This window comes from Carcharodon carcharias, chromosome 33 (genome assembly GCF_017639515.1).
Source record: "Carcharodon carcharias isolate sCarCar2 chromosome 33, sCarCar2.pri, whole genome shotgun sequence".
Taxonomy (NCBI): Eukaryota; Metazoa; Chordata; class Chondrichthyes; order Lamniformes; family Lamnidae; genus Carcharodon; species Carcharodon carcharias.
In genome coordinates, this window is record NC_054499.1 from 2,247 (window position 1) to 290,604 (window position 288,358).

The window sequence follows — 288,358 nt, forward strand, 5'->3', positions numbered from 1 at the left end:
GAATGCCTCTGTGTGGGTCAAACACAGTTAATGTTCCAGGTAGGTGAAGTCATTTGACATTGATTTAAAATAACTCCCTTGTATTTGTATGCTATGTTTTTATTTATCAAGCCAAGGACCAAATATGACTTGTTAACAGTTTTTTCAACTTCCAGAGCGGCTGAACATTTCCAGAATATTCAGTTTTTAATCATTGAATAAAACACCAGTTAGGCTGCAGCAAGAGTACTGTATGCCATTGTGGTCACTGTATTCCAGGAAGGCTGTGATCGCACCAGAGAGGGTACAGGGGAAATTTACGAGGATGTTTCCGGGAATGGGGGAGCTTTAGTAATGAGGAAAGATCACAAAACCACAGAATCGTTACAGTGCAGAAGGAGGCCTTTCAGCCCATCACGTCTGCGCCGGCTCTCCGAATGAGTAGTTCATTTATTACCATTCTCCTGCCTTCTCCCCATAACCCTGCACATTCTTTGGAAGATCGGATAGTCTGGGTTAGAGAAGAGTTGAAGAGGATTTTTTTTCACCTAGAGGGTTTTGGGAATCTGGAACTCACTGACTGAAAGGCTAGTAAAGACAGAAGCTCTTATTGCATTTATAAAAATACATGGATAGGCAATTAAACTGCTATAACCTACAGGGCTGTGCACCAATTGAGAGAAGATGGGATTAAACCAGACAACTCTTTTTTCTCATGGCACAAACACAATAGGTTAAATGACTGCCTTCTGTGCAGTCACAGAATGGTTACAGTACAGGAGGCCATTCAGCCCATCATGTCTACACCAGCTATCTGAAGGAGCAATTCACCTAGTTCCATTCCCCCGCCTTTTCCCTGTAGCCCTGCACATTCTTTCTTTTCAGATAATGATCCAATTCTCTCTCGAAAGCCTTGATTGAATCTGCCTCCCACACACTCAGGCAGCACTTTCCAGATCCTAACCACTCGCTACGTGAAAAAGCTTTTCCACATATCGCCATTTGCCAATTGCTTTAAACCTGTTCCCTCTGGTTCTTGATCCTCCCATCAATTGGAACAGGTTCTCCCTATGTACTCTGTCCAGAACCCTCATTATTTTGAACACTTCTGTCAAATCTCCTTTCAACCATCTCTGCTCCAAGGAAAACAGTTCCAACTTCTCTAATCTGTCCACGTAACTGAAGCACCTTGTCACTGGAACTATTCTTGAAAATCTTTTCTGAACCCTCTCTAATGTCTTCACATCCTTCCTAATGTGTGCTGCCCAGAAGTGGATGCAATACTCCAGGGCAGATTCAATTTTTTGTTTTATATAAGTTTAACTTAGCTTCCTTCCTTTTGTACTCTATGCCCCTATTAAAAAAGCCCAGGATATTGAATGCTTTTATTGACTGTGCTCTCAACCTGTCCTGCTACCTTCAATGCCTGACAGTCCCTCTGCTTCTGCACCCTCTTTGGAACTGGACCCTTTAATTTATATTGTCTCTCCAGGTTCTTTCCACCAAAATACATCACTTTGTGCTTCTCTATATCAGTCTTCATCTGCCCCATTCTACCAGCTCTCTATGCCCTTTTGAAGTTATATGCCTCACAGTTCACAATACTTCCAAATGTTGTTGTTTAAGTTTCTAAAGCCCCCAAACTTCCATCCTGCAAAACCCAAATTTGTGTCCCAGTCACCTCAGCTGACCTCGGTCCACCGTTCTGGGAGCATATCCTGACCTCCAACTACTGCTTCCTGCATCTTCCCAGCTCCCTCTGAATCAGCGTGAACAGCCACACCAGTCACTCATCTCTGCTCTCTGTGCACCACCTCTGAAAAATCCTCACTATGGTTTCAGCTTCACTTCCTTACACACTTGTTGCCTGGGATGAAACATTTAAGTTATGAAGAGAGGTTGGAGAGACTTGGGTTATTTTTGTTGGAGCAGAGAAGACTGAGGGGTGACCTGATCGAGGTGTACAAGATTATGAGGGGCATGGACAGGGTGGATAGGGAGCAGCTGTTCCCCTTAGTTGAAGGGTCAGTCACGAGGGGACATAAGTTCAAGGTGAGGGGCAGGAGGTTTAGGGGGATGTGAGGAAAACCTTTTTTACCCAGAGGGTGGTGACGGTCTGAAATGCGCTGCCTGGGAGGGTGCTGGAGGCGGGTTGCCTCACATCCTTTAAAAAGTAGCTGGATGAGCATTTGGCACCTCATAACATTCAAGGCTATGGGCCAAGTGCTGGTAAATGGGGTTAGGGAGGTAGGTCAGGTGTTTCTCATGTGTCGGTGCAGACTCGATGGGCCGAAGGGCCTCTTCTGCGCTGTGTGATTCTCAGCAGGGCCTCTGAGGAAGTGCTTTCCCCTTCCTGTGTAATCCCAGCATCGTTTTCCCTGTCCTACTCATGGCCCTGGTTTCGTGCCTTCCCCTGGATTGCGCCTGAGTCATTCTCGTTTTACGTGCAACATGTTCGGGAATTGGGGCATTGCCTGTTGGGTCAGGGCCCAGCCAATCAGCCAACTTCAGACAGAAAGTCCTGGCAGGAAGTAAAAGTGAAACACAGCCTGTTTACCAGAGAGAGAGAGAGAGAGAGAGAGATCACAATCATAATCACAGTCACAGTCATCCTCCTTGATTTCGTCTCCAACTTGGGGAGGCTGCGACTCGGGCGATGAACACCCCAGTGGTCTGTCAGCTTGCAGGTAAAACCGGTATTGGGGGGGGGGGGGGGGGGTGGGGGGGGTGGTCAGGGACTGAATGGAGACTCGCTGCCCCCCTCTCTCTCACTCTGTCTCTGTCTGCTTCATTTTCTAAACAGGCGATGCGTGGCTGCTTCTGATCAAACTTCTCAATTTAATTAAGGAAAGAAAACGATGTAAACAAGCAACAAATCCGTCAAGGCCTGAAAGAGAGACAAACAAATTGATGTCTGGGGACAAAACTTGATAATGTTTGCGGAAAGGATAAGATGAATGTTAGAGGGTAACGCAGGTTAACGTTTGGGTGAAGATCCTTTATCAGGATTTACTTTCTATTTAAAACCCTCCTGTTTGTTTCGCTGAAATTTTGGGTTAACCTTTCTGCCTGTATCCACCATTCATTTTAAGGGTGTTTATATTTACCATATGATATTAAAATTAGAGGGGCGGCCGCGGTGTAGTGGTACTGTCACTGGATTGGCATTCCTGAGACTTTTGCAATCCAACCCCACCATGGTAACGATGAAATTTCAATTAAGTAAAAAATCTGGAATTAAAAGTCTCCATTGCCGATTGTGGTGAAAACCCATCTGGTTCAGGGCGTACCTAATCTGGCCTACAGCAATGACTGAACTCTGAATAGGGGCAATTAGGGATGGGCAATAAATGCTGTCCGAGATGTATCCACCCTGATCCTGTTCTCTCCCTTCCTTCACCCGTCTGTCTAACCAGTGGTTAAATACTTTGCTTCATGGGCTGAATGGCCTTCTCCTGTTCAAATCTTCAATCATCAGTATCAGTTTCACAGCCTCTGAAGCCGCTGTGTAAACTATTATTCCTGCTCTCTGTCCCAAATCTTTCTTTTAATCTTACCTATGTGTTCCCTTATTGTACAACACGAACTAACTGGACACTTTCTAGCTGCTCTGTCCAATCCTTCATCGTTCCGAATCCCATCCTGATCTCTTTTACACTGAAAACACTTAGTTTCCCAAGTCTTGCTCTTAAAATCAGGATTCCAGGAGCTTCTTCGATTTGAGCAGCTGCTTTTAATCTGAACCTGAACCAGCTAAACATCTCAGCTCCGTCCCCAGCATTCAACCTTCCACCATTCCAGATGTAATCATTGTTTTTTAATATTTTTCCAAAACTGTGCCACCTCCCACTTACTGCGATTGAATTCCATCTGCTACATTTTTGTCATTCCAGCATCTTGGAATCAGCTGTGGCTCAGTGAATAGGCACTGGATCAGGATAGTCACTGGGTCAGGATAGTCACTGGGTCAGGATAGTCACTGGGTCAGGATAGTCACTGGATCAGGATAGTCACTGGATCAGGATCAGGATAGTCACTGGATCAGGATAGTCACTGGATCAGGATAGGCACTGGGTCAGGATAGGCACTGGGTCAGGATAGGCACTGGGTCAGGATAGTCACTGGGCCAGGATAGTCACTGGATCAGGATAGTCACTGGGTCAGGATAGTCACTGGGTCAGGATAGTCACTGGGTCAGGCTCAGTGGATAGGCACTGGGTCAGGATAGTCACTGGGTCAGGCTCAGTGGATGGTCACTGGGTCAGGATAGTCACTGGGTCAGGCTCAGTGGATAGTCACTGGGTCAGGATAGGCACTGGGTCAGGATAGGCACTGGGTCAGGATAGGCACTGGGTCAGGATAGGCTCAGTGGATAGTCACTGGGTCAGGATAGTCACTGGGTCAGGCTCAGTGGATGGTCACTGGGTCAGGATAGTCACTGGGTCAGGCTCAGTGGATAGTCACTGGGTCAGGCTCAGTGGATAGTCACTGGGTCAGGATAGTCACTGGGTCAGAATAGGCACTAGGTCAGGCTCAGTGGAAAGTCACTGGGTCAGGATAGTCACTGGGTCAGGATAGTCACTGGGTCAGGCTCAGTGGAAAGTCACTGGGTCAGGATAGTCACTGGATCAGGATAGTCACTGGGTCAGGATAGTCACTGGGTCAGGATAGTCACTGGGTCAGGCTCAGTGGAAAGTCACTGGGTCAGGATAGGCACTGGGTCAGGATTGTCACTGGATCAGGCTCAGTGGATAGGCACTGGGTCAGGATAGGCACTGGGTCAGGATAGTCACTGGATCAGGATAGTCACTGGGTCAGGATAGTCACTGGATCAGGATAGTCACTGGATCAGGATAGGCACTGGGTCAGGATAGGCACTGGATCAGGATAGGCACTGGATCAGGATAGGCACTGGATCAGGATAGGCACTGGATCAGGATAGTCACTGGGTCAGGCTCAGTGGATAGTCACTGGGTCAGGATAGTCACTGGGTCAGGATAGTCACTGGATCAGGATAGTCACTGGATCAGGATAGTCACTGGGTCAGGCTCAGTGGATAGTCACTGGGTCAGGCTCAGTGGATGGTCACTGGGTCAGGATAGGCACTGGATCAGGATAGGCACTGGATCAGGATAGGACTGGGTCAGGCTCAGTGGATAGTCACTGGGTCAGGATAGTCACTGGGTCAGGATAGTCACTGGGTCAGGATAGTCACTGGATCAGGATAGTCACTGGATCAGGATAGTCACTGGGTCAGGATAGTCACTGGGTCAGGATAGTCACTGGGTCAGGATAGGCACTGGGTCAGGCTCAGTGGATGGTCACTGGGTCAGGATAGTCACTGGGTCAGGATAGTCACTGGGTCAGGATAGTCACTGGGTCAGGATAGGCACTGGGTCAGGCTCAGTGGATAGGCACTGGGTCAGGATAGGCACTGGGTCAGGATAGGCACTGGGTCAGGATAGGCACTGGGTCAGGCTCAGTGGATAGTCACTGGGTCAGGACAGGCACTGGGTCAGGATAGGCACTGGGTCAGGCTCAGTGGATAGTCACTGGGTCAGGATAGGCACTGGGTCAGGATAGGCACTGGGTCAGGCTCAGTGGTTAGTCACTGGGTCAGGAGGCTCTGGGTTCAGCACTACAAAACATTCAAGCAGAAAGCCCAGGCTGACATGCCAGAGCAGGGCAGAGGGAGCGCCGCACGGTCGGGGCGGGGGTAGCGCCGCACTGTCGGGGCAGGGGGAGCGCCGCACCGTCGGGGGGTCCGGGCAGAGGGAGCGCCGCACTGTCGGGGGGTCTGGGCAGAGGGAGAGCCGCACTGTCGGGGCAGAGGGAGAGCCGCACTGTCGGGGCAGAGGGAGAGCCGCACTGTCGGGGCAGAGGGAGAGCCGCACTGTCGGGGCAGAGGGAGAGCCGCACTGTCGGGGCAGAGGGAGAGCCGCACTGTCGGGGCAGAGGGAGAGCCGCACTGTCGGGGCAGAGGGAGAGCCGCACTGTCGGGGCAGAGGGAGAGCCGCACTGTCGGGGCAGAGGGAGAGCCGCACTGTCGGGGCAGAGGGAGAGCCGCACTGTCGGGGCAGAGGGAGAGCCGCACTGTCGGGGCAGAGGGAGAGCCGCACTGTCGGGGCAGAGGGAGAGCCGCACTGTCGGGGCAGAGGGAGAGCCGCACTGTCGGGGCAGAGGGAGAGCCGCACTGTCGGGGCAGAGGGAGAGCCGCACTGTCGGGGCAGAGGGAGAGCCGCACTGTCGGGGCAGAGGGAGAGCCGCACTGTCGGGGCAGAGGGAGAGCCGCACTGTCGGGGCAGAGGGAGAGCCGCACTGTCGGGGCAGAGGGAGAGCCGCACTGTCGGGGCAGAGGGAGAGCCGCACTGTCGGGGCAGAGGGAGAGCCGCACTGTCGGGGCAGAGGGAGAGCCGCACTGTCGGGGCAGAGGGAGAGCCGCACTGTCGGGGCAGAGGGAGAGCCGCACTGTCGGGGCAGAGGGAGAGCCGCACTGTCGGGGCAGAGGGAGAGCCGCACTGTCGGGGCAGAGGGAGAGCCGCACTGTCGGGGCAGAGGGAGAGCCGCACTGTCGGGGCAGAGGGAGAGCCGCACTGTCGGGGCAGAGGGAGAGCCGCACTGTCGGGGCAGAGGGAGAGCCGCACTGTCGGGGCAGAGGGAGAGCCGCACTGTCGGGGCAGAGGGAGAGCCGCACTGTCGGGGCAGAGGGAGAGCCGCACTGTCGGGGCAGAGGGAGAGCCGCACTGTCGGGGCAGAGGGAGAGCCGCACTGTCGGGGCAGAGGGAGCGTCGCACTGTCGGGGCAGAGGGAGCGTCGCACTGTCGGGGCAGAGGGAGCGTCGCACTGTCGGGGCAGAGGGAGCGTCGCACTGTCGGGGGACTGGGCAGAGGGAGAGCCGCACTGTCGCGGAGTCTGGGCAGAGGGAGCACCGCACTGTCGGGGGGCCTGACAGAGGGAACGTCGCACTGTCGGGGGGTCTGGGCAGAGGGAGCGCCGCACTGTCGGGGCAGAGGGAGCGCCGCACTGTCGGGGCAGAGGGAGCGCCGCACTGTCGGGGCAGAGGGAGCGCCGCACTGTCGGGGCAGAGGGAGCGCCGCACTGTCGGGGCAGAGGGAGCGCCGCACTGTCGGGGCAGAGGGAGCGCCGCACTGTCGGGGCAGAGGGAGCGCCGCACTGTCGGGGCAGAGGGAGCGCCGCACTGTCGGGGCAGAGGGAGCGCCGCACTGTCGGGGGGGTCTGGGCAGAGGGAGAGCCGCACTGTCGGGGCAGAGGGAGAACCGCACTGTCGGGGGGGTCTGGGCAGAGGGAGAGCCGCACTGTCGGGGCAGAGGGAGAGCCGCACTGTCGGGGGGTCTGGGCAGAGGGATTGCCACACTGTAGGGGGGTCTGGGCAGAGGGAGAGCCGCACTGTCGGGGAGTCGGGGCAGAGGGATTGCCACACTCTCAGGGGGGTCTGGGCAGAGGGAGCGCCGCACTGTCAGGGGGGTCTGGGCAGAGGGAGCGCCGCACTGTCAGGGGGGTCTGGGCAGAGGGAGCGCCGCACTGTCAGGGGGGTCTGTGCAGAGGGAGCGCCGCACTGTCAGGGGGGTCTGGGCAGAGGGAGCGCCGCACTGTCAGGGGGGTCTGGGCAGAGGGAGCGCCGCACTGTCAGGGGGGTCTGGGCAGAGGGAGCACCACACTGTCAGGGGGGTCTGGGCAGAGGGTGCGCCGCACTGTTGGGGGGGTCCCATTTTTCGAATGCTAAATTTAACTGAGGCCTTGTCTGCCCTCTCGAATGGCTGTAAAAGATCCCATTACCTTATTTCAAAGTTGTGCAGATGTTTCTCCACAATGTCCTGGCCAATATTAATCCTTTAACCAACATTTCTTAAATACCAATGCTCTGGTCCTTAACACCTTGTTATTTGTGGGAGTTTGTTCTGTGTAACTTGGCTGCTGCGTTTCCCATTGTAACATTGACTGCATTTCAGAAGCACTTCATTAGCTGTAAAGAGCTTTGAGCGGTCCTGAGGTTCTGAATACTAAAGAAATAAAAGTATTTTTCTGATCAGTGTCCCCTTGCAAGTTCCATTGGCCCTTTTGAATTGTTTTCTATTCATCTGAAGATTTGGACACCTCACCCAAATCATCGATGTCGATGGTGACTAGTAAAGGTCCTAGAACAGAACCACTGAGATATCACTCCCCACTCTCACCCACTGAGATATCACTCCCCACTCTCACCCACTGAGATATCACTCCCCACTCTCACCCACTGAGATATCACTCCCCACTCTCACCCACTGAGATATCACTCCCCACTCTCACCCACTGAGATATCACTCCCCACTCTCACCCACTGAGATATCACTCCCCACTCTCACCCACTGAGATATCACTCCCCACTCTCACCCACTGAGATATCACTCCCCACTCTCACCCACTGAGATATCACTCCCCACTCTCACCCACTGAGATATCACTCCCCACTCTCACCCACTGAGATATCACTCCCCACTCTCACCCACTGAGATATCACTCCCCACTCTCACCCACTGAGATATCACTCCCCACTCTCACCCACTGAGATATCACTCCCCACTCTCACCCACTGAGATATCACTCCCCACTCTCACCCACTGAGATATCACTCCCCACTCTCACCCACTGAGATATCACTCCCCACTCTCACCCACTGAGATATCACTCCCCACTCTCACCCACTGAGATATCACTCCCCACTCTCACCCACTGAGATATCACTCCCCACTCTCACCCACTGAAGATATCACTCCCCACTCTCACCCACTGAAGATATCACACCCCACTCTCATCCACTGAGCTATCACTCCCCACTCTCATCCACTGAGCTATCACTCCCCACTCTCATCCACTAAGATATCACTCCCCACTCTCACCCACTGAAGTTATCACTCCCCACTCTCACCCACTGAAGATATCACTCCCCACTCTCACCCACTGAAGATATCACTCCCCACTCTCACCCACTGAAGATATCACTCCCCACTCTCACCCACTGAAGAACTGTTTCCTCTTTAATCCAACCTGCTTTCCCCATACTCCATATGCTTGTCTCTTCTCCAATTTTCTCTGTACAGCATCCCCACCCCTTCCATGCATGCTGCTTGCAATACCCGATTTTATTTTTCATCTATTCTTTCATGGCATCTGGGCATCACTGGCAGGGCCAGCATTTGTTGCCCATCCCTAATTGCCCTTGAACTGAGTGGCTCGCCACACTATTTCAGAGGGCAGTTAAGAGTCCTGTGCACTTTGCTGTGGATCTGGAGTCACATGTAGGGCCAGACCGGTAAGGACAGCAGATTTCCTTCCCTAAAGGACATTAATGAACCACATGAGTTTTTGCAACAATCGACAATGGTTTCATGGTCACCAATATTGAGACTAGCTTTTCAATTCCTGATTACTAATTGAATTTTAATTCCACCAGCTGGGGAACCCTTGTCCCCCAGAACATAAGCCTGGGCCTCTGGATTAATTGTCCAATGCCATTACCATTACGCCACAGCCTGTCCCTGAGGAGGCTGCACGTGTCCCGGTCCATTTCATACTCTGAACCCATACCTCTAGAGACAGTGTGTGAATATAGTCAGGGTTCTATTCAGTTACTTGGGGAAAGCGCTTACTTTAGTTTAGACAATAAGGAGCCCACATCCCACAGTGTGGGCCCAGGTCCCTAGTCACTGCCCAGGGACACAGACTGGCAGAGCCTGCTATGTAAATGTTCAGTGATAACAGGCATGGGACCAGCTGTGGTGCCCATTCTTTGTAGAATCACACAGCAGCCAAAGTGACATTCTAGCTGAGAGTGCAGAATTAAAAGGTGAATACAGACCACAGGTATTGAGGGAACAAAAGAAAGGGAAGGACGGGAGAAGATGACTTTATAACTGAGGTGGTGCTCTGGGGCTATGGCACAAACAGCTCCATTCAGTGGCAGCAGCAGAATTCACGTGGGAAATTTGTAACTTTGCTTAGGTTGGTAACCACTGTCATCCCTTTTCTGTAGCTCCCAGCAGCTGCTTGGCACTGGGGTAGACATGGAAAGGGTGCAACTGGGAGGTGGAGAACTTAAAAGAAAGAAAGAATGAATAAACAATGAATTTCCCTAATCTGTCTTCAGACACCAGCCGCTCCAGTAGCCTCCGAGCCAAGGCTTCATGTGGACACATCACAGAGCCCCTGAGCCTAAAAGCCTGGGCCAAGGCTCGAATAGACACAGTGAGTTTCTTCACTCATTATCTCCTCAATGTGGCGTTTACACATACCTGATTTCCCACCATCTCTCTTCACGGTGTTGACTTGTGCTAACTGAATTTCTCCCTGAGCACCTGCTGTTGCCTCAACTCAATGACCAAAGGTCAGGCTGAGTTTGGGTCTTGTTGCTCCTTGTTTGGGTGTGAACAGGATATGAGATTGCAATCATTGTGCGCTACTCCACTCCCACATCACCTCCCTCCACCCCACCGCAATGTCTGCCCCACTGTGAATTGGCAACAATTATCCAACAGGTTACCACCTGACAGTTCAAATTGTCCCTCCCGCGCCCCTCTTCTCCCATCTCTCTCTTTTCAACCCTCTCTGTATTCTTCATCGTAATCTTCATCTTGGTAGTCACACAGATTCTGTCTCCTCAGGGAATCTGGTCTTTTCCATGTCAGAGCTGCAAGAAGGAGTTGGTCTGGCAGGAGGTGTGTAAACTGGGACTCTTCACTGGAGAGGAGAAGGAATGTTACGAGAAAAAACTGGTGGAACTAACCAAAGATGACACTGCATCGTTCAAAAAGGTAATGGGCAAAATATTGAGAGAGATGGGAAGAAAGACAGAGGCATTGGACAGTGTAATCAGCTAAAACACTGATGGACAAATATAAACTTTCCTCAGTGCTAACTGTAGTGGTTCTTTGTGAAATTTCAACCCATTGTTAACCCAGTTCCAACTAGACGGAGTCCCACAATACCAACCTGTGCCAATACTGCAGAATACCGGTAATCATGCACATGAGTTTACCAGTCTCAGTCAGGCTATGGTTTTTCCACAAGGCTTCCATGTGATTTTACACATTTGGGGATATCGGTGCAGTTTGTGGAAACACCATTAGGGTGTTTGATGGGGACAGTGTGGAGGGAGCTTTACTCTGTATCTAACCCCGTGCTGTACCTCTCCTGGGAGTGTTTGATGGAGACAGTGTAGAGGGAGATTTACTCTGTATCTAACCCCGTGCTGTACCTCTCCTGGGAGTGTTTGATGGGGACAGTGTAGAGGGAGCTTTACTCTGTATCTAACACCGTGCTGTACCTGTCCTGGGGGGGATTGATGGGGACAGTGTAGATGGAGCTGTACTCTGTACCTAACACCGTGCTGTACCTGTCCTGGGAGTGTTTGATGGGGACGGTGTAGAGGGAGCTTTACTCTGTATCTAACACCGTGCTGTACCTGTCCTGGGAGTGTTTGATTGGGACAGTGTAGAGGGAGCTTTACTCTGTATCTAACCCCGTGCTGTACCTGTCCTGGGAGTGTTTGATGGGGACAGTGTAGAGGGAGCTTTACTCTGTATCAAACCCCGTCCTGTACATGTCCTGGGAGTGTTTGAGGGGGACGGTGTAGAGGGAGCTTTACTCTGTATCAAACCCCGTCCTGTACATGTCCTGGGAGTGTTTGATGGGGACAGTGTAGAGGGAGCTTTACTCTGTATCTAACCCCGTGCTGTTCCTGTCCTGTGAGTGCTTGATGGGAACAGCGTAGCGAGAGCTTTACTCTGTATCTAACCCTGTGCTGTAACTCTCATGGGATTGTTTGATGGGCAGAGTGTAGAGGGAGCTGTTCTCTGTATCTAACCCCGTGCTGTACCTGTCCTGGGATTTTTTGATGGGGACAGTGTAGAGGGACCTTTACTCTGTATCTAAAAATGTGCTGTATCTGTCTTGGGAGTGTTTGATGGGGACAGTGCACATGCAGCTTTACTCTGTATCTAACACCGAGCTGTACCTGACCTGGGAGTGTTTGATGTCAGTGTAGAGGGAATATTCCTCTGTATCTAACACCATGCTGTACCTGTCCGGGGAGTGTTTGATGGAGACAGTGTAGAGGGAGCTTTACTCTGTATCAAATCCCGGGCTGTACCTGTCCTGGGAGTCTTTGATGGGGACAGTATCGAGAGAGCCTTACGCTATATCTAACCCCGTGCTGTACCTGTCCTGGGAGTGTTTGATGGGGACAGTATCGAGAGAGCCTTAGGCTATATCTAACCCCGTGCTGTACCTGTCCTGGGAGTGTTTGATGGGAACAGTGTAGAGGGAACTATACTTTGTATCTAACCTCATGCTGTACCTGTCCTGCGAGTGTTTGATGGGGACAGTGTAGAGGGAGCTTTACTCTCTATCTAAACCCGTGCTGTACTTGTCCTGGGAGTGTTTGATGGGGACAGTGTAGAGGGAGCTTTACTCTGTATCTAACCCCGTGCTGTACCTGTCCTGGGAGTGTTTGATGGGAACCGTTTAGAGGGAGCTTTATCTGTATCTAACCCCATGCTGTACCTGTCCTGGGAGTGTTTGATGGGGGCAGAGTAGAGAGAGCTTTACTCTGTATCTAACACTGTGCTGTACCTGTCCTGGGAGTGTTTGATGGGGACACTGTAGAGGGAGCTGTACTCTGTATCTAACACTTTGCTGTACCTGTCCTGAGAGTGTTTGATGAGGACACTGTAGAGGGAGCTGTACTCTGTATCTAACCTTGTGCTGTACCTGTCCTGGGAGTGTTTGATGGGGACAGTGTAGAGGGAGCTTTAATCTGTACCTCACCCCATGCTGTACCTGTCCTGTGAGTGCTTGATGGGAACAGTGTAGCGAGAGCTTTACTCTGTATCTAACCCCGTGCTGTAACTCTCATGGGATTGTTTGATGGGGACAGAGTAGAGGGAGCTGTTCTCTGTATCTAACCCCGTGCTGTACCTGTCCTGGGATTTTTTGATGGGGACAGTGTAGAGGGACCTTTACTCTGTATCTAAAACTGTGCTGTATCTGTCTTGGGAGTGTTTGATGGGGACAGTGCACACGCAGCTTTACTCTGTATCTAACACCGAGCTGTACCTGACATGGGAGTGTTTGATGTCAGTGTAGAGGGAATATTCCTCTGTATCTAACCCCATGCTGTACCTGTCCGGGGAGTGTTTGATGGGGACAGTGTAGAGGGAGCTTTACTCTGTATCTAACCTCATGCTGTACCTGTCCTGCGAGTGTTTGATAGGAACAGTTTAGAGGGAGCTTTACTCTGTTTCCAAACCCATGCTGTACCTGTCCAGGGTGTGTTTGATGGGGACAGTGTAGAGGGAGCTTTACTCTCTATCTAACCCCGTGCTGTACCTGTCCTGGGAGTGTTTGATGGGGACATGGTAGTGGGAGCTGTACTCTGTATCTAACCGCGTGCTGTACCTGTCCTGGGAGTGTTTGATGGGGGCAGTGTAGAGAGAGCTTTACTCTGTATCCATCACCGTGCTGTACCTGTCCTGGGAGTATTTGCTGGGAACAGTGTAGAGGGAGCTTTACTCTGTATCTAACCCCGTGCTGTACCTGTCCTGGGTGTGTTTGATGGGGACATTGTAGAAAGAGCTTTACTCTGTATCTAATCCCGGGCTGTACCTGTCCTGGGAGTGTTTGATGGGGACAGTGTAGAGGGAGCTGTACTCTGTATCTAACACTTTGCTGTCCCTGTCCTGGGAGTGTTTGATGAGGACAGTGTAGAGGGAGCTTTACTCTGTATCTAACCCCGTGCTGTACCTGTCCTGGGATTGTTTGATGGCGACAGTGTAGAGGGAGCTTTACTCTGTATCTAACCCCGTGCTGTTCCTGTCCTGTGAGTGCTTGATGGGAACAGTGTAGCGAGAGCTTTACTCTGTATCTAACCCCGTGCTGTAACTCTCATGGGATTGTTTGATGGGGACAGAGTAGAGGGAGCTTTACTCTGTATCTAACCCTGTGCTGTACCTGTCCTTGGATTTTTTGATGGGGACAGTGTAGAGGGACCTTTACTCTGTATCTAAAACTGTGCTGTATCTGTCTTGGGAGTGTTTGATGGGGACAGTGCACACGCAGCTTTACTCTGTATCTAACACCGAGCTGTACCTGACCTGGGAGTGTTTGATGTCAGTGTAGAGGGAATATTCCTCTGTATCTAACACCATGCTGTACCTGTCCGGGGAGTGTTTGATGGAGACAGTGTAGAGGGAGCTTTACTCCGTATCAAATCCCGGGCTGTACCTGTCCTGGGAGTCTTTGATGGGGACAGTATCGAGAGAGCCTTACGCTATATCTAACCTCATGCTGTACCTGTCCTGCGAGTGTTTGATAGGAACAGTTTAGAGGGAGCTTTACTCTGTGTCCAAACCCATGCTGTACTTGTCCTGGGAGTGTTTGATGGGGGCAGTGTAGAGAGAGCTTTACTCTGTATCCATCACCGTGCTGTACCTGTCCTGGGAGTATTTGCTGGGAACAGTGTAGAGAGAGCTTTACTCTGTATCCATCACCGTGCTGTACCTGTCCTGGGAGTATTTGCTGGGAACAGTGTAGAGGGAGCTTTAATCTGTATCTAATCCCGGGCTGTACCTGTCCTGGGAGTGTTTGATGGGGACATTGTAGAAAGAGCTTTACTCTCTAACTAACACCATGCTGTACCTGTCCTGGGAGTGTTTGATGGGGACACTGTAGAGGGAGCTGTACTCTGTATCTAACACTTTGCTGTACCTGTCCTGGGAGTGTTTGATGACGACAGTGTAGAGGGAGCTTTACTCTGTATCTAACCCCGTGCTGTTCCTGTCCTGTGAGTGCTTGATGGGAACAGTGTAGCGAGAGCTTTACTCTGTATCTAACCCCGTGCTGTAACTCTCATGGGATTGTTTGATGGGCAGAGTGTAGAGGGAGCTGTTCTCTGTATCTAACCCCGTGCTGTACCTGTCCTGGGAGTGTTTGATGCGGACAGTGTAGAGGGAGCTGTTCTCTGTATCTAACCCCGTGCTGTACCTGTCCTGCGAGTGTTTGATTGGAACAGTTTAGAGGGAGCTTTACTCTGTGTCCAAACCCATGCTGTACCTGTCCAGGGTGTGTTTGATGGGGACAATGTAGAGGGAGCTTTACTCTCTATCTAACCCCGTGCTGTACCTGTCCTGGGAGTGTTTGATGGGAACCGTTTTGAGGGAGCTTTATCTGCATCTAACCCCGTGCTGTACCTGTCCTGGGAGTGTTTGATGGGAACAGTGTAGAGAGAGCTTTACTCAGTATTCATCACCGTGCTGTACCTATCCTGGGAGTATTTGCTGGGAACAGTGTAAAGGGACCTTTTCTCTATCTAACCCTGTGCTGTAACTCTCATGGGATTGTTTGATGGGCAGAGTGTAGAGGGAGCTGTTCTCTGTATCTAATCCCGTGCTGTACCTGTCCTGGGAGTGTTTGATGGGGACAGTGTAGAAAGAGCTTTACTCTCTAACTAACACCATGCTGTACCTGTCCTGGGAGTGTTTGATGGGGACAGTGTAGAGGGAGATTTACTCTGTATCTAACCCCGTGCTGTATCTGTCCTGGGAGTGTTTGATGGGGACAGTGTAGAGGGAGATTTACTCTGTATCTAACCCCGTGCTGTACCTGTCCTGGGAGTGTTTGATGGGGACAGTGTAGAAGGAGCTTTAATCTGTACCTCACCCCATGCTGTACCTGTCCTGGGAGTGTTTGATGGCGACAGTGTAGAGGGAGCTTTACTCTTTATCTAACCCCGTGCTGTTCCTGTCCTGTGAGTGCTTGATGGGAACAGTGTAGCGAGAGCTTTACTCTATATCTAACCCCGTGCTGTAACTCTCATGGGATTGTTTGATGGGGACAGAGTAGAGGGAGCTGTTCTCTGTATCTAACCCCGTGCTGTACCTGTCCTGGGATTTTTTGATGGGGACAGTGTAGAGGGACCTTTACTCTGTATCTAAAACTGTGCTGTATCTGTCTTGGGAGTGTTTGATGGGGACAGTGCACATGCAGCTTTACTCTGTATCTAACACCGAGCTGTACCTGACCTGGGAGTGTTTGATGTCAGTGTAGAGGGAATATTCCTCTGTATCTAACCCCGTGCTGTAACTGTCCTGGGAGTGTTTGATGGGGACAGTGTAGAGGGAGCTTTACTCTGTATCTAACCCTGTGCTGTACCTGTCCTGGGAGTGTTTGATGGGGACAGTGTAGAGGGAACTTTACTCTGTATCTAACCTCATGCTGTACCTGTCCTGCGAGTGTTTGATAGGAACAGTTTAGAGGGAGCTTTACTCTGTTTCCAAACCCATGCTGTACCTGTCCAGGGTGTGTTTGATGGGGACAGTGTAGAGGGAGCTTTACTCTGTATCTAACACCGTGTTGTACCTGTCCGGGGAGTGTTTGATGGGGACAGTGTAGAGGGAGCTTTACTCTCTATCTAACCCCGTGCTGTACCTGTCCTGGGAGTGTTTGATGGGGACATGGTAGTGGGAGCTGTACTCTGTATCTAACCCTGTGCTGTACCTGTCCTGGGAGTGTTTGATGGGAACCGTTTAGAGGGAGCTTTACTCTGTATCTAACCCCGTGCTGTACTTGTCCTGGGAGTATTTGCTGGGAACAGTGTAGAGGTAGCTTTACTCTGTATCTAACCCCGTGCTGTACCTGTCCTGGGAGTGTTTGATGGGGGCAGTGTAGAGAGAGCTTTACTCTGTATCCATCACCGTGCTGTACCTGTCCTGGGAGTATTTGCTGGGAACAGTGTAGAGGGAGCTTTACTCTGTATCTAACCCCGTGCTGTACCTGTCCTGGGTGTGTTTGATGGGGACATTGTAGAAAGAGCTTTACTCTGTATCTAATCCCGGGCTGTACCTGTCCTGGGAGTGTTTGATGGGGACAGTGTAGAGGGAGCTGTACTCTGTATCTAACACTTTGCTGTCCCTGTCCTGGGAGTGTTTGATGAGGACAGTGTAGAGGGAGCTTTACTCTGTATCTAACCCCGTGCTGTACCTGTCCTGGGAATGTTTGATGGCGACAGTGTAGAGGGAGCTTTACTCTGTATCTAACCCCGTGCTGTTCCTGTCCTGTGAGTGCTTGATGGGAACAGTGTAGCGAGAGCTTTACTCTGTATCTAACCCCGTGCTGTAACTCTCATGGGATTGTTTGATGGGGACAGAGTAGAGGGAGCTTTACTCTGTATCTAACCCTGTGCTGTACCTGTCCTTGGATTTTTTGATGGGGACAGTGTAGAGGGACCTTTACTCTGTATCTAAAACTGTGCTGTATCTGTCTTGGGAGTGTTTGATGGGGACAGTGCACACGCAGCTTTACTCTGTATCTAACACCGAGCTGTACCTGACCTGGGAGTGTTTGATGTCAGTGTAGAGGGAATATTCCTCTGTATCTAACACCATGCTGTACCTGTCCGGGGAGTGTTTGATGGAGACAGTGTAGAGGGAGCTTTACTCCGTATCAAATCCCGGGCTGTACCTGTCCTGGGAGTCTTTGATGGGGACAGTATCGAGAGAGCCTTACGCTATATCTAACCTCATGCTGTACCTGTCCTGCGAGTGTTTGATAGGAACAGTTTAGAGGGAGCTTTACTCTGTGTCCAAACCCATGCTGTACTTGTCCTGGGAGTGTTTGATGGGGGCGGTGTAGAGAGAGCTTTACTCTGTATCCATCACCGTGCTGTACCTGTCCTGGGAGTATTTGCTGGGAACAGTGTAGAGAGAGCTTTACTCTGTATCCATCACCGTGCTGTACCTGTCCTGGGAGTATTTGCTGGGAACAGTGTAGAGGGAGCTTTAATCTGTATCTAATCCCGGGCTGTACCTGTCCTGGGAGTGTTTGATGGGGACATTGTAGAAAGAGCTTTACTCTCTAACTAACACCATGCTGTACCTGTCCTGGGAGTGTTTGATGGGGACACTGTAGAGGGAGCTGTACTCTGTATCTAACACTTTGCTGTACCTGTCCTGGGAGTGTTTGATGACGACAGTGTAGAGGGAGCTTTACTCTGTATCTAACCCCGTGCTGTTCCTGTCCTGTGAGTGCTTGATGGGAACAGTGTAGCGAGAGCTTTACTCTGTATCTAACCCCGTGCTGTAACTCTCATGGGATTGTTTGATGGGCAGAGTGTAGAGGGAGCTGTTCTCTGTATCTAACCCCGTGCTGTACCTGTCCTGGGAGTGTTTGATGCGGACAGTGTAGAGGGAGCTGTTCTCTGTATCTAACCCCGTGCTGTACCAGTCCTGGGAGTGTTTGATGGAGACAGTGTAGAGGGAGCTTTAATCCGTATCAAATCCCGGGCTGTACCTGTCCTGGGAGTCTTTGATGGGGACAGTATCGAGAGAGCCTTACGCTATATCTAACCTCATGCTGTACCTGTCCTGCGAGTGTTTGATAGGAACAGTTTAGAGGGAGCTTTACTCTGTGTCCAAACCCATGCTGTACTTGTCCTGGGAGTGTTTGATGGGGGCAGTGTAGAGAGAGCTTTACTCTGTATCCATCACCGTGCTGTACCTGTCCTGGGAGTATTTGCTGGGAACAGTGTAGAGAGAGCTTTACTCTGTATCCATCACCGTGCTGTACCTGTCCTGGGAGTATTTGCTGGGAACAGTGTAGAGGGAGCTTTAATCTGTATCTAATCCCGGGCTGTACCTGTCCTGGGAGTGTTTGATGGGGACATTGTAGAAAGAGCTTTACTCTCTAACTAACACCATGCTGTACCTGTCCTGGGAGTGTTTGATGGGGACACTGTAGAGGGAGCTGTACTCTGTATCTAACACTTTGCTGTACCTGTCCTGGGAGTGTTTGATGACGACAGTGTAGAGGGAGCTTTACTCTGTATCTAACCCCGTGCTGTTCCTGTCCTGTGAGTGCTTGATGGGAACAGTGTAGCGAGAGCTTTACTCTGTATCTAACCCCGTGCTGTAACTCTCATGGGATTGTTTGATGGGCAGAGTGTAGAGGGAGCTGTTCTCTGTATCTAACCCCGTGCTGTACCTGTCCTGGGAGTGTTTGATGCGGACAGTGTAGAGGGAGCTGTTCTCTGTATCTAACCCCGTGCTGTACCTGTCCTGCGAGTGTTTGATTGGAACAGTTTAGAGGGAGCTTTACTCTGTGTCCAAACCCATGCTGTACCTGTCCAGGGTGTGTTTGATGGGGACAATGTAGAGGGAGCTTTACTCTCTATCTAACCCCGTGCTGTACCTGTCCTGGGAGTGTTTGATGGGAACCGTTTTGAGGGAGCTTTATCTGCATCTAACCCCGTGCTGTACCTGTCCTGGGAGTGTTTGATGGGGGCAGTGTAGAGAGAGCTTTACTCAGTATTCATCACCGTGCTGTACCTATCCTGGGAGTATTTGCTGGGAACAGTGTAAAGGGACCTTTTCTCTATCTAACCCTGTGCTGTAACTCTCATGGGATTGTTTGATGGGCAGAGTGTAGAGGGAGCTGTTCTCTGTATCTAATCCCGTGCTGTACCTGTCCTGGGAGTGTTTGATGGGGACAGTGTAGAAAGAGCTTTACTCTCTAACTAACACCATGCTGTACCTGTCCTGGGAGTGTTTGATGGGGACAGTGTAGAGGGAGATTTACTCTGTATCTAACCCCGTGCTGTATCTGTCCTGGGAGTGTTTGATGGGGACAGTGTAGAGGGAGATTTACTCTGTATCTAACCCCGTGCTGTACCTGTCCTGGGAGTGTTTGATGGGGACAGTGTAGAAGGAGCTTTAATCTGTACCTCACCCCATGCTGTACCTGTCCTGGGAGTGTTTGATGGCGACAGTGTAGAGGGAGCTTTACTCTTTATCTAACCCCGTGCTGTTCCTGTCCTGTGAGTGCTTGATGGGAACAGTGTAGCGAGAGCTTTACTCTATATCTAACCCCGTGCTGTAACTCTCATGGGATTGTTTGATGGGGACAGAGTAGAGGGAGCTGTTCTCTGTATCTAACCCCGTGCTGTACCTGTCCTGGGATTTTTTGATGGGGACAGTGTAGAGGGACCTTTACTCTGTATCTAAAACTGTGCTGTATCTGTCTTGGGAGTGTTTGATGGGGACAGTGCACATGCAGCTTTACTCTGTATCTAACACCGAGCTGTACCTGACCTGGGAGTGTTTGATGTCAGTGTAGAGGGAATATTCCTCTGTATCTAACCCCATGCTGTACATGTCCGGGGAGTGTTTGATGGGGACAGTGTAGAGGGAGCTTTACTCTGTATCTAACCCTGTGCTGTACCTGTCCTGGGAGTGTTTGATGGGGACAGTGTAGAGGGAGCTTTACTCTGTATCTAACCCCGTGCTGTACCTGTCCTGGGAGTGTTTGATGGGAACAGTGTAGAGGGAACTTTACTCTGTATCTAACCTCATGCTGTACCTGTCCTGCGAGTGTTTGATAGGAACAGTTTAGAGGGAGCTTTACTCTGTTTCCAAACCCATGCTGTACCTGTCCAGGGTGTGTTTGATGGGGACAGTGTAGAGGGAGCTTTACTCTCTATCTAACCCCGTGCTGTACCTGTCCTGGGAGTGTTTGATGGGGACATGGTAGTGGGAGCTGTACTCTGTATCTAACCCTGTGCTGTACCTGTCCTGGGAGTGTTTGATGGGAACCGTTTAGAGGGAGCTTTACTCTGTATCTAACCCCGTGCTGTACTTGTCCTGGGAGTATTTGCTGGGAACAGTGTAGAGGTAGCTTTACTCTGTATCTAACCCCGTGCTGTACCTGTCCTGGGAGTGTTTGATGGGGGCAGTGTAGAGAGAGCTTTACTCTGTATCCATCACCGTGCTGTACCTGTCCTGGGAGTATTTGCTGGGAACAGTGTAGAGGGAGCTTTACTCTGTATCTAACCCCGTGCTGTACCTGTCCTGGGTGTGTTTGATGGGGACATTGTAGAAAGAGCTTTACTCTGTATCTAATCCCGGGCTGTACCTGTCCTGTGAGTGCTTGATGGGAACAGTGTAGCGAGAGCTTTACTCTATATCTAACCCCGTGCTGTAACTCTCATGGGATTGTTTGATGGGGACAGAGTAGAGGGAGCTGTTCTCTGTATCTAACCCCGTGCTGTACCTGTCCTGGGATTTTTTGATGGGGACAGTGTAGAGGGACCTTTACTCTGTATCTAAAACTGTGCTGTATCTGTCTTGGGAGTGTTTGATGGGGACAGTGCACATGCAGCTTTACTCTGTATCTAACACCGAGCTGTACCTGACCTGGGAGTGTTTGATGTCAGTGTAGAGGGAATATTCCTCTGTATCTAACCCCATGCTGTACCTGTCCGGGGAGTGTTTGATGGGGACAGTGTAGAGGGAGCTTTACTCTGTATCTAACCCTGTGCTGTACCTGTACTGGGAGTGTTTGATGGGGACAGTGTAGAGGGAGCTTTACTCTGTATCTAACCCCGTGCTGTACCTGTCCTGGGAGTGTTTGATGGGAACAGTGTAGAGGGAACTTTACTCTGTATCTAACCTCATGCTGTACCTGTCCTGCGAGTGTTTGATAGGAACAGTTTAGAGGGAGCTTTACTCTGTTTCCAAACCCATGCTGTACCTGTCCAGGGTGTGTTTGATGGGGACAGTGTAGAGGGAGCTTTACTCTCTATCTAACCCCGTGCTGTACCTGTCCTGGGAGTGTTTGATGGGGACATGGTAGTGGGAGCTGTACTCTGTATCTAACCCTGTGCTGTACCTGTCCTGGGAGTGTTTGATGGGAACCGTTTAGAGGGAGCTTTACTCTGTATCTAACCCCGTGCTGTACTTGTCCTGGGAGTATTTGCTGGGAACAGTGTAGAGGTAGCTTTACTCTGTATCTAACCCCGTGCTGTACCTGTCCTGGGAGTGTTTGATGGGGGCTGTGTAGAGAGAGCTTTACTCTGTATCCATCACCGTGCTGTACCTGTCCTGGGAGTATTTGCTGGGAACAGTGTAGAGGGAGCTTTACTCTGTATCTAACCCCGTGCTGTACCTGTCCTGGGTGTGTTTGATGGGGACATTGTAGAAAGAGCTTTACTCTGTATCTAATCCCGGGCTGTACCTGTCCTGGGAGTGTTTGAAGGGGACAGTGTAGAGGGAGCTTTACTCTGTATCTAACCCCGTGCTGTACCTGTCCTGGGACTGTTTGATGAGGACAGTGTAGAGGGAGCTTTACTCTGTATCTAACCCCGTGCTGTACCTGTCCTGGGAATGTTTGATGGCGACAGTGTAGAGGGAGCTTTACTCTGTATCTAACCCCGTGCTGTTCCTGTCCTGTGAGTGCTTGATGGGAACAGTGTAGCGAGAGCTTTACTCTGTATCTAACCCCGTGCTGTAACTCTCATGGGATTGTTTGATGGGGACAGAGTAGAGGGAGCTTTACTCTGTATCTAACCCTGTGCTGTACCTGTCCTTGGATTTTTTGATGGGGACAGTGTAGAGGGACCTTTACTCTGTATCTAAAACTGTGCTGTATCTGTCTTGGGAGTGTTTGATGGGGACAGTGCACACGCAGCTTTACTCTGTATCTAACACCGAGCTGTACCTGACCTGGGAGTGTTTGATGTCAGTGTAGAGGGAATATTCCTCTGTATCTAACACCATGCTGTACCTGCCCGGGGAGTGTTTGATGGAGACAGTGTAGAGGGAGCTTTACTCCGTATCAAATCCCGGGCTGTACCTGTCCTGGGAGTCTTTGATGGGGACAGTATCGAGAGAGCCTTACGCTATATCTAACCTCATGCTGTACCTGTCCTGCGAGTGTTTGATAGGAACAGTTTAGAGGGAGCTTTACTCTGTGTCCAAACCCATGCTGTACTTGTCCTGGGAGTGTTTGATGGGGGCAGTGTAGAGAGAGCTTTACTCTGTATCCATCACCGTGCTGTACCTGTCCTGGGAGTATTTGCTGGGAACAGTGTAGAGAGAGCTTTACTCTGTATCCATCACCGTGCTGTACCTGTCCTGGGAGTATTTGCTGGGAACAGTGTAGAGGGAGCTTTAATCTGTATCTAATCCCGGGCTGTACCTGTCCTGGGAGTGTTTGATGGGGACATTGTAGAAAGAGCTTTACTCTCTAACTAACACCATGCTGTACCTGTCCTGGGAGTGTTTGATGGGGACACTGTAGAGGGAGCTGTACTCTGTATCTAACACTTTGCTGTACCTGTCCTGGGAGTGTTTGATGACGACAGTGTAGAGGGAGCTTTACTCTGTATCTAACCCCGTGCTGTTCCTGTCCTGTGAGTGCTTGATGGGAACAGTGTAGCGAGAGCTTTACTCTGTATCTAACCCCGTGCTGTAACTCTCATGGGATTGTTTGATGGGCAGAGTGTAGAGGGAGCTGTTCTCTGTATCTAACCCCGTGCTGTACCTGTCCTGGGAGTGTTTGATGCGGACAGTGTAGAGGGAGCTGTTCTCTGTATCTAACCCCGTGCTGTACCAGTCCTGGGAGTGTTTGATGGAGACAGTGTAGAGGGAGCTTTAATCCGTATCAAATCCCGGGCTGTACCTGTCCTGGGAGTCTTTGATGGGGACAGTATCGAGAGAGCCTTACGCTATATCTAACCTCATGCTGTACCTGTCCTGCGAGTGTTTGATAGGAACAGTTTAGAGGGAGCTTTACTCTGTGTCCAAACCCATGCTGTACTTGTCCTGGGAGTGTTTGATGGGGGCAGTGTAGAGAGAGCTTTACTCTGTATCCATCACCGTGCTGTACCTGTCCTGGGAGTATTTGCTGGGAACAGTGTAGAGAGAGCTTTACTCTGTATCCATCACCGTGCTGTACCTGTCCTGGGAGTATTTGCTGGGAACAGTGTAGAGGGAGCTTTAATCTGTATCTAATCCCGGGCTGTACCTGTCCTGGGAGTGTTTGATGGGGACATTGTAGAAAGAGCTTTACTCTCTAACTAACACCATGCTGTACCTGTCCTGGGAGTGTTTGATGGGGACACTGTAGAGGGAGCTGTACTCTGTATCTAACACTTTGCTGTACCTGTCCTGGGAGTGTTTGATGACGACAGTGTAGAGGGAGCTTTACTCTGTATCTAACCCCGTGCTGTTCCTGTCCTGTGAGTGCTTGATGGGAACAGTGTAGCGAGAGCTTTACTCTGTATCTAACCCCGTGCTGTAACTCTCATGGGATTGTTTGATGGGCAGAGTGTAGAGGGAGCTGTTCTCTGTATCTAACCACGTGCTGTACCTGTCCTGGGAGTGTTTGATGCGGACAGTGTAGAGGGAGCTGTTCTCTGTATCTAACCCCGTGCTGTACCTGTCCTGCGAGTGTTTGATTGGAACAGTTTAGAGGGAGCTTTACTCTGTGTCCAAACCCATGCTGTACCTGTCCAGGGTGTGTTTGATGGGGACAATGTAGAGGGAGCTTTACTCTCTATCTAACCCCGTGCTGTACCTGTCCTGGGAGTGTTTGATGGGAACCGTTTTGAGGGAGCTTTATCTGCATCTAACCCCGTGCTGTACCTGTCCTGGGAGTGTTTGATGGGGGCAGTGTAGAGAGAGCTTTACTCAGTATTCATCACCGTGCTGTACCTATCCTGGGAGTATTTGCTGGGAACAGTGTAAAGGGACCTTTTCTCTATCTAACCCTGTGCTGTAACTCTCATGGGATTGTTTGATGGGCAGAGTGTAGAGGGAGCTGTTCTCTGTATCTAATCCCGTGCTGTACCTGTCCTGGGAGTGTTTGATGGGGACAGTGTAGAAAGAGCTTTACTCTCTAACTAACACCATGCTGTACCTGTCCTGGGAGTGTTTGATGGGGACAGTGTAGAGGGAGATTTACTCTGTATCTAACCCCGTGCTGTATCTGTCCTGGGAGTGTTTGATGGGGACAGTGTAGAGGGAGATTTACTCTGTATCTAACCCCGTGCTGTACCTGTCCTGGGAGTGTTTGATGGGGACAGTGTAGAAGGAGCTTTAATCTGTACCTCACCCCATGCTGTACCTGTCCTGGGAGTGTTTGATGGCGACAGTGTAGAGGGAGCTTTACTCTTTATCTAACCCCGTGCTGTTCCTGTCCTGTGAGTGCTTGATGGGAACAGTGTAGCGAGAGCTTTACTCTATATCTAACCCCGTGCTGTAACTCTCATGGGATTGTTTGATGGGGACAGAGTAGAGGGAGCTGTTCTCTGTATCTAACCCCGTGCTGTACCTGTCCTGGGATTTTTTGATGGGGACAGTGTAGAGGGACCTTTACTCTGTATCTAAAACTGTGCTGTATCTGTCTTGGGAGTGTTTGATGGGGACAGTGCACATGCAGCTTTACTCTGTATCTAACACCGAGCTGTACCTGACCTGGGAGTGTTTGATGTCAGTGTAGAGGGAATATTCCTCTGTATCTAACCCCATGCTGTACCTGTCCGGGGAGTGTTTGATGGGGACAGTGTAGAGGGAGCTTTACTCTGTATCTAACCCTGTGCTGTACCTGTCCTGGGAGTGTTTGATGGGGACAGTGTAGAGGGAGCTTTACTCTGTATCTAACCCCGTGCTGTACCTGTCCTGGGAGTGTTTGATGGGAACAGTGTAGAGGGAACTTTACTCTGTATCTAACCTCATGCTGTACCTGTCCTGCGAGTGTTTGATAGGAACAGTTTAGAGGGAGCTTTACTCTGTTTCCAAACCCATGCTGTACCTGTCCAGGGTGTGTTTGATGGGGACAGTGTAGAGGGAGCTTTACTCTCTATCTAACCCCGTGCTGTACCTGTCCTGGGAGTGTTTGATGGGGACATGGTAGTGGGAGCTGTACTCTGTATCTAACCCTGTGCTGTACCTGTCCTGGGAGTGTTTGATGGGAACCGTTTAGAGGGAGATTTAATCTGTATCTAACACCGTGCTGTACTTGTCCTGGGAGTATTTGCTGGGAACAGTGTAGAGGTAGCTTTACTCTGTATCTAACCCCGTGCTGTACCTGTCCTGGGAGTGTTTGATGGGGACAGTGTAGAGGGAGCTTTACTCTGTATCTAACCCCGTGCTGTACCTGTCCGGGGAGTGTTTGATGGGGACAGTGTAGAGGGAGCTTTACTCTCTATCTAACCCCGTGCTGTACCTGTCCTGGGAGTGTTTGATGGGGACATGGTAGTGGGAGCTGTACTCTGTATCTAACCCTGTGCTGTACCTGTCCTGGGAGTGTTTGATGGGAACCGTTTAGAGGGAGCTTTACTCTGTATCTAACCCCGTGCTGTACCTGTCCTGGGTGTGTTTGATGGGGACATTGTAGAAAGAGCTTTACTCTGTATCTAATCCCGGGCTGTACCTGTCCTGGGAGTGTTTGATGGGGACAGTGTAGAGGGAGCTGTACTCTGTATCTAACCCTGTGCTGTACCTGTCCTGGGAATGTTTGATGGCGACAGTGTAGAGGGAGCTTTACTCTGTATCTAACCCTGTGCTGTAACTCTCATGGGATTGTTTGATGGGGACAGAGTAGAGGGAGCTTTACTCTGTATCTAACCCTGTGCTGTACCTGTCCTTGGATTTTTTGATGGGGACAGTGTAGAGGGACCTTTACTCTGTATCTAACCCTGTGCTGTACCTGTCCTTGGATTTTTTGATGGGGACAGTGTAGAGGGACCTTTACTCTGTATCTAAAACTGTGCTGTATCTGTCTTGGGAGTGTTTGATGGGGACAGTGCACACGCAGCTTTACTCTGTATCTAACACCGAGCTGTACCTGACCTGGGAGTGTTTGATGTCAGTGTAGAGGGAATATTCCTCTGTATCTAACACCATGCTGTACCTGTCCGGGGAGTGTTTGATGGAGACAGTGTAGAGGGAGCTTTACTCCGTATCAAATCCCGGGCTGTACCTGTCCTGGGAGTCTTTGATGGGGACAGTATCGAGAGAGCCTTACGCTATATCTAACCCCGTGCTGTACCTGTCCTGGGAGTGTTTGATGGGAACAGTATAGAGGGAACTTTACTCTGTATCTAACCTCATGCTGTACCTGTCCTGCGAGTGTTTGATAGGAACAGTTTAGAGGGAGCTTTACTCTGTGTCCAAACCCATGCTGTACTTGTCCTGGCAGTGTTTGATGGGGGCAGTGTAGAGAGAGCTTTACTCTGTATCCATCACCGTGCTGTACCTGTCCTGGGAGTATTTGCTGGGAACAGTGTAGAGAGAGCTTTACTCTGTATCCATCACCGTGCTGTACCTGTCCTGGGAGTATTTGCTGGGAACAGTGTAGAGGGAGCTTTAATCTGTATCTAATCCCGGGCTGTACCTGTCCTGGGAGTGTTTGATGGGGACATTGTAGAAAGAGCTTTACTCTCTAACTAACACCATGCTGTACCTGTCCTGGGAGTGTTTGATGGGGACACTGTAGAGGGAGCTGTACTCTGTATCTAACACTTTGCTGTACCTGTCCTGGGAGTGTTTGATGACGACAGTGTAGAGGGAGCTTTACTCTGTATCTAACCCCGTGCTGTTCCTGTCCTGTGAGTGCTTGATGGGAACAGTGTAGTGAGAGCTTTACTCTGTATCTAACCCCGTGCTGTAACTCTCATGGGATTGTTTGATGGGCAGAGTGTAGAGGGAGCTGTTCTCTGTATCTAACCCCATGCTGTACCTGTCCTGGGAGTGTTTGATGCGGACAGTGTAGAGGGAGCTGTTCTCTGTATCTAACCCCGTGCTGTACCTGTCCTGCGAGTGTTTGATTGGAACAGTTTAGAGGGAGCTTTACTCTGTGTCCAAACCCATGCTGTACCTGTCCAGGGTGTGTTTGATGGGGACAATGTAGAGGGAGCTTTACTCTCTATCTAACCCCGTGCTGTACCTGTCCTGGGAGTGTTTGATGGGAACCGTTTTGAGGGAGCTTTATCTGCATCTAACCCCGTGCTGTACTTGTCCTGGGAGTGTTTGATGGGGACAGTGTAGAGAGAGCTTTACTCAGTATTCATCACCGTGCTGTACCTATCCTGGGAGTATTTGCTGGGAACAGTGTAAAGGGACCTTTTCTCTATCTAACCCTGTGCTGTAACTCTCATGGGATTGTTTGATGGGCAGAGTGTAGAGGGAGCTGTTCTCTGTATCTAATCCCGTGCTGTACCTGTCCTGGGAGTGTTTGATGGGGACAGTGTAGAAAGAGCTTTACTCTCTAACTAACACCATGCTGTACCTGTCCTGGGTGTGTTTGATGGGGACAGTGTAGAGGGAGCTTTACTCTGTATCTAACCCCATGCTGTACCTGTCCTGGGAGTGTTTGATGGGGACAGTGTAGAAAGAGCTTTACTCTCTAACTAACACCATGCTGTACCTGTCCTGGGAGTGTTTGATGGGGACACTGTAGAGGGAGCTTTACTCTGTATCTAACCCCATGCTGTACCTGTCCTGGGAGTGTTTGATGGTGACAGTGTAGAGGGAGCTTTACTCTGTATCTAACCCTGTGCTGTACCTGTCCTGGGAGTGTTTGACGGGGACCGTGTAGAGGGATCTTTACTCTGTATCTTATCCCCGGCTGTACCTGTCCTGGGAATGTTTGATGGGGACACTGTAGAGAGAGCTTTACTCTCTATCTAACCCCATGCTGTACCTGTCCTTGGAGTGTTTGATGGGGACAGTGTTGAGGGAGCTGTTCTCTGTATCTAACCCCGTGCTGTACCTGTCCTGGGAATATTTGATGGGGACAGTGTAGAGGGACCTTTACTCTGTATCTAAAAATGTGCTGTATCTGTCTTGGGAGTGTTTGATGGGGACAGTGCACATGCAGCTTTACTCTGTATCTAACACCGAGCTGTACCTGACCTGGGAGTGTTTGATGTCAGTGTAGAGGGAATATTCCTCTGTATCTAACACCATGCTGTACCTGTCCGGGGAGTGTTTGATGGAGACAGTGTAGAGGGAGCTTTACTCTGTATCAAATCCCGGGCTGTACCTGTCCTGGGAGTCTTTGATGGGGACAGTATCGAGAGAGCCTTACGCTATATCTAACCCCGTGCTGTACCTGTCCTGGGAGTGTTTGATGGGAACAGTGTAGAGGGAACTTTACTCTCTATCTAACCCCGTGCTGTACCTGTCCTGGGAGTGTTTGATGGGAACCGTTTAGAGGGAGCTTTATCTGTATCTAACCCCGTGCTGTACTTGTCCTGGGAGTGTTTGATGGGGGCAGTGTAGAGAGAGCTTTACTCTGTATCCATCACCGTGCTGTACCTGTCCTGGGAGTATTTGCTGGGAACAGTGTAGAGGGAGCTTTACTCTGTATCTAACCCCGTGCTGTACCTGTCCTGGGGGTGTTTGATGGGGACACTGTAGAGGGAGCTGTACTCTGTATCTAACACTTTGCTGTACTGGTCCTGGGAATGTTTGATGGGGACAGTGTAGAAGGAGCTTTACTCTGTACCTCACCCCATGCTGTACCTGTCCTGGGAGTGTTTGATGGCGACAGTGTAGAGAGAGCTTTACTCTGTATCTAACCCCGTGCTGTACCTGTCCTGGGTGTGTTTGATGGGGACAGTGTAGAGGGAGCTTTATTCTGTATCTAACCCCGTGCTGTACCTGTCCTGGGAGTGTTTGATGGGGACAGTGTAGAGGGAGTTTACTCTGTATCTAACCCCATTCTGTACCTGTCCTGGGAGTGTTTGATGGGAACAGTGTAGAGGGAGCTTTACTCTATATCTAACCCCGTGCTGTACCTGTACTGGGAGTGTTTGATGGGGACAGAGTTGAGGGAGCTTTACTTTGTATGTAATCCCGTGCTGTACGTGTCCTGGGAGTATTTTTTGGGGACAGTGTAGCGAGATCTTTACTCTTATCTAATCTCGGGCTATACATGTCCTGGGAGTTTTTGATGGGGACAGTGTAGAGAGAGCTTTACTCTGTATCTAACTCCATTCTGTACCTGTCCTGTGAGTGTTTGATGGGGACAGTGTAGAGAGAGCTTTACTCTGTATCTAACCCCGTGCTGTAACTGTCCTGGGAGTGTTTGATGGGAACAGTGTAGAGGGAGCTTTACTCTATATCTAACCCTGTGCTGTACCTGTCCTGGGAGTGTTTGATGGGGATAGTGTAATGGTAGTTTTCAGTACACTGACAGCAGATTTCCATTTTCAATCATTATTGAATGACCCTTCTGGACAGTGCTTGAATTTAAATGGTAATTGAAGATAGGATCAGGTTTTGCATTGATGGCCTCTGCAGTTGAAACGCTTGCTAACAGTCATGATTCACAATGGGCATCTGGGAAATGTAGCCGATGATGATGATGACGTGTGGCATGAATGAATGTCCCAGGAAGTTAGTCAACATCAGCAGTGGAGGAATGAGACGGAATGGAAGAATTTGTCTAAGAAAGCACCACGTGGTCCATTGTAGTTATACCAGCTTCTAGCGAAGCACTTTCGTGTGTCTCTGCTCCTGCCTTTTCTTCACATCCTTTAAAATGATCCAATATTGGTTCACTTAACTATTTCCAGTGGAACAGTCCATGTCCTGAGGTGAAAAGTCTTGGGATTAACCCCGGACATAGGTTGCCACAGCTCCTCCTTTATTGAAACTGTGGCTGATAGGGCAGGAGCAAGAATAGGTGAAAGTATGACATGTCTGAATAAGAGCCAAGAGAAGTCTTGGATCTAGACCTCAGCCTGGAGCAGATTAAACCTCCCCCCTCCATCTGTGAGCAAATTTCCAATTCCCCCCTTTACACATTCTGCCTTGGTCACTTCCCACTTACCCACACCACTTACAACCTGAGATACCACTTGTTCACGTGCTCCTCCACTCAAATAAGCATTGTCACTAGATTGGGAAGGTGAATGAAAGAACAAATTTGCATTAATACACCTATCACATCTCAACACATGTCACATCACATTGAACAAAGGGGTTTTGAATTGTAGTCGCAGCTTTTATTACATTAACAAATACACCAGTCAAATCCCTAAAACAGGAAATGAGACAATTGGCCACAGTAAATGTTCTTGGTTGAGAGAGGATTGTTGTCTAGCACAGATTATTCAGTCAAATCCTCGAATGGCACTGCAAATCACAACTTCCTGATTATACATTGACAGTCCTGCCAAGGAAATGAGAGCAACACACGGTGCAGCCATAGGAGACAGTTGTGACTACACCGACTGTCCCTCAAACTGCAACCGACTGTCCCTCAAACTGCAACCGACTGTCCCTCAAACTGCAACCGACTGTCCCTCTCACTGCAACCGACTGTCCCTCTCACTGCAACCGACTGTCCCTCTCACTGCAACCGACTGTCCCTCTCACTGCAACCGACTGTCCCTCTCACTGCAACCGACTGTCCCTCTCACTGCAACCGACTGTCCCTCTCACTGCAACCGACTGTCCCTCTCACTGCAACCGACTGTCCCTCAAACTGCAACCGACTGTCCCTCAAACTGCAACCGACTGTCCCTCAAACTGCAACCGACTGTCCCTCAAACTGCAACCGACTGTCCCTCAAACTGCAACCGACTGTCCCTCAAACTGCAACCGACTGTCCCTCAAACTGCAACCGACTGTCCCTCAAACTGCAACCGACTGTCCCTCTCACTGCAACCGACTGTCCCTCTCACTGCAACCGACTGTCCCTCTCACTGCAACCGACTGTCCCTCTCACTGCAACCGACTGTCCCTCTCACTGCAACCGACTGTCCCTCAAACTGCAACCGACTGTCCCTCAAACTGCAACCGACTGTCCCTCAAACTGCAACCGACTGTCCCTCAAACTGCAACCGACTGTCCCTCAAACTGCAACCGACTGTCCCTCTCACTGCAACCGACTGTCCCTCTCACTGCAACCGACTGTCCCTCTCACTGCAACCGACTGTCCCTCTCACTGCAACCGACTGTCCCTCAAACTGCAACCGACTGTCCCTCAAACTACAACCGACTGTCCCTCAAACTACAACCGACTGTCCCTCAAACTACAACCGACTGTCCCTCTCACTGCAACCGACTGTCCCTCAAACTGCAACCGACTGTCCCTCAAACTGCAACCGACTGTCCCTCAAACTGCAACCGACTGTCCCTCTCACTGCAACCGACTGTCCCTCTCACTGCAACCGACTGTCCCTCTCACTGCAACCGACTGTCCCTCTCACTGCAACCGACTGTCCCTCAAACTGCAACCGACTGTCCCTCTCACTACAACCGACTGTCCCTCTCACTACAACCGACTGTCCCTCTCACTGCAACCGACTGTCCCTCTCACTACAACCGACTGTCCCTCAAACTGCAACCGACTGTCCCTCTCACTACAACCGACTGTCCCTCTCACTACAACCGACTGTCCCTCACACTACAACCGACTGTCCCTCACACTACAACCGACTGTCCCTCAAACTGCAACCGACTGTCCCTCAAACTGCAACCGACTGTCCCTCAAACTGCAACCGACTGTCCCTCAAACTGCAACCGACTGTCCCTCTCACTACAACCGACTGTCCCTCTCACTACAACCGACTGTCCCTCACACTACAACCGACTGTCCCTCAAACTGCAACCGACTGTCCCTCAAACTGCAACCGACTGTCCCTCAAACTACAACCGACTGTCCCTCAAACTACAACCGACTGTCCCTCTCACTGCAACCGACTGTCCCTCTCACTGCAACCGACTGTCCCTCAAACTGCAACCGACTGTCCCTCAAACTGCAACCGACTGTCCCTCAAACTGCAACCGACTGTCCCTCAAACTGCAACCGACTGTCCCTCAAACTGCAACCGACTGTCCCTCAAACTGCAACCGACTGTCCCTCAAACTGCAACCGACTGTCCCTCAAACTGCAACCGACTGTCCCTCAAACTGCAACCGACTGTCCCTCAAACTGCAACCGACTGTCCCTCAAACTACAACCGACTGTCCCTCTCACTGCAACCGACTGTCCCTCAAACTGCAACCGACTGTCCCTCAAACTGCAACCGACTGTCCCTCAAACTGCAACCGACTGTCCCTCAAACTGCAACCGACTGTCCCTCAAACTGCAACCGACTGTCCCTCAAACTGCAACCGACTGTCCCTCTCACTACAACCGACTGTCCCTCTCACTACAACCGACTGTCCCTCTCACTACAACCGACTGTCCCTCTCACTGCAACCGACTGTCCCTCTCACTACAACCGACTGTCCCTCAAACTGCAACCGACTGTCCCTCTCACTACAACCGACTGTCCCTCTCACTACAACCGACTGTCCCTCACACTACAACCGACTGTCCCTCACACTACAACCGACTGTCCCTCACACTACAACCGACTGTCCCTCAAACTGCAACAGACTGTCCCTCAAACTGCAACCGACTGTCCCTCAAACTGCAACCGACTGTCCCTCACACTACAACCGACTGTCCTTCAAACTACAACCGACTGTCCCTCAAACTACAACCGACTGTCCCTCAAACTACAACCGACTGTCCCTCACACTACAACCGACTGTCCCTCACACTACAACCGACTGTCCCTCACACTGCAACCGACTGTCCCTCACACTGCAACCGACTGTCCCTCACACTGCAACCGACTGTCCCTCACACTGCAACCGACTGTCCCTCAAACTGCAACCGACTGTCCCTCACACTGCAACCGACTGTCCCTCAAACTGCAACCGACTGTCCCTCACACTGCAACCGACTGTCCCTCACACTGCAACCGACTGTCCCTCACACTGCAACCGACTGTCCCTCACACTGCAACCGACTGTCCCTCACACTGCAACCGACTGTCCCTCACACTGCAACCGACTGTCCCTCACACTGCAACCGACTGTCCCTCACACTGCAACCCACTGTCCCTCACACTGCAACCCACTGTCCCTCACACTACAACCCACTGTCCCTCACACTACAACCCACTGTCCCTCACACTACAACCCACTGTCCCTCACACTACAACCCACTGTCCCTCACACTACAACCCACTGTCCCTCAAGCTCCATTGACTGATCCTCTAACTATACAGCACATGCACTTTGACCTATATTCCACCTGCACTGACTTGGCCTCTAACTTCACCAATGAAGCTCTGGCATATGCTCAGACTATAGAACAAATCAGAATGTTTAAAGATGAAAATAAATTCTGTGAATAACAGCAGGTGATCTCAGCATCTAAAGGATAAATGTCAAATGAATGTTTCACTTGGGATCTTTTGTCACAACTTGACCAGTCTTTCCTGTTTTGGATTCTGATGGACCTGTTGTGTATTTTTTGCATCTTATGGCCTGGGGTCCTATGACGGAGTATGGCACTCTATGGGTGGTGAGGGTTGGACTGGAGAAGAGGACAAGAGCTATTAAAATGTGGGTATGGAGGAGAATTTCAGGACCAGCTGGATAAACAAAGAGGCAGATGAGCGGGTTAGATCAAGAGCCAAAGTTCAGGAATGGAAAGGTTTGCTGAGTATCGTTAGAGAGAGAAAGGTGGTCAAGTACAGACATTGGAAATGAAAACCCGACAGTCCTGTCCTGGCAACAAATGGAGGAGACATTGAGGGTAAAGAAAAATCAGAAGGGTGGATAATATCGATCTGTGGACTGAGGTAGGATTGGCAAAAGACAGAGAAGAAGCAAGCGGTTGTGAATGCTTCCTTAAATATGGTGAAAATGAATGAATGATGAAGGTTGGATTTCCTTTTATACAGCTCTGAAACGTAGCAGGTGATCACATCACCTACACGGCACTCTGCGAATCTCTGCTTCAGATAGCAGTCCCTCCCCTGTCTACACCATGAAGGGGTTGACTCCTTTTGGTGTATAATTCCAAGGGTTTCAAACTTCCCTCTCATACCACATCCAAGTGGCCTTGCTTCATGTTACAAGGAATATTAGCCAACTTTTCAACCAAGAGGCATCACAACTGAACCAACTTGAGCTGTCTTCAACCTGACTCTGGACAAGTTGAGTAAAGGGTGAGGGATCGGGGACACGGGCAGTGAAAATAAATAAATGATTATTACGTATGTTAATTATCTCTCTTCTCTCTTTCTCTCTCTCTCATGTGTTAAGTGTCCTGACTGCAATTTCCTTGTGCAGCGTTTGGATCTGGAGCGTCTGTGTGTGGAGTGTCTGTTCTGTTCCAATGCAAGAGGGAAGCTCTACCAGTTCTGCTGGGATTGTATGAGAGAGTGGAAAAACCCAGACCCTCTCAGCCCTGACTGCGGTAACAAATCCTGCAACATCACAGCAACACTGCTCTCCTGCCCGCTCATTGATGCCCCCCATATTGAGGTACACCAGTGCCCTGTAGTTCGGGCATGTCCCAACTGTGAGACCCTGGTCTCTCACTGTCAAGAGGGCTGTCCACAAGTCGTGTGTCCCAACTGTTTTAATGAATTCTGTTATCGCTGTCTTGGTATTGAAGAATGTAACCATGCAGAATTTGTGGAACTGAGTGATGACGATGACACCACTTACAAGGATCTTGATGATTTCTCTCTATGTATTAGAGCTGGAAGACAGAAAATTACTGGCAGAAAGAACTATAAAATTCATCCAACCTACCAACTGGACGACTAGGTGACAGATAATGATGTAGGAGGCAACAATGACCAGCATTTCATCTAACCTTGCTGGCACAGCAGCCTTCATATAAGGAGTGAGACACTCCATCTCCCAGTGATGGTCAAGGCACAAAGGAAGCTATGGTCAATACAGCTTTAACATGAACTCAATCCCCTTCACAAACATCAGCAACCTGATCCTAAAGAACAAGTGATGGAAATGACAAAAAAAAATCATTTATTTATCAGGGCTCTCAAATTTAACATGCATAGAAATGATATTTGAAGTGCAACTTTTGTTATGAGATAGTCTGATAATCTATTTCTCTGCATCCTACTTATAGGTGTCCTACTTAATCTATATCAGAATCTCTTACACTTTCAACAGCTTTACAATGTCCTGTGGTCTCTGTGCTCTTGTGAAATACCAGTGGGATGAGATGAGGAGAAATTTCTTCACTCAAAGGGTTGTGAATCTTTGGAATTCTCTATGTCAGGAGGTTCTGGATGCGCCATTGTTGAATACATTTAAGACTGGGATAGACAGATTTTTGGGGTCTCGGGGAATTCAGGGATATGAGAGCAGGTGGGAAAGTGAGGTTGTTCTGAATGGTGGAGTTGGCTTGACAGGCTACTCCTGGTCCTATTCCTTGTGTTCCTGTATTCTTAAGTAGTACAATAAAGTCAACATATAAATACAAAGTCTTGAGCAGTGTTATTCTGCCTTGCGATTTCAATACACTGAAGCAAACTTTCAACCAGGACGAATGTACCTTTTTGGCAATTCCCGCTGGAAATAATTTAAATGTGCTTTTTTAAAAAAAAACTCTCCTCCCCTGCCAAAGGTGCAGATCCTTGATGAGATACAGTTCTACAGAAGCCCGGTGTCATCTTGGCCAAGTTATCACACTTTATGTATGAGCAGCCAATTTGACTGCAGGAGCAACACATCTTAATCGTCTCCTGAAACAAAAACAGAAAATGCTGGAAAAACTCAGCAAGTCTAACAGCATCTGTGGAGAAAAAAAAGAGTTAACATTTTGAGTCCTTATGACTTTTCTTCAGAGCTAAAGAGAAGTAAAAATGTAATGACATGTATACTGTTTAATGGGATTGGGGGATGGGGGGTGGTGGAGCTGGATAGAAGGCCAATAATAGGTGGAGGCAGAGGAGAGATTGCAAAAGATGTCATTAACAAAAGGACAAAGGGGTGTTAATGACAGTGATACTGGCTAAAGGAGGTGCTGATGGTGGCATTAAGGGCAGAAAGCAGAATGTGATAATAGCAGGACAAGGGTAAGCACTCTGGAAAGAGCAACATGAACAAGTAACAGATGGCCCGAGTGGGGGGAGAGGATGGTGGTGGGATAAAAGATTGAACGTAGGGTAAAAGGTGGGGGTAAAAAATTAATAAAAATAAAAATAAATTTTAAAAAATGGATAAAAATGATAAAAAAATTAAGAAATGAGAATGAATATTGAAAAAAGGGGATAAAAGGAGGGTGGGGATGTTAGAGATAGTTCATGGTTTGAAGCTGTTGGAACTCAATATTCAGTCCGGAACGCTGTAAAGTGCCTAGTTGGAAGATGAGGTGCTGTTCCTCCAGTTTGCGTTGAGCTTCACTGGAACATTGCAGCAGGCCAAGGACAGACATGTGGGCATGAGAGCAGGGTGGAGTGTTGAAATGGCAAGCATCAGGGAGGTCTGGGTAATGCTTGCGGACAGACCGAAGGTGTTCCGCAAAGCGATCACCCAGTCTGGATTTGGTCTCTCCAATGTAGAGGAAACGGCATTGGGAGCAACGAATGCAGTAGACTAAATTGAAGGAGGCACAAGTGAAATGCTGCTTCACTTGAAAGGAGTGTTTGGGCCCTTGGACGGTGAGGAGAGGGGAAGTGAAGGGGCAGGTGTTGCACCTTCTGTGATTGCATGGGAAGGTGCCGTGGGAGGGAGATGAGGTGTTGGGGTGATGGAGTGGACCAGAATGTCCCGGAGGGAACGGTCACTATGGAATGCCAATCGGGGAGAGGGGGGTGGGTTGGTGAAGGGAAGATGTGTTTGGTGGTGGCATCATGCTGGAGTTGGCGGAAATGGTGGAGGATGATCCTTTGAAAGCGGAGGCTGGTGGGGTGATAAATGAGGACGAGGGGGACCCAATCATGGTTCTGAGGGAGAGGAAGGTGTGAGGGCAGAGGCGCAGGAGATGGGTCAGACACGGTTGAGGGCCCTGTCAACCACCGTGGGTGGAAAACCTTGGCTAAGGAAGAAGGAAGACACTCAGAAGTGCTGTTTTGGAAAGTGGCATCATCGGAACAGATGCGACAGGCAAAGGAACTGCGTGAATGGGATGGAGTCCTTACAGGAAGCGGGGTGTGAGGAGCTGTAGTCGAGGTAGCTGTGGGAGTCGATAGGCTTGTAATGGATATTGCTGGACAGTCTATCACCAGAGATTGAGACAGAGAGGTCAAGGAAGGGAAGGGAAGTGTCAGAGATGGACCATGTAAAAGTGATGGAGGTGTGGAAATTGGAAGCAAAATTGATAAACTTTTCCAGGTCCAGACGAGAGCATGAAGTAGCACCGAAACAGTCGTCAATGTACCAAAAAATGAATTGTGGGAGGGGGCCTGAGTAGGCCTGGAACAAGGAATGTTCCACATACCCCATAAAGAGACAGGCATAGCTGGGGCCCATGCATGTACTCATAGCCACACCTATATATTTGGAGGAAGTGAGACAAGTTAAAGGAGAAATTGTTCAGTGAGAGAACAAGTTCAGCCAGACGGAGGAGAGTCGTGGTGGATGGGGATTGTTTGGGCCTCTGTTCGAGGAAGAAGCGGAGAGCCCTAGGAGCATCCTGCTTTGGATGGAGATGTAGAGGGATTGGACATCCATGCTGAAGAGGAGGTAGTTAGGGCCAGGCAACTGGAAATTGTTTATATTATGTAGGGCATCAGAAGAATTGCGGATGTAGGTGGGAAGAGACTGGACAAGGAGAGAGGGAGAACAGAGCCAAGATAGGGAGAAATGAGTTCCGTGGGGCAGGAACAGGCTGACACGATCGGTCTGCTGGGACAGTCCTGTTTGTGGATTTTGGGTAGGAGGTAGAAGCGGGCCGTCCGAGGTTGGGAGATTATGAGGTTGGAAGCTGTGGACGGAAGATCTCCAGAGGACATGAGGTCAGTGACAGTCCTGGAAACAATGGCTTGATGTTCAGTGGTGGGGTCACGGTGCAGGGAGAGGTAGGAGGAAGTGTCTGCGAGTTGACGCTCAGCCTCTGGGTGGTAGAGGTCAGTGCGCCAGACAACAACAGCACCACCCTTGTCAGCAGGTTTGATGAAAATGTCAGGGTTGGACCTGAGAGAACGGAGTGCAGCAAGTTCAGAAGGAGACAGGTTGGAGTAGGTGAGAGGAGCAGAGAAATTGAGACGGCTGATGTCACGCCGACAGTTCTCAATGAAAAGATCAAGAACGGGTAAGAGGCCAGAGGGAGGGGGTCCCAGTGGAGGGAGGGAGAACATTGGAGGTGGGTGAGAGGATCCGTAGAACTGGGGGGGGGGAGCGGAGGGGGGAGGACTCCTGCCCTGTCCTCTCTCACAGTCCAGATAAGACAGACTTGCGTTTATATCAAAAACAGAATTACCTGGAAAAACTCAGCCGGTCTGGCAGCATCGGCGGAGAAGAAAAGAGTTGACGTTTCGAGTCCTCATGACCCTTCCACAGAACTAAGTAAATCCCAGGAAGGGGTGAAATATAAGCTGGTTTAAGGTGGTGGTGGGGTTGGGGGGTGGGGGGGGGTTTGGATGGGGGGAGAGAAGTGGAGGGGGGTGGTGTGGTTGTAGGCAAAAGCAGTGATAGAAGCAGATCATCAAAAGATGTCACAGACGGCAGAACAAAAGAACACATAGGTGTCGAAGTTGGTGATATTATCTAAACGAATGTGCTAATTAAGAATGGATGGCAGGGCACTCAAGGTATGGCTCTAGTGGGGGTGGGGGGAGCATAAAAGATTTAAAAATATTTAAAAATAATGGAAATAGGTGGGAAAAAGAAAAATCTATATAATTTATTGGAAAAAGTAAAGCAACATTTCACTTGCATTTCCCCCAACTTCGTCTACTGCATTCGTTGCTCCCAATGCGGTCTCCTCTACATTGGAGAGACCAAACGTAAACTGGGTGACCGCTTTGCAGAACACCTTCAGTCTGTCCGCAAGAAAGACCCAAACCTCCTTGTCGCTTGCCATTTTAACACTCCACCCTGCTCTCTTGTCCACATGTCTGTCCTTGGCTTGCTGCATTGTTCCAGTGAAGCCCAACGCAAACTGGAGGAACAGCACCTCATCTTCCGACTAGGCACTTTACAGCCTTCCGGACTGAATATTGAATTCAACAACTTTAGGTCTTGACCGCCCTCCTCCATCCCCACCCCCTTTCTGTTTCTTCCCCCTTCCTTTTGTTTTTTTTCCAATAAATTATATAGATTTTTTTTTCCCACCTATTTCCATTATTTTTAAATATTTTTAAATCTTTTATGCTCCCCCCACTCCCACTAGAGCCATACCTTGAGTGCCCTACCATCCATTCTTAATTAGCACATTCGTTTAGATATATATCACCAACTCCCGACACCTATGTGTTCTTTTGTTCTGCCGTCTGTGACATCTTTTGATGATCTGCTTCTATCACTGCTTGTTTGTCCCTACAACCACAACCCCCCCTTCCACTTCTCTCACCTCACCCCACCCCACCCAACCCACCCCCCCCCCCCCCCCCCCCCACCACCGCCTTAAACCAGCTTATATTTCACCCCTTCCGGGGATTCGCCTAGTTCTGTGGAAGGGTCACGAGGACTCTAAACGTCAACTCTTTTCTTCTCCGCCGATGCTGCCAGACCTGCTGAGTTTTCCCAGGGGGTAATTCTGTTTTTGTTTTGGATTTCCAGCATGCGCAGTTTTTTTTTTTGTTTTTATCTCTGAGTTTAATTGACTGTCACTGCTCTTCAAGAAATGCCTACCTCCTTGTGTTGATATAGCTGCTTTCACAATCACTGGGTGTCTCAGAGCACTTTGTAGCCAGTGAACAACCGTCACTGTTATAACGTGGGGAAGCAGAGCAGCAGTCACGTGGTGAACAGCAAGATCCCACACACAGTCATACAGTAGAAAGCAGTTAATCCGTTGCTGAACTGTTGATTGAGGAATAAATATTGACCAGGACATGGAAGATAACTTCCCAGATGATCTTTGAAATAGTTGGTTTAGCATCTTATAACCCCCAGCTGAGAGACCCCCAGAGACTGCAGATCCAAACATGGCGGCGGGGCCAGGGGCGGGGCTTAGAGCCGGGGGCGGGGCCTGGAGCCGGGGGCGGGGTCTAGAGGCGCGGACAACACTCCCCGACCCTCGGCTTCGGGCCGCAACCCTGGATAAAGCCCCGCCCCCTTTTCCCCACGCCTACCGTCAAACTTTTACGTCGCTTCCGGGTCGGGTGGGAGGGGGGGGGGGGGGGGGTGTGTGTCTGGATTTTGGGGCGGCCCCCTGGGGGGCGTGGCCTAACCCCCGCGTGGGTTGGGGGAGGGGGCGGGGAGGCGGAGGCGGAGGCGGGGCCAGGGCCGCGCCGCCATTTTGATGCAGCGATGGGAATGAAGGTGAGCGGAGCCTGCGGGAAACAACAAAGACGCTGAGGTGAGTGATCGTTAATCTGGGCCTGACACTGGGCCCCGGGCTCAGAGCCCGCGGATCCGCCGCTCCGGGGTCTGTCTCCCTCGCAGCCCTCCCCCCCCCGCCCCCCGCCCTGAATCACTTGATGCAAAGTAGAAACCCGGGGGCGGGGGCGGGGATAAATAGTAAACAACCTGGGGGGGGTGGGGGGGGAGATAGGCTGACACTGTCCCCTGGGGGGGGGAGATGGGCTGACACTGTCCCCTGGGGGGGGAGATGGGCTGACACTGTCCCCTGGGGGGGGGGAGATGGGCTGACACTGTCCCCTGGGGGGGGAGATGGGCTGACACTGTCCCCTGGGGGGGGGGGATGGGCTGACACTGTCCCCTGGGGGGGGAGATGGGCTGACACTGTCCCCTGGGGGGGGGGGAGGGGCTGACACTGTCCCCTGGGGGGGGGGGGAGGGGGGAGATGGGCTGACACTGTCCCCTGGGGGGGGGGGAGGGGGGAGATGGGCTGACACTGTCCCCTGGGGGGGGGGGGGAGGGGGGAGATGGGCTGACACTGTCCCCTGGGGGGGGAGATGGGCTGACACTGTCCCCTGGGGGGGGAGATGGGCTGACACTGTCCCCTGGGGGGGGGGGGGGGTGGGGGGAGATGGGCTGACACTGTCCCCTGGGGGGGGGGAGATGGGCTGACACTGTCCCCTGGGGGGGGAGATGGGCTGACACTGTCCCCTGGGGGGGGAGATGGGCTGACACTGTCCCCTGGGGGGGGGGGGGGGGTGGGGGGAGATGGGCTGACACTGTCCCCTGGGGGGGGGGGAGATGGGCTGACACTGTCCCCTGGGGGGGGGAGATGGGCTGACACTGTCCCCTGGGGGGGGGAGATGGGCTGACACTGTCCCCTGGGGGGGGGAGATGGGCTGACACTGTCCCCTGGGGGGGGGGGGGAGGGGGGAGATGGGCTGACACTGTCCCCTGGGGGGGGGGGAGGGGGGAGATGGGCTGACACTGTCCCCTGGGGGGGGAGATGGGCTGACACTGTCCCCTGGGGGGGGGGGAGGGGGGGAGATGGGCTGACACTGTCCCCTGGGGGGGGGGAGGGGGGAGATGGGCTGACACTGTCCCCTGGGGGGGGGAGATGGGCTGACACTGTCCCCTGGGGGGGGGAGATGGGCTGACACTGTCCCCTGGGGGGGGGAGATGGGCTGACACTGTCCCCTGGGGGGGGGAGATGGGCTGACACTGTCCCCTGGGGGGGGGGGAGATGGGCTGACACTATCCCCTGGGGGGGGGGGGGAGATGGGCTGACACTGCCCCCTGGGGGGGGGAGATGGGCTGACACTGTCCCCTGGGTGGGGGGGGGAGATGGGCTGACACTGTCCCCTGGGGGGGGGAGATGGGCTGACACTGTCCCCTGGGTGGGGGGGGAGATGGGCTGACACTGTCCCCTGGGTGGGGGGGGAGATGGGCTGACACTGTCCCCTGGGTGGGGGGGGAGATGGGCTGACACTGTCCCCTGGGTGGGGGGGGAGATGGGCTGACACTGTCCCCTGGGGGGGGGAGATGGGCTGACACTGTCCCCTGGGTGGGGGGGGAGATGGGCTGACACTGTCCCCTGGGGGGGGGGAGATGGGCTGACACTGTCCCCTGGGGGGGGGAGATGGGCTGACACTGTCCCCTGGGGCGGGGGGATGGGCTGACACTGTCCCCTGGGTGGGGGGGGAGATGGGCTGACACTGTCCCCTGGGGGGGGGGAGATGGGCTGACACTGTCCCCTGGGTGGGGGGGGAGATGGGCTGACACTGTCCCCTGGGGGGGGGGAGATGGGCTGACACTGTCCCCTGGGGGGGGGAGATGGGCTGACACTGTCCCCTGGGGGGGGGAGATGGGCTGACACTGTCCCCTGGGGCGGGGGGATGGGCTGACACTGTCCCCTGGGGGGGGAGATGGGCTGACACTGTCCCCTGGGGGGGGGGAGATGGGCTGACACTGTCCCCTGGGTGGGGGGGGAGATGGGCTGACACTGTCCCCTGGGGGGGGGAGATGGGCTGACACTGTCCCCTGGGCGGGGGGGGGAGGGGGGAGATGGGCTGACACTGTCCCCTGGGGGGGGAGATGGGCTGACACTGTCCCCTGGAGGGGGGAGATGGGCTGACACTGTCCCCTGGGGGGGGGGAGGGGGGAGATGGGCTGACACTGTCCCCTGGGGGGGGGGAGATGGGCTGACACTGTCCCCTGGGGGGGGGAGATGGGCTGACACTGTCCCCTGGGGGGGGGAGATGGGCTGACACTGTCCCCCGGGGGGGGGGAGATGGGCTGACACTGTCCCCCGGGGGGGGGGGGAGATGGGCTGACACTATCCCCTGGGTGGGGGGGGAGATGGGCTGACACTGTCCCCTGGGGGGGGGGAGATGGGCTGACACTGTCCCCTGGGGGGGGGAGATGGGCTGACACTGTCCCCCGGGGGGGGGGGAGATGGGCTGACACTGTCCCCTGGGGGGGGGGGAGATGGCTGACACTGTCCCCTGGGGGGGGGGATGGGCTGACACTGTCCCCTGGAGGGGGGAGATGGGCTGACACTGTCCCCTGGGGGGGGAGATGGGCTGACACTGTCCCCTGGGGGGGGGGGATGGGCTGACACTGTCCCCTGGGGGGGGGAGATGGGCTGACACTGTCCCCTGGGGGGGGGGAGATGGGGAGATGGGCTGACACTGTCCCCTGGGGGGGGGGAGATGGGCTGACACTGTCCCCTGGGGGGTGGAGATGGGCTGACACTGTCCCCTGGGGGGGGGGGAGATGGGCTGACACTGTCCCCTGGGGGGGGGGGAGATGGGCTGACACTGTCCCCTGGGGGGGGGGGGAGATGGGCTGACACTGTCCCCTGGGGGGGAGAGATGGGCTGACACTGTCCCCTGGAGGGGGGGAGATGGGCTGACACTGTCCCCTGGAGGGGGGGAGATGGGCTGACACTGTCCCCTGGGGGGGGGGGAGATGGGCTGACACCGTCCCCTGACGGGGGTGGGGAGAGAGAGATGGGCTGACACTGTCCCCTGGGGTGGGGGAGATGGGCTGACACTCTCCCCTGGGGGGGACGGGGGACGGGGAGATGGTCTGACACTGTCCCCTGGGGGGGTGGGGGCGATGGGCTGACACTATCCCCTGGGGGGGTGGGGGAGATGGTCCTGACACTGTCCCCTGGGTGGGAGGGGAGATGGGCTGACACTGTCCCCTGGGGGTGGGGAGGGGAGCGATGGGCTGACAATGTCCCCTGGCGTTGGGGGGTGGGAGATGGGCTGACACTGTCCTGGGCGGGGGGGAGATGGGCTGACACTATTCCCTGGGTGGGGGAGATGGGCTGACACTGTCCCCTGGGGGGGTGGGGGAGATGGTCCTGACACTGTCCCCTGGGTGGGGGGGGAGATGGGCTGACACTATCCCCTGGGTGGGGTAGATGGGCTGACACTATCCCCTTGGGGTGGGGGGTGGGGAGATGGGCTGACACTGTCCCCTGGGGGTGGGGAGGGGAGCGATGGGCTGACAATGTCCCCTGGCGTTGGGGGGTGGGAGATGGGCTGACACTGTCCTGGAGGGGGGGGGAGATGGGCTGACACTGTCCCTTTGGATGGGGTGTAGGAGATGGGCTGACGCTATCCCCTGGGAGGGGGGAGATGGACTGCCACTATCCCCTGGGGGTGGAAGAGATGGGCTGACACTGTCCCCTGGGGGTAGGGAAATTGGCTGACACTATCCCCTTGGGTGTGGGGGAGATGGGCTGACGCTATCCCCTGGTGGGGGGGGAGATGGACTGACACTATGCCCTGGGGGTGGAAGAGATGGGCTGACACTATCCCCTTGGGGGGTGGGGGTGGGGTGTGGTAGGAGATGGGCTGACGCTATCCCCTGGGAGGGGGGAGATGGACTGCCACTATCCCCTGGGGGTGGAAGAGATGGGCTGACACTATCCCCTGGGGGGGCGATGGGCTGACACTGTCCCCTGGGGGGAGGGAAATTGGCTGACACTATCCCCTTGGGTGTGGGGGAGATGGGCTGACGCTATCCCCTGTTGGGGGGAGAGAGATGGGCTGACACTATCCCCTTGGCGGGGGTGGGGGGGAGATGGGCTGACGCTATCCCCTGGGGTGGGGGGAGATGGCCTGACACTATCCCCTGGACGGGGTGGGGTGTTGGTGAGATGGGCTGACACTATCCCCTGGGGGGTGGTGGGGGAGATGGGCTGACACTATCACCTGGGGGTGGTGGGTGAGATGGGCTGACACTATCCCCTTCGGCTGTGGGGATGGGCTGACACTATCCCCTGGTTGATGACCCATCACCATTCCCCTGGGGGTGTTGGGAGTCCTGACAGGAGCTAACCCTTTTTAAGGGGTGGGGAACAGGACCTGCTCCCTGTCCACTGCGGGGAGGGGAGAAATGTGTTTATCTACACAAAGAAATATTGGCAGTGACTCTATAGAGCAGGTCCACATCTCCACAGTGATACATATGTGGGATGTTTATATAAGCGAGTGAATAGACTGTGTCTGTGTATTTGTAGATACAGGCACTCTTAACACCCTTTACACTCACTGTGTAAACATAATGAACCTCAGAAGCAAAGCTACAGATGTCATCTCTTGACCACGGTCATTGTCCTCCCCTCTTCTTTCTTGGCCTATCTGTCAATTTTGTCAAAGTGGATCATCACACCATCCTCCTCCCAGTATCTCTCTTCTAATTCAACTATTCTGGCTATGTGTACCTATCCAGTCGTAGGCGGAATGTCTCTGGCAATGGTTCCACTTCCTGTCTCCACCTCTGGAATTCCCCCAAGGACCTGTTACAAATGGCAGGCAGTTCAGTTTGAATGAGATGGGATCGATGGACCATTGTTATAGTTCCGTGCAGTGTTGGATGTGCCGTTTCAATGTACAGTCAGGCCAAGAAACTCTTTATGGCAGAAAATGGGCTTTTCTCCCTCAAAATCAATTCTCCCCAATTATGATCCTTTCTGTGATTTGCCTTTGAGTCCACAGGAGGCCTCATCAATAACTAGAGCCAGTGGCTCTGGAGATTTGAGTTTCCTCCTTTTGCACTTGTCTGGGTAGCTCGAGCAGAATTTGGAGACGGAGCTGAGACAGGCAGGGTGAGGAGTACCTAAATCTGAAGATTTTCAGGTGATTTCTGCATCTGCAAGCCATTTTTTGTTTGCATCATTTTTTATCATTTCTCCCATTGCCTACATCCTCTTGGACTTCTGATAGTCTTGAGATGAAGGGAAAATAGTCCCCTTCCAGCATTACCCACAGTGAGACCTCCCTAGGAGAAGGTATTCCTAACAATATGAGGGCCTTAGTGAGGAGATATGTATAAGGGACAATGAACAAGCCTGCCATTTACTGTTTCAGGACCTGCAAACACCATCATCAGCTTTCACTGGACTCCCTCTGGCTATGAAGTTACTACTCTTGTTCACTTCTGATTGCTCTGGCTCATTTCAGACAGTCGTGTGGAAGATCCAGAATTTAAGCAATTAGTTAATGGCCCTAATAAGATTGGTCAAACAACAGGGCAACACTACATTGATACATTCTTGGCAACTTCCTGTCTGGACACCTTGCAATTTGTCACTTTTCATTGAGAAGCAACTTCTGCCATGTTCTTCTCTGCCAGCATGCCATAGTATTTTGTTTGGCTGTGTGCTATCTGTCCTGTGTTATACTTTCTTGTAAAACTGCACAAACCCATGAGAGTGTAGTCAGTCAACATGGCTGACAGTCAAGTGAATGAGGCCAGCATTGTACCTCACAAACCTGATACAATCTTCAACCAGAACGGACTTTTTAAAGGGTGCACCTTGATTTTGATGAACCCCAGCAGATTACACTTGCTTCATATCAATCACTACATGGTTGTGTATAACTGGCTTTTTTGGATAAGTGACTCTCTGAAAATCCTCCTCCAGGAGTTATGGTATACCGTTTATGTACAGGGAATTTCTGCAGTCGATGCCCAACTTGTAATTCTGAACAATGAACCCTGCCAATCTGGTTCTTAAAGCCCAAACAACCCAATTACATAACAATCACAAGATGTAAACTTGGCTGTTTGACCCAGACACTCTGGTGTATGTCATTTAGCTGAACAGTGGCCCAAATCCTGTACACTTGCTCTTTTCCCATTACCCTTTATACCACCTATTTAACCCAATACTTGTCAACGTAGTCTCTGCTCCAGTCACTAGTTCTGCTGCTTTCCCAATCCCTGCCTTCCATCTCTATAATCCTTGCCCACTAGATCCCTCAGAAACTTTAAACATCTGGCCTCCAGGATATCACAGAATCACACAGCGCAGAAGAGGCCCTTTGGCCCATCAAGTCTGCACCGACACATGAGAAACACCTGACCTACCTACTTAATCCCATTTACCAGCACTTGGCCCATAACCTTGAATGATATCATGGGCCAAATGCTCTTCTAAGTACGTTTTAAAGGATATAGGCAACCCGCCTCCACCACCCTCCCAGGCAGCGCATTCAGACCGTCACCACCCTCTGGGTAAAAAAGTTTTTCCGCACATCCCCCCAAACCTCCTGCTCCTCACCTTGAACTTGTGTCCCCTTGTGACTGACCCTTCAACTAAGGGGAACACCCTGCCTATGCCCCTCATGATCTTGTACATCTCATTTCTGTATAATTGGCAAACACAGCTTTAGGTGTATTTATGTGCAGAATGCTCTGTAGTTTTCATCCAAGGCTGCCTTGGGGACAGAAAAAATACGAATGTTCAGGTGCTCATTCACACAGCGCTTACCATTGTGCTAATGCTTGCTTCCCTGTCCATAGTTATATTACTGACTGGGACTTAATTGCAGCCATCCAGCTATTCTATTATTTAAAATGTTTCTCTGATTTTGTGTGAGAACATTATTGTGGGAAGAAGGTAAATCTATCACTGCCTGTTTGTTTCTCTGAAAACTGTTTCTATTGTACCATCTGATTTGAGTGTACAATTGACCTTTGCAAAATGTACTCAAGTTTGTGCTTTTGCAGCTATTCTGAGACTGGACAGTGCCTGTAGGCTGGGGATGGGAGAAATTAGCTAACAAATACCTTGGTTTAAAAGTGAGCTCTGCTATTCCAGCAAGCAGCTCATGATTTTGCTGATGATGTATTGTGTAGTAATCAGACTGTCAACATCTGGAGAAATTTAGTGTTATTTTCGATCGGCAAGAGGAATGAATTTCAGACCTGTTTAAACATTGGCCCTTGAATTTTCTCCGTATTTGGGTGCAGAGACGCAGGTAACCAGGGCACTAATTAATTACATAGCCTAAAAAAAAAATCACAATGTTGGGTGTGAGTGAGTAGCAAGTTTAAGCAAAATATCTTCAAATCCTCTCAATCTTACTTGCAGCCGTCTATCAGTCCCTGGATCTGATCACACCACCTCTGCTCGTATAACTGTCCCCTCTACAAGTTACAGAATCTTGGGTATGCATTTCCTACAAAAACATTTTCTCTGAGGCTCGCTTAAAGTTACCAGATTTTCAAATCTAACGGGAAACAGTGATTTTACTGGTGTTTTATTCTGATTCTTGGAGTTTTTAAAAACATTAACCCTCACTGACCACTGTTTTCGGTTTTAATCGAACAACTTTCCCTGGTTGCTGGTTTTAAATGTGCACGGACGTTGGTTGAATGAGCTAAAAGTTTAATGTTCATACTTACATGGTGCAAGTTGGTACTTTCCTTGGGCCACAATTGTTAAAATACAGTGGAAGGTAAAATCAACAGAAATGAGATTCACAGGAAATTTAAACAGAGTTTGATAGTGACAGAATGGGGGGAGAATTGAAGAGCATTTTTTGGGTCTAACCACTGAGGAAATTCCTGGCTTTGTTCTTTTTTGTTGGCCAGCCCTAATTGCCATTGAACTGAGTCTTTTGCTAGGCCATTTCAGATAGCAGTTAAAAGTTAATCACATTGCTGTCGGCCTGGAGTCACATGTAGGCCAGACTGGAAATGGTAAAATGCTGCCTTGATGTCAAGGGCAGTCACTCCCACCTCATTTCCTGAGTTCAGCTCTTTTGTCCATGTTTGACTAAGGCTGTAAAGAGATTAGGAGTTGAGTGGCCCTGGCGGAACCCAAATTGAGCATCAATGAGCAGATTATTGCTCGGTAAATGCTGCTTGTTAGCACTGTCGACACCCCCTTCCATCACTTTGCTAACGATTGAGAGTAGACGGATGGGGTGTTAATTGACCGAGTTGGATTTGTCCTGCTTTTTGTTGATGAGACATACCTGGGCAATTTTCCACATTGCCGGGTAGATGTCAGTGTTGTAGCTGTACTGGAACAGCTTGACTAAGGGTGCAGCCAGTTCTGGAGCACAAGTCTTCAGCATTATTGCCAGAATGTTGCCAGGGCTCATAGCCTTTGCAGTATCCAGTGCCTTCAGCTGTTTCTTGATATCATGTGGAGTGAATCGAATTGGCTGAAGACTGGTTTCATGCTTTTATTAACTGAGTTTAAATTCCACCGGCTGTGCTAGGATTTGAACCCGTGTCCGCAGACTGTTAGCCCGGGCCTCCGAATTGCTAGTCCAGTGACAGTACCAGCACAATCTCCTCCTATTGTTAGGCTGTTGGTCTCAGAGTGCCATATTGAAAAAAGGAGCTCAAATTGGGACAGAGATAAGAGTTAAAAACAAAAAAACTGCGGATGCTGGAAATCCAAAACAAAAACAGAATTACCTGGAAAAACTCAGCAGGTCTGGCAGCATCGGCGGAGAAGAAAAGAGTTGACGTTTCGAGTCCTCATGACCCCATTGGCTATTGTATCATAGTAGTCTGGACCCCAGAAATGTTAACCCTGCAATCATGTGACTGGAATTACCTGTCCAGGACTGCATTATAATACACCCTGAAGCAAATCCGGGTGTGTGAGAGAAACACCTGAAACAGCTGAACTATCATAGCTGAAAGTCTTGTTCCAGCGTTCAAGTCTATCTGAGAACCAACCTCCTGGCTATTTGTCTACAGGAGACTTCGCAGCTTCATGAGAATCCTTTGTTTCTAAAGAACCTTCACTCCAACTAAAGCAAGAATTCAACCAAGTTGACATCAGGCCTGCATCGATATAAAGACTGAATTATAAATTCAGTTTTCATAATTATGGCTTTAGCTTCATCTGTATCTAATTTTTGCATGTGTGATAGTGTGAGTAAGACAAGTGATTGAGACAAAAACAAAATGCTGGAGAGAGAAACAGAGTTAATGTTTCGAGCCTGTATGACTCTTTTTCAGAGCGAGTGATTCGAACATCCGGAGCGAGTGTATTATAATAAATAACTTCCTTTAATTTTAAAAATCACCTGAAAGCCTGCGGCTGGAATTTATTTTTAATTAAGAAAACTCACTCTGAGGGTAAGGAAGTATATACATCTTACATACAAACATCCTGATTACGGACTGGGAGGGTCAACACAAATCCTGCCCATAACAATTATAAAGAATGAAGTTAAAAGGTATGTAAATGAAGAGGAGAATGGGATACAATTAAGATGCACAGACAATGGCCAATGATTGTTTTTATGCTATAATGTTTTCTGGTTTTGTGAATTTCTTCTGCTGCTGCTTTGACTTGTGGAACAATTTTCTTTCTGGCAGAATCTAAGTAGTACACTGGCAGTTCAGCTGCAAACTCTGAATTGGAATCCATTCAGAAGTGACGGACTGAATGTATTCTCTCTGATTGTAAAGACCTTTGTAAATGTGCTTGACAGTCTGAACTTAGTTCTTAGTTGACATGGGACAGGACAAAGCTGTCAATAATTAGAACTCATTGGCAAACTCACTTTTAGAGGCCATAGATTGGCTGCACTGTAATTAAAAACCTTTTCTAAGTTGGAGGATGGCATACATTGTTGATAGGTGTGTGAAGACTAAATGATAAAATTACAAAATTATATAACAAGGTTGAAGAAGACTGTTTTGATGGACTGTGTGGTGTAACAAGTTTTGAGGGAAAAGTCTTCCAGGGCTAATCCAAGAAGTATTGATCAGAACAAGACCATTCATTAAGGTTGTAAAGAAATTAGCAGTTCATATTTCTTTCTTTTACAACTGGTTAAAGACAATTTGTTCAATAAACAGTTATTTACTTATTAAGTTTACAAACCTGGTGCTCCTATTCTGTTACCTAAATTAAGCAATTAGGTGGGTTGATCAAACTTTTCACATTTGTCATGGCTCAGGGAGCAGTGGGGTTTGATATTACAGCGCACTATCCCCAGTGGGGTTTGATATTACAGCGCACTATCCCCAGTGAGGCTGATATTACAGCGCACTATCCCCAGTGGGGTTTGATATTACAGCGCACTATCCCCAGTGGGGTTTGATATTACAGCGCACTATCCCCAGTGGGGCTGATATTACAGCGCACTATCCCCAGTGAGGCTGATATTACAGCGCACTATCCCCAGTGGGGTTTGATATTACAGCGCACTATCCCCAGTGGGGCTGATATTACAGTGCACTATCCCCAGTGAGGCTGATATTACAGCGCACTATCCCCAGTGGGGTTTGATATTACAGCGCACTATCCCCAGTGGGGCTGATATTACAGCGCACTATCCCCAGTGAGGCTGATATTACAGCGCACTGTCCCCAGTGAGGCTGATATTACAGCGCACTATCCCCAGTGAGGCTGATATTACAGCGCACTGTCCCCAGTGAGGCTGATATTACAGCGCACTGTCCCCAGTGAGGCTGATATTACAGCGCACTGTCCCCAGTGAGGCTGATATTACAGCGCACTATCCCCAGTGAGGCTGATATTACAGCGCACTATCCCCAGTGAGGCTGATATTACAGCGCACTGTCCCCAGTGAGGCTGATATTACAGCGCACTGTCCCCAGTGAGGCTGATATTACAGCGCACTATCCCCAGTGGGGTTTGATATTGCAGCGCACTATCCCCAGTGAGGCTGATATTACAGCGCACTATCCCCAGTGAGGCTGATATTACAGCGCACTATCCCCAGTGAGGCTGATATTACAGCGCACTATCCCCAGTGAGGCTGATATTACAGCGCACTATCCCCAGTGAGGCTGATATTACAGCGCACTATCCCCAGTGAGGCTGATATTACAGCGCACTGTCCCCAGTGAGGCTGATATTACAGCGCACTATCCCCAGTGAGGCTGATATTACAGCGCACTATCCCCAGTGAGGCTGATATTACAGCGCACTATCCCCAGTGAGGCTGATATTACAGCGCACTATCCCCAGTGAGGCTGATATTACAGCGCACTATCCCCAGTGAGGCTGATATTACAGCGCACTATCCCCAGTGAGGCTGATATTACAGCGCACTATCCCCAGTGAGGCTGATATTACAGCGCACTATCCCCAGTGAGGCTGATATTACAGCGCACTATCCCCAGTGGGGTTTGATATTACAGCGCACTATCCCCAGTGGGGTTTGATATTACAGCGCACTATCCCCAGTGAGGCTGATATTACAGCGCACTATCCCCAGTGAGGCTGATATTACAGCGCACTATCCCCAGTGAGGCTGATATTACAGCGCACTATCCCCAGTGAGGCTGATATTACAGCGCACTATCCCCAGTGAGGCTGATATTACAGCTCACTGTCCCCAGTGAGGCTGATATTACAGCGCACTATCCCCAGTGAGGCTGATATTACAGCGCACTATCCCCAGTGAGGCTGATATTACAGCGCACTATCCCCAGTGAGGCTGATATTACAGCGCACTGTCCCCAGTGAGGCTGATATTACAGCGCACTATCCCCAGTGAGGCTGATATTACAGCGCACTATCCCCAGTGAGGCTGATATTACAGCGCACTATCCCCAGTGAGGCTGATATTACAGCGCACTATCCCCAGTGAGGCTGATATTACAGCGCACTATCCTCAGTGGGGTTTGATATTACAGCGCACTATCCCCAGTGGGGTTTGATATTACAGCGCACTATCCCCAGTGAGGCTGATATTACAGCGCACTATCCCCAGTGGGGTTTGATATTGCAGCGCACTATCCCCAGTGAGGCTGATATTACAGCGCACTCTCCCCAGTGAGGCTGATATTACAGCGCACTATCCCCAGTGAGGCTGATATTACAGCGCACTGTCCCCAGTGAGGCTGATATTACAGCGCACTGTCCCCAGTGAGGCTGATATTACAGTGCACTATCCCCAGTGAGGCTGATATTACAGCGCACTATCCCCAGTGTGGCTGATATTACAGCGCACTATCCCCAGTGAGGCTGATATTACAGCGCACTATCCCCAGTGAGGCTGATATTACAGCGCACTATCCCCAGTGAGGCTGATATTACAGCGCACTATCCCCAGTGAGGCTGATATTACAGCGCACTATCCCCAGTGAGGCTGATATTACAGCGCACTATCCCCAGTGGGGTTTGATATTACAGCGCACTATCCCCAGTGAGGCTGATATTACAGCGCACTATCCCCAGTGAGGCTGATATTACAGCGCACTATCCCCAGTGAGGCTGATATTACAGCGCACTATCCCCAGTGAGGCTGATATTACAGCGCACTGTCCCCAGTGAGGCTGATATTACAGCGCACTGTCCCCAGTGAGGCTGATATTACAGCGCACTATCCCCAGTGAGGCTGATATTACAGCGCACTATCCCCAGTGAGGCTGATATTACAGCGCACTATCCCCAGTGAGGCTGATATTACAGCGCACTGTCCCCAGTGAGGCTGATATTACAGCGCACTGTCCCCAGTGAGGCTGATATTACAGCGCACTATCCCCAGTGAGGCTGATATTACAGCGCACTATCCCCAGTGAGGCTGATATTACAGCGCACTATCCCCAGTGAGGCTGATATTACAGCGCACTATCCCCAGTGAGGCTGATATTACAGCGCACTATCCCCAGTGGGGTTTGATATTACAGCGTACTATCCCCAGTGGGGTTTGATATTACCGCGCACTATCCCCAGTGGGGTTTGATATTACAGCGCACTGTCCCCAGTGAGTCGTGACAAGGTGAACCAAATCTTTTCCTTTTTGATCGATTAACTTATTAATTTAGATTAGTCTTATCAGTAAGGGAATCGAGGTTTATGGGGAAAAGGCAGGAAAGTGGAGTTGAGGATTATCAGATTGGCCGTGATCTCATTGACTGGCGGAGCAGACTCAATGGGCCGAATGGCCTACTTCTGCTCCCACGTCTTATGGTTTAACTACACATATCCACCTTATCCTTCAACTATTTTGCTCTCCACGCACACATGTAGTTGACTCACACATTTTTGTCGTCTGCTGTTGCATTTATGATGCACCTTATCACATCTTTCAAAAAATGTTAAAGTAACTCCTGTCCAGTATGGTACAAAGTCCCTGAAAGATTTTTTGAAATCACTGTACGACTGCAGGTAGATAAAAGCCATTTTTTAAATAAAACCAGCAGGATGTTTTGCTTTTTATAAACGCAGAGTATCGAATAGAGGAGGAAAGAATGTAATGATGTATTTGTACAAAATATTGGTTAGGGCATAATTAATTGATACCTCATTAATAAAATGACAAAAGCCAGAAAGAATATACAAAATCTCTTCACCAAGATACAAGAACAGTAAATGCTGGAAACTTTCAGCATTTGTACAGAGAACATAGTCACTTCCAAATCGAGTAAATACCCATTATCCTACACCCTGCCTGCTACCACCAACCAGTCTCCTAACCTGGTCAATCATTTGCCTTCATTTTCATGAGCTTTAATTTTAACTTGTGTTCTATTATGTGGAAGCTTATTGAAGGCCTTCTGGAAGTTCATATAAACTACATCCATTAATGTTCCCTTGTCTGTTACTGTAGTTACTTTCCCCCAGAAATTGGACATGAGCAACCCTTTACAAATCCATATTGGCTTTCTTTAATCAGCTCAAATTGTTATCAGTGTTCAGCTGCACTCTCCTTAATTATCGATTCCAATAACTTCACCACAGATATTAGACTAATAGGCCGATAATTTCCGGGGTTTTTCCTTCCTCTCCTTTCTTAAATAACAGAGTTGCATTTGCAATTTTCCAATCTAAAATGACAATTCCTGAATCAAGAGCACTTTGGAAGCACTTTGGCTAAAGTGTCTCCAATTTCCTTTATGAAACTTTTGGGTAGAAACCATCAAGTTTTGGGTATTTGTCAGTCTTTACTGCCATTTTTCAAAAATACTACTTTTATGTTTGTTAACTTTAGCAAGTTCCATTGCTTGGTTTGTCATTAGTTCAATATAATGTCGGGTTTCCTTTCCTCTTCCTCTACTCCGTAGGCTGAGTTTGTCATTTCCTTATTTTCATTTGCATCTGTTTGTAAACCTTTTCCCTTTTAATATAATTGTAAAGAAAAATTGTATTAAGCTTGTATTTGATTTACTGCTGTATCTGCTGAGGAGTAAACCCCCCACTACCTGTCAGACTACTAATTGTGAAAGCATAAAGCATCTCATTGGGTAAGTATGCTGAAGGACTGACTAGCAAGTTAAGATATTATAGGATATTGCTAGTGTTGTGATCCGGCTACTTTTATGAAAAGTAAAAAATCCTTAGTGAAGTTAGCTTATATGTACCAACAGAGCTGTATTGGCAGACCACCTAAAGTAAAAAGAAGCCTGAGGTACATGTAAGTGTAGGATTTTTATATGGATTGCAGATGTACGCTGAGACAGACGATGATTGCCTCTGAGTGAATGAATCAAATGAGTTTCATTATGTCCTAAACCTTTTCAACGCAAAAATCTGAGAATCCTGGCTAATTGGTCTAGCACCTCATCTTGTCTTAGAAATGACATTGGCAAAGGTGCAAAAAAGGCTCAAGGTTGATATGGTAGGACTCAAGGTTCATATCATAACAAAATGAATGAAATTGAGACAGTTTGTCGCAATGATTCTGATGTAAAGGTAAAGGGCTGACTGAAACATGGCTACATAGAGAAGAGGATTGGCAATAATTTTGCAACATTTAGGAGGGGAGAGGAGTAGCTGCTCTAATTAAATATAATGTAATGGCAGTAGGAAGAAGTATGTAACTAGCAATAAGATAGATACAGAATCTACATGGATTGAGTCCAAGGACAAAAAGGGAGAAGGTTAAAAACCATATTTCAGCTATACAAATGCCTGGTTAACCCACGTCTGGAGTCACTGTGACCAGTTCTGGATACCTTGGGAAGGATATATTGACCTTGAAGGGAGTGTAGTGTAGATTTACCTGAATGTACTTGAAGGCCCAGTGACATTGTGAGGAGTGATTCTACAAAGTAGGGTTGTATTCCCTGGAACATAGAAGGTTAAGGGGCGATTTGATCAACGTTTTCAGAGGAGCAGATAAGGTCATACAAACTGTATCCACTGGTTGGGGGAGTCTAGAACTAGGGGGCATAGTCTAAGAATTAGTGCCAGGCCTTTTAGGCGTGAAGTTAGGGAACTCCTCTACACACAAAGGGTTGTAAAAGTTTGAAGCTTTCTTCCACAAACAGCGATTGGTTCTGGTTCAGTTCAGAATGTTTCACCTGGGATTGATGGATTTCTGTTAACCAAAGAGATTAAAGGAAGTGGGGAAATGGCAGCTTTTTGGAGTTCGAGCCCATTAAATGGCGGGACAAGCTGAAGGGGCTAAATGGCCTATTCTTGTTTTTATGTTCCTAGTGGGATCCATCACCCTAATAAGGGTGTACTATAGAGTGCCGAATAGTGGAAGGGAACTGGAAGAAGTAATGTGTAGACAAATCTATGATTAGCAGGAATGGAACATCATTTACGACAGATTTCAACGACTTCAGGTAACCTGGCAGAAGAATTCACAAAAGAAGAAAAGAAAATGGAGTTTTGACAGCGAATACGGGACTCCTTTGCCATTCAGTGTGTGAGAAGTCCAAGAAGGAAAGCATCATTACAGGATCTTGTAATTGTTATAATAACCAGTACTAATATAGGTAATAATTGTGATCACAGCATAGTGAGGTTTAAGATTAGGGTCAAAGGGTGACATAAAGTAGGACAAAGATCAAGCTAATAGTTTGGAAAAGAGCAAGTTATGAGGAAATAAGGGTGCAACTAAAGTAGGCAAACTGGGGAAAAAACCTTAAAAAGCAAAGAGACAGGAAGACGGTAGGAAATCTTTAAACATAAGCAGTAGGGTTTAAGAGAAATGTATTCCAGTAAATGTGGGAAAATAAGCAAGCTAGTTATAGGGTAAACAGATGGGGGAGAAATGGCTGAATGCTTAGCAAATTGGTTAAATACAGAAAGCAGAGAGCTAGAAGTTAGTTATTCAGATTGGCAAAAGCTAGAAAGTGGTGCTCCACAAGGATCAATGCTGGGACTACTGTCTATAATTTATGTTAATGATTGGACCTAGCCAAAGCAATGGGATTTATTTCTAGAGATAAAGAATCCAAAATTAGTGAAGTTACATTACACTTATGGAGGACCTGGGTCAGGCCACACTTAGTACTGTGCACAGCTCTGCTGGTCTTGATACTAGAAAAAGGCATAGAGAAGCACTGGTGAAAGTGAAACAAAAATTTACGAGGATGATACCAAAACTGAGGGATTTTTATTACTTCATAGGATGCCTCAGTTAGTGGATTCAGTAAATTTTTGGATGGCTCTCCCAAGCCCTGGCCTATAATATGAAATCCTTATTAAACCTGTAATGCTGCCAAAAAGGAGCAGGCTTCAACAGGATTCCTTCCTTGCTTGAGTTCTCCCAGAGCCTGCAGACATTCTGGCTTTGAGAAACCGGGAACTTGGCATCACTTAACCTACTTGACTCGCTTCATCTTCCCTCTTTTTAATCTTGGCAGTGTTCAACACTACTGTCCCATCAAAAATGTCATAGTTGTAAATCCATGTTCTAACAGTTGTGCAGAACTGTGCTCCATACGTTGGAGTGTAATGTGCAGCTCTTCCACAAGCCATAATGTCCTCGAAAAACCGGTGATCAGTGAAAGAGGCGTCTCTGTTCATGGACTGGAGAAACCTAGGAACTACATGGAAAGCATTTATACAGTAATTTTATCCCATTGGTGCTGAATGAGCAGTGCACTTCCTTGGGCTTTATGCATGAATCCTCTTCCTCCTGCAAGGTTGATGTCATTGATTATTCATATAAGAAGTGTTCTGAGTTGTGCCATTCAAGCACAGCCTGTTACATTACTGTGGCAGCAGCTGTCTGTACTGATAGGAACTATTCACCTGAAGCATTCTGACCACAGCTTTCAGTTTGGGTCAGCAGAGGAAGCTTGTAATATTGCTGAAGAAAGAGACAAGCTGTCGAAACTCTTTGTTTTACACTCATCAGGACATATGCCAGAATGCCAAATTTCAAAAGAAACAACAATTTATATTGCAATTTTGCAGTATCCACCCTATTGAACTGTTGAGCATCTCACACTGACTTGCTTTCTTGCTTTCTGGGGCAGGTGCTGTGCAAGATTCGCTGACTCAAGATGCCTGCGGGTGTGTACTATTCAATGCCATATTGTGCCATCTTTGTTTTGCCGATCCTCCTGATGGATGTACCAGCTGTGGAGGGATATGTGTGCGCAGTAAGTCAAGCTTAAAAATTAACATTTTGAAAATAACCTGTTTTCCCTCACTCACTGGCCCACACTTGAAAAGACTGGAGGTTCATTTGTAACGTGCTGCCCTGCTAACCTTGGATTCAGCGAGTGAATGCACTGCTGGTGTAATATTGAATTATACAGCACAGCAAGGTCCCAAACATCTTCAATCACGGGTCTGCACTAACCCAGTTGAATTCACCAAGGAGTGGCAGTAGAGATTGTAGTAATCAATCATGATATCAAATGTGAGGCATTGTAAGTAATTCAGGGAGCCAAAGGAAGCTGCAGGGAAATATTGATAAGATGTAGAACAGGGAATAAAGATGGAATTCATTGCCACTTGATGTGGAATAGTAACTTTTAATTTAAAAAAAAAGCCAAAATAATGATTAAATTTGAATGAAGAAGGCTGGGTGAGATTCAGGTTCAGAAAGTATTAAAAGCCATTCTCAAATGGGAAAGGCCATTAAAAATCAAAAAGAGAAAACTGGGTTTTAATGCAGGATTATTAAAGTCAAGATGTAATGACTTACCTGTACCAGGCGTTAGTTCTCTAACTGTAGTCTTACTATGTGCAGATTTGGGCTCCACACTATCGAGGCAGGAGAGGGGGTTTTTGTCATTTTGGGATGTGAGCAGCAGTTTCTGCCCATTTCTAGTAACCCTGAGAGCATCAAGAATCAACCAGATATTGTGAGACTAGTGTAATCTGGTGTGGACCAGACAGGGTAAGTGTGGAAAGAGCTCCCCTCTTTGGAGCTCATTTGTCACCTGTAGGGTTTTTACAACAGTCTGGTTGCTGTCCATTTCATTTATGTTTTTCTTGTACCCACCAATGACCAGACTTAGTGATTCAGTTCACAGCGTGCCAGAGCTGGATTTGGCTTAACCTCTGTGTTACTTATTGATCCTAACCACTGGACTACCTGTGCAGAGCAGATTTACTCGGACGCTGTCAGCTCTGAATGTACAAGTACAAATAAAGACTTGGGAAATGGGGGCCGTATTCCTGAGATTATCTGGTAATTCGATGCAAGTGTTCAAAATTGTGAAGGGATGGGGTAGGTTAGATAGAAACGGACTGTTTCTAGTGGTTGCAGAGTCTAGAACAAGGAGACGTTTGGATGATTTAAATGTAAGAGATTTGGATCAGAAGCAAGAGATTTATTTTTACATAGTACTTTTCAGAACTTCACAATCCTCAATCAAAATTAGTGATTGAAGGAGCCACCATGTCAGTATTTAGGCACAAGTTTGATAGGTAACTGTAAAAAGGGATATGGGAAGAAAGTGGGTACATGGAGCCAAGGTGGGTGGATGGTGTTAGAATCCAGATCAGTCCTGATTTGTTGAATAGGAGAACACATTCGAGGTACTGAATGGCCTACTCCTGTTCCTATGTGGACCAACCAATGTCCTCTACCAATTCATCATCCCTTCCTTACTTTTGTGTTCTATATTTTCATATATAACTTGGAATCTCAATGGTTTTTGCTGCCTTACTTCATTCTTAACCTTTAAGTTCAGTAGTCAGCACCCCTAACTCTCCCTGTTCTTTGTTTGCTAAATGTCATACCATTTCAGTATACCTCTAATATTTGTTACGTTCTCTGACTAATGCCTTTTAAGGAGATATTTGAATTCCCAGGGTCCCGCTGAAAGGATCACATAACAAGAATACATGCTTTAAGACTTGTACTGTAACTAAAAGCTAGATTGACTAAATAGTATTTAGGAAGCAACTTATACCCTAAATTACAGAAAAGATTCAGCTTTTTAACACAACTGAAAATTTCATGCTGTAATTGTATGTTACGCTCTACCTTTTGCTGAACAAGTATTTTTACAGGAACCAGCCCAACATCGCTCCCAGCTTCCCTCGGGTTTGCCTCTCCCTGTCTTACCGAGATATAACGTTGAGTGACTGTCGAAAGGGGCTTTTCTGAGTTTCCAGAGAAATCCTAAACTGACTTACAGTAATAAACTTATTCTGGCAATTCTTAAGTCATTAGGGTCATTAGTCTGTGGAATTGTCTTCCTCAGAGAGAGGTGGAGGTAGGCCCATTGAACTTATTCAAGGCTGAGTTAGATAGATTTTCGATTGACAAGGGACTCAAGGGTTCTGGAGGGCAGACAGGAAAGTAGAGTTGAGATCACAATCAGCCATGACCTTATCAAATGATGAAGGAGGCTCAAAAAGCCGAATGGCCTGTCCCTGCTGCTAAGCCGTGTTGTGATCCAGCCGCGCCAGGACAAATCTTCCAGATTGCTTAAATGGCCACAGGATGCATCTCTAACCAGAGACCACGTACCCTCCAGCATTCTGCTTGGCAGCCCATAGAACTTCCTCCCTACTGACCATATGCCAACTGCAATCTTTTTCCTCTCTGTCATTTCTGTCCACAACCTGTAGACTAAAATTCTCTCCACAGACAGTACTGCTGCTCTTCACGTTGTTTACAGATGTGTACATTATGCACCTTCCACTCTGTAAGTCAACCTGGGCTGCCTGTGTCTCCATAACAACCACGCCACCCACCCAGACCTGTTGGGCAGAATTTGAAGCAGATGGCATGACCCTCCCCACCCCTCCACCACCACCACCACCACCACCAACCCCCCCAAATTCCTCCTGTTTACTTGGAATTAGAGACAGTCCCAAAACATTGCAATATTATCAACTTTGCATTTGTAACACGTTACCATGTGAATAGATTTTTTAAAATAAAATACTTAACGTTTTTCTATGTTGTAATACATCTGTCCATCCACTCTGCTGGCTGACATGTTCCCTTCTGCCTCCTACAGGAAATTATACTTCCTTGTAAAATCCCTTCCAGTCTGAAACCTGGTGGTAATCCTCAACCATTCTTGTCATGCACCCTTTATGAAATTGGTTGTTGTAGGAAGGGCTTTTGTCTGCTTTGACATAAGATGAATGCTAATATTGCATTGCCTGGCAAGAGCAGAATAAAAAACAAACATGTTAATGGTCAGGAATAATGGGTCTGTTTCTTTACACAGTACACAAACAGTACCCCCAACACCACCATGATCTTTGAAGACCTGCCATCAATGTTTGGCTACCAGCTGCTAAAAGAGGGGCTCCAGGTAGGTTTATTGCTTTCACTAAAGAACGAGAATCAAAGGAAAAACTTGCATTTCTGTAGCATCTTTCACCATCTCAGGATGTCCTCAAAGTGGAAGAAAGGGAGGAGGGAAACAGGGGAGGGGCAGGGCAGCTAGATTTCTCCACTAGCCACAACCTACCTGTTGATTTCAGATCATATAAACTGTTTCATATTACCACATGACACAAAGGGGAGGTATAGTCAGCTGTGACACAGTGGGTTATCCTCATGCCTCTGGGTCAGGAGGTGGTGGATTCAAGTTCATTTCAGAGACTTGCACACAGTTCCAAGTTAACGCCAAGGTCCAGTACTTGGGGAGTGCTGCACGGTCACACGTGTCTTCTTGTAGATGAGACATTAAACCAAAAAACAGATGACCTGGTCATTTCATTGTTGTCTGTAGGATCTTGCTGGGTGCAAATTGGCTGCTGTGCTTTTTTTATTCATTCATGGGATGTGGGCATCGCTGGTTGGGCCAGCATTTATTGCCCATCCCTAGTTGCCCTTGAGAAAGTGGTGGTGAGCTGCCTTCTTGAACCACTGCAGTCCATGTGGTGTAGGTACACCCACAGTGCTGTTAGGGACGGAGTTCCAGGATTTTGACCCAGCGACAGTGAAGGAACGGCGATATATTTCCAAGTCAGGATGGTGAGTGGTTTGGAGTGGAACTTGCAGGTGATGGTGGTCGCTTGTATCTGCTGCCCTTGCCCTTCTAGGTTCTAGCAGTCATGGGTTTGGAAGGTGCTGTCTGAGGAGCCTTGGTGAGTTGCTGCAGAGCTTCTGCTGCTATTCTGTGTCAGTGGTGGAAGAGCGAATGTTTGTGGATGTGGTGCCAATCAAGCAGGCTGCTTTGTCCTGGATGATGCCAAGCTTCTTGAGTGTTGTTGGAGCTCTTATCCAAGTGGAGAGTATTTCTTTGCACTCCTGACCTGTGCTTTGTAGATGATGGACAGGCTTTGGGGAGTCAGGAGGTGAGTTACTCGCTGCAGGATTCCCAGCCTCTGACCTGCTCTTGTAGCCACAGTATTTATATGGCTGGTCCAGTTCAGTTTCTGGTCAATGGTAACCCCCAGGATGTTGATAGTGGGGGATTCAGTGATGGTAATGCCATTGAATGTCTTGGAGTTATGGTTAGATTCTCTTTTGTTGGAGATGGTGATTGCCTGGAACTTGTGTGCACGAATGTTACTTGGCACTTGTCAGCTCAAGCCTGGATATTGTCCAGGACTTCCTGCGTTTGGACATGGATACTTTAGTGTCTGAGAAGTCACGAATGATGCTGAACATTGTGCAATCATCAGCAAATATCCCCACTTCTGCCCTTATAGTGGAAGGAAGGTCATCAGTGAAGCAGCTGAAGGTGGTTGGGCCAAGGACACTACCCTGAGGAACTCTTGCAGTGATGTCCTAGAGCTGAGATGATTGGCCTCCAGCAACCTTGCCTTTACTTGCAGAGGCATAGAATGTAAGAGCAGGGAGGTTATGCTGGAACTGTATAAAACGCTGGTTAGGCCACAGCTAGAGTATTGCGTGCAGTTCTGGAACCCGCATTATAGGAAGGATGTGATTGCACTAGAGAGAGAGCAGAGAAGATTTACCAGGATGTTGTCTGGGCTGGAGAGTTTTAGTTATGAGGAGAGATTGGATAGACTAGGGTTATTTTCCCTGGAGCAGAGGAGACTGAGGGGGACATGATTAAGGTGTATAAAATTATGAGGGACATAGATAGTGTAGACAAGGAGGAACTTTTCCTCTTCGTGGAGGGATCAATAACCAGGGGACATAGATTTAAGATAAGGGGCAGGAAGTTTAGAGGGGATGTGAGGAAGAATTTTTCTACCCAGAGGGTGGTAGGAGTCTGCCTGAAAGGGTGGTAGAGGCAGAAACCCTCATAACATTTAAGTAGTATTTGGATGTGCACTTGCGATGCCATGGCATACAAGGTTATGGGCCTAGTGCTGGAAAATGGGATTAGAATAGTTAGGTACTTGTTTGACCAGCACAGACTTGATGGGCCAAAGGGCCTTTTTCTGTGCTGTAGACCTCTATGACTCGAACCACAGCCATATTCCTTTTGTGCTAGGTATGACTCAAACCAGCAGAGAGATTTCCCTGATTCTCATTGATTCCAGTGTTGCTAGGGCTCCTTGATGCCACACTCAGTCAAATGCTGCCTTGGTGTCAAGTGTAGTCACTCCCACCTCACCTCGGGAGTTCAGCTCTTTTGTCCATGTTTGAACCAAGGCTGTAATGAGGTCAGGAGCTGAGTGGCCCTGGCGAAACCCAAACTGAGTGTCAGTGAGCAGGTTATTGCTAAGCAAGTGCCGCTTGATAGCGCTGTTGATGACCCCTTCCATTACTTTACTGATGATGGAGAGTAGACTGATGGGGCGGTAATTGGCCGGGTTGGATTTGGCCTGCTTGTGTACAAGACGTTTCTGGACAATTTTCCACATTCTGGGTAGATGTCAGTGTTGTAGCTGTACTGGAACAGCTTGGCTAGGGGAATGGCAAGTTCTGGAGCACCAGTCTTCAGTACAATTGGCATAATATTGTCAAGCCCCATAGTCTTTGTCGTCTCCAGTGCTTTCAGCCGTTTCTTGATATTGCATGAAGTAAATCAAATTGGCTGAGGGCATCTCAGCATCTGTGATGCTGAGGAGCTCTGGAGGAGGTCTAAATTGATCAGCTCGGCACTTCTGGCTGAAGATTGTTGCAAATGCATCAGCCTTATCTTTTGCACTAATGTGGAGCCGCCTCCAATGAGTTGTTTAATTGTCCACCATCAGTCACGACTGCAGAACTTAAGAGATCTGAGCTGCTCATTGTGGAATCGCTTAGCTCTGTCTATTACTTGCTGCTGTGCTGTTTAGCATGCAAGTAGTCCTGTGTTGACACCTGCTTTTTAAGTATGCCTGGTGCTGCTCCTTATATTACTGGAATGACTACATTTCAAAAGTGCTTGATTGACAGTGAAGCATACAATTAGGAATGGTGCTGTATAAATCAAAGGGGAAATAAGCACGCTTTGGGAGATTTATTTTATTATTGGACTTCGTTTGATTGTAATATTTTTAACATTGCTGAGTTAAAACACTCTGGCTACTCTAGTGAGGCTAAGTGTACACGTTCGCAGTAATTGTACCACAGGTGTAGTTATGTGACATTGTCAAAGCAAGGTGAGAATGTATAAAGTACTAAGATGCTCATTCTCTCCTATCTTTTTGGTTTCTCCCCTTCAGAGCAGAGATGAACAAGGATAGTTGGACAATCTTTAAATGGATGCACTGCATACTCATGTTGGAGAAGGGCAGGGAAAGGAACTGGAGACTCCTGAGAAGATTAGGAAACATTTAAACTTTCTGTCTTCAAAGTTTGGGAGCTGAGAAAGGGAGGAGTTGTGTGATGGTTTGTACCAAATTAGTGGAAGACTTAGTTCCATGTTTTATTACTCTGCAAATAAATTGGCAGCTTTCTGCCTTTGTCCCTGAGGAGGTACTGGGTGTGAGTTAGGCATTTACCTTGATTTGGGAAGACAAGCCCACATTGACCTCCTTTGTAAGTGCAGATGGTCAGGTCTCAAGAGTGGCTTTTCAAATAGGAAAGAATTAGGTTTCCAATTGAAAGTCAAAAATATTTCTCTTTCAACTTTTGTAGGGTTATCTGGTATTTGCAAAGCCTGATAATGCTTGTGAACCCATCGCACCACCCCCTTCAAACACCACCATCCTTGACTTTATCGTTCTGATTCGCAGATATGGGTGCAATTTCGATGTCAAGGTATGTAGCACATTAAACTCGAGTGATACCACTACCTGGGGAATATTCCATACTGAACAGCTAAATGTCTGGAATACTTGGATTATATTGTCTCTGTATCTTCAAAGCTGAAATGTCACAGTGACGCAGCAGTGAGTTGCACAGGGCCATGATGATTATGATTTGATTTAATTTGTGAACGATGGGAAGAGGAAGGAGCCGGGAAATTTCACATGCTTGTTCACATATTACTGAGATAAGACCCAGTCACAAAGAGGAATCTTCACCACACCCCTGCAGTCATTTTGTTATCATCTTTTTCTAAATTTTGTGATTGAGGTGAAGGATGTTAGTGTTGGGATTGAAATCCTGCAGCAGTCATCTGTTGGCAGTTTGGAGCAGATTTTACTGTGGACACCACATCCACCAGAGTCATTCAGCCCATCGAGTCTGCTGGCTCTTTCGAAGAGCAGTCCAGTAGGTCCCACTTCCCAGATCGTTGCCCATATTCCTTCAATTTTTTTTCTCTTTGTTCCCTTTTGAAAAGCTACTATTGAAACCATTGCCGCCGCCCTATCCAACATTGCATTCCAAATCACCAGCTTATTACACAAAAAAGTTTTTCTGTGTCTTGCCTCTGGTGTTTTTTTTGGGCAATCACCTTATATCTGTGCCCTCTGCTTATCCACCATTTAACCCTTGAAAAGTGTTTTTTCCTGATTTCCTCTAAATGCCCCCATGAGATAACCTGCTGTCATTCTGCACTCCCAAAGGAATAACCCCAGCTTCTCCAACCTATCTATGTAACTGTAACCCTTTATACCTGGAACTATTCTAGTAAGTCTCCTCTACTTCTAAAATTGTTCTCAGCACTGACATTAAACTGACTGGCCTGTAGTTTCTGGGTTTACCCTTCTCCCCATTTGTTGACCAAGGGTGTAATATTCAGTCTTCCAGTTCTTGAAAGATTATGGCTAGTAACTCTGCAATTACCAGCCTTATTTCCTTAAGCAACCTGAGATGTATCCCATCCTGAATGGGTGCCCAGCCTTTGTTGTATCTCTTTATCTACTTTTATTTCAGAAACTGAATTGGACAATCCTTCCAGCAATGTCTCCCCACCCCACCCAACTCCTTGTGTGGCTTCAGTATCACACTTGGTGGTGTGTGAACCTGATGCTGGGGGGAATCCCCATCTCATTTCTGATTTACAATCAAATAAGAAAAACAAATGTTTGCATAGGAAAAAGCTTCAATTTGTCTAACTGCTTAAAGTCCTGCACTAGTGAGAAATGCACTTTTTTTTTGTTGCAGGTACTTCAGGCACAGCAGGCTGGATACAAAGCTGCAATAGTGCACAATGTTGATTCGGACCAACTGCTCAGCATGCGCTCAAGCAATGGTTAGTTCCAACTCCTCAGAATTCCAAAATCAACGTTCACTTGTTAATTTCTGCCGTCCTCCTCAGAGCCCCTCCTTCCACAGCTGCATTCCAAGTGGAGCAGTGGCTTCGGGAGTCTGGTGTCAGGCATAGGAGCCACATGTCCTGCCCAACAAAGCTGGTTTTGAGTGATTAGTGCCTCAGTGCTGGACATGTTGGCTCGGGAGAGGGCATTGCTGTTGGACTGCCTTTCTGGACAGTGGATTTGGAGGATCTTGCGAAAGCACTGCCGTTGGTACTTCTCTAGAGCTCTGAGGTGCCTTCTGTAGGTTGTCTGAGTTCTGAAGCCTATAGGAGCACAGGGAAACACTGCCGCCTGGTGAACCATGACCTTAGTCTCGGGACTTGTTCATTTACAACTTAATTTTATATCAGCGCAGCAAAGTAAATAAAGAGGAGTTGGTCTAGAAGAAAACCCTATACCATTTCAATCTCTAGTCTGTGTTCCATTAGTTGATCTCAGCCTAGTTAACAATTACATTAAACCAGCGAAGACATGTTAACTGGTGTTCTGGGGGTAAATTACAGAAAAGTGAAGTGTGATCAAATCATTTCTGATTTAAAGGTGCCAGTGAGAATAAGTTCCTTCAAAAGTTTTTCGCTTGAAACTATAGCTCAGTTGTCCTGATCCTATGAATGGCTGACTCTTCTCTAATATGCGAGTCATTACAAGGGAATGGAATATCTTGCATTTTGTTTTCCTGTTTTCACGCCAGATGCTCCCAAGGCACATGCAGCACGGGTCAGAAACAGGCCAGATTTCTACGGGGCAGCAGTGTTCCTCTGCTCAGACCAGAAAGTCGGGGATGACCCTGTCACAGCCGGATCTGGGAACACTGATGGGATTTTACATTCAGGCAATTAACTGCCCACTGCTGGGTCAAAGGACGGGGTCTCAGTTCCAAGAGCTGCTGGCCAGTCAGAGGGCAGCCAGCTCAGCTGTCCCAGAGGTGGTGGCCACTGCTAGGACTGTGACCACACAGCTCCAGCTACCTTGGAGGAGGCACCAGGTCCAGAGAGGTGGGATGGTGCTTGCTGGGGCCACTCAGCGGTAGGTTGGGGGCAGGAGGGGGAGGTGTTGCTGGTTTTGGGGCACTAGGATAGTTGTTTTCAAGAAGGCAATGCTGCCATGGTGGGGTGGGGTGGGGGTAGGAGGGGCGGCATCCATGGGTTGCAGGGTGCCCAGTCAGAGACCCCCACCCAAACTCACCATGCCCCCCCACTGCCCCCACTCCCACTCACAAGAGCTTGCAAGGAGGCCCCCAGGCTACACCAGGCAGTCTCCACACTTGACATGGGGCCCACCCTCAGCTGATAAAATACAATTGGCCTGAAGAGACCCTTAAGTTGTTCTTAGCTATTTAAGAGTTCCAATTCATGTCAGACAAGGACAGCTGAGCCACCTACCCTGCCACTGGTAAAATGGCAAAGTAAAGCTCCCTTTACACTATCCCCATCAAACACTCCCAGGACAGGTACAGCACGGGGTTAGATACAGATTAAAGCTCCCTCTACACTGTCCCCATCAAACACTCCCAGGACAGGTACAGCACGAGGTTAGATACAGAGTAAATCTCCCTCTACACTGTCCCCATCAAACACTCCCAGGACAGGTACAGCATGAGGTTAGATACAGAGTAAATCTCCCTCTACACTGTCCCCATCAAACACTCCCAGGACAGGTACAACACGGGTTTAGATACAGATTAAATCTCAGTCTACACTGTCCCCATCAAATTCACCCTGAACAGTTACAGCAAATGGTTAGATACAGTGTGAATCTCCCTCTACACTGTCCCCATCAAACACTCCCTGGACAGGTACAGCACGGGGTTAGATACAGAGTAAAGCTCCCTCTACACTGTCCCCATCAAACACTCCCAGGACAGGTACAGCACGGGGTTAGATACAGAGTAAAGCTCCGTCTATACTGTCCCCATCGAACACTCCCAGGACAGGTACAGCACGGGGTTAGATACAGAGTAAAGCTCCCTCTACACTGTCCCCATCAAACACTCCCAGGACAGGTACAGCACGGGGTTAGATACAGAGTAAATCTCCCTCTACACTGTCCCCATCAAACTCACCCAAGACAGGTACAGCACGGGGTTAGATACAGAGTAAAGCTCCCTCTACACTGTCCCCATCAAACACTCCCAGGGCAGGTACAGCACGGGGTTAGATACAGAATAAAGCTCCCTCTACACTGTCCCCATCAAACACTCCCAGGACAGGTACAGTACGGTGTTAGATACAGAATAAAGCTCCCTCTACACTGTCCCCATCAAACACTCCCAGGGCAGGTACAGCACGGGGTTAGATACAGAGTAAAGCTCCCTCTACACTGTTCCCATCAAACACTCCCAGGGCAGGTACAGCACGGGGTTAGATACAGAGTAAAGCTCCCTCTACACTGTCCCCATCAAACTCACCCAGGACAGGTGCAGCACAGGGTTAGATACAGAGTAAAGCTCTCTCTACACTGTCCCCATCAAACACTCCCAGGACAGGTACAGCACGGGGTTAGATACAGAGTAAAGCTCCCTCTACACTGTCCCCATCAAACACTCCCAGGACAGGTACAGCACGGGGTTAGATACAGAGTAAAGCTCCCTCTACATGAACATACGAATTCGGAGCAGGAGGTGACCATTCAGCCCCTCAAGCCAGCTGCTCCATTCAGTAAGATCATGGCTGATCTGACTGTGGCTTCAACTCCACATTCCATTTACCCTGATAACCTTGTTAGTCAACAATCTATCTGCCACTGCCTTAAAGATATTCATTGACCCTGCCTCTGGGGAAGAGAATTCAAAGACTCAGGACCTTTTGAGAGAAAAATATTTCTACCTATCTCCATCTTAAATGGGAGGCCCCATATTTTTAAACTCTGTCCCCTAGTTCTAGTTTTTCCCACAAGGGGAATCATCCTTTTAGCATCCAAAAACAAAAAATAAAAAACTGCGGATGCTGGAAATACAAAACAAAAACAGAATTACCTGGAAAAACTCAGCAGGTCTGGCAGCATCGGCGGAGAAGAAAAGAGTTGACGTTTCGAGTCCTCATGACCCTTCGACAGAACACCATGAGGACTCGAAACGTCAACTCTTTTCTTCTCCGCCGATGCTGCCAGACTTATTGAGTTTTTCCTTTTAGCATCCAGTCTGTCAAGCCTCCTGAGGATCTTTCAGTGTTTCAATAAGATCACCTGTGTCTTCTGGACTGCAGTATATACAGGCCCAGCCTGTCCAACCCTTCCTCATAAGGTAATTGCCCCCCATCCCAGGTATCAGTCGAGTGAACCTCCTCTGAACTGTTTCTGATCCTTTCTTAAATAGAGAAACCAAAACGATGCACACTACTCCAGATGTGATCCCACCCCTGTATAACTATAGCAAAACATCCCTACTTTTATATTCCTTTCCCTTTGCAATAGACCACAACAAAAAGCACTAAATAATTTAATTCTATCATCAGATTAGCCTTGTTTGTCACTTCTCACGGTGTTATTCACCATGAATAATTACCATGAACAGACCTAGTAGAACATCATGCCAGAATTACAACTGTCTCCCACATTCTTCTGCATCCTTATTGAATGTTGTATAGGCAGCTTCCCTCCTCTCCAGTCTTCAGTGATGTTCCCACTGAGCTCACTGCTCAAGGCCAATGGCCTAAGTATCTCTGAGGTTACTCCAATTCTCATTGGAAGTTACTTTGGATTTGGTAGCCCCTTGACCCCTCCTCATTTTCAGACAACTGGAATTGTTGAGATAGGCAGGAAATGGCTGGCTTTCTCTTTTTAAAGTTGTTCAGCAATTGGTGTTTTGTACAAAATGTGGTCAGAGTTTTAAATAGTTACTTAAACCTATTTTCATATGTCTGCGATTGGGTCGCTTCCTGCCTGAACTTTGCCTTTGGCGGGAGGAGTTGAATGCAGATTAGATTCCTAATGAGGAGCATGTGGAAGCTGAACTCCTGCTAGAAGTGGTTTGGATTGGTATTGGCAGTGGCCTGTGAGAGCAGGTCAGCCAAACACGCTGTAGAAATCTTGGCATGGGGCAGGGGAGGCAACTATTTCAAACTTGGTTGTTGACTGGCATTTTATTTAATTCTGCAGAGGAGATCAGACACCAGATAACAATCCCGTCTGTGTTTATTGGGGTCCATGCTTCCCAGTTCCTGAAGTCTCTGTTCACTTATGATAAAGGGTAGGTGATAAACACTGCAGGTTAGTTGTATTATATCATGGTCATTGTAAGCATCTATAAGTATGCTGTAAATGTCATATTTTAGGGCATGGTCACCATTTCATGTTATCCTTTGGAACTCCCAAATACATTTTCAAACTCTGAGTCAGCATTAATCTCTGATTCAATATCCTGCTTCCTGTAAGCCAGTATGTACCCTTAGCAACATCAGTCTGTCTCTTAATTCTAATTTCCCCTGTGACCCAGCCCCCACCCTCCAAAGATAAGTACACTTATAATTTTGAGAGCTGTAGATGCTCTGGGGAGACCCACGTGCTGCTGCTATCTTCCCCACACTCTCCTCAGTCTCAGTGGGTCATCTGACACATGAATTTGTACTGGCACAGAGGGTCACAGCTCTGACTGACCCTTGGTCTGTGATCAGCTGAGCTCAAAGTCCCACATCATTCACCACAAACCTTTGTGTACGGAGGGGTTATTTTCAACATTATTTACTTCCTTCTGCATCCCCCCCTCCTCCACAGAAGCTCAGTGTTTGTAAACCAGCATTTAAATTCTCCTGTGCTGACATTTACACGAGCAAATCAGTCAAATAGAAGTTATTGCAGCAAAAGAAGCAGACCAAGATGAAAGTTCTTATTACACAGCAAGTTGTAATGATCTGGAACTTTCTGCCATAAAAAGGCAGTGGAAGCAGATTCAGTGGTTGCTTTCTAAAGAGAATTGGATAAATAAATACCTGCAGGGGGATCGTTTTTCAGGGCTAAGGGGAAAAGGCAGGGAGTGAAACTTTAATTTGTTCACTGAGATTGTGGCTGGGCCAGAATTTATTGCCTGTCCCCCGATAGGGGCTTGTGAAGGTGGTGGTGAGCTGCAGCCTTGAAATGCTGCACTCCACATGGTGTTGATTCACCCACAATACTGTTAGGGAGGGTGTTCCATGATCTTAACCCAGCAGCAACGAAGGAATGGGGATTCTCTTTCCAAGTCAGAATGATGTGTGACCTAAAGGCAAACTTGAAGGTGGTGATCTTCCCATATGCCTGCTGCCTATGTCCTTCTAGGTGGTGGAAGTCATGGGTTTGGAATGTTGATAGTTGCTGCAGTGCGTTTTGTCAATGATACACTCTGCTGCCACTATGTGCTGGTGGTGGAGGTTGTAAGTGTTCAAGGTGGTGGATGTGATGCCTATCAAACAGACTGATTTGTCCTGGATGGTGTTGAGCTTCTTGAGTGTTGTGGGAGCTGCACTCATCCAGGCAAATGGAGAGTACTCCACCACACTCCTGCCTTGTGCCTTGTAGATGGTGGACTAGCTTTGGGGAGTCGGGAGATAAGTTAATCTCCACAGAATTCACAGCCTCTGACCAGTTCTTGTAGCCACTGTCTTTATGAATGGTCCAGTTCAGTTTCTGGTCAATGGTAAGCCCCAGAATGTTGCTCGTGGGGGATTCAGTAATGGTAATGTCATGAAGTGGTGGATAGATTTGCTCTCGTTGGTGATGTTCATTGCCAACAAATATTATTAATCGGATAGCTCACCAATGCATAATTGGCTTGAGTGCTGCCCTCCTGCACTATGATAACTCTGACTCTGTCCACTTTGCCGTAATCATGCAGCCCCTCCCCCACCTAGGCAACTGCTTTAAGAGCAGCAGTGTTGCAGATGGAGGGGATGGAAGCAAGCAACTTGGGTAGGAATGGGTTGTGAATCTGGAGCAGAGGAGAATATAAATCTTCCCTCAGCGAACAAAAATTTGAAAAATGGACAAGCTTTTGTTCAGCCTTTGGAGGTGATAGTGGTCAGTCTAAGGGAAACACACTGGATTTACTAGCCTTTGTGTAGAAGCTGCTGAGAGATTCTCTTGTGAAAACTGCACCATGTTTAATGTTCATCTTGAAGCTCATGACATCACAATCACCTACAGCTCCTTTGACATCATGAGGGAGTTGGGGGGAGGGGGTGTGGCTTCGCTTCTGTCTCTCTCCCATCTGTAGTATTGTGCAGTGGGTCTAATTGCACTGCAGTGGTCATTTCCATGAGGAAAAAGGTGCTGAACTGTGATGTTTGTTTGCATATTAGTTCTGTTTGTTTCAGTTGTAGGGGAAGTGTTTTTCCCAGAATATCAGAACTGCCTGTATCAGTCACCACTCCAAACATTCCTCGTTGTTCTGTCTATTCACAGTGCATACATTGTACTGATGCCAGACTTCAACTTCCCGCTGGGATATTACCTCATTCCGTTCACTGGCGTTGTTGGAATTGTGATTGTCGTAATGATTACTGTCATGGTAAGTGCACAGTGTGAAATACATCTGTGTTGTGCTACTGCTCAGCTGGAAAAAGGCAAGAGGATGCTGAATTTAGTCAACAATTTGGTGTAGAATCTATTTTAAAAGCTGTTTCAAATTTGCCACTAATTGACAGCCTGACAGACTGGCGAACATGGTGGTGACAGTGGCTGATGTGAGATGTGGAGAAATGTTGCACTGCTCCACTGGGAAGTTTTCCACTAAGTTTGGAACTGGGTCACTTGGGAAATGCATAAAGAGAACTTCACTCTCTATCTAACCCCGTGCTGTACCTGTCCTGGGAGTGTTTGATGGGGACAGTGTAGAGGGAGTTTACTCTGTATCTAACCCCATGCTGTACCTGTCCTGGGAGTGTTTGATGGGGACAGTGTAGAGGAAGCTTTACTCTGTATCTAACCCCGTGCTGTATCTGTCCTGGGAGTGTTTGATGGGGACAGTGTAAAGGGAGCTTTACTCTGTATCTAACCCCCGTGCTGTACCTATCCTGGGAGTGTTTGATGGGGCCAGTGTAGAGGAAGCTTACTCTGTATCTAACCCCGAGCTGTATCTGTTTTGGGACTGTTTGATGGGGCCAGTGTAGAGGGAGCTTTACTCTGTATCTAACCCCGTGCTGTACCTGTCCTGGGAGTGTTTGATGGGGACAGTGTAGAGGGAGCTTTACTCTGTATCTAACCCCGTGCTGTACCTGTCCTGTGAGTGTTTGATGGGGACAGTGTAGAGGGAGCTTTACTCTGTATCTAACCCCGTGCTGTACCTGTCCTGGGTGTGTTTGATGGGGACAGTGCAGAAGGAGCATTACTGTATCAAACCTTTGCTGTTCTGTGTTGGGAGTGCAGTGTAGTGCTCCTTTCACATTCTGTACACTATCTTACTCCTTTCTGTACAGCAAGATTCAGATTTCTTTCACCTGTTTCAAAAGCAATTTTCACTTGGACCTAAGGATAACCACACAGAAGGAAAACTAATCTGACTTTCTAATCAGATTGAGAACCATTGATTTGACCAGAAATAATAACCATCTCCATTCCTCACATTATTTGTTTGAAAACCGACATTCAAGTCAACTCCCTATCATTCCAGCATTTAAAGAATACATAGGAAGTGAACTCTTTTCAAAAACGTTGTTACTCAAAATATAATCGGCTACCCGAGCTCTGAGACAGCAGCTGGGGGTGGGGACTGGGGTAGGCGACAAGGGGAGCAAGGGTCCTTGGGACCGTGCAGTGTGTGCTCCTCCCTAAGCATGGTGTGGGATCTGGCAGTTGCAGCATATAATATCAAAAGAGGCCTTGAAATTCAAAACAGCAAAGCAACATGCAGTGAGAATGTTTGACCTGTGTCGCCTTGTTTGCTGTGCAACCATCAGTGGGAATAATTTTTCACCATGCATGGCCTCTAGGTCTCTCGTACACATTTAAGGGGCTGAGGAACTCCTCTGCTTGCTGTCATTGACCCACTGGCTGTTCCAGTTGCTGGCATTGACCTGTTGGCTGTACATTTGATAACTGTAATGTATTTCCAAGGTAGATTGCTACCTGAAAATGCTCTTCTGTGTTGTTTTTTTGTCTCTCCTCCTCTGAAGATGATGGCTTTCACTGTGGTACAATTCAATAGGCATTAGTTCCCCTCCCACCCCACACTACCTCTGATATCTCACTCTTTTTGTGTGAGGGTCTGTACACTGAGGCATTGGGCGCTGTGTGATGGAGCCACATTAGATCTTGATGCCTTGCTCGGACATCCTTGCATATTTCCCAGCAAGAGCTATTGGATCAGTACTCGCACCTCACACCTTGGCTGATTTTTCCTCATTGTGGATCATCCTAGTGCTGCTGAGGGTGTTGTAGCAAACTGATTACAACTGAGATTAGCTAAAGCTTTGCACAGGAGAGAGAACCTGAGCTGAGCTGTTTGCTTCAAATCTGTCTTGCCATCTTGGGTGGTGCAGATATATTTGCTGGTGTTTATAGTAAGATAAATACAGAAGTGTTTTGTTTTATTATATCATAACTGAATTGACCAGGTTCCCAGAAACGCTGCTGAATCATAGAATCACACAGTGCAGAAGAAGCCCTTTAGCCCCTCGAGTCTGCACCAACATATTAAAAACACCTGACCTACCTCCCTAATCTAATTTACCAACACTTGGCTCATAGCTTTGAATGTTATGATGTGCCAAGTGCTCATCCAGGTACTTTTTAAAGGATGTGAGGCAACCCGCCTCCACCACCCTCCCAGGCAACACATTTCAGACCGTCACCACCCTCTGGGTAAAAAAGTTTTTCCTCACATCCCCCTTAAACCTCCTGCCCCTCACCTTGAACTTATGCCCCCTTGTGACTGACCCTTCAACTAAGGGGAACAGCTGCTCTCTATCCATCCTGTCCATGCCCCTCATAATCGTGTACACCTCGATCAGGTCGCCCCTCAGTCTTCTCTGCTCCAACAAAAACAACCCAAGTCTATCCAACCTCTCTTCATAACTTAAATGTTTCATCCCAGTCAACATCCTGGTGAATCTCCTCTGCACCCCCTCCAGTGCAATCACATCCTTCCTATAATGTGGTGACCAGAACTGCACACAGTACTCCAGCTGTGGCCTCACCAAGGTTCTATACAACTCCAACATCACCTCCCTACTTTTGTAATCTATGCCTCGATTGATAAAGGCAAGTGTCCCATGTGCCTTTTTCACCACCCCACTAACATGCCCTTCCACCTTCAGAGATCTATGGACACACACACGCCAAGGTCCATTTGTTCCTCCGAACTTCCTAGTGTCATGCCATTCATTGAATACTTCCTTGTCAAATTACACCTTCCAAAGTGTATCACCTCACACTTTTTAAGGCTAACTTTCATCTGCCACTTATCTGCCCATTTGATCATCTCGTCTATATCTTCCTGTAGCCCAAGACACTCAACCTCACTGTTAACCACCCGGCCAATGTTTGGGTCATCCACAAACTTACTAATTCTACCCCCCACATAGTCATCTATGTGAGTTATATAAGTGATGAATAATAGGGAACCTAGCACAGATCCCTGTGATACGCCACTGGACACTGACTTCCAGTCGCTAAAACATCCTTCTGTCATCACCCTCTGTCTCCTACAACTAAGCTAATTTTGAATCCACCTTATCAAATTACCCTGTATCCCATGTGCACTTGCCTTCTTTATAAGTCTCCCATGTGGGACCTTGTGAAAGGCTTTGCTGAAATCCATATAAACTACATCAACTGCACTACCCTCATCTACACACCTGGTCACGTCCTCAAAACATTCAATCAAATTTGTTAGGCATGACCTCCCTCTGACAAAGCCATGCTGACTATCCCTCATCAAACCTTGCCTCTCCAAGTGGAGATAGATTCTCTCCTTCAGAATTTTCTCCAATAGTTTCCCTACCACTGACGTGAGACTCACTGGCCTGTAGTTCCCTGGCTTATCTCTACAACCCTTCTTAAATAGCGGAACCACATTAGCTGTTCTCCAGTCCTCTGGCACCTCCCCCGTGGCCAGAGAGGGGTTAAAAATTTGGGTCAGAGCCCCTGCGATCTCCTCCCTTGCCTCCATCAGCAGTCTGGGACACAAATCACCTGGACCTGGAGATTTGTCCACTTTTACTTTGTCTACTTCACCATCACCTCTCCCTCCACCCTTCTGCTGTCTCTGAATTTTCAGACTGCTTGAGTGGCATCCAATACTGGATGAGCAGTAATTTTCTGCAGTGAAATATTGGCAACACCAAAGACGTTGACCTAGGTTTCTGGAATAAACTGCATTCCTGAGCCATCAATTCCATCCCTCTCTGTGGAAACTGTCCAAGGCTGGACCAGACAGTGCATGACCTTGGTGTCACTTGAGATGAGCCTCTGATCACATGTTAGTGACATCAGTAAGACCACCTCATTTCACCTTCATAACATCGCATGACTCTGCCTCTGCCCCAGCTTGAGAGTCATCCGTGTCTTTATTACATTGAACTGGACTATTCCAATGTCCCTGGCTGTGACCCGTGTTCTACCTTTCATTAACTTGAGGCCTGTGTCCTGACTTGCACCAAGTCTCACTCACCTTATCACCCTTTTAGGTAACACCTTGATTTTAGAATTTTATCATTGTTTTTAATAGCCTCGTCCCTCCTTTATCTCTGGGAGCTCCTTCAGCCCCACAACCTCTGAGATATCCACATTTCTCCACTTCTGGCCTCTTAAGCATCTCCAATTTTAATCACTTCACCTTTGGAGACTGTGTGCTCAGCTGCTTGGACCCAAAGCCCTAGTATTCCTTCCCTCAACCTCTCTGCCTTTCTATCTCCCTTTCCTTCCCTAAGACACTCCTTAAAACTTGCTTACCTCTTGTCCAAGCACTTGGTCACCTGTCATAATATTTCCTTATGTGGCTTAGTGTCCAACTTTGCTTCTTCACGCTTCTGTCAAGCGCTTTGGGATAGTTCAGTAAGTATGAGTTGTTACAGGGGCAGGGTCGCAAACTGTGAGAAGAACATTGAGTGATTTTGTGCAGCCACCACAGCTTAATAACATGAGGTGATTGTCTACGTCTCCTCTGGCCTGAGTTCTCACTTTATTTTGTGTCTTGTAGATAGTGAGATGTGTGCAGTATCAGCGCAGAATCCGGACAAGCCGACTGTCAAAGGAGCAACTTAAGAAAATTCCAGTGCATAAATTCAACAAAGGTAGGGACACTGCAACTATTGCCAACTGACTCAAAGGTAGCAAAGGATGGTTCTGTGAGAAGAGAAAGGTTCACATTGGCATCTAGAGGGCAATTTTTTTTTAAAATGGGGAACACAGGGAGCTGGAATCAAATTAAGAACCTTGTCTGAAGCCTCCTGGAGTGAGAAGCCAATTGAATAACTGTGCAGTATTGATATGTATTGCTGTGTGACTGCATGCCCACCAGGGGGTGCTTTGGTACTACCTGCACCTTTCTGTTAGAACATGTCACAGACCCATGTGCTATGCAATGTTGGAATGTTTCACCAACATGGTGTCGCACACTCCCAACAGTGTTTTTCCACCACTTCTCTGATCGGCTCAAAGTGGAGTTGGGGTGCAGTTCCATAGATGATTGCTTTCTATTATTATGTTCATGTGGAAATACGTTGTTTCAGTGGCCTACGCAGCTGTGGGGCAGCACTGTAGATGGTACAGTTGACCACAGAAGACCACAGATCCTACTCTACCAACATGTCAGGGAACACCAGTCCAGGCCGATATTTTTCAACCTTCCCACTCTTGAAAGTTTATTTTTTGAAAAATATAATTTGTTCATGAAATTTATAAAAGTGCATTTCATAACAGCTCAAAGTTGACTTTATTTAAAATGCAAAACAGAGCAGCTTCTTCCAATACAGAACGAGACTCTCCGAGATGCCTCACTGCACTTACAATGACAGCTTATATTTCCAATATTTCATGGCAAACGCAGCTCGAGGAGTTTCACATGATTACCAACCACTTGATGTACTACAGCAGAAGGGCTTTATAGATTGACCTTTCTCCATCTGCAGCAGCTGCCCCAAGCTTTTGTGCATGCAGCACGAGGACTGGGTCTTGGAATATGTAGCCTGCAGCAGAGATCAACTCTCTGCCCGTCTGCAGCAGAGATCATCAACTGTCTGCCAGTCTGCAGCAGCGATCGTCAACTCTCTGCCAGTCTGCAGCAGCGATCGTCAACTCTCTGCCAGTCTGCAGCAGTTATAGTCAACTCTCTGCCCGTCTGCAGCAGTTATAGTCAACTCTCTGCCAGTCTGCAGCAGCGATCGTCAACTCTCTGCCCGTCTGCAGCAGCGATCATCAACTCTCTGCCAGTCTGCAGCAGCGATCATCAACTCTCTGCCAGTCTGCAGCAGCGATCATCAACTCTCTGCCAGTCTGCAGCAGCGATCGTCAACTCTCTGCCAGTCTGCAGCAGCGATCATCAACTCTCTGCCCGTCTGCAGCAGCGATCGTCAACTCTCTGCCAGTCTGCAGCAGCGATCGTCAACTCTCTGCCAGTCTGCAGCAGCGATCGTCAACTCTCTGCCAGTCTGCAGCAGTTATAGTCAACTCTCTGCCAGTCTGCAGCAGCGATCGTCAACACTGCCAGTCTGCAGCAGCGATCGTCAACTCTCTGCCCGTCTGCAGCATCGATCATCAACTCTCTGCCAGTCTGCAGCAGTTATAGTCAACTCTCTGCCAGTCTGCAGCAGTGACCGTCAACTCTCTGCCAGTCTGCAGCAGTTATAGTCAACTCTCTGCCCGTCTGCTGCAGTTATAGTCAACTCTCTGCCAGCCTACAGCTGTTATAGTTAACTCTCTGCCAGTCTGCAGCAGCGATCATCAACTCTCTGCCCGTCTGCAGCAGTTATAGTCAGCTCTCTGCCAGCCTACAGCAGTTATAGTCAACTCTCTGCCAGCCTACAGCAGTTATAGTCAACTCTCTGCCAGTCTGCAGCAGCGATCGTCAACTCTCTGCCAATCTGCAGCAGTTATAGTCAACTCTCTGCCCGTCTGCAGCAGTTATAGTCAACTCTCTGCCAGCCTACAGCAGTTATAGTCAACTCTCTGCCAGTCTGCAGCAGCGATCATCATCTCTCTGCCCGTCTGCAGCAGTTATAGTCAACTCTCTGCCAGTCTGCAGCAGCGATCGTCAACACTCTGCCAGACTGCACCAGCGATCGTCAACTCTCTGCCAGTCTGCAGCAGTTATAGTCAACTCTCTGCCAGTTTGCAGCAGCGATCGTCAACTCTCTGCCAGTCTGCAGCAGTTATAGTCAACTCTCTGCCAGTCTGCAGCAGTTATAGTCAACTCTCTGCCCGTCTGCAGCAGTTATAGTCAACTCTCTGCCAGTCTGCAGCAGCGATCGTCAACTCTCTGCCAGTCTGCAGCAGCGATCGTCAACTCTCTGCCAGTCTGCAGCAGCGATCGTCAACTCTCTGCCAGTCTGCAACAGTTATAGTCAACTCTCTGCCAGACTGCAGCAGCGATCGTCAACACTCTGCCAGTCTGCAGCAGCGATCGTCAACTCTCTGCCAGTCTGCAGCATCGATCATCAACTCCCTGCCCGTCTGCAGCAGTTATAGTCAACTCTCTGCCCGTCTGCTGCAGTTATAGTCAACTCTCTGCCAGCCTACAGCTGTTATAGTCAACTCTCTGCCAGTCTGCAGCAGCGATCATCAACTCTCTGCCCGTCTGCAGCAGTTATAGTCAACTCTCTGCCAGCCTACAGCAGTTATAGTCAACTCTCTGCCAGCCTACAGCAGTTATAGTCAACTTTCTGCCAGTCTGCAGCAGCGATCGTCAACTCTCTGCCCGTCTGCAGCAGTTATAGTCAACTCTCTGCCCGTCTGCAGCAGTTATAGTCAACTCTCTGCCAGCCTACAGCTGTTATAGTCAACTCTCTGCCAGTCTGCAGCAGCGATCATCAACTCTCTGCCCGTCTGCAGCAGTTATAGTTAACTCTCTGCCAGTCTGCAGCAGCGATCGTCAACACTCTGCCAGACTGCAGCAGCGATCGTCAACTCTCTGCCAGTCTGCAGCAGTTATAGTCAACTTTCTGCCAGTTTGCAGCAGCGATCGTCAACTCTCTGCCAGTCTGCAGCAGTTATAGTCAACTCTCTGCCAGTCTGCAGCAGTTATAGTCAACTCTCTGCCAGAATGCAGCAGTTATAGTCAACTCTCTGCCAGTCTGCAGCAGTTATAGTCAACTCTCTGCCCGTCTGCAGCAGTTATAGTCAACTCTCTGCCAGTCTGCCGCAGCGATCGTCAACTCTCTGCCAGTCTGCAGCAGCGATTATCAACTCTCTGCCAGTCTGCAGCAGTTATAGTCAACTCTCTGCCAGCCTACAGCAGTTATAGTCAACTCTCTGCCAGTCTGCAGCAGCGATCGTCAACTCTCTGCCAGCCTACAGCAGTTATAGTCAACTCTCTGCCAGTCTGCAGCAGTTATAGTCAACTCTCTGCCAGTCTGCAGCAGTTATAGTCAACTCTCTGCCAGAATGCAGCAGTTATAGTCAACTCTCTGCCAGTCTGCAGCAGTTATAGTCAACTCTCTGCCCGTCTGCAGCAGTTATAGTCAACTCTCTGCCAGCCTACAGCAGTTATAGTCAACTCTCTGCCAGCCTACAGCAGTTATAGTCAACTCTCTGCCAGTCTGCAGCAGCGATCGTCAACTCTCTGCCAGTCTGCAGCAGTTATAGTCAACTCTCTGTCAGTCTGCAGCAGTTATAGTCAACTCTCTGCCAGTCTGCAGCAGCGATCGTCAACTCTCTGCCAGTCTGCAGCAGCGATCGTCAACTCTCTGCCAGTCTGCAGCAGTTATAGTCAACTCTCTGCCAGTCTGCAGCATCGATCGTCAACTCTCTGCCAATCTGCAGCAGCGATCGTCAACTCTCTGCCCAGTCTGCAGTAGTTATAGTCAACTCTCTGCCAGTCTGCAGCAGCGATCGTCAACTCTCTGCCAGTCTGCAGCAGCGATCGTCAACTCTCTGCCAGTCTGCAGCAGCGATCGTCAACTATCTGCACTGGAAGACCAGCAACTTTCATGCCGACCAAAGAGAGTCTTTCACCGAGTTGATAATCCTCCAACTACAGTTGAAGTTATCTCGGTGTGTCCCCCTGGTAACAGCCCAAAGAGCACAGAGTCCTTAATCACGAGGCTGCTTGGGATGAACCTGGACAAAAACTACTACATCTCTTTCTGGGCCTGCTTTGCGAAGGCACAGTGGAGAAGGATGTGGCAGCGGTTTCCTGAACTGTGCAGACCAATTTTGGGGTTTTCACTGATGGCCCAAGCGAGAACAGTTAATTCAGCCCAGGCTGATGATGGGGCCTAGGATCCTCATGATCCTTCTGACTCAGCACCATGCTGGGAAGTGTATTTACTTGTGCCATCAGGGGAGTCCATTAGTGTTTTCTAAAGTGAAATCAGGACTGTTAGCAGCTTCAGCTTTTATGCTTTATTAAATATAGTTGCAAGTAATTTGGAATGATGTGGAGGAGTTGCAAGCTCACTGTTCACATGGGACTTGGGTATGATTGTTTTTCCATATGGAGAAGAGGAATTTGGTAAAAGGGATTCATGCATCTTGACACCATCTCATTTAATTTTGTGTTAAGCAGGGATTACATTAACCCCATTGTTGGCCCTGTTCTCCCAGTTTGGTTAGAACATGTGGAAAGCTGACTGCAGGTGGAGCTCATGTACTATCTGGTTCCTCCATCACCACCTCCAAAACTGACAACGCTGCGTTTGGCCTCAATAAAAATGGAGTGAGTGACCAGCTGTGAAAGGGAAGTGAGTGAATGATCAGCTGTGACTCAGTGAGAAAGACACTGACCCCTCTCTCTCTGTAGTTTCTTCCTCAGCCTGAATATGCTGACTCTTAATGGATTTGGTTCAATGTGTTTTGGCAACTTTCTGATTCCTTACCCTAATTGAGTTTTATTTAGGTTTGAGACTGAGCAGCAGAGTATCAGTCAGCGCTCTGTTCAGCTCTGCAGGCATTGTAGTTAATCCCAAGCTTGAGGTGGTTTCTCTTCCTTAGGGCAGAGGTCCTGATGTTTAATGCCTTTTAAAACTTGTTAATTCAGCATAGACCAAGGAATGGAACGTGTGTGGTTTTGCAGCCACTGTGCAAACTTGCTGAGCAACTGGAGAAGAAGAAACACTCTAATCATTAAATGTTTAATATCTCTTAGCTGTCTAAACTGCCTGCAGAATGTGATGATAGTTTTAAAGATTATTGATGGTTTACCAAATATTGGTTAGGTTGTAGGTGATGGTGTTTTTGTAGAGCCTGACACTCTTACAGCAAACACTAGGGGTGTATTCATCATTCTTTTCCAAACCAGAAAGCTTCTGAAAATCATTTATGCATGATATAAAACTTAACTGAAGATTGTCCGATCTATTCAGCTCCAACTATGTGACTCTCCTCCCACAGGGGTCTCAGGTGAATTCTCGGCTTCAACCAATCATCACACTCTCATAGTTTTTTGCTAGTGGGAGGGTAAGACTGCAATTATAGCTAGGAAGAGAAATAAGACTGTAACACTTCAACAGTGTTATTGTTGAGGTGGGTTTAGCCTGAGCTAAATGCTGAGCTGCATGTGGCCTGTAATACTCAGCCTGTCCATAACTGAGAGAGGAAAAGTAATGGAAAAGGGATGTACAGAAGTGGTAACTTTCATTTTAGCACTGAATTCTTAACTAGCTGTAAGTTTAAATTTAGATCACTTGCTGTCAGGACTTTCACTGGTTCCTCAGTGGAGCAGGGAAGCAAAGATCTAGGGTTAAGACATGATATGTAATGTGGGAGGTGGAGGGTACAGTGGTGCATAGGAATTGGCTGACCTGTACCTTAATTCCATCTGCACACCTTTGTTACATATCCTTTCATCCCTGTTGCCTAACAAAAGATCTGTCTCTCTCTCTCTCTGGAAAGCTGCAGTTGCTGCATAATATCCACAGCCTTTTGATGGAGTTAATTCCAGATTTTCACTACCCTTGTCTGAAAGAGTGATTCCTGAATTCATTCCAGAATGGCTAATTTCTAATTGTAAGATTATACCCTCATTTTTTGGATTCTCCCCACCAGAGTTTCTCCGTATCTACCATTGCCAATCCATTTTAACATTTTAAATACCTCAGGTCACTCCTCAGTCTTCTATGGTTGAGGAAATGCAGCCTACTCTACGCAACCTGTCCTCATAATTTAGCCCAGGGATAATTCTAATGAATCTTTGCTGCATCCCCTCCAAGGCCAGTATATCCTTTCTGAGGTGCAGTTGCTCCAGATGGGGTCTGACCAGTACAATTGAAATGAATTTTCTCCCCTTGAGACAGCATTCCAATAGTCATCTTGACGGCTTTTCAGTGCTACAGCTGACCTGTGAGGTTTCAATACATCGTTCCATACAAAGCAGACAAATGGTGCAATCTTCAGGACCAAGTTTCATGTCTGGTCTGAGTTTCCTGATCTGTGCTAAAATAGCGGCTTGTACATGTATCATTGGCTGTGTGACCTGGGCTAGCGAGGGAGGATTGCAGGACTGGCGTATGAGGAGAGATCGGTTCGGCTGGGCCTGTATTCACTAGAATTTAGAAGAATGAGAAGGGATTCGATTGAAACGTATAAAACTCTAACAGGGCTAGACAGGCTAGATGCAGGGAGGATGTTTCCCCTGGTTAGGGAGTCTAGAACCAGGGGCCACAGTCTCGGGATAAGGGGCAGGCCATTTAGGACTGAGATGAGGAAAGATTTCTTCACTCAGAGGGTGGTCAACCTGTGGAATTCTCTATCACAGAAGCTGTGGAGGCCGGGTCACTGAGTATATTCAAGAAAGAAATTGATAGTTTTTTGAATGTTAGGGGCATCCAGGGGTATGGAGAGAAAGAATGGCTTGAGGTAGAGGATCAGCCATGATCATATTAAATGGCGGAGCAGGCTTGAAGGACCGAGTGGCCTACTCCTGCTCCTATTTTCAATGTTTCTATGGTGAGTCAAAGATCCCACTCCTATCCTTCTGGAAAAGTGCGTGTACTAGCGTTGAATGAGGCGGGTTCCCTCACATCCTTTAAGAAGTATCTGGATGAGCACTTGGCACGTCATAACATTCAAGGCTTTGGGCCAAGTGCTGATAAATAGATTAGGGAGGTAGGTCAGCTGTTTCTCACATGTCGGTGCAGACTCGATGGGCTAAAGGGCCTCTTCTGCACTGTGATTCTGTGAATGACATAAGGATTGGGCTCAGCTGCGATGCCCCATGTTTAAATAGCCTGGCAGCACTCATTATCTTCTGGGAGAGAGGTGGACCTGTGGGAGATGCACAGAAAGAAATCCATGAGTGCTCCAAGTTTGAAAAAAGGGAAGTGACATCAGAGGAATGTCATAAGGTGATTGGCTGATGAGTAACTGCTGTTAGGAAATTAGAAAAATGTGATTCTAAACCTTAGAATTGATTTAGAGATTTTAGCAGAAGGGAAGTAAGAAACTAGTGATTATGTCTTTTAATCTTAACTGATAGTGTTTATTGGATTACTGAGATTTAAATTAATACAGTAAGAGGTGGTGAGAAGAGGCATTAATTTAATTTAGAAAGAACCAAGACAATGATTAGTTAATTAAGCTACAATAAGGATGGCAGGGCAGCTGATGTGGGAGCTCCTGGATGCCAGTGTGATCCAATAAAAATCTAGAATTACAAGTCTAATGATTGTCATTAAAACCCATCTGGTTCACTAATGCCCTTTAGGGGATGAAATCTGCCATCCCTAACTGGCCTACATGTGACTCCAGATCCACAGCAAATGTGGTTGACTCTTGTATGCCTCTGAATTGGCCGAGCGAGCTGATCAGTTGTATCAAACTGTGAGAAAGTCAATGATAACTGAAACCAGACGGGTCACCCAGCATCAACCTAGGCACTGGAAACAACAACGGCAGATTAGCCTCATTGACCCTGCAACGTCCTCCTTACTAACTTCTGGGGTCTTGTGCCAAAATTGGGAGAGCTGTCTCACAGACTGGTCAAGCCACAGCCTGACATAGTCATCCTCACGGAATCATACCTTACAGATCCCCCAGACACCACCATCACTATCCCTATCCCCCTGGCAGGGCAGACCCAACAAAGGTGGCAGCACAGTCAGCAGGGAGTTGCACTGAGAGTCCTCAACATCGACTCCAAACCCCATGAAGTCTCATGGCATCAGGTCAAACATGGACAAGGAAACCTCCTGCTGATCACCACATACTGCCCCTGCTTAGCTGATGAATCCGTACTCCTCCATGTTGAACAACATTTGAAGGAAGCACAGCGGGTGGCAAGGGTGGGCTACTTGAATATCCATCACCAAGAGTGGCTTGGTAGCACCAGTACAGACATAGCTGGTCGAGTCCCAAAGGACAGAGCTGCTGGACTGGGTTTGCAGCCTGAAATGAGGGAACCAAAAAGAGGGAACAACATTCTCATCCTCACCAACCTACCTGCCACAGATGCATCTCTGCACGACAGTATCGGTAGGAGTGACCTCCGCACAGTTCTTGTCAAGACAAAGTCCCGTCTTCACATTGAGGATACCCACCATGATGTTGTGTGTATCACTACCACTGGGTAAATGGGATAGATTTTAAACAGATCTAGCAACTCAACACTGGGCTACTATGAGGTGCTGTGGGTCATCAGCAGCAGCAGAATTATACCCAACCACAGTCTGTAACCTCATGGGCTGGTATATCCCCGCTCTCTACCATTACCACCAAGCCAGGGTCAACCCTGGTTCAATGAAGAGTGCAGGAGGGCATGCCAAGAGCAGCACCAGGCAGACCTAAAAATGAGGTGTCCACCTGGTGAAACTATAACACAGGACCACTTGCGTGCCTAACAGCAAGTGATAGAACTAAGTGACTGCACAACCAATCAGGTCTAAGCTCTGTAGTCCTGCCATATCCAGTCATGAATAATGCTGGATGATTAAACAACTCACTGGGGGAGGAGGCTCCAAAATTGATGGGGGAGCCCAGCCCAGCCCAGCCCAGCAATGCAAAAGGTAAGGCTGAAGCATTTGTGACAATCGTCAGCCAGAAGTGCTGAGTGGATGATCCATCTCGGCCTCTTTCAAAGGCCCCCAGCATCACAGATGCCAGTCTTCAGCCAATTCGATTCACTCCACATGATATTAAGAAATGGCTGAAGGCACTGGATATTGCAAAGGCTATGGAACTTGACAATATTCTGGCAATAGTACCGAAGGCTTGTGCTCCAGAACTTGCCATGCCCCTAGCCAAGCTGTTCCAGTACCACTACAACATTGGCATCTACCCGGCAATGTGGAAAATTGCCCAGGTATGTCCTGTACACAAAAAGCAGGACAAATCCACCTTGGCAATTACCATCCCATCTATCTACTTTCGACCATCAGTAAAGTAATGGAAGGGGTCATCAACAGTGCTATCAAGCAGCACTTACTTGGCAATACAATGCTCACTGATGCCCAGTTTGGGTTCCGCCAGGGCCACTCAGCTCCTGACCTCGTTACAGCCTTGGGTCAAACATGGACAAAAGAGCTGAATTCCCAAGGTGAGGTGAGAGTGACTGCCCTTGACACCAAGGCAGCATTTGACCGAGTGTTGCATCAAGGAACCTTAGCAAAACTGGAGCCAATGGGAATCAGGGAGAAAACTCTCTGCTGGTTGGCATTACACCTAGCACAAAGGAAGATGGTTGTGCTTGTTAGAGGTCCATCATCTCAGTTCCAGGACATCATTGCAGGAGTTCCTCAGGGTAGTGTCCTCGGCCCAACTATCTTCAGTTGCTTTATCAAATACCTGCCTTCCATCGTAAGGTCAGGAGTGGGGATGTTCACTGATGATTGTACAATGTTCAACACCATTCGCAACTCCTCAGATACTGAAGCAGTCTATATCCAGATGCAGCAAGATGTGGACAATATCCAGGTTTGGGCTGACAAGTGGCAAATAGCATTCATGCCACACAAGTGTCAGACAGTGACTATCTCCAACCAGGGAGAATCTAACCATTGCCACTTGACATTCAATGGCATTACCATTACTGAATTCCCCACTATCAACATCTTTTGGGTTGCCATTGACCAGAAACTGAACTGGATTAGCCATATAAATATTGTGGCTACAAGAGCAGGTCAGAGGCTGGGAATCCTGCAGAGATTAACTCACCCCCTGACTCCCCAAAGCCCGTTCACAAGGCACAAGTCAAGAGGATGCTGGAATCCTCTCCACTTGCCTGGATAAGTGCAGCACCAACAGCACTTAAGCTCGATACCATCCAGGCTGTCTGCTTGATTGGCACCCCATCCACAAGCATTCACCCTATCCACCACTGATCCTCAGTGGCAGCAGTGTGTATCATCTACAAGATGCACTGCAAGAACTCACCAAGGCTTCTTAGACAGCACTCCTAACCCACGACCGCTACCATTGAGAAGGACAAGGACAGCAGAGACATGGGAACACCACCATCTGGAAATTCCTCTCCAAGCCATTCACCATCCTGACTTGGAAATACATCGCTGTACCTTCACTGTCGTTGGGTCAGAATCTTGGAACTCCCTCCGTAACCATACTGTAGGTGTATCTACACCACATGGACTGCAGCAGTTCAAGAAGATAGCTCACCACTATGTTCTCAAGGGGCAGTTAGGGATGGGCAATAAGTGTGGCCTAGCCAGTTAATCCCACATCCCCTAAATGAATAAAAAAAGTCATTGGGGACTTCAATCTGTCTACCAACTGGATAACCCTAATGAGCAGTAATGCTGAGGAGGACAAATTCCTGGAATGTATACTCAGTGGTTTTCTAGAACAGTATATTGAGCAACCAACCAGGGAATGGATTATTTTAGCTCTAGTATTGTGCAATGAGAAAGGGCTAACTAATAATCTTCTTGTAAAGGAGCCTTTAGGGAAGAGTGACCATAATATGATAGAATTTCACATGAAGCTTGAAAGTGATGGAGTTCAATCCAAAAGTTGGGTCTTTAATCTAAACAAAAGAAACTACAAAGGTATGAGGGGCAAGTTGGCTGAGCTAGATTGGGGATCTACATTTAAAGATATAACAGTGGACAGGCAGTGGCTAGCAATTAAAGAATTAATACATGGTTTGCAACATATTTCCATTCCTTTAAGGTACAAAAAACCCAGCAGGAAAATTGATCCAACTATGGCTAACAAGAGAAGTTAAGGACTCTGTCAGATCAAAGGAAAGAGGTATATAAAATAGCCAAACAAAGTAATGAGCCTGGGCACTGGGAGCAATTTAAAATCAGCAAAGGACAACCAAGAAACTGGGAAAGAAAGAGAAGATAGAATATGAAATTAAACTAACAAGGAACATAAAACAGCCTGTAAAAGCTTCTATAGGTATGTTAAAAGGAAAAGGTTAGTAAAGACAAATGGGGGCCCATTACAGAGAATGTACAGTTTATAATGGGTAATAAGGAAACAATATTGTGTGCCTGCCCTCATGGAGGAAGACAGGAAAAAACCTCCCTGAAATATTGGGGAGCCAAGAGACTAGAGAGATTGAGGATCGGAAAGAAATTAGTATTAGTAAGTAGTAGTGCTGGAGAAATGAATGGGACTGAAATTTGATAAATCCTCTGGACCTGGTGATCCAGGTCCCAGTGTTGAAAGAAGTGGCTGTAGAGATAGTGGATGCATCGGTGATCATCTTTCAAAATTCTGGAATGAAGCCTGCAGATTGGAAGGTGGCAAATGTCACTCTGTTATTTCAGAAAGGAGGGAAAACAGGGAACTCCAGACCTGTTAACCTGACACCAGCAGTAGGGAAAATGCTAGAATATATTATAATTGATGTGATAACTGTGCACTTAGAAAATAATGGTGAGATTGGGCAGAGTCAACATGGATTTATGAAAAGGAAATCAAAGCTGATGGAGATTTTTTGAGGATGTTACTAGCGCAATGGATAAGGCAGAACCAGTGGATGTGGTGCATTTGGATTTTCAGGAGGCTTTCAATAAGGTCCTGTTCAGTAAGTAAGCAAAATTAGAGCTCATGAGATTGGGGAAAATATACTGGTTGGATTGAGGATTGATTAATGGCCAGAAAACAGAGAGTAGGGACAAAGGGATCATTCTAGGGCTTGCAGACTGTGACTAGTGACTAGTGGGGTACAGCAAGGATCAGTGCTTGGTCCTAGCTATTCACAGTCTATATCAGTGATTTGGATGTGTGAACCAAATGCTGGTGGGAATATGGAGTTATGATGAGGATACAAATTGGCTTCAAGGAGATTTAGACTAAGTGAGCGGCCAAGAGCATGGCAAATTGAATATAATGGGGAAACATAGCAGCATAGGAAGTAGGAGCCAGAGTAGGTCATTCTGCCCTTTGTGCCTGCTCCACCATTCAATATGATCTTGGCTGATCCCCTATCCCAACCCCATAGTCTCGCTCTCTCCCCATACCCCTAGATGCCTTTACAGCCCAGAAATCTATTTCCTCCTTAAATATGTTCAGTGACTCCACTGCCTTCTGTAGTAGAGAATTCCATAGGTTTACCATCCTCTGAGTGAAGAAATTCCTCCTCATCTCAGTCCTAAATGGTCTACCCTGTATCCTGAGAGTGTGACCCCTTGTTCTAGACTCCCCCAACCAGGGGAAACTAAAAACCCCTGCATCCAGCCTATCCATCCCTATCAGAAGTTTACACGTTTCAATGAGATCCCCTCTCTTTCTACTAAACTCCAGTGAATACAGGCCTGGTCGGCCCAGCCTCTCCTCATGTGACAATCCTGCCTTCCCAGGAATCAGTCTGGTGAACTCTTGCTGCACTCCCTCTATGGCGAATATATCCTTTTGTAGGTAAGGAGACCAAAACTACACACACTACTCCAGATAAAAACAAAATACTGCAGATGATGAAATTCTGAAACAAGAACATAAAATGCTGGAAAAACTCAGCAGGTCTGAGAGCATCTGTGGAGAAAGAAACAGAGTTGACGTTTTGAGTCTAGGACCTTTCTTCAGAGTTACAGGGAAATAGAAATGTGATAACATTTATACTGTTTAAGGGGGGGTGCGGGGGTTGGAGTAGGTGAAGCTGGATAGTTGGCCAGCGATATTTGGAGGCAAAGGAGAGATTGACAAAGATGTCATGAACAAAAGGACAAAGGGAGTGTTAATGGTAGTGGTACTCCAGGTATGGTCTCACCAAGGCCCTGTCCAGCTGCAGTAAGACATCCTTGCTCCTGTACTCAAGTCCTCTCACAATGAAGGCCAACACACCATTTGCCTTCCTAACTGCTTGCTGCACCTGCATGCTTGCTTTCAGTGACTGGTGTACAAGGACACCCAGGTCCCTTTGTACATCTACATTTCCCAATCTATCACCATTTAAATAATACTCTGCCTTTCTGTTGTTCCTTCCAAAGCAGATAACTTCACACTTATCCACGTTATACTGCATCTGCCATGTATTTGCCCACTCACTCAGCCTGTCTAAGTAGCCTTGAAGCCTCTAACACCTTCCCCACTGCTCACACTCCCACCAAGTTTCCTGTCATCAGCAAACTTGGAAATCTGACATTTGGTTCCCTCACCCAAATCATTGATATGTATTGTGAGTAGCTGGGCCCCAAGCACTGAGCCCTGAGGTGCCCCACTAGTCACTGCCTGCTGCTACAAAAAAGACCCATTTATTCCTCTACTCTTTCTCCTGTCTGCTAACCAATTCTCAATCCACTGTTATCAACTTTGGTAGGAAAAACAGAAATGCAGAACATTTCTTAAATGGGGAGAGATTGGGAAGGGTTGATGTCCAAAGAGACCTGAAAGCTAACATGCAGGTGCAGTGAGCAATAAGGAGAGCAAATGGTATGTTAGCCTTTATTGCAAGAGGATTTGAATGCAGGGCTGAGGAAGTCCTGCTGCAGTTGTATAGAACCTCGCTGAGACCACACCTAGAGTATTGGTCTCCTTACCTGAGAAAGGATATACTGTCTGTAGAGGGAGTGCAACGAAGGTTCACCAGATTAATTTTTTTTTAAATCCATTCACGGGATGTGGGCTTCACTGGCTGGGCCCAGCATTTATTGCCCACCCCTAATTGCCCCTTGAGAAGGTGGTGGTGAGCTGCCTTCTTGAACCGCTGCAGTCCACATGGTGTAGGTACACCCACAGCGCTGTTAGGAAGGGAGTTCCAGGATTTTGACCCAGCGACAGTGAAGGAACGGCGATATATTTCCAAGTCAGAATGGTGAGTGACTTGGAGGGGAACTTCCAGGTGGTGGTGTTCCCCATGTGTCTGCTGCTCTTGTCTTTCTAGATGGTAGTGGTTGTGGGTTTGGAAGGTTCTGCCTAAGGAGCCTTGGTGAATTCTTGCAGTGCATTTTATAGATGATGCACACTGCTGTGACTGTGTGTCGGTGTTTTGTGGGGGGGGGGCGGTGAATGTTTGTGGATAGGGTGTCAATCTAGCGGGCTGCTTTGTCCTGGATGGTGCCCAGCTTCCTGAGTGTTGTGGGGGCTGCATTCATCCAGGCAATTGGAGAGTATCCCATCACACTCCTGTCTTGTGCCTTGTAGATGGTGGACAAGCTTTGGGGAGTCAGGAGGTGGGTTACTGCCACAGGATTCCCAGCCTCTGACCTGCTCTTGTAGCCACAGTATTTATTTGGCTAAGATAAAAGCAAAAAACTGCTGCTGCTGGAAATCCAAAACAAAAATACAAATACCTGGAAAAACTCAGCAGGTCTGACAACATCTGTGGAGAGGAACACAGTTAACGTTTCGAGTCCGTATGACTCTTCAACAGAATCTCCTCTGGAGATCTTCCTTCCACAGCTTCCAACCTCATAATCTCCCAACCTCGGATGGCCCGCTTCTACCTCCTACCCAAAATCCACAAACAGGACTGTCCTGGAAGACCAATCGTTTCAGCCTGTTCCTGCCCCACGGAACTCATTTCTCGTTATCTTGACTCCATTCTCTCTCCTCTTGTCCAGTCCCTTCCCACTTACATCCGTGATTCCTCTGACACCCGACATCCTATCAACAATTTCCAGTTCCCTGGCCCCAACCACCTCCTCTTCACCATGGACGTCCAATCCCTCTACACCTCCATCCCCCACCAGGATGGTCTGAGGGCTCTCTGCTTCTTCCTCGAACAGAGGCCCGAACAATCCCCATCCACCACGGCTCTTCTCCGTCTGGCTGAACTTGTTCTCTCTCTGAACAATTTCTCCTTAAACTCCTCTCACTTCCTCCAAATACCCGCATGGGCCCCAGTTATGCCTGTCTCTTTATGGGGTATGTAGAACATTCCTTGTTCCAGTCCTACTCCGGCCCCCTCCCACAACTCTTTCTCCGGTACATCGATGATTACTTCGGTGCTGCTTCATGCTCTCGTCTGGACCTGGAAAAATTTATTAATTTTGCTTCCAATTTCCACGCCTCCATCATTTTCACATGGTCCATCTCTGACACTTCCCTTCCCTTCCTTGACCTCTCTGTCTCAATTTCTGGTGATAGATTGTCCACCAATATCCATTACAAGCCTACCGACTCCCACAGCTACCTCAACTACAGCTCCTCACACTCCGCTTCCTGTAAGGACTCCATCCCGTTCTCTCAGTTTCTTCGCCTCCGTCGCATCTGTTCTGATGATGCCATTTTCAAAAACAGTTCCTCTGACATGTCTTCCTCTTCCTTAACTGAGGTTTTCCATCCACGGTAGTTGACAGGGCCCTCAACCGTGTCCGGCCCATCTCCCGCGCATCCGCCCTCACACCTTCCTCTCCCTCCCAGAACGGTGATAGGGTCCCCCTTGTCCTCACTTATCACCCCACCAGCCTCCGCATTCAAAGGATCATCCTCCACCATTTCCGCCAACTCCAGCATGATGCCACCACCAAACACATCTTCCCTTCAAAAACAGAATTACCTGGAAAAACTCAGCAGGTCTGGCAGCATCGGCGGAGAAGAAAAGAGTTGACGTTTCGAGTCCTCATGACCCTTCGACAGAACTGGTTCTGTCGAAGGGTCATGAGGACTCGAAACGTCAACTCTTTTCTTCTCCGCCGATGCTGCCAGACCTGCTGAGTTTTTCCAGGTAATTCTGTTTTTGTTTTGGATTTCCAGCATCCGCAGTTTTTTTGTTTTTATTTTTGTTTTTACATCTTCCCTTCACCCCCCCGGCGGCTTTCCGCGGGGATCGTTCCCTCCGGGACACCCTGGTCCACTCCTCCATCACCCCTTACTCCTCAACCCCCTCCCACGGCACCTTCCCATGCAACCGCAGAAGGTGCAACACCTGCCCCTTTACTTGCCCTCTCCTCACCGTCCAAGGGCTCAAACACTCCTTTCAAGTGAAGCGGCATTTCACTTGCACTTCCCTCAATTTAGTCTACTGCATTCGCTGCTCCCAATGTGGTTTCCTCTACATTGGAGACATCAAACGCAGACTGGGTGACCGCTTTGCAGAACACCTTCGGTCTGTCTGCAAGCATGACCCAGACCTCCCTGTTGCCTGCCATTTCAACGCTCCACCCTGCTCTCATGCCCACATGTCTGTCCTTGGCCTGTTGCATTGTCCCAATGAAGCTCAACGCAAATTGGAGGAACAGCACCTCATCTTCCAACTAGGCACTTTACAGCCTTCCAGACTGAATATTGAGTTCAACAATTTTAGATCATGAACTCTCTCCTCCATCCCCACCCCCTTTCCGATCTCCCCTTTTTTCCAATAACTTATATGGATTTTTCTTTTCCCATCTATTTCCATAATTTTTAAATATATTTCCATCCATTGTTTTATCTCTACCTTTTAGTTATTTCAATCCCTTCCCTTCACCCCACCCACACCCCCACTAGGGCTATCTGTACTTTCCCCCCACCCCACCCCCACTAGGGCTATCTGTACCTTGCTTGTCCTGCTTTCTACCCTTAATTAGCACATTCCTTAGATAATATCACCACCTCTTTGTCCTTTTGCCTATGACATGTTTTGGCTGTCTCCACCTATCACTGGCCCTCTATCCAGCTCTACCTGTCCCACCCCCCCTTAAACCAGCTTATATTTCACCTCTTTTCTATTTTTCCTTAGTTCTGTTGAAGAGTCACACGGACTCGAAACGTTAACTGTGTCCCTCCCCACAGATGCTGCCAGACCTGCTGAGTTTTTCCAGGTATTTTTATTTTTGATTTATATGGCTAATCCAGTTTATTTTCTGGTCAATGGTAACCCCAAAGATGTTGATAATTGGGGATTCAGTGATGGTTGGATTCTCTCTTGGAGATGGTCATTGCCTGACACTTGTGTGGCACGAATGTTCCTTGCCTTTTGTCAGCCCAAGCCTGGATATTGTCCAGGTCTTGCTGCATTTGGACATGGACTGCTTCAGTATCTGAGGAGTCATGAATGGTGCTGAACTTTGTGCAATCATCAGCGAACATCCCCATTTTTGACCTTACGATGGAAGGAAGGTCATTGATGAAGCAGCTGAAAATGGTTGGGCCAAGGACACTACCCTGCAGTGATGTCCTGGAGCTGAGATGACTGACCTCCCACAATCGCAACGATCTTCCTTTGTGCTAGATATGACTCCAACCAGTGGAGAGTTTTCCCCCTGATTCCCATTGACTCCAGTGGTTCTGCTAGGGCTTTCTGATGCCCCACTCAGTCAAATGCTGCCTTGATGTCAAGGGCAGTCTTCTCACCTCACCTCGGGAATTCAGCTCTTTTGTCCATGTTTGAACCAAGGCTGTAATGAGGTAAGGAGCTGAGTGACTCTGGCAGAACCCAAACTGGGCATCAGTGAGCAGGTTATTGCTAAGCAAGTGCTGCTTGATAACACTGTTGATGACCCCTTCCATTACTTTACTGATGACGGAGAGTAGACTGATGGAACGGTAATTGGCCGGGTTGGATTTGTCCTGCTTTTTATGTACAGGGCATACCTGGGCAATTTCCCTCATAGCCGGGTAGATGCCAGTGTTGTAGTGGTACTGGAACAGCTTGGCTGGGGCATGACAATACCTGTGATGATGGGATTGTCTTATGAGGAGAGATTGAGTAAACGGCCAGTATTCTCTAGAATTTACAAGAATGAGAGGTGATCTCATTGAAGTGTACAAAATTCTTAGAGGGCTCGACAGGGTAGTCAACAGGTTCGACAGTTTCAGAATAAGGGGTAGGCCATTTAGGACAGAGATGAGGAAGAATTTCTTCATTCAGAGGGTGGTCAGTCTTTGGAATTTTCTACCCCAGAGGGCTTTGGAGGCTCAGTCACTGAGTACGTTCAAAGCAGGATCGATAGATTTCTAGATACCAATGACATCAAGGGATGCGGGGCTATTTGGGAAGATTGTGTTGAGATGGGAGATCAACCATGATCCAGTTAAATAGTGGAACAGGCTCAAGGGGCTGAGTGGCCTTCTCTTGCTGCTATGTTCCTTTCTCGGATTACACAAGCAGAATGACAACTGAGGTGAAGTACAAGAGAGCAGGATTGTCAATAGAACCAGTATCCCAGAGCTTTTAAGAGAGATGACAAGACAAATTAAAATCTAAAAATAAGCATGAGTTAGAATCTAAATGAATAGAGTTTAAAATATACTGCTGAAAAAATGTTCAGTGTGGTGAAAGTATCTCTTGACTAGCATTATTCAAAATGAGAAGAAAAGGTGCTGAATTTATACTGAGTGGAAACTTTTTTTGGCATGGAAACTTTGGTAGATATTTGACTCACTAATAGACTCAGCTACTAATGTGTAAAGTTTAATTTTGAAACCCTAGTATCAATTGCAAGTGGTTGTGGTGAAGGTAGTTATCAGTTCAGACACTTCCTGTTTGCGTCAGCATCTTGGCTTCCCAGTATTCACATTCTGCAGAGTGAGGTTAATGCTTTTTATCGAGATAGAGAGAGAATGGTGCTCAAATATAGCATAAGGTGATAGATAGCTGAATTGGTTTATTAGGTCAAAGACCCCATCTCCAGTGTAAACCTGTCCCTATTACAGCGTGGAGACATCAGTAGGGTTCCTTGAATTGAGCTTTTTCTCAGAGTATTTTCAATTTTTCATATTAAAACGTCAGTCGTGTCATATTAAAGTGTTAGCTGCAGCTCAGTGGGTAGCATTCTCACTGCTGATTCAGAAGGATTCAAGTCCCACTCCAGAGACTTGAACACAAACTGATGGAGTGCTGCACCATCAGGGGTGCGTCTTTAGGATGAACTGTTAAATTGAGGCTCCATCTTCCCTCTGGCATGGATGTACAAGATCCCACAGTCACTATTTTCAAGAAAGAGCAGGGGAGTTCTTCCCAGCGACCTGGGGCCAATATTTATCTCTTAATCAACATTAATAAACAGATTATCTGTTCATTATTACATGTCTCTTTGTGGGATCCTGCTCTGCACAAATTGGCTGCATTTCTTGCATTATATAATAAGTAGATGGTGGTGTAATGGTATTGTCACTGAACTAGTCTTTCAGAGACCCAGGGCCTAATGCTCTGGGGACCTGGGTTCGAATCCCACCAGAGCAGATGGTGAAATTTGAATCAAAAAAAAATCTGGAATTAAAAGTCTGATGACCACAAAACCATTGCCGATTGTCATAAAAACCCATCTGATTCACTAATGTTCTTTCGGGAAGGAAATCTGCCATCCTTACCTGGTCTGGCCTACATGTGATGCCAGACCCACAGCAATGTGGTTGACTCTTAAATGCCCTCTGAACATGGGCATTTGGGGATGGGCAATAAATGCTGGCTTAGCCAGCAATGAACGAATACAAAAAAAAACTCAGTAGTCCTTCAACAGCATCTTCTGAACCCGTGACCTCTACCACTTAGGACAAGGGCAGCAGACACATGGGGAACACCACCACCTGGAAGCTCCCTCCAAGTCACTCACCATCCTGATTTGGAAATATATCGGCCGTTTCTTCACTGTCACTGGGTCAAAATCCTGGAACTCCCTCCCTAACAGCACTGTAGGTGTACCTACACCACATGGACTGCAGCAGTTCACCACCATCTTCTCAAGGGCAACTAATGCTGGCCTAGCAAGCGACACCCACATTTCCTGCAAGAATGGAAAAAGCTACACTTCAAAAATACTTTATGTAAAATAAAGCGGTTTGGGAAGTTCTGAGCCAGTGAAAAGTGTATAAGTGCAAGTCTTTCTTAACACACTCATATGAAACCTCTTACTAAGCGTATTCAGATGTTTAAAAACTAGTTAATGCTGGATTAAAATGGTTGTGGATGAAATGCAATAAACAGTTGTGCTCAAGAATCCCAATAAGCAGTTTAAGAGCAGGTATAATTGAAAGATTGCAGCTGACCTGCCAATCCGAAACTTGCTTTGACATCCACTGTTATGTGGATATAGTTTAAAGAAAGGTGGAGGTTGTTTGCTGAATTAAGAAACTGCTCTAGGTTGTGGTGAAGCACGGTCCTTCCAACATCTGATAGGATGACTTGTTCTTTTTTCAAATTAGTCTGTCCCCATCACTTCCTTTGGCCTTCCCAGATTAATCAGGAAGATGTCCAAACACCAAATGAGACCTGCTAATTTTGTACACACCTGGGGCCTAACCTTTCTGCTCCAGTATGGGTTAGTGCCACACTAAAGTGGGACATTTTCATCTTGTGCCTTTAGGGAAAGTCAAAATGAAAGACATCGACCATTAGGGTACTGTACAACAGTATACACCATTCCATAATTTAGGCTGCTGTTGGTGGCATAATGCAGGAATATTGGACAGAGTAAAATTCAAGTCACCATGCAGCTGCTTTGATGCTCTGAAATTCTCTATTATAAAGGACACTCCTCATATACTGAAGACAAGTTAAAGGGAGCCATTTTAACACTTAATTTAGACAGGTACCTTTGTTGTTTTTCTCTCTTAACTGACTTAAGAATTTTGCATTTCTACGGTTTGTTTTTGTGGCTGACTCTACAGGAACATTGGACATGTTTCTAAGTGAGAATGAGGGCATTCCACCCTTTGAGCTTGTTCTGTCATTCATTTAGATCATGACTGATCTGAGCACGGAACAGAACCATCTCCAGGGCAAGAGTGGGCTTGTCAACCTATCTATCTCACTCCGTGTAGGATTATTCCATCCTTCTACAACAATGAGTATCTTTCCCATACTCTCGGAACAAAACAAAATTAAGTAATGCTGTTAATATCTTTCTAATCCCCTTCTGATCAGAAATAAGATGCTTCCAGAGCATTATTTTGTTTGAGGTTCCCTTGTTGCAACATGATGGAACTGCTCACTGACCTTTAGTCAGTTGGGATGCAAGGACTGATATTTCAGGAATGTATGATTCTTGTCTCACAATGCCATGCACTTTTGGTGCTTGGCAGCAACCAATTTAATTACCAAATATGAGTTATTCAGTGTAGATTTTTGATGTTCACCCTTCAGACTCATAATTCCCATCAAGCTCTACAGAAAACTCTAACTGTTTAAAAACTCTTCCACCAGGGAGACTGCATCACACAAATGATTTTTTTAATATTCATGGGATGTGGGCTTCACTGGCCAGGCCCAGCATTTATTGCCCATCCCCAGTTGCCCTTGAGAAGGTGATGGTGATCTGCCTTCTTGAAGCGCTGCAGTCCATGTGGTGTTGGTACACCCACAGTGCTGTTAGGGAGGGAGTTCTTATTTGCAAATGTTACTTGCCACTTGTCAGCCCAAGCCTGGATATTGTCCAGGTCTTGCTGCATTTGAACATGAACTGCTTCAGTATCTGAGGAGTCGCGAATGGTGCTGAACATTGTGCAATCATCAGTGAACATCCCCACTTCTGACCTTATGATGGAATGAAGGTCATTGATGAAGCAGCTGAAGGTGGGAGGGCCGAGGACACTACCCTGAGGAACTCCTGCAGTGATGTCCTGGAGGTGAGCCAACTGACCTCCAACAATTACAACCATCTTCCTTTGTACTAGGTATGACACCAAGCAGTGGAGAGATTTCCCCCTGATTCCCATTGACCTCAGTAGTTTTGCTAGGGCTCCTTGGTGCCACACTCAGTCAAGGGCAGTCACTCTCACCTCACCTCGAGAGTTCAGCTCTTTTGTCCATGTTTGAACCAAGCTTGTAATGAGGTCAGGAGCTGAGTGACCCTGGCAGAACCCAAACTGAGCTTCAGTGAGCAGGTTATTGCTAAGCAAGTGCCACTTGATAGCACTGTTGATGACTCCTTCCATTACTTTACTGATGATTGAGAGTTGACTGATGGGACGGTAATTGGCCGGGTTGGATTTGTCCTGCTTTTTGTGTATGGGACATACTTGGGCAATTTTCTACGTAGCCAGGTAGATGTCAGTGTTGTAGCTGTACTGGAACAGCTTGGCTAGGGGCGCAGCAAGTTCTGGAGCACAAGTCTTCAGTACTGTTGTCGGAATATTGTCAGGGCCCATAGCCTTTGCAGTGTCCAGTGCCTTCAGCCATTTCTTGATATCACGTGGAGTGAATTGAAGACTGATGCTGGGGACCTTTGGAAGAGGCTGAGATGGATCATCCACTTGGCACTTATGGCTGAAGATTATTGCAAATGCCTCAGCCTTATCTTTTGCACTGATGTGCTGGGCTTCTCCATCATTGAGGATGGGGATATTTGTGGAGCCTCCTCCTCCAGTGAGTTGTTTAATTGTCCACCACCATTCACAACTGGATGTGGCAGGACTGCAGAGCTTAGATCTGATCCGTTGCTTGTGGGATCACTTGGCTCTGTCTATCACTTGCTGCTTATACTGTTTGGCACGCAAGTAGTCTTGTTTTATTGCAGCATAGCAGAGCTCCACAAATTCAGTTCCTCATAGAGATCAGTGACTAGAAGTTAGTAGAATGTTGATAAAACTTCATTTTATTTTGTTTTTGTGCTGGTATGTCAATAAAATCACACCCTGTCTTAATGGTTTGACAGATATAACCCACTCTGCAACTGGTGCTGTTACCAGCAATAGTGCAGAATTTGATGGTGCTTTTCCCCACCACAGCCTCCATGCCACCTCATTTTTGGGTATACCTGGTGCTGCTCCTGGCATGCCCTCCTGCACTCTTCATTGAACCAGGGTTGATCCCCTGGCTTGATGGTAATGGTAGAGTGGAGGAAATGCCAGGCCATGAGGTTACAGATTGTGTTTGAGTACAATTCTGCTGCTGCTCATGGCCCACAGCACCTCATGGATGCCCAGTTTTGAGTTGCTAGATCTGTTGGAAATCTATCCCATTCAGCATGGTGGTAGTGCCACACAAGATGATGGAAGGTATCCTCAATGTGAATGCAGGATTTTGCCTCCACAAGGACTGTGCAGTGGTCACTCCTACCGATACTGTCATGGAGAAAAGCACCTATGGCAGGCAGATTGGGTGAGGCCGAGGTGAAGTATGTTTTTTCCTGCATCCATGCTGCTGACTGTAACCTGTGGCTGATTAGCTTTTGTTTGTTCCACTCTGCTTCCTCATCAGCTCATGAAGCTTTCCACATTATCTTTTTTAGAGTTTCGGGAATGATGGCTTGCGAATTTAGGGGGAAAAGCACCAAAGGGAGATGAGGGTAATGTGACAGGAGGAAGAGGGAGGGAAAGACTAAAAGTGCAGTCAGAAAGTTAGACTTGTCAGATTTTTCTGAGGAAAGAGACATAGTGAGTCCTGTGGTCACCCATATTGTGGTTGGAAGAGTGATAACAGGTAAAGCTCAGGCAGTAGTGAGAAAGGGTAAGGTAGAGGGTGTGCAGTGGCTTTTGCTGTGACGTTTGGCAAGCGGGAATAATGGAAACGTGTGAGCAGATAAAGCCAGATTGTGGGATTAGTTGGACTTTATGAACAGGGAGAAAGTCGTGTCCTCAATATAATGAAGACAATCTGAATCCGTGACAGGAGATAGCTTTATATGAGCTGCATTAGAAAGTATAGATCATACAAAGCACCCTTCTGTTCATGTGTTAATCGTCCTATGCTAATAAATGCCTGTGTGAGTGTAGGGTTAAGGTGCAATAGCTTGTCCAAATTCACCCCCTGGATGTGTAATTTAAGGGATCTGCTGCAAGCAAGAATTGGCGCTTTCGGGACATTGGGAAGCATTGGGGCAGATTTTTTGAATATGACGAAAGTTGTCTTGTCTGTTATTCAGTTGGGTTTAGGAGTTTTGGTCTCGTCATCAGCTGTTCAGTGAACGTTTCATGCAAAGAAAGCAAAACTTGATATTCGCCAGTTCATGCCCACAGAGCTGTGTTTCAGTAGGAAATTTGTGTGGGACAGTGTGGACTGCTCTGCTTGTGTACAGACTGCAATGTAAAGGATATTGGTCAATTTAAAAAGTCATGACATTAGAGAACGTTCAAACTCATTTATTGATTTTTTTCCCCCCAGTTCCCCAGTAGAATGGTGTTTCAGTAACTTCTCTCTCTTTTTAAATCAGCTTCCCCTCCACTTTTGAAAAACAGGAAGTGTTTACTTCTCCTTCCTGTGTTGCAGCGACTAGTGGAAAGGAAGTGGTTGAGTTGCTTTGCTTCTTGCTTTGCATTTGTGGTATAGCCAGAGCTCTGCAAATTCAGTTCCTCACAGAGATCAGTGACTACAAGTTAAACTAGAATGTTGATAAAACGGTTCATTTTATTTTGTTTTTGTGCTGGTATTGTCAATAAAATCACATTCTGTCTTAATGGTTTGACAGATATAACCCACTCTGCAACTGGTGCTGTTATCAGCTAGCCTCCACCCCACCCTATCACCCTTCCAAACTTCTGCCCTTGTCCCTGCTTGCCAGGAAATGGTTACATTCACTTGACTGCCCTAGGCAGATGAGGGCAATGAGTTTCCACAGGAAATCTGATCATGGCATACAATTTCCAACCTTGCCCTTGCCCAGTGTCTTCATAGCACACTGAAATATGGACAGGGCAAGGTTGGATGTCATTCCCCGGGCCCTCCCTCCCAATACCCTACCAAGTGCAATGAGGCTTATTGTGGCGCCAAACCACTGTCCTGCGTGTGGGTACCTAACTCTGTAATACGAGGGCCTTGTTGCTCTGTGTGAGGAGACCCAACCGTGTACAGATGGACCTTCCTGCTGTGTCCTTTAGGGAAGAAAATCTGCCATATCCTTACTTGGTCTGGCCTACATGTGACTCCAGACCCACAGCAATGTGGTTGGCTCTTAACTGCCCTCTGAAATGGCCTAGCAAACTACTCGTGTACCAAACTGCTGCAGAAAAGTCAAAAATGAATAAACTGGACAGCTACCTAGCCTTAACATAGGCATTGGAAATGACAATGGCACACCCTGCCCAGCTCACCCTGCAAAGTCCTCCCTACTGACATCTGGAGGCTTGAGCCAAAATTGGGAGAGTTATTCCATAGACTAAACAAGAAACAAGCTAACAAAGTCATGCTGACTGAATCATACCTTGCAGCCAGTGTCCCAGAATCCTCCATCACTACTCGTGGGTATGTTCTGTCTTACAATACCAGACGAGATCCCTAATTTTGTTGTGATCCTGGATGAGACCCACAAATTTTGTTAGGGACCAGTGACTCTTGGTTTGTTAAAGAAGACAAAGCTTGTAATCCCAGGTAGTTACTGAGAGAATAAAGCCACATGATTTCACAGTTTTAAGCAGCAAGAAGTTTTATAATACAAAAGTCAGCAAAGCAAGCGGTCAACACAATCTATCCTGTACACTAACATACAGGATTAACATGGGGTAAACATTCATTAACGGGCAAACTGCAGATGAACATACGACAAACTGCATATTAAATAGCAGACACGACCAAAGCAGAACTCTCAAATTCTCTCAGCAGCCCACCCAGATGTCAGGGATCACTGTGAGTCACCAAAATTCTTTGAAAGTCTGTCTTCCTCACGAGGAATTTCAGCTCCTCTCCTTCACGAATTCCCTCAACAGCTGCTCCAACTCAGACTGCCTCAATGATTGCTCGCCTCCCAGTTGTTTAATCTCTTCTCCCGCAACTGTATTCCCAAGGCTGAACCCCAGCATCTAATCACCAACAGGATCTCAGATTTCTAGCAGACAACCATTGCTTACAGGGTTTTCTTTGCCCCAACTGCTAGCTGCACTGAGCTTTCAACTAATCACCCACATGATCACCGAACTCTAGCTGCTCTGAGCATTACACCACTGCTCTGGGTTCTCCCTGAGTCCCAACTCTCAGCAGCAGGGAACTATAACAGCACTTCAGCTCCCTGGACCCAACCTTCATTTTCATCTACTGCCAACTATCTGTCCCTTGAACTGATCTATCCTGTTAATATCTCCCAACAAGGTTCCACCCCCTGTTCTGAGGCAGGGTCAAATGTATCAACCCTTGCTGCATTCTGTACCTTAAATGTTAGAATCTCCAGTCAACCAAGGGTCACTCCTGACAGGTGCAAAATTACTGTGGCTCCAAACCTAAAACACACACAAGAAAAATCCAATAAAATACGGATTTTATCACACCTGTCCCACTGGAAGGAATGACACAGCAGAGGTGGCAGTCGGGAGGAAATTACCCTGGGAGTCCTCACCATTGACTCCAGACCGCATGAAGTATCATGGGCATCAGGTCATATATGGGCTCCTGCTGATTACCGCCCACTGTCCTCCCTGGGCTGATGGAGCAATACTCCTCCGTTTTGAATACTACTTAGAAGAGGTGCTGAGGGTAGCAAGGACACAGAATGCTCTCTGGATGGAGGATTTCAATGACCATCACTAAGAGTGACTTGGTAACACCACTACTGACTGAGCTAGCCATGCGCTGAAGGACATATCTACTAGACTGTGCCTGCAGCAGGTGGTGAGGGAACCAGCATGAGGGTAAAACTAACTTGATCTTGCCCTCATCAATCTATTGTAGATGCATCTGTCCATGCCAGTAATTGTAGGAGTAACCACCGTATCGTCCTTGTGGACAGAAAGTTCCATCTTTACACTGAGGATATCCTCCATCATGGCACTATCATTGTGCTAAATGGGATAGATTCAGAACAGATTGAGCAGCTCAAAACTGAGCATCCCTGAGGCGCTGTTGGCCATCAGCAGCAGCAGAATTGTATTCATCCACAATCTGTAACCTCATGGCATGGTATCTTCCTCACTCTATCATTACCATCAAGCCAGGGGATCAACCCTGGTTCAATAAGGAATGCAGGAGAGCATGCCAGGAGCTCCAGCAGGAATCAGCATGCGATAGACAGAGCAAAGCGATTCCACAACCAGCGGATTAGGCCAAAGCTCTACAGTCCTGCCACATGTGTTCAGGAATGATGGTAGACAATAAAATAACTAACTGAAGGAGGAGGACCCACAAACATCCTCAATTATAGGGGAGTCCAGCAAATCAGTGCAAAAGACAAAGCTGAAGTATATGCAGCTAGTTTTAGCCAGTAATACAGAGTGGGTGATCCATCTTGGCCTCCTCAGATCCCTAATATCACAAATGTCAGTCCTCAATCAATTCGATTCACTCTGATATATCAAAAAATAGCCAAAGGCATTGGACCCAGCAAAGGCTGTGGGCCCTAACAGCATCCCAACTGTAGTACTGAGATTTGTGCTTCAGAACTGGCTGCACTCCTAGCCAAGTTGATCCAGTACAGTTATAACACTGGTATCCACTCAACAAATGTGGCAAGTTGTCCTGTCCATAGAGAGCAGAACAAATCCAATCCGACCAATTACTGCCCCATCAGTCTACTCTCAATTGTCAGCAAAGTGATGAAAGGTCTTGACAGTGCTATCAAGTGGCACTTACACAGCAATGATCTGCTCACCAGTGCTCTGTTTGGATTCCACCAAAGCCTCTAGGCTTCAGGCCACACTTCATTACTCAACCCTGGACAGAGGAGCTGATTTAAGACATGAGAATGACTGCTGTTGACAACGAGGCTGCATCTGACCAACTGCAGCATGAAGGATCCATCGTGAAATTGTAGTCAATGGGGAAAATCTCCGTACATGGTGCAAAGAAAGCTGGTTGTAATTGTTGGAGGTCAGGCATCTCAGCCCCAGGACACTGCTTCAGATGTTCCTCAGGGTAGTGTCCTAGACCCAATCATCTTCAGCTGCTTCATCAAACCTTCCCTCCATAATAAGGTCAGAGGCACTCGCTGATGATTGTACAATGTTCGTTTTGTACCATTCATAATTCCTCAGATACTTAAGCAGTTTGCGCTCTCTTGTAGCAAGACTTTGAACATTATTCAGGCTTAGGCTGATGAGTGACAAGTAGCATTTGTGCTACACAAGTGTCAGACAATGACCATTGCCAACAAAAGAGAATCTGGCCATCCGTCCTTGTCATTCAATTGCATTACCATCGCTGAATTCTCCACCATCAACTTCCTGGAGGTTACCATAGACCTGAAACTGAACTGGACCCCCAGGTGGATAAATACTCTGGCTACAATAACAGGTCAGAGGCTGGGAATTTTGTGGTGAGTAACTCGCCTCCTGACTCCCAAAACCTGTTCACCATCTACAAGGCACAAGTCAAAATTACGATGTTATGTTATCCACTGGCCTGGATGAGTGCAGCTCCAACAACATTCAAGAAGCCCTACAAAGCGATTCACTTGATTGAAACCCCATTCATCACCTTAAACATTCACTCCCTCTATCATCGATGCAGAGTGGCAGCAGGATATACCATCTACAAGGTGCACTTCAGCAACTCACCAAGACAGGATTAATTAATGCTCTCTCAGTAAAGGCATCCCTAGGTAGCAGTGATCATAACATGATTGAATTTTACATTCAGTTTGAGGGAGAGAAGAGTAGGTCTAAGATTAAAGTTTTAAACTTAAATAAGGGCAGTTATGAAGGTATGAAGACAGAGCTGGTTAAAGTAAATTGGAAAATTAGGTTAAGGGATAGGCCAGTAGAGATGCTGTGGCAGACACTTAAGGGGATCTTTCAGAATATTCAGAAAAGATACATTCCAGTGAGAAAGAAAGGCTCTAAGGGAAGAACACACCATCCATGGATAACTAAAAGAAGTTAAAGATTGTATCAAATTGAAAGAAAAAGCACACATTTCTGTTAAGATTAATGGCAAGTCATAAGATTGGACAGATGTTGTGGCACAGCGGCTGGTAAATGAAAGGCTGCTCAAATCCCAGGAACAACTGTTTTGCAATTTGTATTTTGATTTCGAGATGTGTGCCTTGAATTCAGTAGTAATGAGTCTACCGAGACTTTAGAGCTTCTCATAAAACTAAATTAAACATTTATTAATGAAGCACATAGGTCTACAAATTACTACTATGATAACCTCTAGCTCCCAGTTACACTTCCATTAAGGCAACAGTAAAAGCAAAATAGATTTTAACAGACCCAGGCAAAGCACACTCAATACCCTGGACAGGGATATTCACAGTGAATTCTGTTAACTTCGGTTTTGGTAGGCAGCAGCTTGGTGCATAGAGGCTGGAGGCTTTTCACACTTGTTAGATCTTAGAATTCCTTTTTTCCTTACACATAACCTCATCTCCTTTACACATGTTTTAATGTAAATCCCATTGTTTCAATATGCCTTTGGGCTTTACTTTTCTAATAATAAAAATCTTTCATAGGAATTTTATCAGTAAGCTTTGGGAAAAATAAACACACTGGCTTATTTTGGGAAAGTGTAACATTTCGCCCTCTCTGAAATTCACAACTACTCTGCTTTATCGCAAAATGCAAATTTTCCTTTTACACCTCACATTCTAAAACTAGGCTGACTAACAGGAAGCAGAGAGTAGGAATAAATGTGTGATTTTCAGGTTGGCAAGATGTAACGAATGGTGTTCCACAGGGATCAGTGCTGGGACCTCAACTGTTTACAGTTTATATAAATGACCTGGATGAGGGGATGGGATAGTTGCCAAATTTGTTGATGACACAAAGATAGACAGGAAAGTAAGTTGTGAAGAGGACAAAAAGGCTACAAAAAGATTTATAGATTAAGTGAGTGGGCAGTGATGTGGGAAAATGTGAAATTGTCCATTTTGGCAGGAAGAATAAAAGAGAAGCATATTATCTAAATGGTGAGAGATTGCAGAACTCTTGAGATACAGAGGGTGTCTTAGTGCATGCATTGCAAAAAGCTAGTATGCAGGTGTAGCAAGTAATTAGGAAAGTTAATAAAATGTTACCATTTATTGTGAGGGGAATTGAATACGAAAGTAGGGAGGTTATGTTTCAGTTATACAGAGCACTAGTGAGACCACGTCTGGAGTACTGTGTACAGTATTGGTCACCGTTTTTAAGGAAGGATGTAAATGCTTTGGAGCAGTTCAGAGAAGGTTTACCAGACTAATACCTGGAATGGGTGGGTTGTCTTATGAGGAAAGGCTGGACAGGTTAGGCTTGTATCCGCTGGAGTTCAGGAGAGTGAGAGGCGACTTGATTGAAACATATAAGACCCTGAGGCGTCGTGACAGGGTGGATGTGGAGAGGGTGTTTCCTCTTGTGAGTGAATCTAGAACTACAGGCTACTGTTTAAAAATAAGGGATCGCCCATTTAAAACAGAGATGAGGCAAAATTTTTTCTGAGGGTTGAGAGTCTTTGAAACTCTCTTCCTGAAAAGGTGGTGGAAGCAGAGTCTTTGAATATTTTTAAGGCAGAGGTGGATAGATTCTTGGTAAGCAAGGGGGCGATAGGTTATCGGGGGTGGGCGGGATGCAGATTTCAGGTTACTATCAGATCAGCCATGATCTTATTAAATGGCGGAGCATGCTCGAGGGGCCGAATGGCATAGTGCCTACTGCTCCTTGTTCATATGTAGAGGGTAGGCATAAATAGGTCATTTTCAGGATGGCAGAATGTAACAAGTGGAGTTGCCACCAGGGCTTGAATAACTTATGGTCTATATTAATGATTTAGATGAAGAGCCACGTTTTTAGTTGCTAAATTTGCTGATGATACAAAGATAGGTAGGAAAGTAAGTTGAGAGGAGGATATAAGGAGTCTGCAAAGGGATATAGATAGGCTCAGTAATTAGGCCAAAATTTGGCAAATGAAGTATAATGTGGCAAAATGTGAACTTGCCCATTTTGGCAGGGAGAATAGAAAAGCTGCGTATTATTTAACTTAAGAGAGATTGCAGAACTCTTTGGTACAGAGGGATCTATCTGGTACATGAATCACAAAAAGTTATGCAGGTACAGCAAGTGACTAGGAAGGCAATTGGAATGTTGTTTATTGCAAGGCGAATGGAATATAAAAATAAGGATGTTTTGCTGCAGTTGTACAGGGCATTGGTGAGACCACATCTAGAGTATTATGTACAGTTTTAGTCTCCTTATTTAAAAAATGATATAAATCCATTAGAATCAGTTCAGCATAAGACCCTGAGGGGAATTAGCAAAGTAGTTGTTTCCCCTTGTGGACTAGAAGTAGGAGACACAGTTTAAAAATAAGGGGTTTCCCATTTATGAAGAAGATGAGAAATTTGTTCCCTTGAGGGTGGAGAGTCTGTGGAACTCTTCTGCACAGCGTAGAAGAGGCTGGGTCATTGAATATTTTTAAAGCAGAGGTTGATGAGATTCTTGACTAGCAAGGGAGTCAAAGGGCATAGGGGGTAGGCAGGAAAGTGGCATTGAGGCCATAATCAGATCAGCCATGATCTTATGGAATGGCCTGCTCCTAATTTGTGTGCTTGTATGTACATGCGAATGTCCTTAGACAACACCTCCTAAACCTCTTCCACCTAGAAGGACAAGGGTAGCAGACACTTGGGAACAACAACGCCCTCAAGTTCCCCTCCAAGCTATGCACCATCCTGATATGGAATTTTATATTGTCGTTCCTTCACCGTTGCTGGAAATCCTAGAACTCGCTCCTGCACCACGTGAACTGTAGCATTCAGGAAGGCGGTTCACCACCACCTTCCCAAGGGAAATTAGGGATGGACTTTGCCAGTGATGTTTACAGCCCATGAAAGGAAAAAAACCCCTACCCTGTACAGAATGTGAAACTTACTGCTGTGTTTGGTGTCTAACCCTGTATAGACTGGAATCTTCTTGCTCTGTGTGTTTGGCACCTAACCCCATACAGAATGTGGACCTTCCTGCTCTGTATGTGGCACTGCATTACATCATCGATTCATAAACTCCTGTGACAAGACTCCAGTGCTTACCTTAAGTTTAAATCGGTAGTTGGTGGCTGGAGACTCCAGTTCTCAACAGGCCTCGGGGCTTGTGCCCGTGCACCAACCAGGAACTGGCCACATGTATGCAGTTCGAGTTTATTGACGTTCTTCAACCTGGAACTGACCCCGCACAAAAGTCAAGAAAGAGAAAAGTGAAATGGTGCGAAAAGCAGGTCAGGTGACCTGGAACCAGAGCACCATTAGAGAGAAGGTGTCCCAGGGAGGGGGGCAGGGAGAAGGTCCCAAACCAAGAAGCAGGTCCCAGGCAGGGACAAAGACAGGGATTAGAAACACACCCCAGAAGACAGTTCCAGGTAAGGGACAAGGACAGAGGTCAGAAACAGATCCTGTTAAGTGAAGTTGAAAGAAAGGAGCAGAGAAATAGGCTCCGAATTAAAGACAGAGCTGCAGGAAGTAGACTTGAAGCAAAGTGGGTTTGAGAGAAGCCCCAAAGATAAGAGAGGGCAGCCAAAGGTTGGTGACTCTCTGTACTGCAGGCTATAAGGGCAAAGGTACCCTTTTGGAGCAGTGATATTCTGCTTGGCACGGCCAAAGATCTGAAAATGTGTTCAGGACTTGAAGCTTGAATATATTTGGATATCCAGGGAAAGGAATCTCAGAAGGCGAGATTGAAACCCTGCAGGTGGATTCTTGTTGAAGCTGTCCAAGTGGGAGCAACTTTCGGAGAGAAATCCAAGACGAGTTTTTCAAAAGTGGAAATTGGAAACCCTCGTGAGAATGGCAGAGTTTCAGTGAGACTGGCTGGCTCACGGTGTGACAAGCATCTGGGTAGATTGTTGAGAAATCCATAGAATCTGCTTTGGTCATTTGCTGTAATTTACTTTGGCTGGCTAACAGGAGCCTCCTCATCTGCTAAGACAAAGGGCCCACAACCTTCCTTTCAATTATGAATGGTTGAGACATTTAACAATCTTGGGACCCTGACGAGGGATACACGTCCTTGTTAAAGACAGTGTGGAGAGGTGGGACTCGTGACATGGGCCTCTGGCTTGTGGAACCAGTAATATTGCGTTGCTGAACTGCAAAGTCTCAGGCCGCTTTTTTATCATTTGACTAGCAGCCTCACAGAAAAGGAACTCTGGCCCAGATTGAGTACCTGGCCCCATCTACACTGCTTTTGCTGGAAATTCTGTACCATCGCCTATAAGATTGATTTACCTCTGTGTCCCTATCTCATCGTGTGAAGTCAACACCACTGGAAAAAGTGAATTATACAGCATCGGTTTGCAGCCCGCTGACATCTGTCAAAGACTTTCTCATTGGACTTTGATTCTGGACTCTGGAACCCATGTGAAACAATATTTCTTTTCTCTGGTCTCTGCAATGTAAATGTTTCTTTACTCTTCTCTTCACTGTCTGAGTGTGGAGGCAACATTGTGATCCTCTTCCTGCGTTTTGAGTATGTGCAGATAAACTTAACCCTTTGATCCTATCTTGGGGCTATTAATAGAAAATTGGATGGCACCTAAACAGAAGAGTTTGGGAACATGCCACCACTTATAAAGCGGGAAACACCTTTATCAAAGCACCTTTCTTTTTCCGGATGGGTGGTGAGAGGAGAAATTAGTGCTGCTTAAGTTAACCCCCCTCCTGTTCATAACACTTACCTCCACAGTTTCTTAAAAAAAGTATTTAGGATCTATCAAGCCATGTTTCATTCCGGGATCTAACCTTACCAGTATTAACATCAGCTGGGATCATAACACTCCTTTAAGTGTTTTATAGGATGACTGCTCTCCTGCTTCCTCATTTCTGTTCTATTGGTCATAAGTTGCTTTGGGTCATTTATGTTATCAGGTTTCTAAATTTGCCTTTTCATATAGGTTTTAACAATATTGCTTTCACAATTTGTGCAGTTGACCATTTCAATTTTTTCCTGTTGCATTAAGAAAGGAAAGGTGTGCTTCACAGTATTGAAGTCCTTTTTCAGTGGCTGGCTTGGTGGTAAATTGGGTCTCAGCATGATGACCTGCTGTTTGAGAATGGAGAGACTCATTAGATCTAAAGACCATTCCTCTACTTGGTTAAGTACTGACACTCAGCTCACAGCTGTACGGTCACTAGAGGTGTGCTGTAAGGTGACTGCTTTGGTGGGAACATGACGTACCAGCAATATTCAGCACTTGAGAGGCATGGAAATAGTATTCTGTTACTGAAGAGTTATGTCGTCTTGATGGTCAGGTGTCATGAATAATTAGGCATTCTGTTCAGATACTCAAATTCTTGCAATTTTAACTCTTAGGGTCTCTTATTATTTAGGAAGTTACCATTGAGAATTGAAGCTCCTGATCAACCTAAACATACAATGGTTCTTTGGAGATTTCCAGATAAAGTGATACAATAACCTCCATTGTAATAGCAGGAGCAGAGTAGTCAACTTCAAATGCCAGTTTCAATTGCTAGAACTTTACTGAACGATTGTTGGCTACTTGTCTCTAGTTACAACACTTTGCTTAGCAATTAGCTGAGCTGATGTAACTTCCTCTTTATGTCTTAATCACACTGCAAGTAATCAAATTCTCACTACCCTGGCTGACTGGTAGAATGAGATTATACAGCTGAGTTTGTCATGAGCTCCAATGGACAGTCTGTCTTTTTCACCAACACTTCCACATTTTTAAATGTTCTCCAGTGCTGTCTTGCTGATGTTTTGAGGCATACTGCACATCGACAACCAAATGAAACAATTCCCCCTCAAGCATCCTAAATGGGAATCTTAAGTCTTGGTGGGGTGGTAAATAATGAAGAGGATAGCCTTAGATTACAGGAGGATATAGACGGGCTGGTCAGATGGGCTGATCAGTGGCAAATAGAATTTAATCTGGATAAGCGTGAGGTGATGCATTGGGACAGGACAAACAAGGCACGGGAATACACGATGAATGGTAGGACCCTGGGAAGTACCGAGGATCAGAGGGACCTTGGTGTGCATGTCCACCAGTCCCTTAAGGTAGCGGGACAGGTAGATAAGGTCGTTAAGAAAGCACGTGGGATACTTACCTTTATTAGCCGAGGCATAGAATATAAGAGCAGGGAGGTTATGCTGGAACTGGATAAAATGCTGGTTAGGCCACAGCTAGAGTATTGCGTGCAGTTCTGGAATCTGCATTATAGGAAGGATCTGGTTGCACTAGAGAGAGTGCAGTGGAGATTTACCAGGATGTTGCCTGGGCTGGAGAGTTTTAGTTATGAGGAAGATAGGATAGACTGGAGTTATTTTCCCTGGAGCAGAGGAGATTGAGGTGGAACATGATTGAGGTGTATAAAATTATGAGGGGCATAGATAGGGTAGACAGGAAGGAATTTTTCCCCTTGGTGGAGGGATCAATAACCAGGGGGCATAGATTTAAGGTAAGGGGCAGGAGGTTTAGAGGGGATGTGAGGAAGAATGTTTCCACCCAGAGGGTGGTGGGAATCTGGAACTCACTGCCTGAAAGAAACTCCCATAACATTTAAGAAATATTTGGATGTGCACTTGCGATGCCATGGCCTACATATCCCTCCCCATATCCCTTGATTTCCTGAGAGACCAAAAATCTGCCTATTCCAGCCTTAAATGTACTCAACAATGGAGCAGTTGCAACCCTCTGGGGTAGAGAATTCCAAAGATTCACAACCCTTTCAGTGAAATAATTTCTCCTCATCCCAGTCCTAAATGATCATCCCCTTATATTGCGACTGGGCCTCTGTTTTAAACTCCCCCAGCCAGTGGAAACAAATTTTGTGTCTACCCTATCAAGCCCCTTTCAGAATCTTATATTTTTCAGTGAGATTACCTCTCATTCTTCTAGACTCCAGGGAATATAGACCCAATTTACTCAGCCTCTTATCATTGGACAACCCCCTCATCCACTCCAAACATTCTGCTTCTTGGTTTATTTTGTTCCCTGCAATTCTAATGCCCAAGTAGTGCAATTTGCCACTGAACTTACTGTCATGTGCAAATTTGGATATACAGTGCCTTTTTTTATCCAATTCATTAATGCATATATAGTGAAGAGCTAGAAGCCCCAGAGATACCACATGCAATCCCGCCAACCAGAGAACATATCCACCATCTCTACTGTCTGTCATGTGCCTCCCGACCAATTACTGTCCCAAGTCAAAACACTCTCTGATTCTGTGCGCTTTCAGTTTTAATAATCTCTTGTGTCGAACGTTATAGCCTGCCTTTGGAAGTCCGTATGGATACTCCCCTCTCCACCAAGTTAGTGACATACTGATAAAAGAATTCAATTAGATTAGTCAGGCATGACTGACCCTTCACAAATTGCTGCTGACTCTGATCAGTTGGCATGTGCTCAGCCAATGTTAATCTAATAGGTTGGTGATTACTGAAGCAATCGTTCTCCTCTCCCTCCATTTTTAAATCATGGAGCGATAGTTCCAATTTTCCAAATCATGGGCACGATTCCGGAATCTAGAGATCTTATGAAAAATTAAACTTCCTCACCTCCTTTATTTATACCTGGAGCTGGCAGTTTGCATATTTAAATCTAATTTTTTCCAATACTATTTAAGTCCATTAATTTTCTTCCACTGATTTATTTAATACTCCCCATGCTGATGGTATTTTACTCCTTCCACCACTCTGAAGACAGATACAAAGTCTGCATTTAACAAATCTGCAATTGTCTTATTTTCTGTTATAGTTCCTCATGACTCTGTCTTTAATGAGCTCACATTGTCTTTAGCACACTCCTCCTTAATATATTTCAAAAAGCGTTTTTTATATTCCTCTTTTCATGCTTATTACCTTTATTGTATCCTTTTGTTCCAGTGTACCGGGTTTCCATCTTTCACCGCACATGTATAAACCTCGCGTAAGCCTTTTCTTGTAGCTTAATGTTGGCTGAATCTGATAAAAGAGCAAAGGAATTGTGAGGTACGGATACGCAAATCACTGGAAGCAGTGATGCAGGTTAATAATGTCATTAAAGGTGGAAGACCAAGCACTGGGATTCATTGCTAGAGAGGTGGAACTGAAAAGCAGAGAAATTGCATTAAACTTGTTTCAAACCATGGCTAGACCACACTTGTCGTGCTGTGCATGATCTTCATGATATAAAAAGAATACAGAGGCATTGGATGCGGTGCAAAAGATTGACCAGGGTGATGCTGGATGTGAGAGGATAAACTCATCAGGATCGGCTGAATAGATTGGACTTGATTCTCAAAGAATAAAGATTGAGAATGTTGAGAGGTGACCTTATAGAGGTCTTTGAGATAATGTAAGGGTTGATAAGGCAGACATTGAGAAGAGGTTTCCACTTACAGGGGAGACTATAACTAGGAGCCATAAAGACAGTCACTAATAAACCCAATCGGGAATTCAAGAGAAACAGAGAGTGGTGAGAATATGGAATTCTCTATCAGGAGGAGTAGCTGAGGCAAATACAATTGATGCATTTAAAGAGAATTTCATTGGCTGTGGTTGCTTAATAGAGAAGTGAAGCTGTTTGAGGTCAATGATCTCTGGCTCTAGCATTTCCGCCTCTGATTCAGAATTTGAAGGGATTGAGCCCCATTCCAAGGCACTTCTGGTGAGAGGAGTGGGACCACTGGCTCTGAATGAAAGGTTGAAGTCTATCTGACGGGTGTGATTGCCCACCCGGTAGCAAAGGATAGGTAGGGCCTCTAGCCTCACTTGGAGATATGGCATTCCGAAGATAAAGAGTGAGGAAGGCAACGGGAGGCCAACTGAGCTGCTTTTTTTTTCAGTAAGTGGCTATTCAAGAAAAGGAGAGAATTAGGGATGCTTGAGAGAGCAGAATTAAATGGGGATCAGAGAGGCAGTAATGGGAGGGGTCCAAGAATTAAAGCTAGTGGTACCATAGTGGGATAAAGTTGATAAATGTTAGCTGAAGTCAATGTGGAACATTGACAGACTCTTCAAGTTAGGATATAGGTAGGCAACTGAAGTTATCCTTTTGAGTTTGCACCATATCCTTTTTGAGTTTGCACTTCTAATTTCTTTAATTCTTTATGCTTTGTGCATTTGTGTACAGAACTCTTATAATTGTCCTCCACCTGCCCATATATCCTATTGGTTTGTTTCCTATTATGACAATAGAAGGGATGGATTGGTAACATTGGAATTGAATGTGAGAAGAAATTATTGTGCAAAAGGTTGGCATGCAAATGAGACTAGCAGGAATGGGCCTTAACATAGATTGCCATTGGCCAAGTAATAGTGTGGCTGCGCTGTGGTGTTACATATCCTGCTTTTAAAAACTACAGCAACCACATTGTCTATATTATCGTTTGGATGCAGTGAAAAACAATTTGTAAAGGGTGGGGCAGGAGTTAAATATAAGTGACTAAGCACAGTCAGGCTGACCCCCATTATTAAATTCTTCATATATATTATATATATATATATATATATACACACACACACTCGTGTGTGCATTTTGCCCAGATCAAATCCAGTATTTCTTAGTTTTACCCTTATTCCTGCTGGAACATTAACCAGCACTAAGTTTGCAGTTTTGGATGGTTCAGCTGCTAAAGTATAATCATGTACATGGAACCCTGGGTGAAACCTACTTTCAGGGAAACAATGTGTATGAGGGCACTGTCTATACTCATCGCACACAGGGGTGAGGAAGATGGACTTCATGTGAATTGAGATGTATAGAGAACTTTTTTTTTAATTTGGCATCTTTTCTGATTTTTGTCTCTGCCCAGCCCCTGAAAGGTATGAATAGTTTCAGCTAGCTTCGCAGGATATGACATGTTTTAAAGTCTGTACTTGCACTGGCTGTGTGAATTCTTGGTTCTTGTTCCATTTCCTGTGTGCATGGTTTCAAGAGGCAGTGGTTTTTGAAACGAAAAAAAAGCCTTTTTAGGTCATCAGAGGATTGTTGCACAGATCAGATCTTCAGAATATATTCTCATTTACATAGTGGTTTAATATGGCCCAGCATATTGCTAGGCAACTTGTACGTTGTCTGTGTAGATGGTCAGTAACGTGGGAGACTGAAACCTATTTATGAAAAAAAGCATTGCTCAGGATTCACCGTGTTAATGGTTAATGCCTGTAACCCTTTCCTACGCTCTCTCACAAGCATGCTATAAAGCATGAACAAGTATTTCCTTTCCCCCCCCCCTCAACTCCTTAAGGGATTGCTGTTGTTGGGATACCACGGTTCTCAGCCACCCCTCAGTACCCCATCTGAGGGACCATTTGCTGTGTATGAGCTAAGATAGTGAGTGCCAGAAGGTTATTTATTAAGTCTACAATCATGCACACATTTCTGCAAGAATCACTGAATCGCACTGAATTCTTTCTCTTTCCTAGCCCAGGAATATTAGGCCCACGTAGCGCAGTATGGGATATGCTAACTCTAATAAACATGCGCCATCCTGGATTTTTTTCATAACCCAGTAGGCAGTGCAGGGTCATTAGAATGCTCACTGGCTGTACCCACTTCCAAGGCCTGGGTAACACTGGCCCATATTCTGTTATTTGCTCAGTTTGTGACCTCATCAGGTAGCAGCAGTTTAAGGGTAGTGGACATTCGATTTATGCTGCAAAACGTGAGCAATAGATCCACGATCCCCTGGCCGTTAGCAACAGTTTAATTACATGTGCACTACCGAGCATTCATTTTAAGCAGCATTCAATGAAGCTGTCCTTGCGCTCTGCAGATCCAGCAGAGTTGAAGAAATCCAACTGTTTGTGACACCCATCTTGCTAATATGACTACAAACAGGTTTTCTGTCTGAAATTTTAGATTTGGAGCAGGGTGTGCATGGGTGGGTGTCAGAGACCACATTTGGCAAAGCTGTGATATCCACCAGTTAGCTAGCTTGCTGGTGGGATAACCTCAAGGGCAATTCCTTGGTATTTATTGCATTTCATGTTACAGAACATCAGAAGAACGATGGAACAGTCTGTCAGTGCAGGCAGCCGTTAATGGTTTGGTACAGCTCAATTAACCAATTCTTGTGTAATTAGTTTTACAGCTGCACACAGGAAGTTGAGTTATTGTTTGAGATTGTGGGATAGGAGCAGATTCCTGTTTGCAATCTGCATTAAAGGGTTTGTGAAATACCTCATTAGAAAATTAACTGATACATTTCATGTTGTAAACTTGAACTGAAAGTGAAAATCTGGTTTAACAGGGGGTTTGTGTGAGTGTGATCACATAGTCGGCACAAAAATCCAAAGTAACTGCAGATTTAGCATTTGAAGGGGAAGTTCTTGCAGCTCCTGCTCAGTGGTGGATGAATGCATTGCCAGCATTTTTAAGACACTACCATATGACACGGCTTTAGCATTTAATAGGATCATGGCTGATTCTCGACCTCAGCTCCGTTTTCCTTCTCAATCCTCACTATTTGAAGGGAAATAATTTGCGAGGCTACGGGGAAAAGTTGCTCTTGCTGAGAGCCGACACAGATTGACGGTCAAACTACCTCCTCCTGTGATGTAACCATTCTATGATTCCATGATGTATCCCTTGATGTCCTTAGACTCTGCACCCAGGGAAAATAACATTTCAGCATCTACCTGTCTAACCCCCTCAGAGTCGCCTCTCATTCTTCTAAACTGTAGAGAGTATAGGTTCAAAATATGCCACCTCTTATCTGGATAACCCTCTCATCCTAAGAATCAATCTAGTGAATCTTTGCTTTACTATCTCCAAAGTAAGTATATCCTTCCTTAGATAAGGAGACTAGAACAGTTCATAGAACTCTTGTTGTAGTTTCATCAAATGGGTAAAATGACAAAGGATCAACGGAAGGTGATCATAAAGAATTTAATGTGGTACCAAACCAGTTTATACCCCAAAGGAGAAAGAAAGAAAGTTACCCTGGATGACTAAGGTGATTAGCAAAAGAACCAGAGAGAAGATGAGAAATTTTTTTATCACAGGGGTTGTGACCTGGAATTTACTGCGAACGAAAGGGTGAGAGGAGTAGCTTCAACAATAATTTTCAAAATAAAATTGGTTAAATACTTAAAAGGAGAAAACATTTATAGAACTAAGGGAAAGGACAGCTGGATTGGAACTAACTGGGTCAGTATGTCAAAGAGCTGGCAGAGGCACAATGGGCCAAATAGCCTCTTGTGTTGTATTATTTTATGATTCTCTTGCATGGAGCAGCATTTGCAGCATTAACAGACCTCAAAATATCAGTTTAAAGTCATTTCCACCTAGCATTTCTTCTTAGTTTTTAATGTGTATTTAAACAGTAATTTCATCCAGGGAATCAGCTAGCGGCTGTACATGTGAGGGAAAACAGAATGAACATTTTCAAGGATTAACAAGTGGCTTAATCACTCATAGGTTACTGACCATCTCTGCTGCTCACTGTCAGTCTGAGAAACTCTCTTAAACTACCTCCTCTAATGAGCTGCTCACCACTCACACAATAAAACAAGCACAAAAACCCCATAAGTTTTTGAAATGGTTTTGTTAAATCATCAGCCCCTTCACTCCCAAAGATTAACCTGATTTTTGGCACCACTCAAGACACCGGTGGAGAGAGTATCCAAAAATCTATCAATCTTCGTCTTAAATATACTCACTGCCTGAGCATCCACAGCTCTCTGAGATAGAGATTTCCAAAGAACACCAACGACTTCTATTTGTATAATTAAATGTATTAAGCGCTTCACAGGAGCATTATAAAGCAAACTTAGACAGAGACATGTTAGTCGATATTATGGCCAACAGCTTGATCCCTAAAGGAAGGGAGAGGGAGATAGAGAGTCAGAGAGGTTTAGGGAGTGAAACCTAGAGCTTAGGGCCACCAATGATGGAGTGATTAAAATTAGAGATTCTCAAGAGGCCAGAATTAGATGAGTGCAAATATCTTGGCAGGTTGTGGGGCAGGAAGAGAGATTAGAGATAGGGAGGCACAGATTTGAAAACAAGGATGAGAATTTTAAAATCAAGATGTTGTTTGACGAGAAGCCAGTGTAGGTTAGCGTCAAAATCCTGGAACTCCGTCCCTAACAGCACCCACACCACAGGGACTGCAACGGTTCAAAAAGGCAGCTCACCACCACCTTCTCAAGGGCAATTAGGGATGGGCAATAAAAATGTTGACCTAGCCAGTGACGCCCACGCCCCATGAAAGAATTTTAACAAGCTCCAGGGTGATAGGCAGTGTTCTCTGCAACATTCTCCAATTTTTTTTCACTGGGTATGGATAATTTGTTTAAGTGCACAGCCTCTTTGTGCCATAATTCAGAAGAGCTGATTTGTAGGTGGTCTGCATGGGGGCTTTCAGTTTGCTGCACATCCCCCAGTTTAGCCGGAATATTGGTGGGGGTAAGAGTTCTCCTGAAAGCCAGGTGGTGAAGGATAGAATTGCAGCCAATCTTGATAGACTTGTACAAGCATTTATTGACAGAGGGTGGAAATTAGCAGCAGGAATCATGGTGGGCGAGGCACTTAACTTGGCAGGAGGCAAAAAACCTGTTTCCTGATGACAGGATAAACTGTTGGAATTTTGTTCTTCCAACTTTCAAGGTGGGTTTAAGGCAGCTGAGCTTCCTAATGAACAATATCAGGAACCCCATTTGCATGGATTAGCCTGTCATGAATGCTTATTAAAAGGGCACCTCGCTGGAATTATGTTCCCCCTCCAAGTTAAGTTCCCTGCTACTGGGTAATTAGAACATTCAGGTTTATGACTTTATAAAAGGGTGTACACCCTGCAAGCTTCACTTCAGGTTAGCAGATGTTGATTTCACCTTCGTGTTGACTGTTCAGTCTCTTTCATATCGGGTTCCAGTGGTACAGGCTGCACTAAGGCTGAGCACAGGAGGCAGAACCAGTAGGGAAAGGTGGGACGGAGACAGGACATAGGGGTGGCGGGCAGAAGGGCCAGAGGAAAAAGATGAGATGAAGGCAGGACTGCTTGGGGGTGGAACCAGTGGGGAAATGTGGGAGATTTTCCAGGGCATGTTTAAGAGACTGTCCAGGGAATGAAGCCAGACTGTCAGGGACATGTTTAAGGGACTTAGACAGCACCTTCCAAACCCACGACCATTACCACCTGAAAGGACAAGGGCAGCAGACACATGGGAACACCACCACGTGGAAATTCCCCTCCAAGCCACTCACCATCCTGGCTTGGAAATATATCGCCATTGCTTAGAGGAAAGCAAAATACTGTGGATGCTGGAAATCCGAAACAAAAACAGAAAAGGCTGGGAAAACTCAGCATCTGTGGAGAGAGAAACAGAATTGATGTTTCAGATCCATGTAACTCTTCAGAGCTACAGAGGAATAGAAATGTGATGAAATGCATACTGTTTAAGGGGGCTGGAGCAGGTGAAGCTGGATAGAAGGCCAGCAATAGATGGGGCACAGAAGAGATTGACAAAGATGTCATGAACAAAAGGACAAAGGCAGTGATAATGGTAAGCCACAGTCAGCACTATTTTTAGCCCTTACCACTACCATGAACGATAAGGACTCGAAACGTCAACTCTGCTTCTGTCTCCACAGATGCTCTCAGACCCGCTGAGCTTTTCCAGCATTTTCTGTTTTTGTATCGCCATTACCTCACTGTCGCTGGGTCAAAATCCTGGCACTCCCTCCCTAACAGCACTGTGGGTGTACCTACACCACATGGACTTCAGCAGCTCAAGAAGGCAGCTCACCACCACCTCAAGGGGCAATTAGGGATGGGCAATAAATACTGGCCCAGCCAGCATTGCCCACATCCGTAAATGAATTTTTAAAAACTTGCAAGTGATTATATTCAAAAGGTATTTATAAATGTACAGACTATATGCAATGAGTGTATACCTGTGCCACCTGGATGCTTTCAATAGTTCTTATCCTTTCTTTGCCTACCATTACGCCTAGGTGCAGCCCTGATAGCCCCAGCTGGCTGGAGGCAGCCTGCTGACTGCTGTGCCCTGTTGACTGAGATGACTTTGGCGGCTGTCCTCTGGTGGCTCGAGACCTAAAGGACACCGGCCTGCTAAGGATCTCCTGCTCTCCATGGCCTGACCTGCTGGAGGCGATGGGGCAGAGAGGTGCTGGAGCAACAGGGCACCCCAGGGTGCCGGGCTGGTGCTACTTCTCTCTTTGGGTGCCCAGTGGCACCTCCCTGATTCCTTGAGGGAAAGGACACCTGGAGGGAGATTGAGGTGCCCTGTTCCCCTCTCACCTAGCCACTGCTGCATTGTACCCATGGCTAGAGTGATGGTGTGGAGGTCCGAGCACACATCCAGCTGGCCTGGGTCTTTAAGACAGGCCCCACACTTTTCATGGAGACAACCAAGCGCTCGCATGCCGGAACCACGCCAGCAACTAGAACATGGACAGAATTTTCCTGTCTTTGGCCCAGTCTGTGAACAGCCTCTGTAACTCTGCCTTATGTTCCCCTGCCTGTCTCTCATCTCCAACAGATCTCTTAGGGCTGAGTCCAGAGGCTTGACCTCTGATTTGGGTTCAGCAGGGACCTGGCCTCCAGTGGTCCTCCCAGAGTCAGAGACTTTAGCTGTCACTGGCTCTGCTAGTTGTGGACCCGTGTCAGTGATGTGCTCACCAGATTGTGACCCCGAGCCTTCTTTAGAACTAGGATCCACCGAGGTGTGTGTATCTGCACTGGTGGAAGGTGCAGATGAACGCTGTGATGATACGTCCTCTAAGGATACTGAGACTTCCTTCTCAGTGCCCCCTTCAGAATCTCCTCCCCCATTTCTTGTGGAATAGAGAAAAGAGAGAGTTAGTAATGACTAAGCAGACTCATACAGAGACTGGCTGCCTCCTGGGGGAGTGCAATCTCGCCTTCTGCACGTGCAGCCTCCTCCTGAAAGCTGTTGAGTGAACGAATTTCTGCTGTTCCCCCTCTGGACTTGGCCTGCTTGCCCTTGTTATGGGCTATCTTGTCCTGAAGAAAGACAGAAGGATTGATTCTGAGGTCATTGGGTGAAGGAGCAGTTCAGAAACATACATGACTGTTGCCGCAGCTGAGCCTTCCTGAGTAAGTGAGTAAGAAACTGTGTGTCCTGGAACTAGTATGAAATGGAGAGCTTAATGTGGCTGGCACAGATTCTGTGCTGATGTTCCACCTGCCAGTCATGTGTGACATCCCCAGTGCACTCTAACCCTTTGGCTGCATGATGTCAATATGAGAGTGAGTTTGCAGTGAGTAGACGGTTCACTTACCCTGGCGGAGCACAGCAGATCGTTAATCCTTTTCCTGCACTGCAGGCTGCTTCATTTTTTGGGCCCCACAGGCACTAACCACACTGACGACTTCCTCCCAGGCTGCAGTGGTCAGACAGGAGGGCGTTCTGCTCCCATCCCAGAGAAAACAGTAGCTCCCAGCATTCCTGGACAGCCTGGGGGAAAGTCTCCGGGGAGATATCGCTGGACCATGGGGGCTGCAGGTTGCTTTCTTCTCCTGGACATTTTGGTTCACACAGAGTCTGGAGCACCTGGCCTATAGTGAGTGAATGGCTGTCCAGGTGCCCTTTAAATCTGGCACCTGGACTTTCCACCCCAAGAGGTATTGGCGGGGCAATTGGCAACTTCCTGCCTGCCCCTTCAGAAGATTCGCCCTGCTTTGCATGGATGCATAATTAAGGTGGGGTAAACAGCACAATTTGCATGTGTTCAGCTGTTCCACCATCCAGTGGGACTCATTCTGACTTCCTCGCCCACCAGCCGAGCTTATATTTCAGAGCGGAATATTCTGCCCAGGGATACTCATTACAAACACCTCCTAACCTATACTACAGTTTCAGAAAAAACTGGAAAGGCTCAGCAGAAGAGGCAGCATTTGTGGAGAGAGAAACTGAGTTAATATTTCAGATCTGTGAAGTTAACTGTCTGTCTCTTACACAGGTGCTGCCTGATCTGCTGAGTGTTTCCAACATTTTCTGTTTGAATTTTAGATTTTCAGCAGCCACAGTATTTTGCTTTTGAACCACAGTTTTAGTCTGTTCCCATTTATGCCCTTTTTCGAATTTGTACCTATTTATAACTCTTATAGAGTTTTTTTAAAATAATAACTCTTATAGAGTGTACCTATTTATAGTAGCACAAGTGAATCTCTGGTTAATGCCCAGCACCTGCATACAATTCAACACAATTAATATACAATTAACAACTAGACTTGTTGCAACTAAGAGCACAGGCAGCAGAGTTTTGAATGACCTCAAGTTTACAGAGGGTAGAATGTGGGATGCCAGCCAAGAGTGCATTGGAGTAGTCAAGTCTCAAGGTTAAAAAAAAGCATGAATGAAGAGGGTTTCAGCAACAGATGAGCTGAGGCAGTGGTTGGGTCAGGCGCAGGAACATAGGAATAGGAGAAGCCTGCCGAACCTGCTCCGTCATTCAATACGATCATGGCTGATCGAACACTTCAATGCCTTTTACCCACACTACCCCATAACCTTTTACGTTATTGTTAATCAGAAATCTATCAACTGCTACCTTAAACATACTCAATGACTGAGCTTCCACGGTCCTCTGGGGTAGAGAATTCCAAGATTCACAACCCTCTGAGTAAAGAAATTTCTCCTCATCTCAGTTCTAAGTGGCTTCCCCCTTATTTTGAAATTGTGTCCCCTGGTTCTAGACTCCCCAACCAGGGGAAACATCTACCCTGCCTATTCTTTTAAGTATTTTGTAGGTTTCAATGAGATCACCTCTCATTCTTCGAAACTCTAGAGAATACAGGCCCAGTTTCCCCAGTCTCTCTTCAAAAGCCAGTCCGCCATCCCCGGAACATGTCTGGAACCTTCGTTTCAGCCCCTTTATGGCAGTAATATCCTTTCTGAGGTAAGGGGACCAAAACTGCACACAGTACTCCAGGTGCAGTTTAAACAAGCTTCTGTACAATCAAAGCAAAACTTCACCACTCCTGTACTCAAAACCTTTTGCAATACAGGTTAACATTCTATTAGCTTCCGAATTGCTTGCTACATGTTAGCTTTCAGTGACTTATGAACAAGGACATCCAGGTCCCTTTGTACATCTACACTTTCTAATCTCTCACCATTTAGGAAATACTCTGCACATCTGTTCCTTCTACCAGAGTGGATAACCTCTCATTTTTCCACATTATATTCCATCTGCCATGTCCTTCCCCATTCACTAAGTCTGTCCAAATCCTCCTGTAGCTGTTTTACATCTTCTCACAGCACATATTCCTGCACAGCTTTGTATCATCCACAGACTTGGAAATATTACATTGGGTCCCCACATCCAAATCATTGAGATATATTGTGAACAGCAGGGGCCCAAGTACTGACCCACTAGTCACAGTCTGCCAACGCGCAAATGACCCGTTTATTCCTACTCTCTGTTTCCTGCCTGTTAGCCAACCCTTAATCCATGCCAGTATATTGCCTCCTCTCCCATGTACTTTTATTTTGCTAATTAACCTCTGTGAGGGACTTTGTCAAAAGTCTTTTGAAAATCCAAGTGTACTATGTCCATTCTTTATCAATCAAAAAACTCCAAGTTCGTCAAACATGATTCCCCATTTGTAAATCCATGCTGACTATGCCCAATCAGATCATGATAATCCAAGTATCCATTTATCACGTCCTTTATAATAGATTCTAGCATTTTCCCTACTATTGATGTAAGGCTAACAGGCCTGTAGTTCCCTATTTTCTCTCTCCCTTCTTAAATAGTACGGTGACATTTGCTACCTTCCAATCTTCAGGAACCATTCCAGAATCTACAGAGTCATGGAGATGGAAATAGGTAACCTTAGTGATGGCGTAGACTGTGGTTGGAAGCTCATCTCTGGGTCAAGTATGACACCAAAGTTGTGAATAGTCTGGTTCAGGGATGAAGTTTGGAGTGGGGACCAGAGACAATGGCTTCGGTCTTCCCAATATGTAATTGGAGGAAATTATGGCTGATCCAGTACTGGATGTCGGATAAACAATCTGATAATTTAGTAATAATGAAGGAGTGGAAGAGGAACGGTCATGAGCTGGGTGTTGTCAGCGTGCATGTGAAAACTTAACACAGTGCTTTCTAATGATGTTGCCAAGGGAAGCATATAGATAAGTAGGAGCGGGGCCAAGGATAGATTCTTAGGGTACACCAGAGGTAACAATGCAGGAGTGGGCAGAGAAACCGTTATACGTCATAACTCTCACAATGATTCGAAAGATTAGAATGAGACCAGGCAAAATGTGGTCCTACCCAGCTGGACGACAGTGGAGAATAGGAGGATAGTATTGTGACCTTTGTCAGAAGCGGAAGACGGGTCAAGAAAGGTGAGGAGGGATAGTTTACTTTAACAAACCTTGAGGGAAGAAGTTCCACGTGTAATCTTTAGCCAGTTGAACCCTTCGTTAAGGAAAATAACTTCTGAGGAATTAGTTTGAGAAGAGTATATGTTGTTACAATGAGCACAACTAGAACTCCAAAGGTAGGAAGGATCCTGTGCTAAGGTGCCCAGATTGGATGCATGTCTTTGAGCAGGTATGCTCCTGAGAGATGGGAGCAAAGATGGGCTATTCACAGTGCAAAATAGGTTGAAAAAAGTTTGAGATGACCACATTCATGTTTTCAGTATTATAAAGTGAATTTACAACATTGCTAGAGGATAAATCTGTAGTGAAGGGCTAAAATATCATAGCACACAATTTTAAAAATAAGAACATTAAGAAGGGATATAAACTAACTTGCCCTCTAATTTCTTTTTGGAGTGTGTGGGTGATTTGTTTAAGTGCACAACCCCTTTATTTTTTTTTGTGTGGCTGTGCACATGTAATAAGTTAAAGATACCAGCTTTAGCGCACAAACTCCCGGGCTGTGAGGCTGCTCCTCTTAGGAAACACTGATGTCAACTTGAATTTTTTTCTAACATTACAGCAGCGACTACTACACTTCAAAAGTGCTTCACTGACTGTAAAGGACTTTGAGATGTCCTGACTTCGCAAAACAAACAATGGAAATGCAAGTCTTTCTTTGACGAAAATAGAAGAGTTGTAATATAAATTACCAGAACAAAAGATTGCTACTTTTAGAGAGAGAAAGAAGTGAGAGGTATAGGGAGTGGGTTGGAGGTATGTTGGGTCTATTGATTTCTTTCTGTCCCTATGATTGTATCACTTGTTGTCCCGTCACTTATGTAGTCATGTTTTGTTTAAACGCAGGGGATGGATATGAAGTCTGTGCGATTTGTCTGGATGAGTATGAGGAGGGTGACAGACTTCGAGTATTGCCCTGCTCGCATGGTAAGCCAATTCTGTTACTTGTTTAAGTTTACGACACTGCAGGTAACAGAAGCTGTCTCGGTACAAAAGAACAGGCAATGTGGAACTGCACACTAGGAAGCATTGATATTCAACCAGAATGAAACATGTGGGATAACTTGCAAGACGTGAAACCACATTGTGGATCATCTTGTTTTCCAAACAGCCCAGCTTTCAGTCTAAAATCTGTGAAAATGAAAATCATGTTATTTATGTAACGGGCAGCTGTCCCAGTCTTATAAAAATCTACCCCATCAATTCTTCTCAAGAAGAATTTATTGCAACATGGAGATAATTTTAAGACCCAAAATATTAAAGCAATCTCCTCTTATTTTGCCCCCTCTGTCTAAACATGAAAATGTGTTCAATTTGGGAGATTATCCCTATCTCCTGTCTCCTCCACCCCTCTCTCCCCACAATGGGGAATGGGAATGCAGGTGGATGAAATTATTAGGGTAATGAAGAGAAGCTTTGTAAACAAATGCAATGTTTGATGTTGGACTGAGCCAACGAGTGGAAATGTTCCCATTTGCTGATGTCATTTGGGGTAGCAGTTCAAGTGCTAAAGTTAAACCCAGCCTTCCTGGGTAATGAAACAAACAAATGTGTCGGTGTTCCTGCCCCTGATCACCATCCAGTAACTCATGCAGAAAAGTGAATGTGTGGAGAGGTGAGGATAGGGTTGAACTCAGTTATAATGCCCTCCTTGCTTAAATTGCCAGCTAGGGTTAGTTAGGTTCATATAGGAAAATGGCCACAAAGCAAAGTTCCAGATTTCAAACAGCACTGCAACAGAGTGAGGATATTTTGTGTGAGGCACATGGCAGAGCGGGTTTATGACATTAGCAAGGAAGATGTACTGCTTGTGTTTTAGCACCAGTTACTGCACTAAAGTGCTAATGTCCATCTGTCTCAGGGCTACATGTCTTAGCAGAAAGGACCTCTCATCAGGCACTCCCTGCTAAACTGGAGTATTTCTATTTTACTTCCATTCTTCTTTTGATTTTTCTTCTAAATCATAGTAGAAGACTTGACCATGCACATGAAGGAATTGAATTAATTCTTGGTTTCTCCATATACATTACCTCGGTTCTTGGTTTCTCCGTATACATTACCTCAATTCTTGGTTTCTCCGTATACATTACCTCAATTCTTGGTTTCTCCGTATACATTACCTCAATTCTTGGTTTCTCCGTATACGTTACCTCATTTCTTGGTTTCTCCGTATACGTTACCTCAATTCTTGGTTTCTCCGTATACGTTACCTCAATTCTTGGTTTCTCCGTATACATTACCTCAATTCTTGGTTTCTCTGTATACATTACCTCATTTCTTGGTTTCTCTGTATACATTACCTCAATTCTTGGTTTCTCTATATACATTACCTCAATTCTTGGTTTCTCTGTATACATTACCTCAATTCTTGGTTTCTCTGTATACATTACCTCATTTCTTGGTTTCTCTGTATACATTACCTCAATTCTTGGTTTCTCTGTATACATTACCTCAATTCTTGCTTTCTCTATATACATTACCTCAATTCTTGGTTTCTCTGTATACATTACCTCAATTCTTGGTTTCTCTGTATACATTACCTCAATCCAAATTTGAGCCTTGGGAAAAAAAGAAAAAGGCTTTGCATTTCTATAGCACATTTCATGACCTCGGGATGTCGCAGTGTACTTTATAGCCAATGAAATACTCCTGAAGCTTAATTGCTGTTGTAAATTAGCAAGTGTGGCGGCTCCCACAAACAGCAATATGATGATGAACAGCTAATCATTTGGGTGTTGTTGGTTGTGGTATAAAGACTGCTCAGGGCACTTCTGTTCTTCTTTGAATATTGGTCCTTGGAATCCTTTACATCCACCCAAGATGGATGTTGCCTTGGTTTAACATCACATCTGAAAGACAGCACCTCTGTCAGTACTGAGGTGTCAACCTAGGTTTTGTGCTCAAGCCTCGAGTAGGGCATCATCTGATTTGGCCAAGAATGATATCCAGTAAGCCACAGCTAACACATAGACCAGAGAACTTACTGGTTCAATCTATGAGCTCTGTCTTAGAGTTGCCTTAGGAACAGCGATATATTTCCAAGTCAGGATGGTGAGCGGCTTGGAGGAGAACTTCCAGGTGGTGGTGTTCCCATCTGTTTGCTGCCCTTGTCCTTCTAGATGGTACTGGTCATGGGTTTGGAAGGTACTGTGTAAGGAACCTTGGTGAATTGCTGCAGTGCATCTTGTAGATGGTACACACTGCTGCTACTGTGTGTCGGTGGCAAAGGGATTGAATGTTTGTGGGGTGCCAATCAAACGGCTGGACAGTGTTGAGCTTCTTGAGTGTTGTTGGAGCTGCACTCAATCAGGCAAGTGGGGAGTATTCCATCACACTTCTGACTTGTGCCTTGTAGATGGTAGACAGGCTTTGGGGAGTCAGGAGATGAGTCACTTGTCGCACTATTCCTAGCCCCTGACCTGCTCTTTTAGCCACAGTATTTATATGGCTAGTGCAGTTCAGTTTCTGGTCAATGGTAACCCACAGGATGTTGACAGTGGGGGATTCAGTGATGGTAATGCCATTGAACATGAAGGGGCAATGGTTGGATTCTCTGTTGTTGGAGATGGTCATTACCTGACACTTGTGTGTTGCGAATGTTACTTGCCACTTGTCAGCCCAAGCCTGGATATTGTCCAGGTCTTGCTGCATTTGGACATGGACTGGTTCAGTATCTGAGGAGTCGTGAATGGTGCTGAACATTGTGCAGTCATCAGCGAACATCCCCACTTCTGACCTTATGATGGAAGGAAGGTCATTGATGAAGCAGCTGAAGATGGTTGGGCCGAGGACACTACCCTGAGGAACTCCTGCAGTGATGTCCTGGAGCTGAGATGACTGACCTCCAACAACCACAACCATCTTCCTTTGTGCTGGGTATGACTCCAACCAGAGGAGAGTTTTCCCCCTGATTCCCATTGACTCCAGTGTTGCTAGGGCTCCTTGAAGCCACACTCAGTCAAATGCTGCCTTGATGTCAAGGGCAGTCTCTCTCACCTCACCTCGGGAATTCAGCTCTTTTGTCCATGTTTGAACCAAAACTGTAATGAGGTCAGGAGCTGAGTGGCCCTGGCGGAACCCAAACTAGGCGTCAGTGAGCAGGTTATTGCTAAGCAAGTGCCACTTGATAGCACTGTTGATAACCCCTTCCATTACTTTACTGATGATCGAGAGTAGACTGATGGGGCAATTTTTGGCTTGGTTGGATTTCACCTTTTTGTGGACAGGACATACCTGGGCAATTTTCCAAACAGCTGGGTAGATACTAGTGTTGTAGCTGTATTGGAACAGCTTGGCTAGGGACGCAGCAAGTTCTGGAGCACAAGTCTCGAGTAACATTGCCGGAATATTATCAGGGCCCATAGCCTTTGCAGCATCCAGCCGTTTCTTGATATCACGTGAAGTGAATTGAATTGGCTGAAGACTGGCTTCTGTGATGCTGGGGACCTCGGGAGGAGGCCGGGTTGGATTCGAGAGCGTGTGTCCAGACGGCTGTGTTGCCTGTTCAGTTCCAAGGTTAAGAACATCTGCTCTGGGCTGGAGAGGAACTTGTGGTGGGAGGTGGAGGATCCAGTGGTTGTGTTCCATAGATAGGACTAGGAAAGAGGTTCTGTATCAGGAGTACGAACAACTAGGGGCTAAATTAAAAGCAGAACCTTAAGGGTAAACACTGGATTATTACCTGAGCCACAAGCAAATTGGTGTAGGTTGAATAAGATAAGAGAGATGAATGCGTGGCTCATAGATTGGTATGGAAGTAATGGGCTTTGATTCGTGGGACACTGGCATCAGTACTGGAGAAAGTGGGAGCTGTACCGTTGGGACAGTCTACACTTTAATCATACTGGGCCCAGTATTCTGACAAATTATATAACTAGGACAGTAGAGAGAGCTTTAAACTAAATAGTAGGGGGGAAGGATCATATGAGAGATATATATTAAAGGGAAACAACAAACTAGTGGATCTGGGTAGCAGTTTGGGTAAGATGGGACAGAGCATTCAATTGTAAGAGTACATCAGCAGATAAAGACAAAAATGGTTAGAAAAACAACAGTTTAAGGCCCTGTACCTGAATGCACAAAGCATTTATACTAAAAGGGATGAATTGTTCACACAGATAGAGAAGATATGTTTGACCTGATGGGCATTACAGAGACATAGTTGAAAGGTGACCAAGACTGGGACCTGAATGTTTAAAGTTTTTGACGTATCAGAATGAGGGGAAGGTAGGAAAAGGTGGTGGGGTAGCTCTGTAAATTAAGGGTGATATTAACTCAGTACTGAGAGAAGACATTAGCTTGAAAGAACAAAATGTAGAATCAATTTGGGTAGAGATGCGAAATAGTAAAGATAAGAGTCACTTTTGGGAGTTAATTTATAGGTCCCCTAGCAGTAGTTACACAGTAGGGCAGAGCATAGAGGAAGAAATAAATTGGGTGCGTAAGAAAGGTGCAGCGATAATCATGGATAGCTTTAATCTACATATAGATTGGGGAAAATCAGATTGGCAAAGGTAGCCTGGAAAATGAGTTCATAGAGCATATTTGGGACAATTCCTTAGAGCAGTACATTCTAGAGCCAACCAGGAATCAGACTATCCTAGAGCTGGTAATGTGCAGTGAGACAGGATTAATCAATAACCCCATGGTAAAGAAGCTTGTAGTGATGTCTAGGGCAGTCACTCTTGCCTCATTTTGAATTGAGCTCTTTTATCCAAGTTTAGATCAAGGCTGTAATGTGGTCAGGAGCCAAGCACCCCTGGTGGACTCCAAATAGAACACTAGTGAGCAGATTACTGCTGAATAAGTGTTACTTGTTAGCACTGTCATTGACGGCTTCATCAAATTTGTTGATGATCGAGAGTAGATTGATTGGGAGTCATGGGTCAGATTGGATTTCTCCTGCTTTTTGTGGACAGGACATTAACCTGGGAAATTTTCCACATTGTCAGGTAGATGTCAGTGTTATAGCTGCACTGGAACAGCTTGGCTAGTCTTGGAGAATAAGCCTTCAGTACAGCAGTCAGAATGTCATAAGGGCTGATAGCCTTTGCTGTATCCAGTGCTATTTCTTGATATCACGTGGATTGGCTGAAGACTGGCACCTGTGATGCTGGGGACCTCAGGAGGAGGCTGAGATGGATCATCCACTCAGCACTTCTGGCTGAACATGTTTGCAATGGTTCAGCTTGTCTTTTACACCGGAGTGCTGTGGTCCCCATCGCTGAAGGTGGGGATATTTGTGGAGCCTCCTGCAGTTAGTTGCTTAATTGTCCACCACTATTTGTGACTGGATGTGACAGAACTATAGAGCTTAGACCTGGTCTGTTGGTTGTGAGATTGCTTGGCTCTGCATTTTGCATGCTGCTTCCGCTGTTTGGCACTGATATAATCCTGTGTTGTAGCCTCACCAGGTTGACGCTTCATTTTTATTATGCCTGGTGCTGCTGCTGACATGCTCTTTTCTGCTTCTCATTGAAACAGGGTTGACCCCCTAGCTTAATGGTAATGAAGAGATCTGACTGGTCCTGAGGTTACAGATTGTGGTTGAATACAATTCTGCTGCTGCTGATGGCCCACAGCGTCTCATGGATACCCGATTTTGAGATGCTCAATCTGTTCTGAATCTATTCAATTTAGCATGGCAGTAATACCACACATCACATTGCAGGATAACCTCAGTGTGAAGATGGGCCTTTGTCTCTGCAAGGACTGTACAGTGGCCACTCTTACCAGTACTGTCATGGCCAGATGCAGGTGGAACAGATTGGTGAGGGTGAGATCAAGTAGATTGTTTTCCTCTTCTTGATACTCTCACCATCAGTCACAGGCCTAACCTGACAGATATGTCCTTCAGGACTCAGCCAGCTTGGTCAGTAGTTCTGCTACTGAGCCACTCTTGGTGATGAGCAATGAAATCCCCCACTCGGATGCTGCTCCTAAACATGTTCAACATGGAGGAGTACTGATTCATCATCTGAGGGAGGGTGATGGTAATCAGCAGGAGGTTTCCCTGGCCATGTTTGACCTGATACCATGACACTTCATGGGGTCCAGAGTCAAAGTTGAGGATTCCCAGGGCAGCTCGCTCACAACTGTATACCACTGTGCTGCCATCTCTGTTGAGTCTGTCCATTTTGGTGGGGCAGGACATACCAGGGGATGGTGATGGAAGAGTCTGGACCATTGACTGTAAGGTATGATTCAGTGAATATGATTGTCAGGTTGTTGCTTGACTAGTCTGTGGGACAGCTATCTCAACGTTGGCACAAGTCTCCAGATAGTGAGGATGACTTTGTAGGATGGACTGGGCATGGTGTGCATTTGTCATTTCTGGTGCACGGTGATCCTTCCAGTTTTATTCTTTCCCAACTCTTCTGTAGCAGTTTGGCACAACTGAATGGCTTGCCGGGCCATTTCAGAGACTTGCCGGGCCATTTCAGAGACTTGCCGGGGGCCATTTCAGAGACTTGCCGGGGCCATTTCAGAGACTTGCCGGGCCATTTCAGAGACTTGCCGGGCCATTTCAGAGACTTGCCGGGCCATTTCAGAGACTTGCTGGGCCATTTCAGAGACTTGCCGGGCCATTTCAGAGACTTGCCGGGGCCATTTCAGAGACTTGCCGGGCCATTTCAGAGACTTGCCGGGCCATTTCAGAGACTTGCTGGGCCAATTCAGAGACTTGCCGGGCCATTTCAGAGACTTGCTGGGCCATTTCAAGGGGCAGTTAAAAGTCAACCAGATTTCTGTGGGTCTGGAGTCATATGTAGGCCAGAATGGGTATGGACGGCAGATTTCCTTCCTTAAAGAGCATTAGTGAACCAAGTGCTTTTTTTTTTTAACAACAATTAGGTATTTTCATGGTTACCATTACTAATACTAGCTTTTTATTCCAGATTTATTGATTAGTTAAACTTAAATTCAATCAGGACAGCCTGTCTCTCACCATTCTCTGACAATCACCTTGGCCTTTCATATTTGTATATTCTGTGTATCCTGGTTGAATTTTACTTTAAATTAAGAAAATCACGGTGAAGAGCTGAGACCACAAGTGCAGACACTACCAAAGTTAAGCGAAGGGGAGAAGGCAGAGTAAATAGAGACACGGTGATTGGGTGATAATCAAACTTGGATTTAAAATTTTTGGTATATTGTAAGATCCTGAAGAAGGTAAGAATTTTCATGCTGAGGAGGTCCTGGGGATGAAAATCTCCCACAGTGCAATGTGATGAGTTTTGATTTAAGCAAGAGTATGCAGGATGGAATATTGGAATTGAGGAATTGACTTATCGATACTGATTTATAATGGAGGGAGAAAAGAAGAGTTGTATTGCAGACCAGATCTGAGATGAGGTTTAATTTGTATTCTGTGGAACAACCTCCCCAAGTTTGAGAGCAAATTCCAAATTTCGAATAGGCTTTAGCATTATATAAAGTTTTAAAAGCCAGATGCTTTACTTAACTCAAGCCAGCTTCTTGGAGGTGGTTTTAATATGAGGAATGTGTGAAAGTTCTGCATGATATCAGCAAAGATGGTGAGGCGAGGGCTGCCAGTAGATAAAAGATGGAGGATCGAATCCTCAAAAGTAAGAGCTGGGTATTGTTGGCTGGGCTTGTGAGAGATGTAAGGAGACTGTCTTTGAAGAATTTCATAGAATCACAGAAGGATAGAGCAAAGAAAAGGGCTGTATGGTGTGTCATGCCTATGAAAAAGCTATCCATTCAGTCCCACTTCCCTGCCCTTTCCCCAGAGTCCTGCAAATTGTCCCCCTTCAAATATTCATCCAATTTCTTTTTGAAAGATACTATGGAATCTGCTTCCACCGCCCTTTCAGACAGTGCATTCCAGATCAGAACAATTCACTGTTGGGGAAGAAAGAATTCTTCTGACAATTATCCTAAACCTTTGGTTACCATTTCATGATGTTGGACCCCTCTATCAAATCTCCTCTTAACCTTCTCTGCTCTAGGAGAATAACCCTTTTTTTAATTTAAAAAAGCATAACTTTCTTCCAACCTAAAGGAAAGATATTCATTGCCCCTTTGAAGGGTGCGGAGGATACCCAGAAAGCATGATTCTGGCATTATACCGGGTGGGACTGAGGGTGTAAGATCCAAAGGAAGTTAGTAATTGTGGAGTGTAGGCATCAGCAAAAGGTGGATAGAATTGAATACTGATTGGGAAAGGGAGAGAATAAGAATGTCCATCATTTAATGCACTGTGATTTAAGAGAATGCTATGCATTGCACCCTGTTTAAACTGGCTTTTAATTAAAGGCTTAAATCATGCCTCCTCCACTTTAGAGAACAACATTTGTCTGATTCTGAAGCTTTAGAAAGGGTGTAATGTAGGCTACTTCCTGGTATAAAGAAATATAATTACAAAGAAAAGCTTTAAATTGTTTATTTTAGAGCAGTGCAAATTGTAGAATCATTTAATGAAAGTGTTTAAAGTTATGAAAGGGTGAAGCGAGATTGGAGGGAAACTGTTTCCACCAGTTGAGGGGTCATGAATGAAGGGCCAAAGATACAAGATTTAGTGTAACAGAAAGCAGGAGAGGCTACTTCACACAAAGACTTTGGAATTCATTCCAGGGTCAGTGGTTGAAGCAGAAACTATGTCAACATTCAATATTAGATTGGATAGGTGAAGGGAAAGAAATGGGAAGAGGGCAAGTCAATTAGATTCGGATTATTTGTTTGTATGGAGCAGGCTTGTTCAATCCAGGGGCCACAACCTGGCCCCCGGAGGCAGTATTCAAACTACAGGTAAGTTCAATGAAAGATTCAGCAAGGAGTTGCTCCTCCAATCACAGGCCGATTCTCTCCCACGTTTGCTGCTGATAGGCTCAGCAGAAAATTCCGGAGAGAAACAGTCTGTGAGCTGTGGGAAGGTGAGAGGTTTCTCTTTTGCTTCAACAACGTGCACTCTCTCACCACTTGGCCGCGCTCTCTCTCTCCCGTGCAGTCAGCAGCCCCCCCCCCCCCTCCCAAAAGGAGCACAGGGCTTGACAGTGAAACGGGCCAGGGTGCCTGCGAGAAACAGCAGAGCTGCAGCAATGGTGCCCATTCAGACCCCAGCCTGGGGCAGCTGGAGACCTGACAGCACGGAGTGAGAAAGTGTGTTCACTGTGTTCCGAATACCTCTTTGGTAAGACATCCAAACCTGCCGGGCCCAGCTGGGGAGTAAGCGAGTCAGCGTGAGTGAGTCTGGGTGGATGGGTGGGTGAGTGAGTGAGTGAGTGAGTCTGGGTGGGTGGTTGAGTGAGTGAGTCTGGGTGGGTGGGTGAGTGAGTCTGGGTGGGTGAGTGCATCTGGGTGAGTGAATCTGGGTAGGTGGGTGGGTGGGTGAGTGCGTCTGGCTGAGTAAGTGGGTGAGTGAATCTGCTTAGATGGGTGAGCCTGGGTGGGTGGGTGAGTGCGTCTGGGTGAGTAAGTGGGCAAGTGCTAAAACCTTAGACTGGGAGTGTGCAGGGCACAAACACAGACCCTGCCCCCCTTCTCCTCCTTCCCCAAATACCTACCCGCAAAGCAGGCAGGAGAGGAGGATAACCCAGGCTGAAAGGCAATCCGCATCTGACTCCCACTCTCAGATGAATTCTGCCAAAGCCAGTAAGGAGGTGAATGCCACGTCAGTTTTAGTTAAACACTCTATAGCTTGGCCCCAAGTCCCAACCCCTTCCCTGGTGACCAGAACTCGGAGCCATGTCTGCCTCCCTCTAGCTCTGCTCCTTAAATGGAAAGACAGAGAAGGTTTTATTGGTTAACTCTGCTGCTTGACATTTTTAATGTTCGTTTTTGCTAATGACTCTTTTTTAATATATCATCAATTTATTGATTCAACACAGATCTTTTTTTAAATTCATGTTTAATGTTGTACCAAACCTCATCTTGACAAAATTGACTGGTCAGCGCCTTGCGTAAGGAAAACACTGAAAGGTGACCCCCACCCCACTCCAACATGAAATGGATGGAGAGCCCTGGCATAGAGAATATATCCCAACATGGCCTGAAATACCATTTCGGTATTACAACTTCAGTGTATTTTATCTGCACGTTATACTTTTGTACAACATGGGCTTTTATTTATATTTTACCTCATTGCTTTCGCTTTCTGGTTACTTTCATTTTCCCTACTTCCTTCTGAGTTTAAATTAGTTAACAAAGGCGTGAAGTAGAAGCAGAGGTTGCTGAACTAGCCCAACACAAGTTGCATTTGGTTTCTGCATTCTGGGTGCACAATTTTTAGTTTGACTCGGGAGGGTGAGTTCAGCTGCTGTTAAAGATTTGAATACAGTCCAGGTTGACTTGACTTCCCATTGCCTTACAGATGGAGAAGGTCATTAAAGAGAAGCCTGCTAGAAATGTGCAGGAGGTCATGCAGCATCTATGGGGAGAGAAACAGAGTGCCATTTCAGGGCCCTCATGCAGCATCTATGGGGAGAGCAACAGAGTGCCATTTCAGGGTGCTCATGCAGCATCTGTGGGGAGAGAAACATAGTGCCATTTCAGGGAGGTCATGCAGCATCTATAGGGAGAGAAACAGGGTGCCATTTCAGGGAGATCGTACAGCATCTATGGGGAGAGAAACAGAGTGCCATTTCAGGGCCATTATGCAGCATTTATAGGGAGAGAAACAGAGTGCCAATTCAGGGCCATTATGCAGCATCTATAGGGAGAGAAACAGAGTGCCATTTCAGGGCCCACAGGCAGCCTCGAAAGGGAGAGAAACAGAGTGCCATTTCAGGGAGGACATGCAGCATCTATGGGGAGAGAAACAGAGTTCCATTTCAGGGCCCTCATGCACCATCTATAGGGAGAGAAACAGAGTGCCATTTCAGGGCCCTCATGCAGCATCTATGGGGAGAGCAACAGAGTGCCATTTCAGGGTGCTCATGCAGCATCTGTGGGGAGAGAAACATAGTGCCATTTCAGGGAGGTCATGCAGCATCTATAGGGAGAGAAACAGGGTGCCATTTCAGGGAGATCGTACAGCATCTATGGGGAGAGAAACAGAGTGCCATTTCAGGGCCATTATGCAGCATTTATAGGGAGAGAAACAGAGTGCCAATTCAGGGCCATTATGCAGCATCTATAGGGAGAGAAACAGAGTGCCATTTCAGGGCCCACAGGCAGCCTCGAAAGGGAGAGAAACAGAGTGCCATTTCAGGGAGGACATGCAGCATCTATGGGGAGAGAAACAGAGTTCCATTTCAGGGCCCTCATGCACCATCTATAGGGAGAGAAACAGAGTGCCATTTCAGGGACATCATGCAGCATCTAAGAGGAGAGAAACAGAGTGCCATTTCAGGGCCCACAGGCAACCTCGAAAGGAAGAGAAACAGAGTGCCATTTCAGTGAGGTCATCCAGCATCTATGGGGAGAGAACCAGAGTGCCCGTTTAGGGGGATCATGCAGCAACTGTGGGGAGAGAAACAGAGTGCCATTTCAGGGAGATCATGCAGCATCTATGGGGAGAGAAACAGAGTGCCATCTCCGGGTGTTCATGCCACATCTATGGGGAGAGAAACAGAGTGCCATTTCAGGTAAGATATGCAGCATCCATGGGGAGAGAAGGGGAGTGCCATTTCAGGGCCCTCATGCTGACTCTATGGGGAGAGAAACAGAGTGCCATTTCAGGGAGGTCACGCAGCATCTATGAGGAGAGAAGGGGAGTGCCATATCAGGGCCATCATGCTGACTCTATGGGGAGAGAAACTGAGTGCCATTTCAGGGAGTTCATGCAGCATCTATGGGGAGAGAAACAGAGTGCCATTTCAGGGAGGTCACGCAGCATCTATGGGGAGAGAAACAGAGTGCCATTTCAGGGAGGACATGCAGCATCTATAGGGAGAGAAACAGAGTGCCATTTCAGGGCCCACAGGCAGCCTCGAAAGGGAGAGAAACAGAGTGCCATTTCATTGATGTTATGCAGCATCTATGGGCAGAGAAGCAGAGTGCCATTTTAGGGAGGTCGTGCAGCATCTATGGGGAGAGAAACAGAGTGCCATTTCAGGGAGGTCATGCAGCATCTGTAGAAAGAGAAACAGAGTGCCATTTCAGGGAGGTCATGCAGCATCTATAGGGAGAGAAACAGAGTGCCATTTCAGGGCCCTCATGCTGACTCGATGGGGAGAGAAACAGAGTGCCATTTCAGGGAGGACACACAGCAGCTATGGGGAAAGAAACAGAGTGCCATTTCAGGGATGTCATGCAGCATCTATACAGAGAGAAACATTGTGCCATTTCAGGGAGGTCATGCAGCATCTATGGGCAGAGAAGCAGAGTGCCATTTTAGGGAGGTCGTGCAGCATCTATGGGGAGAGAAACATAGTGCCATTTCAGGGAGGACACACAGCAGCTATGGGGAGGGAAACAGAGTGCCATTTCAGGGAGGTCACGCAGCATCTATGGGGAGGGGATCAGAGTGTCATTTCAGGGAGGTCACGCAGCATCTATGGGGAGGGAAACAGAGTGTCATTTCAGGGAGGTCACGCAGCATCTATGGGGAGAGAAACAGTGCCATTTCAGGGAGATCTTGCAGCATCTTTAGGGAGAGAAACAGAGTGCCATTTTAGGGAGGTCATGCAGCAACTATAGGGAGAGAAACAGAGTGCCATTTCAGGGAGGTCACGCAGCATCTATGGGGAGAGAAACAGAGTGCCATTTCATTGATGTTATGCAGCATCTATGGGCAGAGAAGCAGAGTGCCATTTTAGGGAGGTCGTGCAGCATCTATGGGGAGAGAAACAGAGTGCCATTTCAGGGAGGTCATGCAGCATCTGTAGAAAGAGAAACAGAGTGCCATTTCAGGGAGGTCATGCAGCATCTATAGGGAGAGAAACAGAGTGCCATTTCAGGGCCCTCATGCTGACTCGATGGGGAGAGAAACAGAGTGCCATTTCAGGGAGGACACACAGCAGCTATGGGGAAAGAAACAGAGTGCCATTTCAGGGATGTCATGCAGCATCTATACAGAGAGAAACATTGTGCCATTTCAGGGAGGTCATGCAGCATCTATGGGCAGAGAAGCAGAGTGCCATTTTAGGGAGGTCGTGCAGCATCTATGGGGAGAGAAACATAGTGCCATTTCAGGGAGATCGTACAGCATCTATGGGGAGGGAAACAGAGTGCCATTTCAGGGAGGTCACGCAGCATCTATGGGGAGGGAAACAGAGTGTCATTTCAGGGAGGTCACGCAGCATCTATGGGGAGGGAAACAGAGTGTCATTTCAGGGAGGTCACGCAGCATCTATGGGGAGAGAAACAGAGTGCCATTTCAGGGAGATCTTGCAGCATCTTTAGGGAGAGAAACAGAGTGCCATTTTAGGGAGGTCATGCAGCAACTATAGGGAGAGAAACAGAGTGCCATTTCAGGGGCACATGCAGCATCTATGGGGAGAGAAACAGAGTGCCATTTCAGAGAGATCTTGCAGCATCTTTAGGGAGAGAAACAGAGTGCCATTTTAGGGAGGTCATGCAGCATCTATGGGGAGAGAAACAGAGTGTCATTTCAGGGCCCACAGGCAACCTCGAAAGGAAGAGAAACAGAGTGCCATTTCAGTGAGGTCATCCAGCATCTATGGGGAGAGAAACAGAGTGCAATTTCAGGGCCCTCATGCAGCATCTATGGGCAGAGAAGCAGAGTGCCATTTCGGGGAGGTCACGCAGCATCTATGGGGAGAGAAACAGAGTGCCATTTCAGGGAGATCGTACAGCATCTATGGGCAGATAAGTGGAGTGCCATTTCTGGGAGGGCGCGCAGCATCTATAGGGAGAGAAGCAGAGTGCCATTTCAGGGCCCTCATGTTGACTCTATGGGGAGAGAAACAGAGTGCCATTTCAGCGAGGACATGCAATATCTATAGGGAGAGAAACAGAGTGCCATTTCATGGAGGACACACAGCATCTATGGGGAGAGAAACAGAGTGCCATTTCAGGGAGAACATGCAGCAACTGTAGTGAGAGAAACAGAGTGCCATTTCAGTGAGATTGTACAGCATCTATGGGGAGAGAAACAGTGCCATTTCAGGGCGGACATACAGCATCTATGGGGAGAGAAACAGAGTGCCATTTCAGGGCCCACAGGCAGCCTCGAAAGGAAGAGAAACATAGTGCCATTTCAGGGAGGTCATGCAGCATCGATGGGGAGAGAAACAAAGTGCCATTTCATGGAGGTCGTGCAGCATCTATGGGGAGAGAAACATAGTGCCATTTCAGGGAGATTGTACAGCGTCTATGGGCAGAGAAGTGGAGTGCCATTTCAGGGAGATCGTACAGCAACTATAGGGAGAGAAACAGAGTACCATTTCAGGCCCCTCATGCAGCATCTATGTGGAGGGAAACAGAGTGCCAATTCAGGGAGGACACACAGCAACTATGGGGAAAGAAACAGAGTGCCATTTCAGGGAGGACATGCAGCATCTATAGGGAGAGAAACAGAGTGCCATTTCAGGGATTACATGCAGCATCTATAGGGAGAAACAGAGTGCCAATTCAGGAATTACATGCAGCATCTATAGGGAGAGAAACAGAGTGCCATTTCAGAGAGGTCATGCAGAATCTGCGGGAGAGAAACAGAGTGCCATTTCAGGGGGGACATGCAGCATCTATGGGGAGAGAAACAGAGTGCCATTTCAGAGAGGTCATGCAGCATCTATGGGGAGAGAAACAGCGTGCCATTTCAGGGAGGTCATGCAGCATCTATGGGCAGAGAAGCAGAGTGCCATTTTAGGGAGGTTGTGCAGCATCTATGGGGAGAGAAACATAGTGCCATTTCAGGGAGATCGTACAGCATCTATGGGCAGAGAAGTGGAGTGCCATTTCAGGGAGGTCATGCAGCATCTATGGGGAGAGAAACAGAGTGCCATTTCAGGGAGGTCATGTAGCATCTATGGGGAGAGAAACAGAGTGCCATTTCAGGGAGGTCATGTAGCATCTATGGGGAGAGAAACAGAGTGCCATTTCAGGGAGGTCATGTAGCATCTATGGGGAGAGAAACAGAGTGCCATTTTAGGGAGGTCATGCAGCATCTATGGGGAGAGAAACAGAGTGCCATTTCAGGGAGGTCATGCAGCATCTATGGGCAGAGAAGCAGAGTGCCATTTTAGGGAGGTTGTGCAGCATCTATGGGGAGAGAAACATAGTGCCATTTCAGGGAGATCGTACAGCATCTATGGGCAGAGAAGTGGAGTGCCATTTCAGGGAGGTCATGCTGACTCTATGGGGAGAGAAACAGAGTGCCATTTCAGGGCGCACATGCAGCATCTCTCGGGAGAGAAACTGAGTGCCAATTCAGGGAGGTCATGCAGCATCTATGGCGAGAGAAAGAGTGTGCCATTTCAGGGAGGTCATGCAGCATCTATGGGGAGGGAAACAGAGTGCCATTTCAGCAACGACATGCAGCATCTATAGGGAGAGAAACAGAGTGCCATTTCAGGGAGGACACACAGCATCTATGGGGTGAGAAACAGAGTGCCATTTCAGAGAGGTCATGCATCATCTATGGGCAGAGAAGTGGAGTGCCATTTCAGGAGCTCATGCTTCATCTGTAGGGAGAGAAACAGAGTGCCATTTCAGGGAGGACATGCAGCATCTATAGGGAGAGAAACAGTGCCATTTCAGTGAGGACATGCAGCATCTGTGGGGAGAGAAACAGAGTGCCATTTCAGAAAGGTCATGCAGCATCTATGGGCAGATAAGTGGAGTGCCATTTCCGGGAGGGCGCGCAGCATCTATGGGGAGAGAAACAGAGTGCTATTTCCGGGAGGGCGCGCAGCATCTATGGGGAGAGAAACAGAGTGCCATTTCAGGGCCCTCATGCAGCATCGATCGGGAGAGAAACAGAGTGCCATTTCAGGGCCCTCGTGCAGCATCTATGGGGAGAGAGACAGAGAGCCAATTCAGGGAGGACACACAGCATCTATGGAGAGAGAAACAAGAGTGCCATTTCAGGGCCCTCATGCAGCATCTATGGGGAGAGAAACAGAGTGCCATTTCAGGGTGATAATGCAGTGTCTATGAGGAGAGAAACATAGTGCAATTTCAGGGAGGTCATGCAGCATCTATGGGAGAGAAACAGAGTGCCATTTCAGGGTGCACTTGCAGCATCCATGGGGAGAGAAACAGAGTGCCATTTCTGGGACTTCATGCAGCATCTATGGGGAGTGAAACAGAGTGCCATTTCAGGGAGCTCATTCAGTATCTATGGGGAGAGAAACAGAGTGCCATTTCAGGGAGCTCATTCAGTATCTATGGGGAGAGAAACAGAGTGCCATTTCAGGGAGATCAGGCAGTATCTATGGGGAGAGAAACAGTGCCATTTCAGGGAGATTATGCAGCATCTATGGGGAGAGAAACAGAGTGCCATTTTCGGGTAATCTTGCAGCATCTATGGGGAGAGAAACAGAGTACCATTTCAGGGAGGTCATGCAGCATTTATAGAGAGAGAAACAGAGTGCCATTTCAGGGTGATCAGGCAGTATCTATGGGGAGAGAAACAGAGTGCCATTTCAGAGCCCTCATGCAGCATTTATAGAGAGAGAAACAGAGTGCCATTTCAGGGTGATCATGCAGCATCTATAGGGAGAGAAACACATTTCACGGTGGTGAACTTGTGCCATTGTTGGAAATGCACCTGTCAATTGAGCTGTTAAATCGAAGGTATTGTCTTCTCGCTCATGTAGGCTCAAAGCATTTCAAGGCATTATTTGCAGACCAGGGGGTTTTCCAAATGTCTTGGCCACTATTACTTCCTTGGCCAATGCAAGAAAAGAGATTATCTAGTGATTCTTTTTTCTGGGAACATGCTGTGTGAAAAATCATAGGCTAGCACAGACTGGCATAGGTGGACTGGCGCAGGTTAGCACAGGTGTGCTGAAGGGCTGGCACAAGCGGTCTGACTTAGGAAGTCTAGCACAGGCAGTCTGGCACAGGCGGGCTGACACAGGCAGTCTGGCACAGGCGGGCTGACACAGGCAGTCTGGCACAGGCGGGCTGACACAGGCAGTCTGGCACAGGCGGGCTGACACAGGCAGTCTGGCACAGGCGGGCTGGCACAGGCAGTCTGGCACAGGCGGGCTGGCACAGGCAGTCTGACACAGGCAGTCTGGCACAGGCGGGCTGACACAGGAAGTCTGACACAGGCAGTCTGGCACAGGCGGGCTGACACAGGAAGTCTCGCACAAGCAGTCTGACACAGGCAGTCTGGCACAGTATGCCTGGCACAGGCAGTTTGATACAGTCTGACACAGGCGGGCTGGCACAGGAAGTCTGGCACAGGCAGTCTGATACAGTCTGACATAGGCGGGCTGGCACAGGATGCCTGGCACAGGCAGTCTGATACAGTCTGACAAAGGCGGGCTGGCACAGGATGCCTGGCACAGGCAGTCTGATACAGTCTGACATAGGCGGGCTGGCACAGGATGCCTGGCACAGGCTGTCACAAATGGGCCCATGGAATAGACGGACTAATGACAAATTTAATGAAAAATCATGTGAAGTGATATATTTTGGTAGGAAGAATGAGGTACAGGGATATAAAACTATGGGTGCAATTCTAAAGGAGGTGCAGGAGTAGTGGGCCTTTTGGGTACATATGCAAATATCATTGAAGATGTCATGGCAAGCTAGGTAAACGGTTATTAAAGCTTTATAAATAGAGGCATGGTGTACGAAAGCAAGGGAGCCATGGTGAACCTTGGTAAAACATTGTTGGCCTCAGCTGGAGTATTGTGCGCACTTCTGGGCACCACACTTTAGGAAGGATGTGAAGGCATTGGAAAGGACATAGGAAAGATTTACAAGAATGGTTCTGGGATTGAGAGACTTTAGTTGCGTGGATGAATGAAGAAACTGGGACTGTCTTCCTTGGAGAAGAAAAGGTTAAGAGGAGATTTGATCATGGTGCTCAAAATGATGAGGCATCTTGACAGAGCAGATAGGGAAATATTCTTCCCATTGGCAGAAATAACAGAGGTGACGTGAGGAGAAACTTTTTTAAGCAGCGAGTGTTTAGGATCTGGAATGAAGTGCCTGAGAGTGTAGTGAAGGTAGATTCAATCAGGGCTTTCAAAAGGGAATTGGACAATTAACTGAAGAGAAAAAATTGTAGAGCTACAGGGGGAAAGGCAGGGGAGTAGGTCTAATGTGTTTAGCAGAGATATGATGTGTTGAATTGCTTCCTGCACTGTAAACATTCTAAGATTCTATAAATTGGAGCAAGTTTGCCTATATAACAAAAGTCAAATTCTCCAATGTCCTAATAATACACCAGATAAATACAAACTCTTTAGCCTTGGGATTTAGCCTTGTCTTTTTAATTGTGTTCTTTTCTCCCCTCCCCCACCTCCTGAACGCAGCTTACCACTGTAAATGTGTGGACACTTGGCTAACTCAGACCAAAAAAACCTGCCCAGTCTGCAAACAGCGTGTCCTGCGTTCAGTGAGTGATTCCGAGTCAGGATCTGATATGGAAAATCACCCAGAAGATGAGCAACAATCTGAGCGCACACCTCTTCTCCGGGCAGCTCCACTCTCCGCCACACACTCGTTTGGTTCCATGGCTGATTCCCTTGCGCAGCATGGTGAGGAACGCCTGACAGAATCGTGTGAGGATGGTTACAGCAGTGTTCACACCGAGGGGCAGCAAATCCCAGACCACGAGCAGGAGGACCAAAGTGACTCTTCAAACACCACAGGATCTGGGTCTGAGCCCAGTCTCAATCCTGGGACTGTTTTCAATGTGTAATTAGGAATCTTGGGCTTTATACTGATATTATCTGTAAAACTGCAATCATTAATGTGTGACTCAGGCTCAGGCAGAACTTTATTTAGGATTTCTTTGGGTGGAGCGTTTGAATATATATATTTTTGGTGTGAACAGGGGAGGTGCTGCTGTTCATGATCAGCAGCTTTAGGTTTTGATCAGTGCAGCATAGGCTGGTTTTGTAACTTCACTAGGGCAGGTCACTCGGTGCCAACGGAACACAAACATTCTCCACTTTCTGTAACAAATGGACATTCAATGGGGGACAAGGAAAGAAGAGTGGCAGAATGTGGTGAATATCTCACTAAATACGAGGGTGAAGAAGCTTTCCTCTTCCTAGTTCTGTCGGAAGTACATGAATTAAAAAGCACAACTGTCAGGAGCCCTTGCTATTTTCTACTCTAGTACTGTTGCACCATCCTTTCCCTGCAGGCTGCTACCATTAGCTAGCTTTCTCTGTCTCTGTGCCCTCACCAAGATAAAGACCCTGATAGACTGTATGTGCTTCCTAAGTGCGTAGTGAAAGAGCGCCTGCTGCCTGGAACCTGAACTTGGAAACTGCAGTAGGCTGAGTGCTGCTGCTTCTTGGGAGCTCTCCCAGAGTCAGCCTGCACTGAGGTGGAAGTGTGCTGGCCAATCTGTTTGTATAGTTCAGATGCCCCTTTTCATACTGCAATTTTTGTAAGTCTGCTCACCAAAATATTATTTTGTTTGTTACAATTGTGCAGTTAATTGAACAGACAGAAATAAATTGTGATCATGCTGTTAGAGTGGGGAATAGGAACAGACCTAGAAACCAGAGAAATGGTACAGTCCTGATGTTTGAGTAATCCCTAAGGTTCCCAATGTTCTGCTTTATTTAGCTGTTTGTAGCTGTTTCCTGATTTATAAGGAATGTAGCATTTACCAATGATTGCTGTCCAGAAAGGAGGGCCAGCGCTTGCGAGGTCCCAATTGCAGACTGCTTCCTGTTGATCTTTCAACCTGAGTGAGTGTCTCTCACTGACAATAAATGTGTAGAAGTAACTTGGATGACTAGAAAATCTACGATTAGGATTATTCCAGAGACTGGTCCTCTGGCAGAGCGGTGCTGTTGACCCCATTGAGGTTTTATGTTTTAGTGGGGCCCTTGCTTGTATTTTGTGCTGAGGTGAAGGGAAAATTGTGATGGCACAGATCAGACATGTTACTACAAAAAACAGCAATCTGTTCGCATCCTCCCATTGAACATTTACACACCCAGGTCAGTGTGTGTCCTCCCATTGAACATTTACACACCCAGGTCAGTGTGTGTCCTCCCATTGAACATTTACACACCGAGGTCAGTGTGTGTCCTCCCATTGAACATTTACACACCCAGGTCAGTGTGTGTCCTCCCATTGAACATTTACACACCCAGGTCAGTGTGTGTCCTCCCATTGAACATTTACACACCCAGGTCAGTGTGTGTCCTCCCATTGAACATTTACACACCCAGGTCAGTGTGTGTCCTCCCATTGAACATTTACACACCCAGTCTCCCTGTATCACATAACCCTCTGCTCTGTCCCTTGTCGCGCTGTAAGTTTGTTTCTCTCAAGTGCCCATCAAATTTCCTTTGGAAATCATTCCCATGGTCTCCGCTTCCATCACCCATGTAGGCAACAAATTTCAGGCTGTTCCCACTCATTGCATAAAAATGTTCTTTCTCACGCCTCCCCTGTGTATCCCTGCCAAAACTTTAAATCTCCCTAATCCTTGTACATAAACTAATCCCAGTCTCTGTATTCCAATATATATCAAAAAAGTCTTATCCCTGCCTGTATGTATATGTGTGTATCTCTCTGTCTATCTTCCAGTGTGTCAATGGGAAGAGGTCAGTGATACACATATTAAATTCTTGAAATACACATTCCTAATCCACCAACCAATGATGATTTTTGAATGTGTATCTAGTTTGAAAAAAATTGGCACATTTGGGTCTTGGTAACTCAAGTCCCAGCCTGATGCCTACAGAACTGTTTTCTCAGGACTGGCTCTTGCCGATGAATTTTCCATTTTGCATGTGTCAGTAGTACAGATGCTTGATTATTGAATCCACAGTTTACTCAGCACAACTTTATTTCAGCCTTTTACAACCTAGCACCTCACTGAATACTGACAGCCTGGACCCAGGGCAGGCTTGAATTGGGAGTTCAGTACAATCGACCTTGCCCCCAAATGCTGTTTTCGTACATCTATTGCTACTGAGGCTCCTGCAATCCTCCTGTATGATTTTAATGTGCATAAATCAGTTTGGCTTATTGCATCAATGGTGGATTTTTCTGCACTCAACTCTCAATTCATTTAAAAATTTGGTACTAAGATTATTCCGTTGATTTTTTTTTTGTTATTCACTTTGACTGCATAGTAACCGTTGCCATGGACCAGAGACACCAGGTTCCATTCCCAGAGCTTGGCTGCATTTGCTAATCACAAGCATTGTCCTCCACTTATTAAGGGAGATCAGCCAATGTTCCCACCGTCCAGTGATTGGAACGTGCTTGGGTTTGGACTTTGGCTGACAGCCTCCTTGTCAAATTGTCTGTCAGTCCTCAACACTCTAAGCAGCTGGTGTCCCATGGTAAGGAAAACAAATAAACTCCAATGTGTTCTGGTTTTTAAACATTGATTTCTGCTGTCATAGCATGAAGGAAGGTCTTTGAGATGTACCCACTGTTGAAACTGCTTTACCTCCTGTCTAACATCGTTCCTGCTGAGTCACTCCAACAAATTTACATGTATGGTATGAAATATTTTGTGGATAATTTAATGTTTTAATCATGTAATTTTTAACACTTCTTTAACTTAAAATATAATCAAATATGTAAACATTTCCATTAAACACTGGACTAAGTGACTTACTGGCTTTGTTTGTTGCTTTTGGAGTTATTCTTTATATCAAATCAGAGTTAATTCCAGATGGGAATGTATCAGTTTTGGCTTAATGGTATTTCTCTCTCCAATGAATCAGACATTTGTGGGTTCAGGTCCCACTCCACAGGCTAGAGTACATAACTCCCATCCATCTGTAAGATCTGCCTTACCCACCTTCCCCATATCCCTGGCTACTGATCAGCTGACTCCACAAAAGCCACTGATCAAACCTGACTTTGTTAATCTGGTACTGTATTTACCCACTGCCACTAGAAGGTTCCCTTTCATTCTTACTGGCCTCAAAAATTTAATTAGGTAATACAATTTCAGGCAACTGGTGAGAGGTTGGGAAGTGTGGGTATCCACAGGGACCTGGGTGTCCTTGTTCATGAGTCTCTTAAAAACTAGCATGCAGGTGTAGCAAGCAATTAGGAAGGCAAATGGTATAATAGCTCTTATCAGGTGATCTGAGTACAGAAAGATGTCTTGCTGCAGTTATATAGAACTCACCTGAAGTATCATAGTTTTGGTCCCCTTATCTAAGGAAGGATATACTTACACAAAAGGAATGCAACAGAGGTTCGCCAAATTAATCCCTGGGATGGTGGGATTGTCTTATGAGGAGGTTGAGACAACTGGGTCTGTAGTCCCTTGAGTATTGAAGAATGAGGAGTGGCCTCACTGAAACTTAACAGAATTCTTACAGGGCATGTAGATGTTACCCCTGGCTGGTGAGTCTAGAACCAGGACACAGTCTCAGGATAAGGGGTAGGCTATTTAAGAATGCAGTGAGGAATTTCTTCAGAGGGTGGTGAATCTTTGGAATTCTCTACCCCAGAGGGCTTTGGAAGCTCAATCATCGAGCATGTTCAGGGTAAAAAGATAGATTTCTGGAGACTAATGACATCAAGGGATTTGGGGATAATGTAGGAAGGTAACACTGAGGTAGATGATCAGCCATGATCAGTTTGAATGGCAGAGCAGACCCAAAGGGCCAAATGCCCAACTCCTGTTCCTAACTCAAATGCCCAACTGTATTTGCTGATGCCTGTATTCAGCTGGCTTCTTCCAGCCCAAGAAATATGCTGCATTTTTGAAACAGACTCAGAATTGGTGAGGTGACATTGAATAACTTGCACAGAAATAAACCCAATGATGTTTCAATGTCCTGGTCAGAAAAGTTCAAGATTCTGTTCCTGGTCTAGGAACTGTTGGCAAAATTTGACAGCTATACAGCTGCTTCTTCTCAATGAGGGTTCCTAGTCCTAAATGCTGTCTAGTGATCCCTACTACACTGTCTGGGTATGGGCATTTGATAATAAGCTAGTGTTCAGCTATGTTGCCCTGTGCATGAATGTCCTGCTAGCACATCCTGGTGATCCTGACACTATCCCCCATGGAAAGTTCCACATTTCCAATTCATTCTATTTCTCACAACTTGGTGTTTTGATTTTTGTCCTTAATCTTCAATCATTGGTTCAAATTTCGTCATCCTCCAAACGTGACAACTTATTAGGTTACAATAGCATGGCAGAGGTGGTAGCAGAGCACAGGAGAAAATGTGCACAAAATGGAGATGATGGAATTTTCAGTAAAGGGCATAGATTTGGAAATTGAGAACAAGCAAAAGCCCCATTTAACAACACCATTGGACCACAAGGACCCAGATTTCTGGATGTTAAGAGGCCAGCATACATGATGAAGGGGAGCACACTTGGGAAGGACCAAGTACACCAGTGCTAAATATATGATCAAGAGAGGAGAAACCATCGATAAACTTAGTATCTTTGGAACAAGTAGAATTAGGAGAGCAGCGTTATCACAGGCCAGTCTTCAGCCAATATAATTCAGTCCTCAAGAAACACAGGCTTTGTTATAACCAGTATCATCCTATGGGCCCTGCCAACAGCAGAAGCACTGAAGACTTGTGCGCTAGCCACACCCTAGCCAATCTGTTTCACTACAACACTGGCATAACAATGTGGAAAATTGCTATCACATGTCCTCTCCACAAATATTCAGTCTAATAACCGTCCCAGCCTTACTGCTGTTCACGAGCAAACAGCACCTACTCAGCAATAATCTGCTCCCATACCTCAGCTTGGGTTCCGCCAGGGCCATTTAGCTCCCATCCTCATTATAGCTTCGGTGTAAACATAGACAAAAGAGCTGAAATCAAGTGGCGATTTGAGAGTAGACTGCCCTGGACATCAAAGCAGCATCTCAGTGCCATCAAGCAGCCCTAGAAAAACTGAAGTCAGTAGGGTCAGGGTTGGGGTGGAATGCTCTCCACCAGTTGGAATACTTAACAGCAAGGAAGATGGCTGTGGTTGTTGGAAGTCAAATCATCTCAGCCCAAGTATCCAAAGATACTAAGTTTATCGATGCAAGGTACTTGTGAAAGAAAGTGGTTTAAAAAAAGTACTTACTTGTACTGAAGTATAGACTAAGACGGAGCAAGTATTAAAGACAAAACAATTATTGAACCAGTTTTAAGAAGCATGAGATTTTCCAGTAGCATCTAAGGGTTGGATAAACAACTCACCCAGTGATGTCACAGGTTAGTCATTTTTAATGCTGTAAACTAGAAACCAAACTAGGGGAGTGGTGTAAACTAGAAACCAAACTAGGGGAGTGGTGTAAACTAGAAACCAAACTAGGGGAGTGGTGTAAACTAGAAACCAAACTAGGGGAGTGGTGTAAACTAGAAACCAAACTAGGGGAGTGGTGTAAACTAGAAACCAAACTAGGGGAGTGGTGTAAACTAGAAACCAAACTAGGGGAGTGGTGTAAACTAGAAACCAAACTAGGGGAGTGGTGTAAACTAGAAACCAAACTAGGGGAGTGGTGTAAACTAGAAACCAAACTAGGGGAGTGGTGTAAACTAGAAACCAAAGAACACAGAACTGATTATTTTAAAAAAAAACTCATTTTAAAGTAAGAGAAACCAAATGAAATTATATAAAACCTTAAATATGTAAAACAAAGGTGTGGAAGGGCTAAGGGAGCTGAGCTAAGGACTATTATAGTTTGCTGATCTGCAACATGAGCAAGTTGTTGAAGAGAACATCAGCTCAGTTGTTGTGTTGGAGTCCAAGATGCAAACATTGCAAGGCATCAGGGAGGGTGAGAGAGAACTGGACACGGATCCCAGAGGGAATCACATCCTTTAAGTTAGGTAGTAGTTCAAATTTGGTTTGTGGTCAGGGATATATGAGGATGTGACCACAAGCCCGGCATGGAAGGAGAGTGTAGAATCACTGGTGCAAATGAGTAAATGTCTCAGGTCAATGACCCTTCTTGACAGCATCACGTTTACTGCAAATACAACTCAGTTACTGTTAAACCAAAATCAAAGCAATTGTTCAAACTGGGTGCCAAAGATTTATTGACATTATTCAGTTGCACTTTAGATTATTAACTATTAGTTAAACATGAACACTGGATTTAAAAAAGTGAAGACAAGGTGAACTAGATTTTGCATTTTTAATGTTACCATGAATACATCAATAGTACAAAAATGGGTCATTGTAGCAGGGAGTGTGTAAGTATATAATGCAGAATCTTCGATCTCCCTATAGCAATAGTGAGGCAGCAACAATTAGCACATGGCCAAAGAAACATCACAATTAGTAGCCACTGTGCTTCAAGAAATCAATAGTACTTTGTACTTGAGTCATCAAGTTGCCTCCCGTCACAGCCGGTGTTTTGGCCTCCACTAAAATTAGTGCTGAAACAGAAAAAGCACATGGTTAGGATGAACACAAGGATGCTAATCTCACTTTTCATTGGCATGGTATCACAAATCACACACAAACACAAGTCGCATTTCTCAGAGGAATGTGGAAAAATAACCTAGGCTTTAAAATTGTGACCCAATCTCCCAACTCATTCTGCTGCTATAACAATGCAGGGGTGTCAGTCACCAGTGCCAAGCCTCTCCCAACTGGATATGTGGAGCAGAAACACTGACTGGCTTTCCCCTTGCATAAACCCAACAAGGTCAGCTGTGCAGCAGTGCTAAACCATGACTGAAATTAATTAGGATCTTCCACTAAACAACAAAGAGACTTAACTACTTTGAGCCATTATATTCTATAAAAGATGCTCCCCTCTGGCAGAGAGCCAGTGATCAGCAGGACAGTCCCCCACAAATACCCAGCTATAGTGATCAGCAGGACAGTCCCCCACAAATACCCAGCTATAGTGATCAGCAGGACAGTCCCCCACAAATACCCAGCTATAGTGATCAAAGGCAGAAAAGACAAGCTTGGAAAGTGAGGATCATTGTTCTAATCAGATGCATGTGTTCCCACAGGAGTGAGAGAGAAATTAGTTCTCTCTGCTATCCACTGTCCCCTCACCAAAACTGTGGTATCACTGCTCCCCATCACACCCTGAACAGCCTCAAGAGCTTTTGGGAGGGGAGTACGTGTTCCAGATTTTCCACTACACACTGAAGTTGTGTTTCCCAAACAGCCTAAAGTTACATCCCTTTTCTATCTATCCCATCAATTCCTTTACATCTTGAGCATCTCAATTAAATCATCCCTTAATCTTTTATCCTCAAGGGAATAAAAGTCTAATCTATGCAATTTGCCCTTATAATTTAATCCAGAGATATTTGATAAGGTACCACACGTAAGGCTACTTAAGGTAACAGCCCATGGTGTTGGGGGTAGTATATTAACATGGATAGAGGGTTGGCTAACTAATAGAAGACAGAGGGTTGGGATAAGGGGGGCATTTCCAGGATGTCAACCTGTAACTAGTGGAGTGTTGCAGGAATCAGTGCTGGGGCCACAATTATTTACAATATATATTAATGACTTGGATGAGGGAAGTGAATGTTCTATCACCAAGTTTGCAGATGACAAAAATAGGTGGGAAGGCAAGTGGTGAGGGTGACACAAAGAGTTTACAGAGGGATATAGACAGGTTAAGTGAGCGGGCAAAAACTTGGCAGATGGAATATAATGTGGGAAAATGTGAGGTTCTGCACTTTGACAGGAAGAATAGAGGAGCTGAATATTATTTAAATGGAGAAAGACTGCAGAAAGCTGCAGCACAGAGGGATTTGGGGGTCCTCGTGCATGAATCCCAAAAAGCTAACATACATGTTCAACAGGTAATAGGGAAGGCAAGTGGAATGTTGGCCTTTATTCCACAGGGAATGGAGTATAAAAATAGGGAAGTCTTGCTAACACTAGACAAGGCACTAGTTAGACCACACCTAGAATACTGTGAACAGTTTTGGTCCCCTTACCTAAGGAAAGATATACTGACATTGGAGGCAGTCCAGAGAAGGTTCACTAGGTTTATCCTGGGTATGGAGGGATTTTCTTACAAGAGAGGTTGAGTAGGTTGGGCCTGTACTCATTGGAGTTTAGAAGAATAGAGGCAACCTTATTGAAACATATAAGATTCTTAGGGGCCTTGACAGGGTAGATGCTGAGAGGTTGTTTCCCCTTGTGGGAGAGTCTCGGACCAGAGGGCATAATCTCAGAGTAAGGGGGCACCCATTTAAAACAGAGATGAGGAGACATTTCTTCTGCAGGTAGTGAATCTGTGGAATTCTTTACCGCAGAGGGCTGGAGAGGCTGGGTCGTCACCGATTTTTAATCAGTAAGAGAATCAAGGGTTATGGGGAAAAGGCAGGAAAGTGGAGTTGAGGATTATCAGATCAGCCATGATCTCATTGAATGGCAGAGCAACCTGATGGGCTGAATGGCCTACTTCTGCTCATATGTCTTATGGTCTTTCAGTTCTCTGCACCCTCCTACAAGGCCAATCTATTCATTGATGCTCAAAACTCAATCCAGTACTGTGGTCTAACCAGAACTCTACATAGCACAACCTCCTCTCTTTTATATTCCAGCCTCTGGGATGAAGGCAAGTATTCCAATAGCTGTGCAAGTTATTTCTTTGTACCTTGTCCAATAACTTTTTGAAATGTGTACTTAAGACAAGAAATATGAGGAGCAGAGTAGGTCATTCAGTCCCTCGAGCCTGCTCCATTCAATAAGATGATGGCTCATCCAATTGTGACCCCAGCTCAGTTTTCCTGCCAGTCACTTTGAACCCCCCAACTCCCCTGTACATTAAAAATAGACCCAGCCTCTTCTGCTCTAGGGAAGAGAATTCCAAAGATTAACAAACCTCAGATGAAATCCCCACTCATCTCCATCTTAAATGGGAGACCCTTTATTTTTTAAGCCACGCCCCCTAGTTCTAGATTTACCCGCGAGGGGAAACAACCTCTTAGAATCAACACCATCAATTCCATAATTTTCAATAAGATCATTTCTCATTCTTCTAAACGCCAATCAACCCAACCTGCTCAATCTTTTCTTTTGGGACACCCACTCCATCTCCCCGCCCATTCATTCCACAAATCAACCTCGAGAGAGTCTTCTCTGAACTGCACCCAATGCAAGTATATCCCTCAAGTAGAGGCCAAAACTGGACCATACACTGGAATGTGACTTTAAACAAGAGTACTGAGAGTTGGGTGAGTGAGGGAGTTGGAGGAAGGAGGTGCTCCTTTGTTTTTTCCAGCTTCTTCACCCTGCAGAAATTGGTTCTTACTCCGGATGAAGAAACTAGCTGTTTGGTGAGTATCAGGTAAGTGGTTAAGGTTTATTCCAGTTTAAAATAGTACATGAACTGGTCATAAGGTTAATAAAATGTATAAAAAAGGAAAATAATTAATTAATTAGCTACTTAATTTTATTCAAAGCACGTTAAGGATGGCAGGACAGGTGATGTGTCACAGCTGCAGCATATGGGAGCTCCTGGATGCCAGTGTGATCCAGGCCAAACACATCAGCATGAAGTGGCAGCGGCTCATGCATTGAGCTGGAGGCCGAGCTGCAGACACTGCAATGCAACAGGCCGGGAAAAGTTACCTGGACACTGACCAAAAGGTGGTCATATCCCTTGGGATAGGGTCTTCTGATTTGGTCAGTGGTCAGGGACAGGAGGATGCCTGCAAGGTAAGGGGACCCAGAGGGCAGGAGTGTCAGACTTTCCAATTGTCTGACAGGTTTCTGAGGTTCTTTCAGCTCGTTTGGAATGAGAGCGACTAACCATGGCACTGGAAGCCATTGAAGCGGCGGTGGTGGTGGGCGGGGGAAGCAATGTAGTGATAGTCAGGGGACAGTATAGCGAAGGGGATCGACGCTGTTGTCTGCAGCCAAGAGTGAGTGAGAGTCCCAATGGCTATGTTCCCTGCCTGGTACCGGGAGTGAACGCGTGGCTCAAAGGCTGGTGTGGTAGAGCGGGTTCCAGCTTGTGGGGCACTGGCATCAGTTCTGGGGAAAATGGGGGGTGAGCCTTTGGGACAGTCTACACCTGAACTGTGCTGGAACCAGTGATCTAGCGAGCCGCATAACTAGGGGAGTAGAGAGGATTTTAAAATGAATAGTGGGGGCAAGGGATCAAATTTGGGAAGATGTGGTAAACCAAAGAGCAGAGACAAGGCACTAATATGTGCAATGATAAACAGACCATGACAGGAAGGGATAGAAAGTACAGCGAGTACAAATCTAAGAGTAAATCAACAGTTAAGGCTAGAGGTTACAAAAATAATAAAAGGATAAAACTAAAGGCTCTGTTTCTGAATGTATGTAGCATTCAAAACAAAAACAGGTGAACTGATGGCTCAAATAGAAATATGTATGATCTGATAGCCATTACAGAGACATGCAGGTTGACAGATTGGGACCTGAATATTAAAGGGTCCACAACATTTAGGAAGAACAGGAAGTTAGGAAAAGTTGGAGGGGTGGGCTCTGTTAATTACTGATGGTTTCAGATGACCCAAGATCAGGAAACCAGGATGTAGAAGCAGTTTGGGTACAGATGAGAAACAATAAAAGGCAAGAAAATGGTTAGGTTCTCCGGTTGGAAACGGTCATTGCCTGGCACTTGTTTGGCATGTATGTTCCTTGATGCCACATTGCTTAAATGCAGCCTTGATGTCAGGGAGGATCACTCACTTCACCCCTGAAGTTTTTGATCTTTTGTCCATGTTTGAAACAAGGCTGTAACAGGGGCAGGAGCCAAGTGGCCCTGGCGGGACCCAAACTGATTTAATCAGGTTTGACCTGTTAACATTTTCACCTCCCCTCCCTGTAAACAATTTCTACATTATGCCTTCAAAAATCAACATTATTCAAATTTAAAACCCTGGTTCTAAGCATTTAACTCATTTCTGCTTTACTGGAGGTAAATAGAGTCTCACCCATAGAATTAATTCTGGTATCAGCAGCCACCAAATTTACAGATTACTGTGCACCTTTGATTATGTTCTGAAACATCTTGGGGGATGTTTTTCTACATTAAAGGAATAGAAGCAAGTCATTGTATCCCTAATTTTACTTGAAAAATGATATCCGGCTTGACGAGTGCTACAGAATCTCCACTTGGGTTCACCCACTCGGAGTTAAAGTCCTGCACTGCTGACCCACCCACACCACAAAGGTACCAATGCACTGCAGCAATTCAAAACAGCAGCTCATCAGCTTCCTAAGGACAACAAGGAATGGGCAAGGAATGCTGGACTCGTCAGTCCCAAGAATGAGATTAAAAACCCGGAAACCAGCTGTCTATAATGTGCAATTAAAACCTGGTTAAAAAAGTGATTCTACTGGGGGAGATGGCAAAAATCACACATTGCACAAGTCAGACAAAAGGAGTTAGTGAGGGAGATTTGAACTAAAGCTTCTTTAAAAAGTTCTCAGTGCGTCTACATTTTAACAAACGGAGCTGGTAAAGTCACAGCACAATTGCACTTTTACGTAGTGAATCATGTGAATTATATCTTGTTAGGACATTGGAGTTCAGAACTTACTTTGCTTCGTCTGGAAAACCACTGCACTGCATTTCGGTTCGTCTGGTGTGCTGCTTTTGCTCTTTAAGCATACCCATCCTTGACTTTCCTCATCCATTTGGTCTTGAACAAGAGTATACTTTTTATTCCCCAGTGTTAGGCCAGTCGTTAGGAGTGAGCTCCGGTTGCTCAGTAAAGGTCTAATCTGATCAGCCTGGAACACAAAAGATGGTTAAAAATCATTAGGCATGAAGAAAAACTTTTCCACGCAGCCAGTGGTTAGAATCAACATGCGCTTCCTGAGCGTGTGGTGGAGACAGAGTCCATTTAGGCTTTCAAAGGGAATTGCATCGTTATCTGTAAGTGAATAAAATTGCAGGGCTAGAGAGGAAAGGCAGGGGAGTGGCACATGGTGAATTCCTTATTCAGAAGGCCAGCATAGACATAATGGGCCAAATGGCCTCTTTCTGTGCTATAACCATTCAATGAAAACTAAATTCAAATGAATGCAAAACACCATGTGAACACTGGGAATTTGAAATAATAGGAAACACTGGAAACGGGTCTGGCAGCATCTTTCAAGAGAAACAGGTTTCAGGTAGATGATCTCTCATCACAACTGGACTCAATCTCCCTGTATCTCAATTCAAAGGCTAAGTTTAACTGTCATAAGTTAATGTCATAAGGAGAAGCTGAAAGAAAATACTGAATAAAGAAAGCTCAAGTAACTTTTTGTTACAGGGAAAAAAGATCAGACAGCACAGACTTGAATGCAATAGCTGTACAGATTACAGCAGGTTTGTGTCAGTACCTGTGTCATCACCACTTCCAATACAATGAAAACGGAACAAATCAGACAGGTTAAATCAGACAATGGCCATGAAATGCTCCTATATAGAACACAATCATTTCTTCAATAAAGATTAAGCTTTTTCAAAAAAAAGTCTCACTTTCACTCAAATACTAAAATCCAAATGTGATATCACAGCTGTGGGTGGGTGAGAGACAGTAAATAATTAACCCCTTTTTTACAAGCTATGGCCACCTCACAACTGTAAACAAAGCAACAGAACAGGACAATGAGAAAGTTAGTTTGTGAAACTTGCAGATCATAGGATCAAATCAGAGCCCAGCACCCACACACTTCAACTGAAGCTCTCCAAGATCCCATCTGACCCGTCAGTGACAACAGTCAAGAGAGAGATCTTGCAGAATGCTCCAATCTGCCATGGTTCTTTGTTCTTTGGAATGAGTTTGTTCCTTTTTTTTTTAAATGGCATTTTTAGACAAGCCTCATCTCAGTTTAGACTTTGAACAAAAGATGGTGAAAACCCAATTTTGGGCAAGTTTCCGGCACAATAAATACACGTCATTCAATTCACAGTTGCTTGTTTCAAGTTTTGCTGACCAGCTAACCTATTCTAATGCAGTTTCATGTAATGTCTACTTTTCTGTCTGAAACACATTTAATTTGACAATTCCAGACACTGGTTACCATATCAGGCAGCTAGAAACAAGCAATAAAAATCCTCTAAGAACTTAGGAAGACTGACCATAAATCTGTTATAAAGATGGCAAACTGCTACAACTTTACTGGGTGTTCGGCCTATCCCACAGGTCCGACAGACCTCCATTACTTTTCATTCAAATTCTTCAGTGTGCTTACAAGCTATTTAACAATGATGGCCTCACATTCCATTAATCTTCCACTATTTCCAACAGAAAAACTAGTCCACGATCAGAATTAGGAGCCAAAGTCATTGACTTACAAAACAGGGAGATTCATTCTGCGTAGCTGTCTGAATCACATCCGTATAGTCCCAAACCCCAGGCTCATTTTTTATCTGCTGCCTTTTGAATATTTATCATGTGCACTCAGTTCAGCCTCACTACCATCCCCAAAACGCCAGATAGATTCTGGATAAGCAGAAGTCTCCTCCAATAAATACTGGCAAAGCCATTGTATCCAGTCCTCAAACACACACTCTTCCCTCATCACCAGCTCCATCCCTCTCTTCGTCACCGAGGCTTTTTTTAATCTATTCTTTCATGGGATGTGGGCAGCGTTGGCAGGGCCAGTATTTGTTGCCCATCCCTAATTGCCCTTGAGCTGAGTGGCTCGCTTGGCCATTTCAGAGGGCAGTTCAGACTCAACCCCATTGCTGTGGGTCTGGAGTCACATGTAAGCCAGACCGGGTAAGGACAGCAGATTTCCTTCCCTAAAGGGACATTAGAAAAAAAACCCACTAAATACAACAATCGATAAAGTTTTCATGGTCACGTTTTACTGAGACTAGCTTCAGATTCCAGGTTTTATTCATTGAGTTTAAATTCCACCGGCTGCCGGGGTGGGATTTGAACCCCTGTCCCCAGACCATTAGCCTGGGTCTCTGGGTTACTAATCCAGTAACATTCCCACTACGCCACTATCTCCATTCACAATCTCATCACTGTACGTGACCCAACCTGAACTCCCAACCACATATCATAATCACAAAACCTGTCTACTTCCATCTACATCACACTTTTGCCTTAGCCCATTTGCTGAAAGCCTTATCTTTGCCTTTTAACCTCAACTATTCCAACGTTTTCCTGACTGGAGCCCTCTCTTCCAAGAATTCTTAAACCCTTCTCTATTTCTTAACTTTCTTGGTGATGTCTCCACCCCCTGCTTAACTCGATGCCTGAAGTTCACCTGGCTGGGTCGGTTTGCTCCACATGGTTGTATAAAGTGCTGTTTAGGCCACTATGTCCCCAGCTGTCTTCCTGCTCTAGAGGTTTTTTCCCTACACAGGGTGGAATCATATCTTAAGAGCGTAGAGGAGTTCAGTTGGCAATCATACAAAGGAAATTGTATTCCACCACTGTATCACATCTGCCTGGGTAACGAATAAGGAATCTGCTATCATATTGGAAGCAGAGAAGGGAGCAGTGAATTATTTAAAGAAAACCAGGGAGAAGCTTGTAGTGATGCTGAGAAGGGAGGATGAGAATTCTTAGATTTGAGGCATTGGGAGTCAAGAGGCCAGCAAGAACAGGGCTGAAGCACTCAGAATCATTGCCTGGAATTCCCCAGTGACTATATCCATGAACTCCCCTTACCCATATCGACACAAAGCCTTTTTTTCACATCCAGACATGGAAGCAGCTGCCACACCTAAAGCAACACCTACTTGTATCTCCGCCACCCGTCTCTCTCCGTCTGTCACTGGGGCTGTCTGACCATTTGTCACGTATCCAGTCTTGAATTAACTGACCATTGGATGCAGCTCCCAAACTTCATTCTCATGCTACTGATTCCATCCCCACTTCCCCCACCAGCCTCTGTTACAAAGACAGCTGAACATCCACCCCAACTCAACCAAAACTTAATTCATATAATAAACAAAACACTTGGACAGTCACAGTCCACACCAGGCTGCAGCCTATGTCGCTTATCAGTCATATCGATAACTAGCCCTAGTTGTAAAGTCAATTGTAGATTTTTTGCTTATGTCAAAATTAATGGGGAGAAAAAAACACATCAACTGCACAGGAGTATTGATCCCTCATCCTTTGACTGGAGTCTGAATGAAATTTGATGCCTATTTGAACTGCTCCAGATGGGGGTCACTTAGTTGATTCGAGAATAATGCGTGATCTGTGTTTGCAACTGACAGCTGTAATCATTTTTCTTTCTTTTTTGCAAGTGTGTCCACTGTTTCTGTCACATCGTCTTGAAACATGGAGCAGCAAGTTCTCGCAAGCGAGGGCAGTCTAAAGAATTTGGCATCAGATTCTGTCCAATGAGATGGAGCCACACTTGAGTTCTGTCGAAGGGTCATGAGGACTCGAAACATCAACTCTTTACTTCTCCGCCGATGCTGCCAGACCTGTTGAGTTTTTCCAGGTAATTCTGTTTTTGTTGATTCAGAGTCTCCAATGAAAGGGAAGCACCTGAAGATCTTGGGAAGGGTTGAGGGGAATGGAAATCAAGCTGCAAGTCTACAAACCACTTGCTAACCCCAGACAGATAATGAAATAAGATGTGCACTTAATGTGATCAAGTTTTCAGGAACCTGGTCAGCTGTTAAGAAATGAAGTTTTATTAAAAGTGATACTGGGCACTCGGGAATGTAATTGACTGCCAAACAAGGTTCAGGGCCCTTAGCAAAAACTCCAGCTCTGCCCCACGCTGGGGTTAAAGTGCTGGATACCCCACCTTATGGTGAGGAAGAAACAAATCCCCACCTTGTGCACCCAACAAATCGAGAGAACTAGTTTGGGTGGGGGAGCAGGGGAAAGAGAAGCTAACTTTTGTTTTAATTTATTTAAATATTTAATTAATAAATATTTGCCTAAGTAATAATCATAACCCCTCCACCACCAGCAAAATTGTCAAGACTAAAGTTTTGCAAACAGTTTGTTTAATTGTTTCCTGATTCCACTTCCTCCTTTATTGGGAGATTTTGTTGAGTTAGTCACCATGCCTCAGTTCCTTTGTCGGTTTTCAGATGGGCAATGCTGCAAGGTGCAGCTAGGCAGAGTGAATAAGCACTGCCGAGCTCAGATTAAAGGTGTATTAGCTCCGAAACCAGAAACTCCTCGAACTTCAATTGGCAGACGATGGAGGGAAAGGGGAGCTCAGCTAAAGGCAGGTGGTACAACACAGGCTTGCAATCCACTTGGTTCCTCTCCCAAAAATATGTACAATCTTGGAAGGGCCAGTTTTGGTCTCAGCAACCTTTACCTACAGTTATTGTTACCTGAACATGTTCCTCTGCTTCTAAAGGGAGAAATTCAAACGTTAGATTTATTGAGATAACAGCAGCTTTTACACAAGGCAAAAGTTTACAACTCATTGAAAAAAGGTGGTGACTACCAGTTCAAGAGCAATGAAACATGAGCCCCCCCCCACCATCCCCCCCTCCCCCCCACACCGAGAACCACAAGCAGTCAAACTTTTGACTCCCCTGTCAAAAAGTCTCACATCCTTATGTTTCCAACAAGTCTGAGAGCCACAGAGGGAAGAGACAGAGAAGGACACTTAATGCTAAAAACTTGGAGAAGTTGCACCCAAGGGGCATAAGCTGCTAACTGGAAATCACAGGTGTCATACAGGAACTCAGCAAACAGCTGCAGACTTGTTCCAGCACGTGTACAGTTCCAGCACGTGTACAGTTCCAGCACGTGTACAGTCACTGTACAAGAGGAAATATTCCAGCTGCATGACTAGGTTCTTTACAGGGTGGACCATACTCCAAACACGTACAATCATCTTCAGTCCCAACTTTTAGATAGTGAAAATACTTTTGCCAAATTTGAGGCAATAATTTTGGGCATTTAATTATGTTAAGAGATGTAAAAAGAGAACTTAAAATTGTGTGAAGGATCATTCCAGACCTGATGTGTTAAATGCTGCCAAACCCTATTTCCAACATTCCATTTTTATTCTTTTCCCATTTCAAGACGACATATACACAGATCCAGTACTAAACAGGTCATAATGCAAAGTTCCACATATTTGAGAGGAGATAGAAAGATAATCAGTGAGTGACCAACAGCTGTATACAGCTAGATTTTAACATACTAGAATTGTTTAGTGTGGTAATAGTCAAAAGTTCCAATTTGATTAAAAACTTTTTTTTAAAAGAATTACACAATGCAGAGGCCAGAGCTGCCTTTCAGTCTCTCTCACATGGTGACCGATAGCACACAGGCACAGCTATTGCATCATAGTTCCCTCTCCAGATCCCTCTCCACCCCTCACCCCTCCCCAACAGTGGATTCCAATTGCTTCCTACCCCGGGGCCCAGAACAACTCTACTACCATTTGTCAGATTTTGTACTGAGCAGGAATCACATGATCTATAAACACAATATCAGACTGGTTCAATTCCACTCTCTCTCCCCCTCTTTCCCCCAAACTAATCTTGGGGATATTAGGAAGATATCTAACTGAAGAGGCACTAATCTAGAAGCACAGAATGGTTACAGCACAAAGAGGCTATCTTGCCTGCCTTTTATTCTCATGGGTGTCGCTGGTCGGGCCCAGCATTTATTGCCCATCCCTAGTTGCCCCTTGAGAAGGTGGGGGTGAGCTGCCTTCTTGAACCGCTGCAGTCCATGTGGTGTAGGTACACCCAGTGCTGTTAGGGAGAGAGTTCCAGGATTTTGACCCAGCGACAGTGAAGGAACGGCCAATATATTTCCAAGTCAGGATGGTGTGTAGCTTGGAGGGGAACTTCCAGGCGGTGGTGTTCCCCATGTGTCTGCTGCCCTTGTCCTTCTAGATGGTAGTGGTCGTGGGTTTGGAAGGTGCTGTTGAAGCAGCCTTGGTGAGTTCCTGCAGTACATCTTGTAGATGGTACACACACTGCTGCGACTGTGTGTCGATGGTGGAGGGAGTGTATGAGGCAGCAATCAAGCGGGGCTGCTTTGTCCTGGATGGTGTTGAGGTTCTTGAGTGTTGTGGGAGCTGCATTCATCCAGACAAGTGGGGAGTATTCCATCACACTCCTGACTTGTGCCTTGTAGATGGTGGACAGGCTTTGGGGAGCCAGGAGGTGAGTGACTCCCTGTGGAATTCCCAGCATTGTCTGTACTTGCCCCAAGAAGGGAGCAACTGACTTACTGCCACTCCCACTGCTCTCTCTTTCTCCCCCCCCCCCCCCCCCAAAACCCTGCACGTTCTTCATTTTCAGACAAGAGTCTAGTTCCCTTTTGAATGGCTGGGTTGGAGCTGCCCCCACCACACCCTGTTTCCCTTGAGCCAGTCTGCAGCACAGAGGCAGCTGGAGTGCAAAGCGGGGAAACTGGAAAGTGGAGAGAGGTTTGGGGGGAAAGTGCATCTTCACAACAGGAGGGAAGGAGAGAGAGGGAGGCAGAGGGGGAGGAGAGAGAGAGAGGGGGAAGAGAGAGAGAGAGAGGGGGAAGAGAGAGAGAGAGAGAGGGGAAGAGAGAAAGAGAGAGAGGGGAAGAGAGAAAGAGAGAGAGGGGAAGAGAGAAAGAGAGAGAGGGGAAGAGAGAGAGAGAGAGAGGGGGAAGAGAGAGAGAGAGAGAGGGGGAAGAGAGAGAGAGAGAGAGGGGGAAGAGAGAGAGAGAGAGAGGGGGAAGAGAGAGAGAGAGGGGGGAAGAGAGAGAGAGAGAGAGAGAGAGGGAAGGAGAGAGAGGGGGGAGAGAGGGAAGGAGAGAGAGAAGGGGGGGGAGAGAGGGAAGGAGAGAGAGGGGGGGGAGAGAGAGAGAGAGAGGGGGAAGAGAGAGAGAGAGAGAGGGGGGAAGAGAGAGAGAGAGAGAGAGGGGGAAGAGAGAGAGAGAGAGAGAGAGAGAGGCGGAAGAGAGAGAGAGAGAGAGGGGGAAGAGAGAGAGAGCGGGGGAAGAGAGAGAGAGAGAGCAGGGGAAGAGAGAGAGAGAGAGCAGGGGAAGAGAGAGAGAGAGAGAGAGGGAAGGAGAGAGAGGGGGAGAGAGAGAGAGAGAGAGAGGGAAGGAGAGAGAGGGGGAGAGAGGGAAGGAGAGAGAAGGGGGGAGAGAGGGAAGGAGAGAGAGGGGGGGGAGAGAGGGAAGGAGAGAGGGGGGGGGAGAGAGGAAAGGAGAGAGAGGGGGGGGAGAGAGGAAAGGAGAGAGGGGGGGGGGAGAGGGGGGGGGAGAGAGAGAGGGGGGGAGAGAGAGAGAGAGGGAAGGAGAGAGGGGGGGGAGAGAGGGAAGGAGAGAGAGGGGGGGAGAGAGAGAGAGGGAAGGAGAGAGGGGGGGGAGAGAGAGAGAGGGAAGGAGAGAGAGGGGGGGGAGAGAGGGGGGGGGGAGAGAGAGAGGGAGAGAGGGGGGGGAGAGGGGGAAGGAGAGAGAGGGGGGGGGAGAGGGGGAAGGAGAGAGAGGGGGGGGAGAGGGGGAAGGAGAGAGAGGGGGGGGAGAGGGGGAAGGAGAGAGAGGGGGGGAGAGAGAGAGAGGGAAGGAGAGAGGGGGGAGAGAGGGAAGGAGAGAGAAGGGGGGAGAGAGAGAGAGGGAAGGAGAGAGGGGGGAGAGAGGGAAGGAGAGAGAAGGGGGGAGAGAGGGAAGGAGAGAGAGGGGGGGGAGAGGGAAGGAGAGAGAGGGGGGGGAGAGAGGGAAGGAGAGAGAGGGGGGGGAGAGAGGGAAGGAGAGAGAAGGGGGGGGAGAGAGGGGGGGGAGAGAGGGGGGGGGAGAGAGGGGGGGGGAGAGAGGGAAGGAGAGAGAAGGGGGGGGAAGAGAGGGAAGGAGAGAGAAGGGGGGGAGAGAGGGAAGGAGAGAGAGGGGGGGGAGAGAGGGAAGGAGAGAGAGGGGGGGGAGAGAGGGAAGGAGAGAGAGGGGGGGAGAGAGGGAAGGAGAGAGAGGGGGGGGGAGAGAGGGAAGGAGAGAGAGGGGGGGGAGAGAGGGAAGGAGAGAGAGGGGGGGGAGAGAGGGAAGGAGAGAGAGGGGGGGGAGAGAGGGAAGGAGAGAGAAGGGGGGGGAGAGAGGGAAGGAGAGAGAGGGGGGGGAGAGAGGGAAGGAGAGAGAGGGGGGGGAGAGAGGGAAGGAGAGAGAGGGGGGGAGAGAGGGAAGGAGAGAGAAGGGGGGGGAGAGAGGGAAGGAGAGAGAGGGGGGGGAGAGAGGAAGGAGAGAGAGGGGGGGGGAGAGAGGGAAGGAGAGAGAGGGGGGGGAGAGAGGGAAGGAGAGAGAGGGGGGGAGAGAGGGAAGGAGAGAGAGGGGGGGAGAGAGGGAAGGAGAGAGAAGGGGGGGAGAGAGGGAAGGAGAGAGAGGGGGGGAGAGAGGGAAGGAGAGAGAGGGGGGGGAGAGAGGGAAGGAGAGAGAGGGGGGGAGAGAGGGAAGGAGAGAGAAGGGGGGGAGAGAGGGAAGGAGAAGGGGGGGAGAGAGGGAAGGAGAGAGGGAGAGAGAGAGGGAAGGAGAGAGAAGGGGGGGAGAGAGGGAAGGAGAGAGAAGGGGGGGAGAGAGGGAAGGAGAAGGGGGGGAGAGAGGGAAGGAGAGAGGGGGGGGGGGAGAGAAGGAGAGAGGGAGAGAGAGAGGGAAGGAGAGAGAGGGGGGGGAGAGAAGGAGAGAGATAGAGAGAGAGAGGGAGAGAGAGAGGGAAGGAGAGAGAGGAGACAAAGTGGTGTCTCTGAGAGCGGCCGCTCCGAGCGCAAAGCAAGTTGGCGGCGGTGGGGCCACTCCCTGGGCGGACACATGTGGGGCTGAGAGTCTCTCATTGTGAGGGGGAAATTCCGCAGCTTCCGCCAGACCGGGGGGGGGGGGGGGGGGGGGAGAGAGAGAGAGAGGGGGGGTCGGATTTGCCCCAAATGAGGGTCAGACCCTCCCCCTCCCCTCCCCCCCTCCCCCCCCCCCCCCCCCCCCCCGCCCCCGGGGAAGAGCGGAAAGTCCGGCGGACAAAGTAACGCAGCGTCTTTGCCTCCCCGGGAGGCGGCCGGAGTCGGAGAGTTTGTCCCGGCTTCGGGGACGTGGAGACCCCCGCAGACCCCCCGACCCCCTAAACCTGCCCCCCCCCCCCCCCCCCCCCCCCGACCCCCTAAACCCCCGACCCCCGACCCCCGACTTACCTTCACGTTCCTGAAATTCCCCTCTGGGTAAGAGGCCCAGATGCTGCCGTCCTTGCCCAGAATGGCAACGTCCCCAACCCCCTCCGGGGCCATCAGGCTGTCTATGTAGCCGCTCCAGGTCATGCTGCTGGGCTCCGGGGGTCTGTCCGGGGGTCTGTCCGGGGGTCTGTCTGGGGCTCCGGGGGTCTGTCTGGGGCTCCGGGGGTCTGTCTGGGGCTCCGGGGGTCTGTCTGGGGGTCTGTCTGGGGCTCCGGGGGTCTGTCTGGGGGTCTGTCTGGGGCTCCGGGGGTCTGTCTGGGGCTCTGGGTGTCTGCCTCTCCCGCGCTCAGACAGACACAGACTGACTCCGATCGCCGCCTCCTCCGGAATTTCAACAAGGAAGAAGCTGGAAATCTGGGCGGTGTGTTCACTGCCCCACATCCTGTATCAATCCACCGCCCCCCCCCCCACCCACCCCATCCCTCCCTCCACCACCACCCCCCCCAACCCCGTACACCCCACCCCCACCCACCCCCCAAAAGCAGCTCCGACCCCCTCGCACCCCGATTATCCGGCACTCACTTGGAAGGACTCGGGAACTATTTCCTCCCGGCGGAGGCACATCTTGTGGTCGGCCGGAGCTTTTTTTTTTGGGGTGGTGTGGTGGGGTGGGGGGGGGGCGGGGGGTGAAACTTTTTTTTCCCTGTAAAGTTCCTTTTTTGCCTTAAAAGGGCCGGCTCTGAGTAGTGAAACCTCCTGCAGCCGTTCCGCCTATCACCCTTCATCTAGAGCACAAAACACGCTTTACCCTAATGTTTCTGGGGAAGTCACAAAGCACAAGCCAAGCACATACAAAGGATGCTGCACTCTCAGCTGCTTAGCGCAGCCTCAAAGTTTCAGCTCCAACTTTGCAGCAGCAAAGGTTACAAAGGCTGTGATGGCAATGCTGGAGGCTGGGTTACCCTCTCTACATTTTGACACAAGTGCTTGAAATGCAAGGAGGGATTTTTATTTATTTGTTTTAATAAAATACAAAGATCTTGCTGCTTGGCAAAGCTGGTGGATGTTACTGCCAGAGGGAGGACCAAAGGGTAAAGGCCCCATTTGGGCTCAGGGTCTAACACATGGTGCTGCTTGCCGGACACCAATCATGGCAATCCCCCCCCCCCACCCCCAACCCCACCCCCACCACAAGGATGTCGCAGTCAGCCTTCCTCACAGGAACAGCCCCAACCCAGCTGGCACTCACCAACCCTCTGCCCCAGCTACGGCAGAGGGTTCTCGCCGAGGAGACCCCAACTGATGAAGCCGCTGGTTCCAGCCCCGCCGTGGGATCTGGACCTGGAATGGTTACAGCAGAGAAGGAGGCCATTTGGCCTATCATGACGGTGCTGGCCCTCTGAAGGAGCAAGGCGCCTCCCACCACCTCCCCTGCCTTTTCCCTGTAGCCCTGCATTTTTTTTATTTTTCAGGTCATGATCCAATTCCCTTTTGAAAGCCTCAATTGACCCTGTCTCCCCCACACTGTCAGGCAGTGCACTCCAGGAACCACTGGCTGTTGCGTTCCGGTCTGAACAAATTAATCATGTGCTGAACAGTTAGAGTGAGCCTCTAGCGACAGGGCTAACATTGGGGGATGAATGGTATACTCTTGTTAAAGACCAAATGGACCCACAACAATGGATATACCCAAGAGCAAGAGAGAGTTTGCCAAATGATCAGGCATGAAGTGCAGTCATGGTCATTTTGCCAATGTTCTAACAAGATATAATTCACATGATTCACTACATAAAAGTGCAATTGTGCTATGACTTTACCAACTCCATTTGTTAAAATGTAGACGTACTGAAAACTTTTTAAAGAAGCTTTAGTTAAAACTCCCTCACTAACTCCTTTTGTCTGACTTGAACAACGCGTGATTTCTGCCATCTCCCCCAGTAGAATCACTTTTACCAGGGTTTTAATTGCACATTATAGACAGCTGGTTTCAGGCCTGTGCCTGTTTTAATATCATTCTCAGTGTGTTGCTTTTGCTGACAAGACCAGCATTCATTGTCCATTCCTCGTGGTCTTTAAGGAGCTGATGAGCTGTGGCCTTGAAGCGTTGCTGGTGCTGTGTTAGGTCAGCAGTTCCGTGATATGCATGGAGGCAGAGGGCATGGTTGAGGTACCAAATGAATACTTTGCTTCTGTCTTTATCAAGGAAGAAGACGTTAGCCAGGCCATGGTGAAAGAGGAAGTCATTTTGACACTAGAAGGGTTTAAAATTGATCAGGAGGAGGTATTGGATAGACTGTCTGTACTTAAAGCCATTAAGGCACTGGGACAGGATGAGCTGCATCCAAGGATCCTGAGGGAAGTGAGAGTGGAAATTGTGAAGGCATTGGCCAGAATTTCCCAGTCTTTCTTAGACTCAGGAGTGGTGCCAGAGGACCGGAGAATTGCAAATGTTACACCCTTGTTCAAAAAAAATGAAAAGATAAGCTCAGAACTACAGGCCAGTCAATTTAACATTGGTGGTGGGAACATTTCTAGAAACAATAATTTGAAACAAAATTAATAGTCATATTGACAAATGCACATTGATTAAGGGAAGCCAGCATGGATTTGTTAAGGGAAAAGCACGTTTTACTTGCTTGAGGTTTTTGAAGAGCTAACAGGGAGGGTTGATGAGGGTAATGCTCTTGATGTGGTGCACATGGACGTCCAAAATTTGTTTGATAAAATGCCCCACAACAAACTTGTGAACAAAGTTATAGCTCATGGAATAAAAGGCAACATGGAGTTGGCCGAGTGACAGGAAACAGGGAGTAGCCATTAAATGGATGTTTTCCAGAGAAAGGTTTATCGTGGAGTTCCCCAGGGTTCAGTGTTGGGACCCTTGCTTTTCCTGATGTATATTAATGACCTAGACCTTGATGTTCAGGGCACAATTTGCAGATGATATGAAACTTGGAAGTATTGTGAACCATGAGGAGGATAGTGTAAAACTTCAGAAGGACATAGACAAGTTGGTGGAGTGGGCAGACAGGCGGCAGATGAAGTTCAATGCAGAGAAATGTGAGGTGATTCACTTTGGTAGGAAGAACATGGGGAGACAATAAAAAATAGGGGGTACAACTCTAAAGGGGGTGCAGGAGCAGAGGGACCTGGGCGTATATGTGCATCAGTCATTGAAGGTGGCAGGACAGGTGGAGAGAGCGGTTAATAAAGCATAACAGTATCCTGGGCTTTATTAATAGGGACATAGAGTACAAGAGCAAGGAGGTTATGTTGAACTTGTATAAGGCACTAGTCCAGCCTCAGCTGGAGTATTGTGTCCAGTTCTGGGAACTGCACTTTAGGAAGGATGTGAAGACATGAGAGAGAGAGAGAGAGAGAGAGAGAGTATGCACAGAAGAGGTTTACAAGGATGGTTCCAGAGATGAGGAACTTGAGCTCCATAGACAGATTGGAGAAGTTAGCACTGTTTTTCTTGGAGAGGAGAAGGCTGAGAGGAGATATTCAAAATCATGAGGGGCCTGGGCCGAGTAGATCTGGAGAAACTGTTCCCACTCGTGGAAGGATCGAGAACCAGAGGGCCCAGGTTGAAGGTAACTGGTAAAAGAAGCAGAAGTGATACGAGGAGAAACCTTGTCACACAGTGAGAGGTTAGGGTCTGGAGGGCTCTGCCTGAGAGTGTGGTGGGGGCAGGTTCAGTCGAGGCATTCGAAAGACAATTAGTGTTATCTGAAAAGGGAGAATGTGCAGGGTTAAGGGGAGCAGACAGGAGAAATGGCACTAAGTAAAATGCTCATTCGGAGAGCCGGTGCAGACGTGATGGGCCGACTAGTCACCTCCTGCACTGTAACAATCCTGAGAGTCTGCGATGGAGAAATGGATGAACCCAGCTTAACAAGAAAGACCCATCGGTGACTCAATCAGGAAGTTACAGATAGAATTAGATGAAACAAAGAGGTTTACAATGTTGCGAAAACCAGGAGCAAGTCTCAGGCTTGGGAATGTTTCAGAATCCAGCAAAGGGTCACCAAAAAGTTGATGAAAAGGGAAAAAAACTAGAGGGAAAACCAGCCAGAAATATAAAACCAGATTGTTTTATAAGTACATAAAAAGGAAGAGAACTGAAGTAAACATTGGCCCCTTGGAATCAGAGACAGGAGAAATTATCCTGGGGAATGAGGAAACAGCAGAGGCATTGAACAAGTAGTTTGTGTCTGCTTCACAGTAGAAGACAGACATTTCATACCAGAAATGGACGGTAACCTAGGAGCTAAAAAGAGTGAGGAAATTAGTGAAACTAATATCAGCAAAGATAAAGTATTAGAGAAACTTAAGGGGCTAAAATCCACTAATCTCCGAGACCGGAAGGCCTACACCCTAAAGTACTAAAAGAGATCGTTGCAGAGATAGTGGACATACTGGCTACGATTTTCCAAAATTCCTTCGATTCTGGAACGGTCCGACTAGACTGGAAATTGGCAAATGTTACTCCGCTTTTCAAGAAAGGTGGGAGAGAGAACGCAGTGAACTACAGGCCAGTTAGCCGAACATCAGTTGTTGGGAAAACGCTGGAATGTATTATTGAGGAAGTCTTAACAATGCACTTAGAAAAGCGTAGCCTGAATAGAACAAGTCAACATAGTTTTTGTAAAGGGAAATCCTGTTTAACAAATTTATTTTGAGGATGTAAAAGGGGAACCAGTAGATGTAGTTTAGCTGGATTTCCAAAAGGCATTCGATAAAGTGCCACACAAAAGGCAAAAGGTTAATAGGCAAGATCGGAGCTCATGGAGTTGGGGGTAATAGATTAACATGGATAGAAGGTGGGTTAATGGACAGGAAGCAGAGACTGGGCATAAATGGGGCTTTTTCACGTTGACAGACAGTGAATAGTGGAGTGCTGCAAGGATCAGTGCTGGGTCCTCAGTTATTTACAATCGATATTAATGACTTAGATGAAGAGACCGAGAGTAATGTATCTAAGTTTGCTGATGATACCAAGCTAGATGGGAAGGTAAGCTGTGGGGAGGACACAGAGAGACTGCAAAGAGATAGACACAGGTTAGGTGAGTGGGTGACAAGATGGCAGATGGAGTATAACATGGGGAACTGTGAACTTATTCACTTTGGTCACAAGAATAGAAAAGCAGAATATTGCTTAAAAGATGATAAACTTGTAAGTGTTGATGTTGAAAGAGATTTGGGTGTGTTTATACACGGAACACAGGAAGTTAGCGTGCAGGCGCAGCAAGCAATTAGGAAGGCAAATGGCACGTTGGCCTTTATTGCAGGGGTTTGGAGTAGAGGAATAAAGAAGCCTTGCTACAGCTGTACAGAGTTTTGGTGAGCCCACATCTGGAATACTGTGTGCAGCCTCCACATTTAAGAAAGGATATACTTGCATCGGAGGCAGTACAGCCGAGGTTCACTAGGTTGGTCCCTGGGATATGGGGGGGTGGGGGGTTGTCCTATAATGAGAGGTGAGTAAATTGGGATTATATTCTCTGGAGTTTAGAAGAATGAGAGGCAATCAAGATTCTGAGGGGGTTTTGACAGAGTGGATGCTGAGAGATTGTTTCCCCTGATCAGGGAATCTAAAACCCGGGGCACAGTCTCAGGATAAGGGGCTGATCATTTTGGATTGAGATGAGGAGAAATTCCTTCACTCAGAGGGGTGTGAATCTTTGGAATTCTCTACCCCAGAGGGTTGTGGATGCTCCATTGTGAATACATTTAAGGCTGGGATAGACAGAGCTTTGGTCTCTCGGTGAATGAAGGGATATGGGGAGCAGGTGGGACAGTGGAGTTGAATTGTATTGAATGGTGGAGCAGGCTCAATGGGCTGAATGGTCTACTCCTGCTCCTATTGCTTATGTTTTTGTGACTTGCATCTATATCCTTTTAATGTAGAAAAACATTCCCCAAGATGTTTCAGAACATAACCAGACAAAGGTTTAGTGGCTGCTAATACCAGAATTTATTCCATGGCTGAGACTCAATGTACCTGCCAGTAAAGCGCTTAAGCGCTGACTTAAATGCTTAGAACCAGGGTTTTAAATTTGAATAATGCTGATTTTGAGGGCATAATGTAGAAATTGATTATAGGGCTCTGGGTGAAACCTTTCTTTTACTCGTTCATGAGATGTGGGCATCACTGGCAAGGCCAGCATTGGTTACCCATCCCTAATTGCCTGGCTTACCACACCATTTCAGAGGGCATTTAAAGTCAACCACATTGCTGTGGGCATGGAGTCACATGTAGGCCAGACCGGGTAAGGACAACAGATTTCCTTCCCTAAAGGACATGAGTGAACCAGATGGGTTTTTATGACAATAGATGATAGTTTCATGTTCGCCATTACTGGGACAAACCTTACACCCTGGATTTATTAATGGAATTTAAATCCACCAGCTGCGTTGTGGGATCTGAACTCTCTGACATTAAAGCCACATTTGACCAATGTGGCATCAAGCAACTCCAGCAAGGAACCTTTGTGCTAAATAAGTGCCAAGCAATGAACATCTCCAACCAGAGATTCTAACCATCTCCCCTTGACATTCAATGGCATTACCTTCACTAAATCCCCCACTATCAACAACATCGGGGTCACCTTTGACCAGAAACTGAACTGGACCAGCCATATAACTACTGTGGCTACCAGAGCAGGTCAGAGGCTGGGAATCCTGCGGTGAGTAACTCATCTCCTCACTCCCCATAGCCTGTCCACCATCTACAAGGCACAAGTCAGGAGTGTGATGGAATACTCTCCACTTGCCTGGATGAGTGCAGCTCCCACAACACTCAAGAAGCTCAGCACCATCCAGGACAAAGCAGCCCCGCTTGATCGGAACCCCATCCACAAACATTCACTCCCACCAACACCGATACACAGTAGCAGCAGCATGTGTACCATCTACAAGATGCACTGAAGGAACTCACCAAGGCTCCTTAGACAGCACCTTCCAAACCCACAACCACTACCATCTAGAAGGACAAGGGCAGCAGATACATGGGAACACCACCGCCTGGAAGTTCCCCCCCAAGCCACTCACCATCCTGACTTGGGCAAATAGAGCTGAGCAACAAATGCTGGTTGTACCAGTGACACTCACATCCCAGGAGGGTACAAAAGGAACAGTGGGAAGTCTCCAAAGAAGCATTTGGTACAACAAAACCTGTCTAGATCCCAGGCAAGGACTCTACTCATGTAATGAAATAACTGGTCAACAAGGGGTGGCAGAAAACTAACATGGTTTATATGAAGGCAAAGGACAATAGAGATCCTGGAAACTGGGAGAAGAACAGCAAAAGGATTCAAAGGAAGTGAGAAAGAAGAATACAAGAGAAGGCTTGAAACTATATCGAGAGAGGTGCCCAAGGGCAAGGTGAGTTTTCAAAGCTGGATGCAGGAGAGACTGGAATTGAAAACGAGGAAATGGCTGACTTGCCAAATACAATAGAGAACGATGATAAAGTACCAGATTTGGTTTTGCTTTTCGCCCTACCTGCAGGAGGAATTCACTGGGTTTAGTAAGATTTTCACGGGAGTGAGTGAGAAAATGCAGTTGAAGCCCATGATCAGCGGTGATCAGATTGAATGTCAGGGCAGACTCGATGGGCTGTGTGGGCTAATCCTGCTCTGACCCCTCCAGCTCTTGGTGTTTAATAGAGAAATGGTGATGTAAAAATGTGACTCAAGGCTAACAGCTCCAGGACCTGATGGTTTCCACTCCAGAGTATTAAAAGTAGGTGAGCAAATGTAATAAGATCAGAAGAAATAGAAGCAGGAGTAGGCCATTTGGCCTATCGAGACTAGACTTTTGCCCACTCACTGAATCTGTCTACATCCCTTTGCAGACGCTTTGTGCCCTCTTCACAACTTACTTTCCTAGATCCAGCCTTGTGATGATGTGTTGCAGCCAATATTGATGCCACACAAGCACCAAGATATAGAAACAATACCTGTGTTTAACCTTCAACACCATCATAGAGACTCTCACCTTCAACATCTTGGGTGGCACCAGAATCTTATCAACAAGAAAATCAACAAGGTGGCTTTAAGAGGTTAGAATTTGGGTATTTGTCAATGAATAGCTCAGCTCCTAATCCCACAATGCTTTGCCACCACCTACAAAGCTGAAGTCAAGAGTGAGATGGAAAGTTCTCCATTCACCAGCTTCATCAACATGGCAAGCAGTACCTAGCAGTTTATTTATTGGTACCCCTGTCACTGATACTGTGGCTGTGGTATATACAGTCCACATGATGCACTATCGTTAGCAACTCACTGAGGTCACCTTAATACAATCCCCTTCCCCCATCTAGCACTGAGCAGGAGCCAATAGGAACATCATTATCTCCAAGTTCCCACCCAAAAACCTTTATACAGTTTTGGTTAGCCCACAATTAGAACTGCATCCAGTTCTGGTCACTACACTTTGGGAAGGATGTGATGATCCTCGAGATGAGGCAGGAGGAAATTTACCAGAATGGCCCCAGGGATGAGGAAGTACAAAGGTAGATTGAGAGGGAGATCTGATAGTGGCATCCAAGACTATGATGGGTTTAGATAAGGTAGTTAAAGAGCAGCTGTTCCCATTAGCTGATTCTGCAAAGATAAGGGGACACTGATTTAAAATTTGGGGCAAGAGATGCAGGGGGGAATATGAGGAAGAATTTGTTTCGCAGCGAATGGAAGTCACTGCCCATGAGGGAGGTGGCTGTGGAGACAATCGACGCTTTCAACGGGAAATTGAATGGACACTGGAGAGAAATAAATTTGCAGGGATACGGGGAAGAGAGAGAGAGAGAGAGAGTGGGACTGATTGGATTGCTCTACAGAGAGTCAGCATGGACACAATGGGCAGAATGGTCTCCTTCTGTGCCAGTATGACTCCAACCCAAAACCATTCTTACTTCAACATATATTGTTCCTTCATCATCACTGGGTCAATATTGTGAAGTTTGCTGTGAACTACCACTTTGGAATGATTTTCACCACACAGGCTGCAGGAGTTTAAAGGGAAGATCCAGTTATCTTCATGGGGTAGCACAGATGTTCAATAAATGCTGCCTTGCCAGGGACATCCACAACCTGAGAAAAATAAAATAAATGGAAAGCTTTCGATTTCATGCACTCAATTCCCTTCTCTGAGAACTGGACGCTAGTTAAGACCAGGATTCTGTTCATATGCAACAGAAAAGATTTGGTAATTTAAAGGTGATCACTGAATAAGGAACCTCCAGACTGAATTTCTGCAATATTTTATACACCCTGTTTAAGTCTATGATATGTTTCCCTGTGGAACAATTGTCTGTCTTTTGAAATCTATCAAAGACTGGCCATGCTTTGAACACATCCAATATCAATCGTCTTTTATATAAATTTCATCCCCGAAGATCCAAGCTACATCAATATCCAACTGGCAGACATCCCATTCACAAGATACTTTGTTTCTGAACTTACTTTTGTTTGGAAGCAACAGTGACAAGTCCAAACCTTATTTTCTGTTCAGCGAGGATGTAACCTGGTTCCACGTCTCCACTGCACTGTCCCACTGGTCATTAGGTTTGGATTTGGAGAGCATCAGTGGGCAATAGTACCCTCACAACTTACAATTGCCTTCAGCATTCTGCACAAAAGTAACTCAGATTACAATCTTCAGTCAGAAAAAAAAATCTTTGTTTCCAATCTTCACCTCTAGGCAGCTGTACTCCACGAATGAGAATTCATTTTGAAGCAGGTGGTAGAGTTGGAAACCTAGTGCCAATTATTTACTTAATACTCGATTTATTTCCAGAGTGCAACATTACAGGTCTGTAATACTAAACATAAAGTACTCCAGTCCTGACACCATCCTTGTCAATCTCCTCTGTACCCTCTCCAATGTTTTTTACTTATTCTTTTCATGGGATGAGAGTATCACTGACAATATATATATTGCCCATCCCTAATTGCCCTTGAGAAGGTAGTGGTGAGCTGCCTTCTTGAACCACTGCAATCCATGTGGTGTAGGAACACCCGCCGTGCTGTTAGGGAGAGAGTTCCAGGATTTTGACCCAGCGACAGTGAAGGAACGGCTGATATATTCCCAAGTGCAGTCACATGTGGTCTAACTTGTATGTTATGCAGTTTTAACATAACCTCTCTGCTCACATACTCTAGACCTCGAACAACCAAGAACAGAAAATATTCCATCAGCCTTCTTGACTACCTCCCTACCTGTCCTGATACCTGCCAGGATCTGTACACATTCATTTTTCTAAGTCTTGACATTTTTCATAATGCTGCCATTTATTGTAATTTCCTGACTTTGCTTCTCCTCCTCAAATACATTACCTGACACTCCTCCAGACTAAATTCCATTTGCCACCTTTCTGCTCACGTGACCAGTCATTGATATCTTCCTGATGTCTACAGCTTTCTTCCCCATTATCCACCACCCAGATAATGTTCATATCATCTGCAAACTTCTTAATCACGTCCTCTGTATGTAATTCTAAATCATTGACATATACCACAAACGGCAAGGGACTCTTTCAGCCTTGTGGAAATCCCCTGGAAACAACCTCTTCCAGTCATAAAGATACCCCTCAACTGTCATCCATTGCTTTGAGCCAATTTTGGATCCAACTTGTCATTTTCCCATAGATCAGATGATTTTTGATTTACTGATCAGTAAACGATCATGTTGACAGATCCATGTTGACTGTCCTTGAGTAACCTGTGCCTTTCTGAGTTATGATTTAGGTTATCTCTCAGAATGACTCCAATGATCTGCCCAGCACCAAGGTCAGGCTGACTGTCATTACCCAATCTACCCTATAAGACAGGCAATATCAATATGGAAGAGAAGCTGCTTCACATAATTGTTAGAGCTTTTTAAGGATGTAAGCAGTGGAATTAAATCTGTAAACATTCAATAAGCTGTCATACAAGATCAGGGCACATGATTATAGTACATTAGCTTGAATTGAGGATTGATTAACAGAAAGTAGGAATAAACAGATCATCTTCAGGATGGCAAAAACAGAAATACCTGGAAAAACTCAGCAGGTCTGGCAGCATCTGCGGAGAGGGACACAGTTAACGTTTCGAGTCCGTATGACTCTTCAACAGAACTAAGGAAAACTAGAAAAGGGGGTGAAATATAAGCTGGTTTAAGGGGGGGTGAGCGGGGTGGACAGATAGAGCTGGATAGAGGGCCAGTGACAGGTGGAGATAACCAAAAGATGTCACAGACAAAAGGACAAAGAGGTGTTGAAGGTGGTGATATTATCTAAGGAATGTGCTAATTAAGGGTAGAAAGCAGGACAAGCAAGGTACAGATAGCCCTTGTGGGGGTGGGTGGGGTGAAGGTACAGATAGCCCTAGTGGGGGTGGGGTGGGGTGAATGTACAGATAGCCCTAGTGGGGGTGGGATGGGGGTGAAGGTACCGATAGCTCTAGTGGGGTTGGGGGTGGGGGTGGGGGGACGGTACAGATAGCCCTAGTGGGGGTGGGGTGGGGTGAAGGTACAGATAGCCATGGTGGGGGTGGGGTGAAGTACAGATAGCCCTAGTGGGGGTGGGGTGGGGGTGAAGGTACAGATAGCCCTAGTGGGGGTGGGGTGGGGTGAAGGTACAGATAGCTCTAGTGGGGGTGGGGTGAAGGTACAAATAGACCTAGTGGGGGTGGGGTGGGGTGTAGGTACAGATAGACCTAGTGGGGGTGGGGTGAGGTGAAGGTACAGATAGCCCTAGTGGGGGTGAAGGTACAGATAGACCTAGTGGGGGTGGGGTGGGGGGAAAGTATAGATAGACCTAGTGGGGGTGGGGTGGGATGAAGGTACAGATAGCCCTAGTGGGGGTGGGGTGAAGGTACAGATAGCCCTAGTGGGGGCGGGGTGAAGGTACAGATAGCCCTAGTGGGGGTGGGGGTGAAGGTACAGATAGACCTAGTGGGGGTGGGGTGGAGTGAAGGTACAGATAGCCCTAGTGGGGGTGGGGTGGGGGTGAAGGTACAGATAGCCCTAGTGGGGGTGGGGTGGGATGAAGGTACAGATAGCCCTAGTGGGGGCGGGGGTGAAGGTACAGATAGCCCTAGTGGGGGTGGGGTGGGCGGAAGGTACAGATAGACCTAATGGGGGTAGGGTGGGGGGAAGGTACAGATAGCCCTAGTGGGGGTGGGGTGGGGGGAAGGTACAGATAGCCCTAGTGGGGGTGGGGTGGGGTGAAGGTACAGATAGCCCTAGTGGGGGTGGGGTGGGGGTGAAGGTACAGATAGACCTAATGGGGGTGGGGTGGGGTGAAGGTACAGATAGCCCTAGTGGGGGTGGGGTGGGATGAAGGTACAGATAGCCCTAGTGGGGGTAGGGTGGGGTGAAGGTACAGATAGCCCTAGTAGGGGTGGGGGGGAGGTACAGATAGCCATAGTGGGGGTGGGGTGGGGTGAAGGTACAGATAGCTCTAGTGGGGGTGGGGTGAAGGTACAAATAGACCTAGTGGGGGTGGGGTGGGGTGAAGGTACAGATAGCCCTAGTGGGGGTGGGGGTGAATGTACAGATAGCCCTAGTGGGAGTGGGGTGGGGGGAAGGTACAGATAGCCCTAGTGGGGGTGGGGTGGGGGTGAAGGTACAGATAGCCCTAGTGGGGGTGGGGTGGGATGAAGGTACAGATAGCCCTAGTGGGGGTGGGGTGAAGGTACAGATAGCCCTAGTGGGGGTGGGGTGGGGTGAAGGTACAGATAGCCCTAGTGGGGGTGGGGTGAAGGTACAGATAGCCCTAGTGGGGGTGGGGTGGGGTGAAGGTACAGATAGCCCTAGTGGGGGTGGGGTGGGGTGAAGGTACAGATAGCCCTAGTGGTGGTGGGGTGGGGGGAAGGGATTGAAATTGGCTAAAAGGTAGAGATAAAACAATGGATGGAAATACATTTAAAAATAATGGAAATAGGTGGGAAAAGAAAAATCTGTATAAATTATTGGAAAAAACAAAAAGGAGAGGGAAGAAATGGAAAGGGGGTGGGGATGGAGGAGAGAGTTCATGATCTGAAATTGTTGAACTCAATATTCATTCCGGAAGGCTGTAAAGTGCCTGGTCGGAAGATGAGGTGTTGTTCCCATTTTCCAACTAGGCACTTTACAGCCTTTCGGACAGGATATTGAGTTCAACAATTTTAGATCATGAACTCTCTCCTCCATCCCCGCCCCACCCCCACTAGGGCTATCTGTACCTTCACCCCACCCCCACTAGGGCTATCTGTACCTTCACCCCACCCCACCCCCACTAGGGCTATCTGTACCTTCCTCCCACCCCACCCCCACTAGGGCTATCTGTACCTTCACCCCACCCCACCCCCACTAGGGCTATCTGTACCTTCACCCCACGCCATCCCCACTAGGGCTATCTGTACCTTCACCCCACCCCACCCCCACTAGGGCTATCTGTACCTTCACCCCACGCCATCCCCACTAGGTCTATCTGTACCTTCACCCCACCCCACCCCCACTAGGGCTATCTGTACCTTCACCCCACGCCATCCCCACTAGGGCTATCTGTACCTTCACCCCACCCCACCCCCACTAGGGCTATCTGTACCTTCACCCCACCCCACCCCCACTAGCGTTTTCTGTACCTTCACCCCACCCCACCCCCACTAGGGCTATCTGTACCTTCACCCCACCCCACCCCCACTAGGGCTATCTGTACCTTCACCCCACCCCATCCCCACTAGGGCTATCTGTACCTTCACCCCACCCCATCCCCACTAGGGCTATCTGTACCTTCACCCCACACCCACTAGGGCTATCTGTACCTTCACCCCACCCCCACTAGGGCTATCTGTACCTTCAACCCCTCCCCACCCCCACTAGGGCTATCTGTACCTTCCCCCCGTCCCACCCCCACTAGGTCTATCTGTACCTTCACCCCACCCCATCCCCACTAGGGCTATCTGTACCTTCACCCCACCCCACCCCCACTAGGGGTATCTGTACCTTCACCACACCCCATCCCCACTAGGGCTATCTGTACCTTCACCCCACCCCCACTAGGGCTATCTGTACCTTCACCCCACCCCCACTAGGGCTATCTGTACCTTCACCCTACCCCACCCCCACGAGGGCTATCTGTAATTTCACCCCACCCCCACTAGGGCTATCTGTAACGTCAACCCACCCCACCCACAGTAGGGCTATCTGTACCTTCACCCCCACCCCACCCCCACTAGGGCTATCTGTAACTTCACCCCAACCCCACTAGGGCTATCTGTACCTTCACCCCACCCCTACTAGGGCTATCTGTAACTTCACCCCACCCCACCCCCACTAGGGCTATCTTTACCCCACCCAACCCCCACTAGGGCTATCTGTACCTTCTCCCCACCCCACCGCCACTAGGGCTATCTGTACCTTCCCCCAACCCCAACCCCACTAGAGCTATCTGTACCTTCACCCCACCCCACCCCAACCCCACTAGAGCTATCTGTACCTTCACCACCACCCCCCCCCCCCCACAACTAGGGCTATCTGTACCTTCACCCCACCCCACCCCCACTATGGCTATCTGTACCTTCACCCCACCCCACCCCCACTATGGCTATCTGTACCTTCACATCACCCCACCCCCACAAGGGCTATCTGGACCTTCACCCCACCCCACCCCCACTAGGGGTATCTGTACCTTCACCCCCATCCCCACTAGGGCTATCTGTACCTTCACCCCACCCCACCCCCACTAGCGGTATCTGTACCTTCACCCCCATCCCCACTAGGGCTATCTGCACCTTCACCCCACCCCCACTAGGGCTATCTGTACCTTCACCCCACCCCCACTAGGGCTATCTGTACCTTCACCCCCACCCCACCCCCACATGGGCTATCTGTACCTTCACCCCACCCCATCCCCACTAGGGCTATCTGTACCTTCCCCCCACCCCACCCCTACTAGGGCCATCTGTACCTTCACCCCACCCCATCCCCACTAGGGCTATCTGCACCTTCACCCCACCCCACCCCCACTAGGGCTATCTGTACCTTCCCCCCACACCACACCCACTAGGGCTATCTGTAACTTCACCCCACCCCATCCCCACTAGGGCTATCTGTAACTTCACCCCACCCCACGTCCACTAGGGGTATCTGTACGTTCACCCCATCCCCACTAGGGCTATCTGTACCTTCACACCAGCCCACCCCCACTAGGGCTATCTGTACCTTCACCCCACCCCCACTAGGGCTATCTGTACCTTCAACCCACCCCACCCCCACTAGGGCTATCTGTACCTTCAGACCACCCCACCCCCACTAGGGCTATCTGTACCTTCACCCCCACCCCACCCCCACTAGGGCTATCTGTACCTTCACCCACCACACCCCCACTAGGGCTATCTGTACCTTCACCCCACCCCCACCCCCACTAGGGCTATCTGTACCTTCACCCACCACACCCCCACTAGGGCTATCTGTACCTTCGCCCCCACCCCCACTAGGGCTATCTGTACCTTCACCCCCACCCCACCCCCATTAGGGCTATCTGTAACTTCACCCCACCCCCACTAGGGCTATCTGTACCTTCACCCCACCCCCACTAGGGCTATCTGTACCTTCATCCCACCCCACCCCCACTAGGGCTATCTTTACCCCACCCAACCCCCACTAGGGCTATTTGTACCTTCACCCCACCCCACCCCCACTAGGGCTATCTGTACCTTCACCCCACCCCATCCCCACAAGGGCTATCTGTACCTTCCCCCCACCCCACCCCCACTAGAGCTATCTGTACCTTCACCCCACCCCCACCCCCACTAGGGCTATCTGTACCTTCCCCCAACCCCACCCCCACTAGGGCTATCTGTACCTTCACCCCACCCCCACTAGGGCTATCTGTACCTTCACCCCACCCCCACTAGGGCTATCTGTACCTTCATCCCACCCCACCCCCACTAGGGCTATCTTTACCCCACCCAACCCCCACTAGGGCTATCTGTACCTTCACCCCACCCCACCCCCACTAGGGCTATCTGTACCTTCACCCCACCCCATCCCCACAAGGGCTATCTGTACCTTCCCCCCACCCCACCCCCACTAGAGCTATCTGTACCTTCACCCCACCCCCACCCCCACTAGGGCTATCTGTACCTTCCCCCCACCCCACCCCCACTAGGGCTATCTGTACCTTCACCCCACCCCATCCCCACTAGGGCTATCTGTACCTTCACCCCACCCCACCCCCACTAGGGGTATCTGTACCTTCACCACACCTCATCCCCACTAGGGCTATCTGTACCTTCACCCCGCCCCCACTAGGGCTACCTGTACCTTCAACCCACCCCCACTAGGGCTATCTGGACCTTCACCCCACCCCCACTAGGGCTATCTGTACCTTCAACCCACCCCACCCCCACTAGGGCTATCTGTACATTCACACCACCCCACCCCCACTAGGGCTATCTGTACCTTCACCCCACCCCCACTAGGGCTATCTGTACCTTCACCCCACCCCCACTAGGGCTATATGTACCGTCACCCCACCCCCACTAGGGCTATCTGTACCTTCACCCCACCCCACCCCCACTAGGGCTATCTGTACCTTCACCCCACCCCCCACCCCCACTAGGGCTATCTGTACCTTCCCCCCACCCCACCCCCACTAGGGCTATCTGTACCTTCACCCCACCCCACCCCCACTAGGGCTATCTTTACCCCACCCAACCCCCACTAGGGCTATCTGTACCTTCTCCCCACCCCACCGCCACTAGGGCTATCTGTACCTTCCCCCAACCCCAACCCCACTAGAGCTATCTGTACCTTCACCCCACCCCACCCCAACCCCACTAGAGCTATCTGTACCTTCACCACCACCCCCCCCCCCACTAGGGCTATCTGTACCTTCACCCCACCCCACCCCCACTATGGCTATCTGTACCTTCACCCCACCCCACCCCCACTATGGCTATCTGTACCTTCACATCACCCCACCCCCACAAGGGCTATCTGGACCTTCACCCCACCCCACCCCCACTAGGGGTATCTGTACCTTCACCCCCATCCCCACTAGGGCTATCTGTACCTTCACCCCACCCCACCCCCACTAGCGGTATCTGTACCTTCACCCCCATCCCCACTAGGGCTATCTGCACCTTCACCCCACCCCCACTAGGGCTATCTGTACCTTCACCCCACCCCCACTAGGGCTATCTGTACCTTCACCCCCACCCCACCCCCACATGGGCTATCTGTACCTTCACCCCACCCCATCCCCACTAGGGCTATCTGTACCTTCCCCCCACCCCACCCCTACTAGGGCCATCTGTACCTTCACCCCACCCCATCCCCACTAGGGCTATCTGCACCTTCACCCCACCCCACCCCCACTAGGGCTATCTGTACCTTCCCCCCACACCACACCCACTAGGGCTATCTGTAACTTCACCCCACCCCATCCCCACTAGGGCTATCTGTAACTTCACCCCACCCCACGTCCACTAGGGGTATCTGTACGTTCACCCCATCCCCACTAGGGCTATCTGTACCTTCACACCAGCCCACCCCCACTAGGGCTATCTGTACCTTCACCCCACCCCCACTAGGGCTATCTGTACCTTCAACCCACCCCACCCCCACTAGGGCTATCTGTACCTTCAGACCACCCCACCCCCACTAGGGCTATCTGTACCTTCACCCCCACCCCACCCCCACTAGGGCTATCTGTACCTTCACCCACCACACCCCCACTAGGGCTATCTGTACCTTCGCCCCCACCCCCACTTTGCTATCTGTACCTTCACCCCCACCCCACCCCCATTAGGGCTATCTGTAACTTCACCCCACCCCCACTAGGGCTATCTGTACCTTCACCCCACCCCCACTAGGGCTATCTGTACCTTCATCCCACCCCACCCCCACTAGGGCTATCTTTACCCCACCCAACCCCCACTAGGGCTATCTGTACCTTCACCCCACCCCACCCCCACTAGGGCTATCTGTACCTTCACCCCACCCCATCCCCACAAGGGCTATCTGTACCTTCCCCCCACCCCACCCCCACTAGAGCTATCTGTACCTTCACCCCACCCCCACCCCCACTAGGGCTATCTGTACCTTCCCCCCACCCCACCCCCACTAGGGCTATCTGTACCTTCACCCCACCCCCACTAGGGCTATCTGTACCTTCACCCCACCCCCACTAGGGCTATCTGTACCTTCATCCCACCCCACCCCCACTAGGGCTATCTTTACCCCACCCAACCCCCACTAGGGCTATCTGTACCTTCACCCCACCCCACCCCCACTAGGGCTATCTGTACCTTCACCCCACCCCATCCCCACAAGGGCTATCTGTACCTTCCCCCCACCCCACCCCCACTAGAGCTATCTGTACCTTCACCCCACCCCCACCCCCACTAGGGCTATCTGTACCTTCCCCCCACCCCACCCCCACTAGGGCTATCTGTACCTTCACCCCACCCCATCCCCACTAGGGCTATCTGTACCTTCACCCCACCCCACCCCCACTAGGGGTATCTGTACCTTCACCACACCTCATCCCCACTAGGGCTATCTGTACCTTCACCCCGCCCCCACTAGGGCTACCTGTACCTTCACCCCACCCCCACTAGGGCTATCTGGACCTTCAACCCCACCCCCACTAGGGCTATCTGTACCTTCACCCCACCCCCACTAGGGCTGTATGTACCGTCACCCCACCCCCACTAGGGCTATCCGTACCTTCACCCCACCCCACCCCCACTAGGGCTATCTGTACCTTCACCCCACCCCCACCCCCACTAGGGCTATCTGTACCTTCCCCCCACCCCACACCCACTAGGGCTATCTGTACCTTCACCCCACCCCACCCCCACTAGGGGTATCTGTACCTTCACCCCAACCCCACTAGGGCTATCTGTACCTTCACCCCACCCCACCCCCACTAGGGGTATCTGTACCTTCACCCCACCCCCACTAGGGCTATCTGTACCTTCACCCCACCCCCACTAGGGCTATCTGTACCTTCACCCCACCCCCACTAGGGGTATCTGTACCTTCACCCCACCCCACCCCACCCCCACTAGGTCTATCTGTACCTTCACCCCACCCCATCCCCACTAGGGCTATCTGTACCTTCACCCCACCCCCACCCCCACTAGGGCTATCTGTACCTTCCCCCACCCCCACTAGGGCTATCTGTACCTTCACCCAACCCCATCCCCACTAGCGCTATCTGTACCTTCACCCCACCCCACCCCCACTAGGGGTATCTGTACCTTCACCCCACCCCCACTAGGGCTATCTGTACCTTCACCCCACCCCCACCCCCACCCCCACTAGTGCTATCTGTACCTTCACCCCACCCCTACTAGGGCTATCTTTACCTTCGCCCCCACCCCACCCCCACAACTCTATCTGTACCTTCACCCCACCCCACCCCCACTAGGTCTATCTGTACCTTCACCCCACCCCACCCCCCACTAGGGCTATCTGTACCTTCACCCCCACCCTACCCCCACTAGGGCTATCTGTACCTTCACCCCACCCCCACCCCCACTAGCGCTATCTGTACCTTCACCCCACCCCCACTAGTGCTATCTGTACCTTCACCCCACCCCCACTAGGGCTATCTGTACCTTCACCCCACCCCCACCCCCACTAGCGCTATCTGTACCTTCACCCCACCCCCACTAGGGCTATCTGTACCTTCAATCCACCACCACTAGGGCTATCTGTACCTTCACCCCACCCCCACCCCCACTAGTGCTATCTGTACCTTCACCCCACCCCTACTAGGGCTATCTGTACCTTCGCCCCCACCCCACCCCCATTAGGGCTATCTGTACCTTCCCCCCACCCCACCCCCCTGGGGCTATCTGTACCTTCACCCCACCCCCACTAGGTCTATCTGTACCTTCACCCCCACCCCATCCCCACTAGGGCTATCTGTACCTTCACCCCACCCCCACTAGGGCTATCTGTACCTTCACCCCACCCCACCCCCACTAGGGCTATCTTTACCTTCACCCCCACCCCCACTAGGGCTATGTGTACCTTCACCCCACCCCTACTAGGGCTATCTGTACCTTCGCCCCCACCCCACCCCCATTAGGGCTATCTGTACCTTCACCCCTCCCCACCCCCCTGGGGCTATCTGTACCTTCACCCCACCCCACCCCCCTGGGGCTATCTGTACCTTCACCCCACCCCCACTATGTCTATCTGTACCTTCACCCCCACCCCATCCCCACTAGGGCTATCTGTACCTTCACCCCACCCCCACTAGGGCTATCTGTACCTTCCCCCCACCCCACCCCCCTGGGGCTATCTGTACCTTCACCCCACCCCCACTAGGTCTATCTGTACCTTCACCCCCACCCCATCCCCACTAGGGCTATCTGTACCTTCACCCCACCCCCACTAGGGCTATCTGTACCTTCACCCCACCCCACCCCCACTAGGGCTATCTTTACCTTCACCCCCACCCCCACTAGGGCTATCTGTACCTTCCCCCCACCCCCACTAGGGCTATCTGTACCTTCACCGCACCCCCACCCCCACTAGCGCTATCTGTACCTTCCCCCCATCCCACCCCCACTAGGTCTATCTGTACCTTCACCCCCACCCCACCCCCACTAGGGCTATCTGTACCTTCACCCCACCCCACCCCCACTAGGTCTATCTGTACCTTGCTTGTCCTGCTTTCTACCCTTAATTAGCACATTCCTTAGATAATATCACCACCTTCAACACCTCTTTGTCCTTTTGTCTGTGACATCTTTTGGTTTTCTCCCCCTGTCACTGGCCCTCTATCCAGCTCTACCTGTCCCCCACCGCCCCCACCCCCCTTAAACCGCCTTATAGTTCACCCCCTTTTCTACTTTTCCTTAGTTCTGCTGAAGAGTCATACGGACTCGAAACGTTAACTGTGTTCCTCTCCGCAGATGGTGAGTTTTTCCAGGTATTTTTTGTTTTTGTTTTCGATTTCCAGCATCTGCAGTTTTTTGCTTTTATCTTCAGGATGGCAGTGTGTAACTAGTGGAGTGTTGCAAAGATCAGCACTGGGGACTCAGCTAGTCATTATCTCCACCAATGTCTGAGATGAGGGGGCTGAGCATTATATATTCAAATTTTCTAATGATATAAAGCTGGGTGGGAAAGAAAGCTGTGGGGAGGTTACAAAGAGATAGTGACTGGGTAAGTGATTAGACAAGGAGGTAGTGACTGGGTTAGTGATTAGACAAAGAGATAGTGACTGGGTAAGTGATTAGACATGGAGGTAGTGACCGGGTAAGTGATTAGACAAGGAGGTAGTGACCGGGTAAGTGATTAGACAAAGAGATAGTGACTGGGTAAGTGATTAGACAAGGAGATAGTGACTGGATAAGTGTTTGGACAAAGAGATAGTGACTGGGTAAGTGATTAGACAAGGAGGTAGTGACTGGGTAAGTGATTAGACAAGGAGGTAGTCACTGGGTTAGTGAATAGACAAGGAGGTAGTGACTGGGTTAGTGATTAGACAAGGAGGTAGCAGTTGGAATGTGGAGGTGTGAAAAAACAGAACATTTTTTGAAGTGTGGAAGATTTAGTAAGTCTCGGTATTTCAGAAGGATTTTGGTGTCCCTTATACACATATCATAGAAAGTTAACATGCAGCTACAGCAAGCAATTAGGAAGGCAAATGGTGTGTTGGTCTTTATTGCAAGGGGGTTGGTGTTTAAGACTAAGGAAGTCTTACTGCAGTTATGTAAGACTTTAGTGTGGTTGCACCTGGACAGTTTTAATCTGCTTATCTAAGGAAGGATATACTTGCCTGAGAGGGGATGAGCAACAAAGATCTAATAGACTGATTCCTGAGGTGAGTGGTTGTTCTTTGAGGAGATTGAGTAGAAGGGTCCTGGAGTTTAGAAGGATGAGAGGTGATCTCAATGAAATATATACAATTCTTTGAGAATTTAGTAGTGCAGATGCTGAGGGGCTGTTTCTCCTGACTGGAGAGTCTAAAGCTGGAGTTTATAATCTTAAAATAAGAGATTGGCCATTTAGGATTGAGATGGGGAGAAGGTTGTTCACTCAAAAAGTTCACTTGTGAATCTTTGTGATTCCCTACCTCGGAGGGTTGTTGGTGCTCAGTCATTGGCTATGTTCAAGACTGAGATTGGTAGATCTCAAGGGATATGTAGATCCTGCATGAAAGAGAACTTGATGTAAATGTTTAGCTGTGACCTTATTTAATTGGAAGCAGGAAAAATAACAAAGGTTCTGAAAATTGGCGCACAAACAGCTTTAAAACTTGATAGCACCTGGACAGGAGTTGAAATGGGCCCCTTGTGGTTCATCTCCAATGACTTCGGAAACAGCAAAAACCCAGCTGTCAGAAACCCACCCCCCCCCCCCAGGATGAAGGCCCATCATGACACTGAGGACAACTGGGGAAAGCACAAATGATATTCGTGTCAGGAGACAGGGCACGACTTAATATCCCTTCCCATAGACGGCAACTCTAGTGTTATAGCTGTTCCCAAGTACAGCATTTAATATCGGCTTGAGTCTACAGTGAGCCTTGAGGTTCTCAATCCTCTGAGTGGGAGATCAGAATCTTACCAACCAGTTATAACCTCATCCATGCTTTGGATAGTGAAAGCCGTTATAAACTTGGGATTGACACTCAAGAACATGCCGGAATGTTGAGGACTATAACTCCACAATCTTTCCGCTGCCTGTGGCATTTCCTGAATTAAATTGTCTGTTCCACCATAAACTGCAGAGTAGGGGGTCTGGTTCTCAGGCACTTTAACCGCAGTGGGTGCCTCCTGTGCTCTTTTGGGGCTCAGTACTTCAGTGTGCGTGTGAGTTGATAAAATAGCAATGGACCAAAATCATCCTGTCACATGTGGGAACAGGTCAGCATTAGAGTTCCACTGTGTCTCTCAATCCTCCCAGAGATAGGTTGGAATCAATTCTTTCTGGAACATCCCACACACACTCCTCTGCACCCTGTTCATAAACAAGGTAAACAAACCCATGAATTGTCAATAATATCCTTTGTTTTCCGTTTAAATCAACAGACAGTCATTAAGTTTGCAGTGAACACCCTTTGTAAAGGATTCATGGTGAATAGTTGGAATCAGAATCAGCAGGTGTGTCCACTCACGGGACTGTGGAGAGAGGTTGTGTACACAGGAACTGAGAGACGTTAGATAATCTCGCTGGGCACAGGAATCTGACATGGTCTCCAGGAGAAACAACTCAAGCAAGAAAAACTCACAGCCCCTCAATGTGTAAATTCTGACCATCCAGTCTCTGTGTGACACCGAATCACAGGACACACAGTGATGTCACATACCAGATTCTCACACTACATGTGTTCAGTGATCTCAGACTGACAGAAGGGATACAATGTTTGCCATGGTGCCTGGGTTATAAAGGGGAAGAATTATCCAAGGCCTCACCGCTGCTTATTATCAGGTGGGTGGGGGGCAGTTTGGAGGGACAGGGTGGAACCTATGAACATCTGGATTAGTGGATGGGTCTGTCTTCCTGTGGGTTGTAGTGGGTGCCAGCAAGCCTGATTGTCCCTGTGCAGTGCAGACTGGGCTGCTTGTTTGCCTAGGAGGGGAGATGACACACAGCAGGACTGAGAGCAGTACAATGACAGCCAGGTAGAGCCACAGGGACCACCTGGTTGTGGGTATGAGGTGAGTTCAGCTTTGTTCGAGAGAGGGGAGTTTTAAAAAATATTTAAATATTCCATACAGTCCAATGAGAAGTGGGCATCAATCTCACTGAGAGCAAAAAGTAAATGTTTGTTTTCTTAATAACATTATTAAAATGCCCTTTAAATATAGCATTTTCCTATTTTGAATATTCTATGGGATTATAATTTAGATGGGGGAGGGCCCAAGGTTACTAATCCATTTGAAAAGGAGCCCTTCAACCAATAAAAACCTGACCTAAACCAGTGCACTAACCTTTACCTGTACACGTTAGGTGGTTAAAAACAACATATCAAATGTTTGTCTCTGCTCTGTACACACCCATTTTGACTACAGCGTTCCCTCAGTTCCTAATGCTGCTCCATATCCTCTGAGTTCCTATTCCAGAAATGACCAGGGCTGCAGTAACTCACCTCAGCACCACTCTCGGGTTGGATTTGCTCCCCCTCCCTAGCCCTCAAATCCTCCTCCCCATTACTGACCCACAACAGGCCATTGCTGCAGAAACCCACGATCAGGGGTCTATCTGATGCTGGATGTTTGTTATCCCAAATTCATCCAACAAACAGACACAGCTGTTTGCCAGCTTGGAATATTGGTCAGGAATAAGGAAGCCTCGCTAATCTTTTAGACCCCAACACAAAAGATATGAGACTAATTGCAGCAAACTCACAAGCAGCACAAACTCAGGATCGATGGGGGGGTGAAATGACCCACAGCAGCGCACTCCAATTCTAAGCATCGCACTTAAGACCAGGTAGAGTTTGTTTTGATGATTTGTTATTCTAAAGATTGCAACAAAATCAAAGCACAGATTGTGGCTGTACTGAGAGATTGAAATTCAAATCTGCAAATTGGATTGTCTCACTTTGAGCTTCAAACCCCAATTGCCCATATCAAAGAACTGTACCCCCCAGCCCCAACCCACCCCACCCCCACCCCCACCCCACCCCACCCCCACCCCCACCCCCACCCCACCCCACCCCATGCACTGCACCTTGCTCTAAATTCATTCATATTGTGATAGTATTCCGAACTAGGCCCCTCACCTGGTGCCCTGCACTAGGACCCTTGCCCCCTCACCTGGTGCTCTGCACTAGGACCCTTGCCCCCTCACCTGGTGCCCTGCACTAGGACCCTTGCCCCCTCACCTGGTGCCCTGCACTAGGACCCTTGCCCCTTTCCCTAGCAATCTAAGTTTAAAATTAAAGTTTCTGGTTAATATGTGGAACCTGTTCTGTAAAATGCAAGGATTCTGACCAGGCTGCAGAACCTATATCCTGAAAACTGAAAAGGTGAGTTGCAGAACCATAGGTGGAAACTGTGAAACAGGATGAGCTCAGTCTGTAATGCCCCACCCTAAGTAAATACCAATTGCACCATCTGTAGCAGTTTCTGCACAACAGCTGCTTATATGGGAGAACTCAGCTGTGCCAGTGACTACAGATATTTAGATGCCATCTTCTCAAGGGCAATTGGGGATGGGTAACAAATGGTGGTCTTGCCAGCGATGCCTGCATCCCATGAAAGAGTAAAACTCTTTCCTGTCCTGTTTGCTGTGCAGGGGAACGTTTTCACACCAGTCTCGGCCCCTCTGTATCCAGCCCAGCGGGAGCAGACCTGGACAAAGCCAAGCAAATAGGGATAGGGGAAACTGAGAAAAGATAATCCGATACATCTCGCGGCACAAAAAAAGGGCGGCTTTGCTAAAGATGAAGCAGCAAAGGAAAGGAATGTGAGGCTGCTGTTTGCACATGTAACAGAAAGGGTTTAGTGGTTTATGAACAGCTCGATTAGTGCAGGCAGCTCTCACCAAGCAGGATGAGTGACATGAAGCAATGCTGGCTTCTCCTCTGCCTCAGGCTCTTTGTAGAAACGCCCATGAAGTGCTACAGGAAGAAGCATTACTGTAAGAATGCAAATTGTTGTTATCCAGCACTTGTATTAAAGTCCCTGATCACAGGGTTTGCATGCGTGACTGCCTGGGATCAGCTCAGATACGGGCAACATTCAAACATTCATTTGGGTCCTCCTGCCTTCATGTACACTCAGTTCTCATGCTCTGTCCCTTATTGTTTCCTCACTTGCAGAATGATTAAACACTGTGTGCCACGGATCAACAAGGCCATAAAAAACACATACTGAGCACGAGGGCTTTTTCATTTATTTACAGGGATGTGGGAGTCACTGGCTGGGCCCAGCATTTATTGCCCATCCCTAATTGCCCCTTGAGAAGGTAGGGGTGAGCTGCCTTCTTGAACGACTGCAGTCCCTGTAGTGTAGGTACACCCACCATGCTGTTAGGGAGGGAGTTCCAGGATTTTGACCCAGTGACAGTGAAGGAACGGCCGATATATTTCCAAGTCAAGATGGTGAGCGACTCGGAGGGGAACTTGCAGGTGGTGTTGTTCCCCATGTGTCTGCTGCCCTTGTCCTTCTAGATGGTAGTGGTCGTGGTTTGAAGAGTGCTGTTGAAGGAGCCTTGGTGAGTTCCTGCAGTGCATCTTGTAGATGGTACACACACTGCTGCTACTGTGCATCGGTGGTGGAGGGAGTGAATGTTTGTGGATGTGGTGCCAATCAAGCGGGGCTGCTTTGTTCTGGATGGTGTTGAGCTTCTTGAGTATTGTGGGAGCTGCACTCATCCAGGAAAGTGGAGAGTATTCCATCACACTCCTGACTTGTGCCTTGTAGATGGTGGACAGGCTTCGGGGAGTCAGGAGGTGAGTTACTCGCCGCACGATTCCCAGCCTCTGACCTGCTCTTGTAGCCACAGTATTTATATGGCTGGTCCAGTTCAGTTTCTGGTCAATGGTAACCCCCAGGATATTGATAGTGGGGGATTCAGTGATGGTAATTCATTGCCACAGAAGGTTGTGGAGGCCAGGTCATTGAGTGTACTTAAGACGGAGATAGATAGGTTCTTGATTGGTGAGGGGATCAAAGGTTACGGGGAGAAGGCGGGAGAATGGGGTTGAGAAACTTATCGGCCATGATTGAATGGCGGAGCAGACTCGATGGGCCGAATGGCCTTATTTCTGCTCCTATGTCTTATGGTCTATGGTAATGCCATTGAACATCAAGGGTCGATGGTTGGATTCTCCCTTGCTGGAGATGGTCATTGCCTGACACTTGTGTGGTGTGAATGTTACTTGTCACTTGTCAGCCCAAGCCTGGATATTGTCCAGGTCTTGCTGCATTTGGACATGGACTGCTTCAGTGTCTGAGGTGTTGCGAATGGTGCTGAACATTGTACAATCATCAGCGAACATCCCTACTTCTGACAACCCCCATTTCTAAAACGATAGAGTTAAAAAGCATGGAAGGGACACTAAACTCATATTGAACCTTGGTTAGACCACAGCATGGAGTCCTGGTCACCATATTATAAAAATGATATTGAGACACTGGAGAGGGTGCAGAGAGATTTACAAGGATGATCCCAGGAACGTGTGAGTATACGTATCAGGAAAGGATCGATAGGCCAGGTCTCTTCTATCTTGAAAAAAGAAGCCTTGGGAGTAACCTAATCGAGGTCTTTAAAACTCTGCAAGGTTTTGATAGAGTGGATACAGAGAGAATGTTTCCCCTTGTGGGGAACCAACCTACTCAACCTCTCCTCATAATAAAATCCCTCCATACCTGGGATCAACCTAGTGAACCTTCCCTGGACTGCCTCCAATGCCAGTATATCTTTCCTTAGATAAGGGGACCAAAACTGTTCACAGTATTCTAGGTGTGGTCTAACTAGTGCCTTGTATAGTTTTAGCAAGACTTCCCTGTTTTTATACTCCATTCCCTGTGGAATAAAGGCCAACATTCCATTTGCCTTCCCTATTACCTGCTGAACTTGTATGTTAGCTTTTTGGGATTCATGCACGAGGACCCCCAAATCCCCTCTGTGCTGCAGCTTTCTGCAGTCTTTCTCCATTTAAATAATATTCAGCTCCTTTATTCTTCCTGTCAAAGTGCAGAACCTCACATTTTCCCACATTTTATTCCATCTGCCAAGTTTTTGCCCGCTCACTTAACCTGTCTCTATCCCTCTGTAGACTCTTTGTGTCATCCTCACCACTTGTTTTCCCACCTATTTTTGTATCATCTGCAAACTTGGTGATAGGACATTCACTTCCCTCATCCAAGTCATTAATATATATTGTAAATAATTGTGGCCCCAGCACTGATCCCTGTGACACTCCACTAGTTACAGGTTGACATCCTGGAAATGCCCCCCTTATCCCAACTCTCTTCTATTAGTTAGCCAATCCTCTATCCACGCTAATATACTACCCCCAACACCATGGACTCTTATCTTATTAGCCTTGTGTGTGGTACCTTATCGAATACCTTATGGAAATCCAAATATATTACATCTCCTGGTTCCCCTTTATCTATCCTGCTTGTTACCTCCTCAAAGAATTCTAATAAATTTGTCAGGCATGATTTCCCCTTCATGTAGCCATGCTGACTCTGCTTGATTAGATTATGTCTTTCTAAATGCTCTGCTATTACACCCTTTATAATAGACTCTAACATTTTCCCAATGACAGATGTCAAGCTAACTGGCCTATAGTTACCTGTTTATTGTCTCCCTCCCTTTTTGAATGAAGGTGTTACATCGGCAGTTTTCCAATCCTCTGGGACTTTTCCAGAATCTAAGGATTCTTGGAAAATTACTACCAGTGTATCCACAATATCTGCAGCTACTTCCTTTAATATCCTAGGATGCAACCCATCAGGTCCATGGTGGGATTGGAACCCGTGTCCCCAGAGCGTTAGCCTGGGCCTCTGGATTACTAATCCAGGGAGATCACCAATACATCCCTGATTGGTGACCTGGCAGGGGGGTAACCCCTTCCGCTTCCACCGTCAAGATCACCAACACACTGTCCTCTCATTCCACCTTCCTCCTTGGTCCACCTTCAAACTCACCCCCACAGAACCAGGAAAATTCACCCTAAATGCTCAAACTAAGGTTCAGGCAGGAGAATCGCTCTGTGAGCATCCAGGGCCTATGGTGTTCTGCTGAGAACGCTCTGCTCCAAAGTAACACTGCTGCTGGTGTTGAATGAGGAGCTGCTCCTCTGAATATTTTCAGTAGTTTCTGTGCTAATCGCTTCACACTATGGTGTATTGCACAACTCACCCCACAACGCTTACAGGCCCCAGTTCACTTCATGCTGACTTTGTGAGACCTTGTTGGTGCTGATAAAAGGCCACCAATGAGGCTGGGAGGGAGGGAATGAAGGTGTCGGGATGGGGTGAGGTTGGGAGAGCAGGGAGTGAAGGTGTCGGGATGGGGTGAGGTTGGGAGAGCAGGGAGTGAAGGTGTCAGGATGGGGTGAGGTTGGGAGAGCGGGGAATGAAGGTGTCGGGATGGGGTGAGGTTGGGAGAGCAGGGAGTGAAGGTGTCAGGATGGGGTGAGGTTGGGAGAGCGAGGAATGAAGGTGTCAGGATGGGGTGAGGTTGGGAGAGCGGGGAATGAAGGTGTCAGGGTGGGGTGAGGTTGGGAGAGCGGGGAATGAAGGTGTCGGGATGGGGTGAGGTTGGGAGAGCAGGGAGTGAAGGTGTCAGGATGGGGTGAGGTTGGGAGAGCGGGGAATGAAGGTGTCAGGGTGGGGTGAGGTTGGGAGAGCGGGGAATGAAGGTGTCAGGATGGGGTGAGGTTGGGAGAGCGGGGAATGAAGGTGTTGGGATGGGGTGAGGTTGGGAGAGCGGGGAATGAAGGTGTCAGGATGGGGTGAGGTTGGGAGAGCGGGGAATAAACGTATCGGGATGGGGTGAGGTTGGGAGAGTGGGGAATGAAGGTGTATTATGACTCAGCGGATGCTAAATGCTGAGCTGCTGAAATTGCAGAGGGAAACGTGAAACTGTATTTGCTATTTGTATTTTGCTTTTGCGGTGGGTCCCTTGTTTTCAGTAGTAATAAGTCCACCGAGTCTTAGGGGTTTTTTACAAAACTAAATTAAACATTTATTAATAAAAGAAATGATGTTAAGCACATACATAGATTTACAAATTACTTCAATGATAACTCTTAGCTCCCCTGATTAATCTAACTCCCAGCTACACCTCTGTTAAGGCAACTGTAAAACACCATAGACTTCAGCAGCCCCAGGCAAAGTGCACAGTACACTGGACAGGAAATTTCAAATGGATTCTCTTAGCTTTGGTTCCTGGAGACAGCAGCTTGATTCACAGAGGCTGGAGGATTTTCACACTTGTTGGATCTTAGAATTCCCTCTGCCCAGACATAACCTTATCTCCTTTATACAAGTTTCTCCCTCTCTAATGTAAATCCCAAGATGCTTTTGCACGTTTACTCTCTCCATAATATAAATCTTTCACAGTTCTCATATTATCAGGAGTCTTTGGGAAAAATAAACACACTGTTTGGTTTAGCCTCTGTTGGCTGGGTGGAACACCTTACCATCTCTTTAGAATACATGACTCTGGTTTATCTAAAAGTGCAAATGTTCCTCCCACCTCACACTCTTAAACTTCAGCCATGGTTACATATTTAGCATTTCTAACCTAGCTTCCCATCTGATACATCAAAGTGCCCAGACCGGTAATTGAATTAAACCCACCCCTCCACACACACACCTACACACAGGGCAACTAACCCAAATCCCACTATTCACCTACCTTTACATTCATTGACAATAATACTGTGAAAATTATTATCTTTTCATGACAGGTCTCAGGATGGGGTGAGGTTGGGAGGGGGAAATGAAGGAGGGGGGATGTTGGAGGGGGGAGAACGGGTGGAGGAGGGGGTGACATGGGAGAAAGTGGCAACTGAGGAGGTGGGTGTAAACAGGGTGGAAGGTGAAAGGGAGGGAGTGTGGAGAGGGGAGGGTGTCCAGGGGGGAGGAGGGAGTGTGGAGAGGGGAGGGTGTCCAGAGGGAGGGAGTGTGGAGAGGGGAGGATGTCCAGAGGGAGGGAGGGAGTGTGGAGAGGGGAGGGTGTCCAGGGGGGAGGAGGGAGTGTGGAGAGGGGAGGGTGTCCAGAGGGAGGGAGTGTGGAGAGGGGAGGGTGTCCAGAGTGAGGGAGGGAGTGTGGAGAGGGGAGGGTGTCCAGAGGGAGGGAGGGAGTGTGGAGAGGGGAGGGTGTCCAGAGGGAGGGAGGGAGTGTGGAGAGGGGAGGGTGTCCAGAGGGAGGGAGGGAGTGTGGAGAGGGGAGGGTGTCCAGGGGGGAGGAGGGAGTGTGGAGAGGGGAGGGTGTCCAGAGGGAGGGAGTGTGGAGAGGGGAGGGTGTCCAGAGTGAGGGAGGGAGTGTGGAGAGGGGAGGGTGTCCAGAGGGAGGGAGTGTGGAGAGGGGAGTGGTCAGTGGCTGGGCGGAGATGTGGTCAGTGGCTGGGCGGAGATGTGGTCAGTGGCTGGACAGAGATGTGGTCAGTGGCTGGGCGGAGATGTGGTCAGTGGCTGGACGGAGATGTGGTCAGTGGCTGGGCGGAGATGTGGTCAGTGGCTGGGCGGAGATGTGGTCAGTGGCTGGGCAGAGATGTGGTCAGTGGCTGGGCGGAGATGTGGTCAGTGGCTGGACGGAGATGTGGTCAGTGGCTGGACGGAGATGTGGTCAGTGGCTGGACGGAGATGTGGTCAGTGGCTGGGCGGAGATGTGGTCAGTGGCTGGGTGGAGATGTGGTCAGTGGCTGGGTGGAGATGTGGTCAGTGGCTGGGCAGAGATGTGGTCAGTGGCTGGGCGGAGATGTGGTCAGTGGCTGGACGGAGATGTGGTCAGTGGCTGGACGGAGATGTGGTCAGTGGCTGGGCGGAGATGTGGTCAGTGGCTGGGCGGAGATGTGGTCAGTGGCTGGGCGGAGATGTGGTCAGTGGCTGGGCGGAGATGTGGTCAGTGGCTGGGCGGAGATGTGGTCAGTGGCTGGGCGGAGATGTGGTCAGTGGCTGGACGGAGATGTGGTCAGTGGCTGGGCGGAGATGTGGTCAGTGGCTGGGCGGAGATGTGGTCAGTGGCTGGGTGGAGATGTGGTCAGTGGCTGGGCAGAGGTGCAGTTCAGCTGAGATGGAGACTGAGAGACACCCAGCGAGCAGCATTGAAAACGCTCGGGACGTTGGGGTGAGTGTGAAACGTGAAGGATGTGTGTGTGTGTGTGTGTGTGTGGGGGGGGTGGTGGGGGAGGCTGGCATGAAGCTCTGAAGGGCCCTGCCACACACACACTCCTCCCTCCGGAATCACTCATGGACCAGCAGCTCTCTCTGCAGTGATGGGTCTTCCAGGCTGCTTATTCCCAGCTCTTCAATGGAGGAGGTGTCCCTTTGGCTGGAGGTGAGGACCCGGATGGAGCTGAGGGACTGGCTGAAGGGGTTGGTCACTTGTCAGAGCTCCCCGTGAACCAAAGTAGGGATAATGAGTGCAAGGCAACAGTCAAAAGCTGAGAGGGAACTCACGTTGAGTTGTGTTGAGAGGGGGACGATGTGGTGCAGAATCCTCACGTGGGTGTTCACTGCTGACCTCACTGTCACCACAGACACAGTCCACGTCATCACCAGTCAGTGCGATGGCACAGTCCTCAAAGTGAGTGAGGGGTTTAATGTGGACCACTCCACCCCCGATCAGCGACCTCTCCTTGCTGTTGTGAGCCAGCTTTTCCTGCATAAAAACAGATAGAGAGAGTGTGAGCAGGACGCATGGCTCTGTGTGGAATGTTAGTGTGGTGAGCGGAACCATGGACAGGATGAGGACACAAGCTCCGGAGGATACGAGTCTGATGGGGATGTGAGGGTGTGTGCGCGAGTTAGTGGTGTTGTCCCTTGAGGTGTGAGATCCCTGTGGGTGTGTGATGGGTGTGTGAGTGTGTGAGTAGAGAGCGATGAGAAGAGTGAGTTACTCTGGTGGAAAGGATGGGAACATTGACCCTGTAGCGACACTGGGTGGCTGGCCTCTTTTCCAGGGCATTAACGCTGACCACCACTGCCACTGCCTCCCAAACCTGGTTGGTCATGCTGCTGCCCATCCTGCGGGTAGGGGAGACCCCAGCAGGTCTCCATGGAATCCAGTGACACGTCGCTAACCCGAGGCTGGGGGAGGGTGTCTCCTGGGGCTGCAGGACATTTTGCCTTTCGTGCACATCTTACCCGCAGCAGATCCTGGGCTGGAAGAGCTGAGAGGTGTGGGCGTGGCTGGACTTTAAACACGCTCCCTGAAGTGGTGAGGTGATGGCGTGTTGAAGCGGTGAGGTGATAGCGTGTTGAAGCGGTGAGGTGATAGCGTGTTGAAGCGGTGAGGTGATGGCGTGTTGAAGCGGTGAGGTGATAGCGTGTTGAAGCGGTGAGGTGATAGCGTGTTGAAGCGGTGAGGTGATGGCGTGTTGAAGCGGTGAGGTGATAGCGTGTTGCAGTGGTGAGGTGATAGCGTGTTGAAGCGGTGAGGTGATAGCGTGTTGAAGCGGTGAGGTGATAGCGTGTTGAAGCGGTGAGGTGATAGCGTGTTGAAGTGGTGAGGTGATAGCGTGTTGAAGCGGTGAGGTGATAGCGTGTTGAAGCGGTGAGGTGATAGCGTGTTGAAGCAGCGAGGTGATGGCGTGTTGAAGCGGTGAGGTGATAGCGTGTTGAAGCGGTGAGGTGATAGCGTGTTGAAGTGGTGAGGTGATGGCGTGTTGAAGCGGTGAGGTGATAGCGTGTTGAAGCGGTGAGGTGATAGCGTGTTGAAGCGGTGAGGTGATAGCATGTTGAAGCAGCGAGGTGATGGCGTGTTGAAGCGCTGAGGTGATAGCGTGTTGAAGCGGTGAGGTGATAGCGTGTTGAAGTGGTGAGGTGATAGCGTGTTGAAGCGGTGAGGTGATAGCATGTTGAAGCGGTGAGGTGATAGCGTGTTGAAGCGGTGAGGTGATAGCGTGTTGAAGTGGTGAGGTGATAGCGTGTTGAAGCAGTGAGGTGATAGCGTGTTGAAGCGGTGAGGTGATAGCGTGTTGAAGCGGTGAGGTGATAGCGTGTTGAAGCGGTGAGGTGATAGCGTGTTGAAGCGGTGAGGTGATAGCGTGTTGAAGCGGTGAGGTGATAGCGTGTTGAAGCGGTGAGGTGATGGCGTGTTGAAGCGGTGAGGTGATAGCGTGTTGAAGTGGTGAGGTGATAGCGTGTTGAAGTGGTGAGGTGATAGCGTGTTGAAGTGGTGAGGTGATAGCGTGTTGAAGCGGTGAGGTGATGGCGTGTTGAAGCGGTGAGGTGATGGCGTGTTGAAGCGGTGAGGTGTTAGCGTGTTGAAGCGGTGAGGTGATAGCGTGTTGAAGTGGTGAGGTGATGGCGTGTTGAAGCAGCGAGGTGATGGCGTGTTGAAGTGGTGAGGTGATGGCGTGTTGAAGCGGTGAGGTGATAGCGTGTTGAAGCGGTGAGGTGATAGCGTGTTGAAGCGGTGAGGTGATAGCGTGTTGAAGCGGTGAGGTGATGGCGTGTTGAAGCGGTGAGGTGATAGCGTGTTGAAGCGGTGAGGTGATAGCGTGTTGAAGCGGTGAGGTGATAGCGTGTTGAAGCGGTGAGGTGATAGCGTGTTGAAGCGGTGAGGTGATAGCGTGTTGAAGCGGTGAGGTGATAGCGTGTTGAAGCGGTGAGGTGATAGCGTGTTGAAGCGGTGAGGTGATAGCGTGTTGAAGCGGTGAGGTGATAGCGTGTTGAAGCGGTGAGGTGATAGCGTGTTGAAGCAGCGAGGTGATGGCGTGTTGAAGCGGTGAGGTGATAGCGTGTTGAAGCGGTGAGGTGATGGTGTGTTGAAGCAGTGAGGTGATAGCGTGTTGAAGCGGTGAGGTGATGGCGTGTTGAAGCGGTGAGGTGATGGCGTGTTGAAGCGGTGAGGTGATGGCGTGTTGAAGCGGTGAGGTGATAGCGTGTTGAAGTGGTGAGGTGATAGCGTGTTGAAGCGGTGAGGTGATGGTGTGTTGAAGCGGTGAGGTGATAGCGTGTTGAAGCGGTGAGGTGATAGCGTGTTGAAGCGGTGAGGTGATAGCGTGTTGAAGCAGCGAGGTGATGGCGTGTTGAAGCGGTGAGGTGATGGCGTGTTGAAGCGGTGAGGTGATGGCGTGTTGAAGCGGTGAGGTGATAGCGTGTTGCAGTGGTGAGGTGATGGTGTGTTGAAGCGGTGAGGTGATGGCGTGTTGAAGCGGTGAGGTGATAGCGTGTTGAAGCGGTGAGGTGATGGCGTGTTGAAGCGGTGAGGTGATAGCGTGTTGAAGCGGTGAGGTGATAGCGTGTTGAAGCGGTGAGGTGATAGCGTGTTGAAGCGGTGAGGTGATAGCGTGTTGAAGCGGCGAGGTGATGGTGTGTTGAAGCGGTGAGGTGATGGCGTGTTGAAGCGGTGAGGTGATAGCGTGTTGAAGCGGTGAGGTGATAGCGTGTTGAAGCGGTGAGGTGATAGCGTGTTGAAGCGGTGAGGTGATAGCGTGTTGAAGCGGTGAGGTGATAGCGTGTTGAAGTGGTGAGGTGATAGCGTGTTGCAGTGGTGAGGTGATAGCGTGTTGAAGCGGTGAGGTGATAGCGTGTTGAAGCGGTGAGGTGATGGCGTGTTGAAGCGGTGAGGTGATGGCGTGTTGAAGCGGTGAGGTGATGGCGTGTTGAATCGGTGAGGTGATAGCGTGTTGAAGCGGCGAAGTGATAGCGTGTTGAGCGGTGAGGTGAAGCGTGTTGAAGCGGTGAGGTGATAGCGTGTTGAAGTGTGAGGTGATAGCGTGTTGAAGCGGTGAGGTGATAGCGTGTTGAAGTGGTGAGGTGATAGCGTGTTGAAGCGGTGAGGTGATGGCGTGTTGAAGCGGTGAGGTGATAGCGTGTTGAAGCGGTGAGGTGATAGCGTGTTGAAGTGGTGAGGTGATAGCGTGTTGAAGTGGTGAGGTGATAGCGTGTTGAAGCGGTGAGGTGATGGCATGTTGAAGCGGTGAGGTGATGGCGTGTTGAAGCGGTGAGGTGTTGCGTGTTTGAAGCGGTGAGGTGATAGCGTGTTGAAGTGGTGAGGTGATGCGTGTTGAAGCAGCGAGGTGATGGCGTTGTTGAAGTGGTGAGGTGATGGCGTGTTGAAGCGGTGAGGTGATTGCGTGTTGAAGCGGTGAGGTGATTGCGTGTTGAAGCGGTGAGGTGATGCGTGTTGAAGCGGTTGAGGTGATAGCGTGTTGAAGCGGTGAGGTGATAGCGTGTTGAAGCGGTGAGGTGATGCGTGTTGAAGCGGTGAGGTGATAGCGTGTTGAAGCGGTGAGGTGATAGCGTGTTGAAGCGGTGAGAGTGATAGCGTGGTTGAAGCGGTGAGGTGATAGCGTGTTGAAGCAGCGAGGTGATGGCGTGTTGAAGCGGTGAGGTGATAGCGTGTTGAAGCGGTGAGGTGATAGCGTGTTGAAGCGGTGAGGTGATAGCGTGTTGAAGCGGTGAGGTGATAGCGTGTTGAAGCGGTGAGGTGATAGCGTGTTGAAGCGGTGAGGTGATAGCTGTGTTGAAGCGGTGAGGTGATAGCGTGTTGAAGCGGTGAGGTGATAGCGTGTTGAAGCGGTGAGGGTGATAGCGTGTTGAAGCGGTGAGGTGATAGCGTGTTGAAGCGGTGAGGTGATAGCGTGTTGAAGCAGGTGAGGTGATAGCGTGTTGAAGCGGTGAGGTGAAGCGTGTTGAAGCGGTGAGGTGATGCGGTGTTGAAGCGGTGAGGTGATAGCGTGTTGAAGCGGTGAGGTGAGCGTGTTGAAGCGGTGAGGTGATAGCGTGTTGAAGCGGTGAGGTGATAGCGTGTTGAAAGCGGTGAGGTGATGGCGTGATGAAGCGGTGAGGTGATAGCGTGTTGAAGCGGTGAGGTGATAGCGTTGTTGAAGCGGTGAGGTGATAGCGTGTTGAAGCGGTGAGGTGAGATAGCGTGTTGAAGCGGTGAGGTGATAGGCGTGTTGAAGCGGTGAGGTGATAGCGTGTGAAGCGGTGAGGTGATAGCGTGTTGAAGCGGTGAGGTGATGGCGTGTTGAAGCGGTGAGGTGATAGCGTGTTGAAGCGGTGAGGTGATAGCGTGTTGAAGGGTGAGGTGATAGCGTGTTGAAGCGGTGAGGTGATAGCGTGTTGAAGCGGTGAGGTGATAGCGTGTTGAAGCGGTGAGGTGATAGCGTGTTGGAAGCGGTGAGTGTGATGGCGTGTTGAAGCGGTGAGGTGATAGCGTGTTGAAGCGGTGAGGTGATAGCGTGTTGAAGCGGTGAGGTGATAGCGTGTGAAGCGGTGAGGTGATGGCGTGTTGAAGCGGTGAGTGATAGCGTGTTGAAGCGGTGAGGTGATAGCGTGTTGAAGCGGTGAGGTGATAGCGTTGTTGAAGCGGTGAGGTGATGCGTGTTGAAGTGGTGAGGTGATAGCGTGTTGAAGCGGTGAGGTGATAGCGTGTTGAAGCTGGTGCAGGTGAAGCGTGTTGAAGCGGTGAGGTGATAGCGTGTTGAAGCGGGTGAGGTGATAGCGTGTTGAAGTGGGGGATGGTGATAGCGTTGTTTGAGCAGCGAAGGGTGATGGCGTGTTGAAGCGCGGGTGAGGTGATGGCGTGTTGAAGCGGGAGGGGGTGAGGTGATGGCGTGTTGAGCGGTGAGGTGATAGGTGTTGCAGTGGTGAGGTGATAGCGTGTTGATGAAGTCGGTGAGGTGATGGCGTGTTGAAGCGGTGAGGTGTAGCGTGTTGAAAGTGGATGAGGTGATAGCGTGTTGAAGCAGCGAGGTGGTGGCGGGCTTGTTGAAGCGGGTGAGGTGATGGCGTGTTGAAGCGGTGAGGTGAGTGAGGTGAAAAACAAAAATTTTGGCGGTTGAAGCGGGCTGAGGTGATGGTGTGTGTTGCAGTGGTGAGGTGATAGCGTGTTGAAGCGGTGAGTGATAGCGTGTTGAAAGCGGTGAGGTGATAGGTGATGAAGCGGGGGTGAGGTGATAGCGTGTTGAAGCGGTGAGGTGATAGCGTGTTGAAGCGGTGAGGTGATAGCGTGTTGAAGCGGTGAGGTGATAGCGTGTTGAAGCGGTGAGGTGATGGCGTGTTGAAGCGGTGAGGTGATAGCGTGTTGAAGCGGTGAGGTGATAGCGTGTTGAAGCGGTGAGGTGATAGCATGTTGAAGCGGTGAGGTGATAGCGTGTTGAAGCGGTGAGGTGATAGCGTGTTGAAGCGGTGAGGTGATGGCGTGTTGAAGCGGTGAGGTGATAGCGTGTTGAAGCGGTGAGGTGATAGCGTGTTGAAGCGGTGAGGTGATAGCGTGTTGAAGCGGTGAGGTGATAGCGTGTTGAAGCGGTGAGGTGATAGCGTGTTGAAGCGGTGAGGTGATAGCGTGTTGAAGCGGTGAGGTGATAGCGTGTTGAAGCGGTGAGGTGATGGCGTGTTGAAGCGGTGAGGTGATAGCGTGTTGAAGCGGTGAGGTGATAGCGTGTTGAAGCGGTGAGGTGATGGCGTGTTGAAGCGGTGAGGTGATAGCGTGTTGAAGCGGTGAGGTGATAGCGTGTTGAAGCGGTGAGGTGATAGCGTGTTGAAGCGGTGAGGTGATGGCGTGTTGAAGCGGTGAGGTGATAGCGTGTTGAAGCGGTGAGGTGATAGCGTGTTGAAGCGGTGAGGTGATGGCGTGTTGAAGCGGTGAGGTGATAGCGTGTTGAAGCGGTGAGGTGATAGCGTGTTGAAGCGGTGAGGTGATAGCGTGTTGAAGCGGTGAGGTGATAGCGTGTTGAAGCGGTGAGGTGATAGCGTGTTGAAGCGGTGAGGTGATAGCGTGTTGAAGCGGTGAGGTGATAGCGTGTTGAAGCGGTGAGGTGATAGCGTGTTGAAGCGGTGAGGTGATAGCGTGTTGAAGCGGTGAGGTGATAGCGTGTTGAAGTGGTGAGGTGATAGCGTGTTGAAGCGGTGAGGTGATAGCGTGTTGAAGCGGTGAGGTGATAGCGTGTTGAAGCGGTGAGGTGATGGCGTGTTGAAGCGGTGAGGTGATAGCGTGTTGAAGCGGTGAGGTGATAGCGTGTTGAAGCGGTGAGGTGATAGCGTGTTGAAGCGGTGAGGTGATAGCGTGTTGAAGCGGTGAGGTGATAGCGTGTTGAAGCGGTGAGGTGATAGCGTGTTGAAGCGGTGAGGTGATAGCGTGTTGAAGCGGTGAGGTGATAGCGTGTTGAAGCGGTGAGGTGATAGCGTGTTGAAGCGGTGAGGTGATGGCGTGTTGAAGCGGTGAGGTGATAGCGTGTTGAAGCGGTGAGGTGATAGCGTGTTGAAGTGGTGAGGTGATAGTGTGTTGCAGTGGTGAGGTGATAGCGTGTTGAAGCGGTGAGGTGATAGCGTGTTGAAGCGGTGAGGTGATAGCGTGTTGAAGCGGTGAGGTGATAGCGTGTTGAAGCGGTGAGGTGATAGCGTGTTGAAGCGGTGAGGTGATAGCGTGTTGAAGCGGTGAGGTGATAGCGTGTTGAAGCGGTGAGGTATAGCGTGTTGAAGCGGTGAGGTGATAGCGTGTTTGAAGCGGTGAGGGGTGAAGCGTGTTGAGCGGTGAGGTGATAGCGTGTTGAAGCGGTGAGGTGATAGCGTGTTGAAGCGGTGAGGTGATAGCGTGTTGAAGCGGTGAGGTGATAGCGTGTTGAAGCGGTGAGGTGATAGGCGATGTTGAAGGGTGGGAGGTGATAGCGGTGATGAAGTGGTGAGGTGATAGCAGTGTTGAAGCGGTGAGGGATAGCGTGTTGAAGCTGTGAGGTGTGGCGTGTTGAACGGGTGAGGTGTTAGCGTGTTGATCGGTGAGGTGATAGACGTGTTGAAGCGGTGAGGTGATAGCGAGTGTGAAGCGGGTGAGGTGATAGCGTGTTGAAGCGGTGAGGAGATAGCGTTGTTGAAGCGGGTGAGGTGATAGCGTGATGAGCGGTGAGGTGATAGCGTGTTGAAGCGGTGAGTGATAGGCGTGTTGAAGCAGGCTGAGGTGATAGCGTGTTGAAGCGGTGAGGTGATAGCGTGTTGAAGCGGTGAGGTGATGGCGTGTTGAAGCGGTGAGGTGATAGCGTGTTGAAGCGGTGAGGTGATAGCGTGTTGAAGCGGTGAGGTGATAGCGTGTTGAAGCGGTGAGGTGATAGCGTGTTGAAGCGGTGAGGTGATAGCGTGTTGAAGCGGTGAGGTGATGGCGTGTTGAAGCGGTGAGGTGATAGCGTGTTGAAGCGGTGAGGTGATAGCGTGTTGAAGCGGTGAGGTGATAGCGTGTTGAAGCGGTGAGGTGATAGCGTGTTGAAGCGGTGAGGTGATAGCGTGTTGAAGCGGTGAGGTGATAGCGTGTTGAAGCGGTGAGGTGATAGCGTGTTGAAGCGGTGAGGTGATAGCGTGTTGAAGCGGTGAGGTGATAGCGTGTTGAAGCGGTGAGGTGATAGCGTGTTGAAGCAGTGAGGTGATGGCGTGTTGAAGCGGTGAGGTGATAGCGTGTTGAAAGCGGTGAGGTGATGGAGTGTTGAAGCGGTGAGGTGATAGCGTGTTGAAGCGGTGAGGTGATGGCGTGTTGAAGCGGTGAGGTGATAGCGTGTTGAAGCGGTGAGGTGATGGCGTGTTGAAGCGGTGAGGTGATAGCGTGTTGAAGCGGTGAGGTGATAGCGTGTTGAAGCGGTGAGGTGATGGCGTGTTGAAGCGGTGAGGTGATAGCGTGTTGAAGCGGTGAGGTGATAGCGTGTTGAAGCGGTGAGGTGATAGCGTGTTGAAGCGGTGAGGTGATGGCGTGTTGAAGCGGTGAGGTGATAGCGTGTTGAAGCGGTGAGGTGATAGCGTGTTGAAGCGGTGAGGTGATAGCGTGTTGAAGCGGTGAGGTGATGGCGTGTTGAAGCGGTGAGGTGATGGCGTGTTGAAGCGGTGAGGTGATAGCGTGTTGAAGCGGTGAGGTGATGGCGTGTTGAAGCGGTGAGGTGATAGCGTGTTGAAGCGGTGAGGTGATAGCGTGTTGAAGCGGTGAGGTGATAGCGTGTTGAAGCGGTGAGGTGATAGCGTGTTGAAGCGGTGAGGTGATAGCGTGTTGAAGCGGTGAGGTGATGGCGTGTTGAAGCGGTGAGGTGATAGCGTGTTGAAGCGGTGAGGTGATAGCGTGTTGAAGCGGTGAGGTGATAGCGTGTTGAAGCGGTGAGGTGATAGCGTGTTGAAGCGGTGAGGTGATAGCGTGTTGAAGCGGTGAGGTGATGGCGTGTTGAAGCGGTGAGGTGATAGCGTGTTGAAGCGGTGAGGTGATAGCGTGTTGAAGTGGTGAGGTGATAGCGTGTTGAAGCGGTGAGGTGATAGCGTGTTGAAGTGGTGAGGTGATAGCGTGTTGAAGCGGTGAGGTGATGGCGTGTTGAAGCGGTGAGGTGATGGCGTGTTGAAGCGGTGAGGTGATAGCGTGTTGAAGTGGGGAGGTGATAGCGTGTTGAAGCAGCGAGGTGATGGCGTGTTGAAGCGGTGAGGTGATGGCGTGTTGAAGCGGTGAGGTGATGGCGTGTTGAAGCGGTGAGGTGATAGCGTGTTGCAGTGGTGAGGTGATAGCGTGTTGAAGCGGTGAGGTGATGGCGTGTTGAAGCGGTGAGGTGATAGCGTGTTGAAGTGGTGAGGTGATAGCGTGTTGAAGCAGCGAGGTGATGGCGTGTTGAAGCGGTGAGGTGATGGCGTGTTGAAGCGGTGAGGTGATGGCGTGTTGAAGCGGTGAGGTGATGGTGTGTTGCAGTGGTGAGGTGATAGCGTGTTGAAGCGGTGAGTTGATAGCGTGTTGAAGCGGTGAGGTGATAGCGTGTTGAAGCGGTGAGGTGATAGCGTGTTGAAGCAGTGAGGTGATAGCGTGTTGAAGCGGTGAGGTGATAGCGTGTTGAAGCGGCGAGGTGATGGTGTGTTGAAGCGGTGAGGTGATGGCGTGTTGAAGCGGTGAGGTGATAGCGTGTTGAAGCGGTGAGGTGATAGCGTGTTGAAGCGGTGAGGTGATAGCATGTTGAAGCGGTGAGGTGATAGCGTGTTGAAGCGGTGAGGTGATAGCGTTGTTGAAGCGGTGAGGTGATAGCGTGTTGAAGCGGTGAGTGTGATAGCGTGTTTGAAGCGGGTGAGGTGATAGCGTGTTGAAGGCGTAGGGGTGGTGATCGCGTGTAGACAGCGGGTGAGGTGATAGGCTGTTTGAAGTGGTTGAGGTGATAGCAGTGTTGAAGCAGTGAGGTGATAGCGTGTTTGAAGTGAGTGAGGTGATAGCGTTTTGAAGCGGTGAGGTGGATAGCGTGTTGAAGCGTGGAGGTGATGGCGTGTTGAAGCGGTTAGGTGATAGCGTGTGAAGTGGTGATGGAGATAGCGTGTTGACGGAGTGGTGAGGTGATAGCGTGTTGAAGTGGTTGAGTGATAGCGAGTTGGAAGCGGTGCAGGTGATGGCATGTTGAAGCGGTGAGGTGATGGCGTGTTGAAGCTGGTGAGGTGTTTAGCGAGTGAAAGCGGTGAGGTGATAGCGTGTGTTGGATGGTGAGGTGGATGGCGATGTTGAAGCAGCGAGGTGATGGCGTGTTGAAGTGGTGAGGTGATGGCGTGTTGAAGCGGTGAGGTGATAGCGTGTTGAAGCGGTGAGGTGATAGCGTGTTGAAGCGGTGAGGTGATAGCGTGTTGAAGCGGTGAGGTGATGGCGTGTTGAAGCGGTGAGGTGATAGCGTGTTGAAGCGGTGAGGTGATAGCGTGTTGAAGCAGCGAGGTGATAGCGTGTTGAAGCGGTGAGGTGATAGCGTGTTGAAGCGGTGAGGTGATAGCGTGTTGAAGCGGTGAGGTGATAGCGTGTTGAAGCGGTGAGGTGATAGCGTGTTGAAGCAGCGAGGTGATGGCGTGTTGAAGCGGTGAGGTGATAGCGTGTTGAAGCGGTGAGGTGATGGTGTGTTGAAGCAGTGAGGTGATAGCGTGTTGAAGCGGTGAGGTGATGGCGTGTTGAAGCGGTGAGGTGATGGCGTGTTGAAGCGGTGAGGTGATGGCGTGTTGAAGCGGTGAGGTGATAGCGTGTTGAAGCTGGTGACGGTGATAGCGTGTTTGAAGCGGTGAGGTGATGGTGTGTTGAAGCGGTGAGGTGATAGCGTGTTGAAGCTGGTGAGGTGATAGCGTGTTGAAGTGGTGAGGTGATAGCGTGTTGAAGCGAGTGAGGTGATAGCGTGTTGAGCGGTGAGGTGATAGCGTGTTGAAGCGGGTGAGGTGATAGCGTGTTGCAGTGGTGATGTGAAGCGTGTTGAAGCGTGAGGTGGAGTGAGCGGTGTTGAAGCGGTGAGTGTAGCATGTTGCAGCCGGTGAGGTGACTGGTGTGTTGAAGCGGTGAGGTGATAGCGTGTTGAAGCGGTGAGGTGATAGCGTGTTGAAGCGGCGAGGTGAAGGAGGTTGAAGCGGTGAGGTGATTGGCGTGTTGAAGCGGTGAGGTGATAGCGTGTTGAAGCGGTGAGGTGATAGCGTGGTTGAAGCGGTGAGGTGATAGCGTGTTGAAGCGGTGAGGTGGATAGGCGTGTTGAAGCGGTGAGGTGATAGCGTGTTGCAGTGGTGAGGTGATAGCGTGTTGAAGCGGTGAGGTGATAGCGTGTTGAAGCGGTGAGGTGATAGCGTGTTGAAGCGGTGAGGTGATAGCGTGTTGAATCGGTGAGGTGATAGCGTGTTGAAGCGGTGAGGTGATGGTGTGTTGAAGCGGTGAGGTGATAGCGTGTTGAAGCGGTGAGGTGATAGCGTGTTGAAGCGGTGAGGTGATAGCGTGTTGAAGCGGTGAGGTGTTAGCGTGTTGAAGCGGTGAGGTGATGGCGTGTTGAAGCGGTGAGGTGATAGCGTGTTGAAGCGGTGAGGTGATAGCGTGTTGAAGTGGCGAGGTGATAGCATGTTGAAGCGGTGAGGTGATAGCGTGTTGAAGCGGTGAGGTGATAGCGTGTTGAAGCAGTGAGGTGATAGCGTGTTGAAGCGGTGAGGAGATAGCGTGTTGAAGCGGTGAGGTGATAGCGTGTTGAAGTGGTGAGGTGATGGCGTGTTGAAGTGGTGAGGTGATGGCGTGTTGAATCGGTGAGGTGATAGCGTGTTGAAGCGGTGAGGTGATAGCGTGTTGAAGCGGTGAGGTGATAGCATGTTGAAGCGGTGAGGTGATAGCGTGTTGAAGCGGTGAGGTGATGGCGTGTTGAAGCGGTGAGGTGATGGTGTGTTGAAGCGGTGAGGTGATAGCGTGTTGAAGCGGTGAGGTGATAGCATGTTGAAGCGGTGAGGTGATAGCGTGTTGAAGCGGTGAGGTGATAGCGTGTTGAAGCGGTGAGGTGATAGCGTGTTGAAGCGGTGAGGTGATAGCGTGTTGAAGCGGTGAGGTGATAGCGTGTTGAAGCGGTGAGGTGATGGCGTGTTGAAGCGGTGAGGTGATAGCGTGTTGAAGCGGTGAGGTGATAGCGTGTTGAAGCGGTGAGGTGATGGCGTGTTGCAGTGGTGAGGTGATAGCGTGTTGAAGCGGTGAGGTGATAGCGTGTTGAAGCGGTGAGGTGATAGCGTGTTGAAGCGGTGAGGTGATGGCGTGTTGAAGCGGTGAGGTGATAGCGTGTTGAAGCGGTGAGGTGATAGCGTGTTGAAGCGGCGAGGTGATGGCGTGTTGAAGCGGTGAGGTGATGGCGTGTTGAAGCGGTGAGGTGATAGCGTGTTGAAGCGGTGAGGTGATAGCGTGTTGAAGCGGTGAGGTGATAGCGTGTTGAAGCGGTGAGGTGATAGCGTGTTGAAGCGGTGAGGTGATAGCGTGTTGAAGCGGTGAGGTGATAGCGTGTTGAAGCGGTGAGGTGATGGCGTGTTGAAGCGGTGAGGTGATAGCGTGTTGAAGCGGTGAGGTGATAGCGTGTTGAAGCGGTGAGGTGATAGCGTGTTGAAGCGGTGAGGTGATAGCGTGTTGAAGCGGTGAGGTGATAGCGTGTTGAAGCGGTGAGGTGATAGCGTGTTGAAGCGGTGAGGTGATAGCGTGTTGAAGCGGTGAGGTGATAGCGTGTTGAAGCGGTGAGGTGATAGCGTGTTGAAGCGGTGAGGTGATAGCGTGTTGAAGCGGTGAGGTGATAGCGTGTTGAAGTGGTGAGGTGATAGCGTGTTGAAGCGGTGAGGTGATAGCGTGTTGAAGCGGTGAGGTGATGGCGTGTTGAAGCGGTGAGGTGATAGCGTGTTGAAGCGGTGAGGTGATAGCGTGTTGAAGCGGTGAGGTGATAGCGTGTTGAAGCGGTGAGGTGATAGCGTGTTGAAGCGGTGAGGTGATAGCGTGTTGAAGCGGTGAGGTGATAGCGTGTTGAAGCGGTGAGGTGATAGCGTGTTGAAGTGGTGAGGTGATAGCGTGTTGAAGCGGTGAGGTGATAGCGTGTTGAAGCGGTGAGGTGATGGCGTGTTGAAGCGGTGAGGTGATAGCGTGTTGAAGCGGTGAGGTGATAGCGTGTTGAAGCGGTGAGGTGATAGCGTGTTGAAGCGGTGAGGTGATAGCGTGTTGAAGCGGTGAGGTGATAGCGTGTTGAAGCGGTGAGGTGATAGCGTGTTGAAGCGGTGAGGTGATAGCGTGTTGAAGCGGTGAGGTGATAGCGTGTTGAAGCGGTGAGGTGATAGCGTGTTGAAGCGGTGAGGTGATAGCGTGTTGAAGCGGTGAGGTGATAGCGTGTTGAAGCGGTGAGGTGATAGCGTGTTGAAGCGGTGAGGTGATAGCGTGTTGAAGCGGTGAGGTGATAGCGTGTTGAAGCGGTGAGGTGATAGCGTGTTGAAGCGGTGAGGTGATAGCGTGTTGAAGCGGTGAGGTGATAGCGTGTTGAAGCGGTGAGGTGATAGCGTGTTGAAGCGGTGAGGTGATAGCGTGTTGAAGCGGTGAGGTGATAGCGTGTTGAAGCGGTGAGGTGATAGCGTGTTGAAGCGGTGAGGTGATAGCGTGTTGAAGCGGTGAGGTGATAGCGTGTTGAAGCGGTGAGGTGATAGCGTGTTGAAGCGGTGAGGTGATAGCGTGTTGAAGCGGTGAGGTGATAGCGTGTTGAAGCGGTGAGGTGATAGCGTGTAGACGCGGTGAGCGTGATCGCGGTGTTGAAGCGGTGAGGTGATCGCGTGTTGAAGCGGTGTGAGGTGATAGCGTGTGCAGCGGTGAGGTGATCGCGTGATGACGCGGTGCGGTGATAGCGCAGTTGCCGCTGGCTGAGGTGATAGCATGTTGAAGCGGATGCGGTGATAGCGTGATTGACGCGGTGCGGGTGATAGCGTGTTGAAGCAGTGCGAAAGTGCCGATAGCGTGTCGAAGCGGTGAGGTGATAGCGTGTTGAAGCGGCGAAGTGATAGCGTGTTGAAGTGGTGAGGTGATAGCGTGTTGAAGTGGTGAGGTGATGGCGTGTTGAAGCGGTGAGGTGATAGCGTGTTGAAGCGGTGAGGTGATAGCGTGTTGAAGCGGTGAGGTGATAGCGAGTTGAAGCGGTGAGGTGATAGCGTGTTGAAGAGGTGAGGTGATAGGCGTGTTGAAGCGGTGAGGTGATAGCGTGTTGAAGCGGTGAGGTGATAGCGTGTTGAAGCCGGTGAGGTGATAGCGTGTTGAAGCGGTGAGGTGATAGCGTGTTGAAGCGGTGAGGTGATAGCGTGTTGAAGCGGCGAGGTGATGGCGTGTTGAAGCGGTGAGGTGATAGCGTGTTGAAGCGGTGAGGTGATAGCGTGTTGAAGCGGTGAGGTGATAGCGTGTTGAAGCGGTGAGGTGATAGCATGTTGAAGCGGTGAGGTGATGGCGTGTTGAAGCGGTGAGGTGATAGCGTGTTGAAGCGGTGAGGTGATAGCGTGTTGAAGCGGTGAGGTGATAGCGTGTTGAAGCGGTGAGGTGATAGCGTGTTGAAGCGGTGAGGTGATAGCGTGTTGAAGCGGTGAGGTGATAGCGTGTTGAAGCGGTGAGGTGATAGCGTGTTGAAGCGGTGAGGTGATAGCGTGTTGAAGCGGTGAGGTGATAGCGTGTTGAAGCGGTGAGGTGATAGCGTGTTGAAGCGGTGAGGTGATAGCGTGTTGAAGCGGTGAGGTGATGGCGTGTTGAAGCGGTGAGGTGATAGCGTGTTGAAGCGGTGAGGTGATAGCGTGTTGAAGCGGTGAGGTGATAGCGTGTTGAAGTGGTGAGGTGATAGCGTGTTGAAGCGGTGAGGTGATAGCGTGTTGAAGCGGTGAGGTGATAGCGTGTTGAAGCGGTGAGGTGATAGCGTGTTGAAGCGGTGAGGTGATAGCGTGTTGAAGCGGTGAGGTGATGCGTGTGAAGCTGGTGAGGTGATAGCGTGTTGAAGCGGTGAGGTGAGAGCGTGTTGAAGCGGTGAGGTGATAGCGATGTTGAAGCGGTGAGGTGATGCGTGTTGAAGCGGTGAGGTGATGCGTGTTGAAGGTGGTGAGGTGATAGCGTGTTGAAGCGGTGAGGTGATAGCGTGTTGAAGCGGTGAGTGATAGCGTGTTGAAGCGGTGAGGTAGATAGCTTGTTGAAGCGGTGAGGTGATAGCGTGTTGAAGCGGTGAGGATGATAGCGTGTTGAAGCGGTGAGGTGATAGCGTGTTGAAGCGGTGAGGTGATAGCGTGTTGAAGCGGTGAGGTGATAGCGTGTTGAAGCGGTGAGGTGATAGCGTGTTGAAGCGGTGAGGTGATAGCGTGTTGAAGCGGTGAGGTGATAGCGTGTTGAAGCGGTGAGGTGATAGGCGTGTTGAAGTGGTGAGGTGATAGCGTGTTGAAGCGGTGAGGTGATAGCGTGTTGAAGCGGTGAGGTGATAGCGTGTTGAAGCGGTGAGGTGATAGCGTGTTGAAGCGGTGAGGTGATAGCGTGTTGAAGCGGTGAGGTGGATTGGCTGTTGAAGCGGTGAGGTGATAGGCGTTGTTGAAGCTGTGAGGTGATAGCGTGTTGAAGTGGTGAGGTGATAGCGTGTTGAAGCGGTGAGGTGATAGCGTGTTGAAGCGGTGAGGTGATGGCGTGTTGAAGCGGTGAGGTGATAGCGTGTTGAAGCGTGAGGTGATAGCGTGTTGAAGTGGTGAGGTGATAGCGTGTTGAAGCGGTGAGGTGATAGCGTGTTGAAGCGGTGAGGTGATAGCGTGTTGAAGCGGTGAGGTGATAGCGTGTTGAAGCGGTGAGGTGATAGCGTGTTGAAGTGGTGAGGTGATGGCGTGTTGAAGCGGTGAGGTGATGGCGTGTTGAAGCGGTGAGGTGATAGCGTGTTGAAGCGGTGAGGTGATAGCATGTTGAAGCGGTGAGGTGATGGCGTGTTGAAGCGGTGAGGTGATGGCGTGTTGAAGTGGTGAGGTGATAGCGTGTTGAAGTGGTGAGGTGATAGTGTGTTGAAGTGGTGAGGTGATAGCGTGTTGAAGCGGTGAGGTGATAGCGTGTTGAAGCGGTGAGGTGATAGCGTGTTGAAGCGGTGAGGTGATGGCGTGTTGAAGCGGTGAGGTGATAGCGTGTTGAAGCGGTGAGGTGATAGCGTGTTGAAGCGGTGAGGTGATAGCATGTTGAAGCGGTGAGGTGATGGCGTGTTGAAGCGGTGAGGTGATGGCGTGTTGAAGTGGTGAGGTGATAGCGTGTTGCAGTGGTGAGGTGATGGTGTGTTGAAGTGGTGAGGTGATAGCGTGTTGAAGCGGTGAGGTGATAGCGTGTTGAAGCGGTGAGGTGATGGCGTGTTGAAGTGGTGAGGTGATAGCGTGTTGAAGCGGTGAGGTGATAGCGTGTTGAAGCGGTGAGGTGATAGCGTGTTGAAGTGGTGAGGTGATGGCGTGTTGAAGCGGTGAGGTGATAGCGTGTTGAAGCGGTGAGGTGATAGCATGTTGAAGCGGTGAGGTGATAGCGTGTTGAAGCGGTGAGGTGATGGCGTGTTGAAGCCGCGAGGTGATAGCGTGTTGAAGCGGTGAGGTGATAGCGTGTTGAAGCGGTGAGGTGATAGCGTGTTGAAGCGGTGAGGTGATAGCATGTTGAAGCGGTGAGGTGATGGCGTGTTGAAGCGTGAGGTGATAGCGTGTTGAAGCGGTGAGGTGATAGGCGTGTTGAAGCGGTGAGGTGATAGCGTGACGTTGAGATGCGGGGTGTGGTGGATAGCGTGTTGAACTGTGAGGTGATAGGCGTGTTGAAGCGGGTGAGGTGATAGCGTGTTGATCGGTGAGGTGATAGCGTGTTGAAAGTGGTGAGTGATAGGCGTGTTGAATTGGGGTGAGGTGATAGCGTGTTGAAGCGTTAGCGTGTTAAGCGTGTTGAAGGGTTGGTGAGGTGATAGCGTGTGTTGAAGCCGGTGAGGATGATAGCGTGTTGAAGTGGTGAGGTGATAGCGTGTTTGAGAGCGGCGATGGTGATGGTGAGTTGAAGCGGTGATGGTGATAGCGTGTTGTAGCGGTGAGGTGATAGCGTGTTGTAGCGGTGAGGTGATAGCGTGCTTGAAGCGGTGAGGTGAAGCATGTTGAAGCGGTGAGGTGATGGCGTGTTGAAGCGGTGAGGTGATGGTGGTGTTGAAGCGGTGAGGTGATAGCGTGGAATGAAGCGTGAGGTGATAGCCATGTTGGAAGCGGTGAGGTGATAGCGTGTGAAGCGGTGAGGTGATAGCGTGTTGAAGCGGTGAGGTGATAGCGATGTTGAAGCGGTGAGGTGATAGCGTGTTGTTGAAGCGGTGAGGTGATAGCGTGGTTGTAGCGTGAGGTGATAGCGTGTTGAAGCGCGAAGTGATAGCGTGTTGAAGCGGTGAGGTGATAGCGTGTTGAAGCGGTGAGGTGATAGCGTGTTGAAGCGGTGAGGTGATAGCGTGTTGAAGCGGTGAGGTGATAGCGTGTTGAAGCGGTGAGGTGATGGCGTGTTGAAGCGGTGAGGTGATGGTGTGTTGAAGCGGTGAGGTGATAGCGTGTTGAAGCGGTGAGGTGATAGCGTGTTGAAGCGGTGAGGTGATGGCGTGTTGAAGCGGTGAGGTGATAGCGTGTTGAAGCGGTGAGGTGATAGCGTGTTGAAGCGGTGAGGTGATAGCATGTTGAAGCGGTGAGTTGATAGCGTGTTGAAGCGGTGAGGTGATAGCGTGTTGAAGCGGTGAGGTGATAGCGTGTTGAAGCGGTGAGGTGATAGCGTGTTGAAGCGGTGAGGTGATGGCGTGTTGAAGCAGTGAGGTGATAGCGTGTTGAAGCGGTGAGGTGATAGCGTGTTGAAGCGGTGAGGTGATGGCGTGTTGCAGTGGTGAGGTGATAGCGTGTTGAAGCGGTGAGGTGATAGCGTGTTGAAGCGGTGAGGTGATGGCGTGTTGAAGTGGTGAGGTGATAGCGTGTTGAAGTGGTGAGGTGATAGCGTGTTGAAGCGGTGAGGTGATAGCGTGTTGAAGCGGTGAGGTGATAGCGTGTTGAAACGGTGAGGTGATGGCGTGTTGAAGCGGTGAGGTGATAGCGTGTTGAAGCGGTGAGGTGATAGCGTGTTGAAGCGGTGAGGTGATGGCGTGTTGAAGTGGTGAGGTGATAGCGTGTTGAAGTGGTGAGGTGATGGCGTGTTGAAGCGGTGAGGTGATAGCGTGTTGAAGCGGTGAGGTGATAGCGTGTTGAAGCGGTGAGGTGATAGCATGTTGAAGTGGTGAGGTGATAGCGTGTTGAAGCGGTGAGGTGATAGCGTGTTGAAGTGGTGAGGTGATGGCGTGTTGAAGCGGTGAGGTGATAGCGTGTTGAAGCGGTGAGGTGATAGCGTGTTGAAGCGGTGAGGTGATAGCGTGTTGAAGCGGTGAGGTGATAGCGTGTTGAAGCGGTGAGGTGATAGCGTGTTGAAGTGGTGAGGTGATAGCGTGTTGAAGCGGTGAGGTGATAGCGTGTTGAAGCGGTGAGGTGATGGCGTGTTGAAGCGGTGAGGTGATAGCGTGTTGAAGCCGTGAGGTGATAGCGTGTTGAAGTGGTGAGGTGATAGCGTGTTGAAGCGGTGAGGTGATAGCGTGTTGAAGCGGTGAGGTGATAGCGTGTTGAAGCGGTGAGGTGATAGCGTGTTGAAGCGGTGAGGTGATAGCGTGTTGAAGTGGTGAGGTGATGGCGTGTTGAAGCGGTGAGGTGATGGCGTGTTGAAGCGGTGAGGTGATAGCGTGTTGAAGCGGTGAGGTGATAGCATGTTGAAGCGGTGAGGTGATAGCGTGTTGAAGCGGTGAGGTGATAGCGTGTTGAAGCGGTGAGGTGATAGCGTGTTGAAGCGGTGAGGTGATAGCGTGTTGAAGCGGTGAGGTGATAGCGTGTTGAAGCGGTGAGGAGATAGCGTGTTGAAGCGGTGAGGTGATAGCATGTTGAAGCGGTGAGGTGATAGCGTGTTGAAGCGGTGAGGTGATAGCGTGTTGAAGTGGTGAGGTGATAGCGTGTTGAAGCAGCGATATGATAGCATGTTGAAGCGGTGAGGTGATGGCGTGTTGAAGCGGTGAGGTGATGGCGTGTTGAAGTGGTGAGGTGATAGCGTGTTGAAGTGGTGAGGTGATAGCGTGTTGAAGCGGTGAGGTGATAGCATGTTGAAGCGGTGAGGTGATGGCGTGTTGAAGCGGTGAGGTGATAGCGTGTTGAAGCGGTGAGGTGATAGCGTGTTGAAGCGGTGAGGTGATAGCGTGTTGAAGTGGTGAGGTGATAGCATGTTGAAGCGGTGAGGTGATGGCGTGTTGAAGCGGTGAGGTGATAGCGTGTTGAAGCAGCGATATGATAGCATGTTGAAGCGGTGAGGTGATAGCGTGTTGAAGCGGTGAGGTGATAGCATGTTGAAGCGGTGAGGTGATGGCGTGTTGAAGCGGTGAGGTGATAGCGTGTTGAAGCAGCGATATGATAGCATGTTGAAGCGGTGAGGTGATGGCGTGTTGAAGCGGTGAGGTGATAGCGTGTTGAAGCGGTGAGGTGATGGCGTGTTGAAGCGGTGAGGTGATAGTATGTTGAAGCGGTGAGGTGATAGCGTGTTGAAGCAGTGAGGTGATGGCGTGTTGAAGTGGTGAGGTGATAGCGTGTTGAAGCGGTGAGGTGATGGCGTGTTGAAGCGGTGAGGTGATGGCGTGTTGAAGCGGTGAGGTGATGGCGTGTTGAAGTGGCGAGGTGATAGCGTGTTGAAGTGGCGAGGTGAGAGTATGGCGGGTAAATGAGAGCCCGCCTGCCATGAAATGGTGTGTTTCCCAGGAATACATGAATAATGTGGCGGCTTTGGGACGATACAGAGTGAAAACGCACCCATCGCGGCCGGCAGGTAAAAGGTCATTTCATCCACCCACTGCCCCACTTAGTGCAAATCTGGGATGATTCCTCCCATTGAAAGGCAGAGTAAACTAGGATCAAATTAGATTAAATTAAGACTGGTGCCCTCACTGCGATCACATAAACAGGCACATCTGGTACCAGCGCTGAATAATATCAACACAAAAACATGGGATGTATTCCCGTTTACTGTGGGATGTATTTGTATTAGGGTTGTGTGCAAATCTGTGTTTTGTGAGCAATAATCTGTACAGAATGGCACTGACAGCATTGCTAACTGATAGCCCCAGGTTACAGCGCAATTCAGGTGTGTGCTGTACCTGTCCGGGGAGTGTTTGATGGGGACAGTGTAGAGGGAGCTGTACTCTGTATCTAACCCTGTGCTGTACCTGTCCTGGGAGTGTTTGATGGGGATGGTGTAGAGGGAGATTTACTCTGTATCTAACCCCGTGCTGTACCTGTCCTGTCATATCTTAGAAAATTAGATAGCTGTAATGGAAACTATCCATTTGCTATCATTGATAGATCTGACCTGAAGAAGCAGAATAATATTTTTGGTGATTGTGACTGTGATGTCTGCTGCATGCAGCAGTGTTTGAACACTGGCACGTTCAATATGTTTCTATCTATTCCTGTCGGTATTGATGATTAATGCCTTTTGGAGGGTTTCCAGATTGAGTATTTGTTGGGTTTTATGGAGCTGCAGCTAAGTGAGATTGCAGTGTGATGGGGAGGAGGGGTGGGGGTGTGGAGTGCAGGAACACAGGTCGGTGAAGATAAACTTGTCATGTTCGGCTTCATTATCTGTTTGCCTGTGGCTGGGTTGCAGCTGAGTGCTAAAGTTCAGGCCGTTAAAATACACATAACCACTTCCTGCTTTGAAAAATGTGGTGCAGCAACTGAGCAACAAGCGGACAAGTGAGAGCAGGAACTGAATCAGTCTAGAACATTCCATCTGACTAACGCTTATCTGAGTTTTCAGGTCCAGACACATTCCTTCGTTCCCAATTCCTTCGTTTTTCATTCCATGAAGCCCCTTTTTTTGTGACTCTTCCATCTCTGCCTTTCGTTCTAGTGCCTCATTACAGCTTCCATGTGAGTCACCACACCCAGCAACCCCCCCCCGCCCCCCCCGACCCCCACCCCAGCATCTCACACAAGGAGGGTGCAGAGTGGGGGTCAGTCCAGGTCAGGGCAGAAGCTGCTTCACAATTGCCACCTGAGGCTAAGTTGGAGACACAGGAACAAATGAAAGCCGAAATACTGAGGACTCATTGAAGACTGTTTCCACTGGGAGACCGAGGGGCTGATCTCTCCCTGCCCACCAACCCGATGTGAATGAGGATAAGCAATGGGATCCAGGCCTCTGGCCGATCTTCATCCCAAGTTACCACTCGGGTCACCAGGTCTTGGATTGCCTCCATTCTGGCCGCCCGGCAGCTCACTCAATTGGCCAAGTGTGGACCCGACTGCCGGGAGACTTCCATTCCCTCACCGAGAGCCACTGGCAGGAACCCTGTGCCCTCCCAGGTGGTGAATTTGGTGGCAGGAGGGTATAAATTGGGTGAGAGTGTGACAGTGGCGGGGGGGGGGTGGGGGGTGGGGGGCTCTGCTCCCTTCCCGGCCGCGTTCTGATTAAGATTAATGGTTGGAGTGCCCATGGACTGTCTTTGTGCCTCGCCAAGATCGCTGGGCTCCCTTTGTCGCCTTCCCGCTGTATATCACACCAAAACCATAAAGCTCTGTCCCTTAATCCATCAGCCAATGGGAACAGCTTCTCCTTGTCTAACTTATGCAAACCTGTCAGAATTGTGAACATCACAAACAAACCCCCCCCTTCAGACCCCCCCCCACAATGGAAAATGGGGCAATTGCTTGTGGGCACCAGGACAAACAATCCCTGTCAGAGTTGCTTGTGGGTTTGGGGGTGGAAGTCCCTCATTCAAAGGCACTCAGTGCCTCAGCGAGAGACTTGGTATCAAGTAGGTGGCGGCCGCACTGAGGGTCACCCACTGCATTTGCTGCTGACCCTCCCCAACCATCATACACCTGTCGCAGGGGACGCAGTGACAGTCTCAGGCTTCGGGTGGCTTCTGTACCAGGGGCAGCACAGACCCACCCCCAGCAGTCCTGACACTCAGCCCGGCTGACAGCCTTGGATTGGCTGGAGGCTCGAGGGGCTCAGGGTCATTGATGTCAGGGACAGGCCTGCGAAGTGCCTGAATGAAACAAGATATAGCGAACCTCCCTGTAAACAGGCAACACAGACACCAACCAGACAGCGAGAACCCCACCAGCGACACATTTCACCCAGTGTAGGTTCAACCCATCAACCAGTGAGAGTCAGTGTGTGTGGGACCCGTACCCCAGTGAGAGTCAGTGTGTGTGGGACCCGTACCCCAGTGAGAGTCAGCGTGTGTGGGACCCGTACCCCAGTGAGAGTCAGTGTGTGTGGGACCCGTACCCCAGTGAGAGTCAGTGTGTGTGGGACCCGTACCCCAGTGAGAGTCAGTGTGTGTGGGACCCGTACCCCAGTGAGAGTCAGTGTGTGTGGGACCCGTACCCCAGTGAGAGTCAGTGTGTGTGGGACGCGTACCCCAGTGAGAGTCAGTGTGTGTGGGACCCATACCCCAGTGAGAGTCTGTGTGTGTGTGTGGGACCCGTACCCCAGTGAGAGTCAGTGTGTGTGGGACCCGTACCCCAGTGAGAGTCTGTGTGTGTGGGACCCGTACCCCAGTGAGAGTCTGTGTGTGTGTGTGGGACCCGTACCCCAGTGAGAGTCAGTGTGTGTGGGACCCGTACCCCAGTGAGAGTCAGTGTGTGTGTGTGGGACCCGTACCCCAGTGAGAGTCAGTGTGTGTGGGACCCGTACCCCAGTGACAGTCAGTGTGTGTGGGACCCGTACCCCAGTGAGAGTCAGTGTGTGTGGTACCCGCACCCCAGTGAGAGTCAGTGTGTGTGGGACCCGTACCCCAGTGAGAGTCAGTGTGTGTGGGACCTGTACCCCAGTGAGAGTCAGTGTGTGTGGGACCCGTACCCCAGTGAGAGTCAGTGTGTGTGGGACCCGTACCCCAGTGAGAGTCAGTGTGTGTGGTACCCGTACCCCAGTGAGAGTCAGTGTGTGTGGGACCCGTACCCCAGTGAGAGTCAGTGTGTGTGGGACCCGTACCCCAGTGAGAGTCAGTGTGTGTGGGACCCGTACCCCAGTGAGAGTCAGTGTGTGTGGGACCCGTACCCCAGTGAGAGTCAGTGTGTGTGGGACCCGTACCCCAGTGAGAGTCAGTGTGTGTGGGACCTGTACCCCAGTGAGAGTCAGTGTGTGTGGGACCTGTACCCCAGTGAGTCAGTGTGTGTGTGAGACCTGTACCCCAGTGAGAGTCAGTGTGTGTGGGACCCGTACCCCAGTGAGAGTCAGTGTGTGTGGGACCCGTACCCCAGTGAGAGTCAGTGTGTGTGGGACCCGTACCCCAGTGAGAGTCAGTGTGTGTGGGACCCGTACCCCAGTGAGAGTCAGTGTGTGTGGGACCCGTACGCCAGTGAGAGTCAGTGTGTGTGGGACCCGTACCCCAGTGAGAGTCAGTGTGTGTGGGACCCGTACCCCAGTGAGAGTCAGTGTGTGTGGTACCCGGACCCCAGTGAGATTGAATGTTCTACTCAATGTTAGGGACCACTGGTGCACTTGGTGATGCTGCAGGATAAAACACAGATAGGCAGATGGTGCCATCTGGCTGTCCCACATGGGATGTGCACATCTGGCTGTCTAACATCAGCCGGTGTAATTCACAAGAGGTTTTATTGATATTGCACCTTTGACATGATGACCTGTCCAAGGCCCCTTTGTTGGAGGCTGGGAAACAAAGATCAGTATTGGGTCACACATTCAGGATCCAGCTGGATTTATCAAACACTTTTCCAGACCATTAAATGCCTTGAAGCTTTATATCCGATCGGATTCTGATGTAGTCGCTGCTTATAAAGTTGGAAATGCAGCAGCCAAGCTGCACACAGCAAGATCCCAAAAACTGCAATGCGAAAGTGGCTGGACAAGTGGAGACCATTTTTTACTGAGTTTGTTTGATCAATAAATATTGGGCAGAAAAGTGAGCCAAACATCCATGGCATTTTTCAAAATTAGGCCAAGGGATTTTTTACATCCACCCAAACAGGCAAAAGGAGCTTCATTTTTCTCCAAAATACATCACCCTCAAAATGCAGCAGCACTGACCCTCCGACAGTGCAGCACTCCCTCAGTACTGACCCTCTGACAGTGCAGCACTCCCTCAGTACTGACCCTCTGACAGTGCAGCACTCCCTCAGTACTGACCCTCCGACAGTGCGGCACTCCCTCAGTACTGACCCTCCGACAGTGCGGCACTCCCTCAGTACTGACCCTCTGACAGTGCGGCACTCCCTCAGTACTGACCCTCCGACAGTGCAGCGCTCCCTCAGTACTGACCCTCCGACAGTGCGGCACTCCCTCAGTACTGACCCTCTGACAGTGCGGCACTCCCTCAGTACTGACCCTCCGACAGTGCAGCACTCCCTCAGTACTGACCCTCTGACAGTGCGGCGCTCCCTCAGTACTGACCCTCCGACAGTGCAGCACTCCCTCAGTACTGACCCTCCGACAGTGCGGCGCTCCCTCAGTACTGACCCTCCGACAGTGCGGCGCTCCCTCAGTACTGACCCTCCGACAGTGCTGCATTCCCTCAGTACTGACCCTCCGACAGTACGGCACTCCCTCAGTACTGACCCTCCGACAGTGCAGCACTCCCTCAGTACTGACCCTCTGACAATGCAGCACTCCCTCAGCACTGACCCTCTGACAGTGCAGCACTCCCTCAGTACTGACCCTCTGACAGTGCGGCACTCCCTCAGTACTGACCCTCTGACAGTGCAGCACTCCCTCAGTACTGACCCTCTGACAGTGCGGCACTCCCTCAGTACTGACCCACTGACAGTGCGGCACTCCCTCAGTACTGACCCTCTGACAGTGCAGCACTCCCTCAGTACTGACCCTCTGACAGTGCGGCACTCCCTCAGTACTGACCCCCCGACAGTGCGGCACTCCCTCAGTACTGACCCTCCGACAGTGCAGCACTCCCTCAGTACTGACCCTCCGACAGTGCGGCACTCCCTCAGTACTGACCCTCTGACAGTGCAGCACTCCCTCAGTACTGACCCTCCGACAGTGCAGCATTCCCTCAGTACTGACCCTCCGACAGTGCGGCACTCGCTCAGTACTGACCCTCCGACAGTGCAGCACTCCCTCAGTACTGACCCTCCGACAGTGCGGCACTCCCTCAGTACTGACCCTCCGACAGTGCAGCACTCCCTCAGTACTGACCCTCCGACAGTGCAGCACTCCCTCAGTACTGACTCTCTGACAGTGCAGCACTCCCTCAGTACTGACTCTCTGACAGTGCGGCACTCCCTCAGTACTGACCCTCCCACAGTGCAGCTCTCCCTCAGTACTGACCCTCCGACAGTGCGGCACTCCCTCAGTACTGACCCTCCGACAGTGCGGCACTCCCTCACTACTGACCCTCTGACAGTGCGGCACTCCCTCAGTACTGACTCTCTGACAGTGCGGCACTCCCTCAGTACTGACCCTCCGACAGTGCAGCACTCCCTCAGTACTGACCCTCCGACAGTGCGGCACTCCCTCAGTACTGACCCTCCGACAGTGCGGCACTCCCTCAGTACTGACCCTCCGACAGTGCAGCACTCCCTCAGTACTGACTCTCTGACAGTGCGGCACTCCCTCAGTACTGACCCTCCGACAGTGCAGCACTCCCTCAGTACTGACCCTCCGACAGTGCAGCAAACCCTCAGTACTGACCCTCCGACAGTGCGGTGCTCCCTCAGTACTGACCCACTGACAGTGCAGCACTCCCTCAGTACTGACACTCTGACAGTGCGGCACTCCCTCAGTACTGACCCTCTGACAGTGCTGCACTCCCTCAGTACTGACTCTCTGACAGTGCGGCACTCCCTCAGTACTGACCCTCCGACAATGCAGCACTCACTCAGTACTGACCCTCTGACAGTGCGGCACTCCCTCAGTACTGACCCTCTGACAGTGCGGCACTCCCTCAGTACTGACCCTCTGACAGTGCGGCACTCCCTCAGTACTGACCCTCCGACAGTGCGGCACTCCCTCAGTACTGACCCTCCGACAATGCAGCACTCCCTCAGTACTGACCCTCCGACAGTGCGGCACTCCCTCAGTACTGACCCTCCGACAATGCAGCACTCCCTCAGTACTGACCCTCCGACAGTGCGGCACTCCCTCAGTACTGACCCTCTGACAGTGCAGCACTCCCTCAGTACTGACCCTCCGACAATGCAGCACTCCCTCAGTACTGACCCTCCGACAGTGCGGCGCTCCCTCAGTACTGACCCTCCGACAATGCAGCACTCCCTCAGTACTGACCCTCCGACAGTGCGGCACTCCCTCAGTACTGACCCTCCGACAATGCAGCACTCCCTCAGTACTGACCCTCCGACAGTGCGGCACTCCCTCAGTACTGACCCTCCGACAATGCAGCACTCCCTCAGTACTGACCCTCCGACAGTGCGGCACTCCCTCAGTACTGACCCTCTGACAGTGCGGCACTCCCTCAGTACTGACCCTCCGACAGTGCGGCACTCCCTCAGTACTGACCCTCTGACAGTGCGGCACTCCCTCAGTACTGACCCTCTGACAGTGCAGCACTCCCTCAGTACTAACCCTCCGACAGTGCAGCATTCCCTCAGTACTGACCCTCCGACAGTGCAGCACTCCCTCAGTACTGACCCTCTGACAGTGCGGCACTCCCTCAGTACTGACCCTCCGACAGTCCATCACTCCCTCAGTACTGACCCTCCGACAGTGCGGCACTCCCTCAGTACTGACCCTCTGACAGTGTGGCACTCCCTCAGTACTGACCCTCCGACAGTGCGGCACTCCCTCAGTACTGACCCTCTGACAGTGCGGCACTCCCTCAGTACTGACCCTCCGACAGTGCGGCACTCCCTCAGTACTGACCCTCCGACAGTGCAGCACTCCCTCAGTACTGAACCTCTGACAGTGCGGCACTCCCTCAGTACTGACCCTCTGACAGTGCGGCACTCCCTCAGTACTGACCCTCTGACAGTGCAGCACTCCCTCAGTACTGACCCTCCGACAGTGCAGCACTCCCTCAGTACTGAACCTCTGACAGTGCGGCACTCCCTCAGTACTGACCCTCTGACAGTGCGGCACTCCCTCAGTACTGACCCTCTGACAGTGCGCCTCTCCCTCAGTACTGACCCTCCGACAGTGCAGCACTCCCTCAGTACTGACTCTCTGACAGTGCGGCACTCCCTCAGTACTGACCCTCCGACAGTGCAGCACTCCCTCAGTACTGACCCTCCGACAGTACAGCACTCCCTCAGTACTGACCCTCCGACAGTGCAGCGCTCCCTCAGTACTGACCCTCTGACAGTGCGGCGCTCCCTCAGTACTGACTCTCTGACAGTGCGGCACTCCCTCAGTAATGACCCTCTGACAATGCAGCACTCCCTCAGCACTGACCCTCTGACAGTGCAGCATTCCCTCAGTACTGACCCTCTGACAGTGCGGCACTCCCTCAGTACTGTCCCTCTGACAGTGCAGCACTCCCTCAGTACTGACCCTCTGACAGTGCGGCACTCCCTCAGTACTGACCCTCTGACAGTGCGGCACTCCCTCAGTACTGACCCTCTGACAGTGCAGCACTCCCTCAGTACTGACCCTCTGACAGTGCGGCACTCCCTCAGTACTGACCCCCCGACAGTGCGGCACTCCCTCAGTACTGACCCTCTGACAGTGCAGCACTCCCTCAGTACTGACCCTCCGACAGTGCGGCACTCCCTCAGTACTGACCCTCTGACAGTGCAGCACTCCCTCAGTACTGACCCTCCGACAGTGCAGCATTCCCTCAGTACTGACCCTCCGACAGTGCGGCACTCCCTCAGTACTGACCCTCCGACAGTGCAGCACTCCCTCAGTACTGACCCTCCGACAGTGCGGCACTCCCTCAGTACTGACCCTCCGACAGTGCAGCACTCCCTCAGTACTGACCCTCTGACAGTGCGGCGCTCCCTCAGTACTGACCCTCCGACAGTGCAGCACTCCCTCAGTACTGACCCTCCGACAGTGCGGCGCTCCCTCAGTACTGACCCTCCGACAGTGCGGCGCTCCCTCAGTACTGACCCTCCGACAGTGCGGCACTCCCTCAGTACTGACCCTCCGACAGTACGGCACTCCCTCAGTACTGACCCTCCGACAGTGCAGCACTCCCTCAGTACTGACCCTCTGACAATGCAGCACTCCCTCAGCACTGACCCTCTGACAGTGCAGCACTCCCTCAGTACTGACCCTCTGACAGTGCAGCATTCCCTCAGTACTGACACTCTGACAGTGCAGCACTCCCTCAGTACTGACCCTCTGACAGTGCGGCACTCCCTCAGTACTGACCCACTGACAGTGCGGCACTCCCTCAGTACTGACCCTCTGACAGTGCAGCACTCCCTCAGTACTGACCCTCTGACAGTGCGGCACTCCCTCAGTACTGACCCACCGACAGTGCGGCACTCCCTCAGTACTGACCCTCCGACAGTGCAGCACTCCCTCAGTACTGACCCTCTGACAGTGCGGCACTCCCTCAGTACTGACCCTCTGACAGTGCAGCACTCCCTCAGTACTGACCCTCCGACAGTGCAGCATTCCCTCAGTACTGACCCTCCGACAGTGCGGCACTCGCTCAGTACTGACCCTCCGACAGTGCAGCACTCCCTCAGTACTGACCCTCCGACAGTGCGGCACTCCCTCAGTACTGACCCTCCGACAGTGCAGCACTCCCTCAGTACTGACCCTCCGACAGTGCAGCACTCCCTCAGTACTGACTCTCTGACAGTGCAGCACTCCCTCAGTACTGACCCTCCGACAGTGCGGCACTCCCTCAGTACTGACCCTCCGACAGTGCGGCACTCCCTCACTACTGACCCTCTGACAGTGCGGCACTCCCTCAGTACTGACTCTCTGACAGTGCGGCACTCCCTCAGTACTGACCCTCCGACAGTGCAGCACTCCCTCAGTACTGACCCTCCGACAGTGCGGCACTCCCTCAGTACTGACCCTCCGACAGTGCAGCACTCCCTCAGTACTGACTCTCTGACAGTGCGGCACTCCCTCAGTACTGACCCTCCGACAGTGCAGCACTCCCTCAGTACTGACCCTCCGACAGTGCAGCAAACCCTCAGTACTGACCCTCCGACAGTGCGGTGCTCCCTCAGTACTGACCCACTGACAGTGCAGCACTCCCTCAGTACTGACTCTCTGACAGTGCGGCACTCCCTCAGTACTGACCCTCTGACAGTGCGGCACTCCCTCAGTACTGACTCTCTGACAGTGCGGCACTCCCTCAGTACTGACCCTCCGACAATGCAGCACTCACTCAGTACTGACCCTCTGACAGTGCGGCACTCCCTCAGTACTGACCCTCTGACAGTGCGGCACTCCCTCAGTACTGACCCTCCGACAGTGCGGCACTCCCTCAGTACTGACCCTCCGACAGTGCGGCACTCCCTCAGTACTGACCCTCCGACAATGCAGCACTCCCTCAGTACTGACCCTCCGACAGTGCGGCACTCCCTCAGTACTGACCCTCCGACAATGCTGCACTCCTCAGTACTGACCCTCCGACAGTGCGGCACTCCCCTCAGTACTGACCCTCTGACAGTGCAGCACTCCCTCAGTACTGACCCTCCGACAGTGCAGCACTCCCTCAGTACTGACCCTCCGACAGTGCGGCACTCCCTCAGTACTGACCCTCCGACAGTGCAGCACTCCCTCAGTACTGACCCTCCGACAGTGCGGCACTCCCTCAGTACTGACCCTCCGACAGTGCAGCACTCCCTCAGTACTGACCCTCCGACAGTGCGGCACTCCCTCAGTACTGACCCTCCGACAGTGCAGCACTCCCTCAGTACTGACCCTCCGACAGTGCGGCACTCCCTCAGTACTGACCCTCTGACAGTGCAGCACTCCCTCAGTACTGACCCTCCGACAGTGCAGCACTCCCTCAGTACTGACCCTCCGACAGTGCGGCACTCCCTCAGTACTGACCCTCCGACAGTGCGGCACTCCCTCAGTACTGACCCTCCGACAGTGCGGCACTCCCTCAGTACTGACCCTCCGACAGTGCAGCACTCCCTCAGTACTGACCCTCTGACAGTGCGGCACTCCCTCAGTACTGACCCTCCGACAGTGCAGCACTCCCTCAGTACTGACCCTCCGACAGTGCGGCACTCCCTCAGTACTGACCCTCCGACAGTGCAGCACTCCCTCAGTACTGACCCTCCGACAGTGCGGCACTCCCTCAGTACTGACCCTCTGACAGTGCGGCACTCCCTCAGTACTGACCCTCTGACAGTGCAGCACTCCCTCAGTACTGACCCTCCGACAGTGCAGCACTCCCTCAGTACTGACCCTCCGACAGTGCGGCACTCCCTCAGTACTGACCCTCTGACAGTGCGGCACTCCCTCAGTACTGACCCTCCGACAGTGCAGCACTCCCTCAGTACTGACCCTCTGACAGTGCGGCACTCCCTCAGTACTGACCCTCTGACAGTGCAGCACTCCCTCAGTACTGACCCTCCGACAGTGCAGCACTCCCTCAGTACTGACCCTCCGACAGTGCAGCACTCCCTCAGTACTGACCCTCTGACAGTGCGGCACTCCCTCAGTACTGACCCTCCGACAGTGCAGCACTCCCTCAGTACTGACCCTCCGACAGTGCGGCACTCCCTCAGTACTGACCCTCTGACAGTGCGGCACTCCCTCAGTACTGACCCTCCGACAGTGCGGCACTCCCTCAGTACTGACCCTCTGACAGTGCGGCACTCCCTCAGTACTGACCCTCCGACAGTGCGGCACTCCCTCAGTACTGACCCTCCGACAGTGCAGCACTCCCTCAGTACTGACCCTCTGACAGTGCGGCACTCCCTCAGTACTGACCCTCTGACAGTGCGGCACTCCCTCAGTACTGACCCTCTGACAGTGCAGCACTCCCTCAGTACTGACCCTCCGACAGTGCAGCACTCCCTCAGTACTGAACCTCTGACAGTGCGGCACTCCCTCAGTACTGACCCTCTGACAGTGCGGCACTCCCTCAGTACTGACCCTCTGACAGTGCGCCTCTCCCTCAGTACTGACCCTCCGACAGTGCAGCACTCCCTCAGTACTGACTCTCTGACAGTGCGGCACTCCCTCAGTACTGACCCTCCGACAGTGCAGCACTCCCTCAGTACTGACCCTCCGACAGTGCAGCACTCCCTCAGTACTGACCCTCCGACAGTGCAGCGCTCCCTCAGTACTGACCCTCTGACAGTGCGGCGCTCCCTCAGTACTGACTCTCTGACAGTGCGGCACTCCCTCAGTAATGACCCTCTGACAATGCAGCACTCCCTCAGCACTGACCCTCTGACAGTGCAGCACTCCCTCAGTACTGACCCTCTGACAGTGCGGCACTCCCTCAGTACTGACCCTCTGACAGTGCAGCACTCCCTCAGTACTGACCCTCTGACAGTGCGGCACTCCCTCAGTACTGACCCTCTGACAGTGCGGCACTCCCTCAGTACTGACCCTCTGACAGTGCAGCACTCCCTCAGTACTGACCCTCTGACAGTGCGGCACTCCCTCAGTACTGACCCCCCGACAGTGCGGCACTCCCTCAGTACTGACCCTCCGACAGTGCAGCACTCCCTCAGTACTGACCCTCCGACAGTGCGGCACTCCCTCAGTACTGACCCTCTGACAGTGCAGCACTCCCTCAGTACTGACCCTCCGACAGTGCAGCATTCCCTCAGTACTGACCCTCCGACAGTGCGGCACTCCCTCAGTACTGACCCTCCGACAGTGCAGCACTCCCTCAGTACTGACCCTCCGACAGTGCGGCACTCCCTCAGTACTGACCCTCCGACAGTGCAGCACTCCCTCAGTACTGACCCTCCGACAGTGCAGCACTCCCTCAGTACTGACTCTCTGACAGTGCAGCACTCCCTCAGTACTGACTCTCTGACAGTGCGGCACTCCCTCAGTACTGACCCTCCCACAGTGCAGCTCTCCCTCAGTACTGACCCTCCGACAGTGCGGCACTCCCTCAGTACTGACCCTCCGACAGTGCAGCACTCCCTCACTACTGACCCTCTGACAGTGCGGCACTCCCTCAGTACTGACTCTCCGACAGTGCGGCACTCCCTCAGTACTGACCCTCCGACAGTGCAGCACTCCCTCAGTACTGACCCTCCGACAGTGCGGCACTCCCTCAGTACTGACCCTCCGACAGTGCGGCACTACCTCAGTACTGACCCTCCGACAGTGCAGCACTCCCTCAGTACTGACCCTCTGACAGTGCTGCAATCCCTCAGTGCTGACCCTCCAACAGTGCGGCATTCCCTCATTACTGAACCCCCGACAGTGCAGCAAACCCTCAGTACTGACCCTCCGACGGAGCGGTGCTCCCTCAGTACTGACCCACTGACAGTGCTGCACTCCCTCAGTACTGACCCTCTGACAGTGCGGCACTCCCTCAGTACTGACCCTCTGACAGTGCGGCACTCCCTCAGTACTGACCCTCTGACAGTGCGGCACTCCCTCAGTACTGACCCTCCGACAATGCAGCACTCCCTCAGTACTGACCCTCTGACAGTGCGGCACTCCCTCAGTACTGACCCTCTGACAGTGCGGCACTCCCTCAGTACTGACCCTCTGACAGTGCGGCACTCCCTCAGTACTGACCCTCCGACAGTGCGGCACTCCCTCAGTACTGACCCTCCGACAGTGCAGCACTCCCTCAGTACTGACCCTCCGACAGTGCGGCACTCCCTCAGTACTGACCCTCCGACAGTGCAGCACTCCCTCAGTACTGACCCTCCGACAGTGCGGCACTCCCTCAGTACTGACCCTCTGACAGTGCAGCACTCCCTCAGTACTGACCCTCCGACAGTGCAGCACTCCCTCAGTACTGACCCTCCGACAGTGCGGCACTCCCTCAGTACTGACCCTCCGACAGTGCAGCACTCCCTCAGTACTGACCCTCGACAGTGCGGCACTCCCTCAGTACTGACCCTCGACAGTGCAGCACTCCCTCAGTACTGACCCTCCGACAGTGAGGCACTCCCTCAGTACTGACCCTCGACAGTGCAACACTCCATCACTACTGACTCTCCGACAGTGCTGTACTCCCTCAGTACTGACCCTCTGACAGTGCAGCACTCCCTCAGTACAGCCCTTCTGACAGTGCAGCACTCCCTCAGTACTGACCCTCCGACAGTGCGGCACTCCCTCAGTACTGACCCTCCGAAAGTGTGGCACTCCCTCAGTACTGACCCTCCGACAGTGCGGCACTCCCTCAGTACTGACCCTCCGACAGTGCGGCACTCCCTCAGTACTGACCCTCGACAGTGCAGCACTCCCTCAGTACTGACCCTCCGACAGTGCAGCACTCCCTCAGTACTGACCCTCCGACAGTGCGGCACTCCCTCAGTACTGACCCTCCGACAATGCAGCACTCCCTCAGTACTGACCCTCCGACAGTGCGGCACTCCCTCAGTACTGACCCTCTGACAGTGCAGCACTCCCTCAGTACTGACCCTCCGACAGTGCGGCACTCCCTCAGTACTGACCCTCCGACAGTGCAGCACTCCCTCAGTACTGACCCTCCGACAGTGCGGCACTCCCTCAGTACTGACCCTCCGACAGTGCAGGCACTCCCTCAGTACTGACCCTCCGACAGTGCGGCACTCCCTCAGTACTGACCCTCTGACAGTGCAGGCACTCCCTCAGTACTGACCCTCCGACAGTGCAGCACTCCCTCAGTACTGACCCTCCGACAGTGCTGCACTCCCTCAGTACTCACCCTCCGACAGTGCAGCACTCCCTCAGTACTGACCCTCCGACAGTGCGGCACTCCCTCAGTACTGACCCTCCGACAGTGCAGCACTCCCTCAGTACTGACCCTCCGACAGTGCGGCACTCCCTCAGTACTGACCCTCCGACAGTGCAGCACTCCCTCAGTACTGACCCTCTGACAGTGCGGCACTCCCTCAGTACTGACCCTCCGACAGTGCAGCACTCCCTCAGTGCTGACCCTCCGACAGTGCGGCACTCCCTCAGTACTGACCCTCTGACAGTGCAGCACTCCCTCAGTACTGACCGTCTAACAGTGCGGCACTCCCTCAGTACTGACCCTCTGACAGTGCAGCACTCCCTCAGTACTGACGCTCCGACAGTGCAGCACTCCCTCAGTACTGACCCTCTGACAGTGCGGCACTCCCTCAGTACTGACCCTCTGACAGTGCAGCACTCCCTCAGTACTGACCCTCTGACAGTGCGGCACTCCCTCAGTACTGACCCTCCGACAGTGCAGCACTCCCTCAGTACTGACCCTCTGACAGTGCAGCACTCCCTCAGTACTGACCCTCCGACAGTGCAGCACTCCCTCAGTACTGACCCTCCGACAGTGCGGCACTCCCTCAGTACTGACCCTCTGACAGTGCTGGCACTCCCTCAGTACTGACCCTCGACAGTGCGGCACTCCCTCAGTACTGACCCTCCGACAGTGCGGCACTCCCTCAGTACTGACCCTCCGACAGTGCGGCACTCCCTCAGTACTGACCCTCCGACAGTGCGGCACTCCCTCAGTACTGACCCTCCGACAGTGCAGCACTCCCTCAGTACTGACCCTCGACAGTGCGGCACTCCCTCAGTACTGACCCTCTGACAGTGCAGCACTCCCTCAGTACTGACCCTCCGACAAGTGCAGCACTCCCTCAGTACTGACCCTCTGACAGTGCGGCACTCCCTCAGTACTGACCCTCTGACAGTGCGGCACTCCCTCAGTACTGACCCTCTGACAGTGCGGCACTCCCTCAGTACTGACCCTCTGACAGTGCAGCACTCCCTCAGTACTGACCCTCCGACAATGCAGCACTCCCTCAGTACTGACTCTCTGACAGTGCGGCACTCCCTCAGTACTGACCCTCTGACAGTGCGGCACTCCCTCAGTACTGACTCTCTGACAGTGCGGCACTCCCTCAGTACTGACCCTCTGACAGTGCGGCAATCCCTCAGTACTGACCCTCCGACAGTGCAGCACTCCCTCAGTACTGACCCTCCGACAGTGCAGCACTCCCTCAGTACTGACCCTCTGACAGTGCGGCACTCCCTCAGTACTGACCCTCTGACAGTGCAGCACTCCCTCAGTACTGACCCTCTGACAGTGCAGCACTCCCTCAGTACTGACCCTCTGACAGTGCGGCACTCCCTCAGTACTGACTCTCTGACAGTGCGGCACTCCCTCAGTACTGACCCTCTGACAGTGCGGCACTCCCTCAGTACTGACCCTCCAACATTGCAGCACTCCCTCAGTACTGACTCTCTGACAGTGCGGCACTCCCTCAGTACTGACCCTCTGACAGTGCGGCACTCCCTCAGTACTGACTCTCTGACAGTGCGGCACTCCCTCAGTACTGACCCTCTGACAGTGCAGCACTCACTCAGTACTGACCCTCTGACAGTGCGGCACTCCCTCAGTACTGACCCTCTGACAGTGCGGCACTCCCTCAGTACTGACCCTCTGACAGTGCGGCACTCCCTCAGTACTGACCCTCCGACAACGTGGCACTCCCTCAGTACTGACCCTCCGACAGTGCGGCACTCCCTCAGTACTGACCCTCCGACAGTGCGGCACTCCCTCAGTACTGACCCTCCGACAATGCAGCACTCCCTCAGTACTGACCCTCCGACAGTGCGGCACTCCCTCAGTACTGACCCTCTGACAGTGCAGCACTCCCTCAGTACTGACCCTCCGACAATGCAGCACTCCCTCAGTACTGACCCTCTGACAGTGCGGCACTCCCTCAGTACTGACCCTCCCACAATGCAGCACTCCCTCAGTACTGACCCTCCGACAGTGCGGCACTCCCTCAGTACTGACCCTCCGACAATGCAGCACTCCCTCAGTACTGACCCTCCGACAGTGCGGCACTCCCTCAGTACTGACCCTCCGACAATGCAGCACTCCCTCAGTACTGACCCTCCGACAGTGCGGCACTCCCTCAGTACTGACCCTCTGACAGTGCAGCACTCCCTCAGTACTGACCCTCCGAGAGTGCAGCACTCCCTCAGTACTGACCCTCCGACAGTGCGGCACTCCCTCAGTACTGACCCTCCGACAGTGCGGCACTCCCTCAGTACTGACCCTCCGACAGTGCGGCACTCCCTCAGTACTGACACTCCGACAGTGCAGCGCTCCCTCAGTACTGACCCTCTGACAGTGTAGCACTCCCTCAGTACTGACCCTCCGACAATGCAGCACTCCCTCAGTACTGACCCTCCGACAGTGCGGCACTCCCTCAGTACTGACCCTCCGACAGTGCAGCACTCCCTCAGTACTGACCCTCCGACACTGCGGCACTCCCTCAGTACTGACCCTCTGACAGTGCAGCACTCCCTCAGTACTGACCCTCTGACAGTGCAGCACTCCCTCAGTACTGACCCTCCGACAGTGCGGCACTCCCTCAGTACTGACCCTCTGACAGTGCGGCACTCCCTCAGTACTGACCCTCCGACAGTGCAGCACTCCCTCAGTACTGACCCTCTGACAGTGCGGCACTCCCTCAGTACTGACCCTCCGACAGTGCGGCACTCCCTCAGTACTGACCCTCCGACAGTGCAGCGCTCCCTCAGTCCTGACCCTCCGACAGTGCAGCGCTCCCTCAGTACTGACCCTCCGACAGTGCGGCACTCCCTCAGTACTGACCCTCTGACAGTGCGGCACTCCCTCAGTACTGACCCTCCGACAGTGCGGCACTCCCTCAGTACTGACCCTCCGACAGTGCGGCACTCCCTCAGTACTGACCCTCTGACAGTGCGGCACTCCCTCAGTACTGACCCTCCTGACAGTGCGGCACTCCCTCAGTACTGACCCTCCGACAGTGCAGGCACTCCCTCAGTACTGACCCTCGACAGTGCGGCACTCCCTCAGTACTGACCCTCTGACAGTGCGGCACTCCCTCAGTACTGACCCTCTGACAGTGCGGCACTCCCTCAGTACTGACCCTCCGACAGTGCAGCTCTCCCTCAGTACTGACCCTCTGACAGTGCGGCACTCCCTCAGTACTGACCCTCTGACAGTGCGGCACTCCCTCAGTACTGACCCTCTGACAGTGCGCCTCTCCCTCAGTACTGACCCTCCGACAGTGCAGCACTCCCTCAGTACTGACCCTCTGACAGTGCGGCACTCCCTCAGTACTGACCCTCCGACAGTGCAGCACTCCCTCAGTACTGACCCTCCGACAGTGCAGCACTCCCTCAGTACTGACCCTCCGACAGTGCAGCGCTCCCTCAGTACTGACCCTCTGACAGTGCGGCGCTCCCTCAGTACTGACTCTCTGACAGTGCGGCACTCCCTCAGTAATGACCCTCCGACAGTGCAGCACTCCCTCAGTACTGAACATCGACAGTGCAGCACTCCCTCAGTACTGACCTCTGACAGTGCGGCACTCCCTCAGTACTGACCTCTGACAGTGCAGCATCCCTCAGTACTAGCCCACCGACAGTGCGGCACTCCTTCAGTACTGACCCTCCGACAGTGCAGCACTCCCTCAGTACTTACCCTCTGAAAGTGCGGCACTCCCTCAGTACTGACCCTCCGACAGTGCGGCACTCCCTCAGTACTGAACCTCTGACAGTGCGCACTCCCTCAGTACTGACCCTCTGATAGTGCGGCACTCCCTCAGTACTGACCCTCCGACAGTGCAGCATGCCCTCAGTACTGACCCTCCGACAGTGCGGCACTCCCTCAGTACTGACCCTCTGACAGTGCGGCACTCCCTCAGTACTGACCCACTGACAGTGCAGCAATCCCTCAGTACTGACCCTCTAACAGTGCAGCACTCCCTCAGTACTGAACCTCTGACAGTGCGGTGCTCCCTCAGTACTGACCCTCCGACAGTGCAGCACTCCCTCAGTACTGACCCTCCGACAGTGCAGCACTCCCTCAGTACTGACTCTCTGACAGTGCAGCACTCCCTCAGTACTGACCCTCTGACAGTGCAGCACTCCCTCAGCACTGACCCTCCGACAGTGCAGCACTCCCTCAGTACTGACCCTCCGACAGTGCAGCACTCCCTCAGTACTGACCCTCCGACAGTGCAGCACTCCCTCAGTACTGACCCTCCGACAGTGCGGCACTCCCTCAGTACTGACCCTCTGACAGTGCAGCACTCCCTCAGTACTGACCCTCCGACAGTGCAGCACTTCCTCAGTACTGACTCTCTGACAGTGCGGCACTCCCTCAGTACTGACCCTCCGACAGTGCAGCACTCCCTCAGTACTGACCCTCCGACAGTGCAGCACTCCCTCAGTACTGACCCTCCGACAGTGCAGCGCTCCCTCAGTACTGACCCTCTGACAGTGCGGCGCTCCGTCAGTACTGACTCTCTGACAGTGCGGCACTCCCTCAGTACTGACCCTCCGACAGTGCAGCACTCCCTCAGTACTGACCCTCCGACAGTGCAGCACTCCCTCAGTACTGACCCTCCGACAGTGCAGCGCTCCCTCAGTACTGACCCTCTGACAGTGCGGCGCTCCCTCAGTACTGACTCTCTGACAGTGCGGCACTCCCTCAGTAATGACCCTCCGACAGTGCAGCACTCCCTCAGTACTGAACATTCGACAGGACAGCACTCCCTCAGTACTGACCCGCTGACAGTGCAGCATTCCCTCAGTACTAGCCCACCGACAGTGCGGCACTCCTTCAGTACTGACCCTCCGACAGTGCAGCACTCCCTCAGTACTGAACCTCTGACAGTGCGGCACTCCCTCAGTACTGACCCTCCGACAGTGCGGCACTCCCTCAGTACTGAACCTCTGACAGTGCGGCACTCCCTCAGTACTGACCCTCTGATAGTGCGGCACTCCCTCAGTACTGACCCTCCGACAGTGCAGCATGCCCTCAGTACTGACCCTCCGACAGTGCGGCACTCCCTCAGTACTGACCCTCTGACAGTGCGGCACTCTCTCAGTACTGACCCACTGACAGTGCAGCAATCCCTCAGTACTGACCCTCTAACAGTGCAGCACTCCCTCAGTACTGAACCTCTGACAGTGCGGTGCTCCCTCAGTACTGACCCTCCGACAGTGCAGCACTCCCTCAGTACTGACCCTCCGACAGTGCAGCACTCCCTCAGTACTGACTCTCTGACAGTGCAGCACTCCCTCAGTACTGACCCTCCGACAGTGCAGCACTCCCTCAGTACTGACCCTCCGACAGTGCAGCACTCCCTCAGTACTGACTCTCTGACAGTGCGGCACTCCCTCAGCACTGACCCTCCGACAGTGCAGCACTCCCTCAGTACTGAATCTCTGACAGTGCGGCACTCCCTCAGTACTGACCCTCTGACAGTGCGCCTCTCCCTCAGTACTGACCCTCCGACAGTGCAGAACTCCCTCAGTACTGACTCTCTGACAGTGCGGCACTCCCTCAGTACTGACCCTCCGACAGTGCAGCACTCCCTCAGTACTGACCCTCCGACAGTGCAGCACTCCCTCAGTACTGACCCTCCGACAGTGCAGCGCTCCCTCAGTACTGACCCTCTGACAGTGCGGCGCTCCCTCAGTACTGACTCTCTGACAGTGCGGCACTCCCTCAGTAATGACCCTCCGACAGTGCAGCACTCCCTCAGTACTGAACATTCGACAGGACAGCACTCCCTCAGTACTGACCCGCTGACAGTGCAGCATTCCCTCAGTACTAGCCCACCGACAGTGCGGCACTCCTTCAGTACTGACCCTCCGACAGTGCAGCACTCCCTCAGTACTGAACCTCTGACAGTGCGGCACTCCCTCAGTACTGACCCTCCGACAGTGCGGCACTCCCTCAGTACTGAACCTCTGACAGTGCGGCACTCCCTCAGTACTGACCCTCTGATAGTGCGGCACTCCCTCAGTACTGACCCTCCGACAGTGCAGCATGCCCTCAGTACTGACCCTCCGACAGTGCGGCACTCCCTCAGTACTGACCCTCTGACAGTGCGGCACTCCCTCAGTACTGACCCACTGACAGTGCAGCAATCCCTCAGTACTGACCCTCTAACAGTGCGGCACTCCCTCAGTACTGAACCTCCGACAGTGCTGAATTCTCTCAGTACTGACCCTTCGACAGTGCGGCACTCCCTCAGTAATGACCCTCTGACAGTGCGGCGCTCCCTCAGTACTGACCCTCTGACAGTGTGGCACTCCCTCAGTACTTAACCTCCGACAGAGCTGAATTCCCTCAGTACTGACCCTCTGACAGTGCAGCACTCCCTCAGTACTTACCCTCTGACAGTGCGGCACTCCCTCAGTACTGACCCTCTGACAGTGTGGCACTCCCTCAGTACTGACCCACTGACAGTGCAGCACTCCCTCAGTACTGACCCTCTGACAGTGCAGCACTCCCTCAGTACTGACCCTCTGACAGTGCAGCAATCCCTCAGTACTGACCCTCTGACAGTGCGGCACTCCCTCAGTACTGAACCTCCGACAGTGCTGAATTCTCTCAGTACTGACCCTTTGACAGTGCGGCACTCCCTCAGTACTGACCCTCTGACAGTGCGGCACTGCCTCAGTACTGACCCTCTTACAGTGCGGCACTCCCTCAGTACTGACCCTCCGACAGTGCAGCACTCCCTCAGTACTGACCCTCCGACAGTGTGGCACTCCCTCAGTACTGACCCTCTGACAGTGCAGCGCTCCCTCAGTACTGACTCTCCGACAGTGCGGCACTCCCTCAGTAATGACCCTCTGACAGTGCGGCGCTCCTTCAGTACTGACCCTCCGACAGTGCAGCACTCCCTCAGTACTGACCCTCCGACAGTGTGGCACTCCCTCAGTACTGACCCTCTGACAGCGCAGCATTCCCTCAGTACTGACTCTCCGACAGTGCAGCACTCCCTCAGTACTGACCCTCTGACAGTGCGGCACTCCCTCAGTACTGACCCTCCGACAGTGCTGAATTCTCTCAGTACTGACCCTCTGACAGTGCGGCACTCCCTCAGTAATGACCCTCTGACAGTGCGGCGCTCCCTCAGTACTGACCCTCCGACAGTGCAGCACTCCCTCAGTACTGACCCTCCGACAGTGTGGCACTCCCTCAGTACTGACTCTCTGACAGTGCAGCACTCCCTCAGTACTGACTCTCTGACAGTGCGGCACTCCCACAGTATTGACCCTCTGACAGTGCAGCACTCCCTCAGTACTGACCCTCTGACAGTGCAGCACTCCCTCAGTACTGACCCTCCGACAGTGCTACATTCCCTCAGTACTGACCCTCCGACAGTGCTACATTCCCTCAGTACTGACCCTCCGACAGTGCTGAATTCCCTCAGTACTGACCCTCTGACAGTGTGGCACTCCCTCAGTACTAACCCTCTGACAGGACAGCACTCCTTCAGTACTGACCCTTCGACAATGCAGCACTCCCTCAGTACTGACCCTCTGACAGTGCAGCATTCCCTCAGTACTTGCCCACCGACAGTGCGGCACTCCCTCAGTACTGACCCTACGACAATGTGGGACTCCCTCAGTATAGACCCTCCGACAGTGTGGCACTCCCTCAGTACTGACCCTCCAACAGTGCTGTTCTCCCTCAGTATTGACCCTCAGACAGTGTGGCATTCCCTCAGTACTGACCCTCTGACAGTGCAGCACTACCTCAGTACTGACCCTCTGACAGTGCGGCACTCCCTCAGTAATGACCCTCTGACAGTGCGGCGCTCCCTCAGTACTGACCCTCCGACAGTGTGGCACTCCCTCAGTACTGACCCTCCAACAGTGCTGTTCTCCCTCAGTACTGACTCTCTGACAGTGCAGCACTCCCTCAGTACTGACTCTCTGACAGTGCGGCACTCCCACAGTATTGACCCTCTGACAGTGCAGCACTCCCTCAGTACTGACCCTCTGACAGTGCGGCACTCCCTCAGTACTGACCCTCTGACAGTGCGGCACTCCCTCAGTACTGACCCTCCGACAGTGCTACATTCCCTCAGTACTGACCCTCCGACAGTGCTACATTCCCTCAGTACTGACCCTCCGACAGTGCTGAATTCCCTCAGTACTGACCCTCTGACAGTGTGGCACTCCCTCAGTACTAACCCTCTGACAGGACAGCACTCCTTCAGTACTGACCCTTCGACAGTGCAGCACTCCCTCAGTACTGACCCTCTGACAGTGCAGCATTCCCTCAGTACTTGCCCACCGACAGTGCGGCACTCCCTCAGTACTGACCCTACGACAATGTGGAACTCCCTCAGTATAGACCCTCCGACAGTGTGGCACTCCCTCAGTACTGACCCTCCGACAGTGCAGCATTCCCTCAGTACTGACCCTCCGACAGTGCTGCACTCCCTCAGTACTGACCCTCAGACCGTGCAACACTCCCTCAGTACTGACCCTCCGACAGAGCAGCACTCCCTCAGTACTGACCCTCCGACAGTGCAGCACTCCCTCAGTACTGCCCCTCTGACAGTGCGGCGTTCCCTCAGCACTGACCCTCCGACAGTGCGGCACTCCCTCAGTACTGACCCTCCGACAGTGCAGCACTCCCTCAGTACTCACCCTCCGACAGAGCGGCGCTCCCTCAGTACTGACCCTCTGACAGTGCGGCACTCCCTCAGTACTGACCCTCCGACAGTGCAGCACTCCTTCAGTACAGACCCTCTGACAGTGCGGCACTCCCTCAGTACTGACCCTCCGACAGTGCAGCATTCCCTCAGTACTGACCCTCTGACAGTGCAGCATTCCCTCAGTACTGACCCTCTGACAGTGCGGCACTCCCTCAGTACTCACCCTCCGACAGAGCGGCGCTCCCTCAGTACTGACCCTCCAACAGAGCGGCGTTCCCTCCCTTCGAATCTTTTGACACAGGGTAAGATTGCTACAACAGACACTGGCCATTTGGTGCAGCGAGTGTCTGCTCACCCTTTGTCGAACAGCACACACATTCCCATTCTCTTCCTCTACCCCCTTGTTGCTATAAGCTTATTTCCCTCAAGTGTCCATGCAATTTCCTTTGGAAAGCATTGATTGTTTCAGTCTGTATTGCCCTCCAGGTTCCAGGTCATTCCCAGTCGCTGTGGGAATCAGCTCCTTCTCCCCTTCCCCCTTTGCATCTCTTCATCGTGCACTCCTAGTCTTTGAATCATCAGCCACTCTGAACAGATCTTCTTTGTCTACCTTATCTAACCCTGTCTTATTCTTGTCCACCCCTCTCAAATCTCCCCTCAAACTCATCCACTCCAAGGAGAACATTCCCAGCTGCTCGAACCCCAGCTTATCGCTACACCCCCTCCTCCCTGGAACCCTCTCGAGGACCCTCACATCCTGCCCAAAGTGTTTTTTATATTTATTGATGGGATGTGGGTGCCGCTGGCTGGGTCGGCAGTTATTGACCACCCCTAATTTCCTTGCGAGGACATTTAACCGAGTTGCTGTGGGCCTGGAATGACAGGAGGGGCCGGACAGGCAGATTTCATTATGGACGTTAGTGAAGCAGACGGGTTTTTACAACAATCCACAATGGGTTCATGCTCATCGTCAGAATTTTAATTCCAGGTAATGTTATTAAATTCAAATTTCACCAGCTGCCGTGGTGGGATTTGAACCCGTGTCCCCAAAGCATTATCCTGGGCCTCTGGATTACTGTAAAGCATGTCTCAGAGTCAGCTGCTCTACAGTGCCTGTGCCTCAGTGTTAGCTCCTGTACAGTCCATGTGTGTGTCTCAGTGTTAGCTCCTGTACAGTCCGTGTGTGTGTCTGTGTCAGCTCCTGTATGTGTGTGTGTCTCAGTGTGAGCTCCTGTACAGTCTGTGTGTGTGTCTGTGTCAGCTCCTGTACCATCCGTGTGTGTGTCTCAGTGTCAGCTCCTGTACGGTCCATGTGTGTGTCTCAGTGTCAGCTCCTGTACCATCCGTGTGTGTGTCTCAGTGTTAGCTCCTGTACGGTCTGCGTGTGTATCTCAGTGTCAGCTCCTGTACGGTCCGTGTGTGTGTCTCAGTGTCAGCTCCTGTACGGTCCGTGTGTGTATCTCAGTGTCAGCTCCTGTACGGTCCGTGTGTGTGTCTCAGTGTCAGCTCCTGTACAGTCCGTGTGTGTGTCTCAGTGTCAGCTCCTGTACGGTCCATGTGTGTGTATGTGTGTGTGTGTGTGTCTCAGTGTCAGCTCCTGTATGGTCCGTGTGTGTGTATGTGTGTGTGTGTGTGTCTCAGTGTCAGCTCCTGTATGGTCCGTGTGTGTGTCTCAGTGTCAGCTCCTGTACGGTCTGTGTGTGTGTCTCAGTATCAGCTCCTGTACGGTCTGTGTGTGTGTCTCAGTGTCAGCTCCTGTACGGTCCGTGTGTGTGTGTCTCAGTGTCAGCTCCTGTACAGTCTGTGTGTGTGTCTCAGTGTCAGCTCCTGTACGGTCCATGTGTGTGTGTCTCAGTGTCAGCTCCTGTACGGTCCATGTGTGTGTCTCAGTGTCAGCTCCTGTACGGTCCATGTGTGTGTCTCAGTGTCAGCTCCTGTACGGTCCATGTGTGTGTGTCTCAGTGTCAGCTCCTGTACGGTCCGTGTGTGTGTGTCTCAGTGTCAGCTCCTGTACGGTCCATGTGTGTGTCTCAGTGTCAGCTCCTGTACGGTCCGTGTGTGTGTATGTGTGTGTGTGTGTGTCTCAGTGTCAGCTCCTGTATGGTCCCTGTGTGTGTGTGTTTGTGTGTGTGTGTCTCAGTGTCAGCTCCTGTATGGTCCATGTGTGTGTCTCAGTGTCAGCTCCTGTACAGTCCGTGTGTGTGTCTCAGTGTCAGCTCCTGTACGGTCTGTGTGTGTGTCTCAGTGTCAGTTCCTGTATGGTCCATGTGTGTGTGTCTCAGTGTCAGCTCCTGTACGGTCCGTGTGTGTGTGTCTCAGTGTCAGCTCCTGTACGTCCGTGTGTGTGTCTCAGTGTCAGCTCCTATATAGTCTGTGTGTGTGTGTGTCTCAGTGTCAGCTCCTGTACGGTCCATGTGTGTGTCTCAGTGTCAGCTCCTGTACGTCCGTGTGTGTGTCTCAGTGTCAGCTCCTGTATAGTCTGTGTGTGTATGTGTCTCAGTGTCAGCTCCTGTACGTCCGTGTGTGTGTCTCAGTGTCAACTCCTGTACAGTCTGTGTGTGTGTCTCAGTGTCAGCTCCTGTATGGTCCGTGTGTGTGTCTCAGTGTCAGCTCCTGTACGGTCTGTGTATGTGTCTCAGTGTCAGCTCCTGTATGGTCCGTGTGTGTGTCTCAGTTTCAGCTCCTGTACGGTCCATGTGTGTGTGTGTGTGTGTGTGTGTGTCTCAGTGTCAGCCCCTGTACAGTCCGTGTGTGTGTCTCAGTGTCAACTCCTGTACAGTCTGTGTATGTGTCTCAGTGTCAGCTCCTGTATGGTCCGTGTGTGTGTCTCAGTGTGAGCTCCTGTACGGTCTGTGTATGTGTCTCAGTGTCAGCTCCTGTATGGTCCGTGTGTGTGTCTCAGTGTCAGCTCCTGTAAGGTCCATGTGTGTGTCTCAGTGTCAGCTCCTGTATGGTCCGTGTGTGTGTCTCAGTGTCAGCTCCTGTACGGTCTGTGTATGTGTCTCAGTGTCAGCTCCTGTATGGTCCGTGTGTGTGTCTCAGTGTCAGCTCCTGTACGGTCTGTGTATGTGTCTCAGTGTCAGCTCCTGTATGGTCCGTGTGTGTGTCTCAGTTTCAGCTCCTGTACAGTCCGTGTGTGTGTCTCAGTGTCAACTCCTGTACAGTCTGTGTATGTGTCTCAGTGTCAGCTCCTGTATGGTCCATGTGTGTGTCTCAGTGTCAGCTCCTGTACGGTCTGTGTATGTGTCTCAGTGTCAGCTCCTGTATGGTCCGTGTGTGTGTCTCAGTGTCAGCTCCTGTACGGTCCATGTGTGTGTCTCAGTGTCAGCTCCTGTATGGTCCATGTGTGTGTCTCAGTGTCAGCTCCTGTACGGTCTGTGTATGTGTCTCAGTGTCAGCTCCTGTATGGTCCGTGTGTGTGTCTCAGTTTCAGCTCCTGTACGGTCCGTGTGTGTGTGTGTGTGTGTGTGTGTGTCTCAGTGTCAGCTCCTGTACAGTCCGTGTGTGTGTCTCAGTGTCAGCCCCTGTACAGTGTGTGTGTATCTCAGTGTCAGCTTCTGTACGGTCCGTGTGTGTGTGTGTGTGTGTGTGTGTGTCTCAGTGTCAGCTCCTGTACAGTCCGTGTGTGTGTCTCAGTTTCAGCTCCTGTACGGTCCGTGTGTGTGTGTGTGTGTGTGTGTGTCTCAGTGTCAGCTCCTGTACAGTCCGTGTGTGTGTCTCAGTGTCAGCCCCTGTACAGTGTGTGTGTATCTCAGTGTCAGCTTCTGTACGGTCCGTGTGTGTGTGTGTGTGTGTGTGTGTGTGTCTCAGTGTCAGCTCCTGTACAGTCCGTGTGTGTGTCTCAGTGTCAGCCCCTGTACAGTGTGTGTGTGTCTCAGTGTCAGCTCCTGTATGGTCCGTGTGTGTGTGTGTGTGTGTCAGAGTCAGCTCCTGTACATTTCTCCTAGCCTAGGGAAACCCCTCACCTTTTGCTGACTTATCAACCCAATTGACTGAGGACCAATTTTGGATTTGATAAATTATTGCAACGTTTCATTGTTTAGATTGTAAGCCCTTGGATTTATCACCTGTAATCCTTCAGGAGGGCATTCGATCGATGTATTTGGGGCTGGGATTGCTGGAAGTCCACAGTTTCTGTAGGGACCAGCCTCACACTGAGCAGGGCTTTGACACTGGATTAATGCGCAGCCTCGATTATTCAGCGGACAGCTGGTCACCCTGTCAAAAATCAGGTCATCATTCGAGCCACTGCTGTCCTCTTTAGAAACTCATGTAGTCTATGATTATGCTTGTGCTCAGCACTTCCATCCTGTGTATCTGAAATTGCTCTCAGTGTCAGGGATTTTCAGGCAGACAGGCAGACTGACAGGCTGACAGACAGGCATGCAGACTGACAGATAGACAGACAGGCAATCAGACAGCACCAATGCAGAGTTCCTTGCCGGGCAGCATGAATAAGCTGACTAGTTTGTCAAAGCTGAATGGAGTATCAGCTGTATCAGTGCGTGATTCTCTGTTAGATAATGTAGGCTTGGTGAGTTCATGCTACAGACTCTGATCTTGTGGTTGGTGTCTGATATTGGAGGGTGCAGTTCCCTGTCCTCACACTGGAGGGAGCCTCGACCCCAGAACTGACAGATCTAATCAGGGGAGATCAAACAGGCTTTTTAAAGTTATGAAGTCATTCGAAAAGGTAAACGTAGAGAAGCTGTTTCCACTTGTGCGGAGACCAGAACTAGAGGCCAGAAATATACGAGAGTCACTAATAAATCCAATGGGGAATTCAGGAGAAACTTCTTTACCCAGAGAGTGAGGAGAATGTGGAACTCACCCCCACAGGGAGCGATTGAGGTGAACAGTGTGGAGACATTTAAGGAGAAGTTGGATAAACACACGAGGGAGAAAGGACTAGAAGGATATGCTGATAGGGTGCGATGGAGAAGGTGAAGTGAGAGGAGGTTTGTGTAGTGTATAAGCACCAGTAAGGAACAACTGGGCCGAATGGCCTGTTTCTGTGCTGTAAACTTGGTGTGTGTGTGTGTGTGTGTGTGTGTGCGCGTGTGTGTATGAGCGTGTGTATGTGTATGTGAGTACGTGTGTGTATGTGTGCATGCACATGTGTGCGTGTATCTGTCTGTGTTGCACTGTCGCAGTTTATAAAGGATTAATTCTTCATCGTGAGTACACTCAAGTACGAGACATGTTTTCAATCCAGAAGGAACCGAGGATTATGTGTGACAGGCAGGAAAGTGGAGATCGAGCCAAATGACCTACTCCTATTTCTGATGATCCAGGAGGAAGAAGCAGCTTTGACTTTCACATCCCCCACTTGCTCTCCAAAAATAAGCCCAGCCTTTACTATAAATCATTTGTGGATTTTTTTACTAGAGACATTTTCCGAAGGGCAATACTGGCTAATGTGGTCACTTACAATGAGTTCCCGCACACACATGATTAAGCGGCAGCTGACAGGAGCTTTGTGGTAAGTACAACCCCTCTCACCGCCATTTTCAAATCAGGTTACTTCCCTGAATCAGGGGGATAACAGGTAAATCTGAGCTTCAGGGAACAATTCAAGCAGAATCCAGTGACCCCACCCTACCTGCTGATGATTTGGAGGTAGAATGGGACCTATTGCAGGATTCACAGTATAGGTTCAGTTTACAGCACAGAAAGATTAATTTAGACAGCAAACAGAGTTTATTTAAACAGTACATTACAGCAAACAGTCTACAGAGTCTAATTATAAATTCTCTACAAGCAAACGGAACTATGAGTGAAACTATAGTAAATCTTTGGATAAAAGCACGGTTATTTCTCAACTAAAATCGAGTGAGTGAAGGCTAGTTATGGAAAGGAAATTAAACCCAGTCAGTTGCAGGGTTAATCGACATGAAGATCCCTAATCGTCTCCATTCTGAGCAGGAATAGTCCTATGCAGTTTAATTCAGGACACCTTAAGCAGAGAGACAAATCTCAGACTTATTAACATAACTTTCAGAACATATGAATTAGGAGCAGGAGGAGGCCATTCAGCCCCTCGAGCCTTCTCTACCACTTAATGAGATCATGGTTAACCTGATTGTGGCCTTAACCCTTTTTCCTGCACCACCCCCCCAACAAACTTTGACCCCTTTGTCAATCAAAAATCTGTCTAACTCAGCCTCGAATATATTCACTGATCTAGCCTCCACTCCTCTCTGGGGAAGAGAAGTCCACAGACGGACGACCCTCGGAGAGAAGAAACTCCTCCTCATCTCCGTCTTAAATGAAAAGTGGGCAGGTCGGTGGGGGATGCAGTTCAGTAAATGAATGTAAAATACAGTAGTGATGGTCCAGACTAAATGCAGCAATACATCAAAATAGGGATGGGAGTAGAAAAGATTATCGGCAAATAAATGGGCAGCAGGACTTTATAATGATGACAAACCTAGAAGCAAGGACGTGATGTGGAATTTGCACCCGGCATTAGTTAGAGTACTGAATGCTTCCTGGCTCTGTGCAGAGTCACTGTCGAGAGAGGGAGGCCTGTGTCTCTTTCCCACACCAGCCATTCTTGCAGCCTCTTTGCTTTGACAGTTTGTGCTTTGGGACCATCCTGTCTGGAGCTGGGCTGAATCCGGACATTTCCCTGACGATCCTTTAACATCCAAATCTGACAGGAGTCCCAGCTGCAGAGAATTGAAAGAATGGATTTCCCCCCAGCCCCTTCCCCTAATAACACATCAGATTAACTAGCAACAGAAATCCAGAGTATACAGACGGTCGATTATGAAATAGATTTTAGGAAATTGCTTTGGTCAATAAAGAGAAATAAACAGTAACAAATGTTGAACTCAGCTGCAATGATCAATTAAGCATTTTGGAATAATTTCGAAGCAGGATTCTAATCTATCCCAGTGCCGAACCCACTTGTCCAGTGATCCTGGGCTGTGCTACATGGTCCCCATGAAGTTCAGCAGCACATATTCATACTTCATCCCTCTTCTCAATCTCAAGTGCGATTTGCAGGAGATCTTTCTGGAACGTTTCTATGCTTTTGGAGCCACTCCAGTGAAACACTCTTCAACATAATTCCCAGGTTTGGCCTGAAGAACAAAGAAACCTTTTCTCGTTATGACTGCAGGTAAGATCAGCCAGGTCTAACCGGTCCGCACTGCAATATTCCACATGCTGAGTCACAAAAACAGCATTAGAATCCATCACGAGGGTGGAGAGGAAACCTCTCCTCCCTCTAATCTTTCACGTGTGATGACTATCTAGTTCGTGGCTCATGTGAATATTTTACATCTAATGTTTAGTTCTGGGAAGATTAATATTTAACTGTAGAAAAATGAGAGAAATGAAACTTGGAGTCTACTACACTTAAAACGTTGCCATCATGTTGACTTAAGGGGTTAACTGCTAGAAAGATAAGATCCTAAAACAGCAGGTGGGCTTACTTAGCTAGAGAGCTGGAGACTTGATATCTACGCTGCTTGCAAAGAAGTGCAGTCCAGACAGATATTTTGTTTCGGGAGTTAAGAGTTAAACTAGTTTAAAAGCATTTAGTGAAACCTGAAAGGCTATGTCATCATGGAGATGGGTGAAGATTCTTTGATTTCAATTTAGCTGTGTGGTTGCAATTTGGACCTCATGTGGTTTGCAGCTCACAGAGGAGCCCTGGGGACTGTTAGCAGGCTTAAAGCAGTAAGGGCTTAGAAAACTCCTGGGGAGCTGAAAAGATGGCAGAGAGTCACTGGTTCCATGTCCAGCAGCTTGGGCTCAGACAAGCTCTGGGAGCCATTTCTAATTCAGTGCAGCTTGGAGACTGGTGTCTGGAGAAACTCGGGGCAGTGCCAGATTAGTGAAGCCAGCAGTTTGTGAAAGAGTTGGAAGAGTGTCAATAATTAAAGGTGGGAGTGCAACTTTGTGAATCCCATGTCTCAGGGGGAGAGATTGAACCATTAGGAGGGGAACAGTCACTGAGGCAATGTGGGCCATGACAAATTTTGAGGGAATTCAGAGGATAATGTTTTGAAAGTGAAGCGTTGAAATCCCTCATGAGGAAGACAGAGTTTTAATGAGATAATGTGACTCACAATGGTCACTAACGTCTGGTATGCTTAGAAATCCATGCGATCAGTCTTGGTGGCAACTGCCAATTAATGAGCAGCGTGGTGCGCTTTACTGCGGTTTGCCTGTTAATTCAAATTCACCTCATGTTAATTATGAATGTTAGACAGTAACATGGATATTGAAAACTGTTTTACTTCCCTGACTTGAGAATAAAGTTTATTCCTTGTATAAAACTTGTGACTTTTTATTGTCCCCGTGGGACAACTGGGGTTTAACAATCTGCCTATTTTAAACAAAATGTTACAGGTCCCTAACCGGATAGTAACAGATCACACGGGTAAGGGACTGCAGTTACTGGTCAATAACCGGATAGTAACAGATCACACGGGTAAGGGACTGCAGTTACTGGTCTCTAACCGGATAGTAACAGATCACACGGGTAAGGGACTGCAGTTACTGGTCAATAACCGGATAGTAACAGATCACACGGGTAGGGGACTGCAGTTACTGGTCTCTAACCGGATAGTAACAGATCACACGGGTAAGGGACTGCAGTTACTGGTGTCTAACCGGATAGTAACAGATCACATGGGTAAGGGACTGCAGTTACTGGTGTCTAACCGGATAGTAACAGATCACAAGGGTAAGGGACTGCAGTTACTGGTGTCTAACCGGATAGTAACAGATCACACGGGTAAGGTACTTTTGTTACTGGTCTCTAACCGATAGTAACAGATCACACGGGTAAGGTACTTTTGTTACTGGTCTCTAACCGATAGTAACAGATCACACGGGTAAGGGACTGCAGTTACTTTTCTCTAAGTTTCTCCTCTGCAGGGAGGGGTCACTCTCTCATATCCTATTGTTTAAATTGGGAATAATGAAAACTGGGGAGGTTGTTCTTGGATTTGAAGACCAGTTCTAGATTTCTTTCCTTATTCCCCCTCTCCTCACCCCACCAAAATAACTGATTTTACATTTTCTCTACATTGGAAACAATAATTTGGGGGGCTGCTGCCTACTAATGTTTGGGAACATGTGGATAGGGTGTCCCATTGTCTACAGTTCAAGGGTGTCCCATTAGTGGTGAAACATTTTGGAATAGTCTGGGGTTGTGAAAGGCATCATTAGAAATGTAAACCTGTCCTTCTCTCACTGATAACACCGACTCTGTCACTCAGAGAGAATGGAGACGCCCAGTAGCTTGTCTTCCCCTGCGTCAGAGCTCCCCAAACATATTCCCGCTGTGACCCCATTTTACCGTTACACACACCGTGTGGCACCTGTGGGGGGGAGGGGTGGGTACTTCAGCTGTAAGGGGTTGGGGTGGGGGGGCGGGGGGGTTGGTGGTGGAGGGGACAGGGAGAATTGTGTTTAACTAATGGGGGGGTGGGGGTTGGTGGGTGAGGGGGTGCGGTCTGGGGGCTGGGGGGTGGGGGCTGGGGGGTGGGGGCTGGGGTGGTGGGGGCTGGGGGTGGGGCTGGGGGGTGGGCTGGGGGGGTGGTGGTGGGGGTGGGGGTGGTGGTGGGGGGTGGGGGGGCTGGGGGGGGGGGGTGGGGGCTGGGGGGTGGGGGCTGGGGTGGTGGGGGTGGGGGGTGGGGGCTGGGGGGTGGGGGCTGGGGTGGTGGTGGGTGGGGGGTGGGGGGCGTGGGGGGTGGGGGGTGGGGGCTGGGGGGTGGGGGGGGGGGATGGGGGGGGGGGTGGTGGATGGTGGTGGGTGGGGGCTGGGGGCTGGGGTGGGGGCTGGGGGTGGGGTGGGGGGGGTGGGGTGGTGGGTGGGGGATGGGGTGGGGTGGGGGCTGGGGGGTGGGGGCTGGGGTGGTGGGGCTGGGTGTGGTGGGGGTGGGGGGTGGGGGCTGGGGTGGTGGGGGGTGGGGGGTGGGGTGGTGGATGGGGGTGGGGGGTGGGGGCTGGGGGGTGGGGGGTGGTGGATGGTGGTGGGTGGGGGCTGGGGGCTGGGGTGGGGGTGGTGGCTGGGGGGTGGGGGGGGGGATGGGGGGTGGGTGGTGGTGGGTGGGGGATGGGGCTGGGGGTGGGGGCTGGGGGGTGGGGGTGGGGGGTGGGGGGGGTGGGGGTGTGGGGGGGGGTGTGGGGGCTGGGGGGTGGGGGGGTGTGGGGGGGTGTGGGGGCGGGGGGGTGGGGGGTGTGGGGGGTGTGGGGGCTGGGGGGTGGGGGTGTGGGGGGTGGGGGGGCTGGGGGGTGGGGGGTGTGGGGGGGGGGGTGGGGGGGGGTGGGGGGTGGGGGGTGGGGGGGGTGGGTGGTGGGGTGGGGGGCTGGGGGGGTGGGGGAGGGGCGGGGGGTGGGGGGTGGGGTGGGGGCTGGGGGGTGGGGGGTGGGGGGTGGGGGGTGGGGGGGGTGGGGGTGGGGGATGGGGGGTGGGGGGGTGGGGGGGTGGGGGTGGGGGCTGGGGGGTGTGGGGGGTGGGGGCTGGGGGGTGGGGGGTGTGGGGGGTGTGGGGGCTGGGGGGTGGGGGGGTGTGGGGGGTGTGGGGGGTGGGGGGTGTGGGGGGTGTGGGGGGTGGGGGGCTGTGGGGGGTGGGGGGGGTGGGTGGGGGGGTGGGGGTGGGGGCTGGGGGGTGGGGGCTGGGGGTGGGGGCTGGGGGCTGGGGAGTGGGGGGGTGGGTGGTGGTGGGTGGGGGGGTGGGGGTGGGTGGGGGGGTGGGGGGTGGGGCTGGGGGGGGTGGGTGGGGGATGGGGGGTGGGGGGTGGGGGTTGGGGGGGTGGGGGGTGGGGGCTGGGGGTGGGGGCTGGGGGCTGGGGAGTGGGGGGGGTGGGTGGTGGTGGGTGGGGGGGTGGGGGTGGGGGCTGGGGTGTGGGGGGTGGGGGTTGGGGGCTGGGGGGTGGGTGGGGGGTGGGGGCCGGGGGGGGGGTGGGGGGTGGGGGGTGGGGGGTGTGGGGGGTGGGGGGGGGGGTGGGGGTGGGGGGTGGGGGGGTGGGGTGGGGGTGGGGGTGGGGGATGGGGGGGTGGGTGGGGGTGGGGGCTGGGGGGTGGGGGGTGCGGGTTGGGGGGTGGGGGCTGGGGGTGGGGGGGTGGGTGGGGGGTGGGGGGTGGGGGGTGGGGGTTGGGGGGTGGGGGGTGGGGGTGGGGGCTGGGGGTGGGGGGTGGGGCTGGGGGGGGTGGGTGGGGGATGGGGGGTGGGGGTTGGGGGGTGGGGGGTGGGGGTGGGGGCTGGGGGTGGGGGGTGGGGGGCTGGGGGGGGTGGGTGGGGGATGGGGGGTGGGGGTTGGGGGGTGGGGGGTGGGGGCTGGGGGGGGTGGGTGGGGGGTGGGGGCTGGGGGGGGTGGGTGGGGGATGGGGGGGTGGGGGGTGGGGGTTGGGGGGTGGGGGGTGGGGGGTGGGGGTGGGGGGTGGGGGGTGGGGGGGTGGGTGGGGGGTGGGGGCTGGGGGTGGGGGGTGGGGCTGGGGGGGGGTGGGTGGGGGATGGGGGGTGGGGGGGTGGGGGTTGGGGGGTGGGGGGTGGGGGGTGGGGGTTGGGGGGTGGGGGGTGGGGCTGGGGGGGGTGGGTGGGGGATGGGGGGTGGGGGTTGGGGGGTGGGGGGTGGGGGGTGGGGGCTGGGGGGGGTGGGTGGGGGATGGGGGGTGGGGGTTGGGGGGTGGGGGGTGGGGGGTGGGGGTGGGGGCTGGGGGGTGGGGGGTGGGGGCTGGGGGGGGGTGGGTGGGGGCTGGGGGGTGGGGGGTGGGGCTGGGGGGGTGGGTGGGGGATGGGGGGTGGGGGGTGGGGGTTGGGGGGTGGGGGGTGGGGGGTGGGGGTTATGCTTTATAAAATAACCCCTAGCTTTCCGCAGGCTTTTTTTTTTGCAGCAATCAGGCCTCAAAGATCTGTCCGCTAGACCATGCCCACCAACGGGGGTGGGGTGGGGGGGGGTCAGGGTGTGGGGTGCGGGGGGACAAAATGTAAGATTTAAAGGGGCCTCGTAGCTGTTAACAGTCAACCCAAGATCCATGACTGCTTCAGAGTTCAAAGCCCCATATCTCACCCTGTGACCCCCACTGGGGGGAGGTGACCCACAGTTTGGGAAAATCACCCCAAATGGTTCTGAGCTATTGGCTTTGAAAAGATCCTGCTTGGGGCTAGTTAATGGAAAACGCATTTTTGCTGGTTGGCTGAATCAATTCCCTTATCTGGTGCCATGTGTTGGCCGTTCATCTTGCCAGCCTGTACAGTACGATGACACTGCTTCTTGTGTACCTGACAGGAATGCCAGGATATCAGCTGCATCTGCCTTCACCATTTAGAATGAAAGTTGCACATACCCAAACTCCCACAAACTGCAATAACCAGGTAATCTGCTTTTGTGATGTTGGCTGAGGGATAAATATTGGCCAGGACAGCAGGGTGAACTCCCCTGTTTATCTTCGAAATTGTGTCACGAGATCTTCTGTCCCAATCCGAGCCAGCAGACCGGGCTTCAGTTTAATGTCAGACAGCACCTCCAACAGAGCAGCGCTCCCTCAGTCCTGTAGTGTCCGAATTAATTTTTGCGCTGAAGCCCTGGGGTGGGGCTGGAACCCAGAACTTTATGACTCCAAGGCCGGAACACCACAAGCTGAGTGGTGGCTGGCACACAACCTGGACCGACTGCCGTGTACCACTGCTGTTTACACAGCAGATTAACTCGATTAACAGTTCACATGGTTTCTAACACAGACGCGTTGAGTCAGGAGAAATAGGTTATAACCATAATTCTTAGCGTTTTCAGAGGGAGGTTTCATCTGAACTTGTTTTCTGTAAGAGGAGAGGCTGTTGTCATTTGTACTTACTGAAGGGGGCGATGTTTTACTGAGCAGGTAAATGGTTGCAATCACTTTGGCCCTTACACTTCTTCCTGGTAATGTACACGTGATGTCTGTTTTACCAATCTTGGCATCTTCAGTGAGTGACAGTTTCTGCAAACTGACTGTGTTGTTTGACCTCCAGGATCCCCAGTCACACTGGCCAAGAAACCAAGCGTGAGAAACAATGCTTAATAATAATCAAATCTTCACGATGTCAACCTGACCTATCAGTTACAGCACGACTGCTAACCGTGCATTCACCTAAATACATAGAAATACCTCTACACATCCCCCACGCGCACAGAGACTGAAGTAAAGAACTTCAGCTGCAGTACTTTTGCAGGAATTGTCCATTTCTAAAACATATTTTCCAGAAGGCACTGTCTGGAGATGATTGCAGCAAACATGGTGTTCGGAACACGAGCACCCTTGCATAATGAGAGTCTTTTGGCCCGGCCTGGAATAGGCTCCCTGAGAGTGTGGGGAAGGCTGATTCAATCATGGATTTCAAAAGAGGATTGGACCATTTCCTGAAGAGAAACCGTTTACAGGCCTGTGGGGGAAAAGCAGGGCTGTGGGACTAGGTGGATGTGGCAGAGGGACAGCACGGACAGGACAGGCAGTTACCGCGCACAGTTATGAAATTACTGATTTTTAGAAAACTGTTTTAAAGGCCACGTTTGTAAAAACTTTGGACTGAGTCTGAAGACTTTTCAAAGTGGCCTCCAGCTGATTTTCTCCTTGTGGGCTTTTGGAATGAAACCCTTTAGCCAGACAAAGAGGAGACTTCCTCAGGCACATGGATAAAAAAAGGACATTTGAAAATTCAATGAGTGCTCCAAAAAGTAGACAGAAAAGGTCTGGTCCTGATGGTACCTTCGCAAACACAGAACCCCACTGGGAGAAAAGCCTTTTTTGGAAGGTGATGTGGTATTCTTATGCGGTCACTTGATAACAGTGACCGTCTTGCCTGCCAGGGATAATACAAAAAGGCAGGCAGCCTGGAGAGACACACATCTATCTTGAAACACCTTGAACAGCCATCTAATAAAAGTCATCTTCAGAGAAGCAGAGACAACACCTTCAACCCAGGGAGAGACAGAAAAAGGCACCTCAAAACTGCTACTAGTTTGCTGTAAGCAGCTAAAAGTGCCACACCTACAGAACCCTTTCCTCCCTGATTTCACCCATGAAGCTCACCTGTGAAAGCAACCTCTGGCAATTCGACAGTGGAAGCCATCGCAGCTACAGAAACTCTACAACCTCAAGGCCTTGACTTCAGACAATGCAACATCTTGAATTCGAAAACCATCAGGGCCCACACCGAATATGGACTGAGCTGATCCAATTTTTATAAGTATTCTTTTCATCTTCACCTGTAACTAAACTTTGCGGGTGTAAGCATCAGTAGCTTTGGGGGGGATTTTAGGGTCCTGCCAGTGGCTGGCATCATTGCAGGCAGGATGGGAAAACACGGACAGCAGTCGAAGTGAATGGAAAATCTGCCCACAGTAACTCCCAGAGCAATAGTGAGAAATAAACTAAACCTTTTTTTTTAATGGAAAAGGCTTTGCTGTTGAGTCATTTTAAATTGAATCATGCACTCTAAGAGTAAAATATACCCACTCACACATACATATGTTCTTCACCAGTGACTTTTGGGGAAATACCTTTTAAAGCATCTATGACAACAGTGTCCAACAGCTCCTATAGCCTTAGGGTGACAATGTGTCAGATTAAAGATTCACCAATTCAATTGTCACATAATTCTGTGTATTTGGGATAGTGAGTGCCCTCACTAACATCTCCCTGTTTCCATGTTTTATGTGAACAGTGGACTTACTAGTTAAGAAAAACAAGATCCATTTAGTTCAGCTCCAACCATTCTGATAGTCAAGTGACACAACAATACTGGAGCTGTTGACTAGTCCCAGCGACCGGTCTCTATAAATTAATCCACAACTGCACCAGACCCAGGGCTGGAAAGTGTTCAAATTCAGCTGCTCCTCTGACTAATCCTCCACTTACCACATATAATGTAACCAATTCTCATAAATTACTTCTCAAAATGTCATTTCTGAAATCAGTCTGTTAAATTTGCATTTGAATAAATTAATACTAACTGCTTCAACTCTCTTCTGGACTCCCATAGGGAGCCTTCCCATTGATTAACCATCTGCTCACTGAAAACATTGAAGATTAGGGTGGAATTTACCTGCCTCCCCATTCTCAACACCATCGTCACCCCCCCCACCCCCCCAACTGCAAGCGCAGGTCAGACCCTCTGGTCCTACAATTCCGGCTGAGATAGCTTGTCTTGGTCTATATCATCTAATCCCTTCAGAACTCAGCAATCGTACCAGTTCGATCTCCCCCCCCCACCCCAATCCCAACCCCGGTCAGAACATGCTCATGTTATAGCTGGAGGAAGCACTTTGAGTAACATTGTTTTTGCAATAGCATCACCGATTTGAGTGGGGAGTTTTGTTATCACTGGACAAAGTTACAGCTGCCTGGCTGCTTTGAGTCTCGTCTGGTCAACCCTGGTTAAACTGAAAGTTAACGGTAAATAACAGGACAGCCGAAAACTTCAATGACCTTACCCCAAGGATAGTTCATTGTGAGTGATTTTTGCTGATTAGCACAAAACCATAATCATTTTGAGAATCAGACATTTTAGTAAATCACACCTGATGATTGTCCTGCCAAGAATCCTTCACTATAGCGCTCAGTGTCCCACGTTTGGATTTCAGAACCCAGAACAGAAGCATCATTCTGGTTGTGGAGGGTCAATAACACTTTCCACTAGCCTTCCAAAGAAGCAATAAGCACCTGTCTATTCATTGGAAACTAGGATCAAGGCCTAGAGCAGAAGGCTGATACTGTACAAAATAGACATTACAACATGGTACAGGGTGCAGGGCCTCCCTGAAACCCTGCAACGAGCAATACCCCCTTCGCATGGAAAAGAAACTGCAGAGAAGAGTAAAGGTGAAGGCCAAGCATGAGTGAAGAGTTAGGAGAGATAACGAAATACTTGACAAAGTTAAGAAGCAAGGTTACAGAGTCTGCCACCGAGTGGAGGATTACACATTGACCAGAGTTAAAGGAAGAAAGAGCTCAGGACAGAGTATAAGGTTTTTTATTTATTCATTCCCAGGATGTGGGTGTCCCTGGCTGGGCCTTTCTCACATCGCGGACATCCAAGGAGCAGGAGGCACTGGAGCCCCCAACGGGACCCTGGAGAAATGGCCACAGCGGGTGGATTCTTATGGACATAGCTCCACCGTGAAGCAGGTCAGGGCAGGTGGAAGGTCACCACTGAGGGTCTGCTCACAACAGACGATGGTTGAGGGGGCGGAGAGGAAGGTCGAGCTGTGTTTGGGACAGGAAGATGTGCCTAGGGGTGGGTGAGGAAGGTCTAGGATTGACTGGGAGAGGAAGAGGTGTCGGGAGGGTGTGAGGTTGGGAGGAGGGGGGAGAGACTGCAGGGGGAGGAGGGGGTAATGCGGGAGATGATGGCAACTGGGAAGGTAGGTGTAAGGGGGGGTAGAAAGTGTAAGGGAAAGAGTTTGGAGGGGTGAAGGAGTGCAGAGAGGGGAAGGAGTTCAGGGTGAGGAAGGAGTCTGGGGGGGGGGGGGTGGGGGCAAATACCCAGGTGAATGTACAAGGCGGGGCACTAATGGGCCCATGTCTGTCTCCTGGGAAGTGAACTAAGGATGGGTGTAGTCGGAGGGAATGGTGAGAATGAGCGAGGGCAGAGTGAGGTGGTAGGGTTCAATGGTATCGGTAGAAAGGACCGTGAGGGTGGTTGGTGGGGACTCGGAGTCAGACATGGACGCTGGGGGTGGGAAGGAGGAGGTCGGGGAGGTTAATGTGGATGAGGGGGGGCGATTTTCAGGGAGGAAGGGAAGGTGCACGTTCACCTGGACATCCCCAAAGGAAGAGGGTTGTGCCTGGTAGGTGACAGAGGGGAGGTGGAAGGTTATGCTGGGGGAGACGGCAGTGCTAGGAGAAAGGAAATGGGTGACTGGGGTAGGGGAAAGGATGGGGGAACGAAAGAATAACTGCAGCAGCACCGCGCTGGCTAAATTGAAAGTGAAATGAGAGTGGTAGCAGGCGAGACCAGGGACTCCATGGGAGTGTGATCAGTGGGTGGGTGGAGACGCAGGTCAGATCAGACAGGCCACCTAACAGTGACCACAATGAAGGGCATATTGGGTGCTTGTGACAAAGGGACAGCAATAATCATGGGTGATTTTAATCTACATATAAACTGGAAAAGTCAGATTGGCAGTAGCAGCTGCCAGTGGATGAGGAGTTCATAGAATGCTTTCGAGATAGTTTCTTAGAGCAGCTCGTTCTGGAACCAGGGCGCAGGTTATATTAGACTTGGTATTGTGGATTGACCTCAGAGTGAAGGCACCCCTAGGTAGCAGCAACCATAATATGATTGAATTTTACGTCCAGTTCGAAAGGGAGAAGAGTGGGTCTGAGACTAGCATTTTAAACTTAAATAAGGGCAACTATGTGGGCATGAAAGCTGAGCTGGTTGAAGTGAACTGGGATACTAGGCTAGAGGATAGATCAATAGAGAAGCAGTGGCAGACATTTAAGGGGATATTTCAGAATACTCAGAAGCAACATATTTTTCGCATGAAGAAAAATTCTATGGGAAGGACCCATCATCTGATTAACTAAAAGCTCTGGGGGAAACTATGGTTAAATAGATTGTATAAAAAGGTTAATCAGGAGAAATAAATTAGAGCATAAGAGGAAGCTAGCTAGAAATGTAAAAAGAGATAGCAAGGGTTTCCATGGGTATTTGTCATGTCATCACTGTTTATCTTCTGTCTCAGACTTCACTGGTTTTACAAAAGGATAAACAGGGGATAGCTGGGACACTGGGTTGAATGGGAGGAGAGCTGTGTGAACAAGATAATAAACTCTCTCAATAAAGAAAAGCTCTGGGTCTTGGATACAGCTTGGATGCTGTTAACAGTCCTCCTACTGCGGTCATCTCCTTCCTGTTTCACAACCAAGGTTCCTGTTCTGGGCTGCAACTTCTAAAAGTCCATTGTGCCCTTTCCCCTGTCTCATACCCCTCACTTTCCCACTCTAGCTGTCTCCAAACTACTTCTCCACTATCCTCACGAGTTCAGGACGTTGCCTTCGGCTGTTAATTTTCAGGTAACTGGCCTACCTCCCAGCTGAGGTTTGCCCACCACCTCTCCGAGTGCCCCCTAGTGTCTGACAATCCTCATTTCAAACACCCATTCTTCTCTTTTTGATGTTTTAACTGGTTTTAATTCCCTCAGTACCAATCAGGACTGGCCGGCGCTCAGGTTAGAAGCAATGCTGCTACTGGTCACAGGTCCAAAGCTGGAAGCCGTTGCTTCAATTGCTCTCTCCCCTCATCTTTTTTTGATTAACAGACCCTTGGATCCGTTGCTTTGTCCGCTCTACTCTCTGATCTTTTCAGTTGCTAATCATATTGTGTTGTAATTTGAAATGTTCCACATTTTCTTCATCTCCAACTGCTTCTAGCCAGCCCTATTTTGAATAAATTCTAGGACTTCCTTATTTGGCATTTCAATGCCTGTGCCCAAACATTCAGGCTTCAGTTCCTCTATTTCATTGGCACGATGTTTATGTGGCTTCCTCTCGGAGACCTGTTTCACATCATTGGACACAATAACCATTTCTCCTCTTGCACAAGGGCCTCTGATCATGTTGGGCCCGTCTGAGGTCCACACCCTCCACAGGGGTTCACCCCCCCCCCCCACCCCCCCCACCACACCACCCATCTCTCCCCCTCCACCCCCCTCCCCACCCCCCCAACCCCCGGACCACAAGTTGGCCGGACTCTCTGATCTTTTGACCCTGTCTTCCTTTCAAAACATTCTCACAGCTTTTAGCGAACACCCTGCAACAGTCACCAGATGTGGTTTGTCCCCCTTTCTGGTTGTCGGGACACGCGGGACAACAAAGTTCAGGTTGTGAAACTGCTTCATTGAGACAAAGTCAGAGCAAGTTCGGAGCAAACCACAATATTGAGCTTGGGAAGTGAGTTAAGTCAAACATGGGTTGTACTAACTGTATGGAGTCTGAATAGAAGCTGCACTATCCCACTCACTGCTTTGGCCTCCGGTTTTTAGGCTTCTTTCCCTCTTGCCTTTTTTTGAAAAATATACTTTATTCATAAAATATCTGGAAGAACATTACAAAATATTTCTAAATGACCATCACAAAAAGTACAATCAGATTCAACTTTTCCGCAAAGAGCTTCAATACAATCAATGAATATTACAGTCATTTCAAAAGGGTCATTACAGACAGTCAGACAGTGCAATGGGATTTAAATTATTCACATAGATCATGTTGGACTCTGAGATGTTTCGATACAATTATGAAACATGTAATATTCAACGTAAACATTCAATGTGAGGGGTCTATACAATTCCCAGCCCCTCGGTGCCCTATAGCAGAAAGGTCTTAGGTAGCAATCCTTCCCCATTGGGCCTTTGCAGTGGCTGCCCCAAGCTTTAGTGCGTCCCTCAGCATGTAGTCCTGGACCTTGGAATGTGCCAGTCTGCAACACTCGCTCGGGGACAACTCTTTGCGCTGGAAGACCAACAAGTTTCGGGCAGACCAAAGAGCGTCTTTCACCGAGTTGATGATCCTCCAGCTGCAGTTGATGTTTGTCTCGATGTGTGTCCCTGGGAACAGCCCGTAGAGCACAGAGTCCTGTGTCACAGAACTGCTCGGGATGAACCTCGGCAGAAACCACTGCATCTCTCTCCAGACCTTCTTTGCAAAGGCACAATGCACAAGGAGGTGGACAACGGTCTCGTCCCCACCAGAGACCCCTTGTCTCTTCTCTTCTGGTCTCTGGTTCTCTTCTACCGTCCGGGGTCAATCGGGGAGGTCTCTTTTATCCTGGTTCTTATCCAATTAACCCCTCCCGGTGCCCAATCATGCTCATCGGCACGGTAATCATGCTCTGTGCAGCTTTTGCTGAGCCAATTATGTACATCCTACATTAACTCTATTAGCCTGAACATGATCACAGAAGGTTCCCCATATTCACTAATATTCTACTTCCTCCTGTGCCGCTACATCCTGTGGTCTCTTATCTCAGAGAGTCTCCAGCACATCTGGCAGCATCGGCGGAGAAGAAAAGAGTTGACATTTCGAGTCCTCATGACCCTTCAGCAGAACTGTTGAAGGGTCATGAGGACTCGAAACGTCAACTCTTTTCTTCTCCGCCGATGCTGCCAGACCTGCTGAGTTTTCCCAGGTAATTCTGTTTTTGGCTTGGATTTCCAGCATCCACAGTTTTTTGTTTTTATCTCCAGCACATCTGTTCTTCCAGCTGGTACAATCAATTTGATGTTGCAAGTGATTTAAATCCTGATATCATTCCCCATGATCCTTCCAATTTGACATCAATTTCTGTTTCTACATTTTCCTACCTCATTATACTACAAAAGGGGTCTTAAAAAAACTCAGTGTTAATAATCTTACAAAAAAGAAGATAGTCCAGGGAACTATAGACCAATTAGTTTGATGGTGACGGTAGGAAAGACTGTCAAAGATGTAAGAGAAAGCATCTAGATTCAGAAACAGAAAATATAATGAGTGTTGTGAAATGGAAACTAATGCTTGATCAACCTTATGAAATTACTTGAAGTGTCAGGGAGGGGAGATAAGGATAATGTTGTTGATGTGATATATTTGGGTTTCCAAAGTGCCTTTGATAAGATTCCTGCAAGGAAGACCCATGACTAAGACCAGAATGTGAGGAGTCAGAGGACAGTAGCAGAATGGACAGCAGAGCATGCTGCAAAGCAGAGAGTTGAGGGGGGGAGTTGGGGGGGTTAGTGATCTCTCTGCAGACTGGTGAAAGGTGAGAAGTGATGTCTCGCTGTTGTTCAGCATTTACACAAATAATTGGGGATTCAGGAATGTGGCGCACACTTGGGTTTCCAAAAGACATTCAATAAGGGATTGCATCCAAGGTTGCTACACAAAATAAGAGCTCATGGTTTAGGGTGGTACCTCATTAGCATGGGTAGAGGATTGGCTGGTGAACAGGAAGCAGAGAGTGGGGATAAATGGGTAATTTTCTGGTTGACAGGATGTGACGAGTGGTGTGTCACAGGGATCAGCGCTGGGGCAATTTATACAATTTATATAAATGACTTGGATGAAGGGACCGAAGGAATGGTGGCTAAATTTACTGATGACACAAAGAGAGGTAGGAAAGTAAATTGTGAAGAGGACGTGAGAAGTCTGCAAACAAACGTAAATTGATTGTGGGGGAAGATGTTGCAGAGTGGTAAAGTAACGGGACCAATAATGCTGAGGCTGAGGTTAATGCTGTGGGGACAAGGGTTCAAATCCCACTGCAGCTGATGGAATTTAAATTGAATTAGTAGAGAAATCTGGAATATAATGTGAAAATCTGTAATGGTCACTGTGACATTATTACTGATTCAGCTGGTTCACCAATGCAGGAAGTCTGCCACCCTCACCCGGTCTGGCCTACATGTGACTCCAGATCCACAGGAATGTGGCTGAGTCATAACTGCCCTCCGAAATGGCCAAGCGAGTCATGAGCAACAAATGCTGCCCTCGCCAGTGCTGCCCACCTCCCATGAAATAGTGAAAAAGATGCGTGAGGGAGAAAATAATTGGCAGAAGGAAAGTGTGAACTTCTCTGCTTTGGCAGGAAGAATAAAAAAGCAGAATATGATTTAAATGGGGAGAATGCTGTGGTACAGAAGGGATCTGGGTGTCCTGGCACATGAATCACAATAATGCAGATGCAGCCAGTGATTAGGAAGGCAAATGGAAAACTGTTGCATACTGCAAGGGGAATTGAGTATACAAGTAGGGATGCTTTCCTAAAGCTGGAGTGGTGTGTACAGTTTTAGTCTCCTGACTTGAGAAAGGATATAATTGCATTAGAAGCAGTTCAGAGAAGGTTCACTGGACTGATTCCTGGGACAGGAGTTTATCCTAGGAAGAAAGGTTGGACAGGGTAGGCTTGTACCCATTGGAGTTTAATAAGATCACCTCCCAATCTTCTAATGATTAACGATTAATTAACAGAGCTACCCCTCCACCTTTTCCTAACTTCCTGTCTTCCCTAAATGTCACATACCCTTCAATATTGAGGTCCCAGTCTATGTCATCTTGTAGCCAAGTCTCTGTAATGCTGAAAGGAAGTTTCCCCTTGTAGGATAGACTAGAACTAGGAGACATGGCTTAAAAACAAGGGGTCTTCCATTTAAAATGGAGATGAGGAGAAATGTTTTCTCTCAGGGGGTCAATAGTTTGTGGAATTCCCTTCCCCAGAGAGTGGTGGACGTTGGGTCATTGAATATTCTCTAAGGTTAGGTTAGATCGATTCTTGACTAACAAGTGAGTCAAAGGTTATGGGTGGGAGGCAAGAAAGTAGAGTTGAGGCCAGAATCAGGTCAGCCATGACCTTATCAAATGGTGGAGCAGATTTAAAGGGCTGAATGGCCGACTCCTCCTCCTAACTGATATGATCATTATGTATGCTCATATGTAATTGGAAAAAAACAATTTCAAAATTTGCAGATGACACTGAATTGGGAGGTAAAGTTAATTAGCAAAGGAACTTAAATATAGAAAAATGTGAGGTAGTACATTCTGGTAGGAAGATAAAGAGCTTGCATTCTCCTTGGAAATAATACTCTAAATGGGATAAAGGAATAATATGAGAACTCAGAGATTCTGCCTGAGAGGAATAGGCTGTGCCATTTTCTTTAGGAACGAGGAGGCAGAAGGAGGTCTTTAATTGATAGAAGGATTTGATGGGTGTAGTAATTATAGTTTGGGTAAATGTTGGACTGTAGCTTTAAGAATAACCCTGTGCTTTAAGATCACATGATCTGTGTAAACCAATGTGTGAGCAGCACCGGGAAACTCCAGAGTAGAGTACGTCTTTAGTTATGGAGTTTGATGCATGTGTTGGCTGCTACTGCTGCCTTGTAAATAAAACCGGATGTTTCCACTAAGAAAAGTTGTCTGAAGATCAACTCTATACCAATAAGATAAACTAAAACAAGATGTGTCCACTTGCGAGCAAGACCAGAACAAAGGGGCATAAATATAACATAGTGACTAACAAATGCAGCAGGAGAATTCAGAAGAAACAATAGTAGCCAGGAACAATGATAAAACATGTTACCATAGTGAATAATTGAAACCAATAGTGTAGAACGACACAGGCGGAAGTTAGAGGAGACGATAAGAGGAAGTGGAGGGGAAGATATGTTGTTTAAGTCAGATGAATAGACAGGATAAGGTGAGAATGTGAAGCACATAGAACGGCAGTGAACAAATGGATGGAATTCACTGTTCATGAGTGGGAAATTAAATGTGAACGGCGATATCCCCCATGGGATGGTATACACCAGGGAACAGCGCCTCCTGTCTGTATACCAGGGAACAGCGCCTCCTGTCAGAATATCAGGGAACAGCGCCTCCTGTCAGAATATCAGGGAACAGCGCCCACTGTCAGTATACCAGGGAACAGCGCCCACTGTCAGTATACCAGGGAGCAGCGCCTCCTGTCAGTATACCAAGGAACAGCGCCCACTGTCAGTATACCAGGGAGCAGCACCCATTGTCAGTATACCAGGGAACAGCGCCTCCTGTCAGTATACCAGGGAACAGCGCCCACTGTCAGTATACCAGGGAGCAGCGCCCACTGTCAGTATACCAGGGAGCAGCGCCTCCTGTCAGTATACCAGGGAACAGCGCCCACTGTCAGTATACCAGGGAGCAGCGCCTCCTGTCAGTATACCAAGGAACAGCGCCCACTGTCAGTATACCAGGGAGCAGCACCCATTGTCAGTATACCAGGGAACAGCGCCTCCTGTCAGTATACCAGGGAACAGCGCCCACTGTCAGTATACCAGGGAGCAGCGCCCACTGTCAGTATACCAGGGAACAGCGCCCACTGTCAGTATACCAGGGAACAGCGCCTCTTGTCAGTATAGCAGGGAGCAGCGCCTCCTGTCAGTATACCAGGGAACAGCACCACTTTTCAATATACCAGGGAGCAGCGCCCACTGTCAGTATACCAGGGAGCAGCACCTCCTGTCAGTATACCAGGGAACAGCACCCACTGTCAGTATACCGGGGAACAGCGCTCACTGTCAGTATACCAGGGAACAGTGCCTCCTGTCAGTATAACAGGGAACAGCACCCACTGTCAGAATACCAGGAAACAGCACCCACTGTCAGTATACCAGGGAACAGTGCCTCCTGTCAGTATAACAGGGAACAGCACCCACTGTCAGAATACCAGGAAACAGCACCCACTGTCAGTATACCAGGAAACAGCGCCTCCTGTCAGTATACCAGAGAACAGCGCCTCTTGTCAGTATATCAGGGAACAGCGCCTCCTGTCAGTATAGCAGGAACTAGTGCCCATTGTCAGTATACCAGGGAGCAGCGCCTCCTGTCAGTATACCAGGGAACAGCGCACACTGTCAGAATACAAGGAAACAGCGCCCACTGTCAGAATACCAAGTAACAGTGCCTCCTGTCAGTATACCAGAGAACAGCGACTCCTGTCAGTGTACCAGGGAACAGCACCACTGTCAGTATACCAGGGAACAGCACCCACTGTCAGAATACCAAGGAACAGCGCCTCCTGTCAGTATACCAGAGAACAGCGCCCACTGTCAGTATATCAGGGAACAGCGCCTCCTGTCAGTATACCAGGGTACAGCACCCACTGTCAGTATACCAGGGAACAGTGCCTCCTGTCAGTATACCAGGGAGCAGAGCCTCCTGTCAGTATACCAGGGTACAGCACCCACTGTCAGTATACCAGGGAACAGCGCCTCCTGTCAGTATACCAGGGAACAGGGCCCCACTGTCAGAATACCAGGGAACAGCGCCCACTGTCAGTATATCAGGGAGCAGCACCCATTGTCAGTATACCAGGGAACAGCGCCCACTGTCAGTATACCAGGGAACAGCGCCTCCTGTCAGTATACCAGGGAACAGCGCCCACTGTCAGAATACCAGGGAACAGCGCCCACTGTCAGTATATCAGGGAACTGCACCTCCTGCCAGTATATCAGGGAACTGCACCTCCTGCCAGTATAGCAGGGAACTGCGCCTCCTGTCAGTATACCAGGGAGCAATGCCTCCTGTCGGTATACCGGGGTATAGTGCCCACTGTCAGTATACCAGGGAACAGCGCCCACTGTCAGTATACCGGGGAACAGCGCCTCCTGTCAGTATACCAGGAAACAACGCCCACTATCAGAATACCAGGGAACAGCACCCACTGTCAGAATATCAGGGAACAGCACCTCCTGTCAGTATACCAGGAAACAGCGCCCACTGTCAAAATACCAGGGAACAGCGCCTCCTGTCAGTATATCAGGGAACAGCACCCACTGTCAGAATACCAGGAAATAGCACCTCCTGTCAGTATACCAGAGAACAGCGCCTCTTGTCAGTATACCAGGGAACAGCGCCCCCTGTCAGTATACCAGGGAACAGCGCCCGCTGTCAGTATATCAGGGAACAGCGCCTCCTGTCAGTATACCAGGGAACAGCGCCCGCTGTCTGAATACCAGGGAACAGCGCCCACTGTCAGTATAGCAGGAAATAGTGTCCACTGTCAGTATACCAGGGAGCAGAGCCTCCTGTCAGTATATCAGGAAATAGTGTCCACTGTCAGTATACCAGGGAGCAGCGCCTCCTGTCAGTATATCAGGGAACAGCGCCCACTGTCAGTATATCAGGGAGCAGCACCTCCTGTCAGTATAGCAGGAAATAGTGTCCACTGTCAGTATACCAGGGAGCAGCGCCTCCTGTCAGTATATCAGGGAACTGCACCTCCAGTCAGTATACCAGGGAACAGCGCCCACTGTCAGTATATCTGGGAGCAGCGCCTCCTGTCAGTATACCAGGGAACAGCGCCCGCTGTCTGAATACCAGGGAACAGCGCCCACTGTCAGTATAGCAGGAAATAGTGTCCACTGTCAGTATACCAGGGAGCAGAGCCTCCTGTCAGTATATCAGGAAATAGTGTCCACTGTCAGTATACCAGGGAGCAGCGCCTCCTGTCAGTATATCAGGGAACAGCGCCCACTGTCAGTATATCAGGGAGCAGCACCTCCTGTCAGTATAGCAGGAAATAGTGTCCACTGTCAGTATACCAGGGAGCAGCGCCTCCTGTCAGTATATCAGGGAACTGCACCTCCAGTCAGTATACCAGGGAACAGCGCCCACTGTCAGTATATCTGGGAGCAGCGCCTCCTGTCAGTATAGCAGGAAATAGTGCCCACTGTCAGTATACCAGGGAGCAGCGCCTCCTGTCAGTATACCAGGGAGCAGCACCTCCTGTCAGTATAGCAGGAAATAGTGTCCACTGTCAGTATACCAGGGAGCAGCGCCTCCTGTCAGTATATCAGGGAACTGCACCTCCAGTCAGTATACCAGGGAACAGCGCCCACTGTCAGTATATCTGGGAGCAGCGCCTCCTGTCAGTATAGCAGGAAATAGTGCCCACTGTCAGTATACCAGGGAGCAGCGCCTCCTGTCAGTATACCAGGAAACAACGCCCACTATCAGAATACCAGGGAACAGCACCCACTGTCAGAATATCAGGGAACAGCACCTCCTGTCAGTATACCAGGAAACAGCGCCCACTGTCAAAATACCAGGGAACAGCGCCTCCTGTCAGTATATCAGGGAACAGCACCCACTGTCAGAATACCAGGAAATAGCACCTCCTGTCAGTATACCAGAGAACAGCGCCTCTTGTCAGTATACCAGGGAACAGCGCCCCCTGTCAGTATACCAGGGAGCAGCGCCTCCAGTCAGTATACCAGGGAACAACGCCCGCTGTCTGAATACCAGGGAACAGCGCCCACTGTCAGTATAGCAGGAAATAGTGTCCACTGTCAGTATACCAGGGAGCAGCGCCTCCTGTCAGTATATCAGGAAATAGTGTCCACTGTCAGTATACCAGGGAGCAGCGCCTCCTGTCAGTATATCAGGGAGCAGCACCTCCTGTCAGTATAGCAGGAAATAGTGTCCACTGTCAGTATACCAGGGAGCAGCGCCTCCTGTCAGTATATCAGGGAACTGCACCTCCAGTCAGTATACCAGGGAACAGCGCCCACTGTCAGTATATCTGGGAGCAGCGCCTCCTGTCAGTATAGCAGGAAATAGTGCCCACTGTCAGTATACCAGGGAGCAGCGCCTCCTGTCAGTATACCAGGGAACAGCGCCCACTGTCAGTATATCAGGGAACAGCACCTCCTGTCAGTATACCAGGGAACAGAGCCCACTGTCAGTATACCAGGAAACAGCGCCCCCTGTCAGTATACCAGGGAACAGAGCCCACTGTCAGCATACCAGGGAACAGCACCCACCGTCAGTATACCAGAGAACAGCGCCTCCTGTCAGTATACCAGGGAAGAGCGTCTCCTGTCAGAATACCAGGGAAGAGCGCCCACTGTCAGAATACCAGGGAACAGCGCCTCCTGTCAGTATACCAGGGAACAGCGCCTCCTGTCAGTATATCAGGGAGCAGCGCCTCCTGTCAGTATAGCAGGAACTAGTGCCCATTGTCAGTATACCAGGGAGCAGCGCCTCCTGTCAGTATACCAGGGAACAGCGCACACTGTCAGAATACAAGGAAACAGCGCCCACTGTCAGAATACCAAGTAACAGTGCCTCCTGTCAGTATACCAGAGAACAGCGACTCCTGTCAGTGTACCAGGGAACAGCACCACTGTCAGTATACCAGGGAACAGCACCCACTGTCAGAATACCAAGGAACAGCGCCTCCTGTCAGTATACCAGAGAACAGCGCCCACTGTCAGTATATCAGGGAACAGCGCCTCCTGTCAGTATACCAGGGTACAGCACCCACTGTCAGTATACCAGGGAACAGTGCCTCCTGTCAGTATACCAGGGAGCAGAGCCTCCTGTCAGTATACCAGGGTACAGCACCCACTGTCAGTATACCAGGGAACAGCGCCTCCTGTCAGTATACCAGGGAACAGGGCCCACTGTCAGAATACCAGGGAACAGCGCCCACTGTCAGTATATCAGGGAGCAGCACCCATTGTCAGTATACCAGGGAACAGCGCCCACTGTCAGTATACCAGGGAACAGCGCCTCCTGTCAGTATACCAGGGAACAGCGCCCCACTGTCAGAATACCAGGGAACAGCGCCCACTGTCAGTATATCAGGGAACTGCACCTCCTGCCAGTATATCAGGGAACTGCACCTCCTGCCAGTATAGCAGGGAACTGCGCCTCCTGTCAGTATACCAGGGAGCAATGCCTCCTGTCGGTATACCGGGGTATAGTGCCCACTGTCAGTATACCAGGGAACAGCGCCCACTGTCAGTATACCGGGGAACAGCGCCTCCTGTCAGTATACCAGGAAACAACGCCCACTATCAGAATACCAGGGAACAGCACCCACTGTCAGAATATCAGGGAACAGCACCTCCTGTCAGTATACCAGGAAACAGCGCCCACTGTCAAAATACCAGGGAACAGCGCCTCCTGTCAGTATATCAGGGAACAGCACCCACTGTCAGAATACCAGGAAATAGCACCTCCTGTCAGTATACCAGAGAACAGCGCCTCTTGTCAGTATACCAGGGAACAGCGCCCCCTGTCAGTATACCAGGGAGCAGCGCCTCCAGTCAGTATACCAGGGAACAACGCCCACTGTCAGTATATCAGGGAACAGCGCCTCCTGTCAGTATACCAGGGAACAGCGCCCGCTGTCTGAATACCAGGGAACAGCGCCCACTGTCAGTATAGCAGGAAATAGTGTCCACTGTCAGTATACCAGGGAGCAGAGCCTCCTGTCAGTATATCAGGAAATAGTGTCCACTGTCAGTATACCAGGGAGCAGCGCCTCCTGTCAGTATATCAGGGAACAGCGCCCACTGTCAGTATATCAGGGAGCAGCACCTCCTGTCAGTATAGCAGGAAATAGTGTCCACTGTCAGTATACCAGGGAGCAGCGCCTCCTGTCAGTATATCAGGGAACTGCACCTCCAGTCAGTATACCAGGGAACAGCGCCCACTGTCAGTATATCTGGGAGCAGCGCCTCCTGTCAGTATAGCAGGAAATAGTGCCCACTGTCAGTATACCAGGGAGCAGCGCCTCCTGTCAGTATACCAGGAAACAACGCCCACTATCAGAATACCAGGGAACAGCACCCACTGTCAGAATATCAGGGAACAGCACCTCCTGTCAGTATACCAGGAAACAGCGCCCACTGTCAAAATACCAGGGAACAGCGCCTCCTGTCAGTATATCAGGGAACAGCACCCACTGTCAGAATACCAGGAAATAGCACCTCCTGTCAGTATACCAGAGAACAGCGCCTCTTGTCAGTATACCAGGGAACAGCGCCCCCTGTCAGTATACCAGGGAGCAGCGCCTCCAGTCAGTATACCAGGGAACAACGTCCACTGTCAGTATATCAGGGAACAGCGCCTCCTGTCAGTATACCAGGGAACAGCGCCCGCTGTCTGAATACCAGGGAACAGCGCCCACTGTCAGTATAGCAGGAAATAGTGTCCACTGTCAGTATACCAGGGAGCAGCGCCTCCTGTCAGTATATCAGGAAATAGTGTCCACTGTCAGTATACCAGGGAGCAGCGCCTCCTGTCAGTATATCAGGGAGCAGCACCTCCTGTCAGTATAGCAGGAAATAGTGTCCACTGTCAGTATACCAGGGAGCAGCGCCTCCTGTCAGTATATCAGGGAACTGCACCTCCAGTCAGTATACCAGGGAACAGCGCCCACTGTCAGTATATCTGGGAGCAGCGCCTCCTGTCAGTATAGCAGGAAATAGTGCCCACTGTCAGTATACCAGGGAGCAGCGCCTCCTGTCAGTATACCAGGGAACAGCGCCCACTGTCAGTATATCAGGGAACAGCACCTCCTGTCAGTATACCAGGGAACAGAGCCCACTGTCAGTATACCAGGAAACAGCGCCCCCTGTCAGTATACCAGGGAACAGAGCCCACTGTCAGCATACCAGGGAACAGCACCCACCGTCAGTATACCAGAGAACAGCGCCTCCTGTCAGTATACCAGGGAAGAGCGTCTCCTGTCAGTATACCAGGGAACAGAGCCCACTGTCAGTATACCAGGAAACAGCGCCCCCTGTCAGTATACCAGGGAACAGAGCCCACTGTCAGCATACCAGGGAACAGCACCCACCGTCAGTATACCAGAGAACAGCGCCTCCTGTCAGTATACCAGGGAAGAGCGTCTCCTGTCAGAATACCAGGGAAGAGCGCCCACTGTCAGAATACCAGGGAACAGCGCCTCCTGTCAGTATACCAGGGAACAGCGCCTCCTGTCAGTATATCAGGGAGCAGCGCCTCCTGTCAGTATAGCAGGAACTAGTGCCCATTGTCAGTATACCAGGGAGCAGCACCTCCTGTCAGAATACCAGGGAACAGCGCCTCCTGTGAGTATCCAAGGGAACAGCACCCACGGTCAGTATACCAGGAAACAATGCCCACTATCAGTATACCAGGAAACAGCGCCCACTGTCAGTATATCAGGGAGCAGCGCCTCCTGTCATTATACCAGTGTACAGCGCCCACTGTCAGTATACCAGGGAACAGCGCCCACTGTCAGTATACCGGGGAACAGCGCTCACAGTCAGTATACCATGGAGCAGTGCCTCCTGTCAGTATAGCAGGGAACAGCGCTCACTGTCAGTATACCAGGGAACAGCGCCCACTGTCAGTATACCAGGAAACAGCGCCCACTGTCAGTATATCAGGGAGCAGCGCCTCCTGTCAGTATACCAGGGAACAGCGCACACTGTCAGAATACAAGGAAACAGCGCCCACTGTCAGAATACCAAGTAACAGTGCCTCCTGTCAGTATACCAGAGAACAGCGACTCCTGTCAGTGTACCAGGGAACAGCACCACTGTCAGTATACCAGGGAACAGCACCCACTGTCAGAATACCAAGGAACAGCGCCTCCTGTCAGTATACCAGAGAACAGCGCCTCCTGTCAGTATACCAGGAAACAACACCCCTCTCAGTATACCAGGGATCAGCACCCATTGTCAGTATACCAGGGAACAGCACCCCCAATCAGAATACCAGGGAACAGTGCCTCCTGTCAGTAAACCAGGTAGCAGCACCCCCTCTTAGTACACTGGGAAACAGCACCCCATGTTAGTATACCAGGGAACAGCACCCCCTGTCAGTATACCAGGGAACAGCACCCCCTCTTAGTACACTGGGGAACAGCACCCCATGTCAGAATACCAGGGGACAGCAACCCCTCTTAGTACACTGGGGAACAGCGTCCCCTGTCAGTATACCAGGAAACAGCGCCCACTGTCAGAATATCAGGAAACAGCGCCTCCTGTCAGTATACCAGAGAACAGCGCCTCTTCTCAATATACCAGGGAACAGTGCTCCCTGTCAGTGTACCAGGGAGCAGCACCTCCTGTCATTATACCAGTGTACAGCGCCTACTGTCAGTATGCCAGGGAACAGCGCCCACTGTCAGTATACCGGGGAACAGCGTTCACTGTCAGTATACCAGGGAGCAGCGCCTCCTGTCAGTATACCAGGAAACAGCACCCACTATCAGAATACCAGGGAACAGCACCCACTGTCAGAATACCAGGGAACAGCGCCTCCTGTCAGTATACCAGGGAACAACGCCCACTGTCAGAATACCAGGGAACAGTGCCTTCTGTCAGTATACCAGAGAACAGTGCCTCCTGTCAGTATACCAGGGAACAGCACCTCCTGTCAGTATACCAGGGAACAGCGCCCACTGTCAGTATATCAGGGAACACCACCCACTGTCAGAATACAAGGGAACAGCGCCCACTGTCAATATACCAGGAAACAGCGCCCACTGTCAGTATAGCAGGGAACAGCGCTCACTGTCAGTATACCAGGGAACAGTGCCCACTGTCAGTATATCAGGGAGCAGCGCCTCCTGTCAGTATACCAGGGAACAGCGCACACTGTCAGAATACAAGGAAACAGCGCCCACTGTCAGAATACCAAGTAACAGTGCCTCCTGTCAGTATACCAGGGAACAGCACCACTGTCAGTATACCAGGGAACAGCACCCACTGTCAAAATACCAAGGAACAGCGCCTCCTGTCAGTATACCAGAGAACAGCGCCTCCTGTCAGTATACCAGGAAACAACACCCCTCTCAGTATACCAGGGAACAGCACCCCCAATCAGAATACCAGGGAACAGCGCCTCCTGTCAGTATACCAGGAAACAGTGCCCACTGTCAGTATACCAGGGAACAGCACCTCCTGTCAGTATACCAGGGAGCAGCACCCCTCTTAGTACACTGGGGAACAGCACCCCTGTCAGTATACCAGGAAACAGCGCCCACTGTCAGAATATCAGGAAACAGCGCCTCCTGTCAGTATACCAGGGAACAGCGCCCCCTCTTAGTACACTGGTGATCAGCGCCCCCTGTCAGTTTACCAAGGACCAGCACCTCCTGTCAGTTTACTAGGGAACAGCACCCCCTGTCAGAATACTGGGGAACAGCGCCCCCCCGTCAGAATACTGGGGAACAGCGCCCCCTGTCAGAATACTGGGGAACAGCTCCCCCTGTCAGAATACTGGGGAACAGCGCCCCCTGTCAGAATACCAGGGAACAGCACCCGCTGTCAGAATACCAGGGAACAGCGCCCCCTGTCAGAATACTAGGGAACAGTGCCCCCTGTCAGTACACTGGGGAACAGCAACCCTGTCAGTATACCAGAGAACAGCACCTCCCTGTCAGAATACCAGGGAACAGTACCCACAGTCAGAATACCAGGGGACAGCAACCCCCTGTCAGAATAACAAGGAGCAGCGCCTTCTGTCAGTATACCAGGGGACAGCACCCCGTCTTAGTACACTGGGGAACAGCGCCCCCTGTCAGTATTACAGGGAACAGCGCCCCCTGTTGGAATACCAGGGAACAGCACCCCTTGTCAGTATACCAGGGAACAGCACCCCCTGTCACAATACCAGGGGACAGCACCCCCTCTTAGTACACTGGAGAACAGCGCCCCTGTCAGAATACCAGGAAACAGCACCCGCTGTCAGTACACAGGGGAACTGCACCCCCTGTCAGTATACCAGGGAACAGCGCCCCCTGTCGGAATACCAGGGAACAGTACCCCCTGTCAGAATACCACGGAACAGCAGCCCCTGTCAGAATACCAGGGAACAGCGCCCCCTGTCAGAATACCAGGGAACAGCGCCCCCTGTCAGAATACCAGGGGACAGCACCCCCTCTTAGTACACTGGAGAACAGCGCCCCTGTCAGAATACCAGGAAACAGCACCCGCTGTCAGTACACTGGGGAACAGCACCCCCTGTCAGTACACAGGGGAACAGCACCTACTGTCAGAATACCACGGAACAGCAGCCCCTGTCAGAATACCAGGGAACAGCGCCCCCTGTCAGAATACCAGGGAACAGCGCCCCCTGTCAGAATACCAGGGAACAGCGCCCCCTGTCAGAATACCAGGGAACAGCGCCCCTGTCAGAATACCAGGGAACAGCGCCCCCTGTCAGAATACCAGGGAACAGCGCCCCCTGTCAGAATACCAGAGAACAGCACCCCCTGTCAGAATACCAGGGAACAGCGCCCCCTGTCAGAATACCAGGGAACAGCGCCCCCTGTCAGAATACCACGGAACAGCACCCCCTGTCAGAATACCAGGGAACAGCACCCCCTATCAGAATCCCAGAGAACAGTGCCCCCTGTCAGAATACCAGGAAACAGCGCCTCCTGTCAGAATACCAAAGAACAGCACCCCTGTCAGTATACCAGGGAACAGCGCCCCCTGTCAGAATCCCAGAGAACAGTGCCCCCTGTCAGAATACCAGGGAACAGCGCCTCCTGTCAGAATACCAAAGAACAGCGCCCCCTGTCAGAATACCAGGGAACAGCGCCCCCTGTCAGAATACCAGGGAACAGCATCCCCTGTTAGCATACCTGGGGAGGCAGTGATGTAGTAGTAATGTCACTGGACTTGTAATCCAGAGATCCAGGGTAATGTATTGGGAACAGGGGTTGAAATTCCTCCAGGGCAGCCGGTGGAATTTAAATTCAACGAATAAATCTGGAATTGAAAGCTAGTCTGAGTAATGGTGACCATGACAACTATCATCAATTGTTGTAACAACCCGCCTGCTTCACTAATGTCCTTTACAGAAGGAAATCTGCTGCCCGGCATCCTTACCCAGTCTGGCCTACGTGTGACTCCTGACTCACAGTAATGTAGTTGCCACTTAACTGCCCACTGAAATGGCCAAACAAGACGCTCAGTTCAAGGGGCAGTTAGAGATGGATAACAAATACTGGCTTTGTCCACATCCACTGTGCCCCCTGTTTCTATAAGCTGGAACTGTACCCCCTCTCTATGTAAGAGGTACAACCTGTCAGTAGAACAGTGTCAGTGCCCATTTCATTATAACGGAGGACACGTAGCCCAGCAGCTAAACAGATAATAGTGCCTGCTAGCTGTATAACTGGCTTATGACAATTGTGAGGTTCTGAATACAGTAAAGAGCCATGTTGAATATTGGATGTACAGAGCGTTACAATCCTCTTAGAGACCAAAAACCACTTTAAAAGAGATGAATTTCACAGGAACATAGGATTTAGGAGCAGCAGTAGGCCATCTGGTGCCTAGATCCTGCCCTGCCATTCGATTAAATCATGGATGACCTGGTTGTGGTCTCAACTCCACTTCCCTTCCTATCTCTATAACCCCTGACCCCCTTTGTCAATTAGAAATCTGAATAACTCAGCCTTGAATAAGGGATTTCCTCGTGAGTGATGGGGATAATCAAAGGACGAGATTTCACGTTTTAGACTCATGGACGTTTTCAGCACAGAAGGAGGCCATTTGGCCCATCATGTCTGAGCCATTAAGACTTTTACTGTAACAAACTAAAATCAACATAGAGCAAATATTATTTAACAGACAACTAATAAACCATTAAAGAAAATGTACTTTTGCCTTAACTAATTAACACAATCAAAATACACTTCCCAGCTCCTTTTGCTGTACACCATACTCCTGGCAGATGTGCAACAATATAAGATCAAGCCCCAAGATACTCTCAGCTTTCCAGCAGGGCCATTTCTCTCTGCCACATCAGGTCGAAACTTTCAGTGTTTTTCGAAATTCATTCCACTCAGCCTCAGTCACCAATAAGGCCAACCTTGGTGACCCCTTGTCCCTTAAATCACCAAAAGTCCCAGATGTTCTGCCCTCTTCTTTTTGACCAGGCAACCAGCTCCCACCAGCATCCTGCTTGTTTGTTAACACAAAACACTCTTTTCTCGCTCTTCATATCAGCGGCTACTTTTGTCTCTCCCTCTCTCAATGTGCCTCTGTCTCCCAAAGCAGTTGTCACTATTATTTTTAAGGTGCTTTGGGAAGGTGTGAAAACTGTCACTTGATATTTCAGTAGGTTTCAGTTTAGGTTTCTTTCCCCATGACAACCAGATCACTTGGGCCTGTCTTCGGGCAAAGATTTGGTATGACCCCTATCCAGAAAATTCCATTTCACCTTGAGTTAAAGAAAACATTTGAAAACATAACCACCTTGTAAACACCACTATTTGTAACAGGAGCTTTAAACAGAAAGGGAATAAGAGGAACAAAAAGGCTGTTTGAGAACTATTACTGGCTGACATAAACGAGAGCCCAGAAGTCTTATCCAAGCATATAAATAGTTAAAGGACAGTCAAAAAAGGATGGAGCTGATTAGGAACTGAAAAAGGAAACTTGGGGAGGTAGAGGGTCTGATTCAGGTGCTAAACGAGTACACACTAAGGAAGAGGTTGTTAGCAGTGGAGCAGTAAAAGGGGAGACGGTACTGATGTGCGATAGGATAAAATAGATAAAGAGGAGGTACTTGTAAGGTTGGCAGCTCTTAACTTTAGTCTGGATGGATGCATCCTAGGTTCCTGAGGGTTGGTATGATTGAAACTCCAGAGACACCAGCCACAGCCTTTTAATCCTCCCTTGGTTTGGGTGTGGTGCTAGAGGATTGTAGATTTTACACCCAGTTTGAAAAAGGGCTGAAGGATAACCTAGGAAATTACATCCTATTCAGCCTATTGTCAGTGCTAGGGTAACTTCCAGACCCCATAATTCAGGTCAAAATTAATTAGCACTTGAAAAATTCTGGGTTAATGAATGAAGGTGGAAAACAATTTGTTAATTTGGGAAACTGTATTTGACTAACTCAATCCAATTCTTTGATAAAGTAACTCAGCTCCTGACCTCATTACAGCCTTGGTTCAAACATGGACAAAAGAGCTGAATTCCTGAGGTGAGGTGAGAGAGACTGCCCTTGACATCAAGGCAGCATTTGACCGAGTGTGGCTTCAAGGAGACCTAGCAACACTGGAGTCAATGGGAATCAGGGGGAAATCTCTCCACTGTTTGGAGTCATACCCAGCACAAAGGAAGATGGTTGTGGTTGTTGGAGGTCAGTCATCTCAGCTCCAGGACATCACTGCAGGAGTTCCTCAGGGTAGTGTCCTCGGCCCAACCATCTTCAGCTGCTTCATCAATGACCTTCCTTCCATCATAAGGTCAGAAGTGGGGATGTTCACTGATGATTGCACAATGTTCAGCATCATTCACAACTCCTCAGATACTGAAGCAGTCCCTGTCCAAATGCAGCAAGACCTGGACAATATCCAGACTTGGGCTGACAAGTGGCAAGTAACATTCGCACCTCACAAGTGTCAGGCAATGACCATCTCCAACAAGGGAGAAACTAGCTATTGCCCCTTGATGTTCATCACTGAATCTCCCACTATCAACATCCTGGGGGTTATCATTGACCAGAAACTGAACTGGACCAGCCATATAAATACTGTGGCTACAAGAATCTGGAAATCCTGCAGCAAGTAACTCACCTCCTGACTCCCCAAAGCCTGTCCACCATCTACAAGGCACAAGTCAGGAGTGTGATGGAATACTCCCCACTTGCCTGGATGATTACAGCTCCCACAACACTCAAGAAGCTGGACACCATCCAGGACAAAGCAGCCCCGCTTGATTGGCACCACATCCACAAACATTCACTCCCTCCACCACCGACGCACAGTAGCAGCAGTGTGTACCATCTACAAGATGCACTGCAGGAACTCACCAAGGCTCCTTAGACAGCACCTTCCAAACCTGTGACCACTACTGTCTAGAGGGAGAAGGGCAGCAGACACATGGTGACACCACCACCTGGAAGTTTCCCTCCAAGTCACTCACCATCCTGACTTGGAAATATATCGGCCGTTCCTTCACTGTCACTGGGTCAAAATCCTGGAACTCCCTCCCTAACAGCACTGTGGGTGTACCTACACCACAGGGACTGCAGCGGTTCAAGAAGGCAGCTCACCCCCACCTTCTCAAGGGACAAATAGGGATGGGCAATAAATGCTGGCCCAGCCAGTGACTCCCATATCCCATGAATGAATTGTAAAAAACTGTTGGAGCTGTTATCTTTTGGATGTGGTGTTAAACTGAGACCATGTCCTTTCAGGTTGATGTAAAGTGTAAAGGATCCCATGGCCCGAGAATCATTGAATCATAGAAGGAGACCATTCAGCCCATCATGCTCATGTTGACTCTCTGCAAGAGTAACTCACTTAGTCGCACTCTCCACCCTTCTCCTGTTGCCCTACAGATTTATCTCTTCAGATAATTATCAAATTTGCTTTTGGAAACCATGATTGAAGCTGCCTCCAGTGCACCTTCGAGCAGTGAGTGCTTCCCTTGTCCCAACCACTCGCTGTGTAAAAACATTTCTCCTGATGTCGCCATTGCTTGTTCTGCCATTCACCTCAAACCTGTGTCCTCGAGTTCTCAACCCTGTCAACAGGAACAGTTTCTCCCTATTTACTCTGTCCAGACCCCTCATGATTTTGAACACCTATATCTAATCTCCTCTCAATCTTCTCCTCTCCAAGGTAAACAGACCCAACTTCTCCAAACTATCTACGTAACTGAAGTTCGTCATCCCTGGAACCACTCTGTGAATCTTTTCTGCACTCTCTCTCTCTCTATCTCTCTCTCTCTCTAACATATTCACATCCTTCCTAAAGTGTGGTGCTTAGAACTGGACACAATACTCCAGCTGAGACCGAACCCCTGTTTTATACAGATTCATCTTCACTTCTTTGGTTTTGTACTCTCCGCCCCTATTAATAAGCCCAGGATACTGTTTGCTTTATTAACCGCTCTCTCAACCTGTCCTGCGCCCCTTCAATGATTTATGCACCTTTACACCCAGGTCCCTCTGTTTCTGTGCCCCCTTTCGGGCTGCCCCCTTTATTGTATATTGTCTCTCTGCACTCTTCCGACCAAAAGGAAATAAAGAAAAACAATGCCGACTTCTCCAGACCCTCTAAACAAATCTGAAATCCTCCTTCTCTCCCACCCAGTAACAGACACATAGACACACAAACATCTGGAGGCAACACACACACACACACACACACACACACACACACAAACAGACAGAGAGACACATACACAAACAGACAGACACACACACACACACACACACATAGATACACAGACATAGACACAGACACATACACAGAAACACATAGACACAGACACACACACAGACACACACACATTGACATAGACACACACACAGACACACACACACACAGATACACACACACAGATACACACACACACACATAGACACATTTACACACACATAGACACAGACACACACACATAGTCATAAATGCTCGCTTTCCAACAGGACTCTGGGTAATGTTCAGAAGTGGGAATTTAGGCTAATTTTCCCCCTAAGCAATGATTGTACAACCTTTAAGTTAAAGATGGTTTTGTAAATGGTCACTAAATGTTACTGATGCTGCATCTTTAGGTGAAACATTGAGGTCAGTCTGTTTAGGTGGAGAATATTTAAAATCTATAGTTGAGAGATAGTGAGGACGACTGTTTGGAAGGGTACGTTTGCTAAAGTCCCTTAATTCATCTGCATTGACTTTCCAATATGCCAGGCTGCAGTGTCTGGCTTTGCTGGACTCAGCTACACAGGCTGTTAAACTGCTGCAGAACCTTTGCTTTGAGATTCATTGACCTTGAAATCTCCTTCCATCATGAGGATGGAACAGGGTGCTTAGGTAATTCAGTCACTGAATATAAAAACGATCATAAAAATAAATAGGCCAGACAGAGAGAGAAAAATAGTGGCAGAGAAGAGATGCAGATAGTGAGACAAGGGGTAGAGTGGGGCAAGGGGTCGTATAGAGAGAAAGAGACAGAGAGACAGAGAGACAGACAGATAGACAGAGTAGTGTCGGGTGTAAAGACACAGGGTGAGAGACAGAGAGACAGATAGATAGACAGAGCAGTGTTGGGTGTAGAGACAGGGTGAGACCGAGAGTGTGTGAGAACAGAGAGACAGACAGATAGAGACAGAGAGACAGACAGAGCAGTGTTGGGTGTAAAGAGACAGGGTGAGACAGAGAGACAGATAGAGACAGAGAGACAGACAGAGCAGTGTTGGGTATAAAGAGACAGGGTGAGAGAGAGAGTGTGTGAGACAGAGAGAGAGACAGATAGAGACAGAGAGATGGACAGAGCAGTGCTGGGTGTAAAGAGACAGGGTGAGACAGAGTGTGTGTGAGACAGAGAGAGACAGAGAGACAGACAGAGCAGTGTTGGGTATAAAGAGACAGGGTGAGAGAGAAAGTGTGTGAGACAGAGAGAGAGACAGATAGAGACAGAGAGACGGACAGAGCAGTGTTGGGTATAAAGAGACAGGGTGAGAGAGAGAGTGTGTGAGACAGAGAGACGGACAGAACAGTGTTGGGTGTAGAGAGACAGGGTGAGAGAGAGAGTGTGTGAGACAGATAGAGACAGAGAGACGGACAGAGCAGTGTTGGGTATAAAGAGACAGGGTGAGAGAGAGAGTGTGTGAGACAGAGAGACGGACAGAACAGTGTTGGGTGTAGAGAGACAGGGTGAGAGAGAGACTGTGTGAGACAGAGAGAGACAGAGAGACAGACAGAGCAGTGTTGAGTATAAAGAGACAGGGTGTGTGTGACAGAGAGAGGGAGAGAGATAGAGAGAATGCGCTTTTCACAAGACGGCCTCAGCCCAGCCTGCTGCCTGTCATTTGCAGGAAGGGATTGCATTACTCAAAGCCTTTACGTGCTTAGCTGCAGGTCAGCAGCAGTTGTGTAAGCTGCTACTGAACCTTAACCTTTCCCAATCTGGCAGAGGCACCAAGGGACTGTCCACATTTTCCTTGGTAGCATATGAGCTATCGACTGCAGTGACTGAGGACTGTTCCTGCCATTCCTATCTACATGGCCATGAACAACACAACCTGCATTTATATAGCACCTTCAATAAAATAACAGTCCCAGATCACTTTAGAGACATAAGGAAAAAATTGGCACACACTGACAAAGGTGCAACCAAAAGTATCTTTTAAGAGGGATCATAAAGGAAGAGAGGGAGAAGGACTTAAAGAGAGAACTCCAGAAATGAGGATCCAGGCAATTGAAAGCAGTGCTGGTAATGGTGGGTGAGGGGAAGTGGGACAAGAGACAAGATGCAGAAGTAGAGTGAGTAGGAGGATGGGGAGGGGAGGATTTTAGAGATAGGAAGAGTGATGAGTCCACAAAGGGATTGGAACACCAGGGATATGGATCTTCCAGATGGGATGTTGCTGGACTGGGAGACAAAGTTGACTGGTGAGCACCTGGAGATGATGGTGAACAGGGTTTGGTGCAGGCGGCAGAGTTAACAGAAGCATGAGCTGATGATGGTGAGGGGGTGGGGGCGGTGCAGAGATGAGTGACGTTATGGAGGATATGAGGTGTGGTTATCCTGGTTCAGGCAGTATTGGGGGGGAGGGGGACGGTCTGAGTGGTTGGGGAATGTGGTTAGTGTTGGGAACTGAAACGATGGCTTTGTTCCCCCCCCAAAATTTAACTGGAGGAATTGATGGGTCATCTCAGGCTGGACGTCAGTCAGTGTGATAACAGAGAGGCGGTTGGGATTGAGAGAGATGGTGCTGAGTGCAGTTGGGCATTGTCAGTGAATACGTGGAGCCTAAGCCCATGTTTTGGGTGATGTTATTCAGGAGCAGCACTTTGATAAGAGAGGTAACAGTGGGACGAGGCCAGGTCAGTTCTGTCTGAAGTGATAATGGTATTGGTTGAGGATGGTGTGGTGAACAATGACCAAGGAGTTAAAGAAGGATGAAGAGGGACACAGTCATGGCCAAAGTCACAGAGGATGGTTTGTTTTGGTCGGAGAGGTTTGAACCTGATTTATTAGAAAGATGGCCAAAGATTTGTGGGTAACAGATTCAAGGTCCTGGTGATGAAGGTGACAATTTGGAAGATGGAGGGAGAGGGTTCTTTGGAGAGGGGGGGGGGGATGGTGAGAGCAGTTTGCAAAAGGCAGGACTTGAGGGAGTCGGGGTGAGGGGGGGGGTGGGGGTGGGGGAGGGGATGGGGGTGGGGTGGGGGTGGGGGGTGGGGGAGGGGATGGGGGTGGGGTGGGGGATGGGGAGGGGGGGTGGGGGTGGTGATGGGGGTGGGGTGGGGGTGGGGGTGGGGGGTGGGGGTGGGGGGTGGTGATGGGGGTGGGGTGGGGGTGGGGGTGGGGGGAGGGGATGGGGGGTGGGGTGGGGGGTGGGGGGTGGGGGGAGGGGGATGGGGGGTGGGGGTGGGGGTGGGGGTGGGGGAGGGGATGGGGGTGGGGGATGGGGAGGGGGTGAGGGTGGTGATGGGGGTGGGGTGGGGGTGGGGGTGGGGGAGGGGGATGGGGGTGGGGTGGGGGTGGGGGATGGGGACTGGTGGCCGGAAAGCTTCACAATGTTCCCCCTCTTGGTGTGGGCGATGCAGCTGCAGTTTAGTGCGCTTGTAAAATGCGGTCGGAAAATGTGGACGGTCCCTGGAGTGGGCTGAGGGGGCGGGGCCTGTGGGAGGGGGCGGGGCGGATGGGCGGGGCGGCTCCTGCTGCAGGGGGGGGCGGGGCCAGAGAGGTTATAAAAGCGGGAGCAGGAAACCCCGGGCGCGGCAGAGGAGCGGCGGAGGCTGAGAGAGCGGAACAGAGCGGAGCTCGGTACAGGTACCGGACCCCCCCCCTCCCCCAGATACCCCCCTCCCCCCCCCCCAGATACCCCCCACCCCACCCCCCCCCCCCCCCCGGTACAGGTACAGGTACCTGACCCCCCCCTCCCCCAGATACCCCCCTCCCCTCCCCCAGATACCCCCCTCCCCCCCCCAGATACCCCCACCCCACCCCCCCCCCGATACCCCCCACCCCACCCCCCCCCCCAGATACCCCCCACCCCACCCCCCCCCCCCAGATACCCCCCACCCCACCCCCCCCCAGATACCCCCCACCCCACCCCCCCCCCAGATACCCCCCACCCCACCCCCCCCCCCAGATACCCCCCACCCCACCCCCCCCCCCCCCCCCCGGTACAGGTACCGGACCCCCCCCCACCCCAGATACCCCCCCTCCCCCCCCCAGATACACCCCACCCCCCTCCCCCCCCCCGGTACAGGTACCGGACCCCCCCCCCCAATACAAAACTAGCCCCTCCCAAAATACTCCCCCCAAAAATACCCCCCCTCAGATCGGAGCCTGGTGCAGGTACCCAGACCCCCCCAAATACCCCCTCCCTCCCCATCTGCCCCCCTCACTCTCCCTCCCTCCTCTTCTCTTCCCCTCCCCCTCTCTCCCTCCCTCCCTCCCTCCTCCCCCCTCACTCCCTCTCCCTCCCTCCCTCCTCCCCCTCACTCCCTCTCCCTCCCTCCCTCCTCCCCCCTCCCTCTCCCTCCCCCCTCCCTCCCTCCTCCCCCTCCCTCCCTCCTCCCCCCTCACTCCCTCTCCCTCCCTCCCTCCTCCCCCCTCACTCCCTCTCCCTCCCTCCCTCCTCCCCCCTCACTCCCTCTCCCTCCCTCCCTCCTCCCCCCTCACTTCCTCTCCCTCCCTCCCTCCTCCCCCCTCACTCCCTCTCCCTCCCTCCCTCCCTCCCTCCTCCCCCTCACTCCCTCTCCCTCCCTCCCTCCCTCCCTCCTCCCCCCCTCACTCCCTCTCCCTCCCTCCCTCCCTCCCTCCTCCCCCCTCACTCCCTCTCCCTCCCTCCCTCCCTCCCTCCTCCCCCCTCACTCCCTCTCCCTCTCCCCCCTCCCTCCCCCCCTCACTCCCTCTCCCCTCCCTCCCTCCCTCCTCACCCCTCACTCCCTCTCCCTCCCTCCCTCCCTCCCTCCTCTCCCCCCTCACTCCCTCCCTCCCTCCCTCTCCCTCCCTCCCTCCCTCACCCCCTCACTCCCTCTCCCTCCCTCCCTCCCTCTCCCCCCTCCCTCTCCCTCCCTCCCTCCCTCTCCCTCCCTCTCCCCCTCCCTCCCCCCTCACTCCCTCTCCCTCCCTCTCACTCCCCCGCCCCCCCTGACTGTGCTGCAGGACCGTGATTGCTGCTGATGAGCTCCACGCTCCACGCTCCACGCTGTGATTCTCTCCCTTCCTCCTTCCTGGTTTTGACTGGGATCAGGATGTTTCTGGGCCAGGGACAGAGGGAGAGATTCCTCCCCCCCCCCCCCACCTCCTCTCTCCCCTCACCACCCCAGTGACCCCCTCCTCCTCCCACCACCACCTCCCCCCCCCCCGCCAGCCCCAGAGCTGCTTCTCTTTCTCCTCTTCATTGATCATTCTCCCCCTCCCCCATCCCTGGCTCTGGCCCCTGTGCTCTCTGTGGGTGGCCGCACGCCAGGGTGTAGAGGAGGGTTTAACACGGGGAGCACGTTTCCTCACAGAGGTGGTGGGAGGAAGAGAGAGACTGTGATCAGCCTCTAACCATGTGCTCCCTGGGGGTTGGAGAGGGTTTAACCTCCTGAGAGATACTGGATCTCGCTGTTTGAACCCAGCCCCCCGAATCTGGTGTTTGCGGGGAGGGAGTTTTTAGATTGTTGCAAACAAAAAAACTTCAACCAAAGACAAACCTACTTCCCTGCTGGCTGCAAACGGAGGGGGGTTTAACCTCGACTCTCTGCCGACTTCCTGTCATGTTGCTGGTGCTCGGTACCACGTGTGGGCATCATCGTGGGCTGGAGCTCACATCCCCCTCCTCCACCAGCCCCCCCCCCCCCACCCCCGAAGGGTTAACCTGGAGAGCAAGAAGCTCTCCCCACCACCCCATTTGCCCCTCTCCCGCCCCCACACCCCCACCCCCACAGCGTTTCTGCAAGGTCACTGGGCAGTAATCAGTCACATTGACTCCCCGCTTTGCCCAGCTACTGTACCCAGCTGAGATTTTAACCAGCGTCTTGTTTAGTTGCAGAAAAAATGTCAATTGTGAAGATCCATGCCCGGGAGATACTGGATTCCAGGGGGAATCCCACCGTTGAGGTCGATCTGTACACGGCTAAAGGTGAGTCCTCCCACCCCCCCAGAACATTGGGCAGGAACCGGAAAACCAGGACAAAGCTGGACAGAGGCTCAGGGTCCCCGGGAGTGAGGCGGTGGCCGGAGCCGGGGAGGGGGGATTGTGGGGCTTATTTCTTTATTCTTTCCTGAGCTGTGGCTGTCCAGCATTTGTTGCCTGTCCCTAATTGCCCTTGAATTGTGAGGGTCTTGCTGGGCTGTTTCAGAGGGACAATTAAGAGTCAGCCACATTGCTGTGGGTCTGGAGTCACAAGTGGGACAGGTTTCCTTTCCTGAAGGACATTAGTGAACCAGATGGGTTTTTCTGACCATCGACAATGGTTTCACGGTCACTATTTACTGGGGCTAGTTTTCAATTCCAGGTTTGGGAAGATTGTGGTGGGATTTGAACCTGTGTCCCCAGAGCATTAACCTGGTATACTCTGGTATACTCACTATACCGACAGGGCACACTGTTCCCTGGTATACTCGTCCGGAGACATGAGCATTACACCACTGTCTCCCCATGTGTGGTTACAGCAATAGGGAGAATAAAATAACCCAATTGTGTGATTAACTTACCAGCTCAGACTGAAGAACAGGTCAATAACTGTCCCTCTCCTCTCTCTCTCTCTCTCTCTCTCTTTCCAGGTCATTTCCGGGCAGCTGTGCCCAGTGGAGCTTCCACAGGGATTCATGAAGCTCTCGAACTCCGTGATGGAGACAAATCCAGGTATCTGGGCAAAGGTGAGTAACCCCGAGAGCGGAGTGTGAAACAGAGCTGCTCTCCATCCATCTCCATTAAGATTCTCAGAGCCTCTGTATGTGTGTGCTGAGATGTGGTGAGTGCAGCATGTTTGAGGGGACAGATGACATTGGAGCGCTGGTTCCTAAAGATTTTTTAGCCCTGAGTGATTAATCTCCCCCCGATGGAGAAAAAAGCAGCATAAATCAGCCAGAGTAAAGGGAAATGCTGTTGGGTGAATAGGGTGCACGTCGGACAATTGATCATTTAGACGAGGCGTGCTTTACCTGCCCATGTTGGTACGTCTGGGACGCTTCCAGATTAACGGATGGAGATTAATTGCTATGATTAATCAGAATTCTATTTATTGTATCGGATGATGAGAAGACAATGGTTTCTATCGCTGAGCAATATTTATAAATAGCCCCTTCCCAGGGCTGGTTTCTCAGGAAGCCCCAGTCACCCCCCCCCGCCCCCCCCATTCGTTCCCAGTGTTGAGCAGCTGCTGCATTCAGACTATAATCAGTTCACTGACTGAAAACCCCAACCGCCTCCAGCTTCGATTCACCCTCCCACCGCCCGATACAAAAGGGAATGGCTGTTCCTTAAGCTTTCTACTTGTTGGATTTGACCTGAATACAGAAGTTTGGAATAAATTATGCTGAAATGTCACTGATGCTGACTGGCTGTCCACTAGGCCACAGTCAGTTAGTTAACGGACAGACCCGCTATCAAACATCCAGCAAGAGATCCTGTACTGACTCTGCATTCATTCCTTTCTCTCTTTTGTTTCACAGGGGTACTGACTGCTGTTAAACACATCAATGAAACTATCGCCCCAGCACTGATTAGCAAGGTAATGTACCCTCCCCTCACCCCACCCCACCCCATACAGTGACTGCAAACCACCCCTCTGGCTCGCTGCAACCTTCCCTCCCCCCACCACACACAGCGCCCTCCCCCTACACCCCACACACACAGCGCCCTCCCCCTACACCCACACACACACACAGCGCCCTCCCCCTACACCCCCCACACACACAGCGCCCTCCCTCTACACCCCCCACACACACAGCGCCCTCCCCCTACACCCCACACACACAGCGCCCTCCCCCTACACCCCCCACACACACAGCGCCCTCCCCCTACACCCCCCACACACACAGCACCCTCCCCCTACACCCCCCCCCCACACACACAGCGCCCTCCCCCTACACCCCCCACACACACAGCGCCCTCCCCCTACACCCCACACACACAGCGCCCTCCCCCTCCCCCCACACACACAGCGCCCTCCCCC

At 49.6% G+C, this 288,358-nt stretch overlaps 4 protein-coding genes across 9 annotated transcripts in view; 3 read left to right on the forward strand and 1 right to left on the reverse strand.

Moving 5' to 3' along the window:
• The first annotated feature begins 2,348 nt into the window (after positions 1 to 2,348).
• LOC121272190 (uncharacterized protein DDB_G0292642-like) lies at positions 2,349 to 36,121 on the forward strand. 2 transcript variants are annotated; one of them, XM_041178707.1, is made up of 4 exons: positions 2,349 to 2,666; positions 10,010 to 10,221; positions 10,638 to 10,787; positions 34,926 to 36,121. In XM_041178707.1, the coding sequence occupies exons 2-4, from the start codon at positions 10,099 to 10,101 to the stop codon at positions 35,433 to 35,435; spliced, it is 783 nt and encodes a 260-aa protein (XP_041034641.1). In that variant the 5' UTR covers positions 2,349 to 2,666; positions 10,010 to 10,098; the 3' UTR covers positions 35,436 to 36,121. The 2 variants fall into 2 exon arrangements, with proteins under 2 accessions (XP_041034641.1, XP_041034640.1); XM_041178706.1 differs by having other exon boundaries at positions 2,352 to 2,666; positions 10,124 to 10,221.
• A 4,887-nt stretch (positions 36,122 to 41,008) lies between these two features.
• On the forward strand, positions 41,009 to 149,198 carry LOC121272261 (E3 ubiquitin-protein ligase RNF167-like). Of its 5 annotated transcripts, none has more exons than XR_005941861.1 (11): positions 41,009 to 41,103; positions 58,575 to 58,700; positions 61,743 to 61,829; positions 65,507 to 65,629; positions 66,923 to 67,010; positions 71,170 to 71,260; positions 73,447 to 73,552; positions 78,182 to 78,275; positions 127,402 to 127,482; positions 145,914 to 147,797; positions 147,837 to 149,198. XR_005941861.1 is itself a non-coding variant. In XM_041178800.1 (11 exons), exons 3-11 carry the CDS (start codon positions 58,602 to 58,604, stop codon positions 146,300 to 146,302), a joined length of 1,158 nt encoding a protein of 385 aa, XP_041034734.1. In that variant the 5' UTR covers positions 41,082 to 41,103; positions 48,499 to 48,575; positions 58,575 to 58,601; the 3' UTR covers positions 146,303 to 149,198. The 5 variants fall into 5 exon arrangements, 3 of the variants coding, with proteins under 3 accessions (XP_041034733.1, XP_041034735.1, XP_041034734.1); XR_005941862.1 differs by having other exon boundaries at positions 145,914 to 147,563; positions 147,642 to 149,198; XM_041178800.1 differs by adding an exon at positions 48,499 to 48,575 and having other exon boundaries at positions 41,082 to 41,103; positions 145,914 to 149,198.
• A 3,489-nt stretch (positions 149,199 to 152,687) lies between these two features.
• LOC121272363 (profilin-1-like) lies at positions 152,688 to 168,001 on the reverse strand. Its single transcript, XM_041179007.1, has 3 exons — positions 167,570 to 168,001; positions 158,070 to 158,262; positions 152,688 to 152,945 (listed from the first exon to the last, which is right to left on the reverse strand). Exons 1-3 carry the CDS (start codon positions 167,987 to 167,989, stop codon positions 152,845 to 152,847), a joined length of 714 nt encoding a protein of 237 aa, XP_041034941.1. The 5' UTR covers positions 167,990 to 168,001; the 3' UTR covers positions 152,688 to 152,844.
• A 115,939-nt stretch (positions 168,002 to 283,940) lies between these two features.
• LOC121272277 (beta-enolase) overlaps positions 283,941 to 288,358 on the forward strand; it is an 11,732-nt gene continuing 7,314 nt past the window's right edge. The window contains exons 1-4 of the mRNA XM_041178835.1: positions 283,941 to 284,012; positions 286,225 to 286,320; positions 286,965 to 287,060; positions 287,856 to 287,914. Of these exons, the coding sequence (XP_041034769.1) occupies positions 286,236 to 286,320; positions 286,965 to 287,060; positions 287,856 to 287,914 (240 nt within the window). The 5' untranslated portion in view covers positions 283,941 to 284,012; positions 286,225 to 286,235. The remainder of the gene's footprint in view (positions 284,013 to 286,224; positions 286,321 to 286,964; positions 287,061 to 287,855; positions 287,915 to 288,358) is intronic.

Excerpts from the sequence above, each read along its gene's own strand:
- LOC121272261 (XM_041178799.1), top strand. The coding sequence starts at position 58,602 with ATGCCTGCGGGTGTGTACTATTCAATGCCATATTGTGCCATCTTTGTT. Across the intron at positions 67,011-71,169 it reads CAGCATGCGCTCAAGCAATG|AGGAGATCAGACACCAGATA; the intron begins GTTAGTTCCAAC and ends TTAATTCTGCAG. Across the intron at positions 78,276-127,401 it reads AGTGCATAAATTCAACAAAG|GGGATGGATATGAAGTCTGT; the intron begins GTAGGGACACTG and ends GTTTAAACGCAG.
- LOC121272190 (XM_041178706.1), top strand. The coding sequence starts at position 2,636 with ATGAACACCCCAGTGGTCTGTCAGCTTGCAG. Across the intron at positions 10,222-10,637 it reads CCAAGGCTCGAATAGACACA|GGAATCTGGTCTTTTCCATG; the intron begins GTGAGTTTCTTC and ends CTGTCTCCTCAG. Across the intron at positions 10,788-34,925 it reads ACACTGCATCGTTCAAAAAG|TGTCCTGACTGCAATTTCCT; the intron begins GTAATGGGCAAA and ends TCATGTGTTAAG.
- LOC121272363 (XM_041179007.1), bottom strand. The coding sequence starts at position 167,989 with ATGTGGGGCAGTGAACACACCGCCCAGATTTCCAGCTTCTTCCTTGTT. Across the intron at positions 158,263-167,569 it reads GGAATTTCAGGAACGTGAAG|GCTGATCAGATTAGACCTTT; the intron begins GTAAGTCGGGGG and ends TTTGTGTTCCAG. Across the intron at positions 152,946-158,069 it reads GGTTTTCCAGACGAAGCAAA|CACTAATTTTAGTGGAGGCC; the intron begins GTAAGTTCTGAA and ends TTTCTGTTTCAG.